General features: G+C 36.9%; 1 protein-coding gene and 2 long non-coding RNA genes across 9 annotated transcripts; all 3 read right to left on the bottom strand.

Annotated features, from left to right (window-relative positions):
- Positions 1-34,054: 34,054 nt before the first annotated feature.
- Positions 34,055-44,213, bottom strand: LOC138705051 (uncharacterized). The gene is made up of 4 exons (XR_011333563.1): positions 43,748-44,213; positions 43,188-43,305; positions 42,605-42,734; positions 34,055-36,422 (listed from the first exon to the last, which is right to left on the bottom strand). It is a non-coding gene; the product is annotated as an uncharacterized lncRNA (long non-coding RNA).
- A 13,943-nt stretch (positions 44,214-58,156) lies between these two features.
- Positions 58,157-64,524, bottom strand: LOC138705050 (uncharacterized). 4 transcript variants are annotated; one of them, XR_011333561.1, is made up of 4 exons: positions 64,034-64,524; positions 62,236-62,353; positions 61,649-61,778; positions 58,157-60,562 (listed from the first exon to the last, which is right to left on the bottom strand). It is a non-coding gene; the product is annotated as an uncharacterized lncRNA (long non-coding RNA). The 4 variants fall into 4 exon arrangements; XR_011333560.1 differs by lacking the exon at positions 64,034-64,524 and adding an exon at positions 62,633-62,776; XR_011333562.1 differs by lacking the exon at positions 64,034-64,524 and adding an exon at positions 62,593-62,768.
- Positions 64,525-115,493: 50,969 nt separating this feature from the next.
- On the bottom strand, positions 115,494-238,852 carry Ttc30 (tetratricopeptide repeat domain 30). Of its 4 annotated transcripts, none has more exons than XM_069833637.1 (14): positions 238,696-238,755; positions 228,405-228,470; positions 223,299-223,444; positions 220,873-221,082; positions 213,122-213,247; positions 191,542-191,677; positions 173,421-173,585; positions 165,988-166,256; positions 153,226-153,422; positions 147,598-147,808; positions 142,011-142,186; positions 135,672-135,767; positions 117,329-117,441; positions 115,494-117,185 (listed from the first exon to the last, which is right to left on the bottom strand). In XM_069833637.1, exons 4-14 carry the CDS (start codon positions 220,915-220,917, stop codon positions 117,055-117,057), a joined length of 1,665 nt encoding a protein of 554 aa, XP_069689738.1. In that variant the 5' UTR covers positions 220,918-221,082; positions 223,299-223,444; positions 228,405-228,470; positions 238,696-238,755; the 3' UTR covers positions 115,494-117,054. The 4 variants fall into 4 exon arrangements, with proteins under 4 accessions (XP_069689738.1, XP_069689739.1, XP_069689736.1 ...); XM_069833638.1 differs by lacking the exon at positions 238,696-238,755 and adding an exon at positions 238,388-238,522; XM_069833635.1 differs by lacking the exon at positions 223,299-223,444 and having other exon boundaries at positions 238,696-238,852.
- Between the last annotated feature and the right edge of the window lie 25,060 nt (positions 238,853-263,912).

Here is a 263,912-nt window from a genome sequence, read left to right as displayed (position 1 = left end):
TTCTGACACCTGTACGTTTATATTAAATAAATATTGACATACGTATATGTGTTTGAAATTATTTAATTATTAGTGTTGAAAAAATAATACGCATTGGTACATAGTTGTATTCTGAGTTGCCCAACTATGGTCCACTCAAATGTTCATGCTTGAAAGCATGAATCGACTATAGCTGCAGCTGTAATTATTCGTAAATCAATACATTGAGTTTCTAATTTAAAGGTAGAAACATAATCTAGCACAGTAATATTAAAAATAAATGAAAAATACATGAATTATTTTTATTAATACACATTGCATAAACACTCACTAAACAAGTGAAATCTGAAAGTCATTTTTCTGCAGTAATGAACAACTACACTCACCGGCAAAAAAACCGGGTCACCTAAAGTTTCTCAATTTTTTATGAGGCGAGAATCAGAAAACCCTTTATGAAATGAAGAAAACATTGCTTCCCAGAAAAAAAAAAAAACTTACAAATTATATCAATTTTCTTCCAAATGTTCAACTGATTTTGTGGCCATCCAGATGTTGCTAATAGCGGGTATTGCCTCCCCGTGACTGTATGACTGTTACCATTCGCCGATTCAAACCTTCGATCAGATTCTGGATGTCAGTCTGGTCGATTCTATTCCATTCTTTACTTAGAACATTTCGGAGCTGCTGTCAGTTGCTGTGAACTCGCTTCCATAGCATTTCCCACACATGTTCAATAGGAAATAACTACTGAAGCTTTCCTGGCGACGTGATAATTCGAAATTTTCTCGGGCTTCCAGCCAGGTCATAAGTTGGTGATCCACCGACGTTTCGAGGATGTTCATCTTCCTCATCTTCAGGGTTAAGTGATATCTGAGGGTCCTTGAAAAAAAAATCGAAAAATTGAAAGAGAACTGGGAGGAAAAATTTTAAAAGGTACGCAAAACGCGTCCTTGCAAGGGGTTGGGGGCTGTACAAAACTAAATATGTGAGCTCCAAGCCTGTTGGCCACTAGTCTCACTCGGGGTTACGCTGCTCCACTGAAGGAACACTAGAAAATTTTGAAGGGGAAGCCAAAATTGGACGTAATCTCTTAGGTACCACATACGCGAGGGGGACTGAGATTTGATCAAGTGATCACGGAAAGGGAAGAGGAAGAGCTGGCTGGTGATTGCCGTTAGGATGGCAAGACGCTGTCATCTGTTGTTCGATGACAATGCATGTGAAGGCCGTCGGAAGAAGCGTCGTGAACTCTAAATCTGCAATTTGAGAGGTCCCTGTCCTTTCAATTGCGACTAATTGAGTGACCTCCTATATTTAATAGACAATTTATATATGTTCTGAACTAGGGCATACGTCGTTTATAATAAAGGGGAATATACAGAGTGTTCCGCTTATAAGTATAACAAAAGAAATAGCTATAACTTCTGAATTAATACAAGTATATAGTTGAAACCAACTGCTACAAAGAATGAAAACTGGGAATTTTTGTTACCTTATGTTCCATAAACCTCAACATGGCTTCCATTGGTGGCACGGGAAATATCCAACCGGTATTCAACCTCGACCCAAGTGTTATGAAGCATCTGTGGTGTAACATTGTTGACAGCAGCATAAATTCTTTCTTGTAAGTCTGCCAAATCACGTACTGGCGTCCTGTAGACCTGGTCCTTAACAAACCCCCACAGGAAAAAATCAGGTGGTGTTAGATCTGGTGATCTGGCAGGCCATGTGATATACGGTGATCCTCTTCCGATCCATCTTGCAGGGAATTGTTCGTCTAAGAATGTGCGAACCATGTTGGCAAAGTGTGGTGGAGCCCCATCTTGCTGGAAAATTGCTCCATCTGGGAGTTGTAGCACAGCATACAGTTGCAACATATCCAGGTACGTGTTTGCAGTGACTGTCTTTTCAGCAAAGAAATAGGGACCAATGATTCTGTCACGCATGATCCCACACCAAACATTCCATTTAGGGGTATCCCGTTGGTGTTCAATTACGACACTTGGATTTTCCGACCCCCAGATGCGACAATTGTGTCGGTTTACTTTTCCACTGACGTGGAAGGTTGCCTCATCTGAGAAACAGACTCGAGTTAGAAATGTGTCGTCATCGTCCACTTTATCCAACATTGTTTCTGCAAAGCGTTTTCGTTCCAGTTTATCATTCGGCGTAATCATCTGATGAAGTTGCAGCTTGTACGCTCGCAAACGCAATCTTTTATGGAGCACTGTATGCACTGTTGTTGGTGGGATGTTCAACTGCACACTAGCCTGTCGAATGGATTTCCGCGGGCTTCTCTGAAATGCCTCGCGAATGCGTTCGACATTTTCGTCAGACACTTTACGCTTGGCATGTTTACCTGCATTAGACAACAAACTTCCTGTTTCTCTGAGCTGCCTATCCCATTTCATTATTGAGACGTACGTCGGTACAGCTTCCCTCGGTCTAAGATTGTACTGACGGCGAAACAAGCGCTGTACACGAATTATGGATCTATGTTCTGCTAATGACAGCACACAAAAGGCTTTCTGCTGTGGCGTCCACATGCTGACTGACTAAAGATACGATACGAATTCTCTTATTTAATGATCTGCGCATGCGTGAGTCTTCTAAAAATAAGTAACAACAATGGATTAAAACTTCCCAATTTCCTCTTTACAATGGTACCAATCTTAACCCATTTGCATGCATTGTTATGAAATTATAACTATTTCTTTTATTATACTTATAAGCGGAACACGGTGTATATGGGGAAGGGCATATAGGTCCGTGGCCCATTTCTTATAGGGCTCATCCCGACATTTGTCTTACGCCTGAGGAAACCCACGGAATACCTTAGGCAGGATGAGTTGTCTCATATAAGAGACTAGCCAATTTGGCTATTATGTAGGAGGTGATTGTTGTCATGAGCCATGTTGATTTGTCTCAATTCCGAGACCAGCCTTTTGGCTATATGATGGCTCAATTGCGAAGAGGGGGGAGAGATGTAATTGTTAATTAATTTAGAGTTAATTAGGGAGATTCATGGGGATATGAGTGCAGGTCCGTGGCCCATTTCTTTTAGGGCTCATCCCGACATTTGTCTTAGCGCCTTAGGAAAACCACGGAAAAACCTTAGGCAGGATGAGTTGTCTCAATATCAGAGACTAGCCAGTTGGCTCTTAGGTTGAATGACTCTATGAATCGATGGATATATACTAGCCAATTGGCTCTATGATAGTTCCATCGATCAACAAAAGTAGATATTGTTAGGGAGGGATTTTGTTTAGCCCAGTTAAGACAAGGTCATTTTAAAGCGGTTGCACTCTCCAAAGAGTCTCATGGAGTTGAGTCGTGGCTACCAAAACCTGGGAGTAACGCCAGCCTCCCTGCCCTCCTGTCTCAATAGTATAGCTAATGGACCTGTCTGGTGTCTACGCCGTAACCTAGGATCATACTGGCCGAGGCCAGATATGAGCGGGTTGGGGTTAGCACGAGCTTCCGCATACAGGTTCCAAGCCAGTCGAGCAATGAACTCGTCTATGGTTGGCAACTCTAGTTCATCATGGAACTTTCTTCTCGAGGCGACTCGGGGGAGATGGGTAATGAGTCGAATCACTTGGTTTTGGACCACTTGGAGTTTACGAAGATGGGACACTGCCGCAAACCCCCATGCGGGTGCGGCATAGGTAATGACAGAGCGAATGATGGCCTTATACTTGGTAAGTCCTACCCTCAGGTTGTCAGGAGTTAAGGCTGCCAGAATGGGATAGTGTCTAACTATCAGCCCGTTGGCCTTACGAAGAAGGGATTGGATGTGATCTCGGAAGGTGAGATGAGAGTCCATAATGATCCCTAAATATTTAATTTGGTTCATCCACGGCATTTCTCGTCCGAAAAGTGTGGGTGGTGGTGGTATGTCTTCGAGTCTCGCTCTTAGTGAAAAGAGTATGGCCTGACATTTGTCTACATTGACCTTGATTCTCCAGTCGTGGAACCACGGCTGGAGGTGATCTGAGATCGACTGCAATCTACGGGACGCTAATCTATAGGTTTTGCCCATCGCCAAGAGGGCAGTGTCGTCTGCATAGATATACAGATGACTACTTCTGCCGTGGATATAGCGAAACGGGAGGTCATTAATGAATATATTGAAAAGTATGGGCCCGATAATGGAACCCTGTGGGACTCCTGCGTGAATTTCATAGGGGGTGGAGAAACTAGTGCCTACACGGGTTTTGAATGTACGGCCTCGGAGGTAGTTAGAAATGAGGAGTATCATTCCATCTAGGACTCCCATGCCCAGTAACTTAACGAGGAGTCCCTCATGCCAAACCTTGTCGAATGCTCGTTCGATGTCCAGGTAAGCTGCAGCTACTACACGCTTCGTGCTCATAGCCCAGGTAATTTCCTCCGTCATGCGGAGTGCCTGGAGTGTAGTGGAACGACCAGGGTGGAAACCGAACTGCTCGTTCCTGACTTGGGGCAACACTAATTCAGTGAGGCGTTTATGTATGACCCGCTCCGCCAGTTTGCTGAGACAACTGAGGAGACTAATAGGCCTATAGTTGTTTGGATTCGTCTTATCCTTTCCGGGCTTTGGGAAGAGAACTACGTGAGCTTCTTTCCAGGGAATGGGATAGTGACCGGAAGCCAAGATGTTATTAATTATCTCTGCTATGCGCTTCATAGCTGACCTTGGGAGATGCTGCAATATAATTCCTTGGATACCGTCGGCTCCTGCGGCCTTATGAGGGCCGAGGCGACTAATGAAATGGGCGACGTCATGGGTGTTCGTAGGTCGTATTCCATTTTCCGGCTCCCTGCTAAGGACGTCTCGAACCGATTCCTCAACAGCTCTGAAATGGGGCAAGTTTAAATTTTGTTCCACGGGTTGAAAAGTGGTCTCTAGGACGTCCGCCAGTGCGGTAGCCTTCTCCTCAGGAGTAAAGGCCGTGACATCTGGACCGACTACTAATGGGTGAATAGATTGAGACGGATTGGACAGAGCTCGAGATACACGCCAGACATCTGACATGTTTCTGCTGTCCATCGTTTCAACCTTGGATTTCCAAGCATCCACGACCGTTTCGTGGACCGCCTCACTGATCCGCCTGCGCAAGCGGTTCATTTTTATTCTATGTTGATCTAACCTAGTATGCTTCCACAATGTTCTTGCTCTATTGCGGGCGATCTTTAGGTCTCTAATATAGGCTGGTAGCTGCATCCGTCCCGGTTGTGAAGACCGTTTCGGTATTGCAGCAACCATTGCCTTCTTTATGCACTCCGTCAGCTCGCTAACTGACCTATCTATCCCTGCCGGAGTGACTTCAGGGGGGAGTGATGGAAACGTAGCGGCTACCTTGTCTTGGAAGAACACCCAGTCTGCCGCCTTGTAGTTGAATTTCTCAGCGGTTGGGGAGAGTTCGACTGGGTGCATGATCTCCATTATCACCGGTAGGTGGTCGGACGGAAGATCATCCAGGTTTTTTAGTCTCGCTCTAGTTGTGAGACCTTTCACCAGAGCGATGTCTAATATGGCAGGCAGTTGATTTGCAGCATCCGGTACGTGTGTGGGTTCCCTAGGGGCCATCACGACGTATCTGTTTCCTGTAGAATTAAGAAAAAGCCTATCGCCCTGCCGATTGGGGCGTTGACAGTTCCAGCTAGCGTGCTTCGCATTGAGGTCGCCGGCGACTACGAATCTATCGGATAGACTTGTCACTATATCTAAATCGCGTTCATTTAGTGTGCCCGGAGGACTGTAGGCAGCCATAAGCAGAAAGGGGAGACTGCCTATGTAGGCTCTAATAACCACTGCCTCTAATGCCGCTAGCTGGGGAAGGAGATACTCACAGTGCGCGATTGAAGAACGAACGAACACCGCTACACCTCCGCCTCTTCTACCCGCTCTATCTTGTCTATAGACTTTAAACCCCGCGCATCTTAAATTTACTTGGGGTGTCAGGAACGTTTCTGTTATAAATGCTACGTCTATATTGTTAGCGTCTAGGAAAGCCCTGAACTCATGTCTATCATGTCTAAGGCCCCTGGCGTTCCATATACACATCCTAGCAACTCCGTCACTTCGTCTGGCCATTGAGAGAAACGAGGGAGGTTAGGAGCTTAAATATCTCCGGGAGGGCAGACATAGGATTCTCCATAAGGGGAACTATCACTCTGGTTAATCCTTCTAGGATTGGGGCGAGCGGGAGGTTGGGGTTTGCTAATTGCATCGCCTCGGCAAAGTGCTGAACTTGGTCCAAGGTCGCGCCTTGACCGGTCGGGCCTTTCGAGGTGCTTGCAATAGCTTCCTGCTGGGCCGGTGGGACAGGGGCGGAGATGGACTCTACCGTGGTAGCCTTGGTGGCTATTCTGCTGCCCCTGTTGCACTTAGGGCGCTGAGAAAGGGGTCCTACATTATTGGCAGCAGTTTGGGGGGCTGTCGCTGCCACAGTGGACCACGGAGACCCGGGAACGGGCACATCCAAAAGCGAAGGGATGTCCGCTTGCTGCTGCTGTTGGCAGACCGGCCCGAGTTCCGTGCGTCGCTCCGCACGGGGCTCCTGCACAGGGGCGCGAGCCTGTGGCTGCGGCTGCTGTTCTCGGAACAGCTGCTGCTGCCTCGCAGCTCGCTCCACCCGCTGCTGCCGGAGCCACTCGTATTGGAGCGTCCGCTGTTCCTCGAGCTCTGCCCTCCTCCGTCGGGCAGCCCTGCTCGTTCCTTATGTGGCATCTCTAAATTGTAGTGCTACGGGACACCCTCCGTAATTGGCGGTGTGAGCGCCAGTACAGAGTGCGCATGTAGCGGGGACATCGTGCGGCTTGCGACAATCTTTAGTCCTATTGGGGCGTGCGCAAGCTCGACACATACTCTGCGCTTTGCAGGTAGCCTGCGTGTGGTAGTACCACTGGCAGTTGCTGCACTGAGGCGGGCGCTTGCTGGGGACGTAGTCCTCAACTGTTACCCTCATCAGGCAGCACTGCCGCAAGGCTCTCATTCTATCCCGGGTTTCGGGGGAATTCTCCACATCGACAATGACCATTGGGAGTTTGGCCTTTGTCCTTGATGAGTGCATCCTCGTCACTCTCCGGACGATTATGCTTTGGAATTCCAGGTCGCCCTTGATGTCCTCCTCATCTGTGTGAATATCTATTCCTCTCAAAACGAATCGCAGAGGCTTGTCGTTCTTGGGACGCAGCAAGTTGTACGCTACTCCCCGTTCGGTCAGGAACCTGCAAAGATTTGCGTAGTCCCTTTCGCAAACAGTTTTCACGGCCGTCCCGCCGAGTGCCCTGTACGAGCATAAGGCCAACGGTTCGTATTCGGCCTTGAACTCTAAGTTCAGTCGGCCCAGCGAGCCAGTGAAGTCTGGCGTAATAATAACGGGTGGGATATCACGACGTCGCCTAGTGAGGGCAGTCTCAACATCATCTTCCTCGTCCTCACTCTCCGACACGTGAGTACGAGCTGGGGAATGGGGGCGGGGAAAAGCCTGATCTACCTCAGGGGCAGCAGCCGTCTCCTGTGGGGCCTCAGGTTCGGCGGGGGGTGCTGCCTCCTCGGTCACGACTTGAAGAGTCGCCGCCTCTAATTGCTCCAAGGTAGAGAGAACCGATCTCTCTTCCTTGGTGAGCTCACTAGTGGTAGAAATGCCGCCCTGCTCAGTCTTAGCTGAGCCCTTCTTCTTCTTCTTTTTGGCCTTATTGACCTGAAGTGCGCCGGACCCAGATGGAATCGGCGGCACTTCATCAGCTAAGACTGTAACACCACGGCTATTCAGTCCGCTAGGACCGGGCAAGTCAATGCGTGTCACCTCAGTGACCTTGGGAACTACTTTGGGAGGGGTGGGCTTTCGCGGGAGTCCTGAAGGGACTGGGATTGTGGTAGGGGGACGAAGCTCAAAGATCTCCGCAACGGGGACCGGGACAGGCGGCGTCCGTATAGGACCAGCCGATTGCAGGTTCCGACGCCTGGGCGGAGGAGTAATCTGCGCGGGACGCGACACACGCAAGTAGGAGGTGGTGGGCCCTGTCTGGCTAGTGCAAACTAGCAACCGCTTTACGCCACCTGCAGTAGGATGGTTCGTGACCTTGTTGCTCTTAACTGGAGCCATTCGAATTAGAGATTCGATCCTGTCAGGGGAGGGAACCTAAGCGGCACTCTGTCCGCAGTGCAAGAAACTGCTAGGCCCCTTTCCCACTAAGGGTGGAAACCCAGCAGTTACGCCCGACCGGTCGCCGATGCCTAGCCCGGTTAGCCGATCGCAACAAGCGTTGCGGAACCCGCCGGGGACAGTCGGTTTGGTTCGCTAATTTCGTTGGCCCTGATAAGGGCCGGACGAAAACTTGCGCAGCCCTCAGAAGGGCCGGGCAATAGTAGAAGAGTGGAGGGCGGAAAGCAAATTAGCCCGAAGGCCCTGCCTTTGGACAGTCACTCCGGCAGGAAGGCACAGAGTCTCTCCCTAGCAGGAAGCCTGCCTAGGGGCCGAGGACGGCTAGTTGTCTCCTCGAAAGAGGACCCAATCCCCGACCGGGATTCGCCTGGCCTAGGGAGGGTACCTAGCTCCTTAATTTATAGTGCCAGAGGGAGTCAGCCGAGGAGCTGTGAGCCGATTGGCTGTTATTAGTGCGGACCGCGGCGAGAACGTTGCCGACGTGTCGTCTTGCTTTGTGCTTTCCGGCTGAATGACCTTGGGTCTCACGGTGGGCTCTGCGGACGAGTTCTCCGCTGATGACTGCCCGTCGTCCGGGCGGTGAGAAATTTAATAGCCGGTGACCATGCCGCGCTTAGTTGGAGACCCGAGTCCCGGTTCAGGTTACCGCGTTCCGCCGCTATGGCCAGGGTTTCTTTTACTCTTCTATCCCAATAGCCCGCACACTTTACCAGGACCTCGGTGTTATTGAAATTGGCCCTATGGCTTTTTTCAATGCAATGTTCAGCCAATCCGGATTTTTCGGGCTGCATTAATATGATGCTTCTTTGATGTTCCGAAAGACGCGTCGCTATTGTGCGTCCAGTCTGTCCAATGTAAGCCGCATCACATTCACACGGGATGCGGTAGATCCCTGGTACTCTGAGGCCTAGATCGTCTTTTACTGATCTGACCTTGTTCCTGATTTTTGGCGGAGGTTTGTGGATTGTTTTTATTCCATGCTTGTGGAGCAGTCTGCTTATCTTTCCCGACAACTTCCCTGTGAATGGTAGACAGGCTGTGGCTGGTTTTTCCGCTTCTAGTGAGTCCTTGATGGGCTGCTGCTGCTGCTTCTTGTGTCTTGCTCTATTCAAAGAGGCCGTGATGTCTTTAGCCAAATATCCATTCTGCTGGAGGGTGAGCTTCAGGTGTTGAAATTCAGTGTCTAATTGCTCCGGGTCCGATATAGAGACTGCTCTATGGGCCAGTGTGTTAAGTATGCCCATCCGCTGCGCTTTGTGATGGAAATTATTCGCGTTCAGGTACAAGTTGGTGTGTGTGGGTTTACGGTATACCGCATGGCCCAGAGATCCGTTGTTATTTCTGGAGATAAGGATGTCCAGAAATGGAAGTTTACAGTTCGTTTCAACCTCCATAGTGAACTGGATCTGGGGTTGTAGACTGTTTATATGCTTGAGAAAATCTGGTAATGTGTCTTGTCCATGAGGCCAGATGAAGAACGTATCGTCTACGTATCTGAAGAAATGTGTAGACTTTATTGGCGCTGTAGCTAGTATTTCATGCTCTAGATGCTCCATTTAGTAGTTGGCGATGGCTGGTGAAAGCAGAGAACTCAGGGCGACTCCGTCTATCTGTTCATAGTAGGTGTTGTTCTGTAGAAAATATGTGGAGGTGAGCGTGTGGCGGAACAATTCCGTGATGTCAGGTGGAAATTAATCGGAAAGCAGTAGCATGGCTTCCGAGAGTGGAACCCTGGTGAAGAGGGACACTACATCGAAGCTGACTAGAAGGTCAGACGGTTTCACTTTGATATTGTCGAGCATCTGTACAAATTGTGTAGAGTTCTTCACATGATGTACGCACCCACCCACCAGTGGTTGCAGCAGGTTGGTGAGATAGCGGGCCAAGCGGTACGTAGGGCTGCCAGTCGCATCCAATATAGGCCTTAGCGGTACCTCCGGCTTATGTATATTGGGTAGACCATATAACCTGGGTGATACACTGCCTGACGGTGAAACTAACCGCTTACTCTCGGCGAGGAGACTGGATTTCTTGATTAGCTGGTTGGTGCGTCTCTCTACTGAGCTGGTGGGATCTTTCTGGAGAATTTTATAGGCCAGACCGTTCAGCAGTTGATTGATCTTCTCCTGATACTGCGTTGAGGAAAGGATGACTGTGACGTTTCCCTTATCCGCTGGCAGAACGACTAAGTTGTCGTTCTTCCCAAGCATCTGCAAGGCTCTATTCTCCTCTCAGCTGATGTTGGGCTTAGGAGTGGTGGTCTTGGTAACAGCCCTGGCAACTTCTCGGCGTATTTCTTCAGCGCTGTCTGGTGGGAGCTGATGGATAGCGCCTTCAATACTGCTAATGATGTCTGCGACCGGAATTTTCTTTGGAGCGGGAGCGAAGTTGAGACCCCTGGCAAGTACCGATGTGGTGGCCTCATCTAGCTGCTGGTTCGTGAGGTTGATTATGATGCGACTGGTCTCTAATGGCGGAACTGACTCTGTAGATTTTCTGGAATCAGCCCGCATTCATCCAGACGTCCTCTTACAGTTCTCTCACTCACATTAACTTGTCTTATTTTCTGGAAGGCTCTTCTGGTCTCAATAGCTGTGGAATGGCGATTTCTTAAAGTGTTTAGGACAATAAAATGGTCGGCACGAGCAGATGTTACTCGTTTTCTCCCTGAACCGGGCCTCCTGGAATAATCTCCTGTCTCTCTAAAGCGATGGTACACTCGTTGTACGGTCGATCGAGGAATCCCAAGAACTGCAGCCACATAACTCTGAATATTCCCACCTTCTATCAATGCAACCACTTTTGCTGAATCGGTAGTGACATTTGTATACAATGAAGTAATCCAATACTGCCTCAAAAGATCTTACCAGTCTGTAGACATCTTCAGCTTAGCTCGAAATGAGTCAGAGAAGTTTACACACAATATTGTATTACAAGAAGAACGAATCTTCTTTTCAGATCATTGTTGGCTATTACGTATTCAGTATTACATTGTTACGCATCACAAAATAAATGAATAACTAAATGAACCTCAGCACACCTACAATTATTTAAAAAATCCTACAAATTAAACAAATTTAAAGAAAGTGTAGTTGGCCCGGTTTTTTCGCAGGTGAGCGTATATTAAAGAACAAAAATACAGTATCAAAATAAACTAACACATTCTTAGCAAAATATTATCCAAATACATTCACTGATAATGTTTATTTATCGTACTGGGAACTACATTCATTAAGCTTTTTTCGATCCTTTGAATCTCCACTTCTCTTGTAAATTTGAAATTGAAAATAGATCTCTCTTTTTCAAGACGCATTTGGGATCTTTAATTTGATTTATTATGTTTTCCTTTCTATAGAATAAAATGTCTTCCATTTCTCGCCACCTCAGTAATTGCCGCTTCTTACTATACATGAAACAACAGCTCCATTGTTCTTCACTTCCAAAACTTTCTCTGGGCACAATTCCTCCTCATAAGTAACTACCATATAACTATGTGCCTTTAGCATTATTTTAACAGATTTCGTCTTCTTTTCCATATCTGACTCACTGTCTATAAATATGGAGAGAACACCGGAAGCATTATAATCTGTATCCAATTTAATTTCATCGCTCTCATAGTCACTTACAGGGACGGTTGCTATCCTTCTACCCTGAAGTTTTCGTTTTACCGGACCATCATTCGTGCTAGTACCATTGATGCTGGAACAGCCTGTTTCTTTGTTTACTTGACTATAATGTTAAATGGTGTTTTAGAATATACTGAGATACCGTATTTGCAGAAGTAAATAATCACATTGATTACATTTTATTGAAACAATATTTCAAAATGAAATACAACTATGGTTCACGAAAAATTGTGGTACATAGTTGAGGACTGACTTCTAGCCTTGAGGTTAAACATTTTTCACGCAGAGTCCTTAACCTCTGCCAGTGTAATTATTACGTGAAAGTAAACATTATATAGCAAGGTTTAATTGTACAAAGAATCATATATCTATAACGTACCAGTTTTACAGAGGAGAGCTTAATAAAACAGACAATCACAAACTGAATGATTTCGTGTCTTCACACATTCAATAGAACGATGCACACTGACCTTGTTAAGCATTCATATCATTGCCACGTGTAATGGTAGATAGAAGCATCTATGGGGAATATAATTCCATCACATTGGCGCCTTAAATGGCAAACACCGAACTCTTGGGGAACTAAGTAGTACATAATGCGTTTTGGACCATATTTGGGTGCCTGGACCATAGTTATGGGAAATTACGGTACTAATTTTATGCTGTCACTTGTTCACTTCTCTTAACCCTTTCTCACTATTTTCACTCATTCCTATTTGCGCTTACTTCCACTTTCTCACTATTCTGCTTACACCTAATCCATTGTCACTATTCTCACTTCCTATAATTACTTATATTTTATTTTGCACATCTGCTTATACACTTTCTCTCTCCCCTATACTTATCGATCTTTTCCAGTTTCACTTTACTTGCACTTTTTGATCAAATCCCCAATTTTTTTACACATATCAAATATCTCTGCTAAATCCTCAACTGTCGCAAGTTCTGACATTTCATTACTGTTCGTCTCTGCCTTATTTCTTCCTTTGTCTTTCTTTCTATTTATTTCTTCTTCTATTCCTCTTTTATTTTCCCCCACGCTTTCACTTTCACATACTAGATTTCCACTTAAACTTGCATCCTTATTCTTTCCACTATTTCCTTCCCTGTCACTTCCTGACTCTTGGTTTCTCTTTTTATCACCCCTCGCCTTTTTTCTAGCGCCCGTGTTGTTTGTTCCGTTATTGTCAGCATTCCTTCTGGAGTGCGCTAACCTTACCACCATCGTATGGAGATTAGGAATCCGCTTACACTGCATGATCACGTTACTGTTTTCTTCTTCTTGCTGTGTCACCATCTTTACACTTCCTCGTACGTCAATATGTGGGTTCCTGAACTCATTACTAATCACTCCTGTTACCATGTGTTTATCTGCGACAATCACTTGTTCCGTCCTTGAAGTTGGGATGATTTTCTTCCACCATTCCTGCTCCTTCCCTCCGCTCATGTAGCTAATGTCGACTCTCTGTTGCCTTCTCGTTGCTTCCCTCTGCAAAGTTGAAATATGCCCACTGTCCTCTTTCGTTCTTCTCGTTAGTCCAAATTCTGGATGATCTTCATTCCTCAGGCAAAACTCCAGATCATACCATTTTCCGTTCACTTTCAGTTTGTCCTCGTACATTTTAGCAAAGTGACCCTTCGCCCTCGCTGCTTTCATATAAGGTAGTAGTCGTTTTCTTCTATTTCTTACTTCAAATGGCATATATTTTTCCACTCTCACTCCTGAACCACAGAGCCGTCCTAGGTTATTCAGAATAGCTTCCCTTATTTTTGTATTCACAAAGCTCAAGAAGATAGGTATTTTGGTCCCGTTCCCTAACCTGTACGTATGGTCGACATGTTCTTCTCTCAACTCGATATTAAAGATCACTTTACATAAATATCTCACTTTCTCAAAGGTATCCATCTCTTTTTCCGGCCCCTTTCTTCGACTCCGAAAATTATTAAGTTATTTTTCCTCATCTTGAGATCATAGTCACTCATCTTCTTCTTTAATTTGTTATTCTCTGCTAACAACTCTTCTATCTTTTCACTGACGTTTTCTACTTTTAGTCTTAAGTTTTCTAAACACTGGTTCTTCATTTATACTTCTACTTGATTCAAGCCTGCATTATTATTCCTTTCCTCTCTACTTTATTCACTTACTTTATCATTTCCTGATGTCTCTTTCTGTAACCACTGTTCCATCTTCTCTTACTGTATTCTTCGCTTCTTCCTCAGGCCAATAGCCTTTATACTGTGTTAGCGAGTTGTGCACACGCGACTGCTCTCTCCGGCGTTCTGCTGCAAACTGACATCTTGTGATATAGATTATAATTACACTTTTTGTGAAAATTTTGGGCATTTTCGTTAAAAAGCGCTATTAATATCACGAATCAAAGCTTCAAAATGCGATGATCTCAAAAGTGACTTTTTTAAATTGTGGCAGTGTTGTTCTAGGGGTGCGAACTGTTCGCAAGTAGCTTATATAGAGGGGTTCTTGTTCACTTCACATGTACAGTGTGTTGTAAGCAATAAGGGAGTTTTAAATTTTATTTGTGTTTGTACACGAGAAAGTTTCTATGAACTAAAATGACCTGATCAAGGAATTAGCCAAGAAGCGCACAAAGTTGAAATACACTGTGTCACAAAAGAGGATGGCCATTGGTCATTTAGTCGCACTTTATTTTTTTTTATTCCAGCAAATATTTTCCATTTCATCGTACAATAACTCTTTAATGAAAATTTAAATCTGTGATAACCCACACTCTTCAAGACTTGTATATTTCTTGTTTACACAACTTTTAACACTATCACTTCGGAATATAAAGTATACTGGTACTTGATATATCCTTCGAAGTGTCCTATTGTTCATACTGATTCAAGTTTCTGACGTGTTTGTCCTTTCCACTTTTTTATTGTCCTCCCCATTTCTATTTCTCGCATTTTTAGTAGGTACTTCACATGTAATATATATCTTTAATTAAATACATTTATGACCATGAAGATATTTGGATATTTCTTACAAAATTCTTGCTGTAGATCATTGTGATAACATTCTGCCGTGTCTGTAGTTTGTACATTTCCAAATTGTCGTGCTTCAGCGCAGAATTCAGGGGGGGGGAGGAGGGGAGGTTGATGTTCCAATGTAGTTTTCCAGAATGTTGTAACTTTTATTTTCAACAATAATGTGACTTATATTTGTAACTTTAATCACACACCGTCAACAATGGGTATTCCACTCAACACAGCAACACAGAAGTCGTTATTGCGCTCCACCGAACGACAATGACAATTCACGTGTATTATTGAGAAGAACAATGTACTCCTGATTTCAGCTAATGTTCACAAAGGACTATGTACGGAACAAAACTGTCTGTTCACAGTTCGTTCGCCTTGGCTAGTTCTCCTATCTCACTCGCTCAAGTTCACGGTACATCGAACCCCAAGCCTTCCAGATACAGTTCACTACACTTCGAACCCAAGACTTCCAGTTACAGTTGACTGCACTTCGAACCCAAGCCTTCCAGATACGGTTCACTGCATTTCGAACCCAGATCCTCGCCTGGTCGCTGTCACAGTTCCGTTCCTCCTCATGTCGAACCCCGGTCTCGAAGGCTGGCACGGTCAGCGCGTCTGGCCGCGAAACCAGGTGGCCCGGGTTAGAATCCCGGTCGGGACAAGTTACCTGGTTGAGGTTTTCCGGGATTTTCCCTCAACCCAATACGACCAAATGCTGAGTAATTTTCGGTGCGGGACCCCGGACTCATTTCACTGGCATTATCACCTTCATTTCATTCAGACGGTAATGACCTAGATGTTGATACAGCGTAGTAAAATAACCCAATAAAAAAATTAAAACATCCTTGCTCGCTCGAAGACTCACGTGTAGACTGAATTCCGAAGACTAACTTGAAGTCAGGTGCACCTCACTCGCTGCCCAAGGCTGGCTCTCTCTCTCTCTCTCTCTCTCTCTCTCTCTCGCTACTGACTGACTAACTGCTGACTCACTCGCCCCTTTTATTTATTAAATCACACGTTCTCGAATCTTCGGTTCGCGTGGCTTTGCGGAACTTCCAGAGGGATACGTTTCTAGATGTCTCCCCCTGCTCCCACTGCTCCGTGTCACCCCGCGCCATCCCTCGCACTAAATGCGTGCGCAACTTCCGAGGCAACCAGATCTTCCAACATGGCGCCACAATATGAGGACATTCAAAACATTCACTAATAGGAGGGGTCTCTAATATTAGCTCTGCAAAAAAATGTGATACTTTTGAATATATAAATAAGAAAGAACGAAATATTAAAATTTTTAACCACTTTCGAATTTCAGATTCTTTGTTTCGGAGCTCCTGGTTTGATATACTGTTCCCTTTAATTTTCCAGAGCAAAGACTGTCCTAAGTGAAATTTACACTTTATAATCTTAACACCGGAAGCATTTATTTTGGCAGCATTGTATGATGCTATTTCATAATTTAACAAGACTTTCAAATGAATAACTGCTAACTAGTTACCTAGGTGAAACTAGCACTGAGGTGGTTCGGTGATTTCTGAAATGAAAACCGTTCAATTTATAAGTTTTTTTTTCTTTGTAGAGCTGCAGTTGATTGTATTATGCAAGGCGTAACAAAAGCCTAAACTAACCAAACCTAACTTGTCACAGATTCATATATCCAAGGTGTGTTAAGGAGAGTATACGAATGGAACTAGCTCAGCGCTAGTTTAGCCCTTAGAGTCTTAGAAGAATTATATAAAGAACTTCAAGTGTTAGTTTTGTCTGAAAAGTGTCTTTGTAACCAACTATTAATTCAGAATTTCCATCTATGATTATGTTAACTGCAGAAGAAGGAACACATATTGTCGTGATATGAAGTTATTTAGTTTTCCAATTAAAGGAGCAGTCCGCGATAAAATTCTAAATTTCAATTATATTATAGGATGTTTAACTAAGTATTCCTTGGATTAATGGCGTTTGTCACATCTCTCTACACCTTCTAGTTTGCGAAGTATTAAGCCCTGGTTTCCAGGAGTCACGCATATCCCGTTAGGTAACGCGGGGACGGAATTTCGTTTCCACGCAAAGACATCTCTTATGGACATTACGTTATGATGGTTTCCAATACGTCACGCCGCTGCGCATACTCAGTCTGCGCAAGATTGCGTCACGGTCCGCTTGAATAGCCAGCAACTGATCCGGCATCTGACTGCGGGATTGTTAAAAAAATGGCATCCCATTTCAACTATGTTATGGATGAAAAATTGATAGATTTGGTACGGAACCATCCAATATTGTACAATTTATCCAATAATAATTATAAAAACATGGCAGTAAAAGAGAATGTGTGGCAGATGATTGCCGACACGTTGGGAAAATCTAGTAAGTTTACTGTAACATAATAATTCGATTGTTGTTGTTATTACATATTTTTATAGGTTATCCTGGCTGTTTAATTAAGCACAAAACTAAAAATATATAGTCAGAAATAGTGATGATTAATCTTTATAGTATTACCCTCAATTTGAATTTGTGTCACATTACTTCTTCATTAATTTTTGTGTTAAATCAGACATCCGGATACCGTCTATTTAATGATAACTCAATTCTTGAATTTCTACAAGTTTATTTTGATATAATTAACAGAACCATATTTCCTATACACAATAAAATGCACTCATTGCTGGTGTTTCTACAGTAACTAGATTAAAAATAATAATACCCTACAATTTAATGACTAACGTGGATAAAACATAGAGCAATAAAGGTAACAAAATGTTACTATTTAAAACATGTGTTGAACGTGGAAAATGCATTTAGCCTACTTGGATAGCCTACATGTATGAAAGCAATTTTTCGCTATACTTCAGAATACCGCGTAAGTACTTACGTACAAAGACTGAGCAAATTAAAAATAATTATTAAAATACATGTTTTTATTGATGGCACAAAGGCAGGTAAATAAATAAGTATATAAAAAAGATATATCCCCTGGACCAAAAATAAATAATTCAACAAAGCAATAACGACATATGTACTTACGCGGTATTCTGAAGTCGTTCCTTTATTTTAATCAACTCTTGTGACCTGATTTAACTGCCATGTGACTTGACCTTCTTTACTAGAGAAATATTTGCAAAAAGTGTCTCTAATAACGTATGACTCAAATGTGGAATTTCCACCTTGCCTTCCCATTGGTATTAAGTTATGCTTTGGTAATTGTGCATCCTGTTCATTTGTTACCTCAATATTGTGTGAAATACATTCATTACGTAGAAGATTGTGGATGATACAGAATGCTATAACAATGGCATCCACTGCTTCAGGATTGACAGCAATGGGGGTAAAAATACTCGGAACACTTGACACAGGATTCCAAATGCATTCTCAGCTGTTCTTCTTGCTCGACAGTGACGATAATTGTATATGGCCTTTTTTATGTCAGACTTTGATTGTTCTCTGGGATATGGCCCCATCATTGATGTTGTTAGTTTAAATGCCTCATCACCAAGAATGACATGTGGCAGAACTGTACCTGTACCTGGCAATGATATTGGTTCAGGGAATTTAATTGTTTCATTATGTATTGATTTCCCTAAATTTGATTTGTTAAATATACCAGCGTCTCCTTCCTTTCCATATGATCCAACGTCTACAGCCAAGAATCTACACTTTGCATCTACGAGAGCAAGTAAGACTATCGAGAAATAATCTTTATAATTGAAGTAGAGAGATCCAGAATTATCAGGTCTCAAAATTCGTACGTGTTTCCCATCTATTGAAGCACAGGCATTAGGAAAATTCCAGATTTCAAGAAAATCTTTTGCCGAATTTTTTAGTACTTTTTTGTTAGGGAACAGTATAGCAAGATCCATCATCCTAGAACAAATTGCTTTCAAAGTGTCTCTAATGATTTTACTGATCCAACTGTGAGAAATCCTGTACTGAAATGCTAAGGATCTGTAACTTTCCCCAGTTGCCAGGAATATGAAAATGTAAACAGACCTAATTAATATGAGAATATAATAAAAATTAAACTATCAGTTTCAGAATGCAAAGGAAGATGGAGAACAATCAGAGATTCATACAGAAAAAATAAAAATAAAATGAAGATGGCTAGCACATCTGGGTCTGTAGCTTTCACAAAATCCAAATATAACAATGAAAACTTAAGATTCTTAGACGAGTGTTTCAAGGAAAGGCCGTAAGTACATTATGCGATACCGGTATTTATTTTCTCTTTATTTTTAACAGTACCAATTGATGCTTATAATTACTATATTTTATAATTTAAACCCAATTACAATTTCTGGCTGTAATGAAGTTATAATTTTTATTTCACATCTCATATCAGAGCTATGAGTTTAGTACATAGGTGCTAAAGTAAGTTGTTTTATGCATTTTAGAACGAAAAGTAGCTTCCCGGAATCGAGTTCTCTTCTAGAAGTAACAGATGTGAGCCAACCAAGCAATAGCACCATCATAAATACTGAATTACAAATACCGGTATTTGAAATTGTAGAGAATGTCACAGGTAATGAAGAATTGGGGATAGAGATACAAGACATTAACGATAAAGATGAAGGCGAAGAAAGGGGACAACCAACTGATGAGGAACAGAACCAAGAACCGTCATGTAAAAAGCAGAAATATTCTAAAGAAAAAAATGTTCCTAGAAATTAAAAAAAGTCGTGAAGAAAGAAATGTTTTTATAAAAGAACTTCTTGGAAGTAGGATGAAAAGAGAAAATGATCCTATTGATTGTTTCCTAAAAAGCATGGGTGAAGCAATAAAGACATTTCCGCCACATCTAATTGCTAAAACAAGACTAAAAATTTGTGAACTAGTCACACAGATGGAGCTACGCTCATTAAAAGAAAAAAAAATGTTATGAGTTTAGCGAGGAAAATATTGATTAATAATTGTTAATATGTTACAGGATTTGTGTTAGTGATTATTCGTGATTTTCATTACCTTAGAGTTAGACACAGCTTTTCTTGAGCGGATACGGGTTTTGCCAATCGATTGCTTCTAGGAGTGGTTATGTTATCTTTTATAGATGCTAGAATTGTCATAAATAAATGTCGAGAAACTCTAAAATATTCCCTGAATTTTGTTTCGTTATCAATAACATGTTTCTTAATCAAGACATTGAAGGTGCCTTCTTTCCTTTTTTTAAATAGTTCATTAGGGCTGTCCCTAATTGCACTTATTATTAAAACTTCTTCCACGTCTGCCTCATGTTCAAACAAACAAATAAGTGCAAGATCTATGTTGTCAGCCATCTCGATTTACAACGACGCAATGACACGCTGTTATAAAAACCAGACCGCGCTGTATACCGCAGGGGCGTATTTTGCGGACTACCGGGGCTACCGGCTGTAGCCCAAGGAAATTACAAAAGAAAAAGTTTATAATATAACATAATGTAATAATTTTGTATTACCGTATTAGTTTTACCACAGTAATTAAAATTAAAGTAATTGTTAGATTTATATGCGCTCTCTGCTCTCGAAAAGAAACAAGTTGTCAAGGCGGCATCACTGGAGAAACCGCTGCAGCGAAGGGTAGCCTGTGACCGTTCCGCTTACGTCGCACAACTCCCCGTCCCCCACTCCCTTCAGTTTCTATCGTGCAATGTAGGTGGGTGAGTTGCCGCTCTCGTGATCGGTTTCTTGGAAGGCGCGAAGCAACAAAATCTTAGTACGCTAGCTCATTAATGTGATTGTGTTCTTGCAGTGCAGTATTTTAAATTTGTGATTTGTTCGAGTGCCTAAGAGTTATATTAATTGTGAATTATTAAGTTTTTAATTTCCCAATTAAGTGATATTGTGAAAAATATGGCAGAACAAGTTTCTGGAGAGGTTTATGTTGAAAATGACTGAGTAATAGAAGGTTTATTAAAAGTGCCTTTTAACCGTCGTACATACAACGAGAAAGTTGAAATTGTGAAAATGGAAAGACCAACTCCTGAGTTAAATTTGTCCATGGACGTAAAAGAAAAACAGCGTGAGTACACACGCCATTTCACTTCAACATATGGTAAGTGGAATTGGTTGTGTGGTAGTTCTAAACTGTCTAAACTATTTTGCTGGCCATGTTTGTTATTTAGCCGCGAAACTAATGTGTGGTCAAAAGAGGGGTTTTCTAATATGAACTCCCTTCGAACGGCAGTCCTAAAACACGACAAATCAAAAGCTCATATTTATAGTAGCATGAACTTTGCAAACTTTGGGAAGACAAGAATTGATTTACAGCTAGATAAGCAAAAAGCTCTACACATCAACCAACACAATGCTCTTGTGAAAAAAAAATCGGGAGATTTTACTGCGTCTTATTAACGCAGTCTGCTTTCTAGGAAAACAAGAATTGGCTTTTCGGGGTCATAATGAGAGTGTGGAATCAGACAATAGAGGAAATTATATTGAATATTTAAGTTCCTTAAGTGAATTTGACCATTTACTGGCCAATCATCTTGAGAGTTCAACAGTATTCCGTGGCACTTCTCCCGCAATTCAGAATGACTTAATATTTGCTATAAGTGGGGTTATGATAAAGAACATAAAATCTGAAATAGAAGAAACACCTTTCATGGCCATTGTTGTTGATGAAACAAGTGACTGCTCTAATCAGAGTCAATTGTCCACTGTTTTAAGATACGTCGACAGTACTGCCAATGTTCAAGAACGGTTTATAGGATTCACAAATGTCAGTTCGGGCAAAACTGCTGCTGCTTGGTTTCAGCATGTGGAAGGTGTTATAGCAGAATACAATGTCGGCAATAAGTTAATTGCACAGACATACGATGGTGCTTCAGTTATGGCGGGAAATATTAATGGCTTAAAAACAAAAGTTCAAGAAAAGTATCCTCAAGCACTATTTGTCCATTGTTACAGCCATGTTCTCAATTTAGTTTTGCAACAAACTACTTTATCCATTCCAGAATGCCGCATTTTTTCAAAACACTGTCGGGTTTAGCTGCATTTTTCTCATCATCTCCTAAAAGATCAGAAAAACTCAAGGAATTTATGAAAAAGAAACTCCCAAAAGTAGCACCAACTAGATGGAATTTTACATCTCGGCTTGTAAATACAGTAAAGGAATACAGAGAACAACTGACTGCTTTCTTTGAAAATATCATTTGTAATGACTCTGAAGAAAACTGGGTTGATGATGTAATTGTGCAGGCTCAAGGATATTTGTATTTTTTCACACATTTTCAGAATATATTTCTTCTTGAAGTCTATGCTAGTGTGTTCGCACATACAGATGTGCTCTACAATATTCTTCAGACAAAAAGTCTAGACATAGCATACTGCTTGCAAGAGGTATTGAAGTTAAAAAATACTATATCCGAGTTCAGACATAGTGGGTTTCCGTCCGTATGGAGTAATATGGAAAATGAAAATTCTTCAGACAATACAATGGAACACCATTAAAGCGAAGAAAAGGAGATGATGAATTGAAATACAGGCAGCTGTACTACAGCATACTAGATCGTATGCACATGGAAATTACTGACAGATTTTCTGATTATGGAAAGCTTCAGTTCACACATCTTCTAGATTCTCAAAAATTTTCTGCTTATAGAGAAAACTTCCCGAATGAGGCACTAAACAAATTATTTCAGTCACTTTGATCAAGTACGTTTGAAAAATGAATTAAGTGTAATATATTCAGCAGAAGTCTTTGATTTTTCGAACAAACCTATCCATGAAATATTATCTGCCATATATGAAAACCAGCTGAACCAAGTTATTCCTGAAGTCCTTAAATTGGCAACATTAATTTTGACAATACCAGCTACGTCAGCATCGGTAGAAAGAACATTTTCTTTGTTGAAGAGAATAAAATCCTACTGTAGATCAACTCATACACAAGAACGTTTATCCGGCTTGGCACTGATGTCCATTGAAAAGTCATTTCTACAGAAACTTCGCAAGCGGCCCAACTGTAATTTCAATGACGAAGTCATCAAAGTGTTTTCGTCCCAATCAAGACGTCTGGAATTCACATATAAATAGGTAAGGAATTTTATTATAGGGTTTTTAAAATATATTTTGTGTAATAATAGGGTCAGTGGTAGCCCAGACCCTTAAACCAGTATACGCCACTGGTATACCGCAAGCGTGGTACGTGGGATCCGTGGCTGTTGTAAACCAGGGCTTGAAACACACTGTTCCCACGCCACGGACACCACGTCCTCTCCAGTGTAGCACTCGTGCCAACACGTTTAGATTTTCTGTTGGACCGGACATCAGTGGATGGTGGAGAGCACGTGCTGTTTCATTATGGAGTCATACACGATTAAAAAAGTAAGGCAACATGAATTTTTGTATAATTTTATAATCTGTAATTACAGTGACTGGAACATGAGAAACAAAGAATGGGAAGAAAGAGGAAGAGATTTGAATATGAGCGGTGAATACTATAATTATGCCAATTTATCCAGTATTAGTAACTAAATAATCGACCGAACTAACCTTTTTATTTCCATTATTATTTTTTTTCTCGTTGTTGGTAACTCTATAGCATCTATTAGATGCTTTATGGTTGTGCTAACAGATGGAGTTATTTGTCAAGAATTAATAATGACGCTGGAACTTGTGTTCAGGTCACTGCCCAGCGACAGTCCTGAAGTATTTTATATTGTTTGATGATTGGTTAATATTAACCCGGCACACTCACAATCACACTCACATTCATACAAATTTTCAGACTCTGGACACCCAGATAATTTTTCTTCTTCAAGAAACACCGAGAGCCGAGCCCGGGAATCGAACTCGGGACCTCCAGATCTGTAAGCCAGCACGCTGACCAACAGACCACGGAGGCAGTCCAATTATTATTATTATTATTATTATTATTATTATTATTATTATTATTATTATCATTGTTGTTGTTGTTGTAGGTACAGCAGTGTAGATGTGACCATACATATTAAAATGCATATTAACCATAAATATTATTAATGACTACAAGAATAACTGTATTGTTAAAACATGTATATTGCGATCTACTTCGATGAACAACATTAATTTAATAACAGAGCAAGAAGACAATGAAGATGCACAGCAGCAGTTGCAATTATCGCGTCCTTTATCTGCGCCATCAAGTTGCTATATATTTGCACCACAGAATGACGCTCAAACTGCAGGACCATCTTCATCAATAGCACAAGACATAAGTACAGAGACGCTCACAAATTGTGAGCCAATAATGGACAATGATTATTGTCGTTAAACATAAACTGTGTATTATCAGGGTTCGTTCAGTTGTACAACAATGGATATTACCCTATTCAAAAAGCCCCTTCACGTAGGTATAGTAGTACTGAAATATTAAAATAAAGAGTTGTTGTTTAGTTTAGTTTAGTTTAGTCAATAGTCTCAAGACAGGTCTGAACCCCACAATTCTGCAGTGCTTGGGAAAAGTGACATAAGTCAGTTTTCACAATCCTTTTTTGATAATTTATTGACAACTTACACTGGTTTATGTCGATTTGATTTTTTTCTGTATGAATTATTGTAATGGGAGGATTACCTATGTATTTTTTTTCCAAGCGAACAGATGTTCCGTAAGTTGTCAATAAATTATCAAAAAAAGAATTGTGGAAACTGACTTATGTCAATTTTCCCGAGCACTACAGAATTGATACCAACAAGGCACTATTTATGAGGAAACTAGGCCTGGAGATAATAGGATAGGATGGCTAGTTTCTTTCCCCCTCCATTACATACATCGGCGACTAGATACATATTACACTAATCAGACTTCAGATGTAGCCTATACACAATTATTATTGTTCTTCCTCTGACACATATCGTTAAGTGAGATGCATTGCCTGATAATAGATGCACATATCAGACAGAACCTCAATCAGAGGTGATTAAAGAGTTTTATTATTTAAATTTGTAGCATGTATTCACTTTAAACATACGACTAATTTTTCTCAAGTGTTAACTGTTGTTCGAAATTGAGTGTTCTGTTTCAGTATTGTAAATAAATTCACATTTTTCTTTATTCATTCTAAAGTACATATGAAAACGTTGTTCCAGCTGTTTAAACAAGATGTGAAATTCACCAAATTCCCCCCGTTTCAAGTTTATGTCATGCACCCACTTCCGACACTTTTTTCCTGAAAGATAATAGCCGAAGCCGCATTTTCGATGTCTTCTTTAAACTCTGAAGAACTACGGGATCTACTAATCCATTCACCTTCCATCTGTGCTACAGAAAATCTACTCAATAAAAGAGCGACTGAACTAATTGTAAGTGTGAAGTGACATGGCGTGGCGATAATGTGCACACAACGCGGCACAGCACGTGCCTTCCAATTTATATGATCTCACAGGAGAACGCATGCCGTGGCAATAGTGTGATTCCACCTTAAATCCATCACAGAAACACGCACCGTCTGAACCGGGCTTTAGTTATGGTGACAAAGATTGCGCGATTTTTTTTAATCTATACGAAAGAAATATGCAATAGAATGCCGGGCTGTGTTATGTATGGCTGCAACAGCCACTCGAAGAAAAAAAACGAAATGAACCAAAATAAGATACTACGGATTTCCGAAGGGCAAAGACGTAGCGAGCTCGTGGATCACTGCTTGTCGAAGGGCGACAAATTCAATTTATGAGACGCTAAGTTACGATTTTTAAAACAAGAATGTGTGTTCTGACATTACAATAACTTCATAAAAGTAAAATACTTGTTAAAGTCTTTCTCATGACAGTAGAAACATTTGAATGTACGCATTTCCAAATATATTAAATATTATTGATGTGGAAATTATTATTATTATTATTATTATTATTATTATTACCACTACAATTAGGCTATTATTATTGCCATTACAATTATTATTAATATTATTTTTACTACTACCATTATTATTATTATTATTATTATTATTATTATTATTATTATTATTATTATTATTATTATTATTATTCCAGAAATGCATATAGAGTGTTAGTTGGGAGGCCGGAGGGAAAAAGACTTTTGGGGTGGCCGAAACTTAGATTGAAGAATATCAAATAAATCTGATAGTAGACATTGGATTAATATTGCTCAGGATAGGGACCGATGGCGGGCTTACATGAGGGCGGCAACGAACGTCCGAGTTCCTTAAAAATACTTAAAAAGTATTATTATTATTATTATTATTATTATTATTATTATTATTATTACTATTACTATTTACATTAATATCACTATTTTCATTGACACTTATTATTTTTCTATTTTTATTTATTATTTCTGGGTCCATAAGTTTTTCAAAATTTATGTTGGTTATGCAATAACCAGAGGAAATTAATTTTCGAATGCAACCGTTAAGGATGGTTTCCTATGTTTTCTTATCTCTCTTAATGTTTTTTTTTTTGTTTCAAATTTCACATAATTGTCCATATAATGATTGTTCTTTGTGAACTGATTAGTAGGCCGATCTATCGAACCCTTATTTAGGGCGGCTTTTGTTAATACAAAACATTATTATTATTATTATTATTATTATTATTATTATTATTATTATTATTATTATTTTATATTGTAATATGTCTCACTGGCTAACTATCTTTTGAAAATTAGTTTCATTTCATTTTTTAGAGACACCCTATTATTCAACCAATACGGTATTATTATTATTATTATTATTATTATTATTATTATTATTATTATTTTATATTGTAATATGTCTCACTGGCTAACTATCTTTTGAAAATTAGTTTCATTTCATTTTTTAGAGACACCCTATTATTCAACCAATACGGTCCGTAATTTTAACAGTTTTGTTCATTCATATTCTGAAAACAAAATCACTGTCAATATACAAAATATCACTGTCAGTAATACGAATAATCATGTAAGTAAAACTTTATTGTCATGCCAAAATTTATATCAATAATGTAATATGTCTAACAAGTAAAAATAATTATTTGCGTGTGCACTGCTGATTTCCGAACTACATCTAAACGTACGCCATAATGGACCATATTTATTGAAAATTAACACACGCAAGCACTGAAAAGTAATTGAACTCTCAATATCAGGGGTTCTTGCTCAGGATAGGGACCAATGGCGGGCTTATGTGAAGGCGGCAATGAACCTCCGTGTTCCTTAAAACCATGGAGTGTGTCGCGAAATTTTGGAATTGAAAAATAAATTTTATGCCATCCAGAAAGTCTCTTTACAACGCATTTTTTAATTTATAACTAAGTCTTTGATATGGTACATTTTATTTGAGACAGACTTTATCAATGAAACGTGAACATCTGCAACAATGCTCAGTTTCATTTTTCTGCGTGGCGATAATTCGAATGGAAGTGAACGCCTTAGTAATTCGTTTACTCTTCCCACTGATAAAAACAAGAGTTTATAATCGTCAGAATATATTCGTCACTTTTAGTATATACGGTACGTGTGACCGAGTGATAGTGCGACTATTTTATCAAAAGCGCTTTATTTAGATTTTATCATGGGCAAATTTTTAATGCGAAAAAGACAATCTGAATCAAGTTCTGGGTTAGATGACAGCAGTGCTAATTCAAATAATGTGAGCGAAAATGCCCTCCAGGGTTTATAAAAACGTACAACGTTTCGTAAATGGAGTGATTAATACTTGGAAAATGGTTTTACATACCGTAGAGATGAATATAAACAAAATCCCAAGTATTTTGCAATTCATTTTTTAGTTTTCAGAGAAGTCTGTATTGTATATTAAAAGTATTTTTTTTCAGTCACTGACTTCAAAACATATGTTTAAGGTGTTAAACCTTTACATTACATGTTTAAAAGATGTATAAACGTTTTCGTTGGTCAGGGCCAACATCATCAGATACGAAGTACATTTCGGTAATATCAATAATCTCTACATAATTTCTACATTTCTAATACAATACATATTTAGTGACATGCAAACTGAACCTTATGAAAATCAACATGGTTATGATACATTTTGACATTCTACCATGGTTAAGTCGGCACTTGACCATCTTCAACGCCAATTTGCGGAGTATCAATCTCGATCAAAGTTAAACAAGCGAGTTGATGATGATCAAATTTGATCACAGGTGTGGGACCGATTATCTTGAATTGAATATGGTCAAGTCGAGAAAACCAAAATGGCGGCACGATTTGACGTGCTTGATGGAATTGAAGATGAAATGATGTATTTTGAACACGCAAATCACTGCGGAAATAACAGAATTGGTGTTATTGTAGAAAGAGTAAGTTTGTAGATGAATAATAAAAATGTTTTTTTTTTCTCAAAATAGACTAATGTTTTATATGTGTTTCTGCTTTGGAAGATCGAGACTTTACTTGAGGACAAAATATTATTTAGGCCTAATTGTCCAATTTTGTTAACATAATAATAAAGTAGCCTAGTTATTCTATGCCGGTAATAATATAGCAAAACTAAAGGACCATTTTGTAGAATGCGAGATTATCAGTTATTAGCTATAGATTTTCCGTTTGAAACTATTAGGATCTACATGACGTTTTGGACAATTAGGTTATTTACGCTTGAATTAAGAGAAATTACACGGATACCTTCCTTTCCCTCCTACTCCAAAATTCCAACCTTGTGAACACAAACTAAAAGGATAAATTTCAGAACAAGGATATTTTCCTTTCCCTCTTACTCCAAAATTCCAACCTTGCGCACACAAAATAAATTGGCACTAAAAACTTCATTTTCGTATGCATGATGATGCGTATTCGACATACACAGAAGAATTGCTTTTTTTTTTTTTAATAATTGTTAGCGAGGTATCCGTATACTGAAATTTTCCCAAATAAATTATTGGCACTGAAATGTGTCTTTTTGTAAGCAACATGATGAGCATTCGACAAACACATACAAATCTGCTCTTTTTAGTAGCCTATTTCAAGATAATTTTCAGTGAGATATCCGTCTACTGAAATTTTCCCAATTATTATCAATAATATGAAATAACCACTGTATAAATTACCTTACAAATTATGTGGAATTATGTAAACACGTATAACTCATGTAAATTGTGAGGTTAAATCCTTTTCTCTTAGAGAACTTCCGTCAGTACTTTTATTCTGTAACATGGATGCATAATTGCTGACGAGTTCTAAAGGAATTCCCACTTCGAACTGTGAGAAGTTCGCTGCTCTTTTATTTTTTTCATCCATGATTATTGAAACTTGTTATTTGAAAACTGCGAGGATGTTTGAAAGCAGTCCGACAAACAAAAACGAAGCGATTATTGACAGAGTGCGTTCGTTCGCTGTTTTATAAGCGGTAACCTAGCGCTCAGATGATTCTTCTCAAGCGAGCGTATCGTCAGCTGGCTGTACTGAGTTGATCGAGGGAAAATGTCGGTGCGCCGCATCTGTAACTTGATCATTGTCAAGAATTAACCATGTTTCCGTGATTGCTGATAAACGGGCTAGATGATCGAGAATGGTGCACACGGCCTTGTAAGACGATGCGGTAACACAACAGGCCCAAACAACTGATTGTCTATCATACCACACCACACATTTACAGAGAAGCGCTCTTGAAAATGTGTCTCCACAATGGTATGTGGGCGTTTTTTTCGGACCAGTGATGTGAGTTATGGGTGTTATTGATACCGTCACGAGTGAAAGTGGCTTCATTAGTGAAGAGTAAGAATGGGATTACTCGGCGATTTATAAGTGTCCAACGACAAAATTCCAATCGTCTACGTTCATCTCGTGCTTCAAGGTGTTGAATCCGCTGTAAATGATAAAGATAGAACCCGTGCACATGTAATGTCCGCCATACTCTTGTATGTGGAACACCAATACGTGCAGAAATTATATGTGTGCTTGTTGCAGGACTACGTTTTTCCAACTGAATAATGTCTTCTATTTCATCCACATTCTGTTCATTTACACGTTCAGATGAAATATGACTGCTGGGCACAAAGACGTTGTAGTTATATATCTAGACACACAATTGGCGCTGGTGTCGTGTACAAATTTGAAACCTCTCGCGCAGGTTCGCGCGACGCCATGTTTTGGGAGCACGAATGATTGTTTCTATGCATTCGGAGTTTAGAAAATACCATTGAGTATATAGGCGTTTTCTTAGTGGATTTCCTCCTTCACTGTAATATAACTACACTTATTTGCGTATTTTCTAACGTATAATATAAAATAACAGAAGTACAGTACCTGGTCACATCATTATAATCACTCATATTCTTACTATAATTTACATATTACTTCCTTATTTTAACTCTGGTTTCCTTTCTTAAGCAGAATTCACATTACATATTTAATTTTTTAACAATGTTAATTCAAGAAATATTGATAAATAACCAACCACACCTCATTTTTACAGAAATTTCAGTATTTTGTACGACCTCCTTTGGCTTTAATTACAGCTTCAATTCTCTTTGGCATGCTTACAATACACTTCTGTATTATTTCCTGGATCCTCTCATTGTGATTCCAAAAATTTATCAGCCTTTCAATAAGTCGAACTCTGGTAGTAATAAATTCTTTTGTCATCTCTCTTTTTACGAGTTCCAGACGTTCTCAATGGGATTCAAGTCCGGTGAGTTTCCCGGCCATGGCAAAAGTGGAATGTTTTTGGAAGCCAGAAACGTTTTGACTCTCCTAGCAGTGTGGCAAGGTGCACCATCTTGCATAAAAATATATTTCTCCCCATTTGGGAACCATTCGTTCAGCTGAGGGATAAGCCTGTTTTCCAATACCTGGATATATTGATCTCGTTTCATTGTTCCCTGAACAATGTAGAGTCGTCCTGAACCTTTGCCTGATATCACAGACCATATCATGACTGATATTGGGTGTTTAACTGTGTTAACCAGGCATCCAGGAGCAAAATTTTCTCCCTTTCGTCGACGAACAAACATTGCTTTGTCCATCAAACACTGAAAGGTTGATTCATTGGAGAAGCAAACCTGAAAATTGTCAAAGAAACTGATAAAACTCTCAATTTTGTCTTTAAGTATAAAATAGTTCATTACTGGTTAATATTAAGAAATTATATACCCTTTTCCAATCCTCCACGGTGAAATGTTTGTGCTTTTTTGCCCAGAGAAAGCGTTTCTTCTTCATAGCGTCGACGAAAGGGAGAAAATTTTACTCCTGGATGCCTGGTTAACACAGTTAAACACCCAATATCAGTCATGATATGGTCAGTGATATCAAGCAAAGGTTCAGGACGACTCTACATTGTTCAGGGAACAATGAAACGAGATCAATATATCCAGGTATTGGAAAACAGGCTTATCTCTCAGCTGAACGAATGGTTCCCAAATGCGGAGAAATATATTTTTATGCAAGATGGTGCACCTTGCCACACTGCTAGGACAGTCAAAACGTTTCTGGCTTCCAAAACATTACACTTTTGCCATTGCCGGGAAACTCACCAGACTTGAATCCCATTGAGAACGTCTGGAACTCGTAAAAAGAGAGATGACAAAAGAATTTATTACTACCAGAGTTCGACTTATTGAAAGGCTGATAAATTTTTGGAATCACAATGAGAGGATCCAGGAAATAATACAGAAGTGTACTGTAAGCATGCCAAAGAGAATTGAAGCTGTAATTAAAGCCAAAAGAGGTCATACGAAATACTGAAATTTCTGTAAAAAGGAGGTGTGGTTAGTCATTTATCAATATTTCTTGAATTAACATTGTTATAATTGTAATTTTACTTAATACTGTTTAAAAATTAAATATGTAATGTGAATTCTGCTTAAGAAAAGAAACCAGAGTTCAAATGAGGAAATAATACGTAAAGTATAGTAAAAATGTGAGTGATTATAATAATGTGGCCAGGTACTGTAAATCTAAATATTAGCTAAACATTGTTTTAAATATAAACGCCTTATATTGCTCATAAGTAGACTTATTAGTTTATTTCTATTTCTTATGACCGAATACATGGAATATTTTTACTTATGTTTTTTTTTATGAAAATAAGTAAATAATTTATTTAAATTATATTACAAAGAGAGGGATGTCCGCTAAAAATGTCTATATACCCAATGGTATTTTCCAAACACCTAACGCACTGTAATAATAATCCTCAGTGTTTTGAGAATCAGAGGCCATATGACTCTTATACTGCAGACATTAATTGCAATTCCCTCATTCTTACATCATTCTCAATGACACAATATTGTCAAAATGTGATTGTATTCATTGCTGGCTTAGTTGTTAAATCATTAAGAAAAATATGGTGTAATAAATCTAAAGACTCGATTTATGGTACGTAGCCTACCAGCAGTAAACAAAATCTCTTTTATTTTTTAACGAAAGAATAATGGGAGTCTTGTCATATCATCATCTGAGATTATAGGAATATGCCGCTGAAGTGAAAGAGCGATTATACAGATGTTAACAGTTCATTCAATGGCATATTACCACCCACTCTTACATCGTGTGAAAACAATGTTGTCTAGAAGTAGAACACTTGTACAATCTTTCTACACTTATAAGTTATAGGAACATGTTTTAGAAAATGGACCCAGATTCCTTCCGAGAATCATATTTTAAACTTGTTAAACTGACCATAAAAGTACATAAAGATCTACTGACGTAGCTCAGTTGCCTAAGGACTGTCGGTCCGGAGTCGCGCTCGGTCGCGGGTTCGACTCCCGCTGATTTCCTGGTTAGGTTTTTCCTTGTATCCCCAACCGTAAGATGAATGTCAGGTAATCTATGGCGCATCCTTGGCCTCGTCTCGCCAAATATCATCTCATTATCATCAATACCATCGATGATAAATAGTCTAGTAGTTGATACAGCGTCATTAAATAACCAAATAAAATAAAGTACTACATAAAGAACAAATGTTAGCACACAGCTTAAGGTTACCAGTTCAATACTTTACATTAAAATGTTGTAAGACAATATTTAATGGAGTCAATAATAATAATGATAATAATAATAATAATAATAATAATAATAATAATAATAATAATAATAATAATAATAATAATAATAATAATAATAATAAATCAATAGGCAAGATGTTCTGTACATTAGGCCTGAGTTCTATTATATGATTAATTGACTAATTCATGCATGTGACGTTTATTCCATACTACAGCTGTGATAATAAGCTCTTGCACGGTAGACCTACTTATATTTCTAACTAAAACATTAGGTATGTGTTTCTATTATGTGATATGGAAGCGAATAAATAGTAACTGTTCATTTCTCGTCCACATCAAAGCAAACGTGTTTACAATGTAGGCCTAATGTAACGTCTTACATAGGCAGTGTTTTGTTAATAATAGTTAATACTAATAATTTTCTTTTCATCTGAACTATTACTACAATATGCATTTGTATTTCTGTTCTCTCTATATGTTGTCAAATAACTATACAACATCTTTAGTTACGGTATCAAATTGTTACAGTTTTCTTTCGTTTCATGTCAAACTAAAGGTAACTAAGCTTGATTATGTCTTTAACGATTTTTTTCATTTATCCATTCAGATATATTTATAAGAGACACCAAACATACATATTAAACATTCAGCATTGTATAGTGCAGCCGTCTGCTAGCCGGTGCTTCTCCCAAAGCATGGCAGCGGACACATGCTTCAATTTCTCCCTACTCTAAACCATAGACAAATAAATAGAAAGACCCCCAACTCAATGCATTACCTTCGACACGCTGTTGACGCGACGTCGAGACACTTGGCGGCAAAGCATCGGAACTACATCTCGTTACACATAGCGGTAGAATGCGGAACTACATCCCTTGTTACACGGCCCGATCGGTATTACAGGTATCCGTTATGCCAGCATTAGAGCACGATCGGTACTGCAGATATCTATTATATCAACACATACTGGTATTTTTCATATCGTCAAAGGAGTGTGTAATGGTTTATCAGTTTAAATAACATGTTTAACCACAATATTTATATCACATTTTTGTTTTAACATGTGAATATAAATATAATGGTTGAACATGAAACTGAAAACCATTAACAAACTCCCTCTTTTAACACCGTCATTTAACCCTTCTATTAAATTAATTTATCAAATTTGACTAATAAAAGTTTTTGCATCTTCTAGATCAAATATGTAATTGAGATAGAGGATGCGAATAGGATAGGATACTTCGCTCCAAAACACCTTAAGCACTATTTTTAAATAATGTTATCTATCATGTATTGGAAGATAAAAACAAAGATTGACTTTGGAATATTGACTTCGAAGTTATTATTGGTCAGTTATATAATTATAATTCACTCTTAATTTTTTTATGTCAAACATTAGCTTGAAAATAGTCATAAGATGTTTTGCTGTGACATAGTACAACGCACGTTCATAAACATTTATAATACACCGCTTTATTTGTTTTACACCGTCAGAGCTGAACATCTATTTTTAAAAGTAACTGCCATTAGTTTAATATATGGATATTAAAAATCTAAGTAATCAATAATCACCACTGATAAAGAATACAAAGAAAACTATTTGTCTACAACAGACATAAAATTAACTTAGACTTTTAATAAAAACACCATTAAGAAATACAAGTAAAAAAATTATTTTTCATTCTCTGATGTATAGTTGATTCAAAACACTGAACATATTAGAAAAAGTGCAATACAATTTATTAGAGATAAGACTATACTTCGCAACATTTCGTAATTTTGAGCTTTGATACTGAGTGTTTGATTTGGTTGTGGCCCCATTGCTCAAAATATGTTGTTGTTGTATTCTAATGCCAGGGGTTTGACAAAGTCATTTGACCTCTTGCACTCCAATATTTTTCGAAGATATTATCATGGCCAGCCACTGAAGCACAGATTTTGAGGTGTTCCGAATCCATTTCTTGGTTTGAGTTGCACAGTGGGTAGTTAGGGGACTGATATATTCAAATTCTATGCAGGTGTTTGTTTGGCCAGACAGTCATAGCCTGTTGCCAATCTAAATGCAGCTACAGACGATTTTGTGGTAAATCGGGAATTAACTGTGGATTATGATGCAGAGAGTTCCATTTTTTCCCTCGAGATTTGTGTTATCAAATTTTGTTTGTTGAAGTCTAAGTATGTAGATTTAATAAATCATTTCACAGAGTAATACGTAGATTTAGTAACAGGTCTGTAAGTAGCAGTGCTGCCCTTCTTTGCTAAAGCATCAGCATTCTCGTTTCCCAGGATTCCACAATGGGATGGTATCCACTGGAGCATTTTAGTTATTTCTGCTGTTTGAAATGAAAGTATGTATTTAGAGACTATTGATAGAATAGCTGCTTTGGAGTCTGACAATATAACTGCATTCTTAAATTTATTGATGTGGCATAGAAGATTCCTGAGACTTTCACTTATTACAATGATTTCTCCTTCAAAACTTGTTATTCCATATCCAAGAGATCTATAAAGTGAGAAGAGACAAAATATTGTACCATATTTACTCTCTTCTTAGCTTATGTTATACAAGCATTCCATTATAAAAAATTTAGTTGCTTCTGTACCATTAAAGTAGTCCCGCCCAGAAATCCGATTGGGGGACTATTTTGCTGCATAGAATTGGAATATATCAGTCTCCTAACTGTCCATTGTGCTACTCAAACCAAGAAATGGATTCGGAACACCTCAAAATCTGTGCTTCAGTGGCTGACCATGACAATAATTTTGAAAAATACTGGAGTGCAAGAGGTCAAATGACTTTATTGTCAAATGCCTGGCATTAGAAAACATCAACATATTTACTCTGGTCATGATAATATCTTTGAAAAATATTGGAGTGCAAGAGGTCAAATTACTTTATTGTCAAACGCCTGACATTAGAAAACAACAACATATTTGCTCTCTAAAAATTCTAAATAATGCACCCAAATCTCACCAGTTGCAGAAGCTGCAGATTCGTATCGCTGCCACTGGACTCCCTCCTATGCCCTATAGATGACACAACTGAAATGCTCATTGTACTAGTAATTATTATTTGTATTTATATTACTATGTAATGTTAACTTAGGGTCTTAAAGATAGTTAGATTTATCATTGCCCTATATATTACAAACATTATATTGCTCATAATGTAGAAGTAAAGTACTCTACTTTTTTTTTCAGATGACTGAATGAATTCCCCTTATTTTCCTTCAGTTAACTGAAGAAATCAACACATTAAACGAAATGAGATAACAATGATAATAATAATAATAATTCATTCTAGTACCGAGGTCATGGAAAGCATGGGGCTATACCTCCATGCCCCCCAAATGCCTTCTTGACATGTTACGGGGATACCTTTACCTTTTACCTTTAATAATAATAATAATAATAATAATAATAATAATAATAATAATAATAATAATAATAATAATAATAATAAATGAAGTCCATTACCATACACTTGTCAACAAAATTAAACACAATTTTGTTAAAAAGACAATGAATGAAGCACTCAATGAAAGAGAATACAGGTTCAAATTGATGCCACAGTGAAGTGCAATGAATGAAGCAATTATGTTAGGTGGCGAAAAAGGTTAATGTAAGTAGGCTGGTGATGAAGTGGGTCATAGTTCTTGAGTGGGATACCAAGCATCCCTTGATGGAATGGCCCCTCTTAGTAAGTTATATCTGAAGTCACCGTTATACTGATTACTGCGAAAATGGCTTGCACATAGGCCCTTCTGTAAGGATGAGGATTTTCTGCCACAGCTGCCCACATGTGGTACCTGTTACAATCAAAATTCTATTATTATTTAAAAAAAAATACACAGACCAGGGTTGGTATTAATTTAAATTAATGTTTTAATCATTATGTAAATAAAATAATTTTTATTTTATTTACATCAAATAACTGTTACTACTTAAATCACAGATTAAAATTATATGCATCTAACATGATTAAGATGAGATATTAACTTCCTGAAAAAAAAAATATATATATATATATATATATATATATAAACGTTTTTACATATGACTGTTCTGCTGCTTCTTAAAACTATTAGCAATATATACGAGTAGCAAACTTGCATCTCTGCAATGAACAAAATATTGTATGACTTGAGGCTTTCCCGGCGTTTGATGTAGAATAACTCTTCTCGGGTTCTCAGCCAGGTGAGTTGGAGATTAGCTTCCAAGCTTTCGATGGCTAGCTCTGCCATCTTCTTCAGGGACGAAGTGATGTGGGACGAAATCGAAAAATCGAAGGAGAATTGGGAGGAAAATTTAAAAGGTACGCAAAACGAGTCCTTGCAAGGGGCTGGGGGCTGTACAAAACTAAATATGTGAGCTCCAAGCCTGTTGGCCACTAGTCTCACTCCGGGTTACGCTGCTCCCCTGAAGGAGCTCTAGAAAATTTTGAAGTGGAAGCCGAAATTGGACGTAACCTCTTAGGTACCACATACGCGAGGGGGGCTGAGATTGATCAATTGATCACGGAACGGGGCGAGGAGGAGTTGGCTGCTGTTTGCCGTTAGGATGGCAAGACGCCGTCATCTGTTGTTCGATGACAAAGCATGTGAAGGCCGTCGGAAGAAGCGCCGTGAAATCTGCAATTTGAGAGGTCCCTGTCCTTTCAATTTGACTTATTGAGTGACCTCGTATATTTAATAGACTATTAATATTATCTGAACTAGGGCATACATCATTTATAAAAAAGGTGGAATATATATGGGGAAGGGCATATAGGTCCGTGGCCCATTTCTTATAGGGCTCATCCCGACATTTGTCTTACGCCTGAGGAAAACCACGGAATACCTTATTCAGGATGAGTTGTCTCATATAAGAGACTAGCCAATTTGGCTATTATGTAGGAGGTCATGAGCCTTGTTGATTTGTCTCAATTTCGAGACCAGCCATTTGGCTATATGATGGCTCAATTGCGAAGAGGGGGGAGAGATATAATTGTTAATTAGGGAGATTCATGGGGATATGAGTGCAGGTCCGTGGCCCATTTCTTTTAGGGCTCATCCCGACATTTGTCTTAGCGCCTTAGGAAAACCACGGAAAAACCTTAGGCAGGATGAGTTGTCTCAATATCAGAGACTAGCCAGTTGGCTCTTAGGTTGAATGACTCTATGAATCGATGGATATATACTAGCCAATTGGCTCTATGATAGTTCCATCGATCAACAAAAGTAGATAATGTTATGGAGGGATTTTGTTTAGCCCAGTTAAGACAAGGCCATTTTACAGCGGTTGCACTATCCAAGGAGTCTCATGGAGTTGAGTCGTGGCTAACAAAACCTAGGAGTAACGCCAGCCTCCCTGTCCTCCTGTCTCAATAGTATAGCTAATGGACCTGTCTGGTGTCTACGCCGTAACCTAGGATCATACTGGCCGAGGCCAGATATGAGCGGGTTGGGGTTAGCACGAGCTTCCGCATACAGGTTCTTAGCCAGTCGAGCAATGAACTCGTCTATGGTTGGCAACTCTAGTTCATCATGGAACTTTCTTCTCGAGGCGACTCGGGGGAGATGGGTAATGAGTCGAATCACCTGGTTTTGGACCACTTGGAGTTTACGGAGATGGGACACTGCCGCAAACCCCCATGCGGGTGCGGCATAGGTAATGACAGAGCGAATGAGGGCCTTATACATGGTAAGTCCTACCCTTAGGTTGTCAGGAGTTAAGGCCGCCAGAATGGGATAGTGTCTAACTATCAGCCCGTTGGCCTTACGAAGAAGGGATTGGATGTGATCTCGGAAGTTGAGATGAGAGTCCATAATGATCCCTAAATATTTAATTTGGTTCATCCACGGCATTTCTCGTCCGAAAAGTGTGGGTGGTGGTGGTATGCCTTCGAGCCTCGCTCTTAGTGAAAAGAGTATGGCCTGACATTTCTCTACATTGTCCTTGATTCTCCAGTCGTGGAACCACGGCTGGAGGTGATCTAAGATCGACTGCAATCTACGGGACGCTAATCTATAGGTTTTGCCCATCGCCAAGAGGGCAGTGTCGTCTGCATAGATATACAGATGACTACTTCTGCCGTGGATATAGCGAAACGGGAGGTCATTAATGAATATATTGAAAAGTATGGGCCCGATAATGGAACCCTGTGGGACTCGTGCGTGAATTTCACGGGGCGTGGAGAAACTAGTGCCTACACGGGTTTTGAATGTACGACCTCGGAGGTAGTTAGAAATGAGGCGTATCATTCCATCTGGGACTCCCATGCCCAGTAACTTAACGAGGAGTCCCTCATGCCAAACCTTGTCGAATGCTCGCTCGATGTCCAGGTAAGCTGCAGCTACTACACGCTTCGTGCTCATAGCCCAGGTAATGTCCTCCGTCATGCGGAGTGCCTGGAGTGTAGTGGAACGACCAGGGTGAAAACCGAATTGCACGTTCCTGATTTGGGGCAATACTACTTCAGTGAGGCGTCTATGTATGACCCGCTCCGTCAGTTTGCTGAGATGTGGGACCACGTCTAGCAGGTATATATGCAAAAGTAGGGCTTCCCGCTGCGGGCCAATCAGGAGCTAGTTCCTGGTCCCGACCACCAGGCGCATTCTGGTTGGCGGACACGGCAGCCAATCAGGAGCTACTTGCTGGTCCCGACTGTCTGCCGTGTGCTGGTGGTCTAAGCGTATTGATGGCTGGTTTCCATGCTGTACTCAGCTGTAGACCCCCGTCTCTGTTGAAATTATTGCAATCTAGCTGGATTTCGATGGCTTCCTTGATAACTAAGTCCCAGTAACCTGATGTCTTGTCCAAGATGGTGGTGGCGCTGAAATCTATCTTGTGACCAGTTCCTAGGCTGTGTTGGGCTACTGCAGACTTATCAGGATAATATAGTCTTATGCTGCGTTGATGTTCCTTGCAGCGTTCCATAATAGTTCGTCCCATCTGCCCGATGTAGCATTTCCCACACTCACAAGGTATTCTGTAGACACCAGGTGTCCTGAGACCAAGATCGTCCTTAACTGGTCTCAGCAAGTTCTGGATCTTTGTGGGCGGCTTATGGATGGTTTTAATCCCGTGTTTTCTTAGCATTCTGCTAATTTTGCCCGAGATGGGGCCGTAGAACGGGATGTATGCCCTGCCCTTTGTCTCCTCTTGTTTCTCGGCAGTTGGTTTGTCCGAAAAGGCCCTTCTGAGGGCCAAGCCGATTTCCCTGTTGCCGAAGTTGTTCTATTGGAACGTCTTACATAGGTGACAGATCTCAGAAGGGAGACTCTCTTTGTCCGAAATCCCTCTCGCCCTGTGTAGAAGAGTCGACAGGACCGTTCGTTTCTGTGCCGGATGGTGGTGGCTGTGTCCATTCAGATATAGATCGGTATGAGTCGGTTTCCTGTATACTCTGTGACCCAGTGTGCCATCTGACTACCTGGAGATGAGAATGTCTAAGAAGGGGAGACATCCGTCTTTTTCCACCTCTTTCGTGAACTGGATGTTTGGGTGGATATTGTTCAGGTATTCTTGGAACTCCTGAAGTTTTTCTTCTCCATGAGTCCAGACGACCAAAGTGTCATCTACATAGCGGTAGAAGTGAGCTGGTTTCAGGGGCGCGTTCTCCAGAGCTCTGTGCTCGAAGTCTTCCATGTACAAATTGGCTATGGCAGGTGACAGAGGTGAGCCCATGGCTACACCTTCGGATTGTTTATAGTACTACCCTTTATACATGAACTAGGTGGAGCTGAGCGTATGGTTAAAGAGTCCAATTACCTCAGGCGGGAAGTGAGGTCTCAATAACTCCAACGTTTCCTTGAGTGGGACTCTAGTGAAGAGGGATACAACATCAAAACTCACCAGAATAACAGATGGATTTGTTCTGATGCTCTGTAGAGTCTTGATGAACTCTGCTGAATTCTTCACATGGTGGCTGCATTTTCCCACAAGAGGGTTCAGAAGACTGGTGAGGTATTTGGCCAGCCGGTAGGTGGGAGAACCTATGGCGCTGACAATAGGTCTCAGGGGAACCTCCTTCTTGTGAATTTTCGGCAACCCGTAGAGTCTAGGTAGTCTCGTGGAATGTGGAGTCAAGAACTTCGTCACTTCGGCTGGCAGATTGGCCTTCTTTAGTAAGGCTGTTGTGCGCCTTTCTATGGAGCTCGTGGGATCGCGGCTGAGTGTCTTGTATGATGGATCCGCTAGTAGTTCCAGGATCTTCTCATGGTAAGTATTGGACTCCATGACGACCGAAGCATTTCCTTCATCTGCCGGTAGCACCACAATACTTTCATCCTCTCGTAACGAGCGGAGTGCTTGGTGTTCTGCCTTTGTGATGTTGGGTGTGGCTCTACCCGCCCTTATGAGGGCCCCGCAGACGTCCCTGCGAATCTCTTCCGCAGTGTCGGTCGGGAGTTTATGGATAGCTTGTTCCACTGCGCTTATGATTTCCTTTACAGGAGGTTTCTTGGGTGCTAGGGCAAAGTTAAGTCTTTTCGCTAGAACCGATACCTGGTTCGGGTCCAATGTCTTGCCAGTCAGGTTGACAACCACGCGGTCAGAATCCAAAGGTGGTGTGACTTGGTTGGCAACAGACAGTCTATTAAATTTGTCACTTTGCCTAGTGGTTGCCTTTCTCCTGTAAAGTTGCTCTTGTGCCGTGGTGGAACTGTCAATCCACTCCCAATCCTGCGGATGAAGCGCGGAAGTCAACTGGAGGTGGATGTCTAGAAGCTCGCGGGCGATGGTGTCCAGTACTCTCCTAGTGTGGTGTATCCGTTCTCTTACGAGCGCCAGGCTCGTGCGTCGGAAGATTCTCCGAGCTGCCAGTGAATTGACATGGTGTCGAATCACGGCAAATCGGGGGATGGTGTCCTGGTCCCGGCACCTCTGTAGAAAGGCCAGAGAACAAAGTGCGCTGGCCCTCTTCTTACGCAGCTGTTCGAACTTGCGGATGCTGCGATGCATTTCCTCCCCTTAAAGGTGAACAATGTATGAATTGAGGCTTTCCCGGCATTTGATGCAGAATAACTCTTCTCGGGTTCTCAGCCAGGTGAGTTGGAGATTAGCTTCCAAGCTTTCGTCGGCTAGCTCTGCCATCTTCTTCAGGGACGAAGTGATGTGGGACCACGTCTAGCCGGTATATATGCAAAAGTAGGGCTTCCCGCTACGGGCCAATCAGGAGCTAGTTCCTAGTCTCGACCGCCAGGCGCATTCTGGTTGGCGGACACGGCCACATGGTGAAATATATTTTTCTTCCTATGAATTCATATAAAATTTCACCACAGAAAAATCTTTGTTTATTACAGACATATAATTCTAGCATTTTCTGAAGAAATGGACAGGTTTTGAAAGTTTGCTTCTCATATGTCTTTTCCCAACTCCTAATTAAGGAGCAACAGAACACATGGTACAGGTAGTCAAGTAGAGCCTACTTTCGGAATCACCACCTAATTAAAGCACAGTATGATGCTGAGGATTGAAATGAATAGTTGTAGCTCATAACAATATTCAAAGTAAAAGTTGCACAATGCCAAATGGACTATGTATTTATTCTGAAAACACACAATGCTAAGCTCTTCTGATAAATTTATTTGTAAATATTAATCTCCCTAAATAGTTGATTCTTTTCTAATGAATAACAAACTGAGCATAATATCTTGCCTAAGTCTAAGCTAATTATTATTATCATTAAGTGCAGGTTATTAGTGCTGTAACTCTTCATGTATTAATAATGAGGCCTATGTGTAAACATAGTAAATTATTTTTGAAGCGATGTTGTTAATTACTTAAAATAACACATTAACAAAATACACAATTATGTAGGAACTAATACACAAATTAAGTTTAAATGAATTACAAAAGAAGGCAAAAACTCATTTTAATAAACAAATATGAATTTGACAAATAATTCTCACTTAAATTTAAAAATCACTACAGTTTACCAACCCTGACTATTTACTGATGATATATAAGGATATCTTTACATTGAGCTTATGCCAATGCCATTGCTTACCTTTTAAGCTGTGCTGCATTCCTTGGCACAGGAAACAGGAATAACCAGGTCTTCCCATTACTATCCGATTTCTGACAGTACACTGCAGCACATTCACAGTGTAAAACACCGCTATTTGTCTTTCTATTAACTGAAACAAACCAGCAGTAGCCTAGTATAATATAATTCATTAATAACACTACATTTCATAGAACAATTGAAGGATTGCAGTATAATCAACGTTTGTGAAATATTCCTGGAAGAATTCTATCCACGAGTCTATAAAAATAATAAATATCTCCGGCAATTTAACTCCTTTATTTTATCAAAATTATTCCAGTAAAGGTACTACTGTTAACTGTAAAGTCAAATTTCTAATTTTTTTTTTTCGGGAACAACACTTCTTTACCATTGCGTTACCAAGCTAAGGTACCCCGCCATCCTTTTGTAACGCAATTGTAAAGAATTACACCGGGAACAACATATTTAGTCATATCAGATTCTGTCCCACGAATTTTAAGATGTCTGACCAACTTAACTTAGCTATATACAAAAATAAGATGTTCGTTCATACCCAAAGTGTATATTAACTCTGTTAGCTTACCTTTAAAGCTCTTGGCGTAATTACAGTTAGGCCTAATACACTGTTGTAATTCAACACAGAAGTCAGTTCATCATGTGGTAGTGGTAGAAGGAAGGTAATCGCGTTCTGAAGTTTATCCCTGAAAACAATTACAAATCTCAGTTTAATAAACGTTTAAGATATGACGGAAGAATTCAGTTTAAATTAAAAAACATGACGGTGCAGTTAAGCTGCATCTACACGGTTCAGTTTTTCATGCTCGTACGCACGCAGTATGGGAAGAATATTGAAAGAATCAAGTTTAAAACGCATGTTGAATTAAGATACATTAAGATTTTCTATCTACAAGGTACGCCATATTAATATTAAAATACCAGAATACCATGTGATGGAGTGTAAAACAGATTATAGTTTCACTGACCAAGTTCTGCAGCAGTGAAAGCTAAAATAATATATTATCCTGCACATTGTGTGCACTTCCGTTATTATTAAATACCAATCTTGCAGGCATTGCTTGAATGTGTGAAGTTGAAAGAAAAGTTGAACCGTGTAGATGTAATCTCAACATATTTCTTTCTTACCTTTAACGTTGCGAATTATTTCTTGTTGCAGGAAAGCACCAGTAACTTCTCAATTAACTCGATCTGTTCAAATTTCTTCCTTAAGCAGCCATGTTCGTCCATTCCATAATTTATACAAGATTTAAACAGAATAGGAATGCCAACATCCAACAATTGATCAACTGAACAAATGAGGTTAATAGATCATACATAACTAATATGGCTACTTTGTCCTCGAATGAAAATGCAAATTAGCTATATAGTAATAGTAATAATAATCCGAATATTATAAAACTGACACATTCTGTAAATAATGGATATTAATATAAGTTTAAAACTGTCATATTGGCAAAACTTATAACCAAAGAGTTTTGTACTGCTAATTTTACAAACTCTGTGTTCGAAATACAGCCAGCGCTGTCCTGACCACATGCGGCAAACTATGGAACATCTATGAGCATCCAACATCTATAATTTGAGTTAAACCCCCCTGCTCTAAACTTCTGCGCAGCCTCGGCTGTAGGGGCTCGGCTGGGCACTGCACTAGTCTCACGCAGTTTAGTGAAAACACGAGCAAACGCTCTTGAATCTGGAACGCTGCGATTTTAGGAAATCGTCTGCCGTATTCTCTACAAGTAGCAACAGCATTGTCATTACAAAACCCGCACACAAATACCATATCGGCATACTCAGCATTTGTGAATACGCTCGGCATGCTTAAATGATACAGTAAAATTGGCCAGTTAATCACAATCACAGTTGAAAAATTCCATTATGTAAACTAAAACACAACGTCACAACTTGACCTTCAAAACAAAAATGACAATAGATAAATAAGCCCATAGCAACCGGAGCTGCAACATACGAAACGAAAGTGCATTGAACGTAATCATTTGCCTTTGCTTAATACCTTCTTGGGTTATATTCTAATAGCTGTATCTCTGTACCCATTATAAATTGGATACATGTTGATATAAACTTTTCTTCACTCAGAACAGTCCATACTATCATCCCCTACAATATTTACTATTCCTCCTGAAATATCCTGCATAATTATATTGAAATTATTTTCATAAAATAAACTTGTTCTGTGGAAAAAGGGCTTACAAAATGCTTCAATTAAATTAACCTATATATTTATAATACTCTTAAAGTCAGACTGCATTATTTATCAAAAAAATATAGACAAATATTATTATAACAGTATGCAAATTGTTATTTTAATAAAGGGGCATTCATATCGCAATTGCATAAAAATAAATCTTTCAATACTTGTTTTCTCGAAACATGACTTTTGCTTATGTGCACTTTTTCCGGATACCGCCTCAATTATTGCGCGATTTGCTTCTTGCAGTGGTGAAAAAAATGTCTAAAATAGGCTAGGCCTACTAATTAACCTGTTGTGTATAGCAGGGGTCGGCAACCTACAGGCCACAATGTACTTCTCTCCGGCCCACTGGTGTAAGGCAAAAAGTATATAAATAAAATAATTGATTAAAAAAATTAACTACATTTTCTTCCAACTTCGAAATAAATTATTATTTTGAAAACTTAACAGTTTCTGCTGCAATTGATAAGTAGAAGAGGCAAATTCCCTCTCATAATATATACTGTATTAAAATTAACTCGACAAACAGCTCCTTCATTCTGTCCCTCCTGCTTTATACAACGTGATTCACAAGGATTTACCGTCACTTACGGAGCTTATTTCCGAAGACATTTTGAGCAAAAAAAGTTATATAAACATTTGTCCTAATCTAATTGTATTTCAAAGTTACAGTAATTTGAATTTGTTTGTAAAATAGCTTTTTTCTTTAGTTTTAAGCGTAAAAGAATATAACAAATAGAGAATGACATATTTATAATTATCATTTCTTTAATTGGCTAGTGTCTAGTGTACTGAAGCTTAAAATGTGTTGTCATTTGCTTTGTACAGATTTTGTTTTTCAATTTTTAACTAAAAATGACATCATTCTTACGCATTTATTACAAAAATTGTTACAAATCATACGACTTTAGGAACTTGATTCTTTATTGTTTCATTTTGCATCCTAATATAATCTTGAAGAATTAACAAGAATGGCGTGATTTATAACAATTTTTGTGATAAATGCGTAAGAAAATGTAATTTTGTACTTAAAAATCGAAAAGAACATTATGTACGAAGCAATTATGGAATTGACAACACATTTTCAGCTTCAGAATATTAGCTAATCAAAATAATGATACGCCTGAATAGTTCATTGTTTATCTGTAATATTCTTTTACCCATAAAACTCGAGAATAATGGGACGGTAAATCCTTGTGAATCACTCTGTATATGCCAACGAGTTAGAAAGAGAAGACTATAGAGTGGCCATCTGCGAGCGAATCCCCACGGTCGAAGGCCAAGCAGTCTCAGTCAACGGCACGAAATCCTAGAAAAGATAAGAGAAAATCACCCGTCAAGCCACCATGATAATTTAGATCCACATAATGACTGATATCATACAATGGAATGTGAACGGTGTACGCAGCAGATATGCAGAACTACAGCAATTGATCTATCATGAGAACCCTGCTATTTTATGTCTACAGGAGACACACCTCCGACCTGAATATTCCCTGAAAATCTCGGGATACAATGTTTACCGGTATGACCATCTTGCCGGTATTCGTGCTAACGGAGGTTGTGCCCTCCTTCTCCGCCAGAATATCTTTTCCTCTGTTCTAAATATTAACAGTCCTCATCAATGCATAGCTGCCAGAGTAACCTTTCCTACCATACAGTTTTCAATAGTCTCCGTTTATATACCCCCAGATACACCCTTTACAGTACTTCAATTTCAACATATTCTTCCACAGGTACCTGCACCATATCTCTTGGTGGGGGATTTCAATGCATCCCACCACTCTTGGGGCTCAAATTCCGATGACGACAGAGGAAATAAAATAGCAGAGGTATGTACCCGTCTAAATCTTGTTACCCTGAATTCAGGGGAAGCAACACACCTCTCCTTGGCTTATGGTACATACTCCATGATAGATATCTCCATTTGTAGCCCAGTTTTGTCCACGCATTTCGAATGGTCTGTGATTCACGACCTACATGGTAGTGACCACTACCCCATCCGAATGCGTATGTCTGCTTTACGTCCTGCGGAATCTCGATCTCCAAACTGGGTTATTAAAAAGGCGGACTGGGTCGGATTTTCGGAGTCCATATCATTCGATGATAACGGACATGAAAGTGTGGACTCCGTAGTGGACCATTTCTCAAATACGGTTATCAAGTCAGCGGAATTATCTATCCCCCGGTCGTCCTGCAGGCCAAAACGCTTCTCTGTCCCCTGGTGGTCTGATGCCTGCAGAGATGCAATCCGAGACCGCCGATGTGACTTACGCCAATTTGAGCGCCATCCGACCCAAGAAAATTTTGTCCAGTTTAAACGTCCTCGAGCAAAAGCTCGTCGCACTGTATGCGATGCTAAGAAGACGTCCTGGACAAACTACGTCAATTCAATGAAAAGGAATGTCCCATCTAACATCGTATGGGACAAAGTCCGTCGAATAATGGGGAAACGTAGTTCTGTAATTCCGGGAATAATAAGCAATGGATTAACGACCACCAGTCCAATAGAAATTGCAGAAATATTCGCTACCTCGTTCGCACAGATTAGCAGCTCAAATAATTATGACCCGGAATTTCTGAAAATCAAAGATGCTGCGGGAAAACGAAACCTCAATTTTATATCAGATAAGACAGAGTATTACAATACACCGTTCACATCCGAGGAGCTGGAGGCGACACTAGACACATCCCCTGACACTTATCCTGGTCCTGATAACATCCATAACCGTATGCTTCGCCATCTTCCGCCTGCTGGAAAATCCTTTCTTCTGGCAATGTATAACAGAATCTGGACTGAGGGAGTGTTCCCATCTGCTTGGCGTTCCGCAATTGTAATCCCCGTCCAGAAACCAGGAAAGGATCCTTCTTTGTCTGGAAGCTACAGACCAATTTCTCTCACCAGCTGCGTATGCAAGGTTATGGAAAGAATGATAAGCAAACGCCTGATGTGGGTACTCGAATCGGAAAACCTATTATCTAACATCCAATGTGGTTTTCGTAAGCACAGATCCGCCGTAGACCATCTTGTTCGGCTAGAGACCGCCATTAGAGGTGCTTTCCTCAAGAAGGAACATCTTGTGGCAGTCTTCTTTGATCTAGAAAAGGCTTACGATACCACATGGCGGTATGGCATTCTGCAAACTCTGCATGACTGGGGACTTCGTGGTAGTCTACCAACGTTTATTGCGAAGTTCATGGCAGAGCGGTATTTCCGAGTTCGAGTAGGCACCACACTTTCTAACGAACACCTCCAAGAAAACGGCGTTCCGCAGGGTTCTGTATTAAGCGTTCTCCTTTTCTGCATTGCGATCAATGTAATTGCCCACTGTGTGGGTAACCGAGTATCTTCTCTGTTGTACGTTGATGACTTCAGTTTATATTACAGTTCCCGATATCTTCCGTCCATCGGTCGACATTTACAGCTGGTCATCAACGTACTATCAGAATGGGCTTTTCGCAATGGCTTTAAATTCTCCACTCAGAAGACGCAGTGTGTCCACTTTTACAACCAACGTGGACTACATCCACATCCCGAACTGCGTCTTAATGGAGTGGAATTGCAATATACAGACACTGCGAGATTCTTGGGCCTTATCTTTGATTATAAGTTAACGTGGGAGGCGCATATACGTGATTTGAGAAGGCGTTGCGAGAAATCCTTAAACATTTTACGCCTTTTGTCAGGGGTCCGATGGGGTGCAGACCGTACAGTGCTTTTACGCCTTTACCGAGCTCTTATTCGATCAAAGCTGGATTATGGGTGTTTTATTTATGGCTCAGCAAATAAATCTAAATTACGTCTTTTAGATACTATACATCACCATGGGATACGACTCGACACAGGGGCTTTCCGAACCAGTCGGATAGCGAGCCTGTATTGTGAAGCAGGAGAACCATCACTGTATCGGCGACGTAATATTTTGTTGTGTTCATATGCTGTTAAGCTCCGCTCGCAGCCTGAGCACAATTCTTACGACTCTTTCCATCATTCGTCTCTTTGCGGCCGATACAGTGTAAATCCACGGAGACCTCGTCCAGCAGGTGTGCGGTTTCGTGAACTGCTCTCTGAGCTGGATATACATCTACCATCAGTTCGCACACTGGAGTATACCACCACTCCACCGTGGATTATGCGACGTCCCATGTTTGATATAAGTCTGAGCCGCTGTTTTAAGAATTTTACACCAGCTTTTGTTTATAGACTTCGTTTTAGTGAACTTTTATCCCGATATCCAAATTATTCATTAGTTTTTACTGACGGATCCCGGATAAATGATTGTGTTGGTTGTTCCTTCGTTACAAATGGAGAGATATTTAAATACAGACTAAGCCAATATACTAGTGTTTTACTGCTGAACTCTACGCTTTTTACAGAGTTTAATTCTTTTTAATTAGGCAACCTCGGGGCACATTTCTTATCTGATCTGGCTCTTTAAGTGCTATCCAGTCCTTGCAGTCTTTTAATTGTGATGATCCGCTTGTCCTAAGAACTAAGCAGCTGTTCCATACTCTCCTTTGCTCTGATTATGAGATTGGAGTAGTGTGGATTCCTGGCCATGTAGGGATTCCAGGAAATGAGGCCGCGGATGCTGCAGCCAGGGTTGGCGCACTGAATGGCTCTCTGGTATATTGGCGCGAGAGGTGGCAGGACATTCGAAACTACGTGAAATATAAAATTTGGTGGCAATGGGAAGGAGAATGGTCTGCACAAGAGGGAAACAAATTACGAAATATAAAGAATACTGTTCGAGTTTGGGATTCGTCTACAAGAGCGTCGCGACACGAGGAGGTTTTACTCACCCGGTTGAGGATTGGCCATTGTCATCTGACACACGGCCATCTCCTACGTGGCGAACCTCAGCCGGAGTGCGATATGTGCTATGTTCCGCTTACGGTGGAACACTTTTTATTGCGTTGCAGGAAATATGACCATGCACGGAGGCAATATGGAATTCGGCCGACATTACGTGACGCTCTTGGAAATGATTTTAATTGTACAAATGCAGTTCTGAGATTTTTATCAAATACAAGATTGGATAAGGTGATTTAGTTTTTTATTGATCCGTTTTACTTATCCTCCGGAGCCTTTACATCCGGAGGTTACATTTGTTGTTTTATATTTGATTTTACATTGTTGATATTTCGGACTCTATACATCCGAATATTTTCTAAAATTTTATAGTTTGAAAATGTGATTATCGTGACAACGCTTTTTAGTTCTTTTAGCACTGATTATTATATTATTTATGCACTTGTTATATTAAGAATTTTAGATAAGGGCACAAATAGCCATAGTAGCTGACGCGCCCTTCTTAAACCCTACTACTACTACATAGTTCATCTATAAGAGTTAAACTAGCGCTGCACCATGCCATGCACCCCACCCCTTGTTTTCTCCCTTGAAATATATCGGTGCCGGGTAGATTCCCGGGTAGCTCAGTTGGTAGAGCGTTGGTACGTTAACCCAAAGATCCCAGGTTCGATGCCCGGCCCCGGAACAATTTTTCCCTAGAAATTATTCAAATCAACTTTGCAGGGAGTTATACATGAAAATCTTGATTAGCGCTGAGGTAGTTTCCTTCATACTCAGCTTCTTCACCTTGCATACATGAGTCTGTAACAGGTTAGGTTTGGTCAGTGTTGTCGTGGTAATTTTTTTCTTGGCCATGCACCCCACCCCTTGTTTTCTCCCTTGATATATATTTTACTCTCCTCTCTCTTTCTCTCCAATTGTCATTTAATTATTTTTTTTTAATATTAAAGAAGATGTAAAATTGTTTTGCTTTACAATTTAATTGTACAAGTTTGATTTAAAGAATATACCATGTAGCACCACCATTGATGCACACTTGTCTCGATGAATCCTGAAGTGTATATTTGCAGCACTTCTCGTTTTTCAACCATTATTTTATATAATTCTGGATTCCAGTGCTGAAAAGATGTGGATAATTTTTTGTTTATGAACATCAAACAAAATACCGATAGGTCCAGTAGGAACAGCAAGAGATGATCTAAGATCTGTATAGATCTCCACATACAAAACTTAGGCACCCATATGCCGTATGGCTCCTTACAGACAAAATTTTCATTTCCCCATACGATTAATTAAAAAAAATTGTAGGTTCCATACGATATATGGCCTCGTGTGGCCTCCATGACAGCACTGGGGTCAGTTAGTTTAGGCACTTTTACACCTTGCATATACAATGTACTGCATCTCCACAAAAAAAATCCTTATAAATTGAACGGTTTTCACTTCAGAAATCACAGGAACCGCTTCAGTGCTACTTTCACCCAGGTAGTAGTTAGCAGTTAATCATTTCAAAGCTCTTGTTATATTATGAAATAGCATCACACAATGCTACCAAAATAAATGTTCCCAGTGTTAAAATTAAAGAGAGTAAATTTCGCTTAGGACAGTTTTTGCTCTGGAAAATTAAAGGAAATAAACAGTATATCAAACCAGCAGCTGAGACACAAAGCACCTGAAATTCGAAAGTGGTTAACAATTGTTATATTTCGTTCTTTCTTATTTACCAGCAACAGAAGTACCAGTATCAGATTTTTTGCAGAGCTAATATCAGAGGCCCCTCCTATTAGAGAATGTTTTGAATATTATTATATTCTGGAATACTACATTGCCACATCAACCTCCCCTCCCCCCGCCTGAATTCTGAGCTGAAGCACGAAAATTTCAAAATGTACAAACTACAGATGCGGCAGAATATTACCACAATGGTCTTCAGCAAGAATTTTGTAAGACATATCCAAATATCTTCATGGTCATTATATAAAGTAAAACATATACTACATGTGAAGTACCTACTAAAAATGAGAGAAATAGAAATGGGAAGGACAATAAAAAAAGTGGAATGGACAAACACTAAGAAACTATTCATCTTGAATCAGTATGAACAATAGGACACATTTTTTTTGGTGCCAGTGGTATAGAATATGAAATTAAGTTGCATCAATAAGTTTTTCGAGTTTAGCATTACTTTAAGTATTTATTGTCCCCCTGTTGGAAAGATGGAATTACTTTGTTTGAAACTTGATGAAATTTTATTGTACCTTAACTCAATTTATTAAGGTACAATAAAATTCAAAATAATAACTGCAGGCCATTTTAAAATAAATCTGTTGGATGTAAATTATTTCTTAATTTATTAGGACCATAAAGGTATTTTACAAGCGATAGATTGAATCATTTTTATCTTAATAATTTAATGTAGGATGATTATTTCGGGAATTGTTATGCTCTAAATTGTGAGGATATTTTAATACCTTTTTAAAATATAAATTTGGAATATGCTTCCAGTTAGTAAAGAGTAATTCAGAGAGACAGAGGTCTCAAGCATATTTATTGACACATGCCAGAATTATTAAATATGAAAAAAGAGTTCTTGCACTAACATACTATTTATAAAGTAACCAAATCTTAAGAAATACAGTATATGTACTGGCATTCTATATAAAGGCATAGGAGTGAATATAAATCTGTTTTAAGGAATTCCTATTTAATATTCCTGCTATAGGAACATGACAAAATAAATACAACGCAGCATGGAAGCTAATTCAACTCTTTATCGAGTATTGTTGATGAGATGTGTTATGAAGGTAGACCGAATCATTTAATATAAATGTATAAATAGGACGAATAATAATAGATTAATTTCAATGTATTTAGTATCAAAACTGAAAGCGGTAACTAGTCTATGAATGATGTCTTAAAAAGTATAAATAATTTTCATTCATTCATTCATTCATTCATTCATTCATTCATTTATTTTATTCCATAGATCTTACATGAGCAATGAAGCTTTAAGATGTGGAACATGTCAACATTTTACAATATTACAATTACAATTTTTACAAATTTTTATATTTTTACAATTTAGTAATTTTCTACAATTTTTACAATTTTGTACAATTTTTTTTTACATTGTTTTACATTTTGGCGAGATGTAGTGAGATGAGATGAGGTCCGAGGATTCGCCAAAATATTACCCGGCATTTGCTTTTTCGGTGGGGGAAACCTCGGAAAAACCCAACCGGGTAATCAAATCAAAGGGGGTAATCAAATCAAAGGGGTTGATGCCAGGGACTCGCCATAGACCATCCGGCTTCAGTCCCACGGCTGGGGAAAACCTCCGAAGAAACCAAAGTCCAAAGGGGGATCCAACCCAAGCCCGAACGCAGCTCCGGATCAGCAGCCCAGCGAGTCTGTCGACTGAGCTACATCGATGGCTCTACTAAAAGTATAGAATACATAGCCAATCAGATTATTAAATTTACAAACGCAAACGATCATTCATAAGTTGAGCTATATTATAATACAAAACAATTTAATTAAATTTAAGGCATAAACAATTCAACCAGTTGTGATATACAGAAATTGATAATACATATCATGCAAACTACTTCAAATTACAAACACAAACAATTTATCAGTAGAGCTATATAGATTACTATTCAATTTAAAGCATATACAATTCATCGGCCAAAACTATACAAATACATACAATACAAAGTAGCATACTTTCATTAAGCTATACACATTTGTGCAATTAATATCAAGTAGATTAATTCAATTTATAATCAGTTGAGCTATACATATTACCATTCAATTTACAGTAGGTCTATATACAATTCATCAGTAGAGCTACACAGACTAGTAATCATTTTAAGAACATATACAATTCATCAGCCAAACTATACAAACATATACAATCAAATTAGTTCAATTTACAAACTTATTTTCGTTAAGCTATACAATTCATATGAAGTAGATTAATTCAATTTATAAGCTTAAACAATTCATCAGTTGACCTATACAGTATACTATTCAATTTACAGTACATACAATTCATCAGTTATGCTAAACAAAAAATACAATACATAGTAAACAGATTAAGTCAATATAAAAACATATTTTAGTTGAGCTATATAAAATTGTACATGTCATTTAAGTAGAATAATTCAATTCACAAGCATAAACAATTCATCAATTGTGTAGAAGGTATGAGTATGTAGAAATTTGGTTAATTCTTTTCTGAGCCTTTTCTCGTTGTTCTTCAAATCTTTAAGATAATTAGGCAGTGCATTGAAGACTGTTATACATGAATAGCGAACTCCTTTTTTAAAACAGCTTAGACTAACAGAGGGTAGATGAAGATCTGATTTATGTCTTGTATTAAAATGATGAATGTCTTGATTAGTACTGAATTTATCTTGGTTCTTAATATACAGCATCATTAGGGAAAGAATGTATTCACAAGGTAAAGTCAAGATTTCTAAGTTTCGGAAAATATTTTTACATGAGGTCCTTTTATGCACACCGGCCATTATTCTTATACCTTTCTTTTCTAAAACAAAAACGTGTTTAGCTTCAGACGAGTTACCCCAGAATATTAATCCATATTTCATTACGGTATCATTACAACATGGTCTACATATTCTGTTTACCGGTACATTGGCTTTGCCTGGCAGACTGGCAGAGATTCTGAATTATATTCAATACAAAGGCGTACTTTATCTTATCTCTTCGCTTCGCCCACGTGACAACTATAAATAGCTGCCTCATTCCGAACTTGCCAAGTTGCCAAGGTCATATAGGCCAATAATATTTATACATGGTCATCAGTTGTCGACAGTACATACCGAGATTATCTCGTAAGCAAGAAATAATCGATTTAGAGTTCGTGTCTCGTGATGGTGTTGCTCATTGTGCCATCTGTTGACGATTATTAAACTACATCAAGCCGGCCTCGACTGCAAACCCTAAAGCCTATATAAAAGAGCTATCTGTTAGTTATATGATCTAGGCTCTAGTACAATGATTAACCGCCCAAGCACTCAGTGGTGTAGTAGGCAAAGAGTATGGAATAGATTAGATACTCTTTGAGACAATACCTACGAGTGTCTTGTTTGATTGGTAATGTATAATGCAACGAGTTAGAAAGAGAAAGATATAGAGTGTTCCAACGAGTTAGAAAGAGAAAGATAAAGAGTGGTCATTGCGCCGCCATGTTTGAAGAAAATTGAACGACCGTCGGTAATGAACTTATGCGCCCAAAACAAAGTGGGCGTGGTGATAACTGACATTAGAATCGTCAGCTGTCTTAATTTCGTTTGCATAAATCAGTTAAACTGAAGTGGAAAAACCTAGTATTTCGTCAAATACGTGCTAGGAACTTAATTTAAACTTACGTACGCTAAATTTAAAACACTTGAGCTATTCCTAGAAGGAATGCTTAAAAGAATAACCTAAGCAAAATTGTCATGTAGTATGACAAGAAATCCTAGGAAATATACTGAAGAAAATGTTAATGTTCCTAGGTTCTTTTAAATGCGACCTGCAAGATTGCCTATAAAATGAACGAGTATGATTCGGATGATTTTATTAAATTGTTTTCCCAGTCTCTACACGTTGCAAAACTATTTACTATACCATAAGATATAGAATGAAAGTAGGCCCTGTCTGTAGTAAATAAGCTTTACCTCCAAGCTTGTAACGTGGGTGAAACATGACAAAACACACTTTCAGTTTTTTTGTTACAGTAAAGTATAATTATTATCGAAATGTGAACGTGAGGCCAATAGCCGGCTGGTCTGTCTGGGCCTTTCAAGGGCTGTGGCACCACAGATAATTATTAGTGTATAATTGAGCACCCACGTACAATAATGGGGTAAGTAGTTACGAAATGAATCCTATAGATTCAAAATCCTCTATATCCACTTTCACAAATTGATGGATTTTGATAGTAACTGGTTCCAAATAGTGGGAATTTTCAACGTGACAGTGACTTTTAACAAACCTCTTGCTTTAAATTTAATGGCACTTTTAATTCAAACTATATAAATCATTAGAAATCATTCTTAGCAAGCAATATGTAGGCATAACTCAATTATGAACAAAATGGTCTTTAGGGGGTTTTGAATCTAGAGGATTCAAATATATTCATACTTACCCCATTATTGCACGTGGGTGCTCAAATAAGTTCTTTCATGTCCTTCCAGTCAAAATGCTAACAACAATACGACCTATCCCAGAGTTTTGCGTTATTTTGGATGCGAGTGTCGAAATACAATTTTAATATTTGATTGCTATTACTAGGTTTGAAACGGAATTGTAGCGGTTTTATCCGTATTTAGTTTAATTTTATTACTAGTGAACCATTTATTTGATTAATCTTTTGTCTTCGAAATAGGCCTACTTCTTATAAGCTATAGCTCATCGTCTTCTTGTATAAGCAGTAAGGACAGAAGGAGCAGAAATAAAGGATGCCGGTGTAGAAATACAGTTTTAATATTGTATTGCTATATGTTTTTCACTGGGTCTGAAACGGAATTGTATTGGTTTTATCCGTATTTAGTTTAAGTACATTACCAGTGAACCATTTATATTGTTTATGCCGGGCGTTGTTACACATTAATGCATGAAAAAAAAATGCTGCTAATTAAGAAAATTATGGACTTAGCTTCATAAAATTTACATGAAATGTGATATATCAGTTGTCTTTTTCCTTTTGACATTGCAGTTATATGCAGCACACACACAACAGGCATGTCTTTTCATTGTATTTTTGTAGTTCTTACCTCCGTTATACAACATTGTAAGCAGACGAATTTTTACAAAGGTGGGCGCTTAATTCAGATCTGCCGTGTTTCGCGGTGGCACCGCAAAGAGCGCTGTACAGGACAACATGGCCACTCTATAGTCTTCTCTTTCTAACTCGTTGGAGTGTTCATTGCGCCGCCATGTTTGAAGAAAATTGAACGACGGTCGGTAATGAACTTATGCGCCCAAAACAAAGTGGGCGTGGTGATAACTGGCATTAGAATCGTCATCTGTCTTAATTTCGTTTGCATAAATCAGTTAAATTGAAGTGGAAATACCTAGTATTTCGTTAAATACGTGCTAGAAACTTAATCTAAACTTATGTACGCTAAATTTAAAACACTTGAGCTATTCCTAGAAGGAATGCTTAAAAGAATAACCTAAGCAAAATTGTCATGTATAGGTCTACCACTTTGTAAATGCAGTTCCAATGCGCATGCGCGAGTCTCCCCTCCCGCAACTTGTGATCATGATGAACACGTGTGCGGAAGTCAGTGCTGATTTCGTACTGAGTACGTACAGTCGCGACCAAGTGAAGTGTAAAATAAATACATAAAAGTAATAGTGCTTTGCATTTAAGTTTTAGTACTTTTAGGTTAGGATGCCTTCGACATCTGAATCTGGCAGGCCGCTAAGAGGCCAGGCCCGCGAAATAGTATACAATGTGCATCAGTTCTTTAAAAGGCAGAAAGAAGAACACAAGATGGACATTAATGTTGCACGTGTAACAAGTGAAGCCACTGGAGTTTCGGAAAGAGTGATCACCAGAATTGTGAAGGAAGGAATAGAGAGTTTAGCAAAGGGATCTCTATCTTTCTCTACACCCAATGGAAAAAAGGGGGAAAGAAAGAAAAGAGTAGAAGTGGACAATTTTACAGTCTATGCCATAAGGCAAAAAATTCGTGGATTTTATGCCGTGGAAAGAGAATGTCCAACAGTTGGAAAACTGTTAACGGCTTTGAAGGAAGATCAGGTTATTGACCATAGACAAATAAATAGAAAGACCCCCAACTCAATGCATTACCTTCGACACGCTATTGACGCGACGTCAAGACACTTGGCGGCAAAGCATCGGAACTACATCTCGTTACACATAGCGGCAGAATGCGGAACTACATCCCTTGTTACACGGCCCGATCGGTATTACAGGTATCCGTTATGCCAACATTAGAGCACGATCGGTACTGCAGATACCTATTATACCAACACATACTGGTATTTTTCATATCGCCAATGGAGTGTGTAATGGTTTATCAGTTTAAATAACATGTTTAACCACAATATTTATATCACATTTTTGTTTTAACATGTGAATATAAATATAATGGTTGAACATGAAACTGAAAACCATTAACACACTCCCTCTTTTAACACAGTCATTTAACCCTTTTATTAAATTAATTTATCAAATTTGACTAATAAAAGTTTTTGCATCTTCTAGATCAAATATGTAATTGAGATACAGGATGCGAATAGGATAGGATACTTCTCTCCAAAACACCTTAAGCACTATTTTTAAATAATGTTATCTATCATGTATTGGAAGATAAAAACAAAGATTGACTTTGGAATATTGACTTCGAAGTTATTATTGGTCAGTTATATAATTATAATTCGCTCTTAATTTTTTTATGTCTCACATTAGCTTGAAAATAGTCATAAGATGTTTTGCTGTGATATAGTACAACGCACGTTCATAAACATTTATAAAACACCACTTTATTTGTTTTACACTGTCAGAGCTGAACATCTATTTTTAAAAGTAACTGCCATTAGTTTAATATATGGATATTAAAAATCTAAGTAATCAATAATCACCACTGATAAAGAATACAAAGAAAACTATTTGTCTACAACAGACATAAAATTAACTTAGACTTTTAATAAAAACACCATTAAGAAATACAAGTAAAAAAATTATTTTTCATTCTCTGATGTATAGTTGATTCAAAACACTCAACATATTAGAAAAAGTGCAATACAATTTATTAGAGATAAGTCTATACTTCGCAACATTTCCTAATTTTGAGCTTTGATACTGAGTGTTTGATTTGGTTGTGGCCCCATTGCTCAAAATATGTTGTTGTTGTATTCTAATGCCAGGGGTTTGACAAAGTCATTTGACCTCTTGCACTCCAATATTTTTCGAAGATATTATCATGGCCAGCCACTGAAGCACAGATTTTAAGGTGTTCCGAATCCATTTCTAGGTTTGAGTTGCACAGTGGGCAGTTAGGGGACTGATATATTCAAATTCTATGCAGGTGTTTGTTTGGCCAAACAGTCATGGCCTGTTGTCAATCTAAATGCAGCCACAGACGATTTTCGTGGTAAATCGGGAATTAACTGTGGATTATGATGCAGAGAGTTCCATTTTTTCCCTCGAGATTTGTGTTATCAAATTTTGTTTGTTGAAGTCTAAGTATGTAGATTTAATAAATCTTTTCACAGAGTAATACGTAGATTTAGTAACAGGTCTGTAAGTAGCAGTGCTGCCCTTCTTCGCTAAAGCATCAGCATTCTCGTTTCCCAGGATTCCACAATGGAATGGTATCCACTGGAATACAATTCTTTTATTGAGTGATATTAATTGAGAGAGCATTTTAGTTATTTCTGCTGTTTGAGATGAAAGTATGTATTTAGAGACTATTGATAGAATAGCTGCTTTGGATATAACTGTATTCTTAAATTTATTGATGTGGCACAGAAGATTCCTGAGACATTCACTTATTACAATGATTTCTCCATCAAAACTTGTTGTTCCATATCCAAGAGATCTATAAAGTGAGATGAGACAAAATATTGTACCATATTTACTCTCTTCTTAGCTGATGTTATACGACAAGCATTCCATTATAAAAAATTTAGTTGCTTCTGTACCATTAAAGTAGTCCCGCCCAGAATCAGATTGGGGGATTATTTTGCTGCATAGAATTGGAAAATATCAGTCTCCTAACTGTCCATTGTGCTACTCAAACTAAGAAATGGATTCGGAATACCTCAAAATCTGTGCTTCAGTGGCTGACCATGACAATAATTTTGAAAAATACTGGAGTGCAAGAGGTCAAATGACTTTATTGTCAAATGCCTGGCATTAGAAAACATCAACATATTTACTCTGGTAATGATATCTTTGAAAAATATTGTAGTGCAAGAAGTCAAATGACTTTATTGTCAAACGCCTGACATTAGAAAACAACAACATATTTACTCTCTAAAAATTCTAAATAATGCACCCAAATCTCACCAGTTGCAGAAGCTGCAGATTCGTATCGCTGCCACTGGACTCCCTCCTATGCCCTATAGATGACACAACTGAAATGCTCATTGTACTAGTAATTATTATTTGTATTTATATTACTATGTAATGTTAACTTAGGGTCTTAAAGATAGTTAGATTTATCATTGCCCTATATATTACAAAAATTATATTGCTTATAATGTAGAAGTCAAGTACTCTACTTTTTTTTTTCAGATGAATGAATGAATTCCCCTTATTTTCCTTCAATTAACTGAAGAAATCAACTCATTAAACGAAATGAGATAACAATGATAATAATAATAATAATAATAATAATAATAATAATAATTTATTCTAGTACCGAGGTCATGGAAAGCATGGGGATCTACCTCCATGCTCCCCAAATGCCTTCTTGGCATGTTACGGGGATACCTTCGCCTTTTACCTTTAATAATAATAATAATAATAATAATAATAATAATAATAATAATAATAATAATAATAATAATAATAAATGAAGTCCATTACCATACACTTGTCAACAAAATTAAACACAATTTTGTTAAAAAGACAATGAATGAAGCACTCAATGAAAGAGAATACAGGTTCAAATTGATGCCACAGTGAAGTGCAATGAATGAAGCAATTATGTTAGGTGGTGAAAAAGGTTAATGTAAGTAGGCTGGTGATGAAGTGGGTCGTAGTTCTTGAGTGGGATACCAAGCATCCCTTGATGGAATGGCCCCTCTTTGTAAGTTATATCTGAAGTCACCGTTATACTGATTACTGCGAAAATGGCTTGCACATATATAGGCCCTTCTGTAAGGATGAGGATTTTCTGCCACAGCAGCCCACATGTGGTACCTGTTACAATCAAAATTCTATTATTATCTTAAAAAAATACACAAACCAGGGTTGGTATTAATTTAAATTAATGATTTAATCATGATGTAAATAAAATAATTTTCTTTTTATATACATCAAATAATTGTTACTACTTAAATCACAGATTAAAATTAAATGCACCTAACATGATTAAGATGAGACATTAACTTCCTGAAAAAAAATATATAAACGTTTTTACATATGACTGTTCTGCTGCTTCTTAAAACTATTAGCAATATATATGAGTAGCAAACTTGCATCTCTGCAATGAACAAAATATTTTCTATGGTGAAATATATTTTTCTTCCTATGAATTCATATAAAATTTCACCACAGAAAAATCTTTGTTTATTACAGACATATAATTCTAGCATTTTCTGAAGAAATGGACAGGTTTTGAAAGTTTGCTTCTCATATGTCTTTTCCCAACTCGTAATTAAGGAGCAACAGAACACATGGTACAGGTAGTCAAGTAGAGCCTACTTTCGGAATCACCACCTAATTAAAGCACAGTATGATGTTGAGGATTGAAATGAATAGTTGTAGCTCATAACAATATTCAAAGTAAAAGTTGCACAATGCCAAATGGACTACGTATTTATTCTGAAAACACACAATGCTAAGCTCTTCTGATAAAATTATTTGTAAATATTAATCTCCCTAAATAGTTGAATTCTTTTATAATGAATATTAAACTGAGCATAATATCTTGCCTAAGTCTAAGCTAATTATTATTATCATTAAGTGCAGGTTATTAGTGCTGTAACTCTTCATGTATTAATAATGAGGCCTATGTGTAAACATAGTAAATTATTTTTGAAGCGATGTTGTTAATTACTTAAAATAACACATTAACAAAATACACAATTATGTAGGAACTAATGCACAAATTAAGTTTAAATGAATTACAAAAGAAGGCAAAAACTCATTTTAATAAATTAATATGAATTTGACAAATAATTCCCACTTAAATTTAAAAACCACTACAGTTTACCAACCCTGACTATTTACTGATGATATATAAGGGCATCTTTGCATTGAGCTTATGCTAACGGCATTGCTTACCTTTTAAGCTGTGCTGCATTACTTGGCGCAGGAAACAGGAATAACCAGGTCTTTTCATTACTATCCGATTTCTGACAGTACACTGCAGCACATTCACAGTGTAAAACTCCGCCATTTGTCTTTCTATTAACTGAAACAAACCAGCAGTAGCCTAGTATCATACAGTATAATGCATTAATAACACTACATTTCATAGAACAATTGAAGGATTGCAGTATAATCAACGTTTGTGAAATATTCCTGGAAGAATTCTATCCACGAGTCTATAAAAATAAATATCTCCGGCAATTTAACTCTTTTTATTTTATCAAAATTATTCCAGTAAAGGTACTACTGTTAACTGTAAAGTCAAATTTCTAAAATATATCTTTTCAGGAACAACACTTCTTTACTATTGCGTTACCAAGCTAAGGTATCCCGCCATCCTTTGGTAACGCAACTGTAAAGAACTACACCGGGAACAACATATTTAGTCATATCAGATTCTGTCCCACGAATTTTAAGATGTCTGACCAACTTAACTTAGCTATATACAAAAATAAGATGTTCGTTCATACCCAAAGTGTATATTAACTCTGTTAGCTTACCTTTAAAGCTCTTGGCGTAATTGCAGTTAGGCCTAATACACTGTTGTAATTCAACACAGAAGTCAGTTCATCATTTGGTAGTGGTAGAAGGAAGGTAATCGCGTTCTGAAGTTTATCCCTGAAAACAATTACAGATCTCAGTTTAATAAACGTTTAAGATATGATGGAAGAATTCAGTTTAAATTAGAAAACATGACGGTGCAGTTAAGCTGCATCTACACGGTTCAATTTTTCATGCTCGTACGCACGCAGTCTGGGAAGAATATTGAAAGAATCAAGTTTAAAGCGCATGTTGAAATAAGATAGGTACATGAAGATTTTCTATCTACAAGGTACGCCATATTAATATTAAAATACCATGTGATGGAGTGTAAAAACCGATTATAGTTTCACTGACCAAGTTCTGCAGCAGCGAAAGCTAAAATAATATATTAGCCTGCACATTGTGTGCACTTCCGTTATTATTAAATACCAATCTTGCAGGCATTGCTTGAATGTGTGAAGTTGAAAGAAAAGTTGAACCGTGTACATGTAATCTCAAACATATTTCCGCTATACTGGAGAATTAGCACGGTCACTTTGAACCGTGCCGTTACGTTTAGCACCAAATTTAAGTAAATACACAATGTCACCAACATAAGAACGTGACGTTGGTGTGTGGCGTAGTTGGCGGGAGAAATTTTTTCTCTCTCTGTCTACCTCCTTCGTTCTGAACATTATTGAGAGATAGCACCACTGTTAGCGACAATGTGTATTTGCGTAAATATTGCGAGTAAATTATGACGAGTGCCTTAGATGAGAGGCTCGGGACAGAAACAGTTTTGCTGTAGCGCATGCGCGGACCTCTCATGCAGTGGGAGCGTGATCCTTACTTGAATTTATTTTTGCGTGTACTTGCAGATTAAATGATTGAGATCCCTTCTTGCTCCGGTTACAGGCCTTGCATTTACGAAGGTTATGTTATGTTATGTTATGTTATGTTAGGTTAGCTTAGCTTAGATTAGCTTAGCTTAGGTTAGGTTAGGTTAGCTTAGGTTAGGTTAAATTAGCTTTGGTTAGGTTAGATTAGTTTTGGTTAGGTTAGCTTAGCTTTGGTTAGGTTAGGTTAGGTTAGCTTTGGTTAGGTTAGCTTAGGTTAGGTTAAATTAGCTTTGGTTAGGTTAGATTAGTTTTGGTTAGGTTAGGTTAGGTTAGGTTAGCTTTGGTTAGGTTAGGTTAGCTTTGGTTAGGTTAGGTTAGGTTAGCTTGATTTGGTTCGTCCATGTAGTAGTTAAAATTATATAATATGACAGTTTTTGATTCGTAATATTGTTAAAAAATAATAGGCCTATAATGAAAGCGGTGAATAATTTCATGGTCCTTAAATTTTTTTTTTCGTAAAAGGCTAGGTATTTTTCTATAGGCCAGAAATAAAACAGCAACGCCGTCATAATTACGTACTTTACGCTTTGGCGAACATTAACCGGAAATTTACTTTCCATCATTTTAATTGTATTCCGTGAAACACATCTTTTTTCCTGTTAATTTCCTTGTGATAACCTAGTTTATTATCTTATTACATCTTCATTTTCATTTAATGCATTCAAAAAACCGCCGTTGTACTACATAAAACCTTGAACTTGACTAATGGAGTGAATTATTTAAGAATATAGTCGCGAATTTGACTACCACCATTTCGATTATATTTTGTTTGATACGGCTCGGTACGGCCCGGTGACTAGTGGCCAGCGAGTAGAGTCGACTATCGATATTGGTCTGCCGTGCGTATTATCCAGTTGTTCCCATATTTCTTTCTTACCTTTAACGTTGCGAATTATTTCTCGTTGCAGGAAAGCACCAGTAACTTCTCAATTAACTCGATCTGTTCAAATTTCTTCCTTAAGCAGCCATGTTCGTCCATTCCATAATTTACACAAGATTTAAACAGAATAGGAATGCCAACATCCAACAATTGATCAACTGAACAAATGAGGTTAATAGGTCATACACAGTACACTAATATGGCTACTTTGTCCTCGAATGAAAATGCAAATTAGCTATATTGTAATAGCAATAATAATCCGAATATTATAAAACTGACACATTCTGTAAATAATGGATATTAATATCTGTTTAAAACTGTCATATTGGCAAAACTTATAACCAAAGAACTTTCGAAACCAAAGAGTTTTGTACTGCTAATTTTACAAACTCTGTGATCGAAATACAGCCAGCGCTGTCCTGACCACATGCGGCAAACTATGGAACATCTATGAGCATCCAACATCTATCATTTGAGTTAAACCCCCCTGTTATTGACTGTGGACGAGAATTTCTACGTCAGACATTAAAGAAAATTGGTTTCAAATGGAAAAAGTGCCAAAATAATAGAAAAATATTGGTAGAAAGACCAGATATTGCAGTGTGGAGTACACGTTATTTGAAAGAAATAAGAAAACATAGGAGGGAAGGCAAATATATTGTTTATGTAGACGAAACCTACATTCAAGAATCACACTCTGTAAAATCATGCTGGCAGGCAGAGGAGGAATTAGGCATTCTAACGAAAATAGGAAAAGGGGAAAGACTAGTAGTGCTACATGGAGGAGGGGAAGATGGATTCGTGGAAGGTGCATTGTTGGTGTTCAAAAGTGGACAAAAACATGGCGATTATCATACCTCCATGAACGCGGAAAATTATTGTAGATGAATGGAAAATGAACTCCTCCCTAAATTAGAATCTCCTAGCGTTATTGTGATGGATAACGCTAAATATCACAATGTGGAGATAGATAAGAGGCCTACCACAGCAACTCCTCGGCACAAAATAGTGGAGTGGCTGAGGAAACATGAAATTGACTTCATTGAGTCAGACACGAGATCCCAGCTTCTTCAGATAGTGAAAGGAGTTCATCACCAACGAAGATACGTAGTTGATGAACTCATCATGAAATATGGTCACATACCCCTTCGGCTTCCCCCATATCATCCCGACTTAAATTAGATCGAGCTGGTTTGGGGTGACATAAAAGGTCAAGTAGCTAGCCAGAGTATTGGCACATCCTTAGGCGAGAAAAAAAGTTTAGTCGTAAAACTTATGAATGAATATCCGTCCGAAAAATGGAGGAAATGTTGTGAGCATGTGAGGAAAATAGAAGACAAATATCTTGACCAGGAGTGTACGGTTGATGCAGCAGTAGACAGCGTAATCATATCGTTATCCAATGGGAGTGACGATAGTAGCGGGTCTAGTGCTGCCGACCTGAGTTCAGAAACAGACTCTGATTGGTGATCGACGGAGGGGAATGCACGGAGGGGTTCGCACAGCGAGTGTGGGAGAAGGAAATAAGGTAAGGATTCCGCCATAACTGTTTTTTGTAAATGGTCTACCTAATAGTATGACAAGAAGTCCTAGCAAATATACTGAAGAAAATGTTAATATTCCTAGGTTCTTTTAAATGCGACCGGCAAGATTGCCTATAAAATGAACGAGTATGATTCGGATGATTTTATTAAATTGTTTTCCCAGTCTCTACATGTTGCAAAACTATTTACTATACCATATATATATATATATATATATATATATATATATATAGTCCACACCTGTGGAGTAACGGTCAGCGCGTCTGGCTGCGAAACCAGGTGGCCCGGGTTCGAATCCCGGTCGGGGCAAGTTACCTGGTTGATGTTTTTTCCGGGGTTTTCCCTCAACCCAATACGAGCAAATGTTGGGTAACTTTCGGTGCTGGACCCCTGACTCATTTCACCGGCATTATCACCTTCATCTCATTCAGACGCTAAATAACCTAGATGTTGATACAGCGTCGTAAAATAATCCAATAAAATAAAAAAAATATATATAATGAAAGTAGGCCCTATCTGTAGTAAACAACCTTTACCTCCAAGCTTTCAGTTTTTTTTTGTTACAGTAAAGTATAATTATTATCGACATGTGAACGTGAGGCCAACAGCCGGCTGGTCTGTCTGAGCCTTTCAAGGGCTGTGGCACCACAGATAATTATTAGTGTATAATTGAGCACCCACGTACAATAATGGGGTAAGTAGTTACGAAATATATTCATACTTACCCCATTATTGCACGTGGGTGCTCAATTATGTTCTTTCATGTCCTTCCAGTCAAAATACTAACAACAATACGACCTACCCCAGAGTTTTGCGTTATTTTGGATGCGAGTGTCGAAATACAATTTTAATATTTGATTGCTCTACTAGGTTTGAAACGGAATTGTAGCGGTTTCATCCGTATTTAGTTTAACTTTATTACTAGTGAACCATTTATTTGATTAATTATTTGATTAATTTGATTATTATTATTTGATTAATCGTTTGTCTTCGAAATAGGCCTACTTCTTATAAGCTACAGCTCATCGTCTTCTTGTATAAGCAGGAAGGACAGAAGGAGCAGGAAGGATGCCGGTGTCGAAATACAGTTTTAATATTGTATTGCTATTTGTTTTTCACTGGGTCTGAAACGGAATTGTATTGGTTTTATCCGTATTTAGTTTAAGTACATTACCAGTGAATCATTTATTTTGTTTATGCCGGGCGTTGTTACACATTAATGCATGAAAAAATAATGCTGCTAATTAACAAAACTATGGACTTAACTTCATAAAATTTACATGAAATATGATATATCAGTTGTCTTTTTCCTTTTGACATTGCAGTTATATGCAGCACACACACAACAGGCATGTTTTTTCTTCGTTGTTTTGTACTTCTTACCTCCGTTATATAACATTGTAAGCAGACGAATTTTTACAAAGGTGGGCGCTTATCTCAGATCTGCCTTGTTTCGCGGTGGCACCGCAAAGAGCGCTGTACAGGACAACATGACCACTCTATAGTCTTCTCTTTCTAACTCGTTGGTATAATGTCATATGGATATAGATGTGTCATGTTGGTACCTAGGTTAATTTTAACTTCCTGAAACTTACTTCCTGTAAATTTCTTTAACGTCGAATGTTGATGTGTGTGTATTAACGAGAGGCGTACGTACACGTGTATACAAATTTCCTTGTGATGGGTTTCCAGAATATTTGGTATTCACATCCCAGAAAATACGGCCAGGGATCGAGATCATGGTGAGTATAAAATATTGGGAATTTACATGGCGATGTTGTACAGATTTGTTTATATTTGTAACGGTATGGTATAACCACGAGGACTATTTTCTTCCTTGAAGCATGAATACATTTCACACTGAAATATTGCTGAAATGCGGGGTTTAATAGCATTATTCAGCGTTAGACGTGCGGGCGTGGGGTTCAATTGTGGTTTTATTGGGTGATTATTTTCTTTGATGAATAGTTAAACGAATAGGCCTTTAGTAGGCCTAGATAGGTATTTGATTTAATATCAGCATATCACCGCTATTTCATAGTAACGCCATAAACCTATTGTATTTTGGTTGATGACAAATATTCTTTTCAAAAGGTGAAACTGTTTATGCTCTCTTTTCTTTGAGCGAGACGACAGTATGGAGATTTGGACGCTGATTCACACGTGGAAAGTGGAGTAGTGAAATTGATCACGTGACGGGAAAGTGGACACAACTCAGGCCGTGTCTTAAAGCTCAAGTCCAAACTACACACTAGTGACTAGCAGCTAGGTGACTTGTAAACTACACACTAGGAAGCTTTGGAAATGTATGCTTGAAACATGGCCTTCTTCATAGACTGTTTTTCTAAAAACCATGACATCACGGTGCAGCACGGAATTAAGAAGGCAGTGTCCTAATGCAGTTTCATTACGAGTTATATGGAAAAGATAAGGGATTAATATATTACAATAATGTTTAAAACATTGCACAGGAGGTACTAACAATGTCAGTGTTCAAAGTTAACGTGTTATTCTACATTATATATATATATATATTATTTCACTTCCAAAGCATTTTCAGATTTCATAATACCAATTGCTGATAAGGTATCCATGTTTGTTTAGTGAACAAGGCAACAATCAAGCAAGCATTTTCGTCTACTAGCTACTACGGACTTGATTGCTGTGCACTATGTAGCTTTAGATCATAACTTCTGACGTCACATCCGGCTATTTAGTCAACAATCTAGTTCACTTCAACTGAAAATGTAGCTTTGAGACACGGCCTTAAATTCTGCTGGACCACGAAGTCAAAACTTGACCGTCTCGACCATGTCACACGGGAAAAGTCGAAGGAATGTGGACAAGCTTCAGGCACTTGACTCCTGTAAACTGTTCCCGTGTGAATTGGTTTTGAGTCAGTCGGTGTCTATTCCAAATTCGGCGGAAGTTACTCAACGCTCGTTTCACCCAATTTATTTCTTGAATCAGTACTAATAACTGCTCTGTTGACATGTTCATTCATAAGCCATTAACATATTTTTTTTTACGTTGTGCACATTACAAACAACACAGCCATGACACAACAGTGCACGATGTCATTCATATGCTAATTCCTTCCCTATAGCTCTCCCAGTAATTACGTCCAATTTCTACGACTCCATATAAATCCTACGCATTTTCAAGGTATTTTAACAATTTTCTCTAGTGCCTGGGACATAAGTAACCGTCACCTTTAATATAAAATAGCCTACTGTAGTTCGTAGAATGAAGTAAGTAAAGGAGGGAAGAGAGAAATAGAGGAAAATATGTGAGGAATGGAGAGCAGTGAAATGGTAAAAGTTGGGAGAAAGAAATGCTGTGGTAGCGGGGTTATCATATTTTGAAGTATTGTCATTGTGCATGACGTCATATATCGTGTCGTCGATCTCTTATTGATCTGGAAAAACAGCGACTGAGTCTTGGATCGGATAAACTCCAGAACATGGATTGCACCCTTTCCCTCTTACTTCAAAATTCCAACCTTGTGCACACAAAATAAATTATTGGCACTGAAAAGTGCCTTTTCGTAAATATAATGATGCGCATTCGACAAACGCAGACAAATCTACTCTTTTTAGTATTTTAAGACATAATTTGGTAGGTGCAATCCATGTTCTAAAATTTTCCCACAACGCCTCGCGACGGCTTAACGTAGTCTGCTTGCGACAACTGATTTACTGGCTGTGTGGGTTTAAAAAAACTGGCCTAGGCTAGAAAATGGCGTCAATGAAAGAAGACTGTCTATATGAGAAATTCTATTATATTTGGTTATTATTTCTTACGGATGCCTAATACGCCTAAAAATCTATAGGATTGAACAAATCTTAAAATTAAATACTGCTAAATGAAGTGCACAAACGTCATTTTGTATGTTTATGACTACTTCACGATTCACAATAAATAAAAATAGTATATTAAATCAATGAGTGATAGTATAGAGCAAAGAAGTAGGCCTATTACAAATTATTATTATTATTATTATCATCAATATTATTATTCTCTGGTGCTATCATCTCATTTGCAATAACTCACATATTTTTATAAACCACATTATTGTCGTGATATTGTTTCAAAGATTTTGTAGAACGTATATTTCCTGTACTAAAACAACTAATTTATTCGCTTCGAGCTCCATTATGAATAATGTGCACTACACGACAATATTGCATTTGTAGATACTGAAAGCGTGAAATCATAGCCACTACTAATGCATGCACAGTACACTGCAGCTATCAGACAGTCGCCTTGCGACAAACTTCTAGCAATCATTTGATGTTGTCTCTCCATGTCTCCTCGTGCCTGCTCGCGACCGTCGCGCCATGTCTGATTCTGTGTGCACCACATAATAAGAAATCAATAGGAGAAAAGTACCATGAGACAAAATGTCGCGTCATGCCGCACCGCGTCTGATTCTGTGTGCACCCAGCCTAAGTGATCACTACATGCTGAAAATAAAAACTGAATCAAATTATAGGTTCGTTCCAACAGCAGTCAGGAACCGTCCGTAACCATCGTGAGCATGCGCAGTACAGAAAAAGCGTTCCAACACAATCTGAACCAGTCCTGAACCGGAAACATGTACTGCAGTCGGGCATTCCAACAAGCTTTTGACATGGGTTCGGAACGGTCAGAAATAGTCCGTGGATTGAGGCATGTACGGGAGAGTACGTAAGATGCGCATGCTCATAAGCTCACCAACGTCTCCTGAATACTGAAGAAAGACATGATCGACTGTTCACATCAGTGAGGTTAAAGATGAAAAGTGACAGTACAGACGAATAATAGAACTAGAGATTTAATTTAAATTTTCGCCAAAAAGAAAGGGAATGGAAATTATTTGGGTATTGAAACAGTTAATTACAATTTCAGCATGCAGCTTTGATTAAAAGTATAATAAATAACGTAAATACATTATTAATAAAAAAGAACTATTTTTAGATGAGAGTCCCCCAGTACACGACATTGAATTAACGGAATTCTTGCCTTCCATATTTTTTGTCATCTTTTTATAGAAAATGATCGAAATTCTATTTTCTGCAATTAGAATTAGCTGCGAAACGATAATAATTAAGCATCCCGTTCTTAGCAAAGATGATCACAGTTATAGCATCTCTGGATTTAGTACATAACGATCCGCGAAAGCGTTCCAACAGCGTCCAGTCCAGTTTCAATCCCATAGCAGATGCTCAACTAGAGCATGCGCATAATATGGTACAGGAACCGTACATGAACTGATCCATGATCCGCTTGTTGGAACGAACCTTATATGTAATCATTTTAAAGCCCAATTAATGTAGTTTTCAGCTCTATCCTTTTCATATTGATAGAGTTATTCTTTTTCTTGTTATTTTAACTTTTATAGTTGTGTGTGTGTGTGTGTGCGTGTGCGTGCGTGTTTTTTTGTTACGTAGGGGACAACAATTTTGTGTCATTGCTACTATAGACATTGAAATCATTAATAGTTGATATTGGCGCAACTCATTTAGGGTGATTATGCTAGTGTCCAAATAATTATGAAGTGGGATGATAATTATTGATTTTACATATTTGACAACTAAAAATGCCCCTTCCCTAAGAAAAGGAAACTTCAACTTTATTTTCTATGTCATAAGGTCATTGTAGGAAGTTGTGGCTGGTACCCCTGATACTTTCAGTTGATAGCTACCTGAATGTGAAAATAATTTGAGATAAGTGAATATAGGCCTATTAGACAAATAATTATTTTTTAGACTTTGGTAATGGCTGCACTTGTTGAAGGTCAAAACATAAGGACATACTATTCTGAGGATCTTTCTTCATAATTTTGTGAAATTTTTTTGCTCTCAATTTATGAGCAGTTAACTCAGCTTGTAGTTCCAACTTCTTTTCTGGAGTATCAGCACATTCAATTTGGAATTTCGTCCTGATGCAAAAGCTACAAATGTCCGTTGCAGGATCCCCAAACCCCAAGTTGAAATTCGTAGAAAAAATGTTATAAAAAACATTTTTTCACCTTTAAAGAGTGTGGAACTTCAGCATTGTACATTTTATGCAATCTATTTATGTTCAGTTCCGAAGCAAGGTAAAGTCTCTTACTTTCCCCCCTTGAATAATGGCTTTCTCTAGCTCTGAGTTTAGAAAGAAAATTGATTACAGCCTGTTTTTTTTTCTGCATACAACTTGCTTTTGCAGTCACCCCCTCTCCTCTCAGTGATGGGTTTACACGACATTACTGACTTAGCAATACTGTTAGCTCTGCTTTGCCCAATACTGAATAAAGTTCTAAAAAACTTACAGCATATTGGAAGTGTTTCATCATGAACTCTAACTTGATACCTGATGAACATAGAGTTTAATTTTTCACCATCCTTCCTTGGACGACGTCGTTTCGGAACGGACACAGACATCATGGATCCCAGAAGTCTATCTTGCTGCAATTTATCATGATGATTAAGGACTCTTTTTCTTTGCTGAACTAGGTAGAACGCTGGGATGCTGCAGCATCTGTATCTTCCTTCCTTATGGTTACAGGGAGGCTTGAACTGAAGCATGTCAGGATCCTTGTCGGTATATCTAAAAATTTCAAAATTATGATTATATTAGGTGATGGACTATGCAACAAACTTAAACAATATTGCATCAATTATTGCGTGATTAATTATCACATTATCATAACGGGTGAATTAAGGAGTCAATTCTAACTCATAAACTCATATGTAAAACTGTATGTAGAAAAGTATAATAGACTCACCTGTTTTCTTGTTCCCTCTTTCGTTTCGATGTTCCACTCTTCCGACGTTTTCGAGTTCCTGTAGAGTGCTCCCCAACTGGCACACCTTCTTCCATGATTTTATAACATGCGTAGTGCTTAAAATGTTGTAATGAATGCAGCTAATACTCTATTAGCCCTTTCGTGTAAATTCTTAAAAAATATTAAATCTTTCACTTATTTCCAGAAGCTGTATTAACTAACCCTTGTCTACTGAAGTCTGGTCAGCAACGCGATGTGCTCCCAAAGCGTAGCCGTCTAGACATGACGTCTCGGAGACCCTGCGACTTTTATTTACAGTTTTCATTCAAGCTGTCATATTTAGTTTTTTGAAGCTGTCTATTTAGAGTTTTGTTGTATGTTGTAAAACGACCTTTTTTGAAGAAGAGGAGTTATTTTGCTCTAAATATACGCGAAAGGTTTTCTAAAATTCGTAACTGTTTAAATAGAAGTGCATTGAAGTTGTCCTGCATCCCAAGTGGAATCGACAAAGTTTAAGAAAGGGAGTGAGAATCGAGGTCTTGTAAGAGTTATTGGCAGTAAAGTGACATGACAGAAAAGGTCTGTCTACGAAGCACAAGATTCACATGGTCAACATAAAGGAAAAAATGGTAACAATGAAGGGGAAGAAACTGTGGTGAAACTGAAGGGCGTAATAGAGTACAATAACATTATGTTGTGGGTTCGCCGTCAGGTCAGCGTCGGAATGAAGTCTTATATCCCTTCCTCATTATGGCAAAATACGTAAAAAAGACTGCAGAAATGTTTCCTTCAATACAATATTTATGGTACTGGTCCTTTTCAGCTTGTCAATGTCTACGTAATTGCATGTAAGACCGTGAAGGGAAGCAAACCCAGGCAGGAAAGGATCTTCACAAATCGACTAGACCTGAAAGCAGACATTTTATTGAGGTTTAACCTTGCCTAGCTGCAATGTTAGTGGAAGGGATGCTGCTGTTACGACGACAATGTTACAAGCAAACTGTTGGGCTCATTTCCCCCCCCCCCTTCCCGTCATATACCTATCACCCATAGAAAAAGAAACCAGCGATAATCTGCAAAGTTTTTAAATCTCACAAGAAACAAGCGAAATAACGTGGGAGTGCAAACAATGTTTTGTACTGGAGTCTTTCGAAGCCTACCATACAGTTCAAAATGTAACTAAATTATGAGTATAATATCACAGTTTGTAATAAAAGACCCATGTTTATTGCAAACGACCTCCACCTGCTTTTAAATGCCACTTACCACACACCACTAACTCACTGTCTGCGTGTGGGGATTTAAATAGAGATTCCAGGCAATAAACTCGTCCTTTTAAATCTTACTGCATGGACCTAAAGGTAGCAATAAAAAAAACTTTAGAGAAGAGTCAACAATGAACATTAGTTAAAGACAGGAGACGAATTAATTACGTTCATTCTGGTGTAGGGGAGAAGCAGGCAATGGAGGTCACCTAAGCAAAATGTGGCTGTATCAGACAACTAATAATCCAGTTTGAATTTTAGTGAAGGCATTAGAACTGTTGAACTATCCACTTTCAACTGCATCTATTTACAGTTTATAAACAGTTGCTAATTTTTATATAAATTTCTTAATTAAAGACCACTGCATTGACCGGCATTCCCAGCACATGAAGGTAATAACGGTCATGAAATTTACAATTGAATTTAAAGGGAACAACCTATTATATGATTTATTTAATATTTTCTACGTTACAATGTGTGTACCAATGAATGGAATTACACAAAAACGATGTTATAATGAACATGTAAATTAAAAATCTTATGTTTATATCTGTCTTTCTTCAAAACAGTTAGAAATTATATTAAAAAAAAAGCAAAATAACTGCATACAATATTTTGTTAGCTACAAATCCGCCTTAAGGAAGTTACATGAAACACAGTCTTATATTTTTTCTGTTACAGATATAGTTAAAAGTGTTTCTTTGGTCTCTGAACGGAATTTAATCAGTCATGTTAAGATAGTAGTCACATTCATACCCCTTGGCACTATCACAACGAATACATTCTGCAGATACCCACTTTCAGCAGCTTGATACCATAATCATTGCACAGAGAGCACTTCTTTCTGTCACTCTCAGTTCATTATCCTCTGATGAAGATTCAAACAACTTCTTTGGGAGTTTTTTCTTTGCATCAGATCTCTTCGCAGCAGACCTTTTAGGATCGTATTTATTTTCTTTTTTCTGCGACAGTTTCTTCTGTTTTTTAGCCTCAAACGTTTTCTTCATAGGTGTAGAAGTGAGTACTTCAGAGTTCCTCCTGATCTTCTACTGTTTGATGTAATAGGTCCAGCTGATCTGCTTTCAAAATTTCGGAAATACTGATTTGTATGTAATTGCGTTTTTTCTTTTCTCCTGGTGTTTCACTGACAGCTATAGAAATGGTTGACTGCAACATTTCACTCAGGTGAGCAGAAACAGGATCAGATGAGCAGATATTTCACTGATTAGAGGGATTACTCTGTGGTGTGGCTGGGTGAAGATCAGGGTTATAATAAGCAGAATCTGGAGAAAAATTGGGAATTAAAGCGAAAATTCCTGTTGCTTCAAAATCTGACAAAAAACATTTGCTATGTTTGCAACTCTGGCAAGATCATCAGGTCTGATATACTTTTACTTGTTCATTTTCATATAGATGTCACACTCCTTATTAAATACCGTCTTGAGAGGTCCAAAGAATGTCACATCAAGTGACTGGGTTCTCTGAGAAGTGTGAGGTGACAATGAAACCATAACAGTACTTTTTACCTTGCAGAATTCATATGCCTCTAAGGTTCAATGTGAGTAATGGTTGTCAAGGATCAGAAGGTTAGGGTTTTCTGGAGTAGGACGGGAGTGGTGAGCAAAATGTTCCAACCACTTCAAGAAAATTCATTGGACCATCCATTTTTGGAAAAGCTGTAAAGTGCATCAGGATGTCCACCTTTTTCAAGAGTCGGATACATTCCTTTCCAACCAAATATAAATATCGGGCAAATATAGTTCCCAGCAGCACTCATGGCACACATCACAGTGGTGTGTGCCACGATCTGCACTTGTAGCTGCTCCTACTCGTTTTTGGCCCTTGGGTGCCAAAATAGTTTCAGGTTCCAATCCCTCTTTCGTCTACATTGTAGACATGTGATGCCGAGAATCCATATTTTAGAAAACCATCCTCAAGATTAGTGTAAAATTTCGAACTTCTTCCTTATTGAAACCTTTAATGCGGTTAATACTTACTGGCTCTGATTTTCTCAAAGACAGAGAAAGGTTTCGCTTCAGGAAACCTTCAAGCCAATAATGTCTTGCCATTTTTGTTTCTTTGGAGAATTTATGTTCATGTTCTATTTTATTTGCTTAGCAAACTCAAAGGCTGCACGCTTTACATTGTTTGGCGTAAGACCATAGAAGGAATTTGCCAAAACTTTTAACTGGTTGCACATCTCTGCTTCTTGGTCAGGAGTAAAAATTCACTTTTTTTCCTAATTTAGGATCATTATAGTTCTGTTTACTTATCCTCTCCTAAAGTGTGCTGAAGGAGATTCCAGTAGACTTCGACACTGACCTGATGGACTTTCCAGCTTGTATAGCTCTTAGGGCTCTCTGAAAATCTTCTGCTGTCAAGCTACCTCTGTTTGTCTTACGCCTGTATTTGCTAACCATCTCAAGGAAATGCAAAATAAATAAGTAGACGACTAGATACACAGATACATAATTAATTAACTAACTAATGAATAAATAATTAATAAAAATAAATAAGTAATATTAAACGCATGAACTATTAAGAAAGAAACTATATCACTTGACATAATGCATTAGATGCACTTCGAAATGTTATATTCACACGAAGGTAATGCCGGTATAGTGAAGGTAATGGCGGTCAGTTGACCGGTACTGCCTTCATTGCAGACAGTTTGTAAAAATGCAACCATAAATTAATGAATGTAGGTACCAATAACAGAGGAGACGGCCTCCAGATATGGAGGGTAGCTGCCAATATATTGAATAAGCAGTCGTGGACAGCCGATAAGGGGTGGTCCTCCAGCTTGGGGGTTGGGCGAAGGGCTAACAACCCATCACCGTAAAAAACAGCTTGTTACGAATTCCTACAGTAAGCCTCGGAATAGGACTGATTCTCTGGCACGACCACAGCAAAGGAATAAGGTTTTGAGATTTGGCACTTGGAACGTAACTAGTCTTTATAGAACAGGAGGGGTAACATTAGTAGCAAAAGAACTAGCTAGATATAGAATAGACTTTGTGGGAGTACAAGAGGTTAGGTTAGATGGGAATGGCATATCACAAATAGGAGATTACTTGTTGTATTATGGGGAAGGAAACAATAATCACCAATTAGGAACAGGATTCTTTGTACATAAAAGAATAAAATCAGCAGTAAAAAAGGTCGAATTTATCAGTGACAGGTTATCATATTTAGTACTTAAGGGTAGATGGTGCGACATCATAGTTATAAATGCTCACGCCCCTACAGAAGAGAAAGACGTCTATATAAAGGATAGCTTCTATGAGGAATTGGAACATACTTTTGATCAGTTCCCTAGATATCATATGAAAATTTTATTGGGGGATTTCAACGCTAAAGTAGGACGGGAGGATATTTTTAGACCAACTATTGGAAAAGAGAGCCTACACGCAATTAGTAGTGACAATGGAGTTAGATTAGTCAACTTTGCCACATCGAAAAATTTAATTGTCAAAAGTACAACATTCCCCCATAAGGATATACATAAATATACTTGGACTTCTCCAGATGGATTGACACACAACCAAATAGATCACATCTTGATAGATAAACGGAGACATACTAGTATAGTAGATATTCGAACTTTCAGAGGTGCAGACTGTAATTCTGACCATTATTTGGTGATTGGAGAATTAAGAGAAAGATTATCAGTAGCCAAGCGAGTAGAGCAACAAGTTAATATTACTAAATTCAATATTTTGAAATTAAAGGACGAGGAAGCTAAGCAAAATTATCAGGTCGAAATTTCGAATAGGTTTGCCACTTTAGAAAGTTCCGACGAAGTTGAGAAAGAATTAGATGTTAATAGCGTGTGGGAAAATATCAGAGATAGTATCAAAATTGCAGCTGAGCAGAGCATAGGTTATTATGAAACTAAGAAAAAGAAACCGTGGTTTGATGAAGATTGTTGCATGGTAGTAGAAAGAAGGAAACAGGCAAAATTGAAATTCTTACAGGATCCAGTTGAGGAGAATAGAGATAATTATTTCAATGAAAGACGGGAAGCAAGTCGTACACTTAGGAATAAAAAGAGAGGTTACTTGAAGGAAAAACTGAATGAGGTAGAAACAAATAGTAAGAATAATGTCCAAAAATCTGAAAGTTAGAATTTATAAAACAGTTATATTACTGGTTCTTCTATATGGCTGTGAAACTTGGACTCTCACTCTGAGAGAGGAACATAGGTTAAGGGTGTTTGAGAATAAGGTGCTTAGGAAAATATTTGGGGCTAAGCGGGATGAAGTTACAGGAGAATGGAGAAAGTTACACAACACAGAACTGCACGCATTGTATTCTTCACCTGACATAATTAGGAACTTGAAATCCAGACGTTTGAGATGGGCAGGGCATGTAGCACGTATGGGCGAATCCAGAAATGCATATAGAGTGTTAGTTGGGAGACCGGAGGGAAAAAGACCTTTAGGGAGGCCGAGACGTAGATGGGAGGATAATATTAAAATGGATTTGAGGGAGGTGGGGTATGATGATAGAGACTGGCTTAATCTTGCACAGGATAGGGACCGATGGCGGGCTTATGTGAGGGCGGCAATGAACCTTCGGGTTCCTTAAAAGCCATTTGTAAGTAAGTAAGGTACCAATAACAAACTGCTACTCATTGACTAGCAACATGTATGGGTATATTCCTAGTGTGAAAGTATTAAATAAAACAAGATTAATTACTTACAGCAGCAGCCTGAAGTTTCTTTTGATTTACAAGAATATCAATGAAAACATACAAGCACTCCTCGTAACAGCTAGGCTTCAACTACTACAAAAAGAGTCTTGCACATAGTTAATGTCATCCTTCCAAAAGTGCAGCACCAGTCTGAAGACAAAATCGAATTATTGTTTTGGAGATAAGGAGGTGACCGGCATTCCCAACTGACCGGGCTTACTTGCAGCTCCCCTACTGCTTTCTTTGGAAATCTTAACTTCATGGACTTAACTCGGTTTGATCCATTCAGGGTGATGGACAGAATACGTTCTGAATCAGACCCTCGATTTCAGGCTGACTTTAAACAGGCTAAAAATGTCAATTGCAACAAATGCCAAGCGTAGCATGATGAAGCGCCACAGAGATGATGTAAGTCAAATACTTCCCTGTTGAGAAAAAAAGATAATAAAAAAAAGAAAACCCTTCAAAAAAGACGTTTGAATTCCAATATCAAGGAAGTTGATGCCCTATTCAAGCACAAATATGGAGATGTGAAAATTAGGAAGACAAAATTATACAGTCTACATCCAGTAAGTTCGATGTTTTTGTAACTATTACACGAGACCATGAAGTTTGCTTACATTGATATAATGAAGTTATTGACCTCTTGAATGGACTAAAAAATAAGAAAGTCAGAATCTTGCTTAAATAACACTAGGCCTAATTCTATTCTAAAAGCTACCTTGTGTTGCAATTCTTCTGAAGCATGCTATGACAGTAGATGTAAAGACTGTGGTATAGAACTTCTTTGTGACAAACTCATAGAATCTGTGACTGTTGAAGAAATCAGTGTCAGATTTTATCAATCAAACTTTTTCAGTGTGTCAGATGAAGCAAAATTAAGCTTTTGTTTTCTTAAATGTGAGGATCGAAATGTTCCAAATATAAAGGACATTGTAAAGGCTGTGACTGTTCCTCCCATGGACAATCAAGGACGTTATAGCTTTAATGATGCATTACCAGTCACAGATTGAAACATTTTCCAATACTATTATATGTGAAATAATTTAAGCTGAACAGCAGCAATCATTGCGAGAGAGAATCATTTTGTGTTTCCTGTGCTCTAAATTGGCCCCTTCCCTAACATAGTCAATGTCCCTTTCCTAAGAGTGCACTCGAAGTGTAAAGCCTTCATAATTTTTTTCTACATGAACCCAATACACTAATCTTCCTCCAGTTACTACTACTACATGCATGCAACAATCGTTTGATTTTATATGATATAATTCTCTGTTACAGTTGCTAAGAAATTAGAATTTACATTTCATCTTAAATTTTTTTACAAATTTCTATGGTCCCTTCTCTAATGCACCTAGTTTAACTGATTTTCAGAAACTTAGTAAATTATACTTTGGAACTTTTGATGTATTATTAGTAGCAGTATTTACTTTACACAATGTGATTTACAGATATTGCCCTTTCAACTATTATATTGCCTGTATAATGACCCTTCTGAGTGTCCTGTCCCTAACAAAATATATACTGTGGAATGGCCCAAATAGGGATTTTGGGTGGGGTGACATCTAGCGGACAAACTTGAAACTGAAAAATTGAAAGTGGCATCTACGAAGCAAAAGTAAAAGTCAGTCCTCAGTTTCTCTCTCTCTCCTGCCACTCTTTCTCTCTTCCTCGCTCCATATCTCTCTCTCTCTTTTTTTTTTTTTCTTCTTATGACTTTGCTGACACTAGTAGTCGATCTGTCGAACTTGCCAATGAAATGTAAGGCATGGAATTTGGTAACGCTTTAGATCACTCGATTACCGAGACGACTTGCTGGAAGAAGGGAAATTGAATCTACTTATGTTCAGTGGGGACTAATATATTGTTGCAATTTAATGTGTGACGCACATCATGTCTCCTCCCTCCCTCACTCACAGACATTATCTGCCTATTGAACATAAGTAGATTCATTTTCTCCATTTTCAGTGTGTTGTCATAGCTGTGTTGTCTAAAACGTTACACGTTACTCACAGCATAGGATTTAATCCCACAGTAAGCTAAGAAATAAGAAAAAAAGAGAGAGAGACTGGAGAGGAGAAAGGAGAGACAACGGAATTATACTTTTGCTTCCTAGATGGCATTTTCTTGTTCCACTTTCCTCCGTTAGTTGTCAGCCCCTACTTCCTATTGTCACTGTACCTAGTGGAGGGGATAGTGGGCGGAACTTCTACGATCTGTTCTTTCAGATTTTCAGATATCTCCCCACTACACACACAGGAGAGAAAACATACTTAACTCTCAGATGGTAATGGGTTGTGCACAACCCCAACGAAATATTTTTCTGTCTTACATTGGTAGACCTATTTCTGTTTATTATTTTATGCCCATCTATATAATCTCACTTGATTGTCGAAAAACTGAATAATCGTTGCCCCAACGACAGTCCTGTTATTTTGGGTTCTAAGTGAAATTAATTTTTTCTAGGGATTATTAACCACCCATTACCTTCCATGGTTGCATATATTTATCCTTCCTTCTTTTGAATTGTGCCATTTTACATAGCCTGTGTTATTCTGTACTCTTCTGAAAGTTTGTTTCTTACTACTTTTTATTAAAAAAACGTTATTGTATGTATTCATTGTGTCAGGTTTTAATCGTGTGTAGTGCAGTTGTGAGTTTTTTTCTGTTTCTTTGATATGTCCTCTAATTGTGAATGTGAACGATCAAACTTCGCAGATATGATATGTACATTGAAAGTGACACATATGAAAAGATAATGACTTAGATTCAGAGTTCGAGAATTTCTAAAGCTAGTAGTCATGCTATTTTTTTTCATAACTCAATGGTTTGAATACAGTATATTGCTGGTTGAAAATATTATTAAAAATTGTCAAATATGCTATCGAGGAAATCCAAAGAAAGAAGATAGCATATATTGAGCAGAGCTTTGTTCATGTTACTGATCAAAAAGAAATTGAGATACAGTGAAACCTGTGTAAAGCGGCCATCTGAAGTTACCTTGTAAAATGGCCATTTTATCAGGTGGCCGCTTGATTAAGGTTGTGGTTTTTTATGACTCAGCATGAAAATACTGAATTTCATTGACTTTTTAGTACTGTGCGCATACAACAATCGTGCATATTAATGTCAGCCTCTTCCATTCTTTCAACTAGCCTTTTCAAAACTAGCTTGTGGTACCTCAGTTTAAATGACTGGATAATACCTTGATCAAGGGGCTGGAGGTGTGATGTATTTGGGGGAAGAAACACCAATTTCACGGATCACATGGCGATTTTTGCCAATTGAAATCGCATAGCTAATTCTCAAACAATGATGATGTCATCCAAGTTTTAATGTTGGCAGTCCACTTCACCCCCCAGTAAGCCCATGTCAACATTTTTCAAACATCTCTGTTTCAGTGATTTCCCTATCATTAAGAGTGTTTCTTTTTCTCATCCAGCATTACAACAAAAGAGCAGGGTTCTGTCTTTTGCCAACTTCCCACTCTCTTTACACTCTTTTTTCTTAAAACTTAAAGTTTTGTTAGGGAAGGCCCTGAAAAAGAAACCTGTTTCATCAACATTGTAAATGTCTCTGAGTTCATATTCTGCAAGAATTGAAGGCAGTCTATTTTTTCCATTTCAGTAACATTCGTTGCAATGTCACCTGCTTTACCAGACACAGAACGAAATGCAATGTTATGCCGTTTTCTAGAGCACTCTAACCACCCATTACTAGCAGCAAAATTTCTTACATTAAGTTCTTTAGCAATTTCAAGAGCTTTCTCTTGGATCATAGACCCACTTACCGCAATTTCTTCGCCCTCGCACACTTGAACCATTCGTAAACGAAATCATTCACATTACTAAACACAGATTCTCTCTTCTTTTTTGGCCACCATGCATATTTTCCTCCCATTCTTTTAATATTTCATATTAATTATACCGTTTATTTGTGTCCTTCCACATTTGAATATTTCTGCAATTTTTCTCGCAGATGTTCCCTTCTCCTCGCAGATGTACCCTTCTCACTTTCTTCAATCATTTTTTTCTCACCTCAAACCACCACTCTAGATTTATTGTTAGACATGATTTCTCTCTCAAACTAACTTCACAGTTCGTCTGAATCAACTGAATGAAAAGAAGAAGGTTAACTACTGACCTAAAACATACTGTGACATTTTCGATAGAAAACATCCGTGTTTCAATCCTCTAAAAAAGAGCAAGAATTTATAGCTGTGCAGGGTCGGAGTGGAAAGTGACAAAAGAGTCATAAAACAGTAACCAACTACAAGATATGGAGGGTGTACTGTTGTACATTAGCTACTGTCCTCGTGATATTGCTCTCTGTTCTCTAACCATCGAAAAAATAGGTCAGACAGTATCTGTGAAAAAAATTTTTGTTGGACAGTGACTGTTATAGTCAGGTTCCAATCCAAACAGACCCCGGCCGCTGGCCGAAGCATGAGGTGGCCACTAAATAAAGAGAGAATTTGTATTGATCTTATGGCACGTCCAATTGGTTCCAGAGAAAATTGGCTTTTTGGCCAGGTGGCCGTTTAAATGTAGTGACCGCAAAGGCAGGTTTCACTGTATTAACTTTCTTGCTTGTTTTCAGGTCTTCTATGAATTCCCCAGAGCTTTCCTACATGTTTTGATACACTTTGTGTGCGTGTGTGTGTGTGCGCGTGCGCGTGTGTGTGTCGAGAGAGGATATATAATATTTCTACATTCAAACCTTACGCTTCATAGTACCAACTTTACATCACTGCCGGGTCGAATATTGCCTCCACTGCTGAACCAGTTAGTGTGTGTGTGTGTGTGTGTGTATATGTATGTATGTATATATATATATATATATATATACATATATATACACACACAGTATATAGTAGAACCTCTATTATCCATTGTAATGAAGGGGGTGGACTGAACGGTTAATCGAAAAAATTGGATAATCCGTACTGTAAAATATTTTCGTAGATTAATTGAAAAATACTTGCATTTCTTCATTCCTTCCGTGCTCTTGTGTTTAAGACACTAGGTAGTGAATCAGAAGTTCACTAATTCAAGTTTGCTTGTCAACGACGGGTTTTTAAAGGGCAAGGAAATCCCTTGTAATGGATGTCAGCGGAAACATAGGAATAATAGAGGTCTCGTGTTGTAGATTTACATACTTTATACACTTTATTGTTAATTTATATTAAATCGCGCACAGTTCCAACACTAATCTCGTACTCTGATGCGAGATGAGACACAGTTTCTCTTTCCCCAAACCACTCAATTATTTGTGTTTTTTTTTTTTTTCGGTACTTAGCACAACATTTTTTTTCTTTTGACACTCATGGAATATATTTTATATAGAAGTTGTACATTACAGCAACTCGAACACCATGTGTCAAGGTTTGTAGTAACACTCTCTAGAAAAAATATGTACTGGTAGGCCTTACTAATATAACATATAGTAGTACTTCATACGTATTGTATTATCTCCGCGCTCTCATGGTTAACATGTCGGCATCATACAATAACGTGCGGTGTGCTTTTAAAACATAATTTTGCCGACTGATTGTTGCTCTGTAGGTTTCACTCTAAGCGTCACGTCACGTCTACTTCCTCGATAAGAATAAGCACTAGTTTGTTATATTCTAAAATGGCTATTATTATTATTATTATTATTATTATTATTATTATTATTATTATTTCATATATGAGTACGTTGACATTCTTAACTCTTAATAATAACTCTTTGTTAATAATTTTTAATTACATACCTTAATGTTCATCCTCAGCACAAGACATTGCAACCTCGGTTTTCGTCCACGTGGATTAGTAGATAAATAGGTTTCATTTAATAATGGAAGCAGCTTATTGGTTGCATTATTGAAATTGAGACGAGTGATTGGAGCAGCGACATAAGAAATTGAAAACAATACTGCAATTAAATTTCAAAGACCTGCCGAATGTTATGCACGAGGCCGCTCAAAGACCTGCCGAATGTTAACCACGAGAGCGTGGCGATAATAACTTTTAATACAAAACAAAATTGTAACTTCTATTCAAAACAACAATAATTACTTTCTGTAATTGATGCGGCACACTGCACTCGAACTCAGGGCTTCGGGTGCTCACACAGCTGCGGACACGCTCAATTCGAACTCTGGTCTCGAAGCTGGCTTCACTGCTACACAAGACTGGCTGGCTTGCTGTCCAACGACTACAACAACACTGCTCAAGTTCACTCGCGTGTCGTATTTTATAACCAAACCATAGTTACGAGAAAGTACGATGCTCGAAATTTCTACTTCTACAGACTTCTGTTCTCGCTGCTGCTTCCTGGACGATTCTGTTCGGGAGGGTTCGTCCCCCCCCCCCTTCACCTCGCACAACGAAGCACCACCAGCTTTGTGTCCCCCCTTTGCCTCGCGCCGTAGTGCACCTCCCCTTGCCCTCTGCCCTCTCGCCATGCAGACGTTCCTCGTACGTCCGCCACACCGAAGCGACCAACGTTTCGTCTCCCGCGCGCCCTGTCGGACACGCGTTCGAATCCCGACGCAGCTGTCACAATATGAAGAAGATGGACTATATATGTGTCTGCATCAAAAAAAGAAAAGAGCGAGAGAAAGATAGTCGGATAATCCGGCAATCGGTTAATAGGGTGACGGAAAATCGGGGTTCTACTATATATATGCTAATTACCTGCTCAGGTGCTTTTATGAATTGTCATTCTTCCTTTTGTTATTATAAATTCTGAGTTATTTCCTGTGTAATGTCTTCCAGAATTTATACTCCTAAAACGTTTCAGTTATATATATATATATATATATATATATATATATATATTTTTTTTTAATGGTATTCAATCTCACGCATTAACATCTAGTGGGTAACTGAAAACCAGGGCCTGGATTTTGATGACCTAAAATTATCTAAAAAAAAATATTTATAATATGGCCTAAAATCAGTAAAATGATCTAAAAAATTACTTAAACATTGTTGTCTTCATTTTAGAATATGGCAGTACAGCACAGTTCTTACTTCTGCAACAGAACTGAAATTAAAAACTAATATTAATTAATTTAAACTCGCGAATTTATATGTTTTAGGAAAGAGCACTTATAATAGTAATATGCATTACAAGAGCGGTATGTTGAAGTTTTCATGTTCGAGGAAAAGTTTGAAAAAGCGAAACGTAGTTGAGCTTTTTTAATTTCCGAGAATTGAAAGAAAACATACTGCTCGTGTATCGTACATTATTTTGTGCGAAGATCGTTTATTAAATACCTGAAAGAGGAATATCTAATTAGTTGCAATGAAATCTCCATCTTGGTTTCTGTTCAGTGACGGCAAATTTGCAAAAAAAAAAAAAAATCTATCTTTAACATTGTTGCTTTAAAATGTTTTCTGTGTTTACTATACTCCAGCAGGCCGTGATTTACGTCTGTCTTTTTTTTCCCCTCAGTCTATAAATGCGAACTTCAAACAAACGGTAAGGTTATGTAATGATTTATTTTTCATTTTAATATTTTAACAGTATTATTTATATAACATATTGCAATAATAACATCGGCAAGTTTAATTTTGCCTGTCAAAGTAGCCGCCATGATGAGTCTGGAATCTTGTTGATTTTTTCACGGCTTCCTTAATGTTACTTGCATCACGAAAGCAGTAACTTTAGTGGAGTTGTAGAGTTTACTTCATTTTTGCAAATATTTAAGAACAATAATTAACAGTGCAATTTAGATGAAATTGCAGTGGTAAGTTTCCAATTTATAATTATTACTATATTGAACGTCTCTAAAAATAATATATTAAAAGCCTAAAGCAGTAAAATCAATATGTCATTTAAGCGGTAAGAAGAGGGAAATTGTTATGTGTGTTAGGTTGGGAATATTGAATGTGGAATTTTAGACTTTCCGCGGATTGGTTTTGTGCGGAAACCAAGCAAATACGCACGATCTCGCACAAAAAATATTACCTTGTTTAGAATTATTGCAGTAGGTAACCACTAGCATGCGCAGGTTCTCAGAAGTTAGGGAATGCCTGTTGCTGGAAAGCACATTTTTGTACCTTGAGAAACTCCTTTCCACATCCGCTGATACAACTGGAGCATGCTTAAAATGCGCTAAATCACTGGCAGTGAGATCTTCTTCAATGCAGGAAATATCAAATGCCTCAAGAAAGTCTCTCTAAAAATCTGACAATTTATTCTCCTTCATGGATACACTTGGTTGTAGTAAAAGTTGCGTGGATTTCTTTTTACTTGCGAGTTGCTTATCACGACCCACATGTTGAACAGTGAATTTTTCTTCAGCTGATACCCTTGTTTCGCACAACTTAACAAAATAATACTTCATCATCCGCAGAGAAAACATCTCCAAATTCAGATACAATCTGTCTTAAATGATACGATTTAGATGGCTTTATTTTAGGTATGGTCGAATGAAACTATGAAAACTGAACACCAAGCATTCCTCTCTGAAAATCTGTATTTAACTAATTCTGTGACAGTGAAAATAACAAATCAAATGCTTGCCGCGACAGGAAGTATCTAAAATAACTACTTTGAACATGTATGTACATTGTCGAACGGCATGTTTTTTTATACTACAGACAGGTTGGAAAAAGAATTGGTTGCAGCAACAACAATAAGTATAGCTAAGACACAGGCCGTCTACATGTACATTGTTGACCCACTGATCAAACTTCCATTTATTTCGTTCGATTAAAAATATATTTTAAATAACTGAGTATTTTAAATTAATTTAATATTTTCCAAAACAAACAAAAATAAAAAAAAGGAAAAGGACCAGAAAAGGAAGTAAATTGCGTAAACAGTGACCAAAAAATGACTTACAACTTGAAAAAATGACCTAAAACTTCAAAAATAGAAAGTACGATGGAAAAATGCACAATAAAATTACCGTAATATTTTATAACCAGAGGTTCGTGTTCGGGATTTTAATACTTGAGAGTAATGCTTTCTGTGAGAGGAAAGAAAGATGACATGTCATCAAAATCTGGGCCCTGCTGATAATTATGTCTATTTTAGAGGTCTAAACTGCAAGAATATCAGAATGTTTGCATATGTAGTAATTTTATTAGTTTAGTTCACCTTGTCAGTGTTCATACTGTATTTATTTATTTATTGTTGTTTCAGTCGTTCCTGTGCAAATGGTCATGGTTTAATACGGAAGTATGGCCTTAACCTCTGCAGACAATGTTTTAGAGAATATGCAAGTGATATTGGATTCAAGAAGGTAATGTAATAAGTTTTGAACGTGAAAAATTGTAATTACCACAAGGATAATGGCCCTGATGTACACTTGTGGCATTCTTATTGGGAAAAATTTGGGTTTCTTTTCTAATGAGTTTTGGAATAATATTCTGAGGAAATTCCACAGATAGTAACAATATATTTCTATTACAAAAAAGAGTAATTAGAATAATAGTAGGTGCGAAATCTAGGGAGTCGTGTAGGACTATTTTAAAAAAACTACAAATAATGCCCATGGCTTGTCAGTATATCTTTTCATTAATAGTCTTCCTCGTATGTAATCGTGAAAACTTTGTAACTAATTCAACAGTTCATAGCATAAATACACGTCAAAAAAATGACTTTCATACTCCATCGGCAAGTCTATCGTGCTATCAAAAAGGAGTGTGTTATATGGCAGTAACAATTTTTAATAGCCTCCCTATCGATATAAAAAATTAAACTCAAAACATAAAATTATTTAGGGCCAAATTAAAAAAGTACCTAATTTCTCACGCCTGCTATTCTGTAGGTGAATTCATGACATTCAATAACACTTCATGAAATTGATACTAAAACTATGTGTTGTACTAGTAGACTATATTGTAAATCTCGTCTGTGTATATTTCATCTAGACTGTGACTATAAATTAAGATTTTATAATAGTATTAAGTTTTGTCACTTGTTCCATATTCTAGCTGTAAGCATGTATGAATACCATGGAATGTTAATAAATACAATACAATACAATACTCGTCCATCCTCCTCCTCACCCTTAGTGACAAGTAGTTGGTGACAGGTTAGGTAGGGTTTGATAAGATTAGTGACAAGATAATGTAGGGTGTGTTGAGGTAGAGTAGTGATAAATGGCCATACTGTCAGTAACACCGTTAGGTGGGATTTGATGAGGAGATAGATTAGTTATAGATAGTTCCCACAAGATTAGGTAGTTTGGTGTGGAGGTAGATTAGTGGCAAATAGCCCCACTGTCAGTGTCAAGTCTAGGTAGGGTTTGATAAGGTAGTGACTTGTGCATTGTGGAAAATTCTAATTCATTCATTTCCCATTGAATAGAATTTATAGCCTAACGTAGGACTGTTATGAGATTATCAGTTTGTTTCAAATTCAGTTTGTGTTGACCTTATATCACATCAGACACAGTTTGTTATAATTTTTAGTTGTAATGAAAAAGATTTAAGTATAGTTAATTAATTTATGGAACACATTTTTAATCCATTTGTGAGTACTTTTCATCCGAGCATTCCTGAGCAACATGGCAAAGCTGTAGTTCTTTTTGCCACTATAGGCGTGGCCTTCAGTACACCATAGGAGGCAAACTACATAGCACCAGGTGGTGGTGGTTAGTAAGAGCTATAGTACTCGGTGAAAATCTACCACCAAGCATGTCTCTGTCGACCACAAATTTCACTTGGATGCACTGGGATTTGAAACCTGTTTATCAGTGGGAAATGGATGTTGTAGCCATTCAGCTAACGGCTAATGGTGTGCCTATGATAAAGAAATACATATTGTACATTTAATGATTTTTAATTTAATATTTGCAATCTGGATTCTAAATATAGTCCACTTTCTTTTTCCCTTGTGCACAGGTTGGTTTCACGGGATAATGAAAGCCTTAAAACATTGTGTGTTTTTAGATGTAATAATGACTGTTGTTATTATTATTATTATTATTATTATTATTATTATTATTATTATTTCTTTTCAGCTGGACTGAAGATGTTAATTTATCTCAGCATTGAACACATCACCCAAAGTGGACACCTGTGGATTTTCATTCAATGTTTTATAAATAAATAAATCAATTAATAAATAATTTGTTTCTTTCTTGCTCTTGATCCTGTCATCACTATAATATTTCAATAAAATTATTTTACATTTGTAATGTACAGGGAAGATTGTCTGAAGTTCAAGCTGTTTCAAGTTATTAACTATTACGAATTTCCCCTCATTATTATGGAATTATGCTGGAGAGAAAATTATTATAGAAAAACAGTATGATTCAATAAAAAATGTATATTATTTTAATTTATTCTACAGATAGAAAACAAGAGTAAATATGTCAATACTGCTTGCTTCTATAGGGGAACAACTTAGTAAACTCCATTGGTCTGCACATATGTCAGTCTTAAAGAGTGACACAATATACTGTTCACCTCCTCCTCCCCCCTAATTGTCAGCCAATAACGGAAGAAGGCATTACTTAAACTTTCAATGAAGCAGAATATTTTCACATTTTATATAGCCTACTTAATAATAACTCAAAAAGTAGTAGTCAGATTGTAATAAGAAAAAACGCATGTTGAAGAATATTGTTTGCAGATTTTTAAGATGTTTGAGTCACTACAATATAACAAATATAAGAGTTCTTAATTGTGGTTTGTTTTATACTATTGTATTGTTGGAAAACATGTTTTTGAAGTAGAAAAATCAGTCAGCGCTAAACTTTTTTCCTTGAAGAGATAAGTGGGTAGTTGCAGTGTATGAAATCTCTAAATAGATTATATTCCATGTTAATAGAATGAGTCAACAAGATATCACTTATTATTAAATGTTTGTGTGACTGCTGGCAGTAGGCCATGTAACACATAGGCTACATAAACATTATTTATCTTCAAACCCCAACCATACTTCAAAAATAAGCATTTATTGTTTTGATTGGTTTCATTTACTTAAAGAGACGGACTAAAATGTTAGTCAGTTGTCTCCAGTCTTTTCAATATTGGATTTTTGTAACAGAAATTGAGTCTCCATTTAAGGCACTGCATCTATGAAATTCTAAAATCTACAATTTTCATCTGATCAACTTGAAATTTTGACCATACCAGCACATTATCATACAGATATTACACACCAATTGTTGTTAAGCTGTGTCATATAGTTTTCGAGATATTAATCTCTTTATTTAAGATTTTATTGTTTTTTTTTATATTATTAAAATGCTCCTTGTACCAAATGGATTACCACATAATACTTAAAAATTTATTTTGGACTTAAAAGACTAATGTAAACAAAATGATGAGCAGGCTTTGATTAATTTAAATTAGTTGTGCAGAAAAAAATATTTTCTATAGTTATTTAATTTTTAATTTGATGCATATGAAAATTTCATATTTAATATGAACAATATTCAGTAACAATGGGGCCAATGACTATGTCTTAATAATTGCACATGAGTTTTTTACTCATATATATCTGAAGTTTTTCCTGAAAATTTCAAGCAGATAGTTAAAAAAATTGTGGTACACAGAGTATTTTGAAAAGTTCAAAATGCTGAAAAAATAAAAGCTGAGAAAAATGAATTGTAAAATAAGATCTTGCATATACTGTATTTACTTATAACTGTCTAGCACATTATTTTCGGTCACATTCGATTATGTTGATAGACCATTTGACGCAGTCTCATTTAATAAAGAAATATATAAATTAGATATCCATAAGAAAGAAAAAAATTGTATATATAACAAAAAATTTGTAACTTTCATCGCTTGCACATACTACGCATAGACTAACATTAACTATATGTACACAATCTACACATAATCGAAGTTAGGGCAAAACCGGGGTATGGCCAGACCTCAGTAGCCTAAGTATGGCTAATATGGACAAGCCTGAGAATGGATGTAGTTCGGTCTTGAAGGGTTAGCTTCTAACCAATGACATGGAGTTGGTTTGAAATGGTAAGCATGACTAGCTGCACTTGGAGCGAACTATGGTACCTTGAAATGGTGAAGACTATGGATTAGGACAGGGTTCATCTGTATAGTCACAAGGAGCATTTTGCAATTTCTTTTTTCTCCATTACAATAAATAAAAGTCACGTGACATAGTCTAAAGTGTTCTTGAAGAAAAAATGAAACCATATTATGAAACTAAAAGGTTTAAATGTAAATACAGTAGAGCAGGGATGAGACGATATTAGCTCCCAATCATAGTAGAGCTCGACCTTGATCACGAGCGCATAGTGTATCCATTACATAGCGTCGTAACATAGACACAGGGATGTACATGTACATGCAGCGAATAAAGGCAGCAATTATTACAATAACTTGCGTTACTAAATTTCTGGCTATGTAATAGGGCTAATTATTCAGTTGTTTAATATACATGTACATATATAAACAAATCGCAAAGAAAGGGTTTTTTAGGAACAAAAAGAGAAATAGAAAAAGTTAATTGTTTGTAAACCATTTTCTTGTTAAAATAAATTATTTATTATGTAAATACTTCACTTCATTGGTTAGGAGAAACTAATAGGGTCTACCTGCTCGACGTGTGTGATCTCTAAGTACTTTTGAGTATTTGTTGAAAAAATAATAATGACAATATTGATTGAAATAGAGTACAGTGAAACCTGTCTAAAGCGGCCATCTGAAGTTACCTTGTAAAATGGCCGTTTTATCAGGTGGCCGCTTGATTAAGGTCGCGGTTTTTATGAATCGGCATGAAAATTCTGAATTTCATTGACTTTTTAGTACTGTGCGCATACAACAATTGTGCATATTAATGTCAGCCTCTTCCATTCTTGCAAGTAGCCTTTTCAAAACTCGCTTGCGGTACCTCAGTTTAAATTAATGGATAATATCTTGATCAAGGGGCTGGACGTATGATGTCAGCTCTAACCACCCATTACTAGCAAAAAATTGCTTACATTGAGTTCTTTGGTAATTTCAAAAGTTTTCTCTTGAATTATAGGCCTGCTTACTGGCAATTTCTTCTCCCTTGAACCATTCGTAAACAAAATCATTCACATTACTAAACACAGATTCTCTCTTCGTTTTTTGGCCACCACGCATATTTTTCTCTCATTCTTTTAATATTTCACCTTTATTCTTAATTATACCGTTTATTTGTGTCCTTCCACATTTGAATATTTCTGCAATTTTTCTCGCACATGTTCCCTTCTCACTTTCTTCAATCATTTTTCGTCTCGCCTCTAAACTTAACACCACTGTTAGATTTATTGTTAGATATGATTTCTCTCTCAAACTAACTTCACAATTCCTCTGAATCAACTGAATGAAAAGGAGAAAAAATCGTAAAAGCTGGCCCAAATAGAGAAAGATAGAAAGAGGAGAAAAAAAAATAAAAAAATTCGAATGGTTAACTACTGACCTAAAACATACTGTGACATTTTCGATAGAAAAAGTCCGTGTTTCAATCCTTTAAAAACGAGTAAGAATTTATAGCTGTGCAGGGTCGGAATGGAAAGTGACAAAAGAGTCATAAAACAGTAACCAACTAACCCCAAGATATGGAGGGTGTACTGTTGTACACTTAGCTATTGTCCTCGTGACATTGCTTTCTGCCCTCCAACCATTGAAAAAATAGGTTAGACAGTATCTGTGAAAAGAGTTTTTGTTGGACAGTGACTTATAATCAGGTTCCAATCCAAATAGACCCCGGCCGCTGGCCGGCACAAGAGGTGGCCGCTAAATAAAGGGAGAATTTGTATTGATCTTATGGAAAATCCATTTGGTTCCAGAGAAAATTGGCCTTTTGGTCAGGTGGCCGTTTAAATGAAGTGACCGCAAAGGCAGGTTTCACTGTATATTGATTGTGTGATTGTGAAAATGTAGTCCTTACTCTCCAGTCGTGATTATGTAATGAGTTTTCTTAGAGTGATTTGTGAGATGCACGTAACACAAAAAAACAAATTGATTAAATTAAGATAATGAGAACCATCGTAATTTTTGGGATCAATCATTTAAAGGGATATGTATGATTTTTAAAACTTCTACAATTTTCGGCCAAAATTTGTGAAATTTAAACTATATAAACAGATCTAAAATAATATCTGTACAAAATTTGGTGCAATTAGGTCTAATAGTTTCGAAATTATATTTTTAAGTATATTTTATATTGACGTTACTAAAAAAGCTCCTTGCTTCAAAGTTTTCAAAATGTTTAGTTCATATTTGCTCAAAATCTTGAAAATAGTTATTGGAATAAAAGTGAATTAGCTTTTTGAGCTTAGTAATAGTATAAGTTAAAGTGCAATCAAAGATAAAATATTATTTCTAAATTAAAGAAACATGTAGTCTAATAAAAGTAAATATCCAGAAACGAGCAACAAATAAAACATCAACAATACATTTAAAATAAAGAAATAAAAGAAATCTAGATACAATATACTGACCCAAATGTAAATTAATTTACCTTCGATGTCAATTCCGAAATCAATTTATTTCTCTCTTCTCCTGAATAATGCCTATTTTTTTTTTTTTCATGTTGCGTCTCATAATGCCGTTTTATGTTGCTTTTTTTGCAAATGATATTTTTTTTACACAACAAACACTGGACTTTATCACCATGTTTGAAGCATAAATATTGTATCTTCCTTGAAAGCTTTAAGCACATCCGTTCCGTCATGATGCGCTGTGTTCGAAGATCTGTACATCTTTTAGCAATGTTTACAGGTAAAAGAGCTCCACGCGCGTGCAGCGGGCATAAAAGAGCTCTCACTCGAAAATACTAATCATCGCAAGACTGCAGTAGAGCAGTGATTATCTGAAACAATTGGGGACTGGGGGGAGTGTCCAGATAATTGATTTTTTTCGAGATAACCAATCATTTACGAAAACAAATTTTACTGGTGTCGTAGGAGCAATATGAAACGGAGAAACACTGATATTAAACACAAAACTGTACATACAGTACAGTTCAAAATGGTCATTAAAGTAAGCCAACAGTTTAGGAAAAGAACTTTTTTTTGCTTCAGAGCTGAGAGACTTTTTTTTTTTTTTTTTCCATTAAATCTCGCAAACAATGCTAGTGAAACTTCTACATGGCATGCACGCAAATTTGAATTTGCCGACTGGAACACTTTCGGTTAACTGATGTTTTGGTTGATTGATATTCAGGTAATAGATGCTCTACTGTACAAACATGAAAACAAAACGTATTTTTCATCATTATTTCACGGATACATTGCCTTAACAAAAGGAATGATTGTGTCGCCTCTTTGCAAAATATGGAAAGACAAGTGGAAGAAATATGTTGATCACGTTAAAAATAACGAAAAACAATATTTTTAGTGCTTATGTAATACACAGTGAAACTGACAATAATTTCGTTAGGAGAACGTTTAACTGATAGTAGTGATGCATCAGATGACTTGTCAATCAGTAGTAGTATTTTTTTTTAGTAGTAGTATTATTTATTTATTTAACCTGGTAAAGATAAGGCCATCAGGCCTTCTCTGCCCTCTACCAGGGGATTACAACTAGAATATGAAACATTGTCAGTAGTGACAATGGTTCAGATTAATGGAAGAGAACTCCACATCCAGCGCAGCGGTGAGGTTTAGTAACCTCTCTTAACAGAGTTTTGCCAGTTAACCTATATTTCTGTGCACAACATTTAGTGGGTTTGTGGGTGAAATCATTACTTCTTTTTGCTACAATCGCTGGTCTGAAACCAGGGCCTATTTCACCATAATGTCTCAACATTTCACTTCGCAGTTTCATTTTATTACAGTTTGTGTTCCACTATACTTTTTCAAAGCTTGTTTACAAAGAGAAAATGCCAAATAGAGGAAACTTTTCAAATGTATTACTTTTGTTCTACCATTAAAGTAATTCTGAAAAGTGTAAAGTAATATGCTGAAAAGTGAAGGGAATTTTTGCAAAGAACCAAGTCTCTGCCATTAAGATTAAATTGATTATATTTGCTTTGGATTCAAAATAACTTAGAGAAGAAATAGAAGAAGAGAATATTTACTATTAAGTGATTCAGTAGACTAACTTCCAAGAAGGCGTATAAAAAGAGACATGATAAATTTCCATAACCTAAGATTTTCTTTATTTTATGAATGTTTTCGAATTACGCCAATTCAAGCACATTATGTTCTTTGCAGAAGTGGTCCTGTTGTAGAACCAGAAACAAGAAGTAGTTTGTCTTTCATCTAAAGAACAATTAATCATTCATAATATTGGCTAGAAAATTGAGCTCAACAACATGGAGTTGCAGAACAAAATGAAAAGTTGAAAGCATTCTCTAATTTATGAAGAACAGAAAGATGTTTACGACTATGATGCGAGTATGACCTTGAGTTGGAGCACAGCTCAGTTTACTACAGACAGGAATACAGTAGAATGTCTTTTAACCTGCACCAAAGGGACCAAACTAGTTCCGAATATGAGCTTTTGCCAGATAATTGAATAAATACTGATATTTATATAAAAAAAAAAACAAGTTCGTATTTAATGGTGCCAAATGTTGAAACTGCAGCCATGTGAAGGTTATTTCTCTATCACTTGTTCATAACTGAGTAAACATAAAAAAACAGTGTAGATTTTCCTTATTAAAACACATCACACAACACAAATAAGACACTAATTTTAGATTCGAATATTCACTGAAAATGAAAGTTCGTGTGAACTTCCTAATGTGGCAACACTGACGGCCCAAATATAACTAAATAAACATAAAAACTGTGGATTTTCTTTATTGAAACACATCACCCTATACAAATAATACACTAATTTAAGGTCCCTATATTCGCTGAATATGAAAGTTCGTGCAAATTTCCTATGTGGCAAAACTGATTGCCCAGACTGTGGCAGATATAAACATTTTTTTTGGTCCAGTCAAAAGTGCCATTCTTTTGGTATTGCCGGTTATTTGTGTGCTGGTTATGAGGGATTTTACTGTACTACCACTTCTTACTGTGATGCTGATGTCATGAGGTATGGTGCAGCATTACGTTTCATTCATCAAACAAGTATTTTTGGCAATAAGTGTAACAATGATATACTCCAACACTTCAAAAAATCGTAATGGATAGTCTAGAGTGTACTAATGTTTATACATTTTTTTTTAGAAAATAACCTATGTCAATTCATTTTATCACTAAAGACATCGCCAAGGATAAGCTTTATTAATCATAATTAGGGGTGGATGTTGATGAAAAGTCATCTTATTTTTCGCATTAGAATGATTCCTATTGATATGGAAATCCTTTGTACGTTAATATCGACGTAAATTAATTTCTTATGTTGGAGTTTTTGAGGTAATAGGACATTTTTTGGTCATCTTTAATACTTTGAAGATCTTTTAGATCATTTGGAAAGCATTTTACTTTCTTCTTCTGTTTAATCTTTTTCTGAGCAAATAGATCAGTAATAATTACCTACTGAATAAGTAAATAACAGTGAAATTTGAACTTTATAGTTTGAAACAAACTCTAAAGTTCATCCCTCATTCCACTGAAGGCTTCACCTCACACAACGGAAGTAATGTATAATGCTTCACAACAGCTTAGTTTAATTGAGGGCTTTGACCACTACTGTTCTTTTGTCCTTATGAGAGTGTCTTTAAAATTTATGTTTGCAAGGCAGGAAACTTTCACCGTTTCCTGGACAATTAGGACATTGTGTCCCCAATATGGTTTGGAGGGATCTACTGTAGTAGGCAGTATTTTTAACACAAAGATTGCAAGAATGCATGGTGTGCCCACAATTTTTCTCATTCACGGTCCCTCATCTGGAAGGTCTGGTAACAAAAGTGAAGAGTGGAAGGAGGAAGAGACAGAATGAAGGTACTGACATGGACCACCCCGATTGAAACACATTGTAAACCCTCATTAAAATCTATACTTTTCCTTTGTTGCATACCCTTTTCCTTTATCTTAGTAAAATTCCAGGAAGTTGTCTCCTCTCTCTGAGTTTGGTGGGTAGACATTGAAACAAGGTGACTAATTTTTAAGAAGTTATGGTGCAAGTGCTTTGAAAAATATTTAAATGACATTTTATTTTCATTTCATGTCATTTTTCCATTACTTTAAGAGTATTTTAAGTAGATTTTTAAGTCATCAACATCTGCCCCCAAATCATAATATATACAACTAAATTATTATACAGAAACTTGCAAGATTTTACTAAAAGGTACATGCAATAAAATGCAATACAAATTATAAAGACATATGAGCATCTTCTGCGGACCTCTGGAAAAAGAGCTTGCTAAGAAAGAGACTAGTTAAGTATTTTGTGTGGAGTGTAGCATTGTATGAGGCAGAAACAGTGACATTACGACAAAATGAAGAGAAACGACTAGAAGCACTTGAAATGTAGATATGGAGAAGAATAGAGCATGTGAAATGGACAGACAAAAAAAAGAAACGAAGCTGTGTTGGAAAGAGTGGGTGAAGAAAGAATAATGCTGAAACTGATCAGGAAAAGGAATTGGCTAGGTCACTAGGTGAGAAGAAACTGCCTGATTGGAAAGAATGGTAAATGGAAGAAGAGTTTGGGGCAGAAGAAGATATCAAATAATAGATGACATTAAGATATATGAATCATATGCAGAGACTAAGAGAAAGGCGGAAAATAAAGACGAGAATGCTGGATTTGCATTGAAAAACCTACCCTTGGGCAGAACACTATGAATGAATGAATATCTCAAAATGAATGTTTATTTTCGTTACCATATTAGAATTAGTTCTCAGGCTTATGTTTATCACAGCCTTTAAAAAAATATTGAAATAGATGTGCTCATCATATTGAATTCATGATTAAATCAGATGGAATTGTTAGCCCTCTTTTGTTAATATCATGAAAGTACTTTCAACTCATATTTCCCCCAACTACTAATTGTACTCACTGTTCACATGTCAGTTTTGTAGACACTTTAAAAGCAGCAAAACTGCAAATGTAAAGAAGGGCTGACTTACCAGTTTCATTATAAGAATTGCATTCTTCAAAGGTAATCCATGTAATAACATAAAACTCGTCAAGGTAAGTTTAAACTAAAACTAGAAGAGATCACTCAGGACTATTCTATACTAAGTATAGCAAGTATATGAAATCATTGGAAGCAAATAACACAATAGATTTAGTAAATGAACTGGAGAGTGGGCTGCCAAAAGATGAAATATCCATAAATGACAATTCAACTTGTCTATTGAAATACATAATGTGGATTCAGGTATATGGGGATTCTATTCGGAATGTCTGCTGTAACTTTTTTTTTTCTTATATACAAAGAAAAATTCTTGTTTACATTGATAGACTGTATTGATTTAATAAATTTGATGTATGCAGTGATTAGTTATCGATGGTTTGCAGAATGAAAATACAGTAAGACCTCTGATCACTGAAGAAAATCTTATGAAAGCGAGAATGAGAGGTGTTGATACATTGAGAAATTTTGATTCACTCCTAGACCACTCAATTAAATGGTTCTTTTACACTTGCGCATTGTGTGAAGAAGATACTTGCCTGGATATTGATGAACATAGAAGTTCACAAATACTATCTCAAAGCAGAACAGTGAACTTCACATCGAAATCAAAGAAGGTAAGATACATTTTCTACAGGATTAATTATACTCGTAATTAACATATTGTAACTTTCAAATTCAAAAACAATAATGTTTATTCTCACAACAATAATCTTCACTTTCTACAATTTAATTCTACTCCCGTCAACAATGGGATTTGCTTTCCACCACAGGAACACAGTTTTCGTTATTGCACTCCACAGACGACAATGATAATTTACTTGGATTATTGAGAACAACAATGAACTGTTAATTTTAACTAATGTTCACAAAGCACTATTTATAAATCAGAACTGTCAGTTCTCAGTTCTTCTAGCTCAGTCACACGAGTTCACAGTATCTCGAACCCCAGACCTTAGAGACAGTCCACTGAACTTCGAACTCAGGTCCCTCCAACTGCGGTCCTCTGCACTCGAACTCAGTTCTTCGGATGCTCACACAGTTGCGGAGACGCACTCAAGTCGAACTCCGGTACACAAGACTGGCTGGCTTGCTGTCCACTGACTATAACAACACTGACTTACTGACTGACTAAAGTTCACTTGCGTGTCGTAATTTATAACCACACCGTAGTTGCGAGAAAGTACAATTTCTCGAGATTTCTACTTCAACAGACTTCTGGACGATTCTGTTCAGGACGGTCCGTCCCCCCCTTCACCCCGCACAGCGAAGCACTACCAGCTTTGCGTCCCCCCTTGCCTCGTGCCGTAGTACTCTGCCCTCTTGGCATGCAGACACTCCCCTTACGTCCGCCACACCTAAGCGACCAACGTTTTGTCTGCCGCACGCCTTGTCAGACACGCGTTCGAATCTCGACGCAGCTGTCACAATATAACCTTGCGCTCTCTAATTCATATTTTCTTCGTTCGAACCTTCAGTCATGAATTCTATAGATTCAGAATTTAGCGATTTGCCATATCTTGCAGGTTTTATACCAAGTACAGTTTTGTGTTCTAATTTAGAAATGTTGTAATTTCCACTGCTAAATTGCCTGTAAATGCTGAATAATATTTCTTTCTAATTTGTTTGTTTGAAATTTTCTAGGTAGTACACATTACATTCTTAATTTCCAGATAAAACTTCATCATCCTAGTAACTGTAACTGAATTGATGATTTTGCCAGTGTCATTGGTTAGAGACCTACATCTCAGATTCTCCCCCTATTCTCATTCACTTTTGAACACAAGTGACAAAATTTTTAAGAAACTGGAGCCGAAAATATGAAAGTGAGGTCAATGGTTTGCCAGACACATTTTTTCTATGAACACCAGTTCTACAGCTTTTTGTATTTACAATTGACCACCATTTCCATACAATAGCAAATTCTGCAGTGTCTTGATAAGCCTGTTCTATTAAGAAGCTTTAGTGCTCTCGTCAAAAATGCAGTATTTAGGACAAGTGACACTGCCTCTCTAGATTGCTAGGATACAAAGTTATGTAGTTTAATTTGTGGCCTTCATAATATTTCTTTCTTTCTTAAGCTGTTCTAAATGCTTCTCCATTACAGTCCATGGTCTAAAGTAGGAATTTAAATGATATGGCAGAATTCTTTTGGTTTATCCTATTATTTCTAATACTTTTTAAAAGATGAACGGTATCCTGTACACTGGATGGTCAATACTGGACATAAACAACGTGTATTCATCAGCTGAGCCTTCAGTCAAGATATTAAACATTTTATAATTAAACTTATTAATGTCAGAAATGACACACAAGATTTTGAAGTTACAATCTTCTGCAAGTTGAAAACTTTCTTGATTATATCAGTCATTTCTGATTCTGAGATTGTCCTTACTGGATGTAAGACGACGTGTTTGAAAGAAGACAATACTGCTATTAGGTGGTAAGCAAGGACAGTTTTTGCTTCTGTCAGAGGACTGATTTTCTGTGAGACTTGTGATTTTTCCAGGCCTGTAATCTACTCCTTCATTAGTGTATATCTCATCTAGTTGCAATATAACCCATTTTTTTTATACCACTTTGTCATTGATAACTTTCAAGAAATTATTGTTATTTATACTGGCAGAGTTAAGGCCATAGGGCGCCTCTCTTAAACACTACCAGATCACAAAGTACATTCATTCAGTGTTCTGGCCCAAGGGCAGGTCTTCTACTGCAAACCCAGCTTTCTTCAGTCTTTCCTATTACAAAGTACATAAGCAGTAAAATTTAACAAAATATGAAAGAACAAAATAGTAACATATTACAGAAAATAAAAACATAACAAAAGTTGACACTTCAAAATGAAAATAATACCATATGCCAAGGGTGGCCAGAACTGCCTTCAGCCCCAAGTCTTATTGGAAATGCATCCTGCAAAGCAGCCACAATGGCTGCACTAAGTTATTTGTGCGTGACACAGACAGCAAGAGGGTGTACTATGAGTTCAAAGTGGACGCATATTACTGTTCAAAATTAATGTACTCATTCACAAAACTGCATTATTATTGTTACAATTATAGTAGAGTTTAATTACTAGGAGGCGGATGTTGATGACCTAAGATTCTACTTAAAATGATCATTAAAAAGCCCTTAAACTAACGAAAAAATGACAAAGAATTAAAAGAAAATGACATTTAAGTATTATTCACTGTACTCGCAACACAACTTCTTAAAAATTAGTCACCTTGTTTCAATGACTGCCCGCCCACCAGACTCTGAGAGAGTGTTTCAATGACTGCCCACCAAACTCTGAGAGAGGAGGCAACTTTCTGGAATTTTACTAAGATAAAGGAAAAGGACATGCAACAAAATGAATGTTGCAAAGGAAAACTATAGATTTTAATGAGGGTTTACAATGTGTTCCAATCAGGGGTGGTCCATGTCAGTACCTTCATTCTGTCTCCTTCCACTCTTCACTTTTGTTACCAGACCTTCCAGATGAGGGACCGTGAATGAGAAAAATTGTGGGCGCAGCATGCATTCTTGGAATCTTTGTATCAAAAATACTGTACTACAGTAGACATCCCTTCCAAACCATATTGAGGACACAACGTCTTGTCCAGGACATGGTGAAAGTTTCCCCCTTCGAAACATAGATTTTAAAGACACCCTCATACTGACAAAAGAACAGTAGCGGTCAAAGTCCTCACTTAAACTAAGCTGCTTTCAAGCATTTTATATTACTTCCGTTGAGTGAAGTGAAGGCTTCAGAAGAATGAGGGATGGACTTTAGAGTTTGTTTCAAACTATAAAACTCAAACTTCACTGTTATTCAGTAGGTAATTACTACTGATCTATTTGCTTAGAAAATGATTTAACAGACCTATCTGTAAAGAAGAAAGTAAAATGCATTCTAATATGATCTGAAAGTTCTTCAAAGTATTGAAAATGATGAAAAAAATATAGAAATGACCTATTAGTTCAAAAACGTCAAAAAATGCAATATAAGAAATTAATTTTTAACGTTGATATTAACATATAAAGGATTTCTGTATTACTAGGCATCATCCTAATGTGAAAAATAAGATAATTTTTCATCAACATCCGCCCCCTATTAATTACAAAGAAACACTCGCAAGTAATACATTATGCTTCACAAATTTCAATGTCTCTGCTAATGTACTGTATTATACACTTAGAAATATTTATTTGATGCAGAAGTTCCTCGCCAAATGCAACTAGCTTTTTGACTCCAGCATTGTACATGTTTTAAGGTTCCTCCTACTCATGTATTGTTTGCATTGTTATGAAATTGAAGTCAGGGGTTATATCACATGCGTCGCATACAGCAAATCACAGCTGGTCACACAAATGTCTATCTGACAGATGGCTTCTACATTTAGATTTTATAATTTTCATTAGTGAGAGCAGTTTCTCACATACATAGGTTTTTCCAAAAAATAGTTTCCATGAAGCAGACAAAATTTCTAACTTTTCTGTATTTTTTGCCACACAATACTTTGTATAGTTCAGAGAGGTTACAGTTTTTATACCATTGTTTCATTGATATGTCTTCTTGTAATTCAATGAGTTCCTCCTGAATATCTGTTCTCGCTTTTCTGACGTCTACAAAGACTGGATCACTGTACACAGATATGGTTTTCTGTAAGTCTAAAGTCTGCAAATCAATACTCTGTGTTCAGTCCAAACTTCAAGTTTCTTAACAAATGCATTAATCAAACAGTACATATTGACAACATTTTGCTTTTGGCCTTGCAAAGAAATATTGACTGTTTTAAATGTTCACAAATGTCACACAAAAATGCTAAATCACATATCCACTCATTACTCAACTCTGCTATTGCTCTTTCTTGCTGCTTCATATACAGTAAAACCTCGATAAGATGCATCCACTTATTACGCTATCCCGTGTAATACGCTTTTTGTGTCTGGTCCCTGGACATTTCATATATAACACCTTTATAAAATATGGTACCCCGTTTGTTGCGCTCTAGTCCCGCATAATACGCTGTTTTTGTGGAATATTTTCGATTTATTTTACAGAAATGAAAAATTTTTGCCATTTAACTCACTGGTGCCATTAACCTGAAAAGTATTCGATCCTTTATCTGGTCATTTAAACCTGTACAATACCCCCACCCTCTTGTTACACTCTCTTATTCGACTCTTTACCTGCGTGCATAAAACGATGTAAAAGTAATGGAACGGAGAAAAATTCTCTCTGAGACGATTCTGTCCGACGCCGGGGTGGTATCCGGTGTGGCTTAGTGGATAAAGCATCAGCACATAGAGCTGAAAACCCAGGTTCAAATCCCGGCACTGGAGAGAATTTTTCTCCGTTCCATTACTCTTACATCGTATGATGATGCAGAATATCTGCATGGAAATATCATATGTACTTCAGTACACTAAAATAATATATGTGTGCATAAAGCGTACATACAGTTCATTAAGGCTCATTCACAATGAAAATTAAACAACGTAAGCATTAACTTAAGAATATAACGTTACGGTAAAATCAAGAAGCTATCATTCACGATGGGAACATAAACATAACAGCAAACATACTTGGTAACCATGGAAACATAACAACGACGCCATTTCCTCATATTCTGTCGTATAGGCTACTTCAGTGCTCCACGATTGTGTTCTGTTTGCAAATCACGTAAGCATAAGCATGAACGTTTGGAGTTTGCAAACTTTCATGTTAACGTCTTATGGTAATGTTTATGTCAATGCTTATGTGAATCATTATGAATGATCTAATTTGGTAGCCTGGGCACAAACTTCTGTGTTTATGTTACGGTTATGTTCAATTTTCATTGTGAATGGCTCGCCCTCTTGCTAACCCTCTCTCTCAAACAACATTCCTCACTCGGCCGTAATAAAATTCTGGAAATTCTTGCTGGTCAGTTTGTTGTCCTTCGTGTATTGAAGTGTCTATGAATGTGATTACAATGATTGTTAAACGAAAAGCGCTTTCTGTGTCGGAAAAACTGGAAATCTTAAGAAAGTATGATGAAAACAGTACTCTTAATCAGAAACAACTCTCTGATTCATTAGCAATCGCATAATCGATATCAAGGATGATAATAAAAAATCGCGACTCAATCACTGCAGCTGCGATGTTGGGAGGATTTAAGCGCAGAAAAGTGAAGTGTGATAAACAAGAGGACTTGGAGAACATTTTGGTCGACTGGCTTCATCAGTCTCGAAGTGCAACCATACCCGTAAGTGGCCCTATCATTCAAGAGAAGGCGCGCGAAATTGCATGCAAATTAAACTTAAACTTTTTTGCTTCTAATGGTTGGCTTGACAGATTTAAACCAAGACATGGAATTGTTTACCGCCCGATTTCTGCCGGTCAAGAATAGTGACAGTGAATGGACAAGCAGAGTCTGCCTAATCTGATTTCAAGATACGAACCCAGTGGTATTTTAATGCGGATGAATGTGATTTATTCTTTAAGCTCATGCCTGACAAATCATTCATTTTCAAAGGAGAAAAGTGTCATGGGGAAAAATGAAGTAAGAAGAAGGTAACAGTGCTCGTTGATGGCTCTGAAAAGCTGCCTCTGGTCGTGGTGAAAAAATCAGCAAAACCGCGATGCTTCAAACGTGTAAAGAACCTGCCATGTGTTTATAAGAACCAGGCACGTGCATGGATGAGTACAGTTTTTTTTTTTAAATTATAGGGTTCCGATAATTCGTTGCCTGCAAGTAGTCCCCCATCTGAACGTAACTGATGATGAAGCTGACGATGAGGATTGGGTTGCTGTGCGCGAAAAGCTGGTCGATTCATTTGAAGGATTTCATATCTGTAGACGATGGTGTTGTGACCTCAGATATTCTTGATTTAGATGAAGTCATAGAAAATCATGTCACAGTTGAGGAAGAAGAGGAATCAGTTCAATCTGTTCCCATGCGACAGGAAGCCCTGGCAGCGATGACAGTGATAAGACAATTTATTAGTGCTTGTTCTGATGATATGTCAGTTAGTGTAAATTCATATTTAAATCATGTTGAAAAAGTGATTATTCATTGTAAGGGTTCATGCACACGGCAAACAACTATAAACGACTTTTTTTCGAAAGAAGTATGTAAGTACAGTGCATATTGTAAATGTCTTTGACATACAGTAATTGCATAATGGAGTAACACTGTATTACTTTTCATGAATCATATATTTCAATGAAGAAAAATGCTAATATATACTGTATATAAGTCAAAATTAGTATACCGGTACCCTCCTAATACACGGTCCTGGTTAATACACGGTTTACACGTGGTCCCTCGAACAGTGTCTTATCAGGGTTTTACTGTATTCATGAATAACTTTCCGAAGATCATCTGACCTCTACTCAGCCATCTTACGTCATAAAAGTATTGTAGATCTTCAAATTTCTGTTCGGAAGATTTGATTGGTGGTACTTCAATGCATTGTTCTTTATTATAGCCTATTTACATTTTGAGTTACAACTTTTATAACAGTTGGCATGTCCTCAGATTTTGCAGAAAGTTCTTCTTGGTATAGAATGTGATGCAAAGTACAAATATTTTCTACACCCTTTTCCTTAAGGAAGGCTTTGAGCCTGCCAATTGACCCTTTCTTACCTCCAATCATCGAGCGAGCTCCATCCCTTGCAATTGACGCTGTCTTGGACCAGTCTGAATTGTGTTTATTTACACATACAAACAGTATTAAACATGTCTTCTTCTCTAGTAGTGTCTTCCAAAGGAATCAATTCTAGCACATGCTCTCCGACATTTAATTCATCAACTTCTCTTACAAATATTGCCAACTGAGCTATCAATCAAATCTGTACTTTCATCAAGAGCTAGAGAAAAGTACACAAATTTACGGATTTTCGCATCCACCTGCCTACTCATATCAGTGGACAACAACTTAATTCTTCGGAAGATACTTTGTCGTGAAAGATTTAAGTTTTAAAATTGGTTAGTTCCTGAGGCACAAAATTTTTTACCACGTCCACCATACTTGATTTAACAAACTCCCCCTCTTGAAAAGATTTTCCATGCCACAACATAACTAGCTAGTAGTCGTTTTACTGTCATATTGTGTGTTTTAGTAGCAGGAACAGTGTGCTTCTCTTTAATCTCAGTAAGTTTCTTGGCTCGTTCCAATCCTGAAATAATGAATCAGTAAACGCCATTGAAGGAAGCTACAGTTCTATGGTAATAATAATAATAATAATAATAATAATAATAATAATAATAATAATAATAATAATAATACCTTTCAGTTCTGCATATTCAGCATGACGTATAAAATAGTGCCATGCCATGAATCATTTTCGAACATATAAGACACTTCATGTTTTCATTATATTCACAATAAAAAAAAACAGATCTTCCCATTCCATTTGGAGCTTTCTTTTCTTTGAAATTGAAGACTTTTGGCAAGGCCATTATTCATTTTAGTACACCACTGTGTATGTATAATATGCTAGTTTCAAGGCTATTGACCTAGGTTGTGTATGTTCAAGTAAGCAGCTTGGTCACTCGCAAAGGGAAGAAAGACACTGGTGATTACCAGTGATTACGGGGATGTAATGAAGCACAATGTAACCGAGAGTCCAACTTTGGATGCCTTTGTCATAGGCTAATAGAAAAAAAGTAAAATACAGATCTAAAGACTGGAATATTTGAGAATCTTACCAGAATTGGTCTATTACATTCTTTGTCCTTCCTATATGTCTGCTCAATATCTTCTGCATTCACATCCAGTTTGAAAACATCGTAGCAAATTTTGCTCATTGCCTCACTGATTTCTATTTGGAAGTCATGTCCCTTTTCTTTTACTCCGAAGAATATCAGTGTCCTTTTTCTTTGACCTATTTCGCACTGATTATATTTCCTCTTCATTCCTTCTATATCTTGTCACAAAATTTCAATCATCTCACTGTTTCCCTCTGTGTTTATCTTAGCTCTTTCTATATCCTGTCGTCACTTGCTTCATTCTTATTTGTCCTTTCTTCAGAATTTATAACTCCTATATTCTGATCTACTAATTCTTCCGCCCCTGTTAATATTTCGTGTTGTACACTCCTATACATTTTCAATTTCTTGTATTGAATCTCCTTCCGAAACATTACACTGAGGACAATGCCCTTTCTACTTGCAACATCAGAGCAGCATTTGACTCGCGTCAATTTACTTTCAAAGCTTATTGACAACGGGTGGGTATATAATTCCTGTAGAATATATTTAAATTATGAAAAATCTGCTATATTTCCATTTATAGTGAACCCTCACTTGGGTTATAGTGAAGCAACCTAAAAACTACAACTTTCAGAAAAATGTTGTAAATTTAAGATTATCAAAATCGTAATTGAGAGTTTCACAACCAGAGTGGACCAAGTCCACTAGTGGTCAGTTTGTGGATTAATACAATCTCGGATGAAGAGAACTTAGATTTATTCATTGCCATAACAAACCCTCCACAGAGGGCAGCATTTCCTATGGAAATGCCAGGAACTTTAAAACTCAATTTCTCAAAATCATTTATTTCATCAATCTTTGTTCATGTCATTACGGATTAGATGTGTTCCAGTTCTTAATCCGCCATCACTTTCTATATAAATATTAAAAAAATTAATACATATTGGACCTATAAGTATCCTCTATTCACCATAATAATAATAATAATAATAATAATAATAATAATAATAATAACAACAACAAAAATCTAATAATACAGTAAGTATAGCTCTTGCATTTAAAACTTTTACTTTAACTTTTTCATTTCTGTACTCAGTCTCTTAAAAATTATTCTGTTAACTTCATTGACTACTTTTTGTAGTTTCCTATCGTGTCCGACTACTCAACATTTATGATTCCATATCCGTTAAGAGCTTTGACTTTCTCTGGCCATCTAATTTTAACTCTAAAGAGAAATTTTCCTAATTTATGCAGATTGCTGGCATTTAGGGGACCATTCATTTTTTTATAAGCTACTGTAGCGTTTATTTGTATAAATTTTTTTATCTACCAAACTGTTTCTCAAATCAATATTGCCTGACACTTTAACACAATATGCATTGCGTCTTCAGCTAATCCTTCTCTACGTTCCCTCTCTTATTCCTGAGCCTCCAGATACCTAATCTCCACCATGCCATTCCTGTTCTCTCTTCCCTTGAATTTAACCTAATATATTCTTCCTGTTCCCAAAACTGTTTAACCTCCTATAGTATTTTAGTGATCCTAGATCTTTAATATTACTAAAAATATCTTGCCTCGAAATTTCGTTTGCCCTCTCTTTTACTATTCTTCCAATAGTTTTCGTGTTTATAGAACCTAGTTCTCTCCATAGCCAATTTGGTCCTAATCATTTTATTTCTCTTTCCAGCTCTTTCAGCCAATTCGATTTCCAATTAGCAGCTTCCATACGAAAGATACATGTTTTCATAATTGCTGAATCATTCCTAAACAGAATATTACGTAAATATTTGATTTTTCTTTCTAGAATAATTCCCAGATTCGAATCAGTTCCGATCTCTAGTAACGCTGCCAGGTTAGAAGTATTCTCCGGTATTCCTAGAAATTTTTTACATCTTCTTGCTCTTACTTTATCGATATTTCTGCTGGATAACCTACTACCCCAGAGCTCAATATTATACAATATTTTTGATTCTACTAGTGCATTATAAATGTTGAGAAAATTCTTCACCCCAATATTCGGCCATTTATTTAAGCATCCGTCTACTGCTTGGAGCGCATTTTTTCCTTTATTCAGTCCCAATTCATTTTGCAACTTCCAATTTCCCCTACTGTCTGTAATCACTCCTAGGTACTTGGATCTGGAAACACAATCAATTGGAATTTTATTCACGTACCATTTCTCTTTCTTACTACACACGTTATCCTTTTTGCAGATTAGGACTTTGATTTCTTTTCGTTTATTTTCAGATCCCAAGTTTTATAGAAGCTATTAATTTCGTTAATAGCCTTTCGAAGCCCGTTGCTCCAATAGTGCAGTCATCTGCAAAAATTAGCCCTGGAATAGGTATGTTATCTAACATTGGGCAATGAGAATTCAGATTTGCTACATTATCTAAAATATCATTAATAAATATGTTAAATAAATAAAGACTCAGGTTACATCCTTGTCTCACTCCTCTCGTTTGCTCAATCAATTTTGACAGATTTCTATCTGCTAGCCTAATCCTAAATCCCACATCTCTATTCAGTGATTTTATATTTTCTAAAAATAAGGAACCGATACCAATTTTTTCCATTTTGTACCACAATTTCTCTCTGTTAATTGAATCAGAAGTCTTTCCTAAATCAATAAAGCACTAGTACATACAACCTCTTTTAGAATTTAGATATTTATCAATTATGGTTTTAATGATTAAAATGTTATCACTTGTTCTTCTTTTTTCTCTGAATCTGCTCTGAAAGTCCGAGATGATATCATACTCTCCATCCAGCTCCTTCTTGTTAGCAGACCTGTATAAATTTTTCCTAAGCACGATAAGAGTGATATGCCCCTATAGTTATTTGTATCTTTCTCATCCCCTTTCCCTTTGTAAATTGGCACAAGTATTGCTGAAGCCCACGAATCCGGGATCCTGAACCTTTTTCTCATTCTGTTAAACATTTTCACTAATATTTTTAACACTCCAATCTATATCATTTCATCTAGTGTAGAATTAATTTCAGTTATCCTGCTTTCTAGTTCCTTTCTAATTATAATGCAATTTCCCTTGGATTTCTTCCACCCTTTCCCTGTGTTTACATAGTTTTACTAATACATATAAAGTCTTTTAATTCTAACTAATCATTTTTCTTTAACCAAGTTTCTGCTAAGCCTAGTATATCATGATCACTTAACAACCTTATCAGATATTTTTTATTTTATTCAGAACCCCTACAATGTTAATAAATCCGCAATTTATTATCTCATTGCCCAAGTTATCTACCTATTTTTTCATACCTTTGTTTGTGTTTCCATCTCCAGTCATACACCAGTTCCAGAGATTGTAGCTCTTGTTTTCTCTTCCTGATGTTAAGGTCATCAAGCTGCCATTGGGCGAGGACACCGTCACTTCATTTGATCTATCCCTCGCTGTTCCTCCACGGAGCTCCGAAGATTGTAACCCTTCTTCATCTCTTCTTCCCTGCATCGAGTCATGAATTCCAGCTGTCAGCTGTCCGGTTAACGCTGACTCATGGGTGCTCCTATTCCATACGTTGCTCTGCTGTCTCTGCAAATTCTGCCGGTTACTCTTCTCCCCCTCACTACTCCTGAATCAGCTATTATCCTCTTTTCCGCATTCTTATCCTGTGAGGATCTTGATTTGTTTCTTCTAGCTGCCCCTGCTTCAATGATGTTTCTGTTTTTCCGGCAGTACTTACTAGTGTGTAATATCAACCATACAAGTCAATATATATATATATTTTTTTTTTCTTTCCTTATTGACAGATCCTGATGCTTGGTTAATTTGTTTACAGTCACAAAAGCTAGTTTTGACATTTTGGACGACAAATGAGCTTGCTTTATTTTTGATGCAGGTTTTGGTTGTGTTATATTTTTAAATATTTCAGTAGCATCTCTTCTCCCTTTCTATCTTAAAGCATTTCGTGTAGCATAACTTAGCTCCTCCGTAATGTGTTCCTCCAAGAGTTTTCCTGTTTTTCTCTGCCTGTTCCTCTTTGAAGATTCGTGAAGAGTTTGCAGGGTGACTTCTAGTTGTACCGGGACAAAATTTTGGTTTGGACATCATTGGACTGAATTTGAAATGTAATGCACTGTTGAAGCCAATGTAAATATTTTTAATTACTTTGTTACTGTTCTGTTAATTTTTACACCACCTCCTTTTCAAACTTGGTAAACAAAAATAAGAAAGATAGGATTTAACCTTAATCTTGATGATCTGGAGGGCTTGGGAGAGTTCAGGGAACTTTTCTGATACTAAGTACCATATAGAAATTTCGATGTCTCTGTCGTGCTGAGGACTGTATCTGCCTGAATCTTTCAACAGTTTAAACAGCTCCAAGAATGTTGCCCTAGACACACTGCCTAAAAAATTAAATATCTCTCAAGGACATGAACAGACAAGTTAAAATGTGGAGTCGCTCGAAAATAAGTATTTTCAAAAGCTACCATAAAGGGCCTTATATATAAATAATATAACTTAGTTATTAAAAAATATCGACACAAAACTGCTTAATACAGCAAAGAAACACTGCTGTTTAAAAGCAACTGGGCCACCCGTGATTTACAGTAAAACATTCCCTCACTTTGTTTGGACAGAATAAACACAGAAAGAGAGATAGGACGGTTTTCATAGACTTTTATGGTAGCCTGGTTTTAAAACAACATATTACAATAATTAAGTCATATGTTATCGATGGTGAAAAATAGTATTTTTGACGCCATACAATGCTCTATTAGAAATTTTTATTATTCTTTTTTTTTCTTTGTATTAAAGCTTAAATATAATAATAAGAGTGTTTATGTTTTTATTCATAATAACTGAACAAATAAACATTCTTATTATCATATTTACTCTTTGACACAAAGAAATAAAAAATAGTAAAAATTCGCTCCTATGCACTCCATTTTACCGTATAGGCTATATACACTATTCAAAATAGAAATTGCAACATCATGAAAGCATGAAATAATAGAGTTGAAACTGAAGGTATAGGAAGAGTGTTTGACAGTGATGCAATGATAACAAATTCAGATTCCTCTGTGCTCACTTAATTAGAAAATTCTGTAGAGGATGTGACCTCCACGAGCTGCAATACAGTTTTGAATTCTTTGAGGCATTGAGCCAATAAGATTCTGGATTTCTTTCTGAGAAATTTCATTCCATGCTTGCTGAACTGCGAGGGTCAGTTGTGCAATAGAAGGAGGTGGCTGTGGAGAATTGTACACTCTTCAACCCATCATGTTCCACAAATGTTCGATTGGACTTAAGTCCGGAGACCTGGCAGGCCATGGTAATGTTCTGATGTGTTAGAGAGCGTCCACGATAATGACTGCAGTGTGAGGACGGGCATTTTCGTGCTGAAAAACATGCATTTTCAATGTTCATAATGGGAGGAACAACCACTGGATTGATTACCCTGTTAACATACTGTCGAACTTTCAGTTTGTTTTGAATAATCATCAGTGGAGATTTCACATTAAAGCCAACAGCTCCCCAGACCATAATACTTGGTGTAGGCCCTGTGCGTCTCTCAGAAATAAGATCTTCTCGTCCTCTCTCCCCAGTAAGTCTTCGTACACGATTACAATGGTCATTGTGGCCAAGTCAAAATCGAGATTCATCACTAAAGATGATTCTTTGCCATTCTTCCTCCCAATACGATCTTTCCTGACATCAGGCGAGCCTTACTTGTCGATGTTGGCAACACAATGGAGCACCAGTTGCAGCAACACGGGATCGAAAGCCAGCTTCACGCAAACAGTTACCTACCAACTGTTTGTCTGGTAACATGGGAGCCAAAGTTGCACGAATTTCAGCTGATGTTGCTCAGGGTTTCCTCAAGAGACATCGGAATGATGTGTTGATCCTTCCTCTCTACTTTTCATTCTGTGTGGTCCTGTGCCAGGTCTACCTGCTTGTGTGCCTTCATTTGACCATTGTTGCCATGCACATTGCACTGTACATGCATTACAACTAACACATGCACCGACATTCCTAAGAGATAACTCACTCTCACACAGCCCAACAATTCGAGCCCTTTCAAATTGCGAGAGTTGTTGATCCTGCACTCTTCTCCACCGTCTGGGCATGTTTGACATCAGGTCACTTCACTTCACTCACAGACATTCAACTACACAGCACTGTTCACTGTCAACTGCCAATGACGTGGGACCGCCTTCCAAAATATATATATATATGTGTGTGTGTGTGTGTGTGTATATATATATATATATATATATCTTGTATCTGGGACTTAGAAAATTCAAACGGGCCATTACTTTTTTCTGGTACTGTAGAAGGAAAGAACATAAATTGTATATCACAACAACAGTCCCTTACTCTTTGATTTATATACATACACAGAACGAGTTACGAACACTCGAAATAGAATGAATTACAATAACTCGAACCTGCTTCCTTTTGCATGACTCACTGTCTGAGTTACTTAGACGACATGGAAGGCTTCACTTGTGTGCAGCATGTCAATATCCTCACGAAGGTCAAATTTCGATATTATTGCGCGATTTATAAATAAATCTATATATTATTTACAGTAAGTTCATTTTCTTTGCGCCATTTCAAGTACACTTCAGAAAGGGTTACAACACTTTCAGGAACTCCGTTAATGTTCATTTGTGTATCCATGCTCTGGGCCTCTGACCATGCACAGTGTCTTGTATTCTTGTATCTGAGACTTAGAATATTCAAGTGAGCCATTACTTTTTTCTGGTAATGTACTTGAAAATGGCAATTATACACATCAAAAAAAAAAAGTTTGGAACCAAACAGACTTTAAGAGTCTTTTCATATTCCAGTATTAATTGAGTATGAATGAGAAAACCCTGTGACTACTTTAACCATATGTAATAAAATATTAAACAAAAATTACATGAAGCATAAATAAACAAAAGGCAAACATAGTACTGTAAGGAGAACAAACTCTCAGTTCAATTACATGCAATTGGCAATACGAGGGTGGACCCAAAAGTAACCGGAACCGAACTGTTCTGCTCTCATGCTTTGTAGTTACAAGATGTTTTGTTAACTGTTGTTAGTTTGGGGTCTCCCACAACCGTTAGTAAGCTGGCGTCACTCTGAGTTAAGTGGTTTATTTGTGGTGCTGTGTTGTTTGCATTCCTGTTTCAACTGTTTGGCGATTAGTGAGATGGCCGACCACAAGGAACAAAGAGTGTGTGTGAAATTTTGTTTTCCGTTAGGGAAAACTGCAGCCGAGACCATTGGGATGATTCAGCAAGCCTTTGATGATGATGCTTTGGGGAAATCACAGGTCTACGAGTGATTTTCCCATTTCAAATCTGGCAACATGTCAACTGAAGACATGCCACACCCCAGGCGTCCTTCGACAGGAAGAAATGACGAAAACTTTGTCAAAATCAAACGTGCAATTGATGAAGATTGTCGAAAACGAGTTGCGCCTTGCATGCATGTTCATCCTATTAAGACGATTTCTATTGGTTTGGGTGCATGTGCTTTCCAGTGGTCCGAGGGAAAGCACTTCGTAGCTCTGAAGCATTGGTTTTTGGCTCCCTATGATCTAGATGCCCCCATACCTGTCTTCAGGTTGAGTGTTGTCTTTGGATGACCTTCTCGGGGCCTATCTGCTACTCCATTTGTGTCCAGATAATGCTTCCAGGTCTTTCCAACAGCCCTATGGCTAATGCCAACACTCATGGCAATCTGCCTAAGTGTTAGCCCTTCTTCACATAAGGTGATAATGCACACACAATCATTTACTGCTTTGCATTCAGGCATACTAACCTTGTTGTCAGATTCCTTTCAATGCCCTTTATTTTAAGGGAAAAACTGTTTGATATCGTTATTGATAGAATTAAATTATACAATGTTGTACATAATCCTGCAAAACAGTAATTTGTTTACTAAAATTGGTAACCATAGCAACATGATTAACTTCAATAGAGCGGAAAGATATTTATACAAAAAGTGGGATAACATAGATTTCTTTTAAAGGAAAAAAATATATAAAACCCTGCTGGTTCCAAACTTTTTTGATCTGTATGTGTAGTAAATATATACAATTTTAGAAAAAATCAGCAAGTTTTCATCACTGCAACCAGGAAAATGCTTAATGCAGTAAAAATATGGAAACATGCAGTGGGATGGAATAAAACTGCAATATTTTCAAATGTTACCATTGGCTGTGAGATTAATATTGTTTATTTTGCTTAAAATTTACATTGCTTTGATCATTGTAATGTAAAGGGCATACAAAATTGTGATGTGATTCTGAGATTCTAGTGAAAATCTGTGTATTGTGCTGTGGATGTGAAGCTGCTTTCAATAGGACGTCTATATAGGATTTATTTTGGTTATACCACAGTCTAGTATATACAGTCACGAAGCTTGAGTTGTGAGGGTGCTAGAAACAATAGCCTGTGCCAGTATTATTTCGCATTGTCTGTAATGAGGTGATAGTAGCGATCCTAGTGGTTAGCAACTATCTATGTATGCATATTTACTACGTATTGAGCTTCGTGACTGTATATACTAGACTGTGGTTATACTGTATTCAATCTATTTAGAAGGTTCTGTAGTTGAGAGAAAAAAAAAAAAGAAATCATAAAATGGTATGGACTCATAAACCAATGTTTCGCAGCAAAAATCACTTATGGAACTTTTTACATGATGTATGATAATTACTGAAGCCATAACAACATATCTGACATATCATTAGAAAAAGATATAGTCTTTTAACATTTCTTCCCTTCGTATGTGAAATAATTGAGCAATAGCAACTGTTTAATTCCTAATAGTTGTAAGCAGGATTTCAATGAGTAAATTGCGAATGTAAGCAGGTTTTCTCTGATAAATTTCACTCTCCTATAGTTCCATTATATAAGGTGAACTGTAAGTAATGTTATTAATTCTAAGAGGTTGTTCTTTGAGATATTTCAAACAAAAAAGTTTAATACAGTTTTGCTCGTTTTTGCTTCTTTAAAAAAAAAATATTTTATATGAAACATTTAATAGCATGTTTTGGAAAAACTACTGAATTAATTCCCAATATGCTCAGTAAATTTAAGACAGCAGTGTATTATGTTAGTGAATGACTGAAAGAATTTTAGATTTGTCCTCTAAATGTCCAAAAATGATCTGAACAGATGTAACTCTTCATTCTGAAAAGGAATTTTAAAATGTTACATTTCTTCAGACCAAATTTTACTAAACTTTTTTGTTTGAAATATCTCAAAGAATAACCCCCTGAAATTAATGATATTACTTACAGTTCACCCAGTATTCTTGACCAAAAGTCAGTCATGATTTTGGACCTTGAGAATCTAACACCAGACTTGCTGCCTATAAAATCAACATGCTATTTCATCCATTCAGGTAATGAAATGGAGGTAATTGTAGATAGTGAAAAAAAAAAAAAGAGAGAAAATACAGGTACCGATATTTATTTTTGTTATACTGATCATAGAGCATGGATATGTATGCAATACAATCCTTGAAATATGCAATTTAAATGGTTTTAATTATAATTTGGATACATACTGTAGTAATTATTTTATTTTCTACTACTGTAATAGATCATTCTAACATTCTCAGTAAAGAATTGTATGCAATGTACGAAGAACATTTATACAGTGAAAATGTTGATCTGAAAGCAATGATGCATTGTTAAGAAAAGGTATAGATTGAATTTTTTCCAATAAATAAAGAATTTGCAAGGTTCCAAAGATTGGCTCTATCTTCGTCTTCAGATGAAAAGAGGGGAAGTTGGTAACACCTCTTCCTGCATCACAATGTTTTACTGACATCCACAAATTACAGAAATGGAAAATAGTGGGGTTGTAACATCTACTATTTTCCTTAAGTAGGTAGTTATCATGAAATAAAATCTTGCTTTCTTTGTAAATTTTGTAAATCTGAACTGAATTTTAATTAAACAAGAAAATCTGAATAGAAGCATGCATATTTTTAGAGAAAGGAAGAGAAGAGTGCATGACCAAAACATAATGCCACTGAAAATTACTTTATTATTATTATTATTATTATTATTATTATTATTATTATTATTTGTAATATATTTTCATGTTGTTCAATGTTACATCCAAGATGTATTTTGCGCACAAGTCCAGACTATAGTGTAGGTACTGTGTCAGTACATCTGTAGACGCAAGAGCAGAGCCTTGAGAAGTCTGGCTTCATAGGTGACTGTATTTTTTCCCTGATGGAGTTGTGACTCTTCTAGTGGCTGTTCGATAACTGTCTTTACGTCTTTACCATATGCTGAAATGAAAGAAAGCTTTTATCAAATTTAAAAGGCACATAGGTCAACAGTGAAGACATTTCCTGTGGACAGTTCTTAATGCTAAAGGCAACATTATCAATTAATATGACAATAGTTAAAATAGCGATGCTGTGTTATTTACCTTCGCAGTGTTCCAAGAATTGAATGCATTCTTGAAATACAGAGTCCCTTGCTACGATCATATGTTTTGCCAGATTTTCAATGAGAGATAGAAAACATCTCTTAGCATAGAACCTGAAACACAAGGAACTATGGTAAACATTTTACATTTCTGCAATATGAAATTGCTGAATCTTTCTCACGCATTCAAAGTTATTATAAAGTCCTTATCTAGGACTACCCATATTTTCAGGTACAGTAAGGTAATCTGATAAGATTATGTATGTAGAGATAGTGATCTATTATTAGTATAATAATCAATTTAATTTCTTCTCCAAGTCTTCTCTTCAATCGCAGGGAAAACAAACTGTGTGTCGTATTTAGCAGACTTATGATCTATAACTTGAATACAAAGAGCTATGTGCAACAAATATATAGCTAATTAATTGATTAACTAGCGGACTTATTCGTGTTAATTATGTAAGATTTGTGCAGCTTAGAGCTGTTTCAGTGCTTCACACACCATCTTCAGCTGAAACAGCTGTAAGCTACACAAATCTTACATAATTAACACGAGTAAGTCCGCTAGCTAATCAATTAAATATATTCAAGTGTTAAAAGTAGTGTACACAAGATTCAAAATGAAATATACAGGGTGTTTAAATAATACGGGGCATAATTTCAGGTATGTATTTCCCACCTGTAGACAATCAAAATAATTCATTACAACATGTGTCCGGAAATGCTTCATTTCCGAGTTATAGCCTTCGCAACATTGAAATTCACCGGAACGTTTTTCTTTCCGCAGGTCGTTGTCATTACAGAAGATGTTCAAAATGTCCACCTCCTGCTTGAATACATACCTCACATCGATGTCTCATTGACCTGCGAACACGATCCCAAACTCCAGGAATATTGCGTATGTCCTCAGAACATGCCACAATTCGATTCTGAAGGGATTCCAAATCAGGCACCGGAGACGAATAAACCAATGATTTTAAATGGCTCCACAAGTAGAAATCGAGAGGGTTCAGATCAGGTGAGCGTGGAGGCCAAGCAATTGGGCCACCTCTACCTATCCATCGATCAGGAAACCTTTGATCCAAGTACCGGCGAGCCGTAAGACTGAAGTGTGCAGGAGCGCCATCATGCAAGAAGTGAATGTGTTGACGATTGATCAGTGGAGTGTCTTCTAAAACATGAGGTATGGTGTTTTCCAGGAAGTTTGTGTATGCCTGCCCCGTAAGTCTGTTTACAAGTACATGGGGTCCAACTAATCGATCACCAATGATACCGGCCCACATGTTGAGGGAGAACCGCATCTGGTGATGAGATGGAACAGTTGCATGTGGGTTTTCATATGCCCATACATGCTGATTGTGGAAATTTGTTATGCCATCTCATGTGAACTATGCTTCATCTGTAAATAATACTAAGGCAAGAAAGTTCGGATTTACACCACACTGCTGCAAGAACCACTGACAGAACCTAACTAGTGCAGGGTAATCTGCTGGTGACAGGGCCTGTACACGTTGCAAATGATAAGGATACAATTGATACTCTTTCAACAGTCTCCAGACAGTTGTATGAGGAACATTGACTTGCAACGCTACCCTTCGTGTGCTGATAGAAGGAGTCATGTTCACAGCCTCCAGAATCTCCTCCTGTACTTCTGGAGTTGTAGATCTTGGTCGTCCCCTTCCCAAACCAGGAGAGTTAAATTTTCCATGCTCGCACAGACGGTAATGGAGACGTACAAATGTCTTCCGATCTGGACATTGTCGCTGTGGGTACCTCTCCTGGTACAAACGACGAGCCAGCGCAGCATTGCCATCCGCCTTACCGTACATGAAGTGTATCTCTGCCAGCTCTTGATTTGAATACATGTCGCACAGTCTAACGCCTACACAACACCGAATGTAACCTTCGCCTTGGAATGAACTGTCAGAGTGCCCTCTTAATGTCTCCTTTGACGGCAACGACCTGCGGAAAGAAAAACGTTCCGGTGAATTTCAATGTTGTGAAGGCCATAACTCGGAAATAAAGCATTTCCGGACACATGTTGTAATGAACTATTTTGATTGTCTACATGTGGGAAATACATACCTGAAATTACGCCCCGTATTTTTTAAACACTCTGTATAGCACATAGGAATTCAATAACTAACTGAATGAAGTTTAAAGAAACAGGTACCATCAATGACGAATCACGATCAGGAAGGCCATCTGTGAAAGAAGCCTTGCGATGTTCAGTTTGATAACAGATCATGATAGTTTGGCACAGGATACACAGGATAAGAATTTCCTCTACATCTGTCTATGTATTGTGTGATATAAATGGAGAGATGAAGACGTAACACAAGGAAAGGTGCACAACACTGCTACAAGAAAATGAAATCTATAAAAATACTGGAGTACACTATAATAAATTACTTTATCGTCAAGTGCCCAGACATTGGACCAACAACAACATATTCCAAATGAAATAGTGCATAATGTGAAATTGTATAGGTGAGGCTATAATTTTCAAGTCAACCAAATGTTGCTAGAAGAGGTATGGCCCATCTCTTGAACAACATGCTCACCAAATTTGTTCCTATTGGAATATTTTCTATGGGAACATGTTAAGGCTATTGTTTATTCACCCAAATCTTGCTTCTTGGATAGATTGCATACCAAGATAACCAATATGATTACTGAAAAACCAATTGCAAATCACATTTGTAAAATTTAAAAATCATCACAAACTCGATATATCTTAGACTAGCAATATGAAATGAGCAGTGGTTCGAGTCATCATGAAAGGAAGATATTTTCTCATGAAATTTCGAGTAGTGCAGTGTATGGAACCAGTGCCCACCCAGCATTGTGATGAATCTAGGGAGCTGCAATGAGTAGCAAAATCTTGTTTCATAAAATAAGCTATAACAGCTGGAGGGGATCATCGTGCTCATCACATGTTACTCTCAGACTCGTTGCATGATTGTTAATCTCTGCTGAGGCATGTGAATGTAAGACCAGCAGTCGGTGCTGTATGAGGTGTCGGTGCTAACTTGTTTGTTGCTTTCTTTGTACTGAGATTTAACAAGTCAAACAATAAATGTATATTAAACATAAAATATTTTTACAGATTGATTTTTAAATGTATATTAAACATAAAATACTTTTTACAGATTGATTTTTATCACCAATAGAACCAGAAGCTGGTGACATTTGGAAAACAAGGATTTCCTAACAATCCAGTATTATTTGTTAAAGCTTTCGTTACAATCGCAAAATATAATATAACACATGAATGTAAATGTAATTAATCACTTTTCAACTTCAATATGATCCGAAAACATAAGAGCCATCAACACTGCACAATTTGTTGATATACTGTAGTGATGCTTGGTATAGGGTTGCTACCTTTTGAAGTCGGAATGCCTGGACACCTATGGATACATACTTTGTGGGAGTGGGGGGACTTAATACTTGAACATGAATAGAACAATTAAAGGCAATTTAATTGTTCTACTGCTAATACTGTGGTCTTTTGAAGGTATATTTCTCATCACTAGTTGCTACCTTCAAAATATGTTTTTCATTGATGACAAACCAGTAAAACTCCATACAAGTTACACTATAGTTCAACATTATAAGTTTACTTTCAAACTTTGTTACATTTCATCTTTTTCTCTCATTTTCCATAGGTTTTTCATGATTGAGAACACATGTTCAACTGCAGCTTTTCTTACGGGAATATATATAATAAATTTGACTATTTGAAGTAAATTGGGGCTGCTACCGCTGGGTTTACTAAAAAAAACTCCACCCATTTCTGAGCCAGCCATATATATTTAATTACTAGTTCTTGGGACACTGTATCAAGTACAGTGTATTCGTCATAAAATTCAGCACCATCTGTCAATTATTTGCATTCACATTTGTAAAACCTTCAAATGTTACGAATTACTTTAAATCTAAAGCACTGAAGTGCTGGAGAAGAGAAGAATAAAATTAGAACCACTTTTCCAAATAAGCTAAACTTTTTTGATATACCGTACTCGTAACAGATTGTTTTTCAAAGTCACCTGATCTGAAAGACATACATTTAAACTTTAGTGTACTTCAAACCCATAAAACCCATCAGATTATCTCACTGTTGGCATGTAATGTTCCTGCGATATATAGGAATCCTATAAAGGCTCACATTTCAGTCAGGTCAGCATAATTTGGGTCTCGTTCACGTTCTAACTTCAATACGAATGTACTGGTTTGTGTACTCAACAATTTGTTGCAGCATTTCATTAGAAAAAAGGTTACTCTAACATTCTATAGCTGATTTAGCTTGCTGTGCCTCACCAATAAACCCCTGGAAGACGTGCGATGATGTTCTGTGGTTGACTTTGATGGTTCTTTTGTAGCACTGTCTTTGCCAAAATAAAATAAATTGCTCTTCACATCAGGTTCTTTATCAATTCCACTCACCTCGGAATCAGAATTACCCATCCTTTCTTCTCCTGGCTCATCTTCCGCATCTGTGGCATCTTCATCTTGAATACCTTCTTTTAGTGCAGGATTTTCGTCCTTTATATTGTTATTATAGACTAAATTTAGGACACCCTTTAAATCACCTGTATCTTCTAAATTATACACTTGCCTCTGGTTCAGTTACACTGTATGTCGCAATGTATCAATCTGATACAAGACGCTTGCAGCCTCACACAGCCTAACAGCTAAAGCAGTTGAGCGACACTGGCTTGTAGTAAGTATGAAGACAAGAAGGTATTGCAATTAAAGCCCCAACAATGGAAATTAAAAAATTTACGGTAGAAAAACATATGCCCGTATAAATCTGATACACACGTGACCGACGTAAGGGTAGTGGGGAACTTTTCGGCACTTTGAGGAGGTAAAATAGTGAATTGTGTCTTCAAAATCAATCTCCGCCAAATTTTATTTTCATTACTCATAAAACTTAAATTATTTAAGCCTAGTTATGCCGTGCAATTTCTTGATTTATCTTTTATTAATTTTAACTTGGGAAATAAATGTTCTTTAGAGACACTGGTCACAAACAATGTCAAAAAAATTTTCATAGCAATTTTCATATTGAGGAATGCTGAAAATATTATCATTTTTTCATGTAGTCTAACTATATAGGTTATGAATACTAAATCTTTATAATCAGTGGCGGCTCGTGGGTGTTGAATTAAGGGGGGCTGCATACAAAAATAAACCAAGCAACTTACTTTATTTAAAACTTAGTTCCATGCGCTTTATCCTGCAAGTTGTGTTTAAATGAGACAGGCATTTAAAAGAATCCTGCGGACAAAATTCCAGCACATCGGAGATGCTGATATAACCCCAGCAGTTGCGAGTGAATTTAATTTTTTTTATACAGATTTGAACTTTAGAAATATCTAACTGGCGATGTAGTAGTTGGTTGTATAATATATCTACATGATACATCAATAAATTAAAAAAATAACTGAGCCAGAAATTGAATTCAGGATATTCAAGAGTACGCACCAGGGCGCTTGCCTCATTTATTGTAACGTTAGATGTTTCAGATTCCATTATGGTTTGAAAACATTCTAGCAATGGCTCCTTCTCATGAACAACATTTACTGTTCTTATTTTAAATCCATCTTGTTGCCCCAGCTGATGGAATTGTCTTTGAAATACATTAATCTAATACAGACTGTATGAGATCGAGAGACGAAAGCAGGGATACTGGATAAATTGGCAAAAAATATGCGAGCCTTTGTATTATGTTTAGCGGCTCTTTCCATTATGAGATTCAACTGATGGGCACTTAATTTCACATTTTCTCCTGAATTGTTAAGGTACTGAACTGAATAGACTGTAAATATTGTACAGAATTAAACATTGTTGCACTTGTTATACTCACAACATTAAAGAAAATATATTTAAAACTGCGCGCTACTGACAAACTGCTGCAAATTTTGCAGTGCCTGGAAACTCTGGATTCACGGCCAGAGGTAGCAGGGAGGAGGGGTAAAACTAACGCGCAAAGCATCCAAGATGAGACTGGCAGCTCCAGGGGAGGAAGTGGCTTCACCCATAGTCCTTGTCTCTGGTTTCGCTCTGGCAGCACCAGGGGAGGAAAGTGACTTCACTAACGATTGCGTGCATGTCATTGAGAGCGAAATTTTTTTAAAAGATTCGAGCTGCTAAATAGAGACTGTATAATAAATGCATTTCACAATATAAAACGAGAAAAGAGCCACAAATGTCTGGGGGTGCTGCAGCTCCGCAGCCCCTCTTCAAAAGCCGCCCCTGTTTATAATCCTGATCATCTCCAGAATATTCTTGCACATATTTCATATTCACTATCAGAGATCCAGCAAAATGACGACACTGAGACGTGAGCTCTGCAGAACTTGCAGGGTTTTCAATATACTTCGATATTTCTGTACTATCCAACACACGCAGATTTTCGAAAAATTGATGTATTGACTGTATCTAATGCTTTTGATTTAACAATGAAGTCATTCTCCGTTGTGCTTCCCAATATTTCGATGTGATGTCTTGAGCTAATTGAAGGGCTGTGCAGCTTGCCAGAAGATTCATATCCATTTTCTACTTCTCGCAGCATAACAGACAATTTGGTGAAGTCAGTATACCGATTCTGTGGAGATATTTACTTAAACAATCATGGCCAGTGAGTAGCCTGAACATAGCAATAGCAGATTTCGAGGAAGTTCAGGGATTAGATTAGTGTTTTCCAACAGATTTTTCCATTTGGCATTTTCACTTTCTGCTAATATTTTAATCCATGTTGAATCTTTCGTACACTACTTTTAACACTTGAATATATTTTAATATTGTAATTGTGGTTGATCTTGCTTTTGATGATTCGTTTGACAGATTCATAGGACAGATTTAGACTTGTGTTCTGTTCAATTTTGGATCCTTTTTTCGCTAATAAATCAGCCCTCTCATTCCCATTTATGCCGCATGTACAGGAATGCACTGAAGAATTATGTGTTTATTTAGATTTTGAATTTATTTAATCATAGAATATATTTCTTTAATTTTTCCATTTTTGGGTGATTTGTTGGTACTATTGCCTGGATTGCTGTTTTGGAGTTTGATAATGTGACTATGTTCTTGCAATGGTGTATCCAATTGAATAAATTGTGGAGCGATGTATAAATATGTAGCATCTATCTCCCCATCATAATTTGCAGTATGCTTGCCAACTCTTGTAGAAAGAAAAGAACTGGCAAGTTCCTCCTGCTCCAGCCCCTTCATCATGATCTGTGAGGGAACCATCTGTATATACATGAATCCAATAATTTGGTGGATGTATTGTGTGCAGGGTTTCTAATGTGAGAGCTTTTGCTTCATATAGAGGTACATCTTCCTTATTGAAGGATTTTTTCGAAAAAATAAGATCTCTGGAAATTGTATGAGCTTTACCTCGGAGTTTCGGAATTTTCTTGATACTTTATTCTCGTTCTTTGCTTTCTTTCACTCAGCACAATGACTTTCAAAACATCACATCATTAACGATAAGTTAACAGGGAAGACATTCGAAAGTCGAATGAATACTGTTGGATGTTGTGTAAAATTCAATAGTGAAATGCCACTATAATAATCTACACTATTAATAAATCTGTAACCAAAATTTTTCTGGTAATTTTCGATTTTTCAAGAATAATTGGTGTTAACAAGTATAATATATTAACTATCCTGAGACCAAAAATCGAGTTTCTGAAATTGTTGTTTGTATGTCTGTCTGTCTTGATGTTTGTTACCTTTTGACGTGATAATGGCTGAACTGATTTCTATGAAAATTGATATGTAAATTAAATTGGGTCCAACTTAGATTTTAGGCTAAATGGCATTCAAAATACTTTCTTTAAAAGGGGGGTTATAAGGAGGCCTGAATTAAATCGCAATATCTCGCTTATTATTGATTTTCATGAAAAATATTACATAACAAAAGTTTCCTTAAAAACGAGTTCCGATAAGTTTTATTCTATGCAAAATTTTGATAGGACTGATATTTAACGAGATACATGAGTTTTAAAATAACTATGTTTTGTCAGTGCCGCCTCAGACTAATAGGCTATAATGAAATGAAAACAAATGACTCCATCTATTTAAGGCAGCCTTGCACACAACAAACGGAGAATATTATTCATTTAACACCATTTTTATACAGATATATTTGTATTCTATGACGGGAATATATAAATGTTTATCAATATTAATATACAGAGAATGTTTGTATGAAGTAATCTCAGAAACTACTTAACCAATTTGGATAATTCCTTCACTATTTGAAGTGTAATTTCTCTACATGGACGTAATGCTATATAAGGACTGAGGTAAGATTAAAATAGATTAATAGTATTTTTAAGAGTTTTGTCGTAAAGACGAGTATTTATACTGGACCAAAAATACAGTAAATATACAGTAAAAATTAGTATTTTACCGTTGAGCTCAATGAAGCTGAGTTATTTTACAAAGTGCCACGAAATGGCGTTCCTGCGCTCATAATTCACTCATATTTGTTTCCTTTGTTTCTTAAAATAATATTTATGTACCACATTCATTTTCATTTCTTATTTACATAAATGATCTCTTGACGATGATACATAACTGAGTGAGTTGGCTCAGACGGCAGAGTTTGAGACTCGCATTCAGGAGGTCACAGGTTCAAACTCTGTGACCAACCAATCTAACTGGGGTTTTTCATGTTTTCTTAGTCATAAAGGCAAATGCCAGATTGTAAATTTACATGCCATGATTCATCACCGCCTCAATTACCAATACAATAAACATTAATCAAAATCCATAATCAGTTACATGAACATAAGCCATCTACAACACACAATAGAAACAGGAACTCAACAAGAGTAAGAATGGCCTACTGGTATACCCACTCATTCTAACATGTGACATGACCACAGATGTTAAGGCATGAATAAAGAAACTTACCAAAGAAAAAAAAAAAAGCACATAAAAAATTATCTTCATACACAATCCACTCTACATTGACATTAATTTGGAGTGATTTATTAAAGAATGCATTCAAGACTAATGAAGAAAAATGTTAAACAAATTATCCTTGCACCAAAAACAGGTGTTCGCTGAACCAAATGATCCTATTTTAATTATTTGCATATAATAACAATTAAGAAACATGTTAGAGGAATTATCCTTGTACCAAATGATTGCTCTCTGGACCAAAATGATCGTATTTTAATTATTTAACCCTTAAATGGTAACATGGGTGAAAATTCACCTTTGAGAAATTTTATTTCTCTGCCGTGCATTGGTAAACCTGTCTAGACTGTTGGCTCTCTTGCTATGTATCTTTCTCAAGTGTAGCTTCTTAACCATTGTTGAAATATATTTGAAATATTTTTAGTTGCTGTAGTATAGCTCTACAAAGCAGACCTGGGTGAGTTTTCACCCATGTTACCATTAGTGTTAGATTAGTAATTTATTCAACTTCTTAGTACATGTGTCAGACGAATTGCAATTCTCTTCTGCGTTTGTTTGATGAACATGGAGTTTATTATTATTGACGGTAAGAAATGTACTTCCGGTGAGGTAGAGAAGATAATAATGAATGAAAATATTGATGATGATGAAGAAGACGCATCTGATGGAGAGGGGAGTGTGAAGGACGATATTTGTGAACAAGATGATGTAGTAGATGATATTATTGAGTGCGGTAGTGACAATGAAAGTGATTTTACCCCAGAAAATGACGACAGCAGTGAAAGTGCAAATGGTATTGCAGTTCCTGAAAAGCGCAGAAAACCAGAAAATTGCTGGTTTAAAAGTAAGGACAATAATATCATCACTCCGAAGAAGTCAGTCCTAAAAGGGAAAAATGGTAAAGAGTGGACATCCAAACACCCTGAAAGACAAAAGGTACCTTCTCGAAATATATGTAGAACAACCATACCCGGGCCAAAAGGTGATGCTCGAAAGGTAAAAAGTCCCGAAGACAGTTGGCGTCTTTTTTTTTATGAGGATATGTTGCAAGATATTGTTCGTCACGCCAATAAAGAAATGGCTTCCCAGAGACTGAACTACTCGTCTGAACAGAGGTATGCTGGAGATATCACTTTGCGAGAATTAGAGGCATACATAGGTCTACTTTATATCAGTGGGGCCAGAAAAGATAATCATATGAGTGCCGAATTTCTGTGGGATACATTGGGTAGTCCAATTTATGTTTCAGTTATGTCACTAAAGAGATTTCGATTTATAACAAATTGCTTGAGATTCGATGACAAGCAGACCAGAGAAGCCAGAAAGGCTGCAGATCCTTTTACATATATTCGGGAACTATGGAATAAATTTTTCGTTCACTGTCAAGAATATTACAAGCCATCAACAGAATGTACTATTGACGAACAGCTTCTGGGATTCAGAGGTCGCTGCAAATTCCGTATGTACATCCCCAATAAACCGGAAAAACACGGCCTCAACTTGTGTTCATGTGTGACTCTCATTCTAAATACCTAGTCACAGGAAATCCTTACATAGGAAAAGAAACTTACAATGGGCCTGAACCTTTAGCACAATACTTGGTGAAGGAATTAGCAAAACCAATTTATGGCACCAATTCCAATATAACTACTGACAATTGGTTTACATCTTTCCCCCTCTTGTCGGAGATGTTGGCTCATGGTATAACTATGGTTGGTACTGTACGAAGAAACAAAAAGGAGATTCCTCCGGAAGCTCTTCAGACCAAAGGACGACCAGCAAATACAACAATGTTTCTCTTCGACTGCAATACTAATCAACAATTGATATCATTTTCACCAAAGTAAGGTAAAATTGTATTAGTAGCCTCGACCATGCATTACACACCAAGAGTGTCTGAACAAACAAGGAAACCAGAAACTATTGAATTTTATAATGAAACTAAAGGGGGGTCGACGCGTTTGATCAAATGTGCAAGAACTATTCCTGCAGTAGACGTACAAGACACTGGCCAATGGCAGTATTTTACGGATTACTGAATGCAGCAGGAATCAATGCATTTATTGTTTGGGCTTACGCATGCGCAGCCCGTGGAGGAAAGACACCCAACAGACTGGAATTTCTTCACAAGCTTGGTCTTGATTTGTCAATGAAATTTATGCAAGAGAGACTGACAATCAGGAATCTTCCTAATGATCTTCGAGTGAAGATAGAATCCATATTGAGTGAAAACAATTCTTTACCGGTTAGCTCACTGAAAGAACAGAAATCATCTGAAACAGGACCACGACAGGGACGTTGCAAACTCTGCAAAAAAAGTGACAAAAAGTTTGCCGTGAAGTGTAGTGTTTGTGAGAATTTCGTGTGTGGAGATCATAGGGAAATAACCGGCAAGAATTGCACACCATAGAAAATAAAAAGTGTGACTTTTTCTCTTAATTATAAAATATACACTGGAATTTTTTTTAATTCTATGGTGCAAGAAAACTTTCATTGCTTCTAACAATAATGTCAATTTATGTTAAATTTCAAATTATTTTGTGTTGAGCTATGTTGTGTTATGTTTCAAGTGTGTTTTAATATATAAAAGTCAAATGCAGCATTATAAAAATCTTAATTTTTGTGTTGGGTGAAAATTCACCCATGTTACTAATAGTGTATAATAAACTGATGTTACCAGTTAAGAGTTAAATAGAATTTCAATTAAGTAACATATTAAATGATTTATCCTTCTATCAAACACGGATGTTCCCTGGACCAAAGTCCTATTTTAATTATGTAATTACTTTATATTCATTTCTAACAAGTGCAGCGAAACGCACAGGTATGGCTAGTTTTAAAATAAAATTTGATTAAATATGATTGTATAACAATAATTCAATTGCCAAGCCTAGAGTTCCTGGTTTGTATAAAATCACTCTAGTAACAGAGATGCTAGTACAGTATTGTTGAAGCAGGAAGATAGAAGCAGTAACAAAAAACACCATTATTGTTCAGTGAATACAGTTTTGCTCCAAAAATAAATACTTGAATTGACCCTATATTTATTATTGTTACTGTCATTTTGAAGCTGTCGGATTTGTCCATGCATCAAAATGGTACTGTTTTTTATATATTAGAAGAATTTGATTGAATGTAACACAAGTCATCTTTCACATGCTGTTCACTCAACAAGGCACAACATCAAGTGCCAGCACTTTCTGAATTAAGTCCCCGTAGGCTTGTTTTCTCGCCTGCTTTCAGGCTCCTGACTCCCTGAGTATGCGCATTTCATTTTTTTTCCCCAAGTCAGGCATCAGGAAAGAATCGAGCTCTGCTCTCAATTCCTTTCCTGTCAGGAATGTGTTGATTGACTGTTCCTCAAATAACTGGCACGCGCATATGCCTCTGCCATCAGCATGTCGCTTCACAGAGCCCTACAGTTTGCTTGTATCTCATCATGGCTGAAGAGCAAGCAGCTTTCCTTGCAGCTGGCTCAAAAGGAAGCGAACTTGTTCAATGAAATCACAGACAAATGAGGGAAGAAGTAAGCAGTTTTCAATTTTTAAATAACTAATTGCGTTTACGGGAAGTCTTAGAATATGGGAACTATTTGAGAATGAGTGAAACTAATTTTAATAAACTTCGCAGTTACGTGGAAAACTCACTTAAAAATCAAGGCACACATATGAAAATGGCTATTTCTAACTACTGGCGAATCATACCAGAACTTGGAATATCAAACACTTCTCTCCAAGTGCTTCCTGAGTAAAGAAATACCACATATACGTAAATTTATATACAGCTCTTTGAAAGGAGAATACTTGAGGGTAGCCTATGAAGACTTTTTATGCTTGAAGGGATATCATAAAGGGATTGATATTATTATAAGGAATTACTGAATGATTAATGATAAATTATCATTATTATTATTATTATAATCATCATTAGTATTATCACATCATTATTAAATTAGAATATATAGCTTAGGTTTAGTCTACTACCTGTCCTGGGTAACTGGTGCTTGCGACATTTGTTTTCTTATTCCGGACATTAAGGCCATGTTGTCTCATTAACTTCATCAACCCCTGCAACATTTTTCTTCGACTTCTCTATTAATTGCTTCCCATTGGAGTACTGCGACAGCAGAGTCTTTATTGTATATTTTATTTCAGTGACAGTAGTTCAGCATCTCACTTAGTTCATCGGACATTTGTTGCAAAATTGTTTCATGTCTTAGGTGATTGTGATAATCTTGAGCATATGTTCTGTTCATAAAATTCCATTAATGTAACTGACACTTCTCTGCTCCACTTAGTCATATTGGTATTGTATTGTATTAAAAATTATGCTTTACAAATATTTCCTAGTGACTACACTATGATTTATAAATGAGACAAAATCTTACAGTGATTTAATATTATAAAAAAATAAGGTAGATTAAATATAATTAATATTAAGAGACACAAAAACGTCTTCTCTCAAGAAAGCAGCAACCACAATGTGTGACAACTTTCACTTGAATGCGTGGGAGGAGACTGAGTGGATGTGGGACAGCTGACAGGCTCCTGGTTTCAAGAAAGGAAAGGGACTGTGTAGCTGAGCATTCGGTTTTTCTTTCATGGAAGATCACTCAGGTGCCTGAAACAGGCGAGGAAACAAAGCTTCAGAGTGCTTCAAGTAGTACTTCACAACTCCAACCACATCTGGTCAGTACCGGTCATAGTGGTAAAGGTATTTCTAGATCCATTTCTTTGAGAATCTGAATTCTGCTTTGGGCTTTCAGGAAAATCTTCTTTCCACTGGAAATTAATTTATCGGCCTCAGGAAAACTTAATCTCACTGTTTCAGCAATACAGAACATATTAAGTGTATCATTTTCGGAAATGAAAATTGTAATGACTTTGCTGCTTTGATATGTATGAAGCAGTATCAGTCAAATAGCAAAACTCATGCCTTATGTCATCAGGCCTCAGAACACCCATAGCATCATTAAAAAGCTTCGCCACAGTTTTCTGATCGGATTTTTCCATTAATTCACTAATCAATATAGGTTTGCAAGCAGTCTCACTGTTCATGGAACCTATCATAACATTACTGATACATCGTCCTTCTGCATCTGTAGTTTCATCCACTGACATCCAGATGGAGTTTTCACTAATCTCAGTTGTTATCTTCTCCAGTTTCTTGATATACTTCTTCACTGTAGTTTTTCCTTAAGATTGACTGATTCAGAATGTTGTGGGTTGTATATTTCTTTAGAAACTGCCGGAACGCTGGACTGTTCCAAAGAGGTATATCTGATCCAGTGAGAACACAGCACAGATCATTGATGAATTCAACTCGTTTGCTGGTGCTGGTAGAGCTGCGACACAAAAGTTTGATGTAATCTAGTATTTCTTTTCTTGCCAGCTTGGCGCTTAGCCATAGAGATGTGCTGATTAATTAAAAAATCTCTGACTTGTGTTGACATGGGAGTGACATGTATTGCAGAATTTTCCATCTGTTGCAAAACCTTCATCTTTAAATTCACTAACATAATTTTTTTTATTTGACAATATAGATCTAGCTTCTTTTGGCATTTTGAAGGTAGCAAGCTCATGCATGATTCACACTTTTTCATATATTGATTTCCCTGACTTTCCATGACTATATTGAGATTTTAGAATATAGTTCTGTAAAATTTTTCCAAATATGTATCATTAAATTTATTGAAATCAGAAGGTGATAATTTTTTAAGTTTAAAGGAAATAATTAATTGATACTATGCAATTTTATTTCATTAATTTTTTTAATTGGCCTCCACCATCCCCATAGCCGTCCAATGCTCTCCTTGTTATTTTATTATTTGTGTTATATTTGACAAAACATTATATATAAACATTACAAATTAAGTACAACACAAAGACAACTGTTTTCATTATGTCCTAGCTACGTAAAATGTTTGTGAACTCAAAATATAAACAAATCAGTAAAACTAATTCAATTTCTTTTTCTCCAGCATCTCAGTCTTTGTTTTTATGGCATATTCTTCTTTAACTGTCTGAAATTTTAGTATCTTTCTTTGTCCTTCAAGTTTTTTTTATCTCTAAGGAAAGTTTCCTTTTTTCAAGTCATTTCTTTTCTTCTTCTTTCTGGTTTTGTTTCGATTCCTCGAGATACTCTTTGTATCTTATAGGAACAGCCCTTACATGTGTTAGCATTGTATGGGTGATAGGAATCTTTTCTATGTTTTGAAAGAAACTTATTGCATTTTCAAGTTCTTTGAGAAATGAGACTGTATTTAATTAAATTTTCTATGAATAAGTTTTTATTGATAGAAACCCACTCTCAACTGTTGCATTTCCATGTGTAAAAATTAGACCAAGCTTCACAATATTCCACAACTCTAAGTAATGTTGGTTTCCTAATAATATTGATGAAAAGAAATCAAGTCTTGCATTTGTTGTACTTTCAAAAAATTGTTTGAAGTTAAGCTCAAGACCAGAATGGGCTTCCCCCCAAAAAAGAAGAGTATTGCCCTTTGGCCTTCTCTGCAGCAACATCTGCAATTCTAATGTGAATATAAAATTCATCTAGCAGTATTGTGAATCTTATTTTGCCCTGTCGTGGTTAATGATAAATAAGACTAGGATCCAAAGATAATATTTTTTTTAGTAGGTTATTTTACGACGCTTTATCAGCAACTTGGTTATTTAGCATCTGAATGAGATGAAGGTGATAATGCTGGTGAAATGAGTCCGGGGTCTAACCCAGGTAACTTGTCCCGACCGGGAATCGAACCTGGGCCACCTGGTTTCGCAGCTAGGCGTGCTAATCGTTACTCCACAGGAGTGGACTCCAAAGATAATAGTCTCTGGACAATTTTATATTTTAGAGGACATCTTTCCAAAATTTTCTCTGTCACTTTTGTTCAGACAGTATGACATTTCATTTTAAATCTCATGATCTGAGCTTCATTTGCAGTAACTTCTTTAAGAAAATTTTTTGTTTGGAAGCCTTTTTTACTTCACGTAAATTTTCTATGTCATTCATATTAAGCGAAAAACATTTGCTCAGAGATGTAGGTACTTTACAAATCTTTCCATCAAATTTTGCAAAAGACTTTGTAGATCTGCATATAAGAACTGAGCAAGAGCATCAAAGGTTTGGAATTTCCTTAAAAATGGCTCACATTCTTGAGAAATTGCCTTAGAAAAGCCAATTTACACAATTTACATTTGAGGCGTGTAGTTGCAAGATCAGCGTCACTTTTTTTTTTTTTTTTTTTTTTTTCCCGAAAATGAGTTAATGTTATATTTCATATCTTCATATGATTCTACAACTGCTGTAGCACTGTTATGCTCCAAAGTCAGATACATCACATGGATTTGTATGATGAAAGAATAGTATTGGTTGCAAATCCTTGGTTCACTGCAAACTTTTTCCTTCGTACTGGAAAGTTATGTTTTAGTGATGTATCTGATTTTGCAACTAAACGCCTCATTTTAAAAACTCATATTTTGAGTTGAAATGTTTTTCAAAGGCTCAGTATGAAGTGATTTCTAGTTATCAATATATTTCTTAATATCATCATTAATGGTCAATACTATTGTCCAGCTGATGACACACGACAATTAAAAACAATCAACACTTTCAATGAATCCGCATCTCTGTCGTTCTCCTTTTTGCAAAACCCATAATAAGAGAATCCCTGTGAAAAATTCCCTGATATTTTTCTGAAAACTATATATTTTCCTGACTTTCGACATATTTAAAACAGTTTCCCTGGCTTTTCCTGATAATTATTTATTACCCTTAACATTCCCTGACTTTCCAGGTCACTGTGATGGGACAAGAGCAGAATACTGACTGACCAGGCTGGTTGATGCTTTGCAGTTAAGAGACCATGCCAATGACCTTCTCTTCCTGACTCAAAGGGATGTTTGCTATTGTTTAATTACACCTGTAAACTTTACCTGCATTGCCATACCTTCTGTCACTGGCAATGAGAAGAGTTCTGAAAAACTACGAAAAGTAGGACAACTGAGCATCAGAAGTGCTATGATGGAACCACAGAGTAAATGCCAAAAACAAAGCAACTAAACGACCATAGGTTAGGTGATCTCCGTCCTGATTTTTCCGGGACAGTCCCAAATTTAGATCCTCTGTCCCGGATTTTTCTGAAGGCATTTCGAGATGCCAATTTGTCCTGGATTTTGAAAAGATGTTATGATTTGTCCCAATTTATATTTTTCTACATTTATAATAATGTTTTTAAGGGATATGAACTCTAAAGCTGGTAATATAGTCAGTTAGTTGCCATTTACTTACTTACAAATGGCTTTTAAGGGACCCGAAGGTTCATTGCCGCCCTCACATAAACCCGCCATTGGTCCCTATCCTGTGCAAGATTAATCCAGTCTCTATCATCATATCCCATCTCCCTCAAATCCATTTTAATATTATCTTCCCATCTACGTCTCGGCCTCCCCAAAGGTCTTTTTCCCTCCGGTCTCTCAACTAACACTCTATATGCATTTCTGGATTCGCCCATACGTGCTACATGCCATGCCCATCTCAAACGTCTGGATTTAATGTTCCTAATTGTGTCAGGTGAAGAATTGCTGGTGTTAATATTATATCTCATTCACTTCAAAATTGGTTACCACTCATATTCAATTCAATGAGAAGTGGTGGCAGTGCCAGTATTCAACACACTGTGATTGGGCTGGAAGAGACGTTATGAGCCATGTGATTGGCTAAGTGACTGACATTCTTATTCCACGTGGTATAGTACATAGAGAAATAAATAGTATAGGTATACACACAAATAAATACAACTTAACAGGAGTTTACAAACTAACATGCAATAGTTGCAACGACTTCTACATTGGACAGACTGGAAGATCATTTCGAACAGGTTACAAAGAGCATATCACAGCCATAACCAAACTACACAACAATTCAACCTACGCAGAACACATCACAAACTCCAATCACAGCTACAGCAACATAGACAAGGACATGAAAATACTACACATCCAGCCAAAAATACCAGAAACTTGACACCCGAGAACAATATGAAATTTATGAACATACATAAACACAACCACAGCACATCCTGAACACTCAACTCAATTTCAAAACACACACTCTTTTCGACACAATCATGAACACACCCCACAACAACAGGAAACCAGAAGATAGCGCAGGATCTCCACTAGGCTTTGGACAATGAAGAACAACACTTCGATGCTAGTCAAGCAAGGTAAAACCTAAATATTAACACAGTAAAGAAGTTGGAAATTTAATCAGTGCAAGAAATATGTATTTAGATACAAATCCTATCTCTGATGATGAGCCTCAGCAAGTCACACAAAATAAAGAGATAAATGCCATTTACAATATAACAATATAAGTGTGTTAACATTACTTACCATGTGTCAGTTCCAAGTTTCTTATTGTAAGGTTCCAAACTTTTTATAACACGTGAGATTCCAAACTCGTAATTTCCTTTCGCACAGTATAAAGTTCTGAAAAAAAGTTAAATACCCGTAATTAGAAACAATTGAAGTTACATTAAGACAGTAATGTTTTATGACAGTGGTGCAGCCAAAATTTAGTTCTGGGGGCGGGGGAAGTTTGAAATTAAAAAAAAAAAAAACAGACTATAATATATAGGGTGACAAAACTTTAATGTGTCATTACTTATAATTACAGTTTGGATGAAACAGAACTTCTCATTGGACTAAACAAGTCCCTAACTAAAACAAACAGAACTCCATTTGCTGCTGCGTCAACATAGACACAAATGCAGCATACGCTTTCTCACAACAATGCATTTATGTGCATGAGCAATGTGTTATCACATGCCAGTACGTTACCCCAAACAGTTTCTTTCACACTATGTATCACTTACTTTGCTGATGCCCAAATATGAGATGTAAATTGTGGTTTCAATATAGATCCAAAGCAATTTAGCGAATTTATTTTAAACAAATGCTCTTTTTACAGGTCTAAGTAAGTGTATACGGTATTTTAACGTGTTAAGACTTTATAAATATGGACTTCGAAATAATTAAAAGTAACAGAGCACAAGACATGGAAGTTTACAGTGAAACATACCATAAGTAATAGAAACTTTCAAACATTGATAAAGTAGGGTATCATAACCATGAAAACATTTCATCATACCTAATAAATAAAAAATAAAATAAAACAAAAAACAATAAAAATTCGTATAGCACTGAAAAAAAAAAAAAAAAAGGCAACAGGTGATTTATGTGCAAAACCCTTCACTTTGATCAAGGCCGAAAAAAAAGAGACTTTTTTTTTTTCTAAAATTAATCCGTTCAGGTAGGCAATTTATAGAAAATTTTGTAAAATGCTTCCTCCACTTCCTTCATCCATCGAGGAAGTCTTATAATATGCTTCTGCCGAAAATGTAGTTACACACATTGGAGAGTTCTTATGTGGATGGCAACAGTAAAATTGTCTTAACTTGTAAAACAAATCTAACTTTTCTCTTGAATAATCAATGGATAATTGTTTTGGCTGATGGTACTTTTGATTATGCTCCCAACCATTTCTATCAAATGTACACCATTCGTGTATTAATACTTTCAACATTCCTATGGCTACCGGTACTTGTTTTTTCCAAATGCTAATACTCAAAACATATAACATGTGGTGCTTCCTGAAGAAATTATGTTTCCAAATATGTGGAAAACAGTTAACCATTTGAAAGATTTTGTTAAATTTTGAAACAGCATCACACAGTGCTGTTAAAATTAATTTTTCCAGTGTTAAATGAAACGGTATGGTATATCAAATCGAGAGCTCAGAAACAAAACATCTGAAATCCGAAAGTGGATAAAAACTTTTATTTTTTGGTCTTTCCTTTTTACCACCATCAGAGGTATCAGATGCTTTTGTAGAACTAATAGCAGAGGCTCCTCCTGTTAGTGAATGTTTTGAATTTTCTCATTATATTCTAGAAAACTATATTGCAACATAAAGATTCTCCCCTGAATTATGGGCTAAAGCACTACAAATTCAAACTGTACGACTACAGACGTGGCAGAATGTTACCACAATGGACTCCAGCATGAATTTTGTAAGACATATCCACCTATTTTCATGGTCATAGATGCATTAAAATAAAAACATAGACTACATTTAGCAGGTCAGAAGCAAAGGGGTACAAGTGATATTTCTAAAAATATGAGTTAAATGCATCAAGGATAGGCTAAAACATAAAAAATTTTGGTGGCAAAGGGATATATCTTTTAACGACATCACATATTAAAATTTAAAATCGAAACTTCACGGAATTTACGATAGCTTAATCATTTTAAATCACAGTTTCTCTCAAGTAACTGAAGTGCACTTATACCCCTTTGCTTCTGACCCCCTCATTATGAGGTGCTAAAAATGCGAGAAATAGAAATGGGAAGGGCAGTAAAAAGAATCAGAATGGACAAACATGTAAGGAACTATTCATCTCGAATCGGTATGAAAAATACACTTTGAGCGAGGTATCTTGTCTACAGTAAGTTACTTGAGGAGCATGGAATATGAAGAACAGCTCAACACAGATTTATATTTTCATTACAGTGTTGCTGTGTGACGAAATTAAAAATATTTATGTGTTGAAATAAAAAAAATAAATAAAGTGCGGCGAAATGATTGATGGCCATATTTATTTTATTATAGCTACTTTTAAGCTAGACATGGTGTATTTCAACCTTCTGTGTTTCTTAAATAGTTCTTTGAGTACATAATTTTTATTCACAGAAATTTTTTCATGTACATAAGAGTCAGTCCATTAAGGCACTTCTTTCCTGTGCTGTTCCTAAGCTTGGCCTACATTTTCTTGGTGCACAGTTAATTCCCGATTTACCACGAAAATCGTCTGTAGCTGCATTTAGATTGGCAACAGGCCATGACTGTTTGGCCAAACATCTGCATAGAATTGGAATATATCAGTCCCCTAACTGCCCATTGTGCAACTCCCAACCAAGAAATGGATTCGGAACACCTCAAAATCTGTGCTTCAGTGGCTGACCATGATAATATCTTTTAAAAATATTGGAGTGCAAGAGGTCAAATGACTTTATTGTCAAACGCCTGGCATTAGAAAACAACAACACATTTTCTTGATGATGAAAATGATTTTTCAGAAGTACGAGTAGTTACAGGGAGAGTTGCCATTATTGTGAACAGTTTTTGTATTACTGGAAGTAAGTCACTGTTATAATGTTGCTGAGCTTCAACACCGTTTCGTTTTTTTTTTTTCTTCTTGGGGGCTCTGGAGGAGGTTTACCCCAAAAATCTCCCCCTTGCTGCGTCAGTGTTAATGGTAATTTTACATGAGGGAATTAAAATAGTGAAAAGTGAAACAAAAAGGGATACAATGAACCCCAAATTTTAAATGAGGAATTTTAATGAGGATAACATTAGTAAGTTTTGTTTTAACAATATACATGCACATCTACTATACTAAACCCTTTGCAACAATTTGACCTCATAATGGACATGGACACATGTCACGCATCACAATGTCCTGCCATCAAAAAAGGATGCACACTTAAAAATCCAACTCACCAATTATTACTACTGGGTAGATAAATGGCTATGAGAACCATTAGCAACTACTACTAGAGAGAAATGAAAACGACATGGTTTCAAAGCCTATGTGTGCAGAAATGAAAGCTGGTATTATAACAGGTGGTGGGTGAAAGTGTTCAGCAGGTGGGTTTTCCAATCAGTCTATTTACACTGTGGTATTTACCTGGACATCACTCTTCAGTGTAGCACCATTTCTTATCCTTATTAACTTCTCTAGTTTAGGTATTTCACCAGCGAGAATGAAATTAAACGAGAAAGTGATACATAGCAGTCCAGGGAAATTGTGCATCACATACAAACGTTGTGGGGAGGGAAGGGGGGGAAGTTGACTGACATGGGATGTTTGAACACGCTCTGAAAGGTACAACCCTCAAACTTCGTTAACTGATACAGCTCACATATGTAAATGAACACACAAAAAATTACCTGCCGATATAAATTAATGAACTCTTAAAACTTACTTGGAATGTCGGGGGGAATGCATTGTTCAATAGCCCTCCTGCAGTGTTCTCCCTGCAACCCGCTGCGCTGCTTGAACATGAGGCAGTGCAGAATCTGTCCTATCACTACATGCATTGTGATACAGCTTGTCTTTAATTTATTTTACAAAACATAATTCAAAATATGAACGTCTGTTACTTATTCTAGGCACAATGATTAGTGAATACTTATTTTACTCTATAAATGTGTAACATAAGTGGCAGTGCTCTATTGAGTGATTAAAACACAAATGCATTTTACACCATGCACACCGAACTAACGCACTCATATCACAATTATTTTGTTCACAATTTGTATTTATATTAACAAGGCAAACTGTTTTGGTGTCAGGAATTCTGGTGGTCTTTCTGATATATAGTGGGTAGCAAATCATGAATATTTTATCATGTTGCGAAATCTTGATGCACAAAACTGAAAAGTCGACCTGGTTGGCGAGTTAGTATAGCGCTGGCCTTCTATGCCCAAGGTTGCGGGTTCGATCCCGGGCCAGGTCGATGGCATTTAAGTGTGCTTAAGTAGATGCTGATATAACCTCTGCAGTTGCGAGCATCGTCAAATAAAACATAACATTTAAAACTGAAAATGAAGGAAGGATTTTAATTTCAAAATATTATCCCTGTGAAATAGTTCAAGTTTTACATTTTCTTTGACGATAGTTCAGACAAGCAGCGGTAGAATGATTTCCATTGATGGAAAAAGAACTTATTCAGAGGCTGAACTATTCCTGTCATTCCGGGAGGAATCTGAACTAGTTCAATTATTTTACCAAGAGGAATACTTTCTAAACACGTGGTATTATTGTATTCTGTCCACATATCCTAAATTAAGGCGAACTTATCACCTGTAAATGGAAAGGAAGCTTCTTTGTACCACTCTTTTAGCTCATTTTCCCCCATTTTTCCAGATTTTGAAGCCTTAAAAATAATGTTTTCGGCCTTGAAATTTTGTTTAGAAACTATAGGGCCGAAATTTCCTGCTGGTTTTTGCAATACGATAAAAAGTTTCAAAAAGAGAACTCCATCCATACTCATATGTATAATCGTGTAGGAGTGAGTAAGAGCTGCAATAGACTGTACCTTGCTTTCGGTATGCTTTTCAGCAACAAAAGACAATGTGTGTTTGTTCTCATTTCCTTTTCAAAGAATAGCAGAGGGTGAATAATGAATACATTTATGTTTCGTTGCATTTAGAAAGTCATCTGCTGATTTCTGTATTTCTGTCTCATCCCTTGCATGCCAACGGGAGACAAATTTCGTGGTTTTTCTGGTTTTGATCTTGCAGCACTTTTTAAAATCATAAATCCAGGATCTCGAAGCTTTAAATGTACCCTCTGATAATAATGTTCTTGAAATGTTTACAGACCACACTTTTAAATCACCATCAGATACACTTTGTTTATTTTGTATGGCATGCACAAATATTGACAATAGCGCTTCATATATGACCTTTTTGAACTCTACTGAATGTGTTTTACATCCTCTAATTGTGATTTCCAAAGGTACAGTTGCCATTCCGACGTAACTGCCCAGAACCATTTTCCGAACTGTGCTAACAAATGCTTCTTTTTACCACGTCTTTCAATCAGCCAATATTTCACTGCTTTTCTCTTATAATCGGCACTTACACTCTCTGTTGCTCGTTTCTGTGGACTACTTGGTGCATAACTTGACAATGATGATTTCATTGGTGATGGAGTATGATAATAATGCGAATCACTGTCAGACTTGTTCGGCTCAAATTCCATAGGTGAGGAATGAAGGTTCTGGTTGTGGGTACTAGATACTTTCTTCATCCGGAGATTCTTCATTAGCCATTTCTAAAGTCTCGTCAGCAGTGCAATTTGCCCCGAATGGAAAAAAAAAAAAAGTTTATTTAACGATGCTCACAACTGCTGAGGTAATATTATCATTGCCAGTGTGCCGGAATTTTGTCCCATAGGAATTCTTTTACATGTCAGTAAATCTACTGACATGAGCCTGTCGCATTTAAGCACACTTAAATGCCATCAACCTGGGCCAGATCCCGAATGGATGATTTTCTATAAGTTTTATAATATATTCTGCTATTTGTGTCTCTTGTATAGTAATTTCACTTGGAGCACAATTATGCTCATGAAAATGATTTGTCACACGTAACAAAACACTGACAGGATTCAACGACGTTTGAGAGCACATTCTTCTGTCCCACTGATACCACTCACTGCTACAGACTAATATGCAGTCGTGTTTACTTGCACCCCGTAATGCAGCAGCACCAGTTCACCTGCAGTCAGCTGATAAGCCACTCATGGCCAATTATTTTAGTAGCCGTACCAGTATCACATTCACATAGTAATTTCAGACGTTTGCATTGGATATCGGCAGGTAATTTTTTGTGTATTCACTTACATATGAGAGCTGGATTAGTTAACGAAGTTTGAGGGTTGTACCTTTCTGAGGGAGTTCAAACGTCCCTTGTGAGTAGAAAATAACAATTGAGAAAGTCAGTTTATCCTCAGTTAGGAGAACAGTGAGAAGCAAAACAGCTACTGAAAATGGACAAACACCAAGTTTCTTGACACCCAAATAGGAACAAAAGCATTATTCTGTGTCCCTAGAAAAACGTTAAATAGGGGTTCTACTGTAATGGCATTTAAATGAGCTTACCCTATGACTAGATTTACAATACACAAATGAAAAATTTTTTTGTCTGGGTCATCATATGCCAACTGCTCCTCTTCTTTTTCTATTTTTCTCATCATCTCTTCGGCTTCTTCATTTTGTGATGTCATTATATATGAAACACAGAGATTGGCCAAAACAATGGCACTCACGTTCAATATCTGTAACAACAATCAACAAATAAACATAACTGAAATGTAAAATACAGACAGATGATGATAAATATTTGTCTTCCAAACTGTCTTCATATTTTCATTTTGTGCACATGCAACCAAATAAGACAAAAATTAAGAAAAGAAATATCATAATAAATCACAAGTAATAGCCTCTCTTCAATGCTGTATACAGTAAGTAGTTCTGGAATATCTGTCACAGTGTGTATGATGGAGTCCTTCAACTCATCAACTGTCGTAGATTTGCTCAAGAACACTTTTTCCTTCAGACAGTTCCACAACCAATAATCTTGCAAGCTAAGTTAGTGGCTACCGATAACACGATCACCAGAATAATAATAAACAAAAAACAAACAAACTCATTGTCTTGATGATGCAAAAAAATTCCATTTCTTGTGTAATAAGACAGTACCAGAATTTTTAAGATGGTGCAGATTTTTTAAAATTATATTTTTATAGGAATTATGAAAACTGTCTATTACGTCGATTTCTTTTTGTAAAATTGATTTTATGGTTTGCCACAAAAACCATATCGTCAGCTTAGAGTGTAAACCTGCTAACTGTCAAAAAGAAAATTTTACAAGGGAAGCAAAAAACTTAGTTTAAATTAACTCTGAAACTTTAGGACCAAATCCAAAGTACAGGTATAAATGCCACCAGTACTTTGGATTTGGTACTAGAGTTTCACAGTTAATTTTAACTTACTTTTTTGCTTCTCTTGTAAAATTTTCTCTTTGGCGGTCAGCAGGTTTACACTCTAAGCTGACGATATATTCATTTAAACTGACACAATTTTGAAGCTCACATCTTCATTTTGCCCAATACGTTTCATTATATTAGTAATTCAGAGCATTAATATTCATTATTAATATTAGGAGAGGTATATGATCTTATTTAATGGACTATACCAATAATATCCCTTATGTTTGAACTGCGCCAGAACCTGCTAGTTTAATACAGATATAAAGAGTTCAACTCATCCCATCATGTTTTCTTCGATAGAAAATATCATTTTGAACCTCATGATTTAGTTCGTCCCATAATTTTGCTTTGTAGTATGAAAAAACAGCGCTTAACCAACCAATAGAAATCTGTGTCTTTGCAATGCTATGGTGTAGCGCGATCAATCACATCATGTAAATGCTACTTTTGTAAATAAAAAATAACAAATGTTTAAAAAAATAAAATAAATCTACAATAAATTCTAATGTTCTATAAGCAATCACACCAGTTACCCACAGTGAAGATCCACCACTACCAGTTCCTCCAAAAGCATGGGTTAAAGAAGATGATAGAGCAACTTAAAGTAGAGGCATGAGAGTGGACCTCAAGATTGAAAAACACTGCATATCAATGTGAATAGAGAACAAAAGTCCATTTAATTTGCCAAGAAGAATTAAGCAATCTTATTCACGATTCAAATTAAGTAAAAAGAATGCAGAATTACTACACTCCAGGGTACAGAAGTGGAATTTCCTGATAAAAGACATTAAAATGTATATCCAAATCGGCACAAACAACATGCTCAATATGCAAATCTGGCTTTGCTTACTAATTTGCCAGAAGAAATTAACGATTGCATGTTTCAGATTCTTTTAGTTATAGGATAAATTTTATTACGTATATTTCAAATAGAAACACATGGAATTGTGCATAACTAATAGGCTATAAGAGTATACCGCCACTGAGCCGATTTCAACTATCCCCTCCCATCTCCTGCACAGCGACTGATTCACATGTAGACTGTGCACTGTGCAGCTTCAGCCATCACGACTGTGCGATCAGTTGACGACACCTGGAATAAGCAGTCACGGACAGCTGATAAGGGGTGGCCTCCAGCTTGGGAGTTAGGTGAAGGGCTAACACCCCAGCACCGTAAAAACAGTTTGTTACGAAACCCCAACATAAACCTCGGAATGGGACTGATTCTCTGGCATGACCACAGCAAAGGATAATGGAGAGGGTTTGGAATTGAACGGGTTACTCAGCTGCTTATCTATGTGGATGACGTGAATGTGTTAGGAGAAAATCCACTATTTAGGAAAACACGGGAATTTTACTTGAAGCAAGTAAAGAGTTCGAAATAAATCCCGAAAAAACAAAGTAAATGGTTATGTCTCGTGATCACAATATAGTACAAAATGGAAACACAAAAATTTGAAATTTATTCTTTGAAGAGGTTGAAAAATTCAAATATCTTGGAGCAACAGTAACAAATATAAATGACACTCGGGAGAAAATTAACCTATTTATTCCCACTGGGTCATTTTCGACCCACCCAGAAATTTTAGTTTCATTTCCATTATTAAAGATCTTTTTTCTTTTATTGTTGATGAGATTGTTATTTACACTGCTGCAAATCACTTCTTTCTTCCCGCGCAATTTTCTCCTTAGGTGAGTATTGTTATGGCTGACATAATTGCATGTTACATTTAGCGCTACAGATGAACCCAAATAATCCAAGGTTGATACTAAACCATGACACATTTTGTTCAAATTAGGACACACATTTTGAGCTAAGGCATGTAAGACTATACCGGTATGTCCCTAGGTTAGAAATAATTACACGATTTTTTTTGCCATGCAGGGAGACTGATATCAGAAGTGGATCGTTTTCGACCCAGTGGGCATATTCATTGCTGTGTTTCATTTTCTTCACATATATCGAAAATCTTATTCATTGTCTTTACTGTTTGGCTTGCCAGTGTAAATATGATAATGCTGATGATACTGGCCATAACTCATTGAAGACGGTAATAACAACTCCGATCATTTATGCCATAATCAACTAAATACAAGTGGGAAGATCGGAAACCTATTCAATTTGTCTATAAAATCTGGGTTATAGCTCAATAGCTAGGGTATTGTATGTCTTTTGATATTCATCAAGGCCATACTGAAAATACTAATAGTAATAAGCTTGAGCTCGGAGAATTTATAATTTATTATTTTGTGAGTCAACAAACAGAAATTCCCCCAATCAACTCTTCTCTTTGTATCGGTACTTTGACTATATTTTTTATGTCTACTAAATTTGTCTGTGCCCTAGGTGAATGGCAACTGCAGTGCTATACTATAACGGAAAATAAGACTGATAATTTCTAATTGGCGATGTATGCAATAGAGGGGGAAAAGAATTAGCCACTCTATCCCATTATCTCATGACCTAGTTGCCTGATAAGTAGTGCCTTGTTGATATCACTTGTGAGGTTCAGATCTGACTTCGGACAGTTGACTAAACAACAACAATTTCCCATTGATGGCATCCAACAGATGAAGAATATGGCTCGCAGAGTTTATGAAAGTCTCGTGTGCAAAGAGAATAGCATTGCTGCAGTCAAATGGAAATGCAATGCTATGGCCACAGTGTTATCCAATCAAAGTGCAGTTGTATCTATTCGGAAGACAAATATTTCCTTCAAAGAGAAAAAAAGGATATAAATACCTCTGTCTAATATTATTTGTAACTACAACTGAAATATTGGGGGAGTGGACATAATGGACAATAATATTTCAAATGAATTATAGAATTGAAATCCAGGGCAACAAATGGTACTGTACATACAAATATTTTAGAGAATCGATGTTCCAGCACCACAACAGAAGTACGGCACAGCTCCATTTTAAATAAGACCAACAGTACACAGATCAAATGAAATAACATATTTCTCCATCTGTGAGAGATAATCGTAGAGGATATATGAATGACATGGCAACTTCGTCACCGATGTGCAGGATGTCGCAATAAAACAACCAAGGCATGCGCTTGATGTAAAATATCCTTACATGAAAGTGTTTTTCTGAACACCACGTGGTTGAGAAATAAGTTACACGCTATTTTTCTTTTTATAACATACATGAAATATTGGATTACTCATTATATTGCATGAATTATGACTGCTATAAGGTTCTGAAAATAATAAATAGATTGAGTATTATATGGTATTACTGCACCTGATTTTCCCACTGAGTCGTTTTCAACCCAAACTGTATCTGTCTATGCATTGAAAAAGTCTAAAATTGCATTTGGCATTAATTTTGATATAAGAGCTTACAAATATTCGGTTTTCGTCAAATTTTTACCAAAAAAAGTTTTGAGCATAAATAGGTTAAACGCAGAATAAATATGGAAAATGCTTGTTATTATTCAGTTGAAAAGCTTTTGTTATCCAGTCTGTTCTCAAAAAAGCTAAGTGTTAGAATTTATAAAAAACATTACATTCAACGGTTATTCTCTATGGTTGTGAAACTTGGACTCTCATTTTAAGAGAAGAACAGGGGCTAAGGGTGTTCGAGAATAAGGTGCTTAGGAAAATATTTGGGCTAAGAGGGATGAAGTTACAGGAGAATAGAGAAAGTTACACAACACAGAACTGTACACATTGTATTCTTCACCTGACATAATTAGGAGCATTAAATCCAGACGTTTGAGATGGGAAGATCATGTAGCATGTATGGGTGAATTCAGAAATGCATATAGATTGTTAGTTGGGAGGCCGGAGGGAAAAAAGACCTTTGGGAAGGCTGAGACATAGATGGAAGGATAATACAAAAATGGATTTGAGGGAGATGGGATATGATGGTAGAGACTGGATTAATCTTGCTCAGAATAGGGATTGATGGCGAGCTTATGTGAGGGCAGCAATGACCCTCCTACTACTACTACGATGGCATCATAACCCAAAGTCGAGCCTCCTCAATTTTCTTCCTCCAACTGTCCCTGTCCTGTGCTAATCTTCTCCAGGCAGTTGTTCCGAGATAGTCCTGAGAATCGATCGTTACTGCATCTATCCATCTATTTTTGGGTCTTCCAATTGGTCTTTTACCATGTATTTTCCCTTCTAAGATCTTCTTTGGTATTCTGTTCCCTTCCATCCGATAGACATGTCCGGCCCATTCAAGCCTCCTTAATTTGATGAAAGTAACAATATCAAAACTTCTATATAATTTATATAGCTCGTTATTATAACGTATTCTCAACTGCATATTTTCTTGCACTGGTCCAAAAATTCTTCTGAGTATTTTGCGTTCAAATATACCTAGTTTAGCTTCTGTCTCCTTAGATAATGTCCAAGTTGCAATGAACCTCCGGGTTCTCTAAAAGCCTTAAGTAAATCGTCATTGTATGCTGTTGATTTCAAATTACTACCTATAGTCTTTTAAAATCTATCCAATAATTTAGAAAAAAATCACTGTGCACAAAGAGACAGACAGACAAAACTGCTTTTTATTACTGGTATAAAATATGCTGAAAAAGTGTATTTGCGAGAAAATATAGAAACAGATATCTTCGGGCATCAAAATACTGTCTCCTTATATTGTGTACAATGAGAAAATAAAATTATATATCTGTTTATTTAAAGTAATATGCAAAAGAATATGACCTGAACGTAACTTACGTTATCATAATGTTTCTTAACAATTGGCTCATAAAATCCTGTAGCTTCTTTGAATTTATTCTCTTGCATGAAAAGTACATGAGCAACATTCAATTTCCATATATCATTCTCATTACAAAACTCTACAGACTTTCGAAAAATCTTCTCAACCTGTGCATAATTTTCCATATCCCAATATATCTTAGCTTGTGACATCAGTACTGGAATATACCTGTAATAAATATAGTAAAAAATGTAGTTATTAGAAATAAAACAACACACTGTTTTGAAATACAGTTATTTTAGATATCATAAATAAATCATACAGATCATCAAAGACTGGGCTCTTTGGTTCAGTCTGCTCTTAATCCTGTGATTTGAACCAATATTAAATGTCTTGATTACACAACTTTTAACCTATATCACTTAGCAATATACGAAGATCTCCCCCGGTTTATGGAGATGATTCTGAGGTTTGGAACAAAAAAATGTAAATAAATTAATGGGATCACATTCATAATTACAGAATTACGGTAATTTGAAAACGGCAGAAAAAACTTTTATTTCAGGATTTCACTAACAAAAATGTGAAAAATAATTAAAATACAAATAACTGATTGTTTATATATCAGTCTCTTTTATTTAGAGTGGATTTAAATCAAATTTTCGAAAATGCCTCTCTGAATCTCAAGCATTGAAGCAACTCTTGGCATGTTTGTACCTTAACCTGATATAAGACGTCTTTCATCCAACCCCAGATTCAGTAATCTAAGGGTGTTAAATCTGGGAGGCCAGGTGATAGAGCCCGTACAACCAACCCATAGCTGTAGGAATTGCTGATCCAAGTGAGCTGTTTCTGCATGGTAGAAGTGAGCAGGTGCTCCGTCATGTTGGAAATACATCTGGCGTCTTCTTGTCAGAGGAACATCTTCAAGAAGCTGTGGTAACTGTTCTTGTAAAAAGTGAAGGTACATCTCACCAGTTAAGTGTCCAGGGAAAATGAACAGCCCCAGCAGCTGGTTATCCAAAATATCACACCACACACTGAGACTGAACCAGCTTTGAAAATTAGATTCTAACGTGGCATAGGGATAATCATCTCCCCAGACATGCAAGTTATACTTATTGCTGATTTCGTTCCTATCGCTCCATTCACTAAGACGTGTCTCGAAAATGTGTTGTAACTCCATAATTATGAATGTGATCCCATTAATTTATTTATATTTTTTGTTCCAAATAACCTCAGGAATTACCTCCATAAACTGGGGGAGAGCTTCATGAATCATCCTGTATTTGTGACGATCACTTTCACGTGTTAAATGTAAACTAAGTCTGTAAATACCTAGTTGACTAGTTTCAGCTTAATGGTAGCCATCTTCAGAACTAGTGAGGTCCTTGCGTCTTCTGGTTTCTTCAGTTGTTTTGCTGGGGGTTGCGTTTGTGTTAGATAGTGTAAAGTCAAATAGTGTGTGTGTGTGTTCTGGAATTCAGTTGTGTATTGAGGATTTGTTGTGGGTGTGTTTTCGTGTGTGTGTATATTTTGTGCTATTCTAGTGTGTTTAGTTTCTGTTTTTTTTTGGTTGAATATGTAGAATTTCCATGTCTGTGTCTATGTTGCTGTAGCTGTGGTTGGTGTTTGTGTTGAGTTCTGCGTATATGGCAGATGCGTTCTTTGTAACGTGTTTGAAATGATCTGCCTGTCTATCCAATGTAGAAGTTGTTGCATCTATTGTATGTGAGTTTGTATACACCTATTAGGTTGTATTTGTTTGTTTGTTTGTGTGTTGAGATGCTTTTATAAAGTGTTTTGTGTTCTAATGTTGTTTAGTCAACTGTCGAAAGAAAGGTCTGAACGTCACAAGTGATAACAAGAAGGCACCACTTATGAGGTTATGAGTATGATGTAATTTATTTTCCTGAATGAATATGAGATCTTGTGTGTGTTCTTGTTTTCGTATGTTAATGTTGAATATTTTTTGTGTTTGTGTTTCTTGTAATTAGTTAGTTTCCAATGGCTGGATCTTGACGTAAAGTCATCTTCCTTTTTGCTTTCTAGTAGAGGCTTATTTGGTCCTTTGATTTCTGTCTTTCTCTGTTCAGTTCTGTGCATGTTAGGAGGTGGATGGCATTATGGAGTTGTCATCTTTCAGAATTTACTATGTTCATGTGATGCAGGTAGTATGCCAGGTAGTTGTGCCCCATGTAGAATCTAAATTTTGCTGTTGCTTCTTTTCTTGGTAGGGAGTGTAGTCCATTCCGTCTTTGTCGATATTGAGCCACTTCTTCTCATGAAGTAAATGTTTTGTCTTTTTTATTATGTTGTCTATTATGTTGGGGTCGTTTCTATTATCTTGTGCTATTGTATTGTATTTGCTTACATTCCATGGTATTTGTACATTGCATCACAGCTAGAATATGGAACATGTCAAAAAAAATCTTCATAATACTAAAAAGTATTAATTAGTCACAGTCTAGTTGAAATATATATAGAAGAGTATTACAATATATTAGTACAACACAAGGGATTATTATCGACACTTAATGCAAGACAAATATCAATGCAGCATTGTTAAATGTCATAAATTCACCTACAGAATAGAAGAAGTGAGAAATTCGGTGCTTATTTAATTTTGCCCTACTTAAATAATTTTATGTTTTGAGTTCGATTTTTTATACTGGTATCCATAAAAAGACAATTAAATATTTGTTTTAAAATTTTGTGGAATGCCCCCTGAGCACGTGTATGTACTCTTTCTGAAGTGCTAGAGTGATTTTGTGTGTGTGTGTGTGTGAGTGCGTGCATGTGTGTAGCTAATCGGTGATGTATGCATGGGAGGGAGAAAGGAACTGACCACCCGACCTCACTATCTCCTGGCCTATTGCGTCATATGGGTGAGATTCAGATCTGTATTCGGACAGTTGACTAAAAAGCAGCAGCAGCAGCAGAGATGTCCATTTTGAAAAATCATTAAATGTATTAATGTAACATAGTACGTAAGTTTTAATCCAGCAAAACACCATGAGTTTGTAGATGCAAGCATTGGCGGTAGTGTGGGAGGGGGACCTGGTGCTGGTCGGTCAGCAGAAACACTCGGAATGTTAGCTGGGACAATGTATTATTGTTTTGAAAACTTCAATGATTTGCTGTGAACCAATTTTGTTGCTAGGAGATTGGTCAAGGTAACTTTTGTAGTTTTCAATATTTGGATTCCAACTTCCATTTTAAAATTATAATTTTTTATTACAGTCCAATCTTTCTGGAAATATAGCATTAGAGTAATCAATTCTTTGGACATAGCCTAATGTTTATTACGGAATCACTAAATACTTTGTGTGTTCAAACACATAGTTCTGTAACAATGACAAAATACCAGATATTGAGAGCTACCAAAATACATTATAAATACACTCAGAGACAAAAAAACCGGACACTTCTATATTTGCTTGTATTTTGTTGCCAATTATTTCAAAATGAAACAAAACCCATTTAAACAAAATAATGTTCCATTTAGCACCTTATACGACAACATTTGAAAAAAAAAAAATCTCTGATGAGAAAATTTACAAAAAATTACAAAGTGCGTATAACTATGGCATCGTTTGGTCTAACTGTTTTTTCATTTTATGGTGCCTTAAACATTAAAAACTCTTTTTAGTAACGGGTATTACCCCCTCTGGCTTGAATAACTGCATCCATATGTCTTGGCATGCTCTCAATTTGGTTAGCAATGTCTTCTTGAGGAATAAGTTCCCATTCTTCGCCAAGTGCTTGCCTCAACTCTTGTAATGATTCTGGTCTCGGTCGTCTATTCTTAACACGCCGTCCCAGCATGTCCCACATGTGTTCAATTGGGTTCATGTCTGGACTCCTTGCTGGCCATGGAAGAACATGGATTCCCACTTCTTGGAGATAATCTCCGACCGCATGGGCAATATGCGGCCATGCATTATCATGCATTAAAACAAAATTATCGCCTACAAATTGGCCAAATGGCACAACATGATCAGCCAAACATTCATTTATATACCTATCAGCTGTTAGTCTTCCATTTTCAACAAAAACCAACTCTGTACGAGCATCCGTACACACTCCTGCCCAAACCATCACTCCACCACCTCCATACGGCACATTTTCGGAAATGCAACACTGTGAAAATCGTTCTCCCCTCCTTCTCCAAACTCTTTCACGTCCATCAGGTGAGCACAGATTGAAACGGGACTCATCGGTGAACAGAACACAGCTCCACTGTCCATTCCTCCAATCCCTGTGATCATTTGCAAAACGCAGTCGTTCAACTCGATGCATCCTGAGAAGTCTGGGACCAGTTGCAGGTCTACTTGATATCAGTCCACTTGCTTTCAACCTCCTTCTAACTGTTTTGGCCGAAATTGGGCGTCCATGCATGTTAACAAATTGCTGGGCTACACTAGTAGCTGGCAGGTTGCGCTCCCTAAGAACTCTCAACACCATATACCTGTCTTCATTTGGATTTGTAGCTCTTGGACGACCCGAACCTGGTCTTCTGGTATATTCTAGGGTCTCTCTATACCGTTTTATGGCATCATGGGTTGTGCTTCTAGCCATATTCATAACATTTGCAATGTAACGTACACTGCGTCCATCATCGTAAAGGGCTACAGCTCGAGCCACATCTTCAGGTCGCATCTTGTTTTAAGACAAATGTTACAACCCCACTTAAACTCAGAAAATGTAAAAATTAAGAAATAACGAATGATAACGATAATGAAGCACAAAATGGTTGAGACAAAATTGTTATAGCTGAGGCTTCGAAAGCAAAATTGGAATATTTGGTTGTAATGGCTTGTTTATAAAACAAAAAACAATCAACAATGTATACACGTCTCCATAACAACAGATGGCTACCATAATATTGTATGAGAAGATAATGTTTTGCAAAATACCAGCAAATATTAAAGTGTCCGGTTTTTTTTGTCCCTGAGTGTAGTTCACAGGTAATCTGTTCATAATAATTATAAAGTAATCTTGCTTCTTTTGCTTAAAGTCCAGGACATAAGACTTCATGCATGCACACAGATACACATATTACATTAATTTTCTGAAATAAAAAAAAAAAACGAACTTACTTGAATTTTTCTTTTTTGTCTCATTGTAAAGACAATACCAAATAGTCTTTATGTTATTTATAATACAAACATTTTCCTTGTTATGTGACGGTTCTAGATTTTCACTACCGGTATTTTAATTTTGTAAACAGATAAATCCTTCAGGACTAGGCTTTTGGATATTCCAGAATGTCTTGGAACTTGACATTTTAAACATTTTGGAACTACATACAGGTTCCATAATCAAAACAGACAGCTAAGACCAGAGGGGTCACCCACTCTGTTGGGCTCTCAGTCATCTGGAGTAGCCAGACATAACAAGCCCAACAGAGTAAGAGACCTGTCTGGTCATACCTATCTGCTTTGATGATGGAACCTGTATGTAGTTCCGAAAATTTCGAAGTGTCTAGTTCCAGGAAACGATGTAATACCCAAAAGCTTCATCATGATTACAGCCATCACGAAACCCTAAAAACGCATGTATAAATCCTTATTAATATTTTATAATGTTACATTTTATTAAATGAATATGAACATGGACACTGACATTCACTGCTCTCCTACCTTTCTAAAGCGTCTTCATATTCACCAACAGCTCTTTTCACTGACTCATCATCGTGGTTTTGTCTTGCTTCCTGTACTTGCTTTGTTAGCTTCCGAAGTGTTTCTGTATGCTTGGAGGCAATCTCATCAAACTTACGGTAAGCTTCTTCAGGTGAAGTTTGCTGTGTTATCAGAGCATCCAAGAAGTTATATAGGTACTGAAATTGAAGTGCAAAAAGATCAATCAACTTCCATATCACTTTAATTCACAAGTGCTCTGCTGTAATGTCACTTAATCTACACTCAACACTCAATGCTCCTGCAGCCATCATGGCCCCGCCACTGCCACTGCCACTGCCACCACCACCAGCACCACCACCACTTGGGCCTGCACTACGGCTGTAGTGTAACAAAAATTTACTTCAAAACTTGTAATTAATCACTATTATGAAGCATTTTCTCGTTGTTCACGTATATTTCAAATTGTCCTTAATTACACTGGTCAACAAAATTTAAACTTTTGCCTGTTAATTGGGAAACAATGGGTGATTCTGAGTAACTTTTTTATGCTGATTTCAAATCTTTTTACAGAACTTTTCCATCACCCAGGGTTATAGAGTAATCATATGAAAAACATTTTTCGTGTCTATACATTATAGTATTACGATATCTTAGCTGAAATTACATTTATTGACCTAAAATATATGTGAAGCATATTTTCGGCTGTATTTTCCTTGAGGAACATCTCTTTTCAGTATCCAACAATAGTCTGCTAACATATTTGGACAACATTTACCCTGGTAGTGCCTTTCCACTTCCACGATGTCCTAGTGGAAACGCTCCCCGTGTTCGTCGCTCACAGCCCTAGGTTTTCAGGAAAGAGATCGAGATGGGAAGTAGAAAGTGTGTTTTTTAAAACATATTACATCCCATGATCTTGTAGTTCTCAATCATCTCACTGACAAGTTCTCTGTAGTTCCCAGAACTGAAGTTTCCTAAAAAGTTTGTGACAACATTTTTGAAATGTACCCATGGAGCTGCTTCTTGCATATTTAACTGGTTTTCAAACTGCGTATCTTTCATCAGTTCCCTTAGTTGAGGTCAACAAATATTCCTTCTTTTAGTTTAGCTTCACTGATTCTTGGGAATTTATTTTTCAGAAAGATAAATGGACTACCATCACAAAATTCTTAATCAAGCCTAATTTGATATGCAGTGGAGGCAATAAGATTTTTCAGAACTTACAAGTGGTTGGTGAAGAACATTATCTTGTCCTGGATTAAAGTGATTCTCTCTTTGACCAATTCTTTTCATAAAAATATAACTTTTAACTCTGCTATCCAACTTGCACAAGAAGCAGCAAAATTTAGTATAGCCAGCTGTAACCCCAGTAAGATAGCTATTACTTTCAAATCCCCACATATCTGCCAATAAAAATAGTCACACTTGATAGTGTTAGCAAAAGAGCTTTATATTCTCATAATTTCCCTTCATACCAACTGCATGGGCTAAAGGAATGGATGGATATTTGTTTCCATTATATAGTAACACTCCTTTCAAACTTGTTTTCGAGGAGTCTATGAACAAACGCCAATCCTCAGGTTTATGCTCAACACCCAGTGACTCGAACAAATTCTCAACATCATTGCAGAAAACTAGGTCCTCCTCTTTAGAAAACAAATGTTCAAATTCCTTTTGGCGTTGGCGGAAGAAACTTACTTTGGTGTTACCTGCAGCAGCTTCCAGCCTTTCAATCTTGAGGCGAGTAATTCTGCCTTGCTTTTACTTAAACCAAGATCCTGAACCAAATCATTTAAATCCTCCTGTGTTAGAAAGTGAGGTTCATTTATTGTATCATCTTCCACAAAATCTGGATGATTTTTAATTCATTTTGAACATCAGGAATACTTTGAATTACTTCAGTCAATGTTATGTCATCTGGTGGAGTTGGTATTGGAAGTTCTGGCCTATGAAGCACCTGCCGAATTGCAGAAACTAAATATTGATATTTAACAGTGTCTGGACTTCGAATTTATTCCAGATATATTTGGTAAGCAGAAGTAGCAGTCTGTCAAATGATCCTTAGGTTCGCACCATATAATAGGGACTACAAAAGGCATATGACAGGATCCTTTTAACCAGACAGTTAATAGTGTTACACATTTAGCACAACAAATTTCCGGGGCCCATGTCTTGTTCTGGTCTATTTTGTTGTTAAAATAACAGTCATAAGCTCTTCTAACTAGAGGAGTAAAATTTGACATCTGCCATTTTAAAGTTAGCTCACCACACAATTAACAGAAGTTGTTTCTATCTATAAGACACTTTCAAGACATGTTTCTTATACATTATACACTTATACACTACTTCTTACAATGCGCTATTAGGTACGGTATTATATACTTCTATCACAATTCAATTGACAACGGAAGAGAGCACAGGATTAGCTTCTTTCTTTAAAGAAAGCTTCTTTTCATCTGGGAAATTTTCGTTAAAATCACAGTTTTGTGAGGGAAATGTCATTATTGTTATTCGTGAATTCACAGGCAACAATACCAAACGTTACAAGTCAATTGTTGACACAATGTAATGAAATATAAATATAAAATACGCCTTCTAATCAGCATGTTATACACCACAAATGCTAATAAACAGGAACATATTTATTTTCAAAATTAAAAAAAAAATGGTGGGTGATGGAAAATTTCTGATTTCATTTTTGGAATCAGCAGATGGCAATACATAAGAAACACCCGAAATTATTTATTTAACAAAATCATTGTTGACCAGTGTTATTTACTTTATTTATTTCTGCTGAAAGTACAGCAATCATGCATGGAAAAAAGAAAGGCGGTCATACTCTCGACAGAAGAAAGAAATTATATCTATGAGATTCAAGTTGGAGGTAAGATATCAAATTCTCTTATCTTGCGTGTTTGCAAAGTGCTAGTAGCAAATTTTACAAAATTTACAACGGCAAATCTCTTTAAAGGCAATTGAGGCAATGCCTACCTTCCAAAAAATTCTCACAATTAAAAATTATAAATAATACTGCAATAAATATTCCTGCTATAATAAACTGTGATTGAGAAAATTAGCTGTTTGTACTAAGTTCTTCAATCAACAACTGCTAAATGTGGCATATGTCAACAATTGATGTGCTCGGACAAGGTGACCAAGGATCTACGGATGAGGCAAATGTTTCCTTGCCTCTCAAGAGTTGTGGCTTTACAAGGGTGACTGTGAGAAAGGGAAAGTGGCTGAGGTTCTTCAATGGCAGAAGGAATTTCTAGCAAACCCCTCTCCACGACGCTATGAGGCACATCTCACGGCCAACCCAGCGACCAACAAGAAATATTCAGACTTTTCTGCTCTTGAAGTCAGTGTTACCAATTTAACGCAGCTGGATCTAACTACTTTTAACAATTTTTTCAGCGACAACATTAATGAGACTTTTGTAATGTAAATTGTTTAAATATAACTTAGCGACTTTTAAGTCTCTTACAAATGATATCATTCTATTGATAACATAAGTAATGTATTACTTTTTTGCCCACCCATTCTTTAAATACTGCCTTCGCCAGTGAAAATTTATATCCAACTTATATTTATTAAGCCACCATCAATTGCCTGGCTGGGTTTGCAATATAATCGTCATACTCTAATGCTATTAATTTTTATATATTTTGACAATATATTAAAGAAAGAAAAATATAAAGCAACACTCTGTATTGAAAATGAAAATATTACGTGAACCTATAATATGAATCATGGAAGTCGAAAAGAATCCCTAGTAACCAAATTTTTCAGGAGAGAGAATGTTTTACGTCCAGTCATTCTGCTTTTTTTTTTTTAAATTGCTGCATTTTCTTAATGCAAACAAGCTATGAACATTTTGCATAGAGCAGGTGAACCTTTCTTATGATTGGAAGCACCTCGACTAGTCATGTTGTTCATTTGGAACCACTCAGAGGACATGTGTGGATTAAGGCTTTCCACAAATGCAAACAACTTTCACAGGGTGCCAAATGAATCCCAATCTTATTCATTATACTGGTATACATAAATGACCTAAAAGGAAAGCTTGCTACGATAATAAAAGACACTCCTGTATATTTACAGTTGATTTAGTTATTTTGACAACAAAACAAATTTTAAATGAAAGAATAAACAAGGCATTGAAGTCATTAGAAAACTGGGCTAGTGAAAACAACATGGAAATCAATACATAAAAAACCTGTTACCAGTTTTTTACTATAACACATACTCAAAAAAATTTTGATTTCGAAATAAAGACTAACCCAATTATGAAAAATGAAAATACCCACTATCTTGGCATCAGAATGGGTAACAAATTAGCCTGGTCCAGCCACATAGAAGATCATGTGCAGCATGCAAATAAAAGGATGTCACTATTAAAAAGCTCAGCAAAAGCAAAATGGCGCAGCTGTCAAGATATCATGAACAACACCTACATCAAATCTGTGATCACATATGGTAATGAAGCTATAGTGACGGCCACCAACAACCATTTCATAAAATTGGAAACAGCACAAAATTAGTCACTCCGAATCATTATAGTATAGGAGGAATCAAAAGTACTCCCATACAAGCACTTCAGTTGAATCAGGGATTTGCAAAAGGGACAAAGTCCATATTTTTTGCAAATTGAGTTTATACCGTTTCTGGCTCTCCATACACTCTTCTTGGATTTCAGCATTAAAAGGAACCAAGTTCTATAGAATGTACATATTTAAATTGTGTATCAACATGTATGGACTGTTATACATCCAGATCAATACAAAAAGGTTTTGTATTGTTTTCTTCAAATTTACTTTTTCAGACTTGGTCCATTTTGCAAATTCCTGATTCAATTGTACACAAACAATCTCCCTATTAAAGAAGAAATTATGCAACAAGCTGCCAATTAATTAGCTGCTAATTCCAGGAAACCAAATAACTGAAAACAATGTTTCAGACCTTAAACATGACACTTCTTCCACTCGATCCCACACATCATCCAGCTACAATTGACATAATTGCAATCACACATCCTGATAAGATGAAAGTTCATGGTCAGGCTTCTGTCCCTGGACTTTCACACCATGATTTAATCTGTGTTGCATATTCTTTACAATGTCCTAAAACAAAACCTAAAATAGTGAGCTATAGATATTTAATAAGTATTGAAGAGACAAAACTGATAACTGGCACTTTGGAATTACAGTGGCATACTATTTGGACTCAATGCTCAATTAACGAAAAGAACGAAACACTTAACGACCTCATAACACGACTGTACGACAAACATGCACCCCTGAAAAAAAAACGAGTGATTAGATCTCCAGTCCCATGGATGACATAAAATATTCGTAATCTTATGATGGAAAGAGACTCTGCATACCAGAAATTTGAAAGAAATAGAAGTGACAATAACCTGCAGACTTAAAAGACTTCAAGAAATAGAATAACTCAAGCAGTAGGCCTCCATAATGCACACAGTCTCATACAGACAAACACTGAAAACTCGGATTTGTGGATAAATTTGAGATCTATTGGAATGGGAAATAATAAAAGCCATGCAGAAATCATTGGAGATAATATATCACCGGATAAGTTAAATCAACTTTTCACTTTCCACTCCACATCTCGAATTCAACCTGATTCTAAAGCAGAAACTATACAACAACTCAAAGCTACTAGTAGCAATGAGACAGAAAAATTTCGTTTTTCATATGTTACTCCATTAGTGGTTAAAAAAGCCAAACACCATATTAAATCTAAAGCACAAGGTGTAGACAATATAAGCATTACATTATTGCATAAAATAATTGACGTCATCCTACCCACACTGATCCTTATCTTTAATGCCTCTATAATAACGTCGTCATACTCAAAACTCTGGAAACAAGCCATCATACAAGCTCTCCCCAAAAACTCCACACCTGTCACTGCTAACGATTACAGACCAATTAACATTCTCCTCGCCATGTCTAAAGCTCTAGAACGAATAGGTCATAAACAGTTATTGATAAGTCATCTCAGCGCTTCTGATGTATTAGATCCTTATCAATCTGGTTTCAGAGCAGGACACAGTATGACTACTGCACTACTTAAAGGAGCAGTCTGCGATAAAATTAAGTTGGCTTTAATCAAACATGTTTTTCAATCTAAGTGGAATGTAATTTGCCCCATGTCAATGCGAGGCATGGTTCTTGAGTTACTGACTCCGCACAAAAACTTATGACGTCACAGCCACTGAACTAGTGTGATTGCGTAATAGACCGAGAACATCGGCGAGTGCAGAGCAGTGCTTTATATTAAAATAAATAATCTTCTCTCGCCGTAGTAAACGTGAACAGAATTTCGGACTTGGTTATGATCGTGTGAAGTCATGTTTTGCTTTTCATTTAATCATAAAACCAGCACATACCAATGTTGTGGTTTTATGTACACGTATTTTCTTTTATATGAACGATTTTGAACTACAGTAGACTAAACAGAAGAAACTGTATCATAAAACAGTTTAAAATGCCGTGGTGTTGTGATTTTTCGTGTTCAGAGGGAACAACAAAAACAGAACATGAAGAAGGGGTATCATTTCATGTATTTCCGAACAGAGAAAAGTTACTGCAAAGATTTAAAACATGGGTGAAGAAAATCAACAGAAAAGGTTTGACACTATCGAAAACTACTGTTGTGAGTTCCAGTCATTTCCGTGAAACTGATTTTGAAGAATCGTCTTTACTAAAAAGACATTTAATGAAAGATAATAGAATTCCTATGAAAATTAAGAAAAATTCTGTCCCTTTCCTATTTTTGAAAGGAGAATCTCCCCAAGACAGTTCTGATCTATGCGCTCCTCTGCTTATAAATGAAAGAAGGTCGTCGAAGAAGCAATAGCAAGTTGCAGTGATGCACCTATAGCTGAAAATATTGACGTGTGTGTAGTTCTCGATGAGGCTGAAAATTCACAGGAACCTAATATAAACAAAGCTGTGCAGTGTGAGATAGGGTGTGAGACGCTAAGAAATGTGTGTGGTGAATCAGATGTGGGGGAGCAGAAACTGACTAGAGACATATTTTCAAATAAAAGAAGAAACTTCAAATTCTAATTCATCAGGTTCCGAGGACGCTGCACATGAAACAGAAAGTAAATAGGAAGTCAAAAAGTGTTTTTTTTTTTTCTGGTCAGCGTTACAAATTTTGTTTTTCTTCTGTAATATTTGTCATTCCTCTTTTACAAATATTTGGTAGAAACAATAGGACCATTGCTGAAAGTTAATGCAGTGTGCCAGAATGCCCGTAATTGGGAGTGGAAGTCCGAACAGAGGTGAAGCATAGCAGTGAGTTCTGCGTTATACTTGTGCGATATAAGATACAAATAGTTTGAAAAATTTTCAAAAACTTTACAACTATGTTTCACCAGCAAGACAACATTTTATAAAATAATTTCAAAATTCGTAGAACTAACAGTCAGATGTACTTATTTTCAGATTCATGAACAACTTATCAATTCCCTAAAAGATAAAAATGTGCAAATCGCGGTGATGGCCAATTTGACTCACCTAGTTACAGTGCAAAATATGTGACTTACAGTGTAATGGACCTCAATTCAGATAAGATTATAGACTTCGTAGTTCTGCAAAAAGATCTAATTGTAACCGAAACAGTATGCGAAAAAGTTCTAGATCGCCTAAAAGAAAAAATGAACATTACCCTCTTTCTATCAGACCGCCATAGAGGAATTAGGAAATTGATAAGGAGCAAATATGAATGGATGGGCTATCAATTTGACATTTGGCACATGGCAAAAAGCTTAAAGCCGTCGCACAAATGTGGAAAGAGAGCATAATAAATCACCTATGTGGTCTTGTGCTACTTGTGAAGGTGATTCTGACGACTTGGAAGACAGATTCATTTCTGTATTAAATCATGTTTGTAATATACACGAATGGGGAGAAACAGAGACATAATAAAAAATGTGCACACATTCACCCATACAATAGTGAGAGGGAATGGATCGAACCTGGATCCAGCGATTATAATGCTCTGAAAAAAGTTGTATGTAACCCTGCCCTTTTAAAAGACCTAAATCAGACTAATCAATTTTGTCACACCAGCAAATTTGAATCATACCATAACGAGAGACTGCTTTACACTCCTAAGAGAAAACACTTTCCGTATGGTGGAATGGTAACAAGAACTATGATTGCAATAATGGACCATAATTACAACGTGAAAAGAGATGTAACTGGCTCCAGTATCCAGTACTCTAAAGCCACTAAACGATGGGTGGAAGACAAAACATACAGCTGGAAGAAAAATGCGTGGAGAGAAGATACTATACAGAAAAATGTCTTGGAAGTAGTTCTGGTTATCAACTGCCGCAATTCGATGATCCACATGTTTTAGTTCCCCCAAACATAACTTCGTGCCTAAACCGTGTGACTCAACAACTATGACACAATAGAATAATATAAACCATGTACTAATTTATTATTGACGTGAAATAAACACGTATTTTCAGTCCATTCATAATGAATATTTCACGTCTCATATACATTCACTCACTCAGTGAAGGCGTTGAGTTAGGTTATAATGGATTGACATATTAAACCTTTTCAGTTTGAACCCTTACCAGACCCAAGTTGTTCTAATCACTATGAGTACGAAATTCAAAATGGGTAAGTCATTATTATTATTATTATTATTATTATTATTATTATTATTATTATTATTACAGTATATGCATGTGATAGGTCCTAAGTGTGTTGATAATAACTGACTGTAACGTATGAATATATATTTACTCATTCCACGTTGTATGTCAAACGGAACTACAACACAGTCTTATGAAGCGATCAGTGGTTATGACATCAGAGCTTGCAGTAAGACCTTTAATATTTCGCAAACTAAAAGGCGTAGAGCGATGCGACAAATGCCGTTAATCCAAGGATTACTTTGGTAAACATCCTATAATATAATCGAAATATGGAATTTTATCGCGGACTGCTCCTTTAACGTGACTAAGGATATTAGTGATGCCATGAACAATAACCAATTAACTATACTTGCTCTTCTTCATTATGGTAAAGCCTTTGACTTTGTGGACATTGATATTCTATTAGCAAAGCTATCTGCTTTAAACTTCTCAGAAAGCTGCGTCTCTTGGTTTGATTTGTACCTTCGCGACTACCAGAAATGTGTTTTGTTTTCTAGTATTTATTCCTAGAGTATCGTGAAGTGTGGCATTCCTCAAGAATCCATATTAGGATTTCTGCTTTTTTTCCATTTATATTGATATACATTCCTCACTAAAAACATAGCAGACATCATCTTTATGCTGACGACCTCCACATTTATTTACATTTCTGCCTGGAAATGCTAAATGACACATTGAAAATGTTTAATGAGGACCTAGCTTCATTATATTCCTGGTGCCAAAAATTTGATCTACGTAAAGATTATTATTTTTTGGTCCTACAGAATATATCTGTTATGATAACAATTAATATTAGAAGAAAAACACTGGAGGGGGGAAGTTCGATCCGGTGCTGTGGATTGAACTTTGGCATAGTTCAATGGTGAGAGCACTTGGTATGTAGAACCAAGGACCTGGGTTCGATCCCCGGTGCCAGAGTGGATTTTTCTCCTCTAATATTAATTGCCAAAAATATGGTCTTACATTAAACTGAGAAAAATCCCATTGAGTTTTTAAGATCACTTATTTTCTGCCATTTCATAGGGATAAGTAAACTGTACTCCGATGTTGTAGGAAATGACACTATTGTACTTCATTTCTGTAAGCTGAACCTACTGTACACTAAATCTTTCACTGTGTTGCTGACATGAATACCATGTTTGTGTAAATATGAATATCTCAGAGCCTTACATCCTGAAATCAAAAAGGACTCTGCTGGCATGTCTCTCGTTCTTCTGTTTGCTACATTATTTCTGAAAATGGTTTTTGAACTCAAGGAACATGAACTGTTCTTTCTATGGGGATTTGTGAAACAGCAGTTTTTCAGACAGAACTTTGAAACAAAGGATCACCTATGTTATCCAGCACATCCCACCTGTAACACTTTTAAGCATGACAGAAGAATGTCAGGATTGAGTGAGGCACTGCCTTCAAGTAAATATAACACATTTTGAACATTTGTAGTTGCGAACATACTGTCATACTGTCAATCATTCGTGTTCTACCCAAGGGCAGGTCTTTCACTGCAAACTCAGCTTTCTCCAATCATTCCTATTTTCTGCCTTCCTCTTTGTCTCCTCATATGATCCATATATCTTAACATCGTCAATCATCTAATATCCTCTTCTGCCCCGAACTCTTCTCCCATTCACCATTCCTTCCAGTGCATCCTTCAGAAGGCAGTTTCTTCTCAATCAATGACCAAGACAATTCCTTTTCCTCTTCCTGATCAGTTTCATCATCATTCTTTCTTCACCCACTCTTTCCAACACAGCTGTGTTTCTTATTCTGTTTGTCCATTTCACACACTCCATTTTCCACATTTCAAATGCTTCTAGTCTCTCTTATTTTGTCGTAATGTCCATGTTTCTGCCCCATACAATACTACACTCCATACAAAGCACTTTACTAGTCTCTTAGTTCTTTTTTCAAAAGTCCGCAGAAGATGCTTCTTTTTCTATTAAAAGCTTCTTTCCCCATTGACTTTTTGGCAGCAGTTCATGTTACTCCTTATAGTACACCCTAAGTATTTGAAGCTGTCCACTTGCTACTAGGCTACCTCATTTAGAATTCGCAAGTTTATCTTCTTTATTTTTCTTCATATGACCATGGTCTTAGCCACCGGTGTGGCTGAGTTGGTTAAGGCGCTTGCCTGCTGGTCTGAAGTTGCATTTGGGCGTGGGTTCGATCCCCGCTTGGACTGATTACCTGGTTGGGTTTTTCCGAGGTTTTCCCAACCGTAATGTGAATGCAAGGTAATCTATGGCGAATTCTCGGCCTCATCTGGCCAAATATATCACCTTGCTATCACCAATCCCATCGACGCTAAATAACCTAGTAGTTGATACAGCATCGTTAAATAACCAACTAAAATAAAAATAAACCATGGTCTTCGTCTTATTTGGATTTATCTTCATCCTAAACTGCTCATAACTGTCATTTAGGTCCAGTAGCAAATCCCTTAATATCCTGTATACAATTATGGTATTTCCAATTAAAGTAATGTTTTCCATTTGTCAACTGACTTCTGTGTCACATGGTATAATAGATTATAACACTATTTTTAGTTCAACTATTAGCTTCAGAGCAGTTTGGATTTAGAGAACAAAAATGGACAGAGAGTGCAGATTTTAGGTTGGCTAAAGTACTGAATTTTTTAATGACAAAATGCTGTTTCTGCATAACAGTTATCAAACAATTATTACCGAACACTTTTCCATACAAATAAAAGCGAAATATGCAATTAATAAGCAAAGGAGAGATAGAAATTAAAGCAAATAAATTCACATTAAAAATATACAAAAACGGTGGTTTAAAAATACCAAAATCAGAAAGACAGACTCAAGTCCACTGCTGTGGAGTAACAGTTAATCTTCTTGACCATAAAACGAGTGGGCTCTGGTTCAAATTCTGGTCGGGACAAGTTACCTGGCTGGCGTTTTTCCTAAGATTTTTCCTCAACCACTCGAAGCAGAATTGCTGGGTAACTTTTGGCACTGGACTTCGGACTCATTTCGCCTTCATTAGTAACATTCCATTAATCATCTTAATAGATTACAGGTCAACCAGAAGGACGTGGCGGACGTGGTTTCAGGATCTGCCTATGGGCAGCATCTGTTTGTGGGAGCTGCACATATCAGTGAAGCCACAGGTCTTTAATAAGTGGACTGCTGGTGACCGGGGGAGTGTAGCTCTCTTGGATAGATGGCGCCTTGGTGAGCCGTGGAATCAACTGCAGCATGTTCTTCTGGTTGAGGATGCATCAAATTCAGGCACATGAATTGCGAACAGGTGCCATCACTCTTGCGGAAGTTGCAGAATAACTTCACAGGCAGGTGAAGAATCAGGTCTCCAGTCAGAACTGGATGCTGTGGTTGAATCGATATGATGACTCCATGCAAGGAAAAATGCGCTTGTAAAGCGATCCTAAATGGACTTAATCATTCAAACATAAGGAAGTTGCACAATAAGCCTAAGGCTGCAGTGCTTGCCTGTGGACCCTCCTCCTCTAGAAAAGAAAAACAGACTCGAACTTCAGTTTTTTGTGTGAAAAACATGTAATTTACCAATGGATATTAAGAGCTGCTTAATGGACGAAACAGTTGGCATTATACGAGATTACGGCTGTATCACATTGACTTTCTTCCATGACATTCCACATTCAAGTGCTTGTAAATAAGAAATTAACCAAAAGTGGTCTTAAAAAATTCATGCTCCAAGAGTTGTCTTTTTTTTTTCACGGCTGTACATATAGGTGTTTGCGTCCCTTTCACGGATCATTATGATTAATGATTACATGTGCAGAATGTTATCTGCATATATTATATGGAATTTGTCTCCTAAAAATAAGTTATGATGCAATAATATTGCAATGGTGATAAGGGTAATAGTGAATTATGGTGGTATAATGACAGGAAAAGCGAAAGTAATTCCATAAAATTTAATGTCTACATTATCTTTGTTGATGAAAAGGACTGGTCAGCATGTACCGCTGAATATGGAAGCCATTTAGCTAATGGTAGTCTGTCAGCTGCTTCAGTCAACTAAATAAATGATTTTGTTACTGTGAAAATACTTACTGGAGTGAGATACTTGTATGTGAGATGTGCATTCTCTGCCAGAACATCAGCAGCCAAGTCATAGTATTCATACTTGCAGTACAGCAGTAACAAGTTGCCGAATGTTTCAGGTGGAAATGGATTCTGCTGAAGCAAGAACTGCAACTTTTCAAAGCCTTCTGCTGGTTTTGTTTCCATATTCATTAAGGCCTGATTATGAAGTGTCACAGCGTCCAACTCTTCTTCTGAACGAGGAGGCATGTCCGTCAGGGCTTCTCTGGCTGATTCAACTATACATAACAGTACCAGAAATATTAGCCACACCACATCTTGATTTAGTAATACAACAACATGTAGATTTCGATTCCAATGCTGAAGACTTGATAATGTCAACTACTCTTCTCAACTAGACTTGGCTCAATTGATACCTGTTTAATTTGTGCAGCCACCAGCATGGCTCAGTTGGTTAAGGCACTTGCCTGCCGGTCTGAAGTTGCGTCTGGGCACGGGTTCGATCCCCGCTTGGGCTAATTACCTGGTTGGGTTTTTTCTGAGGTTTTCCCCAACCGTAATGTGAATCCAAGGTAATCTATAGCGAATCCTCGGCCTCATTCGTCAAATATCATCTCGCTATCACCAATCTCATCAACGCTAAATAACTAGTAGTTGATACAGCGTCGTTAAATAACCAACTAAAATTAAAAAAATAATTTGTGCACTTTTTATTAGTACATCACCTGGTATTGTCACATACAGAAAGCTATGAACCACTCAGAGCTGACTACACAATTGTTATTGTAGTGACGTCTGTTACCATGACTTGAGAATACATTAATGATGAACCTGTGCATAGAATTTTATATCTGTTCATCTTTATCATGAAAAAAAAAAAACAGTTTTTTTTTTTCCATGCAATAAATCTATTATATGGGGCCAACGACTTTACTTTTTCATCCAATGGAAATTGTACTTGGAACTTTTATGCCCATCACTGACACAAGTATACAACCTAGCCAATGACGATTTATTAAATAAAATTGGCAATGCAATTACGGTACTGTTTTCTTGAAAAGTTCAGACCATTGTATCAAGTAAACAAAAACAAACAAATATAAACTAACAGGTGTTGCAATAGTTGCAACAACGTCTATATTAGATAGACAGGCAGATCATTTCAAACACATTACAAAGAATACATCACAGCCATAACCAAACCACACAACATTTCCGCATATGTAGAACAAATCACAAACGCCAACAACACCTACAGCAACATAGATACAGACATGGAAATTCTACATATCCAACCGAAAAACCTGAAACTAAACACACTAGAACGAAATGTAGATACTCAAAAACACACACCCACAACAAATCCTCAACACAACTGAATTTCAGAACACACACACTATTTGACTCCACACTACACAACACAAACGCACACCAGAAGACGCAAGAATCTCGCAGTTCTGAAGATGGCTCCCAAGCCGAAACTAGTCAACTAGGTATTTATAAACTTAGTTCAAATTAACACGTGAAAGTAATCATCATATATTGTATTCCTAAATTAAAAAACTGAACGAGTTAATTTAACTAATGTTCACATAGATTACATCCTTTATTAGAGGATATAGTCTCATGTTTTCCAAATTGTAAACAAGATATATGTCATTTCTTTTGTCTGTGGAAAGTTAATGATTTAAAGATGTAATGAAACAACAGGTTTTGCCTCAGAAAAACTCACTGAGTATCATTTTTGTATCACTTAAAGGTACCGTATCATTTACATCATTTAAATATATTACCACATCTCTACTTATAGTTTATCATTTACACATTTTAAATAAACCATCACATCTTAACTTGAGCTCCAGCAATTGCATCAAGGTGGTAGACAATCTGCCAAGTATGTTGAAACATGTCTGCAATGAAGCTGGTGATAGCTGCAATGATGCATTGCTAAAGATTCTCAAGGTCTTTGTGGTTGTGTGAACCTTGTCTACCACTTAACACCAAGTCCACACATGTGGAGTAACAGTTAGCGTGTCTGGCCGCAAAACCAGGTGGCCCGGATTCGATTCCCAGTCGGGGCAAGTTACCTGGTTGAGGTTTTTTCCGGTGTTTTCTCTCAACTCAATATGAGCAAATGTTGGGTAATTTTCGGTGCTGGACCCCGGACTCATTTCATTGGCATTATCACGTTCATCTCATTCAAATGCTAAATAACCTAAGATGTTGATAAACCATCGTAAAATAACATATTAAAAAAACTTAACACCAAAGACGAAAACGTAAGGGGATAAGATCAGATTTTAGTGCCCATTCGATTAGTCTTTCTCCACCAATCAACGACCAGAAAAAGTATGGTCAAGATCTGGCAAACTTTTCTGTATCAATGGGGAGGAGTGTCATATTGTTGAAAATAGATGTCCACTTGTAGGTGTTGAAATTGAGGAAGAAGAACTGTTTCCAAAATATTGAGGTATGTTGACTGCAACTTGTCATTTGGCAGTAGCTGTTGTACTAACTGGATTTTGTATGCATACAGTTTTAGCTAGCAATGTACAATTCAGTGAAGTGTTGTTGGAATTTACAACTTGTAACTCTTATGAAGTTCACCTGCGTGACTTACAAGAGCTGCCATGGAAATACTGCTAGAATGTTTTCCGCAATCTCCTTTGATACTTTTAATCGCTAAAAATGTGTCATGCCATTTATTGATGAATTAAAGAGTATGTACAATGATATGCATCATAACAATCGATTTGAACTCAGTAAATCACAGCATGACTGCTCATTTTCCTATGGTGATGCCATGACTGGCAGAACAGCTCTCGACATAACTACTACCATAATTGGGAATTGAAAGCATTACAAATTTTGATGAGTTCTTCCTTTTATGCCAGGGTTTCTTTCAGGGGGGTGCCTGAGCGGATATTATCCCCAGACTGAGTCAATTACCCCCTACCCCCAGAAACACAATAAATTTAAAATCCTTTTATTTTAACACAACACTCTGGCAGCAGGCTTTGTGCGTTTTGATGAAATAAACTAAACTGACTACCAGTATCTTTTGTTTTTGAATTTGAATTAGAACACAGTCTAGTATATACAGTCGCGAAGCTCAATACGTAGTAAAAATGCGAACATTAGATAGTTGCTCACCACTAGGATTGCTAACATCGCCTCATTACAGGCAATGCAAAATAGTACCGTAACAGTCTATTGTTTCTAGCACCCTCAAAATCAAGCTTCGTGACTGTATATAGTAGACTGTGATTAGACCTACAAAATCTATGATTTGTATTTATTTCACTGTGCTGATTACCTGTAGGCCTACTGTCTTTTTCTACTTTATATTTTACCCTAAAAAAGGAGATGCCTTATGATGAACAGAAGGAATCACACTGGTAATCACTGGAATTCTACCCTTAATTCTATTACCGATCAGAAGCAAAAGCTTCTTCTTACCTCTAGAATTCAGTTGATCTAGAGGTTCTGGAATTTTAAGTACAGAGTCTTCTAAAAATTTTTGCACTTCTTGGAGAACAGTTCCTTGTTTAGGAAACTGATGAAACAAATGTCTCTCATAACACAAAAAAAAAATCTTTTCACCTGAGGAAATTGATTTCTTGCACTTGTCACTGCTAGTGATAAAACCTGAGTCCTGCAATGTATATGAAGTACATCTCTTCCAAGCCTATTAGAAATTCTCCTGCATACCCTAGAAATCATCATCATCATCATCCTTCACGAATTAGGCCTCTGTAGACCTGTTTCGGCCCCATCTAGCACTCTTCTTAAAGGTCTTCCTGGTCGACGATGTCCTCTAGGTTTATATTGCATCATAATTTTTGGGATTCTTGAATTTTCCATTCTTCTTACATGATCTAGCCAATTGAATTTGTATCTGCTGATTTTTTCTTCTACTGACTCTACTTCTAATTGTTCTAAAATTTCTTCATTCCTTTTTCGATCTAAAAGAGTATATCCTGCTGTCCTCCTCAAAAATTTCATTTCCGTTGCTTTGATTCTGTTCATGTCTTTTTTCTTTAATGACCAAATCTCGCTTTCGTGTAAAAGGGTGGGTAATGCTAATGTATTATATATTTTTATTCTTGTAGATTTTTGTACTAATTTAGCTTTTAATGCATTGTTTATTATTCCTAGAATTTGTGTAAATTTGGTAATTTTCTTGTTCACATCTTTTTCATTTTGATAAGATATTTCACAACCCAGATAATTGAAATTTTGCACTTGTTCGAGGCATTGGTTATTGTGTATTATCTTACTTCTGACTGGGTCTTGTCCTAAAAATGCCATTACTTTTGATTTTTGTGCTGAAATTTCCATCCCAAAATCTTTTAATATTTTATTTAATGTATACAATCCTCTTTGTAAATTATCCTCTGAATTGGAAATTATGACTTGATCATTGGCATAGAGTAAGGTATTTAATGTTAGAGCACTGGTTATTTTGATTCCTGATGTGTAGATTTGGTTCCATTTTAAAATAATTTCATTTATATAAATATTAAATAAAGTTGGTGATAGTGGACAACCTTGTCGAACTCCATTATTAACTAATTTTCTTTCGGATATACAGTTATTTATTTTGACACTTATTTTGCTGTCTGTGTAGATTTCTATTATATTTTGCAATAGCAAATTTGGAATATTTTTTTTTTGTAATATGTCGAATAAAAGGTCTCTTCGGACTTTATCAAAAGCTTTCACAAAATCAATAAAAGCTATATGGGTTTCTAAATTAAATTCTCTTCTTTTTTCTAACAATAGTTTCATACTAAATAATGGATCTACACATGATCTTACTTTTCTAAAGCCATTTTGACACTCCAGAAGGAAAGTTTCAGCATGTTTTTTTAATTTTTCATTTAAAATCCTACTAAATATCTTATAACATGTGTTGAGGATACTAATCCCTCTATAGTTTTCAACATTCTGTTTATCTCCTGTTTTATATATGGGAATAATTACACTATTTTTCCATTCTTCCGGTAAAGTGGCAGTCAGATATATTCTGTTTAGAAATCTTAGTAATCTTTCTTGAAATAGATCTCCTGCATATTTATACAATTCTGAATTTAGGTTATCTTCTCCAGGTGATTTACTATTTTTCGTCTTCTTTAATGCTTCTTGTAGTTCTTCTTTGGTAATGCATTGTTCATCTGGGTTTTTTGTGTCCCAGAATTTTGAATCAAAAGTAGGATTGTTCCATAAGTTTTTGTAAAAGTCTAGGAATGTTTCTATTTTGGGGCAAGGGTTTATCTTGGCGGATTCCTTTATGTCTCTGTTCATGTATTTTAAAATTTTATATGTATTGGGTTTCATTTTATAAATGTCAGTTTCTAAAATAGATATAAACTCTTTCCATGATTGCCTGTGTCGTTTTCTAATTTGTCTGTTAGCTATCGCCCTTTTATGTTTATAATCTATTTCATCATTAACGGATTTTGTTTGAAGGTATTTTCTATAAGCTATATTTTTATTTTTTATGATCTCCTTAATTTCATCATCCCATGATCTTAATTTTTTCTTTTGTGTGAAAGCCTTATATTTTCCGATGCTCTCCGTGGCTGCCTGTGATATTTGAGTTTTAATATTTTCCCATTCTTTGTGAATGTCTTCATCTTCAGGTATTTCTAACATTTTTTGTTCAAGTCTTTTTTGATAAAGCCAGCGTACACTGTCATCATGGATTAATCTAATTTTGTAACGCATTAATTCTTTTTTGGGGGAATTTATCTTTGTTAAATGTAGCCATCTTGGTGTATATCTCACTTTTGCTAATACAAGGTAATGATCTGATCCAATGTCACTTCCTCTGAAGACCTTGACATCTAAAAACAATTCGGATAATTTTCTATTTGTTATAAAATAATCTATGATAGATTTTGAGCCACGTGCTGACCATGTATACATATGAATATCTTTATGGTTGTAAAATGAATTCATGATTTTCATTTCATTGTATAATACAAAATCTCTTACTTTTTCTCCATTATTGTTTATGGTAGGTTCTCCAAATTTTCCTATGGTATTTTTTATTTCGATGTTGCCTATTCTACCGTTTAAATCTCCAGCTAATAATATGTAATTATTTTTATTTACTTTATTCAAAATTTCTTGCAACTGGGCATAAAACAATTCAGTTTCTTCAACTCTTCCTTCCTCTGGAGCATAAAGACTAAAGAAAGTTAGTTTGCCTCTTCCTATCTGGAGTTGTACTTCTAATATTCTTTCATTCCAATATGTATAATTGTTTATTTTGTTTTTTATTGATTTATGAATCCAAATCATTACTCCGGCCTGTGCTCTTGTCTTCTTATTAACACCATTATATATGATTATGTAGTTTTTTGTTTCAGTTGTGCCTTTTAGTTTCTTTTTTGTTTCTGTTAAAAATTTGATCCTCCATCAAATCTACAAGCAACAATGTTTTCAAATGACAATCCTCTCTAATTAATTAAAAAAGTATGGAATTAAGTAATGTTCTTGATGATAGCAAAGACAACTTTCTGTGTCAAGACTGTGAATAACAAAAGATCCACTGCACTGGTGAGGAGGAGATGCAAGATTCACACCACATAATTATTTTCTTATATTTTAAAAGGCTGGTTTTCAGTTTGATTTATTTTTTTAATAATAATTTTCTTTAAAACTTTTTGTTTAGAGAGTGCATCTTATACAATATAGCATTTTATACTCGGAAATATATATATGGTGTGTATTGTTTTGGTGACATTTTATTTAATGCATAAGTAGTTCACACGCTCAGCATAAGGGGTTCCATCTCCTCAATTTGGGATTTTCCGTGGCAGTGGCTGTAGCTGCTGCTTCCAACACTACTACTACTTTTGCCACTCCCACTGCCACCATCATCGCCGTTATAGTTTCTTCAGAAAGAGTTGAGAAAGTACTTAAATCCAGGACTTTTTCTTCTCGTTAACTCAGATGATGATGATGATGATGATGATGATGACAATGATCATTATTACAGTTCTTGTCGTAATCATTTTCAGGAATAAGGCGAGCAATATGTTTCAGTTCTCAAACACAGTGTTCGTCCCACCCAAGTTTTGAACTTCCTTCACTTTGCATCCTTAAGATTTAAATGAGACTAGTTTTTGGGTGTGATAATTTCTTTAATTGTTTTTGCACCATGCCACTACTACTGGTGTAGTGTAATTATATCAATAATAAGCACTTCTTTTATTTCGTTTCTCTTTTCATTTTCCTATCTATAGGTACACTGCAAATGATCTTAAAAACAGTAATTCAGTTAAGAATGTTATAAAATAAAATGATATGGTAAAAGGAAACAGAGATAAATATTATTCTTTCCCTGACAGCACAATAAATCAAGTATTGTATGTATGCAAGCTAACTATGCTCACAATACAAAAATAAATAGATACTATTGGACTACATACAGTTTTTTAGTTGATATTCAATTGCTGCTCTAAGGTTGAAGGCTTCAATAAGTGCTGTTTCGTGCAGAGTAAGAGTGTTGCCAACACTTCTCACTTCGATACCTTCTGTAGTCATGCCAACACTCAGTTCGGGATGCTCACGAATTCCACGCTCAATTATGTCAGCTGAAATGAAAGTTGTTTACCTGTTTCAAGCAATAGCATATATTTTCTTCAGTAATGTTAGTGTTACCTATTAGTACATGTGCATTCTCTATCTTCTGCTCTCATCCACCGAGTCATAATAGATGCTTAACTCTGGATCCTTGTAAATATGCAATATAATTGTTTACTAACAGCTCTGAAAGATGTGGTCGTTGTTCAAGATTAATAATAAATTTAAACAAAGCAACAATATGACAAGCACAGAATTTTACTTGAGAATGGTACTAATTTAAAATGCCACTTAACCTATAATTAAATGTAGGCCTATTACAGACCCTATTATTACAAGTTTAATGACTCCAAAATTATTTATTGGAAAATTAACATCACTGATTTTATAAAAATAAAAAATGATAAACAAATAGAATAGAAATATCATTATTATACAATAAATTGAATTCAATAATCATCAACAAAAAATAGATAAATACTGTGGCGCTATGTGGGAATATGGTCGTGTCAGGGAGTTGCGCGCGCATCTGGCGAGAAGGAAGGTGCGGGGAAACTCGAGCTTTGGTAGGAGCTGTAGCATGGTATGGAGCAAGGGGAGAAGGCTGTGGTGACAGCGAGGAGTGGATGAGTTCGACGTGCAGTGAACTTGAGTGAGTCCATAACTGTGGCAGTATCCAGGCGAGCGCGACGCATCCGGAGGACCTGAGTTCGACGTGCAGTGAACTTGAGTGAGTCCGTAACTGTAACAGTGTCCAGGTGAGTGCGACGCATCCGGAAGACCTGAGTTCGACGTGCAGTGAACTACAAGAGCTAGAAGAACTACCCAAGGCAAGCGAAATGTCAACTGAGAAATGACAGTTTTGTTCTGCACATAGTGCTTTGTGAACATTAACTGAAATTAGGAGTACATTGTTGTTCTTCTCAATAATACACGTGTATTGTCATTGTCGCTGTGTGGAGTGCAATAACGACTATTGTGTTGCTGTGTTGAGTAGAATACCCATTGTTGTAGGGTGGATTATTAAGAATAAAAGTCCCATTGTGGACGGGTGAAGTGAAAAACGACACTAGTGAAGTAAAAGCAGACATGAAAAACGACATCAGTGAAGCGAAAAATGACATCACTACGCAAACTGGTAGCATTTCAACGCAAGTGGATGGAATTGTTACCATCGTAAAAGATGAACTTAAAACCGATTTCGACAAACTAAACGAGAACTTCGCAGCCATAAATAAAGCAGTGACCGAATTAAGACAGGACGTAGACCATTTCGACGGCAAAATTCGCGCTCTCGAGCGTCGTCAAGACCAGATGAGTGAGTTGCTGGATCAACATGCTGAGGAAAACAAGCACATACTCGCGTTAGTGGATCGCCAGACTAGAGAACATAAACAGATAATTGCCGAAGAGGTTCGACGGACCATGGAAAAGTAGGTCACAGAATTAAGGACTCCATATAGTGGCCCTCTGGAACCAACGTCTCCAGCCAGACATTCGAACGTCAAGACGCCGAAGTTCGATGGTATGACGTCCTGGGCAATTTTCCGACGCCAGTTTGAGGCTACCGCGTTGCATAATGGGTGGACACCAGCGGAGAACACTACCCAGCTGGCGCTTCAGGGACAGGCGTCGGAGATACTTCACAGCGGCCCAGAAGAGGGAACAGCCTCAGAAATAATGGAGGCCTTGAAGGAATGTTATGGTGACCATCAACTTGTGGCAGCATTTAGGACTCAACAGAAAACGAGGGTCCAACAGTCATGCGAGTCTCTACAAGAATTTGCAATGGTGGTAGAACAACTGACCCATAAGGCCCTCAGGGTCCTACCACCTGGCTTCGTCGCTGGAGAGGCAGCCTACACCTTCGGGTGCGGAGTTCGCGACCCTGAGATCAGGTAACAACTCCTCTTGGCTGAGCATCATGCCATGAACAAAGTTCTGGTGGCGGCCCTCTGGATGGAGGCGGCCATGTCGATGGCGAAAGTCTCAACAGCGCACCGGATTAGGAGCGTCGCAGCGGCCGACGTCGAGGAACGCCAACCGAAGTCACCCGAGCGACAGAGAGAGACGAGGAGTGCCCACCTGCTGGTCCTGTGGCAAACCGGACACTTAAGGAAGGACTGTGAGCGATCTGGTCACAGACAGGAAAACTAGAAGGGGCTGATGCGAGGAGGGTCACGCCATCGCCGTCATCACCATCCCCTCGGCTGATCTTGAAGATGGTTGACAGAAGATGCGACTATGGGCTGATTGCTGACAGATGGATAAGAGGCCATCCATGCAAAGTACTGGTAGACACCAGGACGTCGCTCACTATCGCCAGGCCAGAAGTCGTGCGTGGCCTACCTGGAAGGATGCCGCTGCACCGATATGAACTATGTACTGCTTCAGGCGAGAGCTTGCTCATCCAGAAAGAGGTTTTCCTGGATTTGACCTTGGGAAAGAGGATACTGGAGATGTGGGTGTTCATCGCAACATCACTGAAGACGTCATCCTCGGACTCGACGCCATGCGGATCTTCGATGCGACGGTGGACGTCCGGCGCCGTATCCTCCATTTTGGTCAAGATGAAGTGTTCTTGAGGGACGTCGAAGACCAACCCATGGCCAGCAGACTCACCTTGGAGGATCAAATAGAAGAGCGAGTTGGCGCCCACGCAGTCTGAGCAATCACTGCCCAGCCAAGCCCAGGAAGGGATGACGCCACCATAAAGAGGGAGCAGTTGGAGGACCCAAACATTGGAAAGTCTAGTGGTTTACCATGGAACTGTCTGGGATGTACAGTCCTAAGGAGGAGTTGATATCAGCAAGTGACTGTCGGCAGTAGTACTGTGCTATTGCAAGTAGATTAGCATCTGAAAGATGATTAGCACCTATTCGATCCCCAGAACGTGTTATTGTATGCCCTAAATTGGAAATAAATGTGATATGGTGTACGTCTGCAGTGTATACTTTTTTGAACAATGGATATATTCCTTTTTACTTCTAAGTACAGTTGGTCTATAAAATATGCAGTAATACTTCTCGACACATAAAGAAAACCATGCATCCTATTTTCACCAACATATTATAACAGTAAACAGGAAAAAATTCAATATTGTAATGGTACGATATATTGCTGTCCCGTGCTGTGGCGTCGTGGTCTAAGGCATCCTGTCTGGGACTTGCGTTACAGAATGCACGCTGGTTCGAGTCCTCATAGGTTAGAAGAAATTTTGTCATGAAATTTCGGCCAGTGTATGGAACCAGTGCCCACCCAGCATCGTGATGCAGCTACGATAGGTAGCGAAAATCCAGTTTCGCAAACCAGCTACTGTAACGGCTGGGAGGATCATCGTGCTAACCACACGATACGTCCATTCTGATTGGATGATCGTCCACCTCTGCTTCGGCATGTGGACGTGAGGTCAGCAGCCAGCTGGTTGGTCTTGGCCCTTTATGGGCTGTAGCGCCAAGGATTTACTTTTTTACGATATATTGCTTCATTTTCTTTCGTAATATTATGTCAGATGGTATCACTTTTGACTAATTTCTTCTGTGGCCAACATCACATTGAGGTTTTCTATTCCCTGTGTAAAAACTCTCTGGTAAGGACACAGCTGAAATGACGTCAGTACGACTTAGTCTTAGGCAGCAGAGTTGTGCTGAATGTGCTCGATTGTATTGTACATCCTCATGCACATGACACATAATTTGATAATTTTTTTTATAAGTAGAGACCTTTTGTTCCACCTTCAGGATCTTGGTTTCCGGGTTACAGAAACTGTGAGAGAAAACAGAATGGATGCCTTTACTCTTCAGGATACGAAATTACTACAGAATCCAGTACGAGAGTCCTACGATTATACATTTGACATTAATAGTGAAATTCTGTTCGTGAAGTGGGATGACAACAGATGTGTACCTGTAGGATCAAACTTTGATGTAGGGGCTTCTGCAAGCAGGTGGGACAGAAATGTAAGACAGGATATAAGTGTGCAGCAACCACAGGTCATATTTTTTAGTAGGTTATTTCATGACGCTTTATCAACATCTTAGGTTATTTAGCGTCTGTATGAGATGAAGATAATAATGCCAGTGAAATGAGTCCGGGGTCCAGCACCGAAAGTTACCCAGCATTTGCTTATATTGGGTTGAGAGAAAACTCCGGAAAAATCTCAACCAGGTAACTTGCCCCAACCGGAATCGAACCCGGGCCACCTGGTTTCGTGGCCAGATGCTCTAACCGTTACTTCACAGATCATAAAGAAATATGGTAAGTACATGGGTGGAGTGGACCATCATGATTGGTTAGCAGGGAAATATGCCACTTCAATCCATGGAAAAAAGTGGTACTGAGATCTCTTTGTCAGAATGCTGGATATGGCTATAGTAAATGGTTGGATTATCTACAGAGAAATGCATGGACGAGACTCCCTGGACCTACTTGAACTCCGACGATGCTTGTCTGTTCAATATCTCTAGATGTTTTTGAACGGCAAAAGAATGGAGCGCCCTATTTCATCACCTTGAGGAGTGAAATTTGGTATGAGGACAGATAGTAGAGGTCATTTCATGGCAAAATGACCCTTTCAGAAACATTGCCGGATGGAATGGTGTAAATGCAGACCAGTAACATTTCGCAAGAAGTGTGATGAAACTCTCTGTCAAAGATGCTTTGAACCTTACCACACTCGGTAAAGACAGATATTACTAAAATAAATGTATTTCATTATTGCTGCAGCATTGAATTGTTGCATTAAATACTAAAACTGTCATAGATAAATTTATTTATATTGGGGTAAATGTTTCTGGTTACACTACATTAAATACACAAAAAATATATTTACTTTATTGGAAATGAATACGCAGATATCATAAGTGCCCAGCGGTCTATTTATAGACCAGATGATTTTCAGCTATTTGGTGCACGGCAGAAGAAACAAAATGTATTCTTGGCATCTTATGGATTAAATTTATGAAATAGATATATTATTTTCGTTTTTTTAATAAAAATAATTTGGGCGTTAATGGGTTAACAAATGTTTGTGTTATGATCTTGAACTTCTTTAATGTAGCCCCATGGTACTTCTCAAAGCACTTTTCAAATTTGTAAACAGGACAATTAAGATTTCTCCGTGAAGCACACTGTTATCAATCGGAATTCTTACTGACACAGTTTTTTGTTTCTTCACCAAAGAAGAGTGAGTTTGCAGTATATACACACACAGATATTTCTTCAATTGGTAAGAAAGACAACCAGCTAACATTTCAATCAATTCACTTCTTCCAAATTATTTACTTCAAGACACTCACATCATCGATTTCACTGTCATTGCTAACCCTGTCCATATGTTTTAAACATTCCAGCAGACTATCAAGTTTTTCTAGAAATAAATCATATTCACAAACCCCATGCTGTTTGGTATTGCGACTAAGAAAAATTGCATTCTGAATTTATTGCACTATGTATGCTTCTGAAATTTCCAGCACTGCAAGTGTGATATCACTACTGAATGAAATACAATCTGTCTTCGATTCTTCTTATATATGAGCAATGCAGAAAACTGTTGATGCATTTCGATCAATAAGAATAGACTTTAACCTTGAAATGAAAAACACAGATGATTGATGGTCATAGAATTTTCCAAGGCCCCTTAATTACGAAAATAAACTCTCAAGAACGTCTTGCGTCTTGATTTAATTTAGCAGTCATTATATAATATAAAAATCCATCTTTTTTCATCTCGGCATAGCGATCTTTCAAGCTGCCTATGGAGATAAGAAAACTCTTAAACAAGAACATGATTTTGATCATTCTTCCAATGCATTGTTCTGCTCCTTAATGCATATATCATTTACACTTTTCACTGAACATGTATTATGGACAGGTGTCCAAGAATTTAAAGCATCGAAACCGTTATTTATAGTAACAACCTGTGCTACATATTTCTCTGTTGGTAATTGTGAAGAATGGCATTTGCAACACTACATGATTACCGTATCTGTGGAGCTTTCCTCAAATTTTGTCATTCACTTCCAGTCACTAGGCAGTCATTTATGGCAGTACTGTAAATCTGTATTTTCATTATCCGAAATTAATTTTTCTAGTACTGCTAGCCTAATAGTTTCTCTAATTTCCAAAACAAATCCAGTGTCTAGTAAATAATTCGTCATTAGTTTCAGAGTGTGTGGTATATCACACAAACCTCAGATTCTACACTCAGATGACACAGCATTCGAAATACATGTCTGACTTACATTAATTCGTAAGCCTTTTCGTATTTTCTGATTTTGAGTGCCCACGTCACCGATGAAGGCACATACTTCAAAACCAGAGGCTTCTACAGAGATGATTACTTCTTCTAATAATGGAGGCGTCATTGTATAATCAAACATTTCCCTGTCCAACTACAAACAAGAATGACCTGACCATAATTTTGTTGTATGGCCCATAAAAACAGTTGCTTATTGGGTCATAACAAAATAATAATAGTATTAATGTCTATTTTCATTCTGTCGTAACACAACACCATATTTTTCTCCATTTCATTTATGAAATGTGTATACTGGGCCCATTACTGTCTAAGCCAAATTTAATTAAGCCTGGTGGACACTCAATTCTCGAAAGATGTGTACGTAAAATAGGTGCACTGGGTAAGGGGTAATTTACAATATTCCTTACATATTCTGAACGTCTTTTCGAAATTGTAATAAGTGTCACAACTATTGCAATATCATTACTCTCCCAAAATTTACATTAGCCACAAGTTATGATTTTAAGTCGGCATTCTGAGAAGAGTTGTTCATATTTAACAAGAAATTATTTAGATTTTGAAAGTTATTATTATTAATCTTGATCCAGTCTGCTGTGGATAGCATTATTTCAACTGATTTGCTGTAACCCTTTTCCAGTACTCTCGTAATAATAATAGTAATAATAATAATAATAATAATAATAATAATAATAATAATAATAATAATAATAATAATAATATCACTAGATTGTGCACCAACATGCCTGAGTTAAATCCCGAATCTCTTCTCAGTGCATATTAAGAAAAGACATTATGTCACTGTTGATAGTGATTCGTCTGTTGGAAGGAGATGTTAAGCCTGGCAGTCCCCTTAGTTCTATTCGACAGGGTAGGCTAAGTGCCGGCACTGGGTTTCCCCTTCACCCTTCTTCAACTTCATACTCACCCATTCCCTACACTACACTTATACGAACACTTATATATACATATACTCGCCCTAGTACATGACATAATTACTCTCCACAAATACATATCATATATAGGATGACCCATCAAAGTGGTGTGCAACTTGAAAATGGCTCACAGTCCGGTCATCTATTCACAATATGCGGAACCCGAAATACACAAGTGAAGTGGGTAGGTGTTGGACACACACATAATAATAATAATAATATTTACTTACTTACTTACTGGCTTTTAAGGAACCCGGAGGTTCATTGCCGCCCTCACATAAGCCCGCCATTGGTCCCTATCCTGAGCAAAATTAATCCATTCTCTATCATCATATCCCACCTCCCTCAAATCCATTTTATCTTCCCATCTACGTCTCGGCCTCCCTAAAGGTCTTTTTCCCTCCAGCCTCCCAACTATCACTCTATATGCATTTCTGGATTCGCCCATACGTGCTACATGCCCTGCCCATCTCAAACGTCTGGATTTAATGTTCCTAATTATGTCAGGTGAAGAATACAATGCGTGCAGTTCTGCGTTGTGTAACTTTCTCATTCTCCAGTAACTTCATACATTTTAGCCCCAAATATTTTCCTAAGAACCTTATTCTCAAACACCCTTAACCTATGTTCCTCTCTCAAAGTGAGAGTCCAAGTTTCACAACCATACAGAACAACCGATAATATAACTGTTTTATAAATTCTAACTTTCAGATTTTTCGACAGCAGACTGGATGATAAAAGTTTCTCAACCGAATAATAACAGGCATTTCCCATATTTATTCTGTGTTTAATTTCCTCCCGAGTATCATTTATATTTGTTACTGTTGCTCCCAGATATTTGAACTTCTCCACCTCTTCAAAAGATAAATTTCCAATTTTTATATTTCCATTTCGTACAATATTCTCGTCACGAGACATAATCATATACTTTGTCTTTTCGGGATTTACTTCCAAACCTATCTCTTTACTTGCTTCCAGTAAAATTCCTGTGTTTTCCCTAATCGTTTGTGGATTTTCTCCTAACATGTTCACGTCATCTGCATAGACAAGCAGCTGATGTAAACCGTTCAATTCCAAACCCTCTCTGTTATCCTGGACTTTCCTAATGGCATACTCTAGAGCAAAGTTAAAAAGTAAAGGTGATAGTGCATCTCCTTGCTTTAGCCCACAGTGAATTGGAAACACATCCGACAGAAACTGACCTATACGAACTCTGCTGTACGTTTCACTGAGACACATTTTAATTAATCGAACTAGCTTCTTGGGAATACCAAATTCAATAAGAATATCATATAAAACTTCTCTCTTAACCGAGTCATATGCCTTTTTTAAATCTATGAATAACTGATGCACTGTACCCTTATACTCCCATTTTTTTCTCCATTATCTGTTGAATACAAAATATCTGGTCAATAGTTGATCTATTACGCCTAAAACCACACTGATGATCCCCAATAATTTCATCTACATATGGAGTTAATCTTCTCAAAAGAATATTGGACAAAATTGTGCATGACGTCAACAAAAGTGATATTCCTCGAAAGTTACTACAGTTAGTCTTGTCCCCCTTCTTAAAGATAGGTACGATTATGGACTCCTTCCATTGTTAATAATAATAATAATAATAATAATAATAATAATAATAATAATAATAATAATAATAATAATAATAATAGTAACAACATTCACTTAATTTATGAACCAATTGCATTTTGTATTGATGTACTGGTAAGTGAAATTTCTTGGTTGCTCTCGCTGCTTAACAATTTGTAATTCTAGTTTCCTGAGCTAGGCATTTTGAAGATTTTTGCACACATTGTTCCAACCTGGCACCTATTTTATCTACTTTCTCTTGAGTGAGAACGCAAGGAGTACCAGATTTTCTGATTTTCTTTTATTCAGAATGGAGCTTGTTTCTTCAAACTTTTCCACTATTCTATTATTGTGGTTCTGTTACGAATATTTTTACATGGGAACTTACAAAGAAACATGACGACATATTAATATAGAATGGTATCTGTAGTAGGCTACTTCTTCACAAGAGAGACTGTTTGCTGTAAACTGTACATAAGGACATATTCCAGTGGTGGCTCCTGCATATTTCTTAAGAGGAGGAAAGAAATTAACACCACTAAGTGACACCTTCTTGAATGAAACATGCTACAAATTAGCCTACATTGGGGTTGGCCTTCCCTTCTGTATAGCAATAAGCTGTTCTTGTAAACTGAGTTTCCTAAATTGTCCAAAATATGTTTTCACTTCCATTCATTGTTGAATAATTGCGCAAATTAACAATTACAAGGAAATTCACAACCTCGTAGCATTTTTCGAGCACACTACAGCTTCATACGTGTTGGCAGAGACTAGCTACTAACTCGTAACCGGAACCGTTTTATGAAAATGGGAATGGGAAATGATCTGAGGAAAGCGAGAACACTGCACCCACCCACGTGGTCTGTGTTGCCACATGTACATTTTACAAGTTCAGTATCACAAACTTTTGAAGAATGTCAGTTATTGTAAAGTCATACTACCATTATTGTTCAAAGCTGCCGGTGGCCGATTAATTTTTTATGTTAAAAATGATGTAGTTTGGAGTACCTACTTTCAGTTTCAAATATATTTGTACAAAACTGACAACTTGGCTGTTGCCTTGTCTAGTAAACAATGAATAGAAGTGAATTTCAGGGGCCAACTACGTAAAACTACTTCCTTTTTTTTTTACATAAACCCGACTTTAACTTTGAAATATCCACGAAAGTTTCAAGCCATGAATAGTAGCCTATATAAAGTGCAATGAATAATATTTTTGATTTATAATTTAAAAAAAAAGTTTAAGTGGTGTCTTTCATAGCGTTGCGTTAAAACTTTTTTTGTTGTGTCTCCTCCTAGATGTGTTATAGTCTGGTTGAATGCAGCATCGTTAGATGGCAGCGGTAGTGAGCTTGCTGCACGACCAGTCGATTTCTATTTCCTGCCCATGCGCTGATTCAGAGGAGGATCTCCTCCCTCTCCGTTCATTTACTTGCTTTAAAACTCTGCTTCTTTCTCTGGCCGCTAGTGCGCTGTTGTCTATGTGTGTTAACTGCAGTAGAGGAGGAATGGAGTGCCTTTCCTCTACACAGACAATCTCGCATCTTTCTCACAGTTTTCTACAGCACATGAGCACGCGTCGTTTAAAACTCGATCAACTGAGTTTTTCTTATAGCTGTGAACTTAAAAATTATCGAATTTTCCTCGAATTTCAAGACACATATTTTATTTGGTATTTACTTTCAAAAGCAGAAAATGTGAGGAGGACGTTCCTCCCTTCCCTCCCCCGAGGAACCGCCACTGACATATTCACAATATGACTACGACTGAATACAGCTTATGTGACAAGACTGCCAACTGACCAACTGCCTGCCCTCCCCCCCCCCGCCCACCCACAGACACTAGTGAATTACCTAATCACTCCAAGTTCATTGCAGGCTACAAATAATACGTCACTTCGAAGATTCCCTGTATTTCGTCAATGTACATAATTAGGCCTAAACAATATAAGTGACAATGAAAAACGGAGGGGAGAGAAGGGAGGAACGGAAGGGGGAGGGTAGTGAGAAAGGGAGGGATGATGAGGGGAGGGAAGAAAGGGGGAGAGGGAGAGAGAGCACTAGTATTCATTATTATTTAACATAAACTGCCGAGAAAGTTTATGATTATGTCTCGTTAACAGAACATAGTATGAAATGGAAATATACAAATTGGAAATTTATCTTCTGAAAAGGTGGAAAAATTCAATTATCTTGGAGGAACTGTAACAAATATAAATGACACTCGAGAGGAAATTAAACATAGAATAAATATGGGAAATGCCTGTTGTTATATTCGGTTGAAAATCTTTTGTCATTCAGTCTGTTACAAAAAAAAAAAAAAAAAAAAAAAATTAGAATTTATAAAACAGTTATATTACTGTTTGTTCTATATGGCTGTGAAACTTGGACTCTCACTTTGAGGGAGGAACAGAGGTTGAGTTCGAGAAAATACTGTCGGCTAAGAGGGATGAAGTTACAGGAGAATGGGAAATGTTACACAACACAGAATTGCACGCATTGTATTCTTCATCTAACATAATTAGGAACATTAAATCCAGACATTTGAGATGGACAGGGCATGTAGCACATATGAATCCAGAAATGCATAGACAGTGTTAGTTGAAAGACCTGAGGGAAAAAGATCTTTGGAGAGACCGAGATGTAGATGGGAGGATAATATTAAAATAGATTTTAGGGAGATAGGATATGATGGGACTGCATTAATCTTGCTCAGGATATCGACCAATGGCGGGCTTATGTGAGGGCGGCAATGAATCTCCGGGTGACTCATTGTCAGTGTTAAAGCACTGGGCTTATAAGCCAGGAGGTCCATGTTCAAATCCTGCTTTATCCTGAATTTGTAACTTGTGTTGGGAAAGGTCATGGTTCAGGCAATACAGAGATTTTGTCCAGATGCTCCAGTTTCCCTGTCACATCTCAACAATAATTCTCCATCATCATCATTCATTACGAGTGTAATTAGATTAGATTAGATTAGATTTATTTATTTAACCTGGTAGAGATAAGGCCGTCAGGCCTTCTCTGCCCCTCTACCAGGGGATTACAACTATAACATGAACAATAAGATTACAATTAATATTAAATTTACAATTACAATTACAATAAAAATTAAAGTACGACAAGAATACCTGATGAATGAAAGCTAGACATTTTATCATAGAAGTTAAGAACAAAGAATATTTTTGTATTTACTAAATTACAAATTAAACCTACAATAACAAAATTCTATAGTGATGAAATTACCGGATATTGAGATATTTTGTGGTAGATTGTAATGTGTAATGTGGATCCACAGCCTGCAGTACATTCTGGATAGTCTCTGACAAACTAAGTAGTCAATGATTCTCAGCACTAGTGACATTTATGAGCCTAATAGTAGAGTCATTGTGAATAACGACCAATGCATATATATATATATATATATATATATATATTGGTTGTTATACATATTTGGTAATGTGTTCTGGTAATTTATCAATTAAACTTGTAAACGAAAAATGACTTATTTATCAAAATGTAACTAATATCCTGTGTGTGTGTGCTCGTGTGTGCATATATTCTTACAACCTACATACTGAAAAATTTGGGAGATGTCATTGTCCCATGCTAATAAGAAAAGCTTCTAACTTTCTTCAGAGGTAAAACAAACAATGCTTACATTGCGATCTGCTAGTTTATGTTGTTCGTATCATGATAGTCCTAGAGACAAGAGGCTAATTTATTATCAGAGGAGCATATTTCTGACAGGAGAATGAACATAGAGGATAGCTCTGTTAATAAGTAAAACTAATTCCAGAGAATGTGATAAATGTACCTCTGAAAGTCTTAAAAGTATAGAAAAATATTAGTTCCATTAAAAAAAAATGAGCGTACAAATCCTGAATACTTTAACAATTTAATTTGTAAAGTAAGTTTGTTTCACATTGCAATAGTATACAAACATGATTTATTTATGCTTTGATGTTCTAGATATACAGTAAGTCGAAACAGGTGTCTGTGTGTGTTTCTGTATATGTGCTTATAGAATAGAGGGAATCAAATGGAAATGAAGAAAAAAAGCCAATGTAAATTTAAAAAAAATCCGCCATTTGGACTGTCAATCGAGATGAAACATTGTTGACTTAAATGGTACTAATAACTTCATATTTCACACAGGCGTCAGAAGGTGGTATGTGAATCGAGCATCAGTGTTGTAAAAAGATAGTGGTACTTCTTGAGATACATATCAAGGATGACAAAGAGCTCTTATAAAAGCCAATGAAATTTACTGAAGAATGTTAACATAAAATGACTTTGCCTGCATATTTTAGTCGTGCGTAAGTAAGTGGAAAGAAGTTCCTGGCAAATTACATTAGAACAATGTATAGCTACATTGTGGTTAGATCATGGAAATCAACTTTGTAATACCTGAGTCCTTCGTAATGATAAACTAGCTGATTCAAGACATTGTCTCATCACTCTACAGGAAATAGAGTCCATCCTGCAGATTAGCCGTACCGCAGTTCTGCCCAACATATTTGGACGTTGAACTATGGTACAGCAAAACTGCCGAAATGAGTTGCCTACCAATTGGATACTTGACAGTAGAAAGTTGCTAAGTGCCAAAATAACAAAGAAATATTTCACTAGAATGGTGCAAATTGCCAAGGGGCATTACATATCAACAAGGCTAGGTCCACAGAAGATTGTAGTGTTTATATGAATAACAATGTACTTTATATCCATGCCACTTCAATCTACAGTAGTTGATATAATAAAATGAAAACAAATGACTCTGTGATTATTTAAGGTGGCCTTGTACAACAAGTGGAAGATATTCATTTAACACTTTTTTTTTAAATGCAATGAATATGCCCAAACAAGTAAAATTCATATGTAGGGGCTATATAAGAAGAGAGATATATGTTGTATAACATAATATAATAAATCATAAAGCTACAGTCTGTGAAAAACATAAAATATGACAAGAATTAAAGAAAGAAAATAAATAAGAACAATAAGCTATCACTTTAGTTTTAGGGTGAAAGAAGGAAAAGTTTGAAATCATGAAATAAATAAACCAACTGAGAATTAAATTAAATAATCTTGCCAAAAACGTTTTCTCTTAAACATTTCTTAAAACACTGGGACTTCAGTAAAACTTTGTATTCTAATGGAAGTTAATTATAAGTTGTGATTAAATAATAGTTAATCCCTTTCATACCACAGGTTACTAAGCTTTTCTGAGAAAAAAAAATGAGGCATATTTGTTTGTATTAAGTGTAGTGAAGTACATGGGTATGGATAGTATTAAAATAAAGACGATAGGCCTAAATTACTTCGAAGTGACAATGCCAACTTCAGAATTAGGTTTCTCAGTAATTCACTGTGTCCTGAAACTTGACATTTCCAACGTTTCGAAATTACTCACAGGTTCCATCATCAGGGCAGACAGGTAAGATCAGAGGGTCATCTGCTCTATTGGGTTCGTTATGCCAGGCTAATCCAGACGACTGATCTTACCTATCTGCCCTGATGATGGAACCTGTAAGTAGATCTGAAATGTTGGAAATGTCGAGTTCCAGAAGCCTAATTCTGATCACAGTCACTGTGAAAACCTAAAAACTAATATAATGCCAATTTTACTGTAACTAACAACTTTGACAGGGCTTTCCTTATTGAAAGATTTTATCTGCACATCGTAGTGTATTGGCTATGATATGCATTTTAGAGATTATTCTTTCATGCATTTTCGATGTTAAAACCCCATGAGGATAAAAAATGTTAATGAATTATATTTTGTCTTTCATTCATAAAATTACAAACTTTTTTTTTAAATTTTATAATTAAATTTATGTAAACTTTTTATACACATTCTTATTTCTTTTATTTAATATTACATCGTTAACGTTTATACCAAGTGTTTCAGACCATCCATATCAGCCTTTTTCCTCGAAAACTACGTGATACTGGTTGTTCATAAAAAAATTTTCATAACCGAAACCTATGTGAAGAATCAATTGGTTGAAGTACCATTTCCTATAACAAACCGGAAGTAGGGATCAACTTCGAAATTTTAAATGAGAACATGGGTCATTGAAGATACTATTGGAAATTACTTTTAAAAAGAAACAACTTTTACTGAAACTTTTTTTTCTAACTTGTTTACTCACAAAGCAATAAAAATGGTATCTTCTGAGAAATGCTGTCTGTTGTTTATGCACGTACACTCTTCATAGTAAGTGTTCAAAATGTACGCTACCCTGTGTTAAACAATGTTCTGATCACCTCCTAACATCCGTGATTGCACTTCAGCACAGCCGAGAGACCCATAGGCTTCTCGAATTCTTTGTTTCATGTCTTGCCTAGTTGTTGGACGCAACTGGTAGACCATGTATTTAATTCTCTCCCACAAGAAGAAGTCATTTGGAGCGAAGTCAGGAGATCGGGCTGGCCAAGCTACTGGTCCTCCTATTCCAATCTACCGTAGGGGAAATAAAGAAATAACTGGTTAATAACTCATCGAGACCTACGTGAAAAGTAGCCGAGCCATACAGCCATTCTGCTGAAGCCACATCATTAACCAAAGCGCAAGGGAAACATCATGAAGCAACTGGTGCATAATGTTTCAGAGGAAGCGTGCATACTACCATTCAAGTTCTCCTCAAAAGAAGTATGGTCCTATGACGTGGTGTCCGAGGAGGCGACACTAAGTGTTGAGGCTCCATACGTGCTGGTAATCCACTTCACATAACCAGTGTAGATTAACCGGAGATTAGTAATGGGCATTGTAGAGATTCACCTGACCATTACTTTTGAAAGTTGTCTCATCAGTCCACAGAATTCTGAGATCGAAATCATGGTCCGTGTTTAGAAACCAGTTGCAGAAATCAACACGAATCTGGAAGTCATGTCCCCCAAGTGTTCCAGATGGAGATGAATATGGTATGAATAAAATTTGTCTTTGAGAATTCTAAACACTGTATTATGGTGCAATCCTGAGTCAAATGCAAGCCTTCTTGTGGGGGAGAATTAAAGACATGGTCTACCAGGTGCGTCCAACAACTAGAGAAGACATGAAACAAAGAATTAGAGAAGCCTGTGGGTCTCTCAGCTGTGCTGAAGTGCCATCACGGATGTTAGGAGGTGATCAGAACATTGTTTAGCACAGGGTGGCATACATTTTGAACACTTAATATGAAGAGTGTAAGTACAAACAATATACAGTAGTAGTATGCTGGGTAACTTTTGGTGCTGGACCCCGGACTCATTTCACCGGCATTATCACCTTCATATCATTCAGACACTAAATAACCTAGATGTTGATACAGCATCGTAAAATAACACAATAATAAAAAAATAAATAAATAAAATAAAAAAATTAAAAAAAAAACACAGTATTTCTCAGAAGATACCATTTTTGTTGCTTTGTGAGTAAACAATAAAAGTTAGAAAAAAAAAGTTTCAGTAAAAGTTGTTTCTTTTTAAAAGTAGTTTCCAATGGTACCTTCAATGACCCATGTTCTCATTTGAAATTTCGAAGTTGACCACAGGTACCTCTACTTCCGGTTTGCTACAGGAAATGGTACTACCACCAATGAATTCTTTACTTAGGTTTTGGTTATCAAAATTTTTTTATGAACAACCAGTATCATATAGTTTTCGAGAAAAAAGGCTGATATGGGTGGTTTGAAACACCTAGTTATTAATGTTATGTAATAATTCCAGTTGTGAAGTCCACACCTGTGGAGTAACGGTCAGCGCGTCTGGCCACGAAACCAGGTGGCCTGGGTTCGAATCCCGGTTGGGGCAAGTTACCTGGTTGAGGTTTTTTCCGGGGTTTTCCCTCAACCCAATACGAGCAAATGCTGGGTAACTTTCGGTGCCGGACCCCGGACTCATTTCACCGGCATTATCACCTTCATTTCATTCAGATGCTAAATAACCTAGATGTTGAAAAAGCGTCGTAAAATAACCCAAAAAAAATTCAGTTGTGAAAAGTACGAAAAAGACTGAGTGTGATTTAAAGAAACAGAAATGTTAACTAGGCTCTGTAAATTATTACTGAATTTATGACGGTTTTATTTAACTCAAATGTTTTTAATATTTTGTCCGTATTCCTATTCTTCATTCCTTATAGAGTGGACTTCATAGTGATAACATTAGTCATATATTATAGATGGCAATTATCTCTACCAGGTTAAATAAATAAATCTAATCTAATCTAATCTAATCTAATCTAATCTAATCTATAATATGCTTCTGTGAATATTAACAATTAGTCATTTCCTTTCCATTTGACTACCAGTGCGTTTTTTTAAGTAAAACATGAAGTGCTGCAGCAAGTCCATTCTTCTATAAGTCTTGCTTTACTTCCACTGCAGTGCTGATGCAGCAACTGTGTAGCAACTCCAAACACCACTTTACGAGTTTGCTGCACGATTCATTATAGAAGAATGCGTGTTTTAGTCTTTTTTGCAATGTTTATTATTATTAAAATCTTATAGTAATAATAATTCCATGTCATTATCATGGAAGTTGAAACTATATAGTTAATACATTCGGTTCTTTTAAGGTTAAATTTATTCCTGCAGTAGCAGCAGGCAATATTAATTGCCAACCATTTTGCAGTCAACTGGCCGAATTGCATTATTTTCGACCCTCATTTTGCTGCAGTACTTAAAAAAAACGCACAGTACAAGAAGTCTATGACAACTGAGGTTATTGGTGTGTATGTATTGAATGGATATCCAAAAATAGTCATTTTCAGGGCTACATAATTTTCCCAAAATGTAATCAAGAAATATACAATAATTCTGAGTAACACACGTTCAAATTGCAAAAATGAATAACAGATCCTAATCAAAAAAAGTCACAGCCGGGGACAAAACATAGAATATTGTCTTAGCAGGCTAATATCCTACCCATTCAGCTACATATGAAGGAGATGCGGAATGCATAAGTGTAATGCTGTAATTGATTGGCATATACTAATATATATCTTGATTAGAATGCATGTTTCTGTATACCACAACAGGATTAGTTTTAATTGTATTTATTGTGCTTTTTATGCATCAAGTTAACATGCCAATAACTATATCATTCGGTGGTCAATTGAAAAAAACACACAGGCCACTTTTTATTTTTGTGAGTGTATATAGTAAATAATATTTTTTATTTAAGTTTAAGACTTCGGACTTACATATATGTTTCAAAGCAGGGGCATATTCTTTGAGCCTGTAGTAACAAAGAGCAACATTGTAGGAGAGATGAGGATTGTAACCAAGGACTTGAAGAGCTGTGGTGAATTTCAGTAATGCATCTTCAAAGCGTCCTTCCTGAAATTCAAAACAAAATTTTTAGCACAGAGTAAAATAAAAAAACTAAAAATGTAGGACCACGTTAAGTAGCGAGCTGGACTCCCAAGTCCTGATTATGACATAATCGCGATAACTGAGATGTGTTGACAGCATTCTACAATAATTGGTACTAGCATACAAAAAACATTCACTCTATATCTGCAGCACAAGTATAGTGGAATTACGCAAAGGAGAACAAAACTACGCTCTATGGAGATAGTGACAAGCCTTTATTCATGTTCATAAGTTCATTACCGAAAGTATTGTGTACTGCACACATTCCTTACGACGTTATTGAACTTTAAGCCAAGCAAAATACAAATATAGACATAGACTACTCACCTTGAATATTGTGTGAATTAACAGTTAAATGACACTTTTTTACATTATGGAAAATTATATCCATTCATTCGCAGTTTTCTGCCAGATGGTAGCTCTTTCACTGCAAACCACGATTCTTCAATCTTTCCTCTTTTCTGCCTTCCTCTTAGTCTCCACATATGATCCATATATTTTAATGTCGTCTATTATCTGATATCTATGGCCACGAACTTTTCTCCCGGTCACCATTCCTTCCAGTGCATCCTTCAGTAGGTGGTTTCTTCTTAGTCAGTGACCTAGTCAATTCCTTTTTCTCTTCCTGATCAGTTTCAGCATTATTCTTTCTTCACCCACTCTTTCTAGTACAGCTTCATTTCTTATCCTGTCTATCCATTTCACATGCTCAATTCTTCTCCATATTCACATTTCAAATGCTTGTAATCATTTCTCTTCACTCCACTGAAATGTCTATGTTTCTACCCCATACAATGTCGCACTCCACACAAAGCCATTCAACAGTCTCTTCCTTAGTTCTTTTTCGGAGGACTGCAGAAGATGCTCCTTTTTCTATTAAAAGCTTCCTTTGCCATTGCTAACCTCCTTTTGACTTCCTGGCAACACCTAATGTTACTGCTTATAGTACATCCCAGGTATATATCACTTAAAACAGTGTGTTTTTCACTTCAAAGGCATTCCTCGGATAGAGTTATCACTAGCACTTTCATTATCACTTTCCTGAATTGCATCACCTTCCGATTCACTGTCATCGTCATCTTCCTCTTCCTCCTCCTCACCATCATCATCATCATCATCATCGCCATCACTATCATCATTATCACTATCACCATCACCATCACCACTAACATTTCCATAATCTTCACCCAATCGAATTATTTCGTCCATAGTAGACTCTAGCAGACGGACATTTTTTTCCACTCTTGTTATTCTCTTGGAACAGACACTTTACATCGATGAACTGAAAGACAATATAAGAACAGAAGTTATCTGAATTACTGAATAAGAACTTTTGCATGTTCATGCAAATTTCATCACAGGATGCCAGGTATGTATGAATCAAGATGGCCATCACTTTGAGTAATTTTTATAACACAGGTTAGTTCTCATTAGGTAATAAATTATAATTGTTTGCAAGATTTATATAATATACGTAAAATTGCTGCATCAGTTCCACACTCGATAATCTGACCACTTTGTATAAAAAAAATAAACAAATAACAGCTGCTGAAATGCGTTTCATATGAAGAACCATTGGCAGCAACATGTTGGACAAAAACAGAAATGAATGTATCTTAAAAGAATTGTATCAGTGGCTTATGCTACAGAGTATGCACTGTGTCCCATAACCTTTGAAACATTCCCATAAATAGTGGTTTTTAGTGTACTGGTATCTAAAAATAGTTTTGTATTTAGTGTTGACAAAAGCCTGTTGACCAAAGTGTATCATCTATTATCAGGCGTCGACCTGGTTGGCGAGTTGGTATAGCGCTGGCCTTCTATGCCCAAGGTTGCGGGTTCGATCCCGGGCCAGGTTGATGGCATTTAAGTGTGCTTAAATGCGACAGGTTCATGTCAGTAGATTTACTGGCATATAAAAGAACTCCTGCGGGACAAAATTCCGGCACATCCAGCGACGCTGATATAACCTCTGCAGTTGCGAGCGTCGTTAAATAAAACATAACATCTATTATCAGGCAGTACATCTCACTTGACAATATGTTTGTATGCATCTGAAGTCTGATTAGTGTAATATGTAGCTAATCAGCGATGTATGCAGTGGAGAGGGAGCCACCCTACCCCATTATCTCCTGGCCCAGTTGCCTCATAAGTGGTGCCTTTGTTGGTATCACTTGTGGAGTTCAGACCTGTCTTTGGACAGTTGACTAAACAAAACAAATAACAAAGTGTATTATCTGGAGTAGTTGGCAAGTATATTGTGTTTTATAGAAATGCGTACCAGTAGTAACAATTTTTCTTTTTTCCCCTAAATGCGATGCACTAAATTTAATTCCATAAATTTATTGCACTCCTCATCCTGATCCAAATGATGTAAGCATGAAGCACCATAACTTTGTATTCACGTCATTAACAAAACAAAAACAATTTAAAGACCATATGTACATTTTTAGCTATTTCATGGAAAAATATCTTTGAAAAGGTAAATTTCAATACAAATATTAGGTAGACCACAACATATCTATGGTACCAAAGAATTGTTTCAATAGCACTTGAACGTTTGTTACTAAAAAACGCTGCAATATGTTTCAAAGCAATGAATATGTGAATTTTTTTTTTTAATTTTATTGGGTTATTTTACGACGCTGTATCAACATCTAGGTTATTTAGCGTCTGAATGAAATGACGGTGATAATGCCAGTGAAATGAGTCCAGGGTCCAGCACCGAAAGTTACCCAGCATTTGCTTCTATTGGATTGAGGGAAAACCCCGGAAAAAACCTCAACCAGGTAACTTGCCCCAACAAGGATTCGAACCCGGGCCACCTGATTTCGCGGCCAAATGCGCTGACCGTTACTCCACAGGTGTGGACTGAATATGTGAATATGATCCTTATTTATGGAGAGTGGAGGAAAAATTCACGAGATTATTGCATACTGACTATCTTGAACACTATCCAGAATGAAGACAGCCTTCTAAAAATGGCGGACACTCCCTCCATGTCTTGTGCATGCACTTTAAATTAGCTATTGTTAGATGCTTCTATCCTTCAGTATCGAAGTCAGGTTTCACATTTTGGCTAAAGATTATACTACTTGGGATATTAGCTAAAGTCTTATACCTTTTTTTTTCTTTTGCTCGCCTACTTTCGCTAGAGGGTACCAATTTTAAAGACGTATTCACATCAAAATATTGTGGCAGCAGGCCGGAGCATTCTGGCTGCGTCAGAGAGTTCGCGCATGTCTGGGGAGAAAGGAGGCATGCGGGGAGAGGATACGCGAGCTTCTGCGAGCGCTGGGCTGCAGGTTGAGAGGGAAGGAAACGAACTGCAGCGGAAGTAAAGAAACGTCTCGAGACCTATTGTTGTAGAAACTTCAGGACACAGTACATTCGAGAACGTGTGATTTAATAAATGAAAAGGGGTGAGAGAGCTGCGAGCCAGTCCGTTTGTGAATTAGCAGCGAGCAAGCAAGGAAGCCAGCCTTCGAGACCGAGGTTCAACGTGCAGTGAACTTGAGTAACTGTGCCAGCTTCCAGGTGGAAGCAAAGCGTCCGGAAATCTTGGGTTCGACGTGCAGTGAACTTGAGCGAATAACTGTGGCAGCATCCAGGTGGAAGCAACGCGTCCGGAAGTCGCGAGTTCGACGTGCAGTGAACTTTATCTGAAAGTCTTGGGTTCGACGTACCATGAACTTGAGAGAGTGAGCTAGAAGAACTAGCCAGCCGAACGAACTGTGAAAAGAGAACTGACAGTTTTGCTTTGTAAATAGTGCTTTATGAACATTAGTTGAGATTAGGAGTACATTGTTGTTCTCCTCAATAATTCACGTGAGTTGTCACTGTCGTTCTGTGGAGTGCAATAACAACTACTGTATTGAGTGGAATACACATTGTTGACGGGTGTGTGGTTGAAAGCTAGAAATAAAAGTAACATTATTGTTGAATTAAAATTACATTTGGTGTCAGAAGCGGGATATTGTCGACATAATGGAGAACCTACAGCAGATCCTGGAAGTCATCAAGGAAATGAACAAACACATCAGAGAGGTGAAGAACGACATAGGTGAAGTGAAAAGTGACATAAGCAGAGTGAAAGGCGACATAAGCGGAGTGAAAGGTGACATAAGCGGAGTGAAAGGTGACATAAGTGGAGTGAAAGGCGACATAAGTGAAGTGACTACACAAATTGCTAGCGTATCGGCGCACATGGATGGAATTGTTACCATCGTGAAAGATGAACTTAGAGCCGATTTCGACAAACTATCGATAATTTCGCAAATGTAAATAAAGCAGTGACCGAACTAATACAGGACGTAGACCATTTGGACAGCATAATTCGCGTTCTCGAGCATCGTCAAGAGCAGACAAGTGAGTTGCTGGACAAGACGAGTGAGGTACTGGATAAACATGCTGAGGAAAACAAGCACATACTCAGGTTAATGGATCAGCATGCTGAAGAAAACAAGCACATACTCGCGATAGTGGATCGCCAGGCTAGAGAACAGAAACAGATAGTTTCTGAAGAAGTTCGACGGGCCATGGAAGAAGCGGCAACAGAATTAAGCACCCCACAGAGTGGCCCTGTGGAACCATCGCCTTCAACCAGACATTCGAACGTCAAGACGCCGAAGTTCGACGGTACGACGTCTTGGGAGATTTTCTGTCGCCAGTTCGAGGCTACTGCGGTACATAATGGGTGGACGCCAGCAGAGAAGACTACCCAGCTGCTAACCGCACTTCAGGGACAGGTGTCGGAGATTCTTCAAAGCGTTCCAGAAGATGGAACAGCCGCAAAGATAATGGAGGCCTTGGAGGGACGTTATGGTGACCATCAAACTTGCAGAAGCATTTAGGACTAAACTGAAAACGAGGGTCCAACAGTCAGGCGAGTCCCTACAAGAATTTGCGATGGCAGTGGAACAACAGGCCCATAAGGCCCTCAGGGGCCTACCTCCTAACTTCGTCGCTGGAGAGGCGGCTTACACCGGCTGCGGAGTCGACCCCGAAATAAGACAACTCCTCTTGGCAGAGCATCATGCCATTAACAAAGCTCCGGCAGCGGCCCTCCAGATGGACGGCAAAAGTCTCAACTCCGCACCGGGTTAGGAGCGTCGCAGCGGCCGACGTCGAGGAACGCCAAACGAAGTCAACCGAGCGACAGAGAGAGACGAGGAATGCCCACCTGCTGGTCCTGTGGCAAACCGGACACTTGAGGAAGGACTGTGACTGATCTGGTCACAGACAGGAAAACTAGAAGGGGCTGATGCGAGGAGGGTCACGCCATCGCCGTCATCACCATCCCCTCGGCTGATCTTGAAGACGGTTGACAGAAGATGCGACGATGGGCTGATTGCTGACGGATGGATAAGAGGCCGTACATGCAGAGTACTGATAGACACCGGGGCGTCACTGATGAAGAATAAATACCAGAATAATATATTCCATGCTGACTATAAGAATAAAGATATAATGTATAAGCAGCACTAAAAAAAGATTAAAAAATTAGAGTAAGTATAGTTAATCATGATCAACCAATTAAACTATTCAATAATCTAATTTCACCTATCGCCAGGCCAGGAGTCATGCGTGGCCTACCTGGGAGGACGCCGCTGCGCCGATATGAGCTTCGTACTGCTTCAGGCGAGAGCTTCGGCATCCAGAAAGAGGTTTTCCTGGATCTGATCTTGGGAAAGAGGAGACTAGAGATGTGGGTCTTCTTGCAAACATCACTGAAGACATCATCCTGGGACTCGACCCCATGCGGATCTTCGATGCGACTGTACACATCCGGCGCTGTATCCTCCATTTTGGCCAGGATGAAGTGTTCCTGAGGGATGTCGAGGACCAACCCATGACCAGCAGACTCACCTTGGAGAATCAGGTGATAATCCCAGCAGGATGCGAGATGGTGGTGACAGCACGACTGGATGGACAGCCTAAGAGGAACCTGCTCCTCGATTCGCAAACAACTCCGATATATGGGGTTTATGTGGCCAGATCCTTACTCCCAATCCCGAAAGTGGTACCGGTGAAGGTCCTGAATATCACTAATCGGGACAAGGAGCTGCCTAGTGGAACTGTACTAGGTAGCGTCGAGCCAGTAGTGTCTGCGACATCTCTGGGTGATAACGAGGAGCATCACCAAACATGTCGAGAACTGGACCCATCACTGAAAGAGCTGGCTCCAGAATTGACGGGGAATTTAAGCAAACGAGAAAGAAGTCAAGTCCACGATCTATTGACAGAGTTTCAGGATGTGTTCAGCCTGCCTGAAAATGACTACGGGAGAACGGAGGAAATTCAGCACCGCATCGACACTGGAAATGCTTGCCCAATCAGACAACTTCCTCGACGTGTCCCTCTAGCTAAACAGAGGGAGATCGACAACCAACTAAAGGGCATGAAAGCAAAAAGGGGTCATCGAGGAATCTGACAGCCCTTGGTCATCACCTGTGGTGCTGGTGAAGAAGAAGCATAGGGACCTGCGTTTCTGCATGGACTACAGAAGACTGAATGACGTCACCAAAAAGGACTGCTTTCCCCTTCCACGAATTGACGATACTTTAGATACCCTGGCAGGAGCAGAGTGGTTCTCAACGTCAGATCTCAAGTCAGGGTACTGGCAGGTGGCGCTACATACTGAGGACAAAGAGAAAACGGCATTCTCTACAGGCCAGGGACTATGGCAGTTCACTGTCATGTCATTCGGCCTCTGCAACGCCCCTGCTACATTCCAGAGACTAATGGAGTCCGTAATGAGAGGCCTGACATATGACACCTGTTTGCTGTACCTTGATGACGTCATCGTGGTCGGCAAGACCTTCGGCGAACAACTGTCGAACCTGAAGAAAGTGTTCGAGAGACTGCGACAAGCCAGGCTGAAGTTGAACCCGAAGAAATGTAATCTGTTCCAGAAGAAGATCAGCTACCTGGGGCATGTAGTAGGGACCAATGGAGTGGCCACGGACCCAGAGAAGCTGCAAGCCGTCAGAGAATGGCCGAGACCGAGGGACAAGCAGGAGTTGCGCTGCTTTCTCGGCCTCTGCACTTATTACAGAAAGTTCGTTGCTGGGTACGGCAACATCGACAAGCCTCTCACCCAGCTGACCGAGGAGACATGGCAATTCCAATGAATGGATGAGGTGGAGTCAACCTTTTAATCGCTGAAAGAGGTGCTGTGCACAGCCCCAGTACTCGGATACCCCATCCCTGGAAGAAAGTTCACGCTCGACACGGATGCTAGCAATGTAGGCATCAGTGGAGTATTCTCTCAGGACCAGGACGGGCAAGAGAGGCTGACTGCCTACTTCAGCCGAACACTCTCCAAGGCTGAAAGAAACTACTGCGTCACCCGTAGAGAACTTCTTGCCATTGTGAAAGCCCTGAAGCATTTCCACAAATATTTATATGGCCAGGAATTCCATCTGAGGACAGACATTCTGCACTCAACTGGCTATTGGGCTTCAGGAATATGGAGGGGCAGACTGCCCATTGGGTTCAACGTCTGCAGCAGTACAACTTCACCTCCGAACACCACCAAGGGAAGAAACATTCCAACGCTGATGCCCTAATACGACGCAAATGCCATGATGGCTGCAAACACTGCCTGAAAGTAGAAGAGCGAGATTGCGCCCACGCAGTCCGAGCAATCGCCGCCCAGCCGAGCCCAGGATGGGATAACGCCGCCATAAGGAGGGAGCAGTTGGAGGACCCAAACATTGGACAGCTACTGCGTGATGTGGAGTCCAGTCAGAGACCAGTGTGGGCCGATATTGCCAACCGTAGCACCACTTACAAGATCTACTGGGCCCTGTGGGAATCCTTCACTGTCAAGGACGGTATCCTGAAGAGGATTTGGGAGTTGGCTGATGGTAGGACCCAAATAGAACAACTTATCCTGCCCAGGAGCAAGGTGAAGGAAGTGCTGAAGAAGACTCATGCTGGGCGACTGTAGTCCATCTTGGAGCCAACAAGACGCTGGACAAGTTAAGGCAGAGGTTCTACTGGCTGGGGAGCCATGCAGCAGTGCAATGTGAGAGCTCCTTTTGAGAGAATCTCCATCGACGTTGCTGGACCATTCCCGGCCACAGATCGAGGGAACCGCTACCTGCTAGTAGCCATGGATTATTTCACAAAATGGCCAGAGGTGTACGCGATTCCCAACCAAGAGGCTTCGACGGTGGCAGACGTGCTGCTTGACAACTTCATTCTGCCGATTCGGTGTCCCCCGGGAACTGCATAGTGATCAGGGACGCAACTTCGAATTCAACCTGATGAGAGAATTGTTCGAGTGTCTGGGGATGCATAAAACCAGGACCACTCCCCTCCACCCACAGTCTGACGGCATGGTGGAATGCTACATCGAAACCGTAGAAGAGCACCTGCAGAAGGTAGTGTCGAACCATCAACGAGACTGAGATGGCAGAGTCCCACTGTTCCTCTTGGCCTACAGAGCTTCGGTCCACGATACAACAGGGATGACACAGGCAAACATGCTCTTCGGGAGAGAGCTGCGCCTGTCTGTGATCTGCTGTTTGGCATGCCACCCAGCGCAGACCAGCCAGCGACTGACTACGTGGCAGAACTGACAGAGAAGTTGGATGGAGTTCATCAACTGGCTAGAGAGCACCTCAAGATGGCCAGCAACATGATGATAGTGCGTTACGACAGATTAGTCAACTCTGCGGGATTCCAGGAGGGTGGCCTGGTGTGGCTGTATCAACCAACCAGGACCAAAGGAAAATCACCGAAGCTGCAGCGTGCCTGGGATGGACCTTACCGCGTGGTAACCTGGATCAATGACGTGGTATACCGCATCCAGCGACAACCCAGAGAGAAGATGATGGTGGTGCACCTGGACTGTCTAGCGGCCTACCAAGGGACTCTCCGGGATGAACAGTCCTAAGGAGGGAGCAATGTGGCAGCATGCCGGAACATTTTGGTCGCGTCGGAGAGTTCGCGCGCGTCTAGGGAGAAAGGAGGCATGCGGGGAGAGGAGACGCGAGCTTCGGCGGGTGCTGGGCCTTGGGCAGAGAGAGTGGGAAGGAAACCAACTGTGACGGAAGTAAAGAAACGTCTCGAGACCAATTGTTGTAGAAACTTCGGGATGCAGTACTTTCGAGAACGTGTGATTTAATAAATGAAAAGGTGCGAGAAAGTAGTGAGCCAGTCAGTTTGTGAATCAGGAGCGAGCAAGCAAGGACGCCAGGCTTCGAGACCGAGGTTCAACGTGCAGTGAACTTGAGTAACTGTGGCAGTGTGCAGGCGGAAGCATCGCGTCCGGAAGTCTTGGGTTCGACGTGCAGTGAACTTGAGCGAATAACTGTGGCAGCGTCCAGGTGGAAGCAACGCGTCCGGAAGTCGTGGGTTCGATGTGCAGTGAGCTTTATCTGAAAGTCTTGGATTCGACATACCGTGAACTTGAGTGAGTGAGCTAGAAGAACTAGCCAGGGCGAACGAACTGTGCACTGAGAACCGACAGTTTTGCTTTGTAAATAGTGCTTTGTGAACATTAGTTGAGATTAGGAGTACATTGTTGTTCTCCTCAATAATTCACGTGAGTTGTCATTGTCGTTCTGTGGAGTGCAATAACAACTACTGTATTGAGTGGAATACCCATTGTTGACGGGTGTGTGGTTGAAAGCTGGAGATAAAAGTAACATTATTGTTGACTTAAAAGTTACAGTTTCGTCAAACTCAAACTTGAACAAAAAATTCGTCATGATAAAGAATTATCAAATAACAACCAGGATATAGAAGAAAGTGACATCTGATGACAATGTACCAAAGGTGTGTAAGTATGTATTGACTCTTAACCAATCAAAGCCAACTATCAACTGCAATCTTGTTGAAACAATCTTGTCACACCTGATGTTTGGATGTTGATACAAGGACATAGCGTCCATGGATCTGATGGAAGCATTGTTTCCCCTTTTATTTTTAGAGGAAAGATTTTTTTATTTGTATATGGATAAAGTAGTTACTATTTGTTTTTTACTTCATGTTGATACAACAGCAATGTGTCATTGCATGCGATTATTCTTCAAGATGGTGTGTCGTGAAATCTGGAATTCAACAAGGATCAGTTCTCGGACCTTTACTTTTCATGATTTATATTAATGATGTGACTAAAATGATAAAACACTTAAAATACCATATGTATGCTGACGACTTGCAAATTTATTTGCATTTCCACCCTGACGAGACTAGTGACGCAGTAAATAAAATAAACGAAGACTTAAATTCGATTTCACTGTGGGCACACAAATTTGGATTAAGGTTAAATCCAGAGAAATCGCAAGCAATCATAATGGGACATGATCGTCTACGAAGTACTCTTGATAGTGGTACTATACCACATATAATATTGAATGGGATTATTGTTAAATACAGTGAAACAGTTAAAAATCTTGGCATTTTTATGGATAGCGATCTAAATTGGAACACTCAAGTAACATACACTTGCAAAAAAATATTTTCTCAACTTCACTCTTTGTTTCATATGAAAGAATTTCTACCACTTAGTCTAAAAAAGAATCTTATTCAGACGCTTGTAATGCCCCATTTTGATTATTGCGATTCCTTACTAACTAATGTAAGTTCACTCTTAGCTGAGAGACTACAACGTGTTCATAATGTGTGCATATGATTCATCTGCAATACTCGTAAATTTGACCATATAACACCTTCCCTCCAGTTACTTTCATGGGTGCATATGAAGTAACGAAGAACAATACATTCACTGTCTCTTCTATTTAGAATCATGCAGTCCACACCTGTGGAGTAATGGTCAGCGCGTCTGGCCGTGAAACCAGGTGGCCCGGGTTCGAATCCCAGTCGGGGCAAGTTACCTGGTTGAGGTTTTTTCCGGGGTTTTCCCTCAACCCAATATGAGCAAATGCTGGGTAACTTTCGGTGCTGGACGCCGGACTCATTTCACCGGCATTATCACCTTCATTTCATTCAGACGCTAAATAACCTAAGATGTTGATACAGCGTCGTAAAATAACCCAATTAAAAAAAAAAAGAATCATGCATACTTCTACTCCGAATTATCTCTTATCGCGCTTTCAATTTCTTACAACTCTTCGAAACCAGCATCAAGCACTTCTTTCTATCCCTCAACATAGGACGTCTCTATACTCATCCTCCTACACTGTAGAAATACCACGTCTCTGGAATTCGTTACTTAGTGATGTCAGGGACTGCCGGACTTTATCACAATTCAAAATTAAATTGGAAAATTTTGTCTTGTTTCATGGTTTTTAGGTATTGCTAGAAGTGTTGATTTGTGTTTTTTTACTCTAGATTAAAATCGCAAGTTTCTTGTTTATGTTAGATAATTAGGATACAATTAATTATACTTAATCACTGATTTAAAGTTTGTATGACTGCAACCTGTGTATATTTTTGTGTGACTTTACTTTGTTTATAGTGTTTTTTTTTCCTTTTCATTTCTGTTATTGTATTTGTATTTCTGGTGGAGTGGAAGAGAAGGCCTAATGGCCTTAACTACACCAGAATAAATAAATAACAAATAAATATTTTGATCCAGGATGAATTTGAACGTGCAAGTGATGTGAGATGTTATCTTCCAAATATACCTACATGTCACAATGGGTTGCTGGGAAAAAAAAAGGAAGGCGGATAGAGGAGCATTATCTTTCCCTTTTGCAGTGTATGGAACTCGCAAGTTACTTTCAGCCTCATTTTCTGATGTTTTTCTGCTGTACTGACTTTTCATAAGGCATTATTCTGTAGCATTTCTAGGTTTAAATGACTATGATGTTACTAGTAGTCACATAATGCGAGGGTTATTTTTTTTTTTCAATCTCCGATGGTGTCACCAGGTGGTCCAAGAAGCGAAAGGAGACAGGATGTGATGCAGCGTGATTGGCTTTCCCCTCGCCACTACCACCACCACCAACACCACTACTAAGGCCAACTCTTCAGTTGAAGCTTGGCTACAGGCATGTAGAGATGTTCACTACAATTGATTCTACCGCCAAGTCGGAGTTGCACAATGTTATTAGATTTCTACAGGCAGAGGGACATACAGTAATGCAGTGACAATTCACCACAGAATGAGCCATGTATATGATGAAATGTTATAAGTGATAGCGTGGTGCGAGAATGATGCAGGAAATTTAGATATGGTCGACATACATTCATGATGAAGGTGGTCAGGGACGGAAGTCTGTGTCAGGAGATGAACACACCCAACAAGTGGATCAAGCAATTCGTGAGAGGTGTTGGTTCATGATTTCTGAACTATCAAAAGACTTTCCCGAAATTTCAAGGTAAGTCCTCTACACCATTGTTACAAAACATCTTGGATACCATACAATTTGTGCATGATGGGTACCCAAGATGCTGACAGACAACCACAAGAATAGACAAATGGCATCAGTCTTAATATTTCTGCTGTGTTACGAGGCCGATGGAGAAGAGTTTTTAAAACAATATTGTGACAGGTGATGAAACGTCGGTTCGTTTCGACAGTGAAGAAACCAAACATCAGCACAACAGTGGATGCTACCCAATTCTCCAAACAAGCCCAAAAAGTTTAAACATACATTCAGCAAGAAGCTGATGGCTACAGTGTTTTGGGACCAGCAAGGTGTGTTACTGGTTGACTCTAAGGAGCCAGGAATCACAATCAATGCGGATGCATACTGTGAGACATTGTGAAGATTACAAAGAATCATAAAAAACAAACAGAGAGTCATGCTGTCTTCAGCTGTTGTCTTGCTTCATAACAATGCCTGCCTTCATTCTGCTGCATCAACCAAAGAACTTCAACGATTCTAATAAGAAGTGTTAATGACTTCCCTACAGCCCAAACCTGGCACCAAGTGACCTCCATCTTTTCCTGGCAATGAAGAGGTGGTTGGGAGGACAGTATTTTAGGAGCTTCGGGATACATGCAGACCTGGCTCAACAGACAGGTGGCAACTTTTTCGCAAAAATTATAGGAAAGCTGGTACATTGGTATGACAAATGTCTCAATTTTCATGGTAATTATGTTGAAATGTAGCTTATAGGTGTCAATAAGACTATTTTTCTATTCACTCTTGAAACGATTTTATTCATATTTATTAGTAAACATCAGGTATTTAAACTGAAAAAAAATCACATTTAGGCACCTGAACTATGTTTTAGAATATCAAAATAAACATTTTTATAGGCACATCAGAAGAGGACAGCAATGTTAGAATTAAGAAACTAAACTTATGTATGGGCGAGTCAATATGAAAACGAATGAAAAATTAGATCTACCTAACAATTTTTAATTTTCATTATATTTTTTATACTATTAGAACAGAGAGGGAAGGAAATGACATCCCTAGGTCTAAAATTTTTCTTACAAAAATTCGCCAAATGTACCATATAAAAAGAAAATTACGTTCTTTATACAGCCATTGCTGCTGAATCCTTTAAAACTTACATTTTAACAATACCGAAATCTCATTTTGAAGCTCTTATCTTCCCGAACTTACTGATTTGTGAAACATATTCATTGTTGTATAAAATTAGACACAGTCGATTTAATTCATATTTGAATTATTTTCCCATAAAATTAAAACTAAAATTATGACAATTTGCAAACTATAAGGACCAATTAAATCAGCTTTCAGATTTTTTATTCAAGGTATATACGCATAGAAATAAAATATGTCATATCCAGAAATTAAGTTCCTTATATCTGTCTTGCACGCCAACAGCACACAAGTCAAGGTTACACAAGCTTGCAGTGCAAGTCTCAGCTTGTTTCAGAGTGACGTTGGAGGTGAGTATGGGTGTTCCACGGGCCATACGTTAATGGTGACTATCCAAATTAGGAGGGACAACTTTTATTAGTTATCTGTAACCTTACCGAAGTATTCGTGCTTTTGAATTTACACAAATTTGTATTTTATGTTGAACTATACGCGTTTCAATAAGTCTTGACCAGTGGCAGCTGATTGACTGAAGCAAGTGAGGCCAGGCCTCAGTCACTTGGCTTAACTGAAATGAAATTTTGTGTTTTTATATAATATATTAGTTCTTTGAAAGAAGAATATATATCACTGTAGAAGTATTTGAAAACTTGGTAGTGTATATAGACCTGTTTTTGCAGTAAAAATTTGTTCCTGAGGCCAGGATCACTCATGCCAGGTCTGGCTTGTGATGTATATATACCTGTTCCTGAGGCCAGGACCGCTTGTGCTGAGTCTAGCTTCTGCATTTCGTATGTTTTCCCGGGTTTTGGGGTTGGGCTTGAAAAGCTGTAGCTGAGGCACAATTCGTCTGGCCTCATTGCCTGGTCACCTTTCACTCCTCCCATCCATGGACCAGTCTTGAGGGTAGAAGAGTAGGAATACCGGTTGTGACTTGCCTTCCTACGCCATAAATAACATAAAAATTCCCCCTCTTTGGCAGACTGAGACCCACACTGTTCTCTCTCCTTAGGTCTCATTTTATGACTTCTCCTAAGCGAGAGCACTCGATGGCAAGTGACCTACTTCCATTGGATAGCAAGTAACCTAATTTCGGTGGAAGGCAAGTGACCTACTTTCACTCGATGGCAAGTGACCTACATCCGTTGGATGGCAAGTGACCTACTTTCGCTGGATGGCAAGTAACTTACTTTCGCTGGATGGCAAGTGACCTACTTCCGCTGGAAGGCAAGTGACCTACTTTCGCTCGATGGCAAGTGACCTAATTCCGCTGGATGGCAAGTAACTTACTTTCGCTGGATGGCAAGTGACCTACTTCTGCTGGATGTCAAGTAACCTATTTTGGCTCGATGGCAAGTGACCTACTTTCGTTCGATATGAAATAGCCTACTTTCGCCCAATGGCAAATAACCAAATTTCGTTGGATGGCAAATGACCTACTTTTGCTCGATTGCAAGTGACCTAATTTCGCTGGAAGGCAAGTGACCTACTTTCGCCCGACGGCAACTGACCTACTTTCGCTCGATGGCAAGTGACTTCTTTCGCTCGATGGCAAGTGACCTACATTCGCTCGATGGCAAGTGATGTACTTCCGCTTGATGGCAAGTGACCTACTTACACTGTATGGAAAGTGACCTACTTCCGCTGGATGTCAAGTGACCTATTTTCGCTCGATATGAAATAGCCTAATTTCGCCCAATGGCAAGTAACCAAATTTCGTTGGATGGCAAATGACCTACTTTCGACCCATGACAAGTGACCTACTTTCGGTGGAAGGAAAGTGACCTACTTTCGCTCAATTGCCAGTGAATGACCTACTTCCGCTAGAGAGCAAGTGAACTACTTTCGCTCGACGGTAAATGACCTATTTTCGCTCGATGGCAAGTGACCTACATCGCTTGATAGCAAGTGACCTACTTTCGCTCGATGGCGAGTGACCTACTTTCGGTGGAAGGCAAGTGACCTACATTCTCTCGATGCCAAGTGCTCTACTTTCGCTCGATGGCAAGTGACCTACTTCCGCTGGATGCCAAGTGACCTGCTTTGTCTCGATGGCAAGTGACCTACTTTTGTTGGATTGAAAATGACCTACTTTCGCCCGATGGCAAGTGACCTACTTTCGCTCGATTGCCAGTAACCTACTTCCACTGGATGGCAAGTGACCTACTTTGGCAGGATGGCAAGTGAACTACTTTCGCTCGATGGCACGTGACCTACTTTCGCTCGATGGCAAGTCACCCACTTTCGCTCGATGGCAAGTAACCTGCTTTAGGTGGAAGGCAAGTGACCTACTTTCTCTCGATAGCAAATTACCTACTTTTGCTCGATGGCAAGAGACCTACTTTCGCTTGATGTCAAGTGACCTACTTTCGCTTGATGTCACGTGACCTACTTCGCTCTATGGCAGGTGACCTATTTTCGCTGGATGGCAAGTGACCTACTTCCGCCCGATGTCAAGTGACCTACTTTCGCTCGATGGTAAGCGGCTTACTTCCGCTCGATGGCAAGTGACCTACTTTCGCTCGATGGCAAGTGACCTACTTTCACTCGATGGCAACTGACCTATTTCCGCTGGATGGTAAGTGACCTACTTTCGCTTGATGACAAGTGACCTACTTTCGTTCGATGGCAAGTGACCTACTTTCGCTCGATGGCAAGTGACCTACTTCCACTGGATGGCAAGTGACCTACTTTCGCTCGATTTCCAGTGACCTACATTCGCCCGATGTCAAGTGACCTACTTTCGCTCGATGGTAAGCGGCTTACTTCCGCTCGATGGCAAGTGACCTACTTTCGCTCGATGGCAAGTGACCTACTTTCACTCGATGGCAACTGACCTATTTCCGCTGGATGGCGAGTGACCTACTTTTGCTGGATGGCAAATGAACTACTTTTGCTCGACGGCAAGTGACCAACATTCGCTCGATGGCAAGTGACGTACTTCCGCTCAATGGCATGTGACCTACTTTCGCTCGATATGAAATAGCCTACTTTCGCTCGATGGCAAGTGACCTACTTGCGGTGGAAGGTAAGTGACCTACTTTGTAGTACAGTAGTGAGTGTGGTTCAATGTTGTAATGTGTTTCGGAAAAATAAAAACACAAATGCGAGAAATAATGATGATAATGATTCATTGTTAGAGTGTCCTTTTTCGAGAAGAAATAATATTGAAAGAAAGAAAGTTTTAAATAACGAGATAGCTTACCGAGATACCTACGACATCGGTGACAATTTTTCTGACAGGTGATCTTAAACGCGAGTTTCAATCTAGGTATGGACAACATAAATGGTTAAGTGGTAATGTGGTGCAAAATAAACTTTTCTGTTGGCCTTGTTTGTTACTGTCAAATGAAAAAAAAGAAGAAGAAGAAGAAGAAGAAAGGGGAACTTCAACACATACTTTTTCAACTGAGCATAATGTGTGTTGCTTTATCACACTCAAAGAATCACTGAAACAAACTCACAGCATAACGTATTTGGTAACGTATTTGGTGAATGACATTATTATTTTCATTAATAATAATAATAATAATAATAATAATAATAATAATAATAATAATAATAATAATACAGTAATAATGATATTAATAACATAACAATACTAATTAATATCATGAATAAACATTTCCTATCCGAGGCACTTAAACTATGTAGTCTGGCCTCACCGAGAATTTCAATCACTGGCCGCTACTGGTCTTGACTCTTAACTCGCTATAACTCGCAAATCAATAAAGATTTTGAGCAACAAAATTTTTAAAAGTAACTTGCATTTTTTCTCAACATTTCAGTCACTTTTGGACCATCCCCCCATAAAACGTGAAAAACAAAAAAGTTTGCCATTTACCAACTTTTGAAGATGTAAATGTCTATTCGAAAAGGTCAATTTCGAATTCAGTGTGTGTGTGTGTATATATATATATATTCTTTTTTTGCTTTTAAAATAAGATATTGATTTCGATATTTTTATAGGTTTTTCTTAGACACTGGCTGACCTTTCAATCAAAAAATTACATAGAAACTACGACATGTTCGTACTCTCTAGGTAAACTAATCTGCCATTCTGCTAGCAGTGCAGGAAAATTCTTATTGTCACATGTACTGAAGCGAAGCATGTGCGAACCATCACCCAACCTGGGAATTGGGCATAGATAATATAATTTAATGAAATTATTTTTTTTTAGAGAAACACTTCTTTATGCAATGCTGAAATTAAAACTGATGCAATTTCTTCAGAGAGAGAAGGAGAGGAATCTGTTGATATTTTTATTTTTAGTATTTTCCATGGGAATGTCCATGAAGTATCGATATATCTATTTATGCTCCTGTTAAAAATTAATATAAAATATTGTGTATGCATAGTTATGAAAATCGTACTCTCATCTATAATATGAACTTCTGTTGAAATGTCTATCGTAAGTTGTTTCAAGTTTATGCCCTTTGAGACTGGCGATTTTTACTGAAATACGATAAATTTAATGCATTAAAACAAGGAAACTAATGGACTTCACAGAGTAAAGTATTTCCTATCCCTCTGTGTATATATATATATATATATATATATTTTTTGAGGAATTGCACATTTGTAAATTTTTTTATGTTCTATTTCACATGGAATGCCCTGTATCTAAATAGCATATGCAAATTTGATTTCATTATAGGTACTGTACACTTAGCGGCAAAAAGAATGAGCTGGCCAACAATTTCTAAGTTCCAGAGACATACATTGCGCATGCTCGTCTCGTCAACGCTGTAGTTCACTAGGTAACACATAATTAAACCATTTAAATTTGCTGTATTTTGTTTAAGAGGCTAAAATATGTAATAAAATCGAATGGCGGGTTGATTCTAGATACATCAGGGCCCTTGAAGAGTGAAATAGTAATAAAATTGATAAATACAAACTCAACCGGAGCGAATATGAACAGGAAAACCATGTATTATGCCGAAGTGATATAAACAGTTACAGTAGCGTAAGTTGTTACGGCATTGGTATATTGAACAAGTTAGTAGTAGTAGCTCAAGGTTCGAATCTCCCCCAATCTTCTTTTTTTTTTTATTACAAAATTGCCATCATATGTATCTCGCAAAGCTATAATTATGTGGCGATATCTCTTAGAATATGCCCAAACTCTAATAAATAATAAACCTCCCTCTCTCTTTCAAGTAATACTGCTATCTGTTAATATAACGTTCTGTCTCGTCATTACGCTTGAAGATGGCACAAAAACAATAACTCATTGCCCTGGTTCGCATAGGTTATTCTGCATATGCTACTCTCCGACAGGACTTCGATTGGAGAAATGTATTGGAGAAATGTCATTTTCTCCGACCAGGTAACTGTCTCCAGTAACATTCTGTGTATGCTACTCTGCGACAGGACTTTGATTGGAGAAATGTCATTTTCTCCGACAAGGTAATTGTCTCCAATAGCAATGATAGTACTGCCCTAGTTGATTGTATGAATGACCACCGATACGCTTCGCATGAGGGTCGCGTGCTGGGGGTGGATGTCATACGATGGGCCAGGACTTCTGGAACGCATCCACAGTCTCTTTACGGCAGAAGTCTACGAACACATTTTGGCAAATGTAATGATCCCTTCCGCCCGAAAAAGATATCCAGAAGGAACACTTTTCTTCCAGCACAATAATTATCCGATAGACTACACACCGCCAACCGGATTCAAAGATGGTTTACGAGGAGGCGTGATATCGACCCAGTCGACTGGCCTCCAAATTCACCAGATATGAATCGGTTTAAAAATTTGTGGGCTGCAGTCAAAAGGATCCTATGCTCTAATTGGGCAGAACAACCACCCGTTCGGACACCTGAGGAATTGTGGGACAGAGTTCTAGATGCGTGGGAGAAGATGGCCAAGAATTTAGACCTGTTCCATAATTTTGTGGACTCCATGCCGTGCAGAATGAGGGCACATGTTGACGCAGGTGGTTTGTGGACGAGATACTAGTCCCCACCACAGCCTTGTTTTGTTAATATATTAACACATTGTTTGTTTTTGTTAATTTATTTATTTATTTGTGTTTGATATGTGTCCGTTTTTTTAGGATGTGAAACAAGTATTTTTGTTTATACAGACCAGGTCTCACCTACTAATAGCCAATGATGGCCAATAATATTTTTAAAAGGCAGGCATAACGAAGTTTGTTAACAAGTGCCATTTCACATTTAAACTAATAAATTAAGTAAAAGTTAAAATAAAAAAATAATAATTTTACCGTACCAGGAGGCAAACTCACAACCTCTGGCACGGATATCAGACTTCTTACCACTGGGCCACACACTGCTCGTAAGGTTTACTACATTATAGACGGATGATTTTCAATGAAGAGACACAACAGCAATGCCTTGCACTGGGTTACGTTTACACGAGTGAACCGCGCGATAGAACTTAGCATTTCTATCGACCAAGAGTCGGCCCATTCTTTTTGCCGCTAAGTGTACCTTAGAAGGGGACAGCAATGTTAGAATTAAAATATAGAAAGCTAAACTTATATACCTAAATTTAATTATATAAATTTGAGTTTACGTATTTTAGGCATCTTAGAGAAAAACAACAATCTTAGATTTAAAAAGACAGCAGGGGATTCACGAATCCCAGTAATTGCATGGGATGTGGCTGTTGAAGCCACTAATAGTGTCTTGAATATAATTAATATAATTACGATGGTATTCAAACTTAATTTATTTTTGCAATAATGATATGTTGACAGTTGCATTGGCCTGCTGCCAATAAAGAGCAACTGTATATCCCTAAATTTAATTAAAATATTAATACGATTTATATGAAAAATGTATATCTTAAAAATAATGACAATATTAAAAATGTATTGATGTTACATTTTAGCTGCCATGGTGGTCTGGTGGCTAGAGCACTGGACTTAAAATCCTGTGGACCCAGATTCGATCCCCAATGTACCCTCGATTTATAATTTGTGTTGGGCAAGCCCATGGTTCAGGTAACACAGGGGTTTTCTCCGGTTGCTCCGATTCCCCTGTGGCATCCCAACAAAAAATCTCCATCATCATCTCATCTCATCAAGGTGTAACATAGACCAGCACATCCTAGGCAACAACTCAATCGGTAAATTGGTCTACAGAACTAGCTTCATATGGGTGAATGACGAAAAGTGAAGTGTCCATATATGTATATAATTTAATACAAGACTCCTACACCATCTCTTACAGGAGTGGATCAGGACAGCACGTTTGCACATCTCCTTTTTATGTTAGGTTAGGTTCTTTTCAAACTGAAATGACGAGTGAAACGTACAGTTAAAATTACTCTAACCTAACCTAACCTATCCTAACCTAACATAAAAAGGTTAGGTTAGGTTAGGTTAGAGTAATTTTAACTGTCCTACGCTTCACTCGTCATTTCAGTTTAAAAAGAACCTAACGTAACATAAAAAGGAGATGTACAAACGTGCTGTCCTGATCCACTCCTTCTCTTACTACTGTCTTGAAAAATAATAGAGATTTGATTCCCATAAACAGCATTCTTCTCATTATCAGGCCAGCAGAAAACAGGAAATTCTTTATGATTACATTAGAATATGTTGGAAGCTAGTCATAATGTTTATTGTACAAGTGGTAAAAAATATGTAAATTAGCATATATTATGAAAACAGTTCTCTTATTTTAATTATCTTTCCTTCACTGTCAGTGCAATTTCAATTTAAGGATGTTTCTTTATCGGTCATTTAATGACTTGTATCAATTGTCAGGTTATCAAGTGTCATTAGAATTAGTGATACCAAGATGGTATTTCAGCAAGATGAGGATGATGATTTGCTATGAGTTTACCTGATATTTGCCTTGTAGTTAGGAAAACCCTATCAGGTAACCAGGCAAGTGAAGTCAAATCTCTACCAGAGCATGCTCGAATCATGAGTCCAGTTTGTGCTACACTGCTGACTACTCACTGATGCTGATATATTAAAAAGACTACCTTGTATAAAAGACAGCCATGGTTGATTTCAGTATCTGGATCATCTTCTGGGCTGCTGTCCACAAGGCTTTTTGCTCCAGCTAGGTCTTCCTCTCCATACTTTATAGCTGCTTTCAATTTTGTAATCTGGAAGTAAAACAAGTACAATACATTAAACTGTCGTTTTACAAATGACAAAGTAACATTCAGTATTACTTTTCTGTTCCCAACAATTTATATAAGTGCATATAAGCATTGCCAGGACATGCTTTTACCATTTTAATGATCAAAATTCTTTCAGGGAGCAGTTTTAAAATACACTCCACTTGAAAGATCGATTCAAAACAATTTTATATGGTATTCCCTTGCAGCGAACTGATGATTCAATCACAATTATGTAAACCTGTTATCTTGATATAACAGACCTAGACTGTCAGATAAGTAACGAAAATCTAAAAAATAAGTAACAAGATTCTGTTACTTATACTCCTAGTGATAGAACTAGTGACTAGTCTCACCCTCTCTCCCCCTTCCCCTCTCCCACATATAGAGGATGACACATGCACACACACAATATAACACATGCTTATTTCTCGAAAGAGAAAGGAAAAGGCTTAGGAAATTAACATATACTTTAACAGAATTCGAATATGGTATCTAGGCATTTATGTTGATAGTAGACTTACCTTCGACAGGCAGATTGATCACATCACACAAAAAAACGCGTCTCTAATAAATATGCTAGCAAGAACTAGCAAAACTGGAATTGAGATTGGAACATAAAGTGCAGAAAACAAATATGAAGCACTTATCTGGGAAGACAAGGTTCCAAAGCAAAAGAATATAAGGAAATTATAAAGAATGATTAACATTAAAATAGTAAAGGCTTTCAGAATTATATCATATAAAGCATCCTGTGTGATGGCTGGAAATCCACCAATAAATATTTTAATAAATAAAAAAATATTGTATCTACAAATCAATCCATGGCTCATCTAAGGAACAAGAGTATGACACACAAGTACCAGTAAAATATTGGCCATCCAACAGAAAGAATTCTAACTCATGAAATCCAGAAACAATAACTTACCTCACAGAAATATTCACTAATGGTAGCAAAACTAAAGACAGAGTCGGAGCCACAGTGGTCATATTTTTTAATGAAATCCTAATCCAGCAACACAAAAATAAACTACTGGTACACGACATACTGTATATTCGAATAATCAAACCAAACAAATACCGACAACCATTCTAAAAAACAGAAAACTTGGAAATATGGAACACACCAATGTGAAAAAGGCTGCAAATTATACAAACAGCATGGTCACAATGCAAACGTTACTCAATAGCTCTTAGCAACAAGGGACTACACATCAGTACCCTTATATACTTGTATTTATTTCATTATTTCATGTAGTTGTTTACTGTAAAACCATTGTTAATGTAAGATTCCTATCCCTTATATATTTTGTTATTTCGTGTAATTGTTTATTGTAAAACCACTGTTAATGTAAGGATCCTATTATTATTATATTATTTAAATCACTGATTAACTTTCCATACTACACAGTAAAGAAGTTGGAAAGTTAATCAGTGATATTTAAGTGTTAAAAGTATATATAGAAAAATGAAGAATTATTGAAATATTTCTACTTCAATTTTAATGTCCACACACTGTAGCTGTGTAATGAAAAATAAATTACCATTACTACGAAAATAATACAGAAACTAATTACAAGAAATTGGGCAACACATATCTGATGGTTAAAATCGATATAGGAATCGAGAGAAAGGAGTTGGTACACAAGCTGGCCAAAGAAGCAGCTACAGAGGATACACACTGGAATAGCTACACAAAGATAGGGTCTACTAATAACAATTTATTAAGGAACAGGAGGTCAAGTCACTTAAAAATGACAGGAAAAATGGACAGATTCTACAAAAGTAAATGAGTGCAGAATATTATTTCCATAAATAATTGACAGACATCGACTTAAACTATGCCCAAAACCAGAACACACAGCCATGGTGTCAGAACATGAAAAAACAAGAGGTTACTTCCATAGATTTCGACTCCTGGTAGAAACAATGTACATATGCACTCAAGGCCTGCAGACAGCAAGACACTTAGCACAAGTGTGAAAGTAAAACTCAATGCCAGAAAATTATACAAACAATAATACTAGACGGAGAGAAGTGGCCTATTACAAATCATGAGCTTATAAAAGAACATTAACAAAAATGATAAATGCAATACAAACTGTATATGAAAATGAATATGTGTGTGAGTGTGTGTGTGTGTGCGTACAATATATGAGGGGTACATGGGAAAAACAATGGATGTCAAAATTCCGTAAGGATGATGTCATCATTTAATTCAAAAGATTACAACAAAAGTTAGTGTTGTTCTCATTAAAACTGGTGAAAAGGTGAATTATCACCACAAGTAGTCATCCTTTCCTTGATTTTCAATACGAATAGCAATAAATTTTGCAGTAATATAATGAATTAGATCATTATCTCACCCTTACAGTAGTGTGTGTGTGTGTGTGTGTGTATATATATATATATATATATATATATATATATATATATATAATAATAATAATAATAATAATGATTTATTTAACCTGGCAGAGTTAAGGCCATACGGCCTTCTCTAACACTCAACCAGGAGTAAAAACTGCGTTATAGAAACACTACAAATTTACAAAGTACACACAAAACTGAATAAGATAATAATAATAAAATGTAAACAACAAGTAAGAAGAAATCAGACATAATATATAACATACAGAAAGAAAGAAAAAAGCATAATAAAATGTGAACAGCAGGTCAAAAATAAATGAGGCCTACAAAGTATAAAAAAATAAGAAAATTATTGATGATAATAATAATAATAATAAATAAGAATAGTAATGATAATAATGATGATAATATTAATAATAATAATAATAAATAAAATAATAATAACAGGCCTAATAGTAATAATAATACTAATAGTAGTAATACAATAGTGCAGTACAAAGCATACAATGAATACAATATTTTTAAGTATACACAGTAAGGAAAATTATGTTTATATATAGCTCAAGTTATCACATTAGAGATATACCATTATCGGAAAATATGAAAACAAAAATATAAAATAAGTTAAATATCACTAGAACATAAAAAAATGTGAATACGTGGAAACATGCAATACACACTTGTCATAATAGTAAGTTAGTTTGGCAACTCGTCATAAGATAATTTTCTAACTTGGATTTGAAAGATTTCAATGTTCGGCAGCCCTTGACTTCAGGCGGCAGAGAGTTCCAGTGACGAGAGGTGGCAACAGTGAAAGATGAGGAATACAGAGATGATGTGTGAAGTGGAATTTCTAGCGTGTTATCGCGTTGTGATCGAGTATTAATATTATGATAGCGAGAGAGAATATGAAAACGAGCGAATAAATAAGAGGGGGATGAAGTGTGCATAATTCGATATAGGAGAGAAAGTGAGTGCAGATTTCTCCTCTCATGTAACCTAAGCCATGATAACTTCTCGAAAGAAGGTGAGATATGATCATAGTATCGAACATTACAAATGAAGTGGACGCACGCGTTATGAACACGCTGTAGTTTCTGGGCGGAATCAATCCTGAGATCACTGAACAAAACGTCGCAATAATCGAAGTGAGGTAGAATGAGTGTCTGTACCAGCGTCTGTTTTAATTTAGACGGATAATGATACAATCTTTTTAGTGAATGGAGAATAGAGAATGCCTTCTTACATGTATATTTAATATGCGTATCCCAACTAAGATTAGATTCGAAATGCACTCCGAGATTTTTTACGGTAAAGCTAAACGGGATATATATATATATATATATATATATATATATATATATATATATATACACACTACTGTGCAAAAATCTTAGGCAGGTAATAAAAATGGTAAAAAAAAGAAAAAAATACCATGAAAAATAAAGTATTTATTACCAAAGTATTTAGAAACACACAAAAAAACAATAATATCACACAAAAGAGTCACTGAGTAGGTTCATGATACTAACAGGATATGTGACCGCCTTTAGGCAACAATACCTCTGAATTCTCTTAGGTATACTTTTTTGCAATTTCTGGAAAACTGTGGCAGGAATATTCCTCCATGTTTCCGAAAGTATCTGCCACAATGTAGCTGCAGACTTTGGCTGCTTTTTTACCTTCTCTCTGTCCAGATAATCCCAAAGACTCTCGATAATATTTTAATCTGGACTCTGAGGAGGCCAGTCCAACAACTGAACATCTGCTCGAGCTTGTTTTCGCTGCAAGTAGGTTTTCACTATATTTGCTGTGTGCTTCGGATCATTGTCCTATTGAAAGACAAAATCTCTTCAAATTAATCGCAAACCTGACGGGATTGTATGACGAATCAATATTTGTTTGTATTTAACATGGCAGCTTATCTTCATTTCTTATTATATCAACCACTCCATTAACCCCATACTTGCTTACTACCACTCCCCGTGTTTCACAGTTGGTTGCAGACATGCCTCCTTTATCCATTCTCCTTTCCTCCGCCTGACATACTACCTTCGATGACTTCCGAAAATTTCAAATTTTGATTCGTCGCTCCATTGATTGGCTCCCCATAGTTTGTGTTCTCTTGCGCATGATAATCGCTTTGTCCTATTATCCTTCCGTAAGAAAGGTTTTTTTGCAGCAACAAGTCCATGGAGATCATTTTTGATGAGTGACTGTTGTACTGTAGATGCATGTACTTTAGTATTACAGTTTTCAGGAAGTTCTGCTGCCAGCTGTGCACTTGAAGCTGCTCTACTTCTCAGGGCTGTCACTTTCAGATATTATTCATCCCTTCCAGTCAATTTCTTGGGCCTGCCAGTCTGCTTTCGATCATTTACTGTCCTTAACTGTAGCTTTGTCTTCAGAATCCCCTTTACCGCACAACGCGATACACCAGTTTGTCGTATAATACTTGCTTGAGAATGATCCTGCTCACTCAAAAAGCAAATTTTATATCTCATTTAAACTGAAATTTTCACCATAGCTGCTTTTTTTTTTTTTTTGTTCAACCTACCAAGAAGATTCAGAGTCTATTACTACTAACTTCAGTGTTGTTCTATTCTTAATGAAACACATTCATTTCATTCAGCACACAGTATGGACTGAAACTTGTTCTGTTTATATGTAATTTGTAAACACAGCACGCAATATACACCAACGAGAGCTGTGTGATGGGTCTACAGAGGAATTTGGTGTTTCCATGGTTTTATATTAAGCTTGGTTTTGATGACGGAGACGAATTTTTGTACCTATTTCACCATTAAGACTTTATTCTAACTTGTTTTAAGACCACTTTCATTCTCAATTCTAAGAACTAGAACACAATATTTACGTATTGCATGAGGTGCCTAAGACTTTTGCACAGTAGTGTGTGTGTGTGTGTGTGTGTGTGTGTGTGTGTGTGTGTGTGTGTGTGTGTGTGTGTGTGTGTGTGTGTGTGTGTGTGTGTGTGTGTGTGTGTGTGTGTGTGTGTATATATATATATATATATATATATATATATGTATCTGTGTGTATATGTGTGTAGAATTTATTAGAAATAAAACCATCTGCCCTTCAATGAGGGTAACTATTCAGAAATCAAATTCATACATAGAAGTTAATTATGAAACAATGAAGAAATATACAACTCTGGAAAAAATTAAAGAGAAGGTGAAATTATAGGACTACTATTTGAAACAGAGATAAAATTGCAAAACTTGTCAGAATTTCTCTACGGATTTTCTCAGTATTGTAAAATGTGAATCCCATTGATTTTAACAGGTCGTAAGTGTAGTTGGAGATGATACTACGAACTCCAAACAGAATTCCATTCCTTTTTCATCACTAGTAGTCGTAAGTTTTGGCTGATGTGTGCATCTATTTCAAACCTGATAGTCGCATCTAGTACTCTCTCCCTCTCCCTCTCCCCCTCCCCCTCCCTGTGTGTGTGTGTGCGTGCGTGCGTGCGTGTGTGTGTGTGTGTGTGTGTGTGTGTGTGTGTGTGTGTGTGTGTGTGTGTGTGTGTGTGTGTGTGTGTGTGTGTGTGTGTGCAGAGAACTTATGCACGGAGCACTTCAACACAGTTGAGAGATCCACAGGCATCTTCAATCCTTTGTTTCATGTCTTCCCTAGTTGTTGGACGCATCTGGTAGAACATGTCTTTAATTTTCCCCCACAAGAAGTAATTTAGAGCGGAAATCAGGAGATCAGGCTGGCCAACTATTGGTCTTCATCGTCCAATCCACTGTAGGGGAAATGACTGGTTAACAACTCGCCGAGCCCTATGTGAAAAGTGAACCCAGACAGCCATCCTACTGAAACCATGTCATTAACCGAAGCGCAAGGGGAACATCATGAAGCTAATGGTGCAAAATGTTTCGAAGAAGTGTGCGTATGTTCTACCATTCAAGTTCTCCTCAAAAAAGTAAGATCCTATGACTCGGAGTCTGAGGAGGCCACATCATGTGTTGAGGCTCCACATGTGTTGGTAATCCACTTCATGTCGCCAGTGTGGATTAACCGGAGACTAGTAATGGGCATTGTGGAGATTCACCTGACCATTACTTTTGAAAGTTGCCTCATCAGTCAACAGAATTCTGAACTCGAAACCGCAGTCCGTGTTTAGAAACCAGTTGCAGAAATCAACAGGAGTCTGGAAGTCATGTCCCCAAGTTCCTAATGGAAATGAATATGGCATGGATGAAATTTGTTGTCTTCGAGAATTCTAAATACTGTACTATGGTGCAATTCTGAATCAAGGGCAATCCTGCTTGTGAAGTCATGAGAATTAACTATCACTGCAGTGAGGACATCAGCAGCTTTCTCATTCCTCACAGGTCGTCTGATATGCTCACTCTTGTGTTTCGGCTGCACCATGCCATTTGTACACACACGCTTTGCAAGACCTGGAAATATTGTTCAAATGATGGGCATGCAATGGATATCTCTCTGCATAAACATATGCTACTTCTCTGGAATTCCGATGGCATTCTCCAAGTATCATCAACATATCGAATGCTTCTTAATTTGTGAATGGCATTTTCCAAATAGCAAACCCACAGGGAGACAACGTGATATGGACGAATAAACAAAATTCACTGTTGCTATGCAAAATAAAAGACAGTGGAAAGTGACTTGGTTTCAAGACCTGCAGTGTTTACAATTATAATGTACCTACTACCAGTACAGTACGTACATAAACAATGTACAATATTTCTCAGAAAATACCATTTTTGTTCCTTTGTGAGTAAACAATAAAAGTTTGAGTAAAGTTTAACAAGAAAAGTTTGAGTAAAGGTTGTTTCTTTTTAAAAGTAGTTTCCAATGGTACCTTCAATGACCTATGTTCTCATTTGAAATTTCAAAGTTGACCACAGGTACCTCTACTTCTGGTTTGTTACGGGAAATGGTACTACCATCAAAACATAGGTTTTGGTTATCAATTTTTTTTTATAAACAACCAGTATCATATTGCTCATATGGGTGGTCTGAAACACTTGGTATAACAATCAACAAAGAATGAAGGAGAAGGGGTGAGATAGAGGCATGATAGAGAGGAATGACGACAATGGATTAGGAATTAAAAGATGAGTTTTTAGGCACTGGAAGATATTTGAAACAGAGAGAGACATAGAGAGCAGAGAAGGGAAGACATAAAATTAAGAGAAACATTAAATCCTCTGTAAGAATGTAACGATGAATCTAGACAATATTACTTTTCCTTGAAAAGCTGGATCATCAATCTGCGATGTAACTTTCATTGCCTCCTCATACAAACAGGCTTGGTACAGAGACTGAGCATAATAAAGATGGTATTCGGCCTCATCAGGTAACAGTAGAGTCAGTTTCTCGTAACAATCTGCTGCATTAACGAAGTCCTGGGTGTAAAAGTAGCAGTATGCAAGGAGAGACAGACCTGCTCTAGACTGCAACATAAAACAAAAGTTGATTATTGTTGTGTGAAAATTATACCTGTTTTAGTTCATAAATGTTTCATTTTGACAATGCTTCCAGAGTGCCCTAACTTACTTTCAGTCTGTAAATAACATCATTAAAGTCGAGACATGCGATTGGACCATTTACAGAGGTTTATTTTATAAATAGCACTAATATAACTCTACAGAATTAATATGTTTCAATATGTGGTTATTCTGAGTGATTCATCAGCAACCATACAAGCAATAATATTACATAAAATACCAGTCTCCACAAAAATAGTAGAAATGAAATTAATTATCAATCAAACACAATTATTTATTTCCAGCGAATACCTTCTCATTGTGGAATGCATAGAATTGAAACTGCATGTCTTCTTGCTGAAAAGAGTACCAACATTTTACAGAAGTCAGACTAGAAGCTGTCCTTTCACGCTGCAAAACTAATAATTAAGAAAGATTTCTAAAAAGAAATTACAGAATACTTCAAATTGAAAGAAAATAATAAGTCATGGTTGGTACTGCTACAAAACAAACAAATATTCTGTATCGGAATATTTCAGATATGAAGTTGTGGCAATTTTCAGAACAATAATAGGTCATGATTATTTGGCTGCGCATCTGTACAAAACTGGGACTTTTAACCCTTCCAGATGTGTCCTGTGAAAAGAGGAGAGCTTCACAATCGATAAGATCATCTTTACAAATATTCCACCCTTGACAGATCATCCAGAATATTGTGTAACCTCTAATGGAAAGCAACAAAGTAAATGGAAAATTAATATCCAAGCACTTGGACATTAGATTACCGTCATCACAGTCACCACCACAACGATTACTTCTAGTTTTCTGTAAAATGTGATGACTTTTATGTACAGAGGCAGCCCATGCCTATGGGCTTAAAGCTTTTACTATCCCTGTTGTTTTTGCTAATGCAGGGCACAATGACATTTACAAGGGGCTCAGTTTCTCTATAGTCAAACCACACACAGTTGTCATGGCAAATATATTGACACTTGATCCACTCTGTATTGCGCCAAGCTGCGATGCATGGAAGCTCTATGCTGTGGCGAGAGCTGAAGTGAATGAAAACAAGTTGTGTTTAGTTCTGTTGAGCTTGTAATATGGTGAGTGCTGCCAAAATGAAAGTAACTGAATTGAAACAAGTTGTGTTTAGTTCTGTTGAGCTTGTAATATGGTGAGTGCTGCCAAAATGAAAGTAACTGAATTAAAACAAGTTGTGTTTAGTTCTGTTGAGCTTGTAATATGGTGAGTGCTGCCAAAATGAAAGTAACTGAATTAAAACAAGTTGTGTTTAGCTCTTTGAGTTTAACACAAATGAAATAGAAGACAGTGGTCACTCAGTGCCTGAACTAGATATTGTGCAAATACAACTTGCTTGTAAGAGTAGAGGTGCATTTACAAGCAAATCTGATAAGACTATGTATGACAGGATTTTCTGGTTGTGTGACCGATGAGAAAAACCGTTTGTAGGTCTACAATTTTGTATGTTTACTATTTGGAAGCGAAGATTGTTGGGCAAAGAAAGGGGTGTGTGATTTAAAAATACCTTCATGATAGAAATAAAAAAAAGCATGAGAATTCAATAAAACATCAACACAATATCGTCAGTTTCCAACTTCTCGGGCTAGGAATATAATGATTTGAACATTCTTTCTGCCATAGCAGACTGCCTAAATGACAAAGAACACTATACAAATTTAAATATCTTGATACAACAGTGTAACAGTAACAAAGGTTGAATTTGCTAATACACGATATTATGAGAGAAATTATAAAGGGACTATATAATTTGGTCTTGTTCATACCGGTATATAAATGGTTGTTTAAAATTTCAATAGAACCTTTCCAAGCAAGCAGGGCTATATCTAAACAAATTTTGCTTTGGAATGGCGAAATCTTTAATTAAATTTAAAAACTGTCTTGGAATGGTGCCATGGCTTCCAATCATCAACCCAATGATGTTATAATTTTGTTGGAAGTATGGTAATGTTGGTTCATATATGGTTTTTTTTTTCCAAGTCAACAGCTTCCAGCTGGTCCACACTTATTTCAAATCTTACCATCAGGTCTATGTTGAAGTCTCTTCTACTCATCTTTTAAATGGCAATTATATTGGTTATTCGCATGCTTCTTTTAGTAGCAAGGCAATGAATGCACTTCTTCAAAAACTTCGTAATGCTTACCAGACAGAGTGGCTACAATTTTACTTCTTATGCTATGGTGTCTTGTAATGCACAGAAGTTCACCAAGTGGAGAATAGCAGAGGACATGGGCCAACATTTCTTTCTCACTGCAGTGGGTTCCATCCTGATTACGTCCATGGAGTGATCTAACAGGAGCAACATTCATTACCTTGTAACTTTATAGGGATTCGCCATTCAGCACTACTTATCCTATTTGTGTTTCCAAGCATCTGTTTGCAAAAGGACATTCTTCATAAAGAGCCACACCTCTACCGTGAGTTTGTAAGCAACACCATTTATTAAATTCTTTTTATCATAAATGTTTTCTTATAACTTGAGGACTTCTAGAAATAAAATTTTCTTTTTCATCAATTTCCAGCAAGATAGGACATTTTAATTTATCATCATTCTGGTCCCGTAATGTATTTATATAATCATTGTGCAATTTTTCAAGTACACAACAAGAATTGAAGTGTTGAATTACAGCTTCCCGTTGGCTCTGTAAACTCCGAAGGCCTTGACCTTTTTTGAAGAGTAAAGCATAACATCTGGTGTATCCGTTGGAAGGTGCAAAACGTCTTTTATAGAACTCTTTATCATCTTGTCAAGAGCAATAAGGAATGTTTGTAGTATTTTCAGTTTGTCAGAATTTTGAAAGCAATATACCAGAGACGACATAATGAACTGATTAATGACTGCAATTTATTGTTCTGGTTTAAGTAGAGGGCTATCAAGAAGAAGGTTCAGGCTTTCCTTTAGTTCATATGCTGTTTGGTGCTCGTTGAATATCAATTGGTCAGAGCAATTTACTGAAAAATATCGAACTGTCTCTTATTTTGTATGGAGCGGATTTCACAATTAGCATTAATGGACAAAGGTGAACCATCAAGTTTTCCATTAATTATATTTAAGACAACTGACTTAGAGGCAGTCAATGTTAATCCAATTTCTTTAAAAACGTTGTAGGGCTATATCAATAAGCAGCAGTGCATCTTCCTTGTTATTTGGAAGGATAACGAGATAATCCACAAAACCAAGCACTGTGAGTTTAGATAGACCTTTAACCAGTTGATAACCATACTTATCATAACCATATTCTCTGATAGCTCATCCAAAATAAAATCCGTCAAAATAAAACTGCCAAGAGCTGTTTCATATATCTACATTTCTGTATACAGTGCCATTACCACTGGCGTATGCTGAACTTGGAGTTTGGGTGTTCTGTTAAAAATATATAGTTGGTCTATCTCGCACAATTATTATAGGCCTAAGTGAAATATTGGGTCAACATTAACTGCCATTTTTAATATATAATTTAGTATTATTAATAAATAATAACTATGGGGCGGATGTTGATGACCTAAAAATCTACTTAAAATGATCATTAAAATGCCCTTAAACTAATGAAAAAATGACATACAATTAAAAGAAAATGACATTTAAATATTATTCAAAGTACTCGCACCACAACTTCTTAAAAATTAATCACCTTGTTTCAATGACTGCCCTGCAAATGCCGGAGAAAGGAGGCAACTACAAATAACGTTATTCAAAATTGCATTATTTGTGATCAAACAGTAACCATGGCCAGCAAAATAATCTGTTTGAAGTTCCGCAACTTGCTATCTATTCTACAATTTCATATTGTGAAATAGAAAAATGTCTAGTGTATTGTTCGCTTTTTGTTTTATATTGTTGCACTAAATTCGGAAGTGGTGGGGTAGGTCTACCCTTATTCACTATATGTAATTTCTCTCCTAGTGGGCGAGAAGAGAATGGCTTTTGCAAAAGATCTTTTACAGTGTACATTTGCAAGTGCTATTATCATTAAATAAGTAATTTAAATTGTTCACCTGCGCTGGCACACAACTATGAACCCTAGTTAAACCTAAACACAGTAAATTCACGTAAACACACAAGTCAAACACAATATTTTGTAACGCTATTGACAAGTTGAGCTGCCTGTATACAGGACGACCTGCGAGCTTGAGAGAAGCGAGTATCCCCACCATGCCACTTTGCGCGTGCAGAGAATTATAGCAGTAACTATCAGCGGGGGATGTTCTTTTGTATGGACAGGACAACCAGACCAGAACTCATCCCACTTCGTCAGGCAGAGCGTACGTTATAAAACGAAAGCCATTCTGGGGATGGTGTGCACATTTAACCAGCAGGCATTTAAAATATTTAAATGGTAATAAATTAAAATTAGTCTTGAACTATATACGTCAACTGCCAATGAGATTACCACGCATTTAAATTGTGATAAATTAAAATTATTGTTGCACTAGCCGTACCCATGCACTCCGCTGCACCTGTTAGAAATAAATATAAAGTCATTACATAATTAAAATAGGACGTTTGATTCAGGGAACATTCGTGTTTGTTAGAAGGATAAATCGTTTAATATGTTACTTAATTGAAATTGTATTTAAATAATTAAATTGCGATCATTTTGGTCCAGAGAGCACTCATTTGGTGCAATGACAATTCCTTTAACATGTTTCTTATTTGTTATTACACTCAACTATAGTTTAATGAAGATTGACATATCATTTAGTTTTAATGTGTAAACTTTATATTACTTGCTATATGGTTCCATTGAATTATGTTAATAACTTAATTTTAACCCTTGTTTTCTACGTCTTCAGTAAATGGCGCTTGGCCCACTATGGTTCTGAAACCTTCAAATAACTTAAATAGTGATACAGCATAAACAGTGATATGTAATTATATTTCTTTCTTTCGAAAATGTAAGAATTCACGATCTCCTATGTACCACTGCCATGGAATGAATAAATGTGTTTTTTCTTCCTACTCAAAAATTTTATATTTTGCACATGGGAATTACTGCAGGAACAACAAATTATTTTTGGAAAAGTGAAAATTACCAGAAAATTTTCGGCTACATATTTATTATTATATTATATTATATTATATTATATTACATTATATAAAAAGTGCGTTGATAACGGATGTACTACGATAAGAAAGTTTTTAATTTGTTGTGGGGGCTCTTGAATCTCAGAAGCAACAACTTTTACAACAGCGCAACATAATCTGCTTGGCTCATTACCCAATTTTTTTGCACTGCATTTATTGCATATATAGTCTATTTCATGTATTTTAACATGATTCGATTGAGCATAGTTAAAATTTGAATTATAAAATAATGGATTGCTAAGCTAACGTACTATTACTGCATACTAAATCAATACACCCTCGTTGTTCGTTAATTCTCTGAGATTAAAATGAGTGTGTACATAAATATTATTTTAAGAAATACAGAAAACGAATGTACAAAAAAGCCTATCAAATTTTCTGTGCATAGGAAGCTATTTTAATCTTACCTGTCCTCAATTTACTAAGAAGTTACTGTAATAACATTATAGCAGTATGTCCATCTAGAGAAACTACACTTTCCAATGGTGAAATAATAATTAATTATACAAATCGGTTAATTTAGCTTCCGATATTACTTCATACAAACACAGAAACATTGTCTGTAGGCTAAGTCTAATAGCTTTCGACTGTTGCTGTCCAAGGCCCCTTTTTCGATTGTTGTTGTCCAAGGCCCCTTATAGACGAAGTCATTTATTATTTCACTGCACCGTCTTAGATGGCGTTATTTTAATTTTAAAACTCATTTATCTCATTAAATATCAGTCCTATCAAAATTTTGTAAAGAATAAAACTTATCGGAAATCATTTTTAAAGAAACTTTTGTTATGTAACATTTAAAAAAAATCAATAATAAGCGAGATATTTCGATTTATTTAATTCAGGCCCCCTTATAACCCCCCTTTTAAATAAAGTATTTTGAATGCCATATAGCCTAAAATATAAGTTACAACGAACTTAATTTATATTCCAATTTTCATCGAAATCCGTTCAGCCATTATCGCGTGAAAAGGTAACAAACATACAGACAGACATACAAACAAAAATTTCAAAAATGCGATTTTCGGTTTCAGGGTGGTTAATTATATATGTTAGGACCAATTATTTTTGGAAAATCGAAAATTACCAGAAAAATTTCGGTTACAGATTTATTATTAGTATAGATTATATAAAACAACTTAAAATAAAAAATGAGATTACCGAATTTACAGGGTGTCCAGCGCATACCTTGAACACCCGCAATATACACCCCTGGCCATTACACATTTATTTACATTTACATTACTATGATTTTTAACATTTCTTTTGTAGTTATACATTTATATCTTCTTTCCTTATAATTTCCCCAAATTTATCCCTACTACCACCTAAGATTCTATACTCATTCCTCTTCACCTTTAAACCTTATCTACATTCTATTTTCCACTTCAGTCATTGTCCTAATACTATTGTGTACTGTCTACTCTACTCTACAATTTGTCTACTATTTTCTAACATTCCTATTCAGTGTCTATATACTAATTGTTCTATTCTCAATATTTCTCTTAGCAACCACTTTTTATACACTTTCCATCCTTTGCTTTTACCTATTTTTAATGATTCCCTTATTCACCCATTCAACTTTATCCTTTCTCTCTTATTCTCTATCATCCCTTCCTTGCCTACTATTATACACTTAGGTATTTACTTTAGTTCCTTGTTTCCATATCTATCTTACTCCACTACTTGCACGTACTTCTCTCACTTATCACTTTCTTTTCTGTGTTTATTCTATCATTTTTGTCAGCCCTAACTTGTTTGCACTCTCTTTCATCGCTACTTCCACATTATTCTGTTCTCAATAGTAAATGTCTAAATTTTGCATAAATAAGTTGGTGGAGGCGCAGAACTTTTCGAGCCCATGGGCGTAGTACTATCTAAATATGGGATTCAGTGAAACTCTAATACTGAAAATCCGTTAAGTCACTGATATTATTTGTGTCATCAACTTTTAATTTCACTCTTATTTAATAAAGAATTTAATTAAATTTAAGCTATTGTACTGAAATCTCACCTTAGGCCTAATAAACAATAGAGTTATAAAACTTCACAATACTTACCAACAATGGTTGATATGAAAACTACAAATCGTACTCGCCTAGAAAAATGGGAGAAAGAATATAAAAGTAGGCCTACTTGTTTCATTGGATAATGACTTGAACTTACAGGTTGGTTTGTTTCCAGTACATTTGTCAGCACTTGAATTGCATCACTGTATCGCTGTTCTTTTATCTGAAAACAAATAAAAGGAATACAGAATCAAAAATTCTAATACTACATATTACTGGTACATCAAAATAACATTGAAATATGGCAGTATGGTGTGGATAATTTGTGAAAAATTGAAAGTGCTCAATACATTTTAACTACCACAGACTCACCAGAAGTCTTAACAGTATATCATATAGAGGCAGCAATTTATACAATGAACTAATATAAAATATCAACTAACTTAACATAGAAAAATAAAAAAATATAAAAAAAACGTACAAAACGTTTTTATTGACACATATACCATTTTACACGAGTGAATGTCGAAATTTGAAGCTTTAGTAATTAACTTTCTCTCCTTGATTGATACTGCTCTTGCTCGTTTTATGTCCTAGGTAGTCAGATCTGAGGTCTAGGATGGGGAGAGAAACAGACATTCTGGATGAGACAATGCCACACATGCCACAGAAACTTGAAGACTTCCATGTGTTAACACTGCCATGAGCCCAAAAGGGGTATCAGGTACCTAAGAGGTCGAAATGAACACTCCTAGACGGGCCCTGTAGCTGAAGTCTGCTTGTTACCTAGTATTAAGTTTGTAAAGGTAGCCCCTTCACATGCCATAAAAACACTTGGGGGGGGGGGGGGGCATAGAGGTAGAGCTCCACACTTTCTTGACCTTAGCTCTAGAATTAGATGGTGTGGTTGCCACTGCCTTTTAACCCCAGGAAAGATCCAGTACTCAATTTGATAGGAGGCTGAGTGAACCTCGATATTAAGTTTGTATTGTATTATATTGTGACAGCCGGGAAATGATCTCACGACCGGCAGAAGGAGGGCGAGGTCGGCCGTAGCTCGGCGTGGGAAATGAAGTGCGCGCGCATCTGCTTCCTGGGGCATGTGCTGTGGCGTAGAGAGGAGAGGAGAGATAGCGACGCGGCAGAGAGGGAAGAAATCCAGAGAATTCGGGAGGTACCATCTTCTGGACATCCATGGAAATTTCTAGCATTGTACTTTCCCGAAACTATGGTTTGCTATTAAAAGAAGAGACGCAAGTGAGCTGAGCAGTTGTTATTGTAGTCATTGGACAGCAAGCCAGCCAGTCTTGTGTAGCAGTGAAGCCAGCTTCGAGACCAGAGTTCGACATGAGTTGTGTCCATAATTGTGGGAGCAGTGAGTGAGTGCAGTGGACCGCAGTTGGGGGACCTGAGTTCGAAGTTTAGTGGATTGTCTCTGAAGGTCTGGGGTTCGAGATACTGTGAACTCGAGTGACTGAGCTAGAAGAACTAGCCAAGGCAAACGAACTGTGAACTGAGAACTGACAGTTCTGATTTGTAGGCTAAATAGTGCTTTGTGAACATTAGTTAAAATTAGCAGTACATTGTTGTTCTCAATAATCCAAGTAAATTGTCATTGTCGTCTGTGGAGTGCAATAACGAATGCTGTGTTACTGTGTGGAGTAGAAATCCCATTGTTGACGGGAGTGTTTAAATTAAATTATTGGAAGTGACTACTGTTGTAAGAATAAAACTACATTATTGTTTTGTAATAAAAGTTACAATATTTTACCTTGTATAATCCATCTTTAATACTGTGCTTCAATTTCAATGTATATTTCTTCATTTATTTATTATCATCCAATGGCTTTCATGTAGTGGTTTCTGTCACAATTCTTGTATATGACATCACCACTACACTTAATTACATTTATCTAATTTGCCGTTCATCACATCTCCACTCCTCATAACATTATACTGGTCAAGGATGAATATAAGTGAATTTTAATTTAGAGGTACAGCTGTATATATTTTCCTAGATAGATGAGTGATGAACTTTTCACTTGTCTGTTTAGTTCATCATGGAACTTCAGTCTCGTAGCAGTCTGGAGTTTTGTTATGATCCAAACTATCTCGTTCTGGACCACCTGGAGCTTGAGTCTTCACACAGGTGTAGCATATCGATGGCTACAAAGTGATACCTCGCAACCACAAAATTGATCATTTAGTTCAACTACATTATTATTTAGAATAACTACGTTATTATTATTATTTTATTATTATTATTATTATTATTATTATTATTATGTTCACAGAACTAGAGTGTTAACTAATAATTTGTCCGCAAGTAGGAGATCTTGCAAAGTACAAACATACATAAAAATTTTGTCTATTTTGAGAGAAATTAATTTTTTAAAACAGTTTTCTCATTCACCTGTAAATACACAGATTAGAGGTATAACCATAGGCGGAGAGAGAACCATTTCCTTGGAGGGCAAAGCAAAACCATAGAATTCCCATATAACGGGGTTGTGGGAGACATCATTTACCTCCCCCCCCCCCCCGTTATAGCTTGACTGTGGTACAGTATATTGGAATATGATCATTTAATAAAAGTATTTTTGAGGGGCATATTTCTTACAGTGTTACATCCATATCCGCGATGTTTCGAACCGAGTTGTATAGGGCTTGAACTGTAGGACTACTACAAATTATAATAGGGCATAACTTAAAACAATCTCCCTCTTTTTCTCTCTCGTACAGAAACATATGCATACATCAATAAAACTACGTAACAGTGCTAACAGAAACATTTTTATAAGAAGTTTACCTTCCTGAAGATATCATATTAAGGAACCTGGTGGTTCATTGCTGCCCTCACATTAGCCCGCCATTGGTCCCTATCCTGAGCAAGATTAATCCAGTCTCTATCATCATATCCCACCTCCCTTAGATCCATTTTAATATTATCTTCCCATCTACGTCTCGGCCTCCCCAAAGGTCTTTTTCCCTCCGGCCTCCCAACTAACACTCTGTATGCATTTCTGGATTCGCCCATATGTGCTACATACCCTGCCCATCTCAAACGTCTGGATTTAATGTTCCTAATTATGTCAGGTGAAGAATACAATGCGTGCAGTTCTGTGTTGTGTAACTTTCTCCAATCTCCTATAACTTCATCCCTCTTAGTCCCAAATATTTTCCTAATCACCTTATTCTCAAACACCCTTAACCTATGTTCCTCTCTCAAAGTGAGAGTCCAAGTTTCACAACCATAAAGAACAACCGGTAATATAACTGTTTTATAAATTCTAACTTTCAGATTTTTTGACAGCAGACTGGATGATAAAAGCTTCTCCCATATTTATTCTGTGTTTAATTTTCTCCCAAGTATCATTTGTATTTGTTACTGCTGCTCCCAGGTATTTTAATTTTTCCACCTCTTCAAAGGATAAATTTCCAATTTTTATGAAGATATCAAATTATGAAATGTAAATTCTAATTATTTTATTTAATCTCATCTTTAAGTTTGCACATTATACCGGGATCACTTTTATTTTTTCTGCATTGTTGTGCAGTATGTTACTTATACATCTCCAAGTGGCGCCCTGAACACCTGCAAACTTCTAACATATGAGTGCAGGCTGTTACAAAAGAAACATTATAGTGCTTCCATTCCTCAAATGAGGTATAGGAATTCTTATACATTTAGAAATTTAAAATAAATACAGTATTATAGTCCAGACACATGATCTGAAAACATTAATTCATCAATTTAAGCACAGAAACTTAATCATAAACAAAAACAAAAAAGATCTTTTGAATTAATAGAATAATAGAAAAAAAAGACGTCAGACAAGTTTGGGAGAGCCCCCCATAACTCCGCCTATGGGTATAACTTCTTAGCAGAGAAGGGACTTCAAAGTCATGAAGTGATCGAACAGATTCCACTCGGCAGTACCATCTGGTGTCACTTAGAGATTTCAAAGTCAGAGTTCCATTGGCAAATGATTTACTACTTTTTCGGATCATTTCAAATATACTGTGTCTTTTAGCTGATCCCTCAATGAAGGTACAGAGACTTTGCAGGATATGAAAAGTATTTAGAATCGATTGGATTCCTTTACAGAAACTGACAATATATAAATTAAGTATATAAATGAGCATGACAGTGTACATACATTGCAACTGGATTCTCTGTTGGTATTCTTGTTGCAACCTCTTTGTGTATTCCACGCATATAGCTGCACCATTGTAACACTGCCCACATAAGTTTTTAATGTCAATGCCAAAGAAAGTATTACAGATTACAATAACATAGCAAGTGATTCTCCATCACATCTTTCTGTCCAGTAGAATCCTTCAAATGATTCATGGGTTTTCACGTTTTCTTCAACATATCTTATTTCAATTGCTACTTGTTCATGCTTTATCTATTGTTACACAACATTTTCAAGATGGATGCCACTATTGATCATTCTTAAGTTGAATATAGTAATTAGTCAATTTTCTACTCAAAAATATCCATTTTCGCAGCAAGGGAGTAGGGGAGATAGGAGTTTGGAAGCTTCCCCCCACCCCTTAATAACAAAATACCGCAATCGCAACTAAACGCAAACTAATATAAATAGTACACCAATGAAAGTAGGGAAGATAATAATGTAGCATTAATAACAAATTAGCATACTCGCAACTAAACGCAAAATTATAGGAAACAGCCTAAATACACAAATAGTCCTTGCAGCTGAAATTATGCACACAGTTCACTCTGGACAAGAGTTAATTTAATTTTTTTTTTTTTTCGTTGTTGGTAAATCTATAGCATCTATTAGATGCTTTATGGTTGTGCTAACAGATGGAGTTACTTGTCAACAATGTGACGCTCAAATGTGTGTTCAAGTTACTGCCCAGCGACAGTCCTGATGTATTTTATATTTGTGATGATTGGTTAATTAATATTAACCCGGCACACTCACAATCACACTCACATTCATACAAATTTCCAGACTCTAGACACCCAGGGAATTCCTCTTCTTCAAGAAAAATTGGTCAATGCAGAGTATCCAATGCCCACTGAACGAATATTTCACACTTTTATCACTGCCAATGTTGCGCCATAAACCAATTTTCGGCAATCTAATGTAAAAGACTGCCTACAGATATTTGGAAAGTTTCAGAGAAAATACACAAATTCAATTTTCTAACACAATTTTTTTGTTTTTATGAATTACGTAATTTGCTGGGAGACATCGTTAGATATAGACCACTCTTACACTAAACCTGGAGTAATTTAAGCTTATTAATCAGATATGATTCTACTTACTGTTTTTTTTATATGCTCACCTGTATGTAATTTCTATTTTATACATATTTCATTGTTATTTTCCATCCGAAGATCATTAAGAACACTGAATATTACTTAATATCTCCTATCTTTCTTCAAATAACTTAGTTTTTATATGCCATTTTCATTTGTTTTCATAAGTTAACAATGAAGCACATTGGGAGCAACATATAAGAAATTATTTTCCTACACAATCCACGTTATATTCACGTTGTTTTGAAATGATTAATCGAAGATGGTTTGCTTATTATTTACAGTATTACACGCACATTTGTATGTAATTTCTATTCCATAAGTTTTTTTTCTATCCCAAGATCATTAAGAATGGTGAATATTATTCATGCTTGTTTCCTGTATTTCTTAAAATAATGTTATGTGACATGTTAGTTTTTCTTTGTCATTATTTACGCAAAAATGATGTGGCAAAAATAAAAAATAATAATAATTTCGTACTCACTCCACATCCTATATATTCACATTTGTTTTTCAGTGATTTATTAAAGAATGTACCGGTATTTAAAAGACTAATAATTTAGAAACATGTTACATAAACCATCCTTGTCGCAAAAGAGAATGCTCCCTGGACCAAATTATCGTATTTTGCAGTGGTCGTCAGTACTCGCTGAAATGGGTAATATAATATAATTGTGTTGTATGTAGCAAGCGGGGTATCAGGGCTGCAAGCCTCAATGATTATCCGATGTGTAGCACATGATGTAAAAAGCGGGGTGATGATGATCCGATGTGTAGCACATGATGTATAAAGCGGGGTATTGGGGCTGCAAGTCCCGATGATGATCCAACGTGTAGCACATGATGTGAAAAGTGGGGTATCAGGGCTGCAAGTCCTGATGGTGATCCGACATGTAGCACATGATGTAAAAAGTGGGGTATTGGGGCTGCAAGCCCCAATGATGATCCGACGTGTAGCACATGATGTAAAAAGCGGGGTATCAGGGCTGGAAGCCCCGATGATGATTCAAAGTGTAGCACGTGATGCAAAAAGCGGGGTGATGATGATCCAATGTGTAGCACATGATGTAAAAAGCGGGGTATCGGGGCTGCAAGCCCCAATGATGATCTGACGTGTAGCACATGATGTAAAAAGCGGGATATTGGGGCTGCAAGTCCCAATGATGATCCAACGTGTAGCACATGATGTAAAAAGTGGAGTATCAGGGCTGCAAGTCTCGATGATGATCCGACGTATAGCACATGATGAAAAAAAGCAGGGTGTCGGGCACTGAAAAGTGCCTTTTCGAAAGCATGATGATGCGCATTTGACAAACACAGTGTACGTACTTGCTAATAATCCCTTTTTATTTGTCGTTATTTACGTAAAAATGATGCGCCAAAAATAATAATAATTTCGTACTCACTCCACTTCCTATATTCACATTTGTTTTTCAGTGATTTTTAGTCATGCAAATTTGTTGCAAGTGTAAAATCGCCGATAATTTTATTTACACACATCGCAAAATCTCAGTATGTCCAAAAATTGACATTCATTTTTTGCTTTGGAACCACAGATTTTTTTTTTTTTTTTTTTTTTTGCGAATTGTTTACTGAGTAGAATTGTGTAAATTTAATTTATTAAACGTGATATATTTATTAATTTGTGCCTTGTGAAGTTATTCCATTTCTCTGTTTAATATAATGAGTCAAAAAAATGCAAAGAAAGTCAGTTATAATATTATTATCTTGTACATAGCAAGATCGATTATTCAATTGATAGGATATTTTATGAGGTTGTCATGACTGAGATATCTATTGTCAATTGCTTTTATTTGTCAATGGGCCTTGACTGACGGGTATATAAGGACCAGCGCTCTTACGGGTGGAGGTCGAGGTTTGTGATGGCACACAAGCAACAAGTTATACTAAATATGTTTACTGTAAAACTGGCCTATATCTCCTATAGTGGGCGGGACATAAGTAACATTCACCGAGAGCCGAGCCCGGGAATCGAACCTGGGACCTCCTGATCTGGAGGCAAGCATGCTGACCAACAGACCACGGAGGCAGTCAAAGTTAATTTAATACGTACAAACCGGATCTTCACTTCTACCGAACTTTCTTTACGACAATCACTGCACATTAAAACAATACGGCTAATTTTTATTCTTCTTTATTGTGTAAATAGTCCATCCTGCACCACTTTCAAACTCTCCATAACTTTTTGGAATTAGCATTTTTAAACCATATCCAGGGTACACTTTGCCAATATCTTCAAGGAAATGTAAAAATATTGTCCCAGCTTCACTTTGTCCATTTCTTCTCTACATTTGTCTGCACAGAAACTCAAACATACATAAATCATCATGTTCACTTTCACGACCTTTACGCTTCACTTCTGATTTTAGAGTCTCCCACATCCTTTCTACAGTCTGTATATACACTGTGGAATCCTCACTATTTATAAATTCGACACTGTGGTTAACAATACCGTGCAAGTAACCTTCTTTTTCTAAATCCTTGTAACTTTTCCAGCCATCAATGCATATTTTGGTCCCTGGTAAAATGAAGTTTTTGATTAAGGAATAAAGTGTTTCTTCATCCCTTCTATTTACCCTCAAAGCAAAACACTGTTTGGTGTCTCGGTCTATGCCACCAAAAATCCAAATATGTTCCTTTTCCTGTTTTGTGAGTCGTCCTGTTATATTTTCTAACAAATAAGTGTGATTCGTCCACCTCAACTACATGTCCTACACCACCAATCTTCCGTTGACTGTTAGTAATGATAACATAGCAAACTTCCCTGCAAAATCTGTAGTAGTCCACAACAGTATTGGCACTCACTTCGGCTTCGATTGCAGCGTTCAAAGATCTTTATATGGAGTAGCCAGAGATAAATTAACGTTAAACTCGGGGCAAGAGTCAGTTTAGTACGTTCAAACCAGGTCTTGACTGCTATCGCACTTTCTTTGTGACAACTACTGCACTTCAAGCAATACGGGACATTTTTATTCTTATTTCTCTTCTGCCACACCACTTTTCCTTCGGCTCCACAATCAATACACTTCTTATTTTCTTTGCTGGGCAATAATTTGTGGACGCACAGAAATCTATGCAACTTTCAATATCTCTACAAGAGTTATATAATTTGCGTAAATTAAAAGCCATGGTTTGAAAATGGCGCCTTTACTAACAATGCATGTTTATGAGGGTGCTATAGCAATGACGTCACGAGAACTGTTTATTTAATAATGGCTTATAATTGATACAATTTACATAAAATTTTGGTCTAAATATGTATATTCGTCCTCCTGCCACATCGGAAATAATTTCGATACAACAATAAATTCTAAAATACGTATTTTAATTTTGAAAACACACTATCGTAACATAGAAGTTTCATCGAATTTGTTGTTTCTCAACTTGGCCGATTAGCTGAGAATGTTAAGGGGCAGTGCTATAGACCAGGAAGTTCAAGATTCGAATCTCGTCTAAATCAACGTAAGTAAAAAGTTGCACTTATTCATGTTGTTATGTAGTTAGAGATACGTAAAATTAGATGGTAGAATTGGAGTAAAAAGGGTGTAGAGTAGAGTGAAGTATAAACGAGGAGAAGGAAGAGAGACACCTAGTAGACAAAAAGAGAAATACATTTTTTAAGATTTATATCGTTCACTAGAGGAGTTGATTCAACTAAACTGGAAATAATGTGAATCGTTCAGTGACGACTTCTTGGAAATAACCGTGGGTTCAGTATTATACTGCCATGCTAAGAAGGCAGTAACTATAAAAATCATAAATATGCCGTGTTTGGTATCGTTGGATTCGTCTCGATGTTTTGCATCGTAATAGGCCCTACAACCTTTAAATGTAGTAAAAATTATTTTTGTTCAAATTAAAACGAAAAATCACTTTTGCCGATTTTTCAACTTCATCAGTGACAAAAAGCAGTATGCACTACCCACACTGTAAGAGAGCAGTATCTGTACCTATACTGCTTTTTTTAAACTGTATTGCAATCCCGCCATTCAACTTCAATAATGACAGAAAACAGTAAATACAGGCTACACTGAAAGAAAATAGTCTCTGTAGCTATCTATACTATTGGGAGGCCTACTCTGAATGTAAAAATTCCAATGATTGGAGTTTCCAGTGGTCATTCACTTTACAGGAATCATGTAAATAAGAACCTTGACTTTGAAACAATCTATGTGTTCGCTGACTTAGAAAATGTTGTAATGTTGCCTCATATTGACAGTTTAAAAAAGTCATCTTACTATGGTAATATCAATCACGAACATTGCCCTTCGTGGCATTACCCCTCTATTAATTTAATTGTACTGACATAGCCTACACTACAACAGCAACTTACTAAGGGAATATTTAGAGGGTTTACTATTATCTGCAGTAGGATTCAGAATGTATCCCCCATGAATACGGAGAGATTACTGTAAGTACCTCGCGAATACAGCTCTTGTTCATTAGAAAGTGCACTTGGATCCGAGTCTTTGGTATGGAAAAATTGTCTCTCTGGCTATTCAGCTAACATAAGTTACCGAAGTAGAAACCTGAGAAGAATTTTATCCTACTTCTATTTAATAACTATAAATAATAGTTGTAGGCCTAACAGTGGGGGAGCCTTAGGGTGCTATGTGAACCTACACTAATTTCTGTATTAGTGAAAAGTCATCATATGCTGTTTGTTTATTTTTAAGTCTAAGTTACATAGATCCTATTGGAACAACTCTAGAGTAGAATATTCGTAAGTAGCTAAGACCTGTGCCATAGCATTGCCAGAAACCAAGGCTAAGTATAGGGAAAAGTTTGTGAAGAAATCATTCCAGGGAAATACCCTGACTTACCTTTCTTTCGCAGATTTATTTTTATTTATTTTGTTATGTACTTTTTTTTGTACAAAAGAAAAGTACAATTTTTTGGTTCACGGAAAATAATCGTCTTTATTCGCCGATCAAAACACATTACTCAGTTTAACTTGATATTTTGCAAGAGCATCTACTAAGTTAGTCAAATCTTAAAAAGATAGAATTCAGCAACTTCGCCGATGTCACTAAATGTATAACAGTACTCGAAAAGAATTTAGGCTACAAAAACAAAATAGATAAGTTACAGAAACTTAACTTCCGTGTATAACATAGGCTATTTATATTACCATTGTATAAACTGTCTTTGTGTACTCTCCATCCTTAATTGGTATATTCTGAATCAACATGTCACATCGACGAATATACACTCACTTCACTACCATTATTCGCAAAACTATGTATTTCGGTTGTCATGACAACAAAAGTCAACGCATACTATCGATTATATATCGACTAAAAGATCGAAACTTAAAGAGTTCATATCACCCTAGATCATATATACTAACAGATAGCTCTTTTATATAGGCTTTAGGGTTTGCAGTCGAGGCCGGCTTGATGTAGTTCAATAATCGTCAACAGATGGCACAATGACCAACACCATCACGAGACACGAACTCTGAACCAAAGAGTTTGTAATACTTACTAGAGACACATACCCGTGAGTGGCAGGCAAGAAAAATGTCACAAATTGAATCGGCTAGCATCCGCCATTAAAGGGAGTGTTTGCGGCGCAAAATTCGAAAACAGTACCACAATACATTGATGTAGCCTGGTGATAGACACTGTTTTAAACATCTTTTACAAAGGATGAGCCGTGATGAAATAAACATGAATGACAGAGGAGCGCTATATTTATTAAAGTATTATAATGGTTCATCTTTGGCGATATTCTAAAAAATAAATTAAATCACCCACATACACTCGGGATAACTATGTGAAATAGTGAATAAAGGCAATGTCAGCATTAATTTTCAGTATTACTAGTATTGTTTTAAGGACATAATAATGGATATTTACTGTAATATTTCAAGTGATCTATATGTCAGTCCTTTCAAGCAAAGGAAGAGGAAGGTATATGAGGCTTAGAAAATATTTAGTGGTGAAATATGAGATCATAAAAATTCTGGAAACAGATTTAAAATATAATGAGAATAAATTTTATCATAAAACAATCTATTCATTGTGTAGTTGATGACCACCAAGTTAGAGGTCAGTACAGACTTTTTAATACAATTAGTAGCGGTAATAGTAGGCCTAGAAGTAGTGGCAATAGTAGGCCCAGTAGTAGTGGTAATAGTAGGCCTAGTAGTAGTGGTAATAATAGACCTAGTAGTACCGGTAGTGGTAATAGTAGGCCTAGTATTAGTGGTAATAGTAGGCCTAGTTTTTGTGGTAATGGTAGGCCTAGTAGTAGTGGTAATAATAGGCCTGGTAGTAGTGGTAATAGTAGGCCTAGTACTAGTGGTAATAGTAGGCCTAGTAGTAGTGGTAATAATAGGCCTAGGAGTAGAGGTAATAGTAGGCTAGTAGTAGTGGTAATAGTAGGCCTAGTAGTAATGGTAATAGTAGGTGCAGTAGTAGTAGGTCTAGTTTTTGTGGTAATAGTATTTCTAGTTTTTGTGGCAATAGTAGGCCTAGTAGTAATGACAATAGTAGGCCTAGTAGTAGTGGTAATAATAGGCCTAGTAGTAGTGGTAATAGTAGGCCTAGTATTAGTGGTAATAGTAGGCCTAATTTTTGTGGTAATGGTAGGCCTAGTAGTAGTGGTAATAATAGGCCTAGTTTTGGTGGTATTAGTAGGCCTAGTAGTAGTGAGATCTAGTTAGTAGTAGTGGTTATAATAGACCTAGTAGTAGTGGTAATAGTAGGCCTAGTAGTAGTAGTCATAGTAGACCTAGTAGTAGTGGTAATAATAGGCCTAATTAGGGTTATTTTACGACGCTGTATCAACATCTAGGTTATTTAGCGTCTGAATGAAGTGAAGGTGATAATGGTGATAATGCCGGTGAAATGAGTCCGGGGTCCAGCACCGAAAGTTACCCAGCATTTGCTCGTATTGGGTTGAGGGAAAACCCCGGAAAAAACCTCAACCAGGTAACTTGTCCCGATCGGGATTCGAACCCGGGCCACCTGGTTTCGCGGCCAGACGCGCCTAACTAGGCCATCAGCTATATTTTCACTAATTTCTTTGCATTTAATACAACCAAAAACTAGGAGTACATACTGTACAATACGGAAATTACATTATTAATTCATTTATTGTGAAACAAAACAGTTTTAGACAGATATAGTCTGAGGATTTTCTTATGCACTCTGCTATTATAATCCACTGTAATATGATGGCACCTAACCGTTACAGACATTGTTGAAACCAACCTTGTAAACCTGATTAATTTGTTTCTGGAAAAACTTTATCCAAGAAATATTCCGACATTCTGTAAACACATTCAAAGGAGGAACTGCATTTGGAACATTCTTTCAAATATTAAGATATGCATGCTTTCTTGAGCATCCTACAATAGTAGCTATGTTCGAACAATTATTTGCGGCGCAGTATTTCACCATTTTCTTATTATTTCCCTTCAAGTGTACTTATATTTATTCGTACTCCTCAATAAGCACGAACTGCTCGCACTCCCGGCGAAGCATCAACTCCCTTTAATGGCGGCCGAACAGCGGTTCAATTTTTTACGCGAAACTAGCGCCGTTGGTGTCTCTAGTTATATATTACAAACTCTTTGCTCTGAACCGGTCTGGTCGGTCTAAATCGATTATTTCTTGCTTACGAGATATTCTGTCGACAATTGATGACCATGGATAAATATTATTGGCCTATATGACCTAGGCAAGTTCGGAACGAGGGAGTTCTAATTATAGTTGTCACGTGGGCGAAGCGGAGAGATAAGATAAAGTACGCCTTTGTATTGAATAGAATACAATGCAGTCTCTCGCGCAAAGCCAATCTACCGAGAATTTTTAGACCATGTTATAAAGTTATGGGTGGGCTAAATTATGATTCGTTATCTCTTCTGTTTTTATATATTTGTCGTGAATATTATTTATATTATCAACTGAGTGTATAACATAATTTATCCGTTAATTGATATTTCACTAATGATAAATCCAAAGAACAATGGGAAATAAGGGACTAAACACTGAAAAATAAATAAAATAAGAGAATTTGACGTTCATAATTATAATGTTGTCGGAGTTTTGTTATACTTTACTTTGAATTATTTTAATTTGCACCACAAAAACTTATGAAAATTAATGTTAACATTACCTATTTAGTTATGATAGTAGTATATTGGAAAAATTGTGCATATAGCCTGATTACAATATATAATTAATCCTATCCTAACCTAACCAATGGTAGTCTTGTTTATTTCAGACATGTTCGTATAATTATACAAAAACAAGAATAATCTAGTTTGCAGCCTGTGATATTGTCTCGTTTACAGTATTATATAATATACATATTACGATATTTACTAGGTACTTTAACAATATATAGTTAATAATATTATAAAATATACAGGCCTAATCCATTACCAAGAAATAGCCCTTCCCTCACATGTTCAATACTGTTTACCTTAAAAGGCCTTCAAACCTTAAAAACTATTAGAAACTGGATTAAAATAGTCATGTTGATGTAGGCCTACAACATTACATTTTTTGTCACTACTCCTGATCCCATTCTAACAGTTTCAGGTTTTGTAATTTGTAACAATACTAACAATACTGATGGGTCATTCCATAGTCACACACGTAACATTTTCGAAGTAACTATGATCTTCACAGGATACTTAATCAAATACTTAGGAGTTCATGAAAGACACATCACTGTTTTTTAACGTAAGCATTCCAAAATATAAACAGAAAATCATAATGAAAAGGAATAATTAATAATGTAAAAAATATTAAATATTATATGGTGTGACACATGAACATTTTCTTGCCACTTAATTTATTACCAAAATGGAAAATGTTCATATTATTGTGCCAAATGTCATAAATGCATTTAATTGTTTTTGAAACAATTAAGACATTTGTGAAGTACATGTAACTGCTAAATCGCATACTTTAATAAAAATAACAGTGCCATTAACAAATAAAATATTACAAATTATATTGTGACACACGAACATTTCTGTCAAGTTGATTACTAATCTTTTCAAATGCATATAGAGATTTACCGTATACACTGTGTCTACAGTTCTTATTATACAAAGCAACACTTGATTACACTAAAGTGTCCACACCTGTGGAGTAACGGTCAGCGCGTCTGACTGCGAAACCAGGTGGCCCGGGTTCGAATCCCGGTCGGGGCAAGATACCTGGTTGAGGTTTTTTCCGGGGTTTTCCCTCAACCCAATACGAGCAAATGCTGGGTAACTTTCGGTGCTGGACCCCGGACTCATTTCACCGGCATTATCACCTTCATATCATTCAGACGCTAAATAATTTAGATGTTGATACAGCGTCGTAAAATAACCCAATAAAAAAAAATTACACTAAAGTACACTTTCAGATTTAAAATATCCACGGTTGTTTACAACTATATGTGGTGATATCTCCTGTGTAATGTCACGTAACAAATACATCAATATAAGCTATCCACTTTTTCTGCCATTTGTACTATTTCCCTTTTTTTAACAACACAGACGCTTTAAATTCTTCGCCACTATAAGCTTTTGTAACTTCCTCTGCTTATCTGACGTCTTTTTTTAAATTGATTATTTAACGATGTTGTATCAACTACTAGGTTATTTAGCCTCGATGGAATTGATGATAGTGAAATGATATTTGGCGAGATGAGGTTGAGGATTCGCCATAGATTACATGACATTCGCCTTACAATTGGGGAAAACCTCGGAAAAACCTCAACCAGGTAACTTGCCCCAATCAGGATTTGAACCCGGGCCCACTCATTTCACGGTCAGATGTGCCTACCATTACTCCACAGCAGTGGACCGAACATGGGTTATGTACATTAATTCTTTTGACTTTCGGTTAGCTTTGTTAAGAATACGCATAAAGAAATGTAGTGTTTTCCAGGCTATCCTTGTAATATTAGTGACTTATTTCAACCAGTTTGTTACTAAAATATATACAGTACCTAAGTGTTACTTGTGACACTGGTGATCCATTTAATTGGTATATGAGACGAATTTAATTTTGTGTTTTACAGAAGGATACATATTGATTTACTTTTGCTCACATTGATTTTAATTTTATTTGTTGTAGTCCAGTTTTCAATAACGTCAAGCTAGTTTTGCAAGGTGGTGATATAAGATTTATCACTCATTTTTTTCTGTATATTATACAGTCATCCACGAATAACCTTGCCTGAGAAGTGACATTTCTAGTCAAATCCTACAATAATTTTCAGTAAATATTTTGCACCGAGAAGCTATTATAAATTTAATTTTACTTCTGAGACCAGTGAAATATATGCCAATTTTATTAGAAAGGTGCATGTATAATTATCCAATAGCATGATATTATCTGCAACAAAAACTAAAGGGCATGAAAGAAAAGAAGAAAACATTAATGCTGTGGTTCTTAGAGTTCCATTAGAGTTACATGTTCATTGTCCACTGATAGTTGTATTTCTCTATTGAAGTGTAAAAGAGAAACTCTCATAAATTATGTCAGAAACAAAGAAAGGCACCACCCAAATATGTGGGATAATTAATTTAATAATGTTATTACCGGGACTTGAAAAAAGCAATCATATGTAATGGGTGGGGAAAAAAATACTTTTTAATCGCGCTTCTATAGTTCGACAATGCTGACTATTCAGAGTTTTGCCTGACAGGTGAGCTACCATAAATTCCTTGAAGTCCTAGTTATTACTGAAGCCAAATGTGTGTCTCTTGTCAAGAGTCCATTTTATTTATACTTGTTAAGACATCATTCATAGACTAGTTACCGCTTTCAGTTTTGATACTACATACACTGAAACTAATCTATTATTATTCGTCCTATTTATACATTTATATTGAATGATTCGGTCTACCTTCATAACACATCTCATCAACAATACTCGATAAAGAGTTGAATTAGCTTCCATGCTGCGTTGTATTTATTTTGTCATGTTCCTACAGCAGGAATATTAAATAGGAATTCCTTAAAACAGATTTATATTCACTCCTATGCCTTTATATAGAATACCAGTACATATACTGTATTTCTTAAGATTTGGTTACTTTATAAACAGTATGTTAGTGCAAGAATTATTTTTTTCATATTTAATAATTCTGGCTTGTGTCAATAAATATGCTTGAGATCTCTGTCTCTCTGAATTACTCTTTACTAACTGGAAACATATTCCAAATTTATATTTTAAAAAAGTATTAAAATATCCTCACAATTTAGAGCATAACAATTCCCGAAATAATCATCCTACATTAAATTATTAAGATAAAAATGATTCAATCTATCGCTTGTAACAATACCTTTATGGTCCTAATAAATTAAGAAATAATTTACATCCAACAGATTTATTTTAAAATGGCCTGCAGTTATTATTTTGAATTTTATTGTACCTTAATAAATTGAGTTAAGGTACAATAAAATTTCATCAAGTTTCAAACAAAGTAATTCCATCTTTCCAACAGGGGGACAATAAATACTAAAAAGTAATGCTAAACTCGAAAAACTTATTGATGCAACTTAATTTCATATTCTATACCACTAACACAAAAAAAAAGTGTCCTATTATTCATACTGATTCAAGATGAATAGTTTCTTAGTGTTTGTCCATTCCACTTTTTTTATTGTCCTTCCCATTTCTATTTCTCTCATTTTTAGTAGGTACTTCACAGGTAGTATATGTTTTATTTTAATACATATAATGACCATGAAGATATTTGGAAATGTCTTACAAAATTCTTGCTGAAGACCATTGTGGTAATATTCTGCCGCATCTGTAGTTTGTACATTTTGAAATTTTCGTGCTTCAGCCCAGAATTCAGGCGGGGGGAGGGGAGGTTGATGTGCCAATGTAGTTTTCCAGAATATAATAATATTCAAAACATTCTCTAATAGGAGGGGCCTCTGATATTAGCTCTGCAAAAAATCTAATATCGGTACTTCTGTTCCTGGTAAATAAGAAAGAACGAAATATAAAAATTTTTTACCACTTTCGAATTTCAGGTGCTTTGTGTCTCAGCTGCTGGTTTGATATACTGTTTGTTTCCTTTAATTTTCCAGAGGAAAAACTGTCCTAAGCGAAATTTACACTCTGTAATTTTAACACTGGGAACATTTATTTTGGCAGCATTGTGTGATGCTATTTCATAATATAACAAGAGCTTTGAAATGATTAACTGCTAGCTACTTACCTGGGTGAAGCGGTTCCTGTGATTTCTGAAGTGAAAACCGTTCAATTTATAAGGAATTTTTTTGTGGAGATGCATTTGATTGTATATGCAATGTGTAAAAGTGCCTAAACTAACTAACCCCAGTGCTGTCATGGAGGCCACACGAGGCCATATATCGTATGGAACCTACAATTTTTTTTAATTAATCGTATGGGGAAATGAAAATTTTGTCTGTAAGGAGCCATACGGCATATGGGTGCCTAAGTTTTGTATGTGGAGATCTATACAGATCTTAGATCATTTCTTCCTGTTCCTACTGTACCTACCGCCTATTTTGTTTGATGTTCATAAACAAAAATTATCCACCTCTTCAGCACTGGAATCCAGAATTATATAAAATAATGGTTGAAAAACAAGAAGTGCTGCAAATATACACTCCAAGATTCATCGAGACAAGTGTGCATCTATGGTGGTGCTACATGGTGTATTCTTTAAATCAAACTTGTACAATTAAATTGTAAAGCAAAACAATTTCTTTACTTCTTCTTTAATATTAAAAAAAATAATTAAATAACAGTTGGAGAAATAGAGAGAGGAGAGTAAAATATATTTCATGGGAGAAAACAAGGGGTGGGGTGTATGGCCAAAAAAGAAATTACCATGACAGCACTGACCAAACCTAACCTGTTACAGACTCATGTATGTAAGGTGAATAAGCTGAGTATGAAGGAAACTACCTCAGCGCTAATTTAACTCTTATAGATGAACTATATAAAGAACTTCAAGTGTCAATATTGTCTCAAAGGTTTCTGTGTAACAAACTTCATTTAGAAATGCCCATCTGCGATTATGTTAACTGTAGAAGAAGGAAGAAATATTGTCGTCATATGAAGTTACTCAAATTTCCAATTAAGGACAAGGAAAGGCTACAAAAGTTATTTTTGATTTCATCCTTATAAATTGAACGATTTTCACTTCAGAAATCACCGTAACTACCTCAGCACTAGTTTCAGTAATTTAAGGACCAGTATAAAGTAAATTTGATTAAAGTGAGAAAGAAATTCGTAAGGGAGGCGATCAGGAGGGATTGAGGTTGTCTACTAATTCGTTGCAAACAACTATTATAGGCTATTTCATTTGACTAACGATGATTTGTAGAGAGCAAAATACCTACAGTAGGGTAAAGAATCTAAATCAGTACGTTTGAGAACGGATATAAAAGTGTCAGGAAAATAACAGAATTACCGTATATTGCAATTAACTCTGCATTGGCAGAGAAACCGCACAGGGTATCGTAAATCTGCTGAAAATTAGAATATTGTGTAAAAAATGCATTCAGAGCGAATTTTCCAGCCTGATAATATCTCGCCCACGTTATAGACATAATTCAATACCGTAAGACTGATATAAAACGAATACTAGAACAATTTGTTAACCAAAGACGATGTTCAGTAGTTATTTAACAACATACAGAGCAAATAAAAACACAAACGCATATTCTAGCAATAGTTCAGATGAAAAGAAAATGATTTGTACGACTGCTTATTCGTAAAAAGAACACTGCCAGCTGTGTAGCCTACATGAAGCAATATATCAGGTCTACGTTATGAACACGTTGAATTTAATGTGGACGAGAAACGTACAGTTATTATTTACCTGCTTCCATATCGCATCATATAATACACCTGTAAAATGAAAACATATAGGCCTAGAAAAGAGGAAACAAGTTTCGGGGGAGGGAGTTGTAATTCTTCCCCTTTCGGATAAATTTCAGAAGAGGGATACCTGCTTTTCTTTCATATTCAAAAATTGTAATCTTGTTCACACAAAACAAATTAGTGCCTTTTCGTGAGCATCATGATGTGCATTCAACAAACGCAGACAAATCTGATCTTTTTAGTATTTTGTGATAATTGTTGCTAGGGAGGTATTGTATACTGAAAATTAAAAACAATTAGATTTCGTACATCAAATGATGACAGATTATATATTGAACGCAAACAACATTATATCAGCCATGTACCAAAATGTCATCTATGTGTGTTGATGAATTTGGGTAAAACAAGCTTCTGTATACTACAATTTAGCGACACATCAAAGCAACGAGCACAGAATACAATAGAGTAGACACTAGCATCTTAATACCATTGGACGGAGTGAAGCCGGTTTGATGGACCTGACGCCATCTTGTTGCTACCAAAACATTGCAAAATAGCTATTACGTTATAGAAGATCTTATGATAATAAGAATTCCATATGTCCCTAATTTCTTGTAGGACTCACACTTTCTTGTTTGTTTCGTAATACAGAATCGCTATGCACGTACGGTATTTTTAGCAAAAATTACGAAACTGTCATCGATAAATCACATGTATACAGGTTATTTAAATTGGCAGCTCTTCAAATTGCAGTATGGTATTTAATAGATAATCTGGAAGGTTAAACAAACAATAATGATAAAAAAGGAAAATAACAGTTTGACCTTATTTTGCTACTAGTCCAATAAAAATGCTACCCTATAATAATTACTTTTATAGGTTGATCCATTTGCTTCGATTTAATAATGAAACTTGCTTCTTAACGCAAATTATCATTCTCTTCCTTTTGCCAGTATTTCGTATAGATGTCCCGATTTTGTTTAGAGAAAATATGGAATGCTCTTAACCATATAATATTTGATAGGCTCTTCGTTTATAGTATATAATTAGATTATAACGGCGAACAAAAGTGAAGTTTTATTACCAAGTGGGTCAAGTCAGTTCACGACCGAGTTAATGAAGCTACTAAGTCTGTAAAGCATAAGTCTGATTTCGTGATTATAAAAATTAATTACAATAATATTCATACACTATTTCTTTTTCTTCATCAAACGAATACGTGCATTCGGTTTAAGAGAAACCTCGGTACACCAGTTTTCTATAGCACTCGACACAAACTTCCAACATGGGTTGTTAGGTTAGCTTCGCTCGTAAATGCTAAGTCTGCAAAGCATGTCTGATTTCGTGATTATAAAAATTAATTACAATAATATCAATACACTAATCCTTTCTCTTAATCAAACAAATACGTGAACAATACGAATCTAACCGACTAACTTAGGCTAAATCATTCATTACCGTATCTAGCCTACCGGTAATAAGTACATTTCACACATGCATATTTACCCGTGAAAAGTTATTCCAGGATTTTTTTTTTTTTTGGAAACCTGTTTATGCAGCCATACGCAGAACATGTAGGCATATTGAAATTAGTTAATTTATTAATTAAAACAACGCTGCAACATCACAATCAACTGCCCATGTGCTAACCGGGAGAGCAATGTTTTGGTAGCATCATAATGGCGACTGTCCACAAAAGCGGCTTCACCTCCAAGCTGTTTATATCTACTCTATGCATTCTGTGCTCGTTGCATCAAAGTCATATCAAAGTCATGTAACATAACCTCACATTACAATGAGAAAGAAATTTGGAGGTGGCATGACGTAAAAAAGTCATCCCACAGTCGTATTACTCTATGTACTGTTCAGGTACTCTGCCATCTAGTGTTTGTTATTGCAAGCTCATTTCTCGACACTAGCGACGCATAGCGTCCGTTATTTTCCAGTTGCGTCTAAATTTAATATAGGCTCAGTCTAATACATACAGTCACGCAACTCATACATATAAAATATGCCAACATTTGACAGCTGCCGCGACAGTAGCCCTCTAGCGGCAGGCAAGTTAAAGTGCGCACACGACATATGATAAGACATCAGAAAACGGGTTTTGCGTAATTAATTTTATATGTTTATGCTATACAATAAGTGTATATGGCTCTAATTAATTCTACTTTAGAATCATGGAAGAATTTCACACGCAGTTAATCTACAAGTTTCAGAAGCTGGGAATATACGTACCGGTAATTCTTTCTGCTCCTTACAACTGAATCATGGCCCTATCGCGTATCATGGTTTGAAATAATATAATTGTTCGTGCGTGGTCGGTTAATTCAATTCATTCCTAAACATATTTATGAATCATTGGAACTTAGTATTTCTTGTGAGAAGAGTAAAAATTAGTATCTTCAAAATTGTAGGGCATATCTCGTAGGGTAAATCGCGTGGTGAACGCCTCTCCCTATTTCCTGAGAAATGATCGATTTTGCATACCGCAAATTGGGGTAAACTCGGCCGCTGAGGTAAACTTGAAAATAAAGAAAAGGGGAGGATTTAAATATTAATATGAAGTTCATTATTTTTCCATTTCTTAAGAACCGGTATTTTCTTTATTATTTTGAGTCGCAAATAGTGCTGATGTTATGGTTTAAATTTTTATGGCAATTTTACCGCTTTTTACATTACATTTCCAGTTTTCACACATAATGCCTAATTTTAACTTATCCTACCTATATAATACGTAATTTACATGCACTTACTGTTAATATGACGTAGGTGAGAAGAAATAAATGAACATACAATTTTGTTGAAAAAATTGTAACTTCAATTAACTCAGAAAATGTAGCCCTAATTTTATTTTCAGAGCAGAAGTGGTGTAAGTCAAAAATGGGTAATGAGTGGTTAAAGTAAACATTCTGTAAAATAGAGCGCAAAGTGGCAGTTAATATTGAATGTATTTAAACTATTAATTGTCAGTGAATAGCACGAAGGATATATTAATTGCTACTTTGCGCTGTATTTTACAGAATTTTTACTTTAAACCTCATTACCTGATTTTGACTTACACCACTTCTGCACTGAACGGCTCAAATAATCACTGGGAATGTAAAATCAACACCAATAACAGTCAAGCAAATTATTACAGAAAAGATTGCTTTTTATATTAAATTTAAAAAGGCTCTTTTATTTCTTGAGAACTTAATAAGTCTGGCACATGAATCTACACCAACACATCAGAAATTTATCGACACAGTTTGGATTTATTCAAGAAGTGAATAGACATTTACACATATGATCTCTGCAAAAAAATAATATACTGTAACAGGTAACATACAAATAGGTAACTGAAAAGTAATAAATGTTTTATAGATCACAATACGTAGGCTACCTACAACGTGGATTATTGGTTATGACTGAGTTATGATTTTCTCTTGGTCTTTAGGGAATCTGAAGAACGACAAATTCGAAGATTTAAACTTGTTGTTACTGCAATTTTCGTCATTGCACACATTGCCTTTATTCCGACGCATGATTAAAACGTTATTATAATATCTCGCATCCCTTTAAAGCACGTGTTGGCTGTATCAACCCTATGACCAGTGCCTTGCCTGCCGCTTGGGCGCTAGTGTCGCGAATGTTGGCAAAAAAAGTGTTGAAGTTGCGCGACTGTGTGTATTAGACTGTGATATAAGCTTGGTCAATCTGTTTTATATATGATCTAGGATATCACAGTCTAATAGATAGTCACGCAACTCATACGTATAAAATATGCCAACATTTGACAGCTGGCGCGACAGTAGCCCTCTAGCGGCAGGCAAGTTAAAAGTGTGCACACGACATATGATAACACATCAGAAAACGGGTTTTGCGTAATTTATTTTATATTTTTATGCTATAAAATAAGTGTACATGGTTCTTATTAATTCTACTTTAGAATCCTGGAAGAATTTCACACGCAGTTAATCTACAAGTTTCAGAAGCTGGGAATAAACGTAATTCTTTCTGCTCCTTACAACTAAATCATTGCCCTGATCACGTATCATGGTTTGAAATAATATAATTGTTCGTTGCGTGGTCGGTTAATTCAATTCATTCCTAAATATATTTATGAATCATTGGAACTTTGTATTTCCTGTGAGAAGAGTAAAAATTAGTAGCTTCAAAATTGTAGGGAATATCTCGGGTGAACTCCTCTCCCTATTTCCTGAGAAATTAACTATTTTGCATACCGCAAATTTGGGTAAACTCGGCCGCTGTGGTAAACTTGAAAATAAAGAAAAGGAGAAGATTTAAACATTAATATGAAGTTCATTATTTTTTCATTTCTTAAGAACCGGTATTTCCTTTATTATTTTGAGTCACAAATAGTGCTGATGTTATGGTTTAAATTTTTATAGCAAGTTTACCGCATTTTACATTAGGCTACATTTCTAGTTTTCACACATAATGCATGATTTTAACATATCCTACCTATATAATACGTAATTTATATGCATTTACTGTTAATATGACATAGGTGAGAACAAATAAATGAACACACAATTTTGTTGAAAAAATTGTAACTTCAATTAACTCAGAAAATGTAGGCCTAATTTTATTTTCAGAGCAGAAGTGGTGTAAGTCAAAAATGGGTAATGAGGGGTTAAAATAAACATTCTGTAAAATACAGCGCAAAGCGGCAGTTAATATTGAATGTATTTAAACTATTAATAGTCAGTGAATAGCACGAAGGATATATTAATTGCTACTTTGCGCTGTATTTTACAGAATTTTTACTTTAAACCTCATTACCTGATTTTCACTTACACCACTTCTGCACTGAATGGCTCAAATAATCACTGGGAATGTAAAATCAGCACCAATAACAGTCATGCAAATTATTACAGAAAAGATTGCTTTTTATATTAAATTTAAAAAGGATCTTTTATGTACTGAGAACTTAATACGTCTGCCACATGAATCTACACCAACACATCAGGAATTTTTCGACACAGTCTGGATTTTTTCAAGAAGTGACTATATTACAAAAGGATTATACTCCATGAATTCTTGCAAAATTAACACCATGATACCTACTTGAATGTTATATAACATTCAACTTTTGAAAAATATGAAGAAAAAAACACGAATACAAAAATTATGGAATTACTTGCATTAAAAACCGTAGATATATTATCCAAAATCGGAATGGTTACACATTTACACACATGATCTCTGCAAAAAGATAATATACTGTAACAGGTATTTACTTTTTTTTTTATTTAAACTGTCCTTCCTGACATACAAATAGGTAACTGATAAGCAATAAAATAATGTTTTATAGAACACAATACGTAGGCTACCTACAACGTGGGTGATTGGTTATGACTGAGTTATGGTTTTCTCTTGGTCTTTAGGGAATCTGAAGAACAACAAATTCGGAGATTTAAACTTGTTGTTACTGCGATTTTCGTCATTGCACACATTGCCTTTATTCCGACACATGATTAAAACGTTATTATAACATCTCGCATCCCATTACAGCACGTGCTGGCTTAACGAGACTATGACCATTGCCTTGCCTGCCGCTTGGGCGCTAGTGTCGCGAATGTTGGCAAAAAAAGTGTTGAAGTTGCGCGACTGTATATATTAGACTGTGCTAATACTTACAGTCGCGCAACTCATACGCATAAAATATGCCAACATTTGACAGCTCGCGCGACAGTAGCGCTCTAGCGGCAGGCAAGTTAAAAGTGTGCACACGACATATGATAACACATCAGAAAACGGGTTTTGCGTAATTTATTTTGTATTTTTATGCTATACAGTAAGTGTATATGGTCCTTATTAATTTTACTTTACAATCCTAAAAGAATTTCACACGCAGTTAATCTACAAGTTTCAGAAGCTAGGAATAAATGTAATTCTTTCTGCTCCTTACAACTGAATCTTGGCCCTGATTACGTATCATGGTTTGAAATAATAATAATTGTTCGTACGTGGACGGTTAATTCAATTCATTCCTAAATATATTTTTGAATCATTGGAACTCTATATTATTTTCCTGTGAGAAGAGTCAAAATTAGCAGCTTCAAAATTGTAGGGCATATCTCGTAGGGTACATCGCGTTGTGAACTCCTCTCCCTATTTCCTGAGAAATTAACTATTTACCATACTGCAAATTGGGGTAAACTCAGCCGCTGAGGTAAACTTAAAAAAAGGGGAAGATTTAAACCTTAATTTGACAGACATTGATTTATGAAGTTCATTATTTTTCCATTTTTTAAGAATCGGTATTTCCTTTATTATTTTGAGTCACAAATAGTGCTGATATTATGGTTTAAATTTTTATGGCAAGTTTACCGCATTTTACATTACTTTTCCAGTTTTCACACATAAGCTTAATTTTAACTTATCCTACCTATATAATACGTAATTTACATGCACTTACTGTTAATATGACGTAGGTGAGAACAAATAAATGAACACACAATTTTGTTGAAAGAATTGTAACTTCAATTAACTCATAAAATGTAGGCCTAATTTTATTTGCCGAGGAGAAATGGTGTAAGTTAAAAATGGGTAATGAGGGTTAAAGTAAACATTCTGTAAAATACAGCGCAAAGTAGCAGTTCATATTGAATTTATTTAAACTATTAGTAGTCAGTGAATAGCACGAATGATATATTAATTGCTACTTTGCGCTGTATTTTACAGAATTTTTACTTCAAACCTCATGACCTAATTTTGACTTACACCACTTCTGCTCTGAACGGCTCAAATAATCACTGGGAATGTAAAATCAGCACCAATAACAGTCATGCAAATTATTACAGAAAAGATTGCTTTTTATATTAAATTTGAAAAGGCTCTTTTATTTCTTGAGAACAACTTAATACGTCTGCCAAATGAATCCACACCAACAGATCAGAAATTTATCGCCACAGTCTGGATTTATTCAAGAAGGGAATATTTTGCAAAAGGATTGCAATACTCCACGATTTCTTGAAAAATTAACATCATGATCCCTATTTGAATGCAATATAACATTCAACTTTTGAAAAATATAAAGAGAAAAACACGAATACAAAAATTATGGAATTACTTGCATTAAAAACTGTAGATACGTTACCGGTATCCAAAATCGGAATGGTTACACATTTATACATATTATCTCTGCAAAAAATAATATACTGTAACAGGTATTTACCTTGTTTTTATTTAAACTCTCCTTCCTGACATACAAATAGGTACCTGATAACTATAAATGTTTTATAGAATACAATACGTAGGGTACCTACAACGTGGATTATTGGTTATGACCAACGAGTTAGATACTATAGAGGGACTGAAGACCTCTGATAAGCGCTCCCTGCGGAGGCCAACAGTACTATGGATCGTTCCCTAAAAAACATGGCGGTCTATAGTACCGCCAGCCTCCGCAAGGAGTGCTTATCAAAGGTACACTGCAACGAGTTGGTACATGTATTATATTTTTCAGATATATCAATATTTAATTTAAACATTTCGCTATAGGTTTTGTAAAAAGCTGATTTATAAATGAAAAAGTAATAATTAAGACTTTAAAATCTCCAAAAATGTCTCATTCCCTCGGATTTAAATGAAATGTACCGTAAATCATAATATTCGTTGCTGGATAATTAAACTTTCTCAATACAGGTACCATTGCCGCAGAGAATTATAAGATAAGACGGACTGAGCATAAGCGAAATATCTGTATTAATAAGTTTGTACCATCAAGAGTTTAGTATTTATTGTGTTTATAGGGCCTACTCCAATTTTCTTTTTATTAATGCGTAGGGCTCTTTTTGTGAATAAAGAGAAAAGTTAGCACTTGCATCACACACAATTTGTCATTATTGTTCAAAATAATGTAAGAACAGTTTTATTCTGCAAAAGCCTCTGCCTAGTTGCGAGACACGTGTGAGATCAATGTTTGTTTCAAATTATATTAGACTACACGATGTCTCCATCACGCGACAATATTTGTTTCAAATTATATTAGACTACATGATGTCTCCATCAAGCGAAAAGAAGTGTACCTAGCTGTGGCTTCTGTTGTTTCTGATAACAATGTTAATCATAAGTATCTTATCTTTTCAATAAATGTGGTGAGTTATGATCATGAGTAACTTTCTATTAGTGCCATTCCTTAATTATTATGTTGCATGCTAAGAGGTTATTCGTAGTTTTAATAATTGCAGTTTTCAAAAGTTCTCTATGTTAATTCCAATTTCAAACGAATTTTTCTCAATAACTTAATTACTGGATTTTTTTTTAATTTTCGCCACTACCTCTCCTATATTTTACTTCTATTAGTTACATACGTCGTCTCTCTTGAAATCACCTGGTGAGCACTGAATTACATAATTTCATATTAGGTTAGATTAGCTGTAAGGTAATTAAATTTGTGACGAAGTCAAAAAATTATTTATTTTTCTTCTTCCGATTAAATTCATCCATCTTTAGTTGCTTTGCTTTGGTTGCATCGAGTATAGCTTGTCATTTAATATCTGGGCTATATTTAGTGAAACTAATAAAACTAGGCCTACAGCTGTTATAAAAGGTAAAGTTTTGTGTGTATTTTACTTTTTACTTATTAACATAGTCTTAATATGTAACTCAATTCACAATAATACTAACTTCATCACAGCCATTTCCTACAACATCCGAGCCACGCCCCTTTGTTTTGACTAACCGAAACATGGCGGACCAATGTTCAATTGTCTTCAACTTTCTGAGGTCTTTGTCCTCTCTATAGTATCTAACTCGTTGGTTATGACTGAGTTATGCTTTTCTCTTGGTCTTTAGGGTATCTGAAGAACGACAAATTCGGAGATTTAAACTTGTTGTTACTGCAATTTTCGTCATTGCCCACATTGCCTTTATTCCGACGCATGATTAAAACGTTATTATAACATCTCGCATCCCTTTAAAGCACGTGCTGGCTGAACGAGACTGTATCAACCCTATGACCAGTGCCTTGCCTGCCGCTTGGGCGCTAGTGTCGGGAATGTTGGCAAAAAACGTGTTGAAGTTGCGTGACTGTAAGTATTAGACTGTGGTTCATATTATGGGATAAACCAGAGCCTTCTTTAGTTACAAGCCGGGGCATGGGTAGGTTTGGCAACGCAGAGTGGAGGCGGGAGATTTTAGAGTGATATTGTGTTTGCTCATTGCTTTCATTATACGTAACGCGTATTTTTTCAATATTACTTCATGCACAAAGGTAAGATCAAGATTCAGAGAGTGATGTAAATTATTACGGGTTCGAAAATAGTGCTTTATTGCAATCAATTAGCTATACTTCAGAATACGGCGTAAGTAGGCTACTTACATACAAAGGCTGCCACTTAAAATAATTACAAAAAAAAACAACATATTTTTATTGATAGTACGAAGGTAAATAAATAAATAAATAAATAAATAAATAAATAAATAAATAAAAAAGTAATTCCTTGCACCGAAAGTAATAAAATCAATAATGCAATAAAGACGTAAGTTCCTACGCAGTATTCGTAAGTTCCATTCAGTTAACAAATTTGTGGCTAGCAAATTGACAATATTTTGCGACTTAATGGTGTTTCATCTGTGAAAGGTTTAGGATATATTTTAATATTATCTTATGCGATTATCTATCGTGTTTTTCTACAAATATTTCAGATGCCTAGAAAGTGCTGTGTGCCTATGTGTCGTAGCAACTACACTTATAATTAAAAAAAAATAAAAACATACTTGTTTTTTTATTGATGGTACAAGGGAAAATAAATAAATGCTTAAAGAAATGTTACTTGTACCAAAAATAAATAAAATAATGACGTACTTTCGCAATACCCTATTCCAATCAATTAACCATTATGTGGCTAGTAAATTGACAATGTTTTGCGGCTTAATGTTGTTTCACCTCTGACATGAAAGGTGTAGGATATCATATGCATTTTAATTTCACGTGATTATGTCGTGCTTTTCTATAAATATTTCAGATGTCCAGGAAGCCAGTTTTAATTTGAACCTGGCCAGTCACCATAACAATACTGTTATCCTAAGTTTATTTGTTATAAACTTTTTAAAATATAATTTTAAATAAATATAGCTACAGAAAACAAGCTAGGAATGTGAATTATGCAAATAGGCCTAAAATAAAATGTAAACAGAAGAAACTATTGACATTCCTATTATAATAAAAGTATGAGGATGTAAATACAGTTAAGCCAGGTAAAACAATCTATGAAAAAATGAAAACACATCCCTTCAACATAATACGTAACAAAACGCAACATTATCTATTAAGTACATGTATGTATCAATTAGCGTAAACTCTGTGGACTTTAAATCCTGTAAATACCAAGTGGGTGAATGTAGAGTATCCAACGCCCACTAAACGAATATTTCACTTTTATCACTGCCAATGTTGCGCTATAATCGTATATGCAAGGTAGGCTATACCAAAAACTTAAACTAACCAAACCTAACCTGTCAAAGAAGCAACAAGTTATACTAAATATGTGTAAAATTGGCCTATGTTTCTATAGTGGGAGGGACATAAGTAACATTGACCAAACCAACAAAGTGATTATATGCATCTACAAATTATAGATAGTTCTGACGTATAGCAGGCATTCTGAATCTTCAACAAAACTGCAACATTTATGGGATCATAAAACAGCTGTTTACAATGATTTTGAAAACCAAAGGCGTAACTTTATTGATATAGCAGGCGAGACCCAACAATTTGACTAGAATTCTGATACACACAAACCACAAATAATATAAAAATGTGGTTATACAATATTTAATAGAGTAGTCAATTACTTTGTGATCCATTACCGTACAAATTCCCAAACACTGCAACCATTTTATTTTCATTTATTGTCTTGTTTTTTTTATCATCAACACGCATTTAGTTTATAATACATCAACAATTAACGTTTGGTACGACCGCAAACATAAATCCATTGACACACACTTATATTGTAACATTAATTTACATTGAAAATCGGCATTAGCACAAACACGTGTACTGCACGGTCAGCCTCCGGGTGACAGATAATTACAGTGTTGCCGACGTATGGCTCCGGCTTGTAACTAAAGAAGGCTCTGGATAAACTGTTCTTTTTAAGAAACAGTTTCGACTGTAACTGTTTCATGAACGAAACTGTTCCAAAATAACAGTTCAAAGAAACAATAATTAGAGAGAGATAGAGAGAAACTCATCCAGCCTTAATTAAGGATGGCCACGAGGATCCGGAAATGAATAGCAAACAAATACAATTAATTAAATATGAATAGTGTTATAAAAATAAATTGTAATAATTAAGCACCATTGATTATCAATTGTAAAATAAAATCTTAGAAGATGACTATAAAATTATACTTATAAATAAAATACTTTATTTAAAATTAGCATATTCTTAATTAAGGCCTTCTGAGTGGTATAAATGAAATTGTATAATCTGCAGGGAATCTTTGAGAATTTGCGAGATGATTTTTTGAATTTCAAAAGATGATATTGATAATTGTTTTAAAAAATGATATGTAAATTTTGGTAAAGAACTCCGAGCACCAAAAAATAAACCTGTCACTGACCAATTGAAGAGAGGATGTTATACTTGGCACTAAGGTAGGGAATACAAGGTTCATAAATGGCCCTCTTTTCCTGATCAACCTGATGAGCTTGGTTTAGATCTCTCTCCATGCGTATAGTTGGATCTATGATAATAGCCTTTTGTTGTTGCCTGTTTATTGCTATTATATTCGCTCTTCTGTGAGAGTCGTCTTCAGAAATACAGTGGACCTCTTCATGAACTTCCCAACCCTTGTTCCGAAGAAGACAGGCGGTAGCTCCACGGACTCTATGATGCCTGTTGTTACGCAATAACTCTCCTTTCCGACAGAAGCCCAACACGTGGCCAAGAGTTTCTGTCTCGTTGCAGCCTGGTTGACGGCAACGGGTCGTGCTGAAAGCTCTGCAAGGAACGGAGCGCACTGCAGTAAGGTTGCAGGACATCTTGATTGCATTAATATATTCTGAAGACGACAAATTCCTTTTGGTGCTGACCCATGAATTGGCTCTTGGATATTCTTCATAGATGACTACACCTTTCCCCTTATGAGGTAACTGACACCAGGGGCCTGTTTCTCAAAACTCACGGACTAGTAATACTAGTCTGTACACTAGTAATAATAGTTTGTTTTACAAGTCTGTGTTTCTAGAAACTACAAGGGTAAAGTAATAGTTACCAGTTCACAGACTAGTAATATTGGTCGATTTCACCAGTTCCTAAGAGATTCTGTTTCTCAAAATGCTAATCTAGTTGATTATACTAGTATTCAACAGGAATATTCCTACAAGACTCTAAAGACGGGTGATTTCTATATTATCAGTTACCACTGGCAATCTTTCTCAGATAATCAGTTATTTTTTTAATATGTGGTTTTATTGATTCTGATTGAAGTAGTAAAGAAGTTGTGAGAAGAGCTAAAATTATATCGAGAAGGAACAATTATTATTCCTTTACAGGAGCAGTGTTTAAATATAATGAATGGTTTAAATAAAGTGTTGAAAAGCTTGGAGAGTTGTTAAATATAGTGGGACCTGCCATAACAAGACAAACAAATAGAAGTCATGCATTATCAGCAAAGCTTCAAATACAAATTGCTCTACAAATCGGGATGTTGATTATTTTCCAATGCCATCTGGTTTTTCTGTCCTAGACCAGCAACACATGCAGAATTTTTTTTCCTAATAATCTGAAACCAATTCATCAACTGCAGTAATTTTTGCTGGCTTTCTTCTTCCACTGCCAGTTCTTCTACATTTTCAAATTTAGCCTACAAATTAAATACAAAACGACACTAATTTACGAATAGATCAATCGTAAAACTGAAAAAAAAAATTAGCGAATTTTTCAAGTCATAAGTGGCATTCATGTCGCCAGTAGACCCATTAGCTACATAATGTGTTCATATTATTATACTGTGAACTTGAATTGGTAGGCTACTCGTCAAAGTTGCTTTCTTAATGTTGGGCCTGTAAGTGTCCCTAACGTATGCATAATCTTTGTTCTGAGGCATCAGTTCCATAGCCTCACATATTACAAATTTTTTTGTCCATTCATTTACTTTATCATTTTTTGTTATTATGCTTGAAAAAGCACCGAATGATATATCCTTTGAGTCATTAATTATATTGAGTATAGTTAATTTGTTTTCAATTAATGGAATTTCAAGAGAAGAGAGAAGTAAGAACCAAAACACAAACAACTTAGCCTTCTAACCTCAAATAACAATACCTACCCTGACCTACCAATGGTTATAAACAAATGAACTCAATCAGCTGACTAGTGAAACAGATCATGTGACTAGTGAAAAATTATCACAAGTTACTAGACTGGTAAAATAGTTTGAGAAACAGAATCTACTAAAGCTGGTGAAATATACTCTGGTAACTACTAACTGGTGAACTACTAAACTAGTATTTTTGGGAAACAGGCCCTGGAGTCAAACGATCTCTTTCGCAATTCATCACGTAGATGTATTCCAGTTGTGCGAGGTGTTATGTTGGCTTCAGGAATTTTCAGGCGCTTGAGAGCAGTTTTCTTCTCCTCTTCAAGATTCCTGACAAGAAGGAGATGATCATCACTGACTTGTGAGAGTCGTTTACAGATGTTAAAATGCTGAATATTAGCTTCCCATTCAGCCTTAATAAGCCCTAGGCCACGTATTTTTTTAGAAGAATATAGCATGTCATTAGGTGTATCATCAGGAAGAGATATCATTTCTTTGACAGCACTTCTAATTACTTTATCCAGATCTTTAAGGAAGCTGTCAGGGAGCTGATAAAGTGGAGCACATTGCAAAGGATAGATGAGCCCAGGCCATATATATTCATTCACAATCTTCAATTTCTGATCAGGCTTCAGTAATGGAGTTTGTGTAAGATTGTTAAGATCACGTGTTAAATTTGTTGTAATTTTCTTTTTATCTAAGAATATCTTGTCGCGAAAATCAACTCCCAGATATCGAATTGTTTCAGATTTATCTTCAGTACTATGTATGGTTGATCCATGAAGTGAAATGAGAGCTCCTTTCGTTAAAACACCTCTTTCGAGAATTATACACTTGCTTTTAATAGTGTTAATTTCAAGACCTAGTTCATCTAATTTACTTTCAGCCATATCAATGAGAGCTGTTGCTGAATTTTCATCTTTTCCAACGATAGCCAAATCATCAGCAAACGCAAAAGCACTTAGGTTTTGAAGATCATTGGAAAGTGTAAAACCACCATATTGGTTGCTAATTTCTTGATCTGTTAAATTTTCAAGAACGCAATTCAGTGCCAAATTGAAAAGTATTGGAGACAATGGAGATCCTTGAGCAACGCCTCGTTTTACGCTTATTGGCTTGGTTTTTGTGTGGTTAGTTTCTATTTGAATTGTATTATTAGTTAATAAGGAACCAATAAGTCTGAACAAGTTCTGCGGAACGCCAGATGATTTAAGGGCTCTAAGAATATGTTCATGGCCAACAGAATCAAAGGCTTTAGACATGTCTAGAAACACGACACAAAAGTCTTTCTTATTAACCTTAGATGATTGAAGACAGCCATTTAATAAAGATGCATTGATATGAGTTCCAGGTATATTAATAAAACCTCTCTGATGAGCATTTAATACAATATAAGACCGACGCTTAATGTCAAGGGCTCTTTCAATGACTCTTCGAATGACAGAGTGAATAGTAATTGGCCTCCAATGTTTTAAATCGTTCACGTCGTCTCCTTTATGGATTAAAATTGTACGTGCGAATTTCATGAATTTTGGAACATGATTAAAATGAAGCATAGTGCTTGCAAAGCAGTGTAAGAAATTTGGTAGTTTTGAGATGCCTTAAAACGCGTACTGTTATTCTATCTGGTCCAGGGGAAGTGTCAACTTTAATACCAAATAACGCTTTATGAATATCACTCTCAGTAATCACTATATCTTCAGGAAATTGTATGGAATCTTCATCCTCATCAGACAGAGGGGAGCTATTATTTGTAGTACTAAAAACATGTTCAAAATGTTCGGTTATCAGACGTGTCGAGATTTTACAAGTAGCTTTGTGATTTAAAACATGTAAAACTTTTCTTGATACTTTACGTCTTTGATTGTAAAATTGATACTGGGTTAGTTCATACTCATATTTTTGCCTATTTTTCATTCGCTGTCTCTTAGATTTCTTTTGTGGATTGGATGTTGTTTGATAATTACATTTACTGTTAATTTTACTTACTTTACGAGCTTGATAATGCTTCACGGCTGGGTGTTGGGGTCCTGGCAATTCAGTCATTTGCTGTGTGAGAAAATGCCTAACATCTTCCATTAGACCTTCAAAATCTTCGCTAGTTCCTACAGACTGGATGTGGCAACATCAGTGCCAACTGTTCCAAGTGTTCCTATTGTTTCAACCTCTCATCTGCTTCGGGAACATGTTTCAAGGCCCTTGAATCGTCTTTAAATCACCTAATCAGTGCATTATGACAACGAAAGATAGTTCTCGTAGGTTACTGTTACTGTTAAGGGTACAGTAAATAACTACAATTCAAAATAAATAAATCGATTTCAGTAAAAAAACGCATATAAACCTAGGAGAGTTCAATAACGATTATTTTAGCCGATGATATTTTTCGCGGTATATTAATAATTAACACTATGTCAGAGCACAATGAACATATATATTCTCCATCCATCAATGGACAGCTAATAATTAATATCAGATTTATTAGGGAATTTGATTCGTACAATTAAATTGTGCGATCAAACATAGGCTACTGTTGCACGAAGGCCGTGTGGAACATGGATATTATATGTACTTTCGATTGGAGGTCAATGATAGCGCTACACATGGCCTTTGCAGGCAATAAAGAATAGGAAAACTGTTTAGAAACTGAACTCATGGATAAATATACAGGGTGTTTCAAAAATACGGGACATAATTTCAGGTATGTATTTCCCACATGTAGACAATCAAAATAGTTCATTGCAACATGTGTCCGGAAATGCTTTATTTCCGAGTTATGGCCTTCACAACATTGAAATTCACCGGAACGTTTTTCTTTCCGCAGGTCGTTGCCATCAAAGGAGACATTAAGAGGACACTCTGACAGTTCATTCCGAGGCGAAGGTTACATTCAGTGTTGTGTAGGCGTTACACTGTGCGACATGTATTCAAATCAAGAGCTGGCAGAGATACACTTCATGTACGGTAAGGCGGACGGCAATGCTGCGCTGCCTCGTCGTTTGTACCAGGAGAGGTACCCACAGCGACAATGTCCAGATCTGAAGATATTTGTACGTCTCCATTACCGTCTGTGCGAGTATGGAAAATTTAATTCTCCTGGTTTGGGAAGGGGACGACCAAGATCTACAACTCCAGAAGTACAGGAGGAGATTCTGCAGGCTGTGAACATGACTCCTTCTATCAGTACACGAAGGGTAGCGTTGCAAGTCAATGTTCCTCATACGACTGTCTGGAGAC

This window comes from Periplaneta americana, chromosome 8 (assembly GCF_040183065.1).
Source record: "Periplaneta americana isolate PAMFEO1 chromosome 8, P.americana_PAMFEO1_priV1, whole genome shotgun sequence".
Taxonomy (NCBI): domain Eukaryota; kingdom Metazoa; phylum Arthropoda; class Insecta; order Blattodea; family Blattidae; genus Periplaneta; species Periplaneta americana.
Note: the sequence above shows the minus strand (reverse complement) of the source record. Positions and strands in the feature narration are given on the sequence as shown.

Coding starts and splice junctions, on each gene's coding strand:
- Ttc30 (XM_069833635.1), bottom strand. CDS start 238,755: ATGTTGATTCAGAATATACCAATTAAGGATGGAGAGTACACAAAGACA. Junction 142,187..147,597: donor TTAAGAAACATTATGATAAC/GTAAGTTACGTT, acceptor TTGTTGTTACAG/ATATTGAACGTGAGTGCCAT. Junction 117,442..135,671: donor AAACTTGGAACTGACACATG/GTAAGTAATGTT, acceptor CTTGTGTTTCAG/GTTCTATGCTAAGAGATGTT.